The 285,139-nt window shown below is 41.9% G+C and overlaps 10 protein-coding genes across 24 annotated transcripts in view; 4 read left to right on the forward strand and 6 right to left on the reverse strand.

Annotated features, from left to right (window-relative positions):
- Positions 1 to 2,206: 2,206 nt before the first annotated feature.
- On the reverse strand, positions 2,207 to 8,304 carry COQ7 (coenzyme Q7, hydroxylase). The gene is made up of 6 exons (XM_056336530.1): positions 8,182 to 8,304; positions 7,821 to 8,020; positions 7,285 to 7,399; positions 7,045 to 7,184; positions 3,840 to 3,908; positions 2,207 to 3,164 (listed from the first exon to the last, which is right to left on the reverse strand). Exons 1-6 carry the CDS (start codon positions 8,240 to 8,242, stop codon positions 3,087 to 3,089), a joined length of 663 nt encoding a protein of 220 aa, XP_056192505.1. The 5' UTR covers positions 8,243 to 8,304; the 3' UTR covers positions 2,207 to 3,086.
- A 252-nt stretch (positions 8,305 to 8,556) lies between these two features.
- TMC7 (transmembrane channel like 7) lies at positions 8,557 to 24,726 on the reverse strand. The gene is made up of 16 exons (XM_056336527.1): positions 24,563 to 24,726; positions 24,111 to 24,357; positions 21,363 to 21,511; positions 20,851 to 21,018; positions 20,587 to 20,672; positions 19,912 to 20,057; positions 19,161 to 19,308; positions 17,540 to 17,710; positions 15,959 to 16,116; positions 14,937 to 15,054; positions 14,290 to 14,387; positions 13,792 to 13,975; positions 12,838 to 12,968; positions 12,411 to 12,566; positions 10,895 to 10,973; positions 8,557 to 9,703 (listed from the first exon to the last, which is right to left on the reverse strand). The coding sequence occupies exons 1-16, from the start codon at positions 24,612 to 24,614 to the stop codon at positions 9,644 to 9,646; spliced, it is 2,151 nt and encodes a 716-aa protein (XP_056192502.1). The 5' UTR covers positions 24,615 to 24,726; the 3' UTR covers positions 8,557 to 9,643.
- Positions 23,753 to 56,071, forward strand: TMC5 (transmembrane channel like 5). Of its 6 annotated transcripts, XM_056336521.1 has the most exons (24): positions 23,753 to 23,835; positions 27,034 to 27,154; positions 36,806 to 36,967; positions 37,528 to 37,727; positions 38,148 to 38,252; positions 39,911 to 40,000; positions 40,790 to 40,889; positions 41,491 to 41,581; positions 41,907 to 42,155; positions 43,408 to 43,559; positions 44,165 to 44,309; positions 44,886 to 45,041; positions 45,623 to 45,789; positions 46,441 to 46,519; positions 46,910 to 47,007; positions 48,721 to 48,816; positions 49,401 to 49,476; positions 50,313 to 50,446; positions 51,603 to 51,776; positions 53,149 to 53,227; positions 53,570 to 53,662; positions 54,793 to 54,891; positions 55,189 to 55,234; positions 55,807 to 56,071. In XM_056336521.1, the coding sequence occupies exons 3-24, from the start codon at positions 36,894 to 36,896 to the stop codon at positions 55,920 to 55,922; spliced, it is 2,619 nt and encodes an 872-aa protein (XP_056192496.1). In that variant the 5' UTR covers positions 23,753 to 23,835; positions 27,034 to 27,154; positions 36,806 to 36,893; the 3' UTR covers positions 55,923 to 56,071. The 6 variants fall into 6 exon arrangements, with proteins under 6 accessions (XP_056192496.1, XP_056192498.1, XP_056192501.1 ...); XM_056336523.1 differs by lacking the exon at positions 27,034 to 27,154 and having other exon boundaries at positions 23,780 to 23,835; XM_056336520.1 differs by lacking the exons at positions 23,753 to 23,835; positions 27,034 to 27,154 and adding an exon at positions 28,663 to 29,059.
- Positions 56,072 to 56,367: 296 nt separating this feature from the next.
- GDE1 (glycerophosphodiester phosphodiesterase 1) lies at positions 56,368 to 64,091 on the reverse strand. 2 transcript variants are annotated; one of them, XM_056336528.1, is made up of 6 exons: positions 63,708 to 64,091; positions 61,891 to 62,066; positions 60,484 to 60,589; positions 59,627 to 59,719; positions 58,786 to 58,997; positions 56,368 to 58,350 (listed from the first exon to the last, which is right to left on the reverse strand). In XM_056336528.1, the coding sequence occupies exons 1-6, from the start codon at positions 63,960 to 63,962 to the stop codon at positions 58,203 to 58,205; spliced, it is 990 nt and encodes a 329-aa protein (XP_056192503.1). In that variant the 5' UTR covers positions 63,963 to 64,091; the 3' UTR covers positions 56,368 to 58,202. The 2 variants fall into 2 exon arrangements, with proteins under 2 accessions (XP_056192503.1, XP_056192504.1); XM_056336529.1 differs by lacking the exon at positions 63,708 to 64,091 and adding an exon at positions 63,476 to 63,604.
- A 176-nt stretch (positions 64,092 to 64,267) lies between these two features.
- Positions 64,268 to 84,747, forward strand: CCP110 (centriolar coiled-coil protein 110). 5 transcript variants are annotated; one of them, XM_056336516.1, is made up of 15 exons: positions 64,268 to 64,384; positions 66,807 to 66,958; positions 68,312 to 68,440; positions 69,878 to 71,522; positions 72,445 to 72,569; positions 72,713 to 72,896; positions 73,589 to 73,728; positions 74,107 to 74,223; positions 74,500 to 74,601; positions 74,881 to 74,997; positions 75,494 to 75,573; positions 76,159 to 76,221; positions 77,151 to 77,210; positions 77,785 to 77,867; positions 82,429 to 84,747. In XM_056336516.1, the coding sequence occupies exons 2-15, from the start codon at positions 66,812 to 66,814 to the stop codon at positions 82,479 to 82,481; spliced, it is 3,045 nt and encodes a 1,014-aa protein (XP_056192491.1). In that variant the 5' UTR covers positions 64,268 to 64,384; positions 66,807 to 66,811; the 3' UTR covers positions 82,482 to 84,747. The 5 variants fall into 5 exon arrangements, with proteins under 5 accessions (XP_056192491.1, XP_056192492.1, XP_056192490.1 ...); XM_056336517.1 differs by lacking the exon at positions 64,268 to 64,384 and adding an exon at positions 65,307 to 65,563; XM_056336515.1 differs by lacking the exon at positions 64,268 to 64,384 and adding an exon at positions 65,806 to 65,947.
- Positions 84,748 to 84,797: 50 nt separating this feature from the next.
- Positions 84,798 to 141,466, forward strand: VPS35L (VPS35 endosomal protein sorting factor like). Of its 2 annotated transcripts, XM_056334484.1 has the most exons (31): positions 84,798 to 84,873; positions 88,362 to 88,461; positions 89,411 to 89,578; positions 89,911 to 90,033; positions 90,388 to 90,412; positions 91,462 to 91,538; positions 92,568 to 92,696; positions 96,578 to 96,662; positions 97,657 to 97,716; positions 99,650 to 99,746; positions 100,162 to 100,209; positions 101,254 to 101,347; positions 104,082 to 104,159; positions 104,534 to 104,656; positions 105,376 to 105,422; positions 107,592 to 107,703; positions 107,910 to 108,026; positions 108,358 to 108,411; positions 108,837 to 108,917; positions 109,784 to 109,846; positions 110,899 to 110,984; positions 112,024 to 112,104; positions 114,549 to 114,612; positions 116,667 to 116,765; positions 117,614 to 117,691; positions 118,834 to 118,948; positions 128,986 to 129,125; positions 131,030 to 131,195; positions 132,997 to 133,115; positions 140,079 to 140,225; positions 140,749 to 141,466. In XM_056334484.1, the coding sequence occupies exons 1-31, from the start codon at positions 84,857 to 84,859 to the stop codon at positions 140,845 to 140,847; spliced, it is 2,892 nt and encodes a 963-aa protein (XP_056190459.1). In that variant the 5' UTR covers positions 84,798 to 84,856; the 3' UTR covers positions 140,848 to 141,466. The 2 variants fall into 2 exon arrangements, with proteins under 2 accessions (XP_056190459.1, XP_056190460.1); XM_056334485.1 differs by lacking the exons at positions 84,798 to 84,873; positions 88,362 to 88,461; positions 89,411 to 89,578; ... (4 more) ...; positions 100,162 to 100,209; positions 101,254 to 101,347 and having other exon boundaries at positions 92,642 to 92,696.
- Positions 141,467 to 142,440: 974 nt separating this feature from the next.
- Positions 142,441 to 152,409, reverse strand: KNOP1 (lysine rich nucleolar protein 1). 3 transcript variants are annotated; one of them, XM_056334487.1, is made up of 5 exons: positions 152,122 to 152,407; positions 149,451 to 150,837; positions 145,833 to 145,910; positions 145,261 to 145,338; positions 142,441 to 143,026 (listed from the first exon to the last, which is right to left on the reverse strand). In XM_056334487.1, exons 2-5 carry the CDS (start codon positions 150,834 to 150,836, stop codon positions 142,715 to 142,717), a joined length of 1,854 nt encoding a protein of 617 aa, XP_056190462.1. In that variant the 5' UTR covers position 150,837; positions 152,122 to 152,407; the 3' UTR covers positions 142,441 to 142,714. The 3 variants fall into 3 exon arrangements, with proteins under 3 accessions (XP_056190462.1, XP_056190463.1, XP_056190464.1); XM_056334488.1 differs by lacking the exon at positions 152,122 to 152,407 and adding an exon at positions 151,255 to 151,522; XM_056334489.1 differs by lacking the exon at positions 145,261 to 145,338 and having other exon boundaries at positions 152,122 to 152,409.
- IQCK (IQ motif containing K) lies at positions 152,159 to 202,660 on the forward strand. The gene is made up of 9 exons (XM_056334492.1): positions 152,159 to 152,252; positions 153,453 to 153,508; positions 155,256 to 155,394; positions 157,442 to 157,539; positions 162,637 to 162,689; positions 162,807 to 162,884; positions 172,410 to 172,494; positions 175,390 to 175,501; positions 201,489 to 202,660. The coding sequence occupies exons 1-9, from the start codon at positions 152,207 to 152,209 to the stop codon at positions 201,512 to 201,514; spliced, it is 693 nt and encodes a 230-aa protein (XP_056190467.1). The 5' UTR covers positions 152,159 to 152,206; the 3' UTR covers positions 201,515 to 202,660.
- GPRC5B (G protein-coupled receptor class C group 5 member B) lies at positions 192,898 to 208,136 on the reverse strand. Of its 2 annotated transcripts, none has more exons than XM_056334490.1 (4): positions 207,578 to 208,136; positions 202,680 to 203,693; positions 197,929 to 198,041; positions 192,898 to 196,504 (listed from the first exon to the last, which is right to left on the reverse strand). In XM_056334490.1, the coding sequence occupies exons 1-4, from the start codon at positions 207,600 to 207,602 to the stop codon at positions 196,460 to 196,462; spliced, it is 1,197 nt and encodes a 398-aa protein (XP_056190465.1). In that variant the 5' UTR covers positions 207,603 to 208,136; the 3' UTR covers positions 192,898 to 196,459. The 2 variants fall into 2 exon arrangements, with proteins under 2 accessions (XP_056190465.1, XP_056190466.1); XM_056334491.1 differs by lacking the exon at positions 207,578 to 208,136 and adding an exon at positions 205,161 to 205,441.
- Positions 208,137 to 275,668: 67,532 nt separating this feature from the next.
- GPR139 (G protein-coupled receptor 139) overlaps positions 275,669 to 285,139 on the reverse strand; it is a 15,285-nt gene continuing 5,814 nt past the window's right edge. Inside the window, exon 2 of the mRNA XM_056338744.1 lies at positions 275,669 to 277,177. Within this exon, the coding sequence (XP_056194719.1) occupies positions 276,243 to 277,177 (935 nt within the window). The 3' untranslated portion in view covers positions 275,669 to 276,242. The remainder of the gene's footprint in view (positions 277,178 to 285,139) is intronic.

Below are 285,139 nucleotides of genomic sequence, written 5' to 3' on the forward strand. Positions count from 1 at the left end.
GTTACTGCAGATATGGCACTGACCTCACACAGTGACTTCCTGACATTTGATGTTCCCAGCCTTTGGCCAAACTAAATGCATTAAAAAATGAGGTTTGTCTCTTAAACATTGTTGCCCCAAGCGAGCAGCGCGTGATGGTCTTGGAGGCCACCCACATCTTGGACAAAGAATCACATGAACACTTCTCTATGTCAGCAGCAAATCCCACAACAAAATTGTTGAACACCACCACAGACATCTTCAGAGAATCCCCGTAAGCCCTGCTGTGGAGATCATCAGGCTTCAGCCGAGTGCCATCTATCTAGGGAAGCCCCACAGTTGCCTTGTTCAGTATGCAGTCCTGAGATGTAAGATGCTAAGAGACCAGGAAACTGTCTGGTTCGGTTTACAGTTTATATCCCAAGACCACTGTATGCATGGATGTGCAACTTCCAGCTTTGAGTCAAAACATGCTGTGCCCCTCCCTCCCCAGCTTTAACAATGGATGTATAAAAGACGCCGTCTCATGCTGCCCCTGTTATTAAAGGCTTTACAACGGACTATTCATCAAGCAATCTTTTTTCCCCTTTTTACTCAATTATGGAAGTCCACGACTTACATGACTGCACTGCATGTTCTTTCAACACCACTCATTACCCCTTTAGCCACTTCAATTAACTGTATTCCTTCTTGAACATAACTAGGAATTTTCCACAAACCAGCAGCATATCAAATGCTTTAGAGAAATTAAGGCAAGAAATCTGCTAGACGTAACTTTTGTTCAGAAAATTGGTCAAGTTAGGGAAGATACTGTGTTAGTCTGATATGATGTACCTTTAGTAAACTCAAGTTTACATGCACGCTTCTTACAACTGCCTGGGGCTGAAACAATTAAAACAAGAACCCCTTAGAGCTCTCTTCTTATTACCCAGTCCCTGAGAAATCTGTGATTTAGCTTTGAACTCCTCCAGTCCAGTTATTCCGCTGGGTGTGCAAACCAGTCATAGAGAACCAAAAGCTACTTTGTTTGGACAATGTAAATAACACTAGTGGTTTGAGCATAACCAGGCCACACCTGCAATGGTGTGATAGAAGTGATACTTAAAGAATGTCCAAAGTGTCAGTCATAATAAATTATACAGAACAGGAGTTTCTATATTGACATTTAACCTTCAGTCTAAGCTCCTTCACAAAAAAAGGGTAAATAATCCTCTTTAAGAAGTTCTTCATGTACAATTACACACCAATCAGTACCAACAAATACTAACAGAGCTACTCAAAGAGGTAGACTCAGATGTACCTGGATTAAATGCTGTCTGAAGCCTCACCAAGCTCCCTGATGCTTGAATTTGAGATGCTCTGAGATGCTGCTCCCACAGGTCTCTGATTCCTGATGGCATCCCTGTACTTCTTATCCTCCTCTGGTCTCAAAGCAGCTACAAAGTCAGTACATAGCATTTGGCCAGCACAACAGAACCAGCACACAGCAAAACTTCACCACATAACTAGCCTCAATATAACTGTAGTTTCACCATATAAGGTAAAAATCAAGATCAGCAATTTGGCCCCATTCCTCATGATAGTGAATGACTTGCTACTATTTTATTTCTTGATTTTCTAGGTTTATACCCATTACATCCCGCATCCATAGCTGACCTGTTCAATTAGTTATATCCTACTGCCTGGGCTAAGAAATACTGACTTCTAACAGATTATAGCTGTTAACCAGAAAACAAGAAGCAAGAAATTCTGCTCCCTGATCTGTCAAGCTTAGCTACTCTTATTAAGAAAAAAATGAACAAACCAAAACAAAACCCACAAAAACCTGTAGAAATGGGAAACCCTTTAAAACTGGGAAAAAAACATTAGCTTATAGTTGTTAAACAAGTTGCATCTCCTCAAAGTTTTAGAAGCATGGATATAAGGGGAAGAGCATGGATATGTGCCTTCTTTGACCCACAATTCTATTCACAGGGTTTCCCTCCCTTGCCACCTACAGTCAAAAGATCATGCTTCTCAGCTATAAAAATGGAAGTCTCTCACAGGGAATTTAAATGTTTGTATCACAATATCAGCATCTTCTATATTATCCATAGGCATTTGGAAAGACATAAAAAACAAAAGATGCATTCTTGCACAAAGTCCCTTTCATACCTACCAGTTTAAGGCATTCTAATTCCATTGCTGTACCTTCATCTTCTGCAATTAGTATTTAACAGAACAGGCGTGCACAACTTTGTCTTTTTTTATTTCTACTGCTCCATGCCAGGGTACCGGCAGAAAGTCTAGAGAAATTATTCAAACATGGAGAAAGTAAAAGCATCTCTGTTTGAGAGCCACTGAAGACTAGCAGCAAAGTAAGACAAACTTGAAAGCTGTAAGAGAATATTAAGGGCAATTTCACAGGTGCTCCAGGTTACTCTCTCCACCTGCTTTATCTCAGGGATTAACTCCTTACACTCAGGACAAAAAAAACCCAAACAAACCCCAACAAAAAAAAACCACAACTACAAAAAAAACCCCAAAGGAAGAAAAATTCTACCTAAAGAATTCAGAATTGAGCCTGAAAAAAACCCCTAGAAAACCCACAAACAAGTCTTCAAATGAAAGTTTTAATAATACCACTCTTCATTCAAGACAGACTACTTACTAGTACTTCATTTACTTATCCTGAAAATAGAACTCAAAAATATCCTTAGTTAGTATTAACTATTTTAAAGAGAGCTAATGAGCTCCAGCTTATTTCAAGTACATACAAATTTGAAGACAGAAAATGCATTTATTATTTTATGTGTGTATGTACACACACATATTATATATATAAATCATGTATATACATACATCTTTTGCTGCCACCTTGTGAACAGTCTCTGAATAAGAAGGTTTAGTTCACACAGACCCAGTTCTGCCACCTTTATTCATATCTGGCTCAACTGACTTCAGTACAGATACTTTTTGAATGGGTACTCCACGTGACAAAGGGTGGCCAAACCAGATGCTTAGCGAAGAAAGTTTTAAAAGGCCGAATAAAATAACTATTAGTCTTCTGCAATTTCCATACACTTTTGTGTCACAGTTTATTACCACAAACATCATGGAATATACCACTAAATTCTTTCTGATAAAAATATTGCAGCTTTGCATCCAAGTTGTATAGCTGTCTTCAAAATTGAGTAAGCTGGTGCCTGTAAAATAAAGAATAAGAGATTAAATACAACTAATGAGGTGTTGAGCTAGATTGTGGTAAGGAATAGTAAGCATTAGCTTAAAAAAAAACAACAAAACCAGAAGAAAGCAAAAACACTAACAAAAAAACCATTAAAAAATGCCTGTATTTGTAGTCTAATCTACCCTAGAGAAAATCAAATTAAAACCAGTCAGCTTTACAGAATCCTTCCATTTCCCCACAAATATAAGTCAAGAGAAAAAAAGGAAAGAAGTCACACATTCCTCATACGGTATACAAGGCAGCACAGAATTTACTTCAGTACTTCACACCTCCCAATATGGTTGTGTTTGATGATGCCTGAAGTTCCCAGTTGTACAGATAGCACTTATTAGCCTTATCTTCAAAAATATTTAATCTAAAGTTAAAATAAAAATCAAAAATTGTGCAGAGGACACCTCTTGGGAAAACACAATCACTTTAACACTTGACACGAGTTCTAACAGGTTCAATTCTGTTCTAGGAAAATTAAAGCTATGTTATTACAGTGCTTTTTCATATTTATCTTTGGGAAAGAATATCAAGCACCTTTTCTATTTCTCAAAGAACTACGTCACAGTCACTAGGTAAGGAAGATAAAAGCATCACAGCTACATCCTCACTAAAAGTGTAAATCAGTTAACATTGTACTTACTGCTTCTGCATCATACTCGAGACCAATGTCATGGTGCTCCCGTTCATCATCCCGAAACTGCTTGATTACCTTTAAAAACAGCAGTTAATTAGTAAGTCTACTTTGCAGAAAAATCAAGGCAGCTAGCATAAAAAACTATACGCTGTTGACCATTGTGTGCACCAGGGCAGGCATCTGAGGTGCGGGTCTCACAAAGACCTGAATCCACAATTCAGCAAGAAAGCAATTATTTACAGCATTATTCAAACCTAAAGTTCTTTTAATAGTCTCCAAAAAAGTCTTTAAAATCAAGCTGCTGTTTAATATATCGCTATCTTTTTCACTGTTTCAAGAAAATCTGTAGTCATACTAATTTGTAATGCTAATTAGTTTCACACATACAAATTATTTGGACAATTTAAATAACAAAATTAAGGTCCCTGCCTTGCCAGGTGATCAGCAAGGGTGTTTCCCTGTAAGCCAACAGGGCTTTTGTCCATTCCAGCATGTTCTCAAGACCACTATTTTTCTCTGCTAATTTTTCAACTGGGACAAAAAGGTTGAAAGAATTTTCTCTCAAGATGCCTGCAGATAACCAGGATTGCTTAATAAAGCGCTCCGTATTTACAGACACCCAAGCACTGTCCCCACCCAACAAATTGTTATCACTTTTGGTTTTGTCGCTAGTCCTCCCCATATTGACACTGTGAATAACCTTGCTGCTTAGCTTTTTCTCTTTATTTTGAGCCCCCTCAGTTTATAGATTTTATTTTCAGGGGTAGAATTTCCCTTATGCACGTCAGCACAACCTGGGTTACTTCAGATACTATTTCTGTAGCTCGAAGACATATTTGGAGTAACCAGATTTAGCTACATGTTAAACAATGCACAATAGAATTGGAAATGAAGAAGCAGACCCTAAAGCAAGATCCCACCCAACAGAGCACAAACAAGCTCGATGTGCTGCACGTGGAAACAGGCCAGTGTCCCACAAACTGGCTGCTCATGGCTGGGACGGGTGCACTCTATGCTGGGTTAAAAGCCGGCGGGATGGCCAAACCCAAAGAGCAGTAGTAAACGGAGTTACATCCAGCTGGCAGCCAGTCACAGGTGGTGTTCCCCAGGGCTCAGTGCTGCCGCTGGTTCAGTCTAATATATGTACAATCTGGATGAGGAGATCAAGTGCACCCTCAGGTCGCAGATGACACCAAGCTGGGTGGGAGCCTTGATCTGCTTGAGGGCAGGAAGGCTTTGCAGAGGGATCTGGGCAGGCTGGGCCGATGGGCCAAGGCCAGCTGTATGAGGTTCAACAAGAAGTGCCAGGTCCTGCACTCTGGTCACAGCCACCCCACACAATGCTACAGGTTTGGGGCAGAGTGGCTGGGAAGCCACCTGGCAGAAAAGGACCTGCGGCTGTTCGTTGACAGCTGGCTGAACGTGAGCCAGCAGCGTGCCCAGCTGGCCAAGGAGGCCAACAGCCTCCTGGCTTGTATCCGAAACAGTGTGGCCAGCAGGACCAGGGAAATGGCTGTCCCCCTGCACTGGGCACTGGTGAGGCTGCACCTCCAAATCCTGTGTTCATTGTTGGGCCCCTCACTGCAAGAGGGATGTAGAGGGGCTGGAGCATGTCCAGAGACAGGCAACAGAGCTGGGGAAGGGGCTGGGGCACAAGTCCTGTGAGGAGTGGCTGAGGGAATGGGGGATGTTCAGCCTGGAGAGGAGGCAGCTTGAGGGGACCTTATCGCTCTCTGCAGCTCCCTGGAAGGAGGCTGTAGGCAGGTGGGGGTCAGTCTCTTCTCCCAGATAACAAGTGACAGGACAAGAGGAAATGGCCTCAAGTTACACCACTGGAAGTTTAGACTGGATATTGGGAAGATTTTCTTCACTAGAAGGGTTGTTGAGCCCTGGAACAGGCTGCCCAGGCAAGTGGTAGAATCACCATCCCTGAAGTGTTTAAAGAACAGCAGATATGGTGCTTAGGGATCTGGTTCAGTGGTGGACTTGGCAGCCCTGGGTTCATGGTTGGACTTGATCTCGAAGGTCTTTTCCAATCTAAATGATTCTATGAAACACCCTGCAGGATTGTGTCCCAATTTGATGCCTAAAATACTGGGGGAATTTTTGATCCCCACAGAGCTAACAAACATTAGCTCCTTACACGCTCTGAACAGCGTTCAAAACCAGAACGTGAATGAGGTGCTGGCTGACAGCAGGCTTGGTACGAGTCAGCAGCGTGCCCAGCAGACAGAGAGCAAAATGCACGCTGGGATGCATCAAACACAGCATGACCAGCTGGTCAAAGAGACGATTATCCCGCTGTATTCTGCACTGGTGCAGCCTCACCTGGAGTGCTGTGTGCAGTGCTGGGCCCCACCATGTAAGAATGATGTGAAGGTGCTCGAATACACCCAGAGGAGGGTAACCAAGCTGGTGACAGGGTTGGAAGGCATGTTCTATGAGGAACAGCTAAGGACTTTGGGCTTGTCTAGTTTGGAAAAAAGGAGGCTGAGGGGCAACATCATTGCTTTCTACAGCTTCCTGAGGAGGGGATGTAGAGAGAGAGGTGCTGAGCTTTTCTTATTGGGATCCAGTGATAAGACATGTAGGAATGGTTCAAAGCTGCATCAGGGGAGGTTTAGACTAGACATTAGGCAGCATTTCTTTACTGAGAGGGTGGTCAAACACCAGAAGAGGCTTCCTAGAGAGGTGGTCAATGCCCCAAGCCTGGCAGTGTTTAGACATTCAGACAATGCCCTTAAATAACATGCTTTAACTTTTCACCCTGAATTGGTCAGGCAGTTGGACTAGATGATCACTGTGGATCCCTTCCAAATGAAATATTCTCTTCTAACTATATAATCATATCCAGTATAAGCAAAATGTTACTATGCAATCACATTTTCTCCTTTTGACTCCCCTCTAAACCCTTCCTTTCACTCAGAATGAGTCAAAATTAAAGCAGTTCTCCCAATCAAAAGGGCAATACTGAATTACTGAAAGCATGCTGTAGCTAATCCAACATACATTTTAATTTTGGTGCTTGATCAATTTAGTTGCCGCTGAAGGAAAAAATATCCTTTTAACCTAAAGTTTCTGTTGACTTCAGCATTCTAAGCGATAGAACAAAGAACTGTACATTATACGAGCCTATTATTTTAAAAGACTAAAGTAGTATTACGTAATTCAATGGATGTGTGAACTACTTTTTACATTTATAGTTTAATACCTGCAACAGTTCTTTGTACTTTTCTGGATCTTCTTCAATAAGAGTTCGGATCTGGCTATTGTAGTGATCCGATATGCTCTCTTCCACTGCCACTGTGCAAGCCATTGCACCTTTCTTTCCAAGCAAAGCACTTCCAGCCCCTGCGATTGTGGTACCAAACATATGAAAACAATTAACACAAATAATTGACACATCTGAAGACTTCACAAAACAATAATAATAGTAATAATACTAACTCACCTAAAACAAAACCTGCTACATTCCAAAAAGGCAAAAGAACAGTAGGTCGAACTCTGTATGCAACCATTAGTTCATTGAACTTTTTGAGGTGATCTTTTTCTTGATTCCACATTTGCTGCAAAAGAGCCAGATCACAGTGAAGTAAAAAAACCAGGAAAGTTATACTCTTCCAATAAAACTAATAAACCCAACGAAAAACAAGACAGCTCAGGCCACTAATGCTGCTTGCGGAGGTAACCCTATTCACATCCCAAAGAAGAAGTGGTGAAGATGGGTAGATGAGGATAGTTATTAAAAGGCAACATAGAAATATTTGCAAAGTAAGAGTCCTCATGGCAGCACTATCCTAACTGCAGTACTGGTAACCCCCTTACCACGTAATCCAGCCGCTCTTTGTAAACCCACATTTGAACGCATTCAGAAAAAGATGGCCAGCTATCTTACTAGGAAAGCTACAATTTTTCAACTTCATTCGACCACTATTAATCAAGTACAAATTAAGCAGAACAGCGATCGGTTTAGATCCACGTTCTTACCTGGATAACGGGCCCCACGCTGGACCTGCCCAAGACGGCCATCTGTCCCGCATAAATACGGTTTGCCCCGTACTCCCCGGCATGGTCCACGCGGATGATGCGGTCTATGACGGGCTTGTTGATGCCCTCCAGAGTCACCCGCGTGCTGCAGAGCCTGAGGGGAACCCCTCCGGCGGGCGAAGCCCACCGCCCCCGGAGACCTGCCGGAGAGACAAAGGTGACGCCAGCTCCACCGCCGCCCAGCCCCCGCCCGCGGCAGGCGGCCCCGGCCGGCGGTGCGAGGCCCCGGGCGGCGTGAGGCGGTGCCCCGCCAGGCTGAAGTGGGGGCAGGCGCGGGGGCCGAGCCGAGCCGAGCCCCTACCCGCCCGGCAGCGCCGCAGGGCACACCGCACAGCCGGAGCCGCGGCGGCCGCCACCTCCATCCCGCTGACCCCCACAGCTCCTCCCCGCGTCGCGCCGCCGCGCCGTCATCACCGCGGGCCGCCGCCGCGCGGCCCGCCCCCCCGCCATTCCCATTGGCTCCGCCAGCGGCGCTGCATTGGAAAGCGGAGCTGTCAGTCAGCGCCCGCGTCCCCTGGCTGCCGTGGGAACGGCGGCACGAGCCGGCCCGGGCGCGAGCGGCGGGGCGGAGCCAGCGCCGGCCACCTCCAACAGGCAGCCGGTAGAAAAACAATGAATCGGTGACCGCGCGTGGATTTCTTTACAACGAAGCCAGAAAACATTCCAAAACATTCCATAGAGAGAACAGTTTCTCACATATTAACTAACAGAGTACTGCTGCAAATTTCAAGTAACAAACACGACTCTGTACAGAAAACCCTCATGCACAATCTTTGAATGAAGAAAACAATTATCAGTCTACTCAACCAGCGCTCCGAGCCCCACGGCTCCAGCGGTTCACTCAGGCCAGAATAAACGTCAACTTGAATGATCCTGACACACACTTCTGAACGCTGTATTTCCTAACTGCAACTTAACTCTAAATATCCATACTTTAGAACAAAGAACAGTAGTCAAGATGTTTGTACAAGAATAAAACACAAGTAATAATGCCCTAACACATTTAAAAAAATAATTATTAAAAAAGAAAAAAAAAGGCTGCTTCAGAGCAGAGAGGCTGGCACCCAAGAGCAATGGCTTTCCCTGCGCCAGCCGTGTGCTGCTTGGTGACCTGATGGGTGGCCTCTTCCTATTCCCAGTGTTTATTCAGAGCTCTTTTATCAGCTTGTTTTCTCTGAACCATTTTGTGAAGTTATCCAGTGTTCAACTGCACTCGCTATTTCACAGCAAAATAAAGAAAGTCTCCTCTCTAAAAATATTTAGAAAACTGCTTTCAACCTCATGCCATCGTTTCTTCTATTTAAAAATACTGACCCACGCCTCTTTCTTGCTTTGGTTTTAAAAGATAAGTGAGTTGGGAACATGTGAAACCACACCTTTCCCCTCGCTCCTGAGTCTTAAAGCATCAAAGAGCAGTGCAGAATTCTTAAAAGTTTCAGTTCTGATCACATTTTACCCCAAACCCCTGAAAAAAAATAAGGACTTAAACCCCAACAACCCTGAAATTGTAGCAGCAATAATGTGTCCTACCATACAATTTCTGGGACAGGTCCAACACAGTATAAATGAACTAAATTTCCAGTCTTAGAAACTTTAAGGCTCACTAGCATAATCTAGACTAAGACCGTAAGTGTCCATCACACAGACCACAGTGCCAGGGTGCTGGTCAGCTGCTCAGTTTTTAGGTGCTGCAGATGCTTCTGCTCTTATTTAGTGGTTCTGGGAGTTTCAGGAAGTCAGGTTTTTCTTGGGTTTCATGGTTTTCAAAGATGCCTCTGAGCTTCCGTTATCTTTCTGATCAGGAACAGCTTGTCACGACTCTCCTGGAAAGACACAATAAAAATGTGTCTAGATGAACAGAAGTAGTACAAGTTCTCTATGAACAGCTCACTTCTTATTAGAAATAAATAGGTGCACTCACGACATTGTACCCCAATTAGTGGCTCCTGCACACTCTCAACTGCCTGAACAATTTTAAGTTTACAATAGTCTTGACTTCGATTATCTCATGTTAAATCACATACTAAGAGTTCTGCGTTGAGCCTAGTAAAACATCTCACACCCCTAAAAACTTAAAACCATGCTTCCACGTGTGGTTGAAACCTTCTGTGTGTTAGAAGCCTAACAACAGTGGAATAAAAAAAAGTGGAAACAAAAATAAAAAGCACACAAGGATTTTCAGAATTCCTAACTGATTTAGGGACCCTTGGAAAAGCCGTAAAGCTTTTGCTCCTAAATTCCTTACTCTTCAAAAATCTCTCTCCAGCACTGTCTTTTTCTGAGGACAGGTTGTTAAATGCCACATCTAAAAGAAGAACATACCAAGAAATGGACTATTTCCTAAGAAAGTAAGAAGTCTTACTAGTGAGCTAGGCTCTGACTAGAGCAGTCTGACAGGCCACAGGATATGAATGCTGTCAAACATGGCAGAGCTTCTGATGGCCACAAAGAAGCATGTCTGCACCGGCATTGTTCTCCAAAGGACCAGTGACTTGCCCCACTATGAGTACCTGCTGCAGGCAGTGCTGGGACCTGCACTGTGGAGCAAGACCAGACACGCTACAGCAGAAATACGGGCCTGGAGGGAAGAGTAGGGAGCTGGTGCGTGTTTGTGAGAGCAGAGAAGGGAACAGAGGTGGGGATTGTGTAAGATGGTGGAGGGGACAGGAAGCACGAGATTCAGGTTCTCGTTTGGTAGAAAAAAAACATGCAGATGGGTGGATTTAAGTAAGACAACAGATGAAGAATAGGGAAACCACTTCTCAGAGGTGCATCTCAGGCATGTGTGCTGCCTGATATAACCAGACCTTGCTGCAGCTGCAAGTGACAGCCAAGAAAACCAACCAGACCATACTGCTTTGGTTATCTTTCTTGTGTAATCTGTAAAACATCCTTCACTGCCTGGGCAACACCAAGTATCCAGAAGACTATGAAAACTGCTGTTCCTCTGTATGCCCGATTACTGACACAACAAATACAATTTTAGGGTCACAGAAAAGCAGGTTACATCTTACCATAACCAGCTGCTCCCTCAGCTGCTCAACCACTCGCTTGTGTGCTCCAGCCAAGGCAATAAAATAGAACATAACGAGGCTGCAAACAACAAACCAACATTACGTGTTAGTGTCGTGTAAACAGAATTAGTCAGGAAAAGGTTGTTACAGGCTAGAGGAATTGTCAGTTTGTGCATTTGCTTCAGATGAGAAGCTGCTGGAATAAAAAAAAAATAATTTAAAATTCAACATACAGTTGGGGTAGGCTGGGCACAGCTCCGCTCAAAAGCATCTGCTGAGGTTATCTGTGCTGGCAGGGAGAGTACTAGGAGAAACACAGGTATGGCCACTTTCAGACATTACAGGTTGTGTTCTCTCTCTCTCTGGTCAGTTCCTGCCCTGCAGGAAAAGTGTATGTATGGGGGGGTTGCTCCTCAGAAATTTACTTTAATGAGGTTTCACTGGAGTAACTCTTTGCTCCCACTGGGATTTCTCACTATGGTAAACAGCCACACATCAGTATTGCAGCCATTCCTTACAGTGCATATTCTAGATGTAATCTGTGACCCTGATTATCCACAACACATTAAATGATGAAGAGCAGTAGCAAGAACAAGAATGGCACAAATGCCTATACAAATAATGTGTTTTCTTGTCCAAATAATTAGTAGTAGGGTAGCAGTGCAAGTCATCCTCCACCTCTTACACAGGCTTTATGATAAAATAAAAAAAAGAAAAAAAAACCAACCAAAAAGAGGACTTGTCATTTCCCATGTATGCAATAACAGGCTCAGTTCAGAACACATAAACATGTGTTATGGAAGACAAGGCTGGGTGGACTCTGAAATAAACTGCATGGTTTCTCAAGTGTAGAAGTTGTAGAAAGGATCATGTAACAAAGCCCCAAGATCTGAAAACAGGCAGGTTAAACCCAAATGTAAAAAAATCCATTTAAACGTTAAAAAAAACCCCAAATTTTTACTGCAGGAGTGACCAAAGACTGGAACAGGCTGCCCAGAGAGGTTCTCTGAGAGGAGTCTCCATCTTCAGAGATATTTGAAACCTAACGGGACACAGCTCCTGAGCACCTGCTCAGGACCCTGTTTTCAACAGGAGGGTTAGATTAGATGACCTTTGCAGGTGACCGTCAATCTTAAAAAAAAATACCTGTGATCCTACATTGAATTTTATCATACAGAATTGACTGTTTTGAGGACTCTGATGCTGTTTCTGTTTTTTTAAAGGTTTGTGGATAGGATTTGTGATGACATGGCTTAAAATGCTAATTTGCAGAATGATTCACAGTTGACTTTTGAGAAGGACAAGTGTGGGATAGGGGACATGCAAGAGGAAACAGAATTAAAGCTAATGAGTGTGACAACATGAGCAAAGACATAAGAGCTAAGGATTCATATGGGCTTTGATGCTTTTGACTGCAGATGGAAGATCTGGTCTAATAGTTGTTTGGTATCAGCTCAGTAAGGAAGGAAATGAACTATGCAGCTGCATGACTGAATCAGGTCTCCACAGTACTCACCAAACGACCAGAAAAAAAGGCACTGCAAAGGCTTCTGATGCTATGCCATAAAGGATCTGCTGCAGACCTGTTGGAAACCCAAGCACTGTATCTGGAACAACTGCCCATGAAGTGTTAAAACTCCTGAACGGCCCACATGCTTTGGAGGAGGGGATACTGTCAAAGAAGCAGAACAGAAAGGAGATGCTACACCAAAATGTAAAGACAACATAATCCAGTCCAAGTTCAGCACCATTTTGCTGATGGGCTAAAAGTGTCCTTTGTCTTAAAAACTGTAATTCTTAGTTCTTATAAACAAGTTATAATTTTATTTATTATACACTGTATATTTTATTCCAATTTATCATTCCAAAATAGCGTGCCTGTTTTTAGGGAACTGACAACTTAGAACAGATGTCAACTTCATAGAAATTAAATTGTCACTTACTATGCTATGCTGATTCCCAAAGGAATAAAAGCCAAGAGGAGCCCAATCAACAGCACCACCAAGAAGAAAAAATTGGAACTTGATGCTCTGATAGGCTTAGCTGCAGGTTTACGTGTGTGTATCAAACTGATCTGAAGAGGGAAAACAAGCAAGACTGTTATGAGGACATCTGTATACATATGTCCAAGTACACTTTCTCCACCAACTCAATATTCCATTCTCAAATATGCTGACAGCTACCACCTAGCCAACATTCCTTTGACATACATGGACTCAAAAAAGAGCTAAGGCAAGAACACTTTACATTCTGGTATAAGTCAATGTCTCCTATTTTGAGTAAGAATTTGATCCAGAGGGCCTCATACACTTGCACAGAGTCAACTGGCACAATCATTTGGTATACAATCCATATCGCAAGCCTTCAGCTTTGTTCTGCCACATCTTCACTGGGTACACCCCCTCTTGTAAGAACTAAAACATCAGTAAGGATTTGATGCACAGAAGTAGCTGTGTGGTCACAGAGCAAAGCTTCATATATGCAGAAACTACATCCTGAACATCCAACCCAGCTTGTATTTTCCATTTTGCTTCCAAATTTTTAGCAGCTTGGCAAAATTTTGTCAAAGTTCTAAGCTGTGTTGCTAGTAAACAGATCATTGCAGAAAAGTGATATAAACTAGCTTTATTACATAAAAAGGTTTTATTAAAAAAAACCTTGACAAGTCATTGAAGAGGTAGTTATTAAAACGTTGGTTTGCTTGATTTCAAAGCAAAATTCCACCTTCTCCTAAAACCAAGAAACCTACAGAAAATGGAATGCCACTGCCTATATTTCCAGTACACTGCATTCTGGGGTGGTTTTAGGGGGTTTTGTTTGGTTTAAATCAACCGCATACCTATATTACAAAAGCCACAGAAACATGTTCGATTTTGTTTACCACACCTCCTCATTACCTTTTTAATGTAAAATATGATGAAGTATTTTATAGTTGCTATTGCAGGGAGAAGTGGTGAAAAGAAGGTTCCAATCCAGCAGATAGTCTGCCCATAAATGATTTCCAGGACATTGTCAGGAATTCCAAATTCCGGCAATCCACACCACTGAACTGGCTTGCAAGAGCAATGAGTAACTAACAACCTAAAACCAAAGAACACAATTAGTTCTAGATTAAAGTTATAGAGCTTAGCTGAATTCTAATGCATTTGGAACACACAGATATTTAGCATTTAATCATTAAGCAACGTAACAGAAAAATACCTGAAGAACAAAAGACTCAACTATCAAAAACTACACAGCCATCTGAATAGCAAAGTACTCAAACCACCAGAAATACATTTGCATTTTACTTTAAAACTGGTAATCTGGTTAGAAATGTAGGGAATTAATAACAAAAAAAAAATGCGTTTCATACACCATTTGCAAAACTATGCTTAAAAAGCAGAGATACTTACTTTCTAGGAAAGTCCACAAACAGGGTCATAGCAAGAATTATCATAAAATCAAATATCATCAGTTTATACATTTCTTGCCCAACTTCAGATTCCCAGCACTACGAAAACAAGCCAGGGAAAACAAAAATGGGAGTCTAAATAAGTGAAAAATAGATCTATCAACCACTAAAGCAACAAATGTCCCAGTCAGTGAACACCATAAAGTTCAAATTGTATTAACTCCCATTTCGAAATTATTTAAGTGTTTCAGAGCTTCTACACCAAGCTTTTTGTTTGTTTTGTTGGGGTTCGGTTGGTTGGTTGGTTGTGGGGTTTTTTTTGAGGAAAGGCTATTTATCTTACTGGAGCAAAAGGCAGTAACACAATTGTCTCCAAAACAGAGCTACCTCAAACAAGCGTCATGGTAGTCAGAAAGTCTATGCTAAAAAATAATCTGCCACTGGACCAATTCTAATTAGTTTTAGACAAACAAAAGATATACAGAAGAACTGCACTGGTTTGCACTGAGCAGAAAGAATCAGCACCAGGTATAACATGAACAGCAACCCCAGGTCTGATTCCGAATATCTCTAGACAAGCAAGTCTCATGGAAAACAGATCTCTATTCACATGTTCAGGTGATTAAAGACCAAGATAAATCTGCTTACAGGATAAAGTTCGTAATTGTATCCACAGGCCTTACACTCATCAGTGGCACAGTAGGAGATGTGACTCCACAGCGAGAACAAGAGAACACCGATATTGGCCAACCGCACAAAGACACACCTGGAAGAAAGGCAAAACCCAATCCCAAACCAGCCAAAAAAGAGCTGTTCTAACACCTGGCTCACCTTGCACAGGAGTCCCAGGAAGGCTTGAAACACAAAAGGGTTGTACAGAGCTTTAATGGAACAGCCAGCTAAATAATAAACACATTTCTTTCCATAGTAGTAAGTTAAATTGCTTTTCACCTTCCCTGCTTGTTTCTTTTCTCAGTATGGTTCCCAGATCAGTCATTTCAATTGCAGATCTTCATGCTGCAACCGGCTGCGATTCTCCCAAGTACAGTTCGAGAGGCCAGATGACAACACTGTGTGCAGCATCTCCCTCTCATGTGGCTTCAGGCCTCCAGAATCAGTAAGCCAAATTGAAAATACAAAGCAAAGGGGCTTGCAAAGTTCAGATGCTTCAACCCAGATCTTACTGCTTTAAGGTGCCAAGCACCCATTGTTCATGCTCTCACACTGAAGTATCTTTTAGCCCCAAAATTTTAACTTCTCCCTTGAGCTACGTCATGCTTCAGTCACTGCTGTACACACACATTTGCTCATTCAAGGAACTGCTGCATGCAAAGTGGTATGAACCCACAGCTCTGCAGCCACAACTTCTCTACTAACTATTCAGGTTGTTGAAGGTGTCCAGATCACACAGCTAAATGGGACCGAGAGAAACACCTGGACGCTGAAATGACTGCTCTGTACTGTCTTCAAAACAGGGAATTGCCTCCAGATTTAAAATTAAAATTTCCAACTAAACAAGTCAAACAACGCCTGCTTGGCTTCCAGTGCCCAAGATCCTCCAGTGCAGAGTCCAACCTCTCTGCTCCTTGATATTTCAATGTTTACAATACTTATAACCTGCCAAGAACAAGCTGTTGAAACATCCAAGGCCACAATAAAAATGTCTTTACCTCATGAGTGTCAGCCTGATTTCAAAGGCTGGTGAATAATCTTCAAATCTGATCAGAAATGAGAAGATCTGGGGAGCAATGAAGTTGGCCAATGTGATCACCATGGAAGGCAAATACTGCACTAAGAGATTAGCTTGGAAGTTCATGTTGTTGATGTCCTGTACAAGAAGAGATGAGAGAAAGACAATAAAAAAACCACACTTCCCTGCCATCATGCTCTCTCCAGCTACTCACTAGCTTCTCTTGCCCAGGATTCAGGTAGCATCTTTTACCCTGTCTTCATTCTCTGCCTATATTTGGAACTACAGGCCTGACTGCTGCTGCCTACCTCTGCAGTTTGCTGCTACACACCCTTGCTTTCTCCTGCTCCCTTCACCAGTAACTCCCTTCACTTGCAGGTATGAGTATTTCTGTGCTTCCCCAAAGCTTCCATTTGAAGAGGTTCATCTCACCAAGGCTTGTGTCTGACTATGTTGTCTAACCCAGCACTAAGGCTACCAGCTTCTACACCTACGTCAAAGTGCAGACTTTTCAAATTATTCTCACTGGTGCCAAGCAGCTCCCCTACTTTCCTACCATCTTAACAAGCTCTTCTACCTACTCATTTAGGCAAGGTCAGGATATCAAACTTTATACATAAAGCCCACAGTAAGTGAAGCTGTTTTTCAAGTTGTTCAGTGTTGTGCTATCTTCTTTCTCTGCCCTCAAACAATACCTCTGACATGCCTCTTGGTCCCCATTTCCTGCTTCTCTCTCCGCAATCCTGTCAGGTTACAGAACAGTTAGGTCCACCATGAGCACAGCTTTCCCCATGCACAGCCAGAGCCCATCACATTGAACGGTAAACAGAGGGGACAGAAAAAGTGTGGTCCCCATTCGTATCAGGCTAATTCAATCCTGGGGTCCTACAGAGAAGTCAATTACTGTTGCAAAACTGTTGAAACTATTATCTGCTCTTGTTATGCTTCTGAATCGCTCTTTCCATCTGCTTGTCCTGCCAGGAGTGAATAACCCCCCTCAACCTGAATCTTCCCACTGCTGATGCAAAAACCTTTTCTTCTGCAAAGCACTCCATGTTCACAGCCTTCCTGTTTCCCCACACCACTGCAACTCAAGCCACAATATAGAACCTAATCTTTACTCCCCTGCTGTTCATTTTTGCACTTGAGCAGTGAACCAGACCAAGAAACTGAACATGATGAAGTTTGTTTTAACCAGATCAGTTCCGTCCACCAGTTCACTACCCAGACACAAAAGTGCTTGTACTAGCAGATCACAGTGAGGCGAGAACAGTTACAGGGGAAGGACAGTGAGGGCTCCTTTTCTGGACAACTGCATTAGCTCCAAGGCACACGACACTGAAGCCTCCACACCAAAGGGAGACATCGCTGGGGAGTTTTTGCACATGGTTCTTGACCTTTCTCACTCCCTCCTAAAAAAATTCTATGCCTGTAGAAAGTGTTTGCAGATCCCTTGCATGAAAGGTGCTATATTAAGATACGTGACTCTTTCACAATATTTCCTCTTGCTGTAATCACCAGCCCCGCTTTAATCTGCCTTAATGTCAGATCTAATACTTACATTGGAGTTTTCTTGAGAGAAGACAGTTGCTCTATAAATAGAGTAAAAACATCCTGATAAAACTGCAATGACAATTATGTTTATAAATATTCTCAGAGAGTAGATGCGTAGCTTTTCTTTCATTGTCCTGTCAGCTATTTTTTGCTTCAGTCTTTCTTCCTCCAAGTCTGTCTACAAACAAAAGAAAAAGGATGCGTAGCTTTCTGGTACAGCCTAAAACATGGGGGAACATGTTTTCTACCTCTGGAATGTGTAAATCCATAGCCTGTTCTAGGAGGGTCACTCCACCACCTGCCCAAGCACACTGAACTGTGAGTGCCTCTTCATTGACACAAACAGGTCCAGGCAGCAGGGGCAGACCCTGTGTGCTCAGTCTCCTCAGGCTGAGCACCCTGCAGCCAGACAAGTGTCTCATAATCCTCTTACCTCCACTGTATCAGCAACCTATCTCCTTGAGGACAAAAAGACAACTGCTTTTTTATCGTGAGACTGATCTCAGATAGCTTGGTACTAAACTCTGAATCAGGTAAATGAGCCCACTCATCTCATTATTTCTGCAGGTGAATAACCCGTCCTCACCCCTCACCGCTATGGCTCAAACTTTGTTCTCCTACTCTTTGTGAAGAAAAACTGGGAGATGGCACAACAGCAAGAAGCAAAGTCTTGAGCAGCTTGTCATGTGAACGTGATGGATTTCACCTTAGCTGAAATACAATATTGCCTGTGAAGGCAATTTAACCTGGGCAAACCCACAGATTACCCAGATATTTTCTGAGGACTTATTTCCATCAAATAGTAATATTAAGGGGCGAGTTCTGCTAAGGTGTGAGTTCTAGAGGTAAAAGTGCGGTAAGTTAAGGAGGTTCTGCTTATATGATGAAACAAGATGACCATGAACTTGAGCAGCAAGCAGCTCACTGTAATTTATTAAATCTGAAATTACTGCTTTGTGGTTTGAAGTGGAAGTATCTTTTCAAAGGTAATCGTATCACTACACAAATCTCTGCTTCCAGTGTGCAGAGAGCAAAGAGAAGGTACGGGTTTCAACAGAAAAGCCTTTCAGGCTCTTTTCAGAGAGCTTTACAATGCGGGAAATCCATTAGCTGCATCAACATTTGTATGTGCGTATGTGTCAAAGACACCTAGCGAAAAACTTCCAGTATCTTCTTACTGCAACAGTGCTCTCAACTTGTATGAAGAGTACCATCCAAATTTTACCCCTCCCCCAAACTACTGCCTACCACACTGCAGACTTGTAACCCAGAATACTCAAACTGATTCCCGACAGTACAAGGGTTTTGCCCGCAGCTGAGATCGTTTCTACATAATCCAACAGGAAAAGCTAACACAGGAAGCGGGACTGGAGTGTAAGGAAGGGGCAGATAAGCAACAAGCTAACAGGCCCATGGGGGAAGGGCTGTCAACCTCAGTGCCAATCCTTCTCACGTTGCACCACAATTCTAACTAGCCACAAAGCATGCAAGAGGATGTGGGTTGCCCTGCTCCCAATATAAAATACTTCAATCCTTCTTATTCCATTATCTGCAAAATTATACACCTCTCTTTTTTAGCCATCTAAGCTATTTGGAACCGTAACCATAGCAAAATGAAAGTTACTCACTTGGAGCTCATATTGCAAGCTGCGATGTTTTAGCTGTGCTGCATTTGGATCCGTAATGCAGAAGTCCCAGCCTGCAAAAACTTTGTTACAGTAACTCTGAAATTGATCTTCATCATGCACCAAGTTCTGCTTAAAGCCTTCCACAGACCTAGAGAGAAAAATGCAACTTTACTTCATTCATCAAAACATGCATTTTATCCACAGAAAAAGAAACCACATCTCAAGTGACCTGGCTCATCAAAGACTAAACGACATCCCGCCCCCCATGACCAGACAGCCACATTCGCTTTACATTAGTGAGTCTCTGGGAAGCTTTCAGTGTGAAGTTCTGCAGCAACCAAAGTCAGCCAAAGCCATGACTGACACAGGTTACTTCCCTCCCCGCTTAGCTACAGTCATACCTTCTCACCTCACCCAGCGCTTCTCTGACACCACAAAAAGCCGGCTCAGAAACCTGAGATGATGAAAGAAAAACCCAAACCCAAAAGAAAATCCTCCAACAACAACATATAGTTGATGGTCTTTTATTTATATATATGCATACGTATGAAAAAATAACTTTAGATTTATTTATTTTTATTTTTTTTCCTGGGTTAGTTTCCCAAACACAGACAAAGGCTACTGTGGCGCTGCATCCTCAAGCAAAAGGTTTCCCATTTCCATATAAAAAAGTTCTAGAACGCAGCAGATTTCCTACAAGGAAGAATCCAATGTAAACTTTGCAGTAAATAAATCACACCAACATCTTTACCTTTTTATTATCCAGAGGAGACTTAATGCAAGGTAGGCAAACGTAGCCAGCAGATATGCTAGTGGCAAGTTGTACCTCAGGATACTGAGCCATGCAGCATCTATTGTGTAATAGCCATAAAATAAAGTTGTCGCTTCAAGGAATCCCTGAGAAAACACAAAGTTTAAATAGAATTTGTAACAGTACTAGCAACTGCCCAGTTAAATCCAACTGGGTATTAAGCAATCATTTTGTAAATTTAAAATTACTATCGGGCCTCCCAGCAAGCTACAACAGTCTGTAGCTTCTAAATACTGCTACTGCCTCTACCAAACTATAATGCAGACACTATGTGCTTAAAATCCCTCCCCTCTCGAATAAAAGAGCTCTGTGACAAGGCCACTGAGACTCTACACAGAGAGCACAAGCAGCAGTGTGCTCCAGAATATGTAACATTCAGCAGCTGGGGAGGAGAGGTGCAGGCTGCAGCATGTGGCCAACCAGGCCTTGGGGACACTTGGTAAGAAAACTCTTCTCATAGATAAAGGCTAATTCTACCCCATTGATGCATATGCCTTATCATTTTTCAAAATTATCAAAGCTGCATTCCCCAAGTAAAATGTTTTCACATTTTACACGTTATGCGAGACACAAACTTAATAACTAAAAAAAAAAAAAAATCATCTAATTACTTACAGTGCCACTGAGCAAATCTTTGAGGTAAGTATAGAAGTAAACAAGTCCCTTATTACCACTAGGTTTATAAACTGTGCAGTGAGGCTCTGTCAAAAGAAAGGCAGGAAAAGCCACTCAAATGCTAATGCCCATTAAAATGCAAGATCCAGTTAATTCAAACATGGTGAGTTCTTATTTAAAATGCATTTCTTTGTCCTGGGAGGTGGAGGAGAAGCTAATGGAAAGGGCGAAATCATACAAACAGCAGTACACAAAGATGTTTACCTATGTTCTTTGGAGGAATTTTAGCAAAGCTACTGTTGAATATTCCATATGTAGAAATGACGCTGGGAAGGGTAACAAAACTGAACATCAGGATAAAAATTATAAAATTCAGCAGGACCAGAAAACGCAGGAAGGAGAAGTAGGACTGGATGCCAGTACCAAATTTCCCTGGGAATAAAAGAAACATGTGCCAATAATTAAGACAATGAAATAATTAAAAATTCGTAATGAGCAGATTATCATTTCAGTTACATTGAGTTACCTGAAGAAACATTACTAAAGCTATTTTTAAGTACTGCAGGCTTTTAGCAATATAACTGAAAATATGATTTTTTATTAATTTCCTCAAATATATTTTGTTCTACTGCATCATGGATTTCGCATCAACAACAGTAAGAGAAGCAGGTAACTTAAACATATGCAGTTACATCTGAAACTGTGCTCACACATCTAAAACTATTAATAGCAGAAGCAACTTTAAAGAGGAGAAATCAACACCAGGCAATAAATACCTTCTATGCTGTGAATATCATGTCGCCAAAGCTCCAGGTAAGACGACAACTCCTTGACTTCACTGAGAACTTTTTTCAATGATTTACTGCTAGTTCTTTTCCACTTGTTCCATCCAGACTCGTATTTTATATCAGCCTGCTGGCAGTCCCTAAGAATCAAGAAATATGGTTACAAGAAAAGCACACAAAATAGTTTTTCACTACATGCAATAGGGCCTAGCACAATGGAGCCTGGCTGCAGCCTTCAAAGGGATAGCATAGAGCTAAAAATTGGAGTAACATACACTAGCTGTCCCCATCTGTTCCTTCTGTCAAATGTGACATCAAGTTAATTCAAATTTAGCAAGTCCTCTCACAGAAAACACCTACCTCTCTTGGAGAAAAAAACAACATCCAATTAACAATAGCACAACAGAGAAACATATTTCCAGTGAGACCTCGGGGGAGTCGTCACTAATGATTTCATACTTACAAATGGCTGGAAGACAAGATTCCTTCCTCAAAACTTCTGACCAGAGCACCTTTACCAAGAGGCTCTTAAAAGATGTCTCTAAAATATTTAGCTTTCCTCTTTCAATGTTATAAATTCAGCTGTTCAAAATAGAAAGTTACTCTTTTTTTTTTTTTGTAGAAAATTCACAGACCTCAAAATCAGAATGAAATGTCAAAATATGTTGTGGGAAAAAAGCAAGAAAAAAATATCACACTATAAAGAGGCATAAATATTTAATTTATATTTTTGTAACTTCAACTTTTATATCACATTCCAGTATGCAATAGAAGACTCATGTTATTCATTTCTAATTACTCAGGTTTTATATCATTTTGAAAAATTGGCTGGAAAGTGCCAACTCAATGAATTTGATAAAGTATCTTTCTGCCACCATGTGTGGGGGTGTACTGTTCTAATAACAAGCTGCCAACAGATACCAAGGATGTACCACAAACTGTCTACAATTTTTAATCACTTCTCACAGGTTTTCATACTACATGCATATATTTGCAATTTTAACAACTGCTGCATGGTCAGCAACAGCATCAAGGAGACTTCTGAGTTGCTCAGAGTTTGCATTTCATTTTTTAAGAAACCTTAAAAAAAAAAAGACAAAACTTCCCAAGATTGACTTGAATGCAGCAAATGCTGTTCCAGCCTCTGCTGCCACTGAGGAAGAGCAGCAGCTAAGCACCCATGAGGACACCATGCTAGAATAGAAGACAAAGGTTTAAATTTAAAGGGCTTTGTACACAATCCTACTCAAGTGCATAACCGACTCACCACTACACCATGCCATTACTGTGTGTGCTGTATGTTGACAAAATTTTTATATCCTTCTCAGCTGAAAGTAAAATAAGCATTTTGGCTACATGCAACAACCCTATTTGCAACAATCAAACACGCTGCAACGACCTCATCTGTAAGTGCAAATAGAGCTACTCTCAAAAGAGTTCATTCTGTTGAAAACTACAGGCTGCAGCATGTAGGTGTTTTAAACCAGACACTTTGGAGAACTATTTGGCCTGTGTTTGGTCTGCGTTTTAAGTAGAGGCGTGGGCTGCATATTCATCTGTGTTACAGAAGTTGAGTGTTCAGCTTCCAGGACATTTGTGTCAAGCATTTTGTGCTGGCAGCTGCTGCACAATACGCACAGATTACTGACGAGTAGAAATGCCAAGAAGCCCCACCAGAATCTCTCAGTGCTGAAACGTGTAAACAAGCTTGGGACATCCCAGCTCTGCTCCCGACAGGCACAATGGCCCCAGGACTGCAGTTCTTTTCTCTTGAAGGACTGAGCTTTAGATAACCAACTTCAAATAAAAATTCAACGTATCGAGCACTTTCCTTTATGATGACCTGGATCTTCTGCTGTTCCTTGCGTACAGGCTGTAGGGTTAAACTTAACAGCGAGGTCAGGCTGTGACCTGTTCCCCACCGCCCCTGCAAGCCTGTTCTCTGTGGAGCACCAGACATTAATCGTACTTTCACCTCTCTCCTGGTTCCTAACCAGAACTACGAAGTACCTGATTTAAAGGTGTGGCTGTTCTCTGCCAATGTAAAAGTACATGCTGTCCTCTCTCTCCTCAAAGGAGCTCTCAGCCTAGCAGTAAGGGATGCGAGAGCAAGTAGGGGAATGAAGGCAGGGCGAGCGAGGCACCCCCCTCCCTCCTGGGGGCTACCACCGGAGGGGCAGGAACCGGGTGCAGCTCACTGCAAAGAGCAAATTTAGAAGGGATATGGGAAAAATAAGAACTCATCCTGGAAAGCTTCCCTTCACCTGTACTGAGCCGCACCCGAGCGAGCACAGCATATTTTGTGAGACCTGCTGATAAGGCACAAGAGCAGCACTGGCACAGCAGAAAGGGGTCTGATGTGATAAGCCACAGTGACCCTGGAAAGCACGAAATGAGGCCAACAAACAAAAAAAAAAAAGAAGGAAGTTAGGAAGGCAGTGAGAAACGTGTTTGGCTGCTGCAGGTAATTCCGTTTTGACTCATTTCCTCCTGTTCAACCTACTGCCCCCCCGGGCGGCGCCCCCCCCCCAGGCCCGGCGGGAGCGGGCAGGCCCGCGCTGGGAGCCCGCCGCGTTCGGCACCGGCACCTGGGCAACTCCCGGCCAAAGCCACATGCCACAGGGTGAAGGAGACGAACCCCATCCCGCTTCAGCCTGTGCAGTGCATAGGGAAAGGGAACTGAAGAAAAAACAAAAAAAAAAGAAAGAAAGAAAGGAAAGAAAACGTGCAAAGATTAACCTTAATTTCCGCTTCTCCGCGATGCTCAGGGGGTACTCCCTCGCGGGGCGGGCGGGCAGCTCGTCTCCCTCCGGCTCCGGCCCCCGGGCTTCAGCGCTGCCGAGCCGCCCCGAGCCCCGCGGCGCCGCCCGCCGCTCCTGGGTGCCCGCGGCGGGGACGCGCCGCCTCAGCGCCGACTGGTAGCTGGGCAGCTGCTGCAGGAAGCCCGCAGGTGCGGCCCCGCGCGGCTCCTCAGGACGGGAGAGCTCTGCGAGGGGGGAAGCACAGCGGCTGCGGAGCGGGGCTCGCCACGACACCGCGCCCGCCCGGCCGCCCCCGGGACCCCGCGGCGCTGAGGGACGGAGGCGAAGGCGCGGGCAGCGCCGCTCCCCGCCCCGACCGGCCGTAGCCCGCCGGTGGGTGCCCCCTCCCCGCCTGCGCCCCGCTCGACACCTGCCCCCCCGCGCCCTTACCGCTGCCCGCCAGCCAGCCCGGCGCCTCCGCCGCGGCCCCGCGCTCGCTCATGTCTGCGCGGGAGCAGCCACGGCTCCCCGTCGGTGCCGCCGTTTCCGGGCGTTACGGAGCCGGCGGGGTTGCAGCTGCCGCGGGGCCGCGGTTGCTGGCGGAGCGGGGGCGGGGACGAGGTTCCCAGCTCGGGCCGCCTTCCCCGGGGCGCCTCGCCCGCAGGGGGCGCCCGCAGCCGCTCACCCCGCGGTCGGGGCCGCGCTCGCCCCTCAGGCGGGGGGCTACGGTGGGGGCAGGCGCGGTGAGGCTGCCCCCGGCCCGGTGAGGGCGTCGCGCCGCGGGGCCCGCAGTGAGGGGAGCGGCGGAGGCGGAGGGAGCGGGCGTGCTAGGCCTCTCCCTGCTGCACCAGCAGCCCTGGCGTTAGTCCTGGTACACCTCCTTCTGCAGCATTGCCTGGTACCGTTGAACTTGCACGTTTAAAGAGAAAAGGTTCCAATTTGGGGACATTGGAGTCTTTTTATTTCTCTTACCTAGGGCTTGCTTTAAAAATACCGTGGCGAAGCACTGCGGGGTGTAAACATTACAGCCGCAGCCCTCCCCTCAGGCTGAGGCAAGGCCCAAGCCCCCACACTCAGGGCTGTGGGGTGTTCACATTGCTGGGCGCCTCACAGATGTTTGACTTAAAAACAGGCTTTGTTTCAATGTCTTCTGCTAGTTAAATGTCTGTGGTGGTGTTGGGTGCTGTAAAAACTTCTTACATGCTCTGATACTTGGTCAACTCCTGTTAGTTTGTGACCCCAAACCCCCTAGCTGGTTGTGAGTGACTGGGCTCGGCGGCACAGGCCATGCTGGAAATGTCACCATTTTACCCTGAATGTGAAAACGGAGCATAAACTGCAGCAAACGAAGGAGGTGCTTGGGTCTCCTTCTCCATGCGGCAGTGAGGGTGGGGTTTTTGTGTTAAGTTGTAGTAAACTTCCCTGAGAGACTTATTTCTTGGCATAATTCTTGCCTTTAGTATGAAAATAACACCATGTGTGATGAAAAAGAAAACTTGAGTAGTTTCAACAGAATTATATGTGGAGGGGGATAGGCATTTCTAGCTATTTCTTACTGTGTTCTACTGGCAAATCAATAACTTTATTTTTCTGAACATTCCTCATCCATTTTCTGCAGTACTTTAAAAAATAAGTCATTAGTTTTCTGGGTCCTGAAGGCATCCTATCAGACATAAGCATGTTTCTTGACTTCTTTCACTTGAGTGGCATCAGCTCAGGCATATGGTTTTCTAACTGCTTTATTAGCAGTAAGAATCTGTGTGGATAATCAGGTTTCGTAATAAAACCATAAAATGTTATTGATAAAAATGTAAGTATGCAAAATAATTTAATGTACATGTTTATGATCAGTAACTTGATGTATGACTGGTAGAGAAGAAAGATACATCTTAAGGGCAATTGTGAAATGCAGAGATGTGGAATTAAAGCACAGGAACTTCCTTATTGCACTGAACTGCACTAAAAAAAGAAACAGACCACTTTTAAGTGTTCTTGCCTTTGCACTGGTAGATTGGTCTAGAATATAACTTTTTTAGCTATTTTCCCATAAGAATGAGCTATAATTTGCCCTCATCTTTTGATAAGTCACTCTGTAGGCTAGTACAAGAGGCAGGCATTCAAGCCTTTTGCTTTTTTCCCTTCTCCTTTTCAGAGATCTCCAGAATGATTTTTTTTTTTTTCAGGTCGGATTTTTTTGTATAGCAAAAGCTGATGTGTGGCTGGCTGCTGCCCTCCCAAAAGGCTGGGCTGTATTTCAGCTTGGAGAGCATGCAGGATTGGCTTGTTTGTAGGAGAGCTGGACACCCCAGTGAAGCCTGCTTACACCGGTGAATTTGGTTCTGGGTTGAGTGTCACATTTCCTGAGCATTGTTCGAACAACTTCCAGTTGATCATTCCTGAAAACTCAGGAGGTGGAAATTGAAACCCCTTGGCTGCATTATTCAAAAAACATTTAGTATTGTTCAGCATTTACGCTAAGTGTGCAATTCATATGCTGGATACGCATGCATATTGCACCACCAGAGCCCAAGTACCCACTTCCATTGGTTCCTTGAAGCCAAGGAAGCGTGGGTTGTCTTTGTGTTTGGCTGTGAACGTAGAGCAGGGCCAGCTGTGTCTTAAATAGGAATACTTATGGTTTAAGAATTCTCTAGGGGTGTCATCTGGGGTGTCAGTTTTGCTTTCTATTTATGTTCCTTTTCTTACTGCTAAGAATACAAAGAAGGTAGGTGAGTAATACACTTGTTTAGTAATTAAACTCTTTCCAAAACTCTGTGTGCTAGAAAAAGTATTGGGTTAATGACCCTGTGTAAATAAAGACTGGAGGAATTGAAACAAGATTGACTTCCCTAGGAATTTTGTGAGAACATTCTCTAGCCTCTCTTTTCTTTTTGTTGTTTTTTGTTGCTGTCGTCGTGCAGTTGAGAAAGCTGTTTAGACACTTGGAAATGTTTCAATGAATTTTATGGATCCCAGAAAGACAGACATGCTGAGGAGGGAGAGAATGGATGATTCTGCCAGAGCCTGACCAGTCACATGCAGGTAGGTTCATCTTGTGCAGTATTTGTCCAATGTACCTTATTCACAAAAGCGGTGTTTTTCAGTCTGTGCTGAGCATGGAAGCCAGTGCCATGTACTGTTTCCCATGATGCTGGAGATCTGTGTGTCACATTTAGTTACACCATCCGTTTCAGGACACTTTTTCTTCCTCTTGAAAATGCCACAGCTCAAAAACACTTCTGAACATTCAGGGAGATTCTGAGTGATTGTTTTAATTTTGGGGGAATGTCGTGTTTGACTACCCCCGTGCTTTGCCCTGTGGCCTCTGCAGCATGCAGGCAGCTTCTGGATCAGTGCAAGAGATCTGCAGACAAGTCCTCTGCAGTCATGCCAGGAATGTTGCTTTGGGCAAAATGTAGTCTTAAAGTAGTACTAGAAAACTTCACTTAAGTCTATGTTGAACGTGTCTGGTATAGGATAGATGTGTTTTACTGAGTTTAGGAGCTGGGAAAGCACTAGCCATTTGGTAAAAGCAATCCTCAGCCATTACAACAGCACAGCTTCTGAACATGGTGCCAACTGGTTTATTATCAATTGCCCACTGGCTAGCAAGTTAAATTCACTTCTAATTCAGAGGCTGACAGGGGTAATTTTCATTTGTGGTTTTGTTTGGTTTTTTTAATCTCACTGACCAGAGAAGTTACTTGGGAATAATTGCTGGAAGTTTTAAGATGTGTGTTTCTCTGGGGAGGTAAGATATGCCAAAATGGTGTAACAAGCTACGTTAACACAAAAGTGGTTGAGGTTTTGTAATTCTGTACAGTATTAGCGAAAAGGAAAAAAGTAATGGGCAGACCACAGATCTGGGACAGTAGAGCCAGTCTTGTCCTCACCCTGTTTCCCTTTCCACCTGTGCCTGTCCCGGTGGTGGCTGTTGGGCCCCACGTTCAGTTTGAGGATGCCTCTCTGTTCAGAGGACAGCATAGCCCTCAGGAAGGGCACTGGGCACCAGCCTGGCAGTGACTGTTGTGTGGTGGTGGGTGTGCTGTGGTAACCCCGAGTCCAGCTGGCAGCATCCAGCTGCAGCAGAGTGAGTTAAGGTAATGCAGGCATCCCTGCTGAGCTGTTTTGGGACAGAAATTCCTGCAAGAGGCACCACCCCAGCTCTTCATTGGCTTCTCTGTGTTGTACCCTGCCTGGTGCTCAGCTGTAGCTTTGTCCAGTCTACAGTTTTGCCCGTGTCTGTTTGAAAAGGGGAGACGTAGGGAGAGGAGGAAGACAAGAAAAAACAGTACCTTTGTGTCACACTAAAGAAGTTCCTTCTGGTCCCAACAGAGTACAGGAAGACAGGGCTGGTATTAAATTTCCTATCCAGGAGCCACTATTACTGCCTGTACTAGCCTGAACTAATTTTTTTTACCTCTAAATGAGCCTTCCTTTAATACAAATAAAAATATGTGAGGTCAAGATCGTTCTTTATCTCTGCTTTACAGATGACTAATACAGGGGTAAAGGTAACAACACATCACGTGTCAGGGAGAAACGTTTTTCAGTCCGTTTATTGTGGTGGTATTGCAGTCCGGGCCACAAGCAGAGCACGTTTGAATTCGCGGAGCGGAGGAGGCTGACTATCCTGGAGGTCCGGTAGAAATAAAGGAAAGTGTTCTACGGCCTGTAAGACGAAAGGAACTCGTGGCGGTGGTGTTTTCCTTTCTTTCTGAGCTGTACGAGCAGCTCTGCGCCCCCCCCCCCCCTCCCCCTTCCGGTGGGGTACACTCGCAGCCCGCTGGCGGGGAAGCGGAGCGCAGCGGGTGGCCCCGGCGGCCCCCGGGGCGGGACCAGGGCTCGGCGGGAGGAGCCGCTGCCGGTTCCCGGGGCTCCCGCCGCGGACGCCGAGGCACCTGGCGCGGGCGAGCCGGGGCCGGGCAGCCCTCTCCCGGCAGGCAGGTAAGGGGCCGGGCGTCTCCGGGGGTCGCGCAACCCTCGCCGCAGCGGCTCTGCGGTTTCAGTAGTGGCGGGGTCGCCGGGGGCTGGAGCTTGCAGGGGTCCGAGCAGGGTCTGCACCAGCTTTCCGGCGGCGGGACTGGCAGGTGGTTTCTGCATGCACCTGACCTGGGGGAGCCACCCGAACTGCCTGACAGGCGACTGCAGTTGACTAATGCTGGCTGATGGTTTAGAGTGATAGAACCGCTAGGGCTGCACTGCATTCGTGCTTAAGGATGTACTCGGCGACAAAGAGCGTTGCCTTGACCTTCACATCAGCTCTGCTGCGTGGCGCCTCGCAGGTTTATTGCCCTGTTAGTCACACGAGCTTCCACTACCTTCAGCTGGAAGGGTTGGTTCCCATGGGGGGGTTAACAGCCACATCCTTCCCTGATATATTTAGCCAGTGTGTCATGCTTCAGTCTGTGAGGTGTTGCACCAGCCTCGCTGGGATCACCAGCTTGTGGTGTGACATCTGCTTTTGCCTTGCTTTAGGTTGTGTGTTGGAGTCTGCAAGCAAGTGGATGAATGGGGCGTTGTATTTTCCAAGTAAAGTTGTGAGTTTTGTATGTTATGATAGGTAAAACAGGAAGCCAGAAGTACTTTTGTGTTAAATAGGTGAGAAAAATCTCAGATCTTTTTTGTGGTCAGTCATTCTGGCACTCCCTCAAAACACATGTGCTTACTATTTAAATACTACTGTCTTCTTGTTCAGTCTCAGCATTACTTTCCTTTATGCTCTGACTTACAAAGCTTGAAACATTTCTATGCAGAAGATCAAATGTAGATCTAAAAGCCAAGTCTTTACATCCAAGACTTTGTTGCTAAGTCTCTGTCACTTAGTAATGCTCTGTTGGCTAAGCAAACCTGCAAACAGTCCATGGTACTGCAGTCGGAGCTGTGCCAACTCCTGCTTCCACTGACCTAGTGTCACTGTGATCTCCTCTGCTGGTCCTGGGAGCGACAGCAGCCTGATCTTGCTCCGTACAGCAGAAGCAGCCAGTTGGTAGCTCTGGAGCCATGTTCAGGGTATGATTGTTCAAGCGTGGGCACCATGTCAGTCCCTGCCCATGACAGATAGCCCTGGCATGGGATGACGACGGCAGCAGGCTGGCTGTGCTAAGCAGTATAGTTGAAGTGACATCTGTTTCTGGCTCCTGTGTCAGTTCTCCACCCAAAGCAATTGATTTCAGTTTGGGTTTTGGGTTGGTTTTTGCTTCCCCCACCCCCGACTAAGCTTGTTGGGAGGACTTCTTGCCATGAAAGCGATAAAGTGGTGAGATGGTATGGTATGGCTGTATGGGCTGACATTACAGGAACCAGCAGTCTACAGTGGTGTCCTCATTCACATTTTTGTGAAAAAGCCTGCAATTGTGATTTGTATAGTTCATAGCTTCTGTATGTTCATTGTAGAATAGAACCTTAACGTACTAACATGTTACACTGCATTTTAATGTCGCTGCTTTTTGTCTGAAAACAAAAAGTATTTAGTTTATGTGAAATGATTTGTCCAACAGTTTGAAAACTGCAGGTAAGAATTTTGAAGAGTTAGGAGAAACCTGTGACAAAACTGCTTCTTTGCAGCCATTTTCCAGCAGCTTAGTTTATTTGCCAGTATATTGTGAATAGCTTTTGTTTTCCCTCAGGGTCATCTTAAATGCTGCTTGTGCAAATAGTAATGAGATGACAATATCCTAACAGGAAGTTAAGCTAGAAATTGCAAACAGAACAATGCCCTTTTTTTAGTTCAACAACATCGTGTATCTTTAAAACCTGCCCATTAATATGACCCTATGTGCAGTTTTCATAAGCTTTTTGAATTGAACTTGTGAATGAGAGTTCTGTAACTGATATTGCTCATTAAATTATAATTTGAAGGTTGCATTTAAACTGGATAGGTATCCATTGCAAGTACAGAATAAACAAAGCTTTCTTTTAAGATAAAATGTTAAAACTGTTCTAGTAAACAGTATCTCATGCCTCTAATAGAGATGCGGTAGGTTGCCTTTCCACTGAAAGCGGAAATCTAATTCCAAACAGGTACTCAAAAACAGCTTCCTTTTTTCTTGTAACCAGTCATTTCCTTCAAATACAAGTAGCTGGTAATGTTGGTTAATAGACAGACCTAAAAAACTTGCAAAGCAAGATTTAGTCCTGCTATGTGCAAGGAACGTGATAGTCTGCAGTTTGGAAATTTAGTCATAAGACTGACTTGTACAGATATGAAGTGATTCTTGCCTTGGCCTTTTTTTCTCCTTAATGGTCAGACTATGAGCTAGGTAATGTCTGTCAAGTGTTGAAGAAATAATGCAGAGTTCTGTTCATGGTTTCTTACTCTTGTTAAATCTTTCCTCTCTCTGCCAGGTATACTGTTCTTACTCTTCAGTTCCCTATTTCTAATTTTAGTAGTTATAAATCCATGATTGTTCCTCTTTACCCATTGCTCATAATTTCCCCAATGGATTAAGTTTGCAATTTGTGGACAGAGTTAAGAAAATAAAAGCAACAAAGCAGAAAACAAAAAGAGACTTGCTCTGGAAGGGGTCTCTGGGGAAAAGATTAGGTAATCACTGTGATATGTACTTCAGTCCATAAAAATTGTGATCCTGTGGGGCCTTTTGGGTGGAGAAGCAGGGATTTGTGTGGTAGATAAGGGAGAATAATATGAATTTCACAGAATTAATGAAGTATCTGAACTTTCATCTGCTGCCATCAAGCAAAAACTCTGAAGCGTGTGCCACGTCTTTATGACACTTTACTGGACACCAGAATTTAACTATGTGTTGTAACAATTTTTGTAATGTTTCAGGAACACGTTTATAACAAAGGTGTCTAAGCTCCGGTGAAAAAGTAGAATCCTGTTTGAGACACTGCAAGCACAAAGTAGTTGGTAGTCCTCTTCCAAAAGCCTTACCTAAGCAGCTGCAGGTGATAGAAGGGATATAACTTGCAAACAAAGTGAACAGGATGAAAATACTGTGGTCTTACTTTACTGGGGGGGAGAGGGAGGAAGGAAATTACAAGAGGAATGATAAATTGAAAGGACAAGGCAAACAAGTACAAAAAATAGGTAAAGAGCGAATAAAGAGCAGAGCTTGTTAGGCTGAGGCAGTAGCTGGAGGCAATGGGAGCAGCCAGCTGAGGGCAGAGATGGTCCGACAGTAGGCTGTTCCCCCATGTCAGACAGACACTCACTATTCTGCTGGCTTCTGCCAGCTTGCCTGGCTACTCTCTGCACCCTGCTCTCACCAGGAAGGGTGGGGGGACAGGGAGGATGGGATCTGAATTCTGGTAGTTAGCGTTGCACTATAGGACTAGGAAGTACCTTCCTTTGTGAGCTCAAGATCCAGCAAGCTGTTGAGGGACACGGCAGCATTGCAACTGTAGTAGGGATGCTGTGATTCTCTCCTCTCACTTCCCAGTTTGGTTGTTTGCCCTTTGCCTATGCAGTAGTAGATGAGTCTTTAGTGCTACCACATACCATCTTTCACTGGGAAGATCATTTGTAGCAGAGGCACAATTCACATTGCTGAAATTGACTGAAGGTATAAGATAGCAAAGTTGACAGTGGCTCCTCTAATTGACCCTTCTGACATCAATAAAAACACAATGGAAGGATGGTAGAAGCTGGTGTTTGTCAGTGCAGACTGGGTACATTTGCAATATGCATAAAAAGTAGGTGATTTCTGTGATTCACACTCGTTTCATTGCCAATATGTCAATTAAAGGTCAGGTTTTCTTGAGTGTAGCATTTGATTAGTGTCAGTTCACAGGATCTTTAGATTTTCTGAGAGGCTTTCCTGGTGTGTTGCAGTGTTGAAACTGTTGGGATTGAGATAGTGGAAGAGCAGTGGTCAGTACTGGAACCTAGTTGCTGATGCAGCATGTAATCTACTTTAATCTGGTCTGTCTGTCAAACTCACTTTTGACTTCTGGAAATCTGACTTTTCCAGTGTGAAGCTGTGTGGAACGTTGAACAGGACAGGAATTCATAAATAAAAACAATCTAGGTAATAGTGAAGCCCTGTCCAGTTGTACCCTACAAAACTAAAAGATCTTTATGGAAATAGAGCACATTCAGCCTTCTGAATCAGTTCTTCCATGAGTTTTGTTCCCTTAATTCAAAACTATTAAGTCAACTATGATGTAGTTCTGGAACTTACTGTTTCCATTCCTCTTCACGCTTTGTGTAAGTAGCATTTACTTTATGTCATCCTTTTTACTGAGGGATTATGCATAAAGGACTTGAAGGTCTACGTGGCTTTCCTGAAACACGATACCAGGACAAAATGCTATCTTAGCGAGACATTCATGTTTGATTTGTATTCTAAATGAGGATTAGTGTCTATATCAGAGAATTACCTGTACAGGAATCGATGAAACTAACCTGGAATATTTTTTCAAGGGTGTTGGTCTGTGACATGAATGCAGTTATTTTTCTGGAAAGTAATCCAGAAGCATGAGTCTGTACTGGTTGGAGTTTCCTATTCTGTATCATTACAATGTGTATTGAATGATTTAAGCAGAAAACAGCTGCTACCTACCTATCCTGTAACTTATTTACATATTGATGACTATTAAACTCACTGATCTTGAACCCTCCTATTCTCCAGAGGAGGAACACAAGATTTGTCTAGTTGTTTGCTGAGATCCAAAATGTCATCCAGCAAACGGACACCACTCTGCAAAGGGAAGATGAGTCAAGCTCCTCCTTTTTTTGCTCACAAATGACCTGTTCTACAGCTTTTTTCTTTTTTTCCCTTTCCTTCTGGAAAATAACTTTTAAAAGGGAAAGCTAAGTCTAAATGTCATAGTGTTTCCTGGAGCTATGGTTTACTGCATCCCATCATAGGTCAAAAAGGAGAAAGAGGTGGTTTAATTTGAGCGTTACCTGCTTTGTGTTCTTTCCACTGAACTATGACTGGTCAGAAATTTATAAACTACCAGTCCACCAAACCAAACCTCTAACGTAGGCCTCTGATTTGATAAGAACAGTTTCTCGTGATCATTGGGCTTGGGATGGAGGAAGTGGGTAGATTGGTGTGCTACCTGCACACCCTTGGCATGCTATCTGTACACCCTGAGCTTGCATGCTTACACATGCACCTCCATCCCACCCTACAACATTTATGTACCAGATAGCATCTTGGAGTGACCGCAGCCTCAGTCTAGAAACATATGGGTTGTCTATGGTCACGTGCCTCAAGGTTTGGGATCTAATGCTGTCAGGTACCAAGAGGAAAATACCTAAATTTTTTTTCAGGAACAAAATGCAAAGATTTAAATTTGCCTCAGTGTACATGGGGAATTTATTTTAAATCCTTAAAACTCTGGGAGTGGAGGAAAAACAGAGTAGCTTCAGATGGCTGGGTTTAGTGTTAGTCTGTAAATGTCCCTGTGGATTTTCGTGGTAATCCTGGCATGAAGCACATCTTAAGTCTGAAAGGAAATAAGGTAGATAATGATGGAACCAATAGACCGTCTGTCTTGGGCTTAATTGAGTGTCTTAGCAAGCCTTTATGGATATTCCTAGAGGTCTTTAAAAAGAGTAAAAGAAAGAAGTGATGGATGTATTTTTTAGTCAAGCTGATCTGTTTCTTCTGGTTGGTTGCGTGTTAGCAAATTGGTTGGTAGAGCTGGTTGATGCTTCTGGGTAATGCTGATTTTACACAATCCATATGTTTCCATCAAAATATCTGTTCTCTCTACAGTTTGAATGAAGACCAGGAAAGTAGATGAGCTGTTTAGATTAGCGCTCAGCTTTCCTGCTGCCTTGCTGGCAGGCCTCCCAACTTTCTGGGTTGCTAAGCCCAAGTGAATTTGGTTCCTGGAAAACCAGTTAAAAACCAGAAAAATGTAATTTTGCACACTCTTCAAAGGGAGTTGTCTGAGAATTTTCTTCCCCTAAGGAAGTAGTCTTTTCCTCTTGAGCTTTTCATTTACAGTTTCAAATGTAAAATACTGTTATGGGGGGAAATTCAGTTTTCCAAGCAACCCTTTGCAGAAGACCATGATTATCTTTTTTCAAGAATTGTTTTCCATGCTTTTTAACGGAGTATAAGGACAGAATGTACTACGTCCTCAAGAGTTTGTATAAAACTTCTGATATATTCTAAGCTAGTTCTTGAATGATCAAGAGCTAAGTGGTTTCTGTCACAGAAAACGTACCTCTCAGGAGATTTAAACTTTGCATGACTTGTGTAAGAGCCTTAGATTCCAGGGGTGTTTATTGATCTTCTTTGGAGGTAAGGGGGGGAGGCTGTGCTAGTTAACTTTTGTGAATACATGAGAATCTCACTGTGTCTCTGCAAATGTGAAACTGTTGCCTGAAGAAATGCAAGTTTCACCTAGGGAAGGCTGTGTTTAGTTTCTTGTTGGCAGTAATCACATTCCACTGTTTACAGAAGAGGTGGGCGATGCACCATGTATTCAAATTGCCTGGTATGCTTTTCTACCCAGTGTTTCCTGAAAACGTAGCCCTCATAGCATGCTTCATTGTGCTATAATGAATGTGTAGACAATGGTCTGATTAAAATGTAGGACTTTGAATTCAACCAACCACCTGTGTTTATATGCAGATCTCTTTGCAAGTCAGCATGCAAAACCTGGGCAGGGTTTTACAACTGTATGTCACACTGTAAGATTTTAGACTGTCTTCCAAGATCTTTTGGTGTGTAAATGACACAATAGTGATTTAAGAGCTTCTTCTGGCAAAATGAGGAGAAACTAGATACTGTACAGTTATCCATTTTGAAGATACTTTTCTTCATGTGGTTCTTCCTTTAATCACAAATAAAAACCACTGCAGAGAGAAAAGTTGGTTAAGGCTGTACTATTAAATGAGATTCAGCTCTGCTTTTGTAGGAGTGGAGCAGGGTCTGATGGATTTTGCCAGGTGTGTCTTTATTGTTTCTTTTTTTCTTTCCCTGTTGTTGAATAGAGTGGCAGCTGATCAAACTTGGCATGGTGCCTTTAAGAACAAACGCTGAAAATGGCTTGCTTTTAAATTTTGACTGTGACTTTTGATTAAGTGCAAGAACTGCCTGTTTAATTTGGAATCAGTTTTTCTAATACAAGGTTCTCTTTTCACTGACTTACCTGGACTTCCATTTGTTAAACTCCAACCAAGTCTGGTTTGCTTAAGACTGAAATGGAGCACTCTGTGAGAAATAAAGCTAAACCCAAACCTATTTACAGGTTCAAGATATTAAGTCATTAGAAGAGCCCTCATTATTAATATCAGCTGTATGCAACAGTGGTCCAGTGGGTCCCTTGTAAGCCAACTAAGGCTTAAAGATGCCCCTGCTAGTAAGGAAGTGGGCAGAGTTTAGCTCCTCTTCAATTCTGGAAATGTAGTACTTGGGAGAAAATTTGTATATTTGGCTTTTCCTGTATGAGGAGGAAAGAGAACTTTCTTCTTCTCAGTGTTTCAACATGCTTCTGAAGCCTGGCTTCACTGTTAGTGTTGGGGAAAACTTCATGTGGCACCTCAATTCCTTAGTTTTGTAGAGAGCTTACTATACAGAAATGTTAGTTCCTGTTTTGCCTGCAACTTCTGGTGGACCCAATTTTGTGGTAGTAATTAGCACTAAGTTTCTGATTTATATTGTTTCATGTTATTTGTTAGCAGGGTGGCAAAATCTTCTAAGATGCTAAAATGAGGTTCCTTTCTTTTCATTTTGTATGTACATGCATCTGTTTTGTAATTAGGCCTGTAATCATTCTTCCTATGAACATATTAATGAAGCAGCAGAGACAAAAATAAGGAAGGTTTCATCCTTCAAACCAAGGACTTGTCATGTCTTACCATTACAATGAAGCCTTTGAAAATCCAGACTACCACTTCTCAGAGACACTGGAAATTGATAGAAGGTGGGTTTATTTGATTTTGCTGTTGTTACTGTGCCGTAAGAAATTAAATTCTCTATTTATATGCAGGATAAACTTTTTGTCCAGAGTTTTAATTTGTAGAATTCTTTTAATCCTTCCTTTATGCTTGCATTCTCAGGCATACATTTTTAAAGTTGTTACAGGAAGACAACATTTAAGACAAATGGCATGTTTGCTTTTTATGTTTTAGATGAATTTGTCAGTTAAATGTGTTTTAGGATTTATGGCATAATGTCATGGATATTTTTAGTTGTAGTAATTTTCACAGTGTGCCGCTGTAACCTTGGATGTCCTCATTTTCCAAGCAGTTATTCTTGTTTAGGTAGGGTCCAAGCTAACTTCAGGTGGCAAAAAGTTTTAGTCTAATTCAGTTGATGACCAAATCAGAATTATGATATTGGAGTTATAAATACAAATTCCTCTCAGTATCGGTTTGTTTTTATAATGTACTCAAATTTTATGATAATAGGTAACAATTTATTAAGGATACCTATTGAGAGTGTTTGAGGTACTTGGAGTTTTCCTTTTTGTTGCTCACACAGGAGGAGTTCTCAAAAGAATCTGTCCTCTCACCAAACCTCTTATGATTCCTCACTACACGGTTCGTATGGAGAACACAGCGGAAGAGGACAGAATTACCCTGTGGCCATACCAATGACCTCCATGAGACATGGCTCTGAATACAGCAGAGATTTACCAAGAGTTAATGTCTTAAGCAGAAGTCAGTATGAAAATTCCACGGGTATGTAATTTCTTGTATGAACAGCTTACAGAAGCACTGGAATAAATAGTGGCTTACTCTGCCCCAAGGGAGTGCTGCAGCTCTGGAAGGCTCAACTCTGTATATATTTGTACATTGTGGCAGCGGTGGAGTTGTGTGGGGTTTTTTTTGGTTTTTGGAATTTTTTTCCTGGAAGTATTTCTGATGTTATATTAACAGATCCATGGATTGTCTGTTGTATTAACAGATCAGTAAATACTGACTTGTATGGACTGTGTAAGTCCTTGGGTACTAGGGTGTACACTGGAGTGAGATGTAGGAGTTTTGTTGGTGGGATGTATTGCTGTGTTTGCAGTAGAGCTGTACTTGGTCAATAGGACTGATATTCCGTGTGTGTAAGTAAGCAGTATACAACTTTATAATTCTGATTCACTTCAACAGATAATTTTTCCTTTGAGCCTGAGCCGGAACTGGCATACAGCCTACCTTCTACCTTCCATCTGCTGGACCGCCCCTATCCCCACGGGTTTTCCAATGTGTCAGAAGGTAAGACATAAGGATTGTGGTGCATGAGAATATTGCTTGTCAGTCTCACACTCCATAAAATAATAAATATTTTAAAACCTTCTGGTTCAGGTATTAAGATCTTCCCCTAATAAAAGGAAACATGAATTCTCTTTTACTGTCCTGTATCACTGTAGCTGAGTTTTTCAGTATCTTTCCGAAGGTGATGATCTTTGTTTCTTGAGCAATGAAAGATATAATGCATACCCATTTTAATCCAAACTCCCTATAAGTGCGACAACATAAAACAAACTTACACAGTTAGCTGAGAAGACTCATTGCAGGAGGAAATAAGGGGAGGATAGGACGCATTTTTGATACTGTCTAGTGAATTTTTCACTATGTTGTGTCAGTGTAAATTCTAGACTACAATAATAATTAGAGATTTATATTCACTAAAATACAGGAGGTCTGAAATAGTATAATCAGGGTTCTGTTTTAGGCTAGCATAGTAGCTTATTTTTTATGTTCTGGGTAGGAACTGTTCTTCCTATATCGTGTAATTTTTCTGTTACAATCAGTCCAGTTCCAGTCTGCTGCTTCTGGAATGTAATTAAAGAGTTCTTTTCTGGAATTGTTACATAGACGCATTGAAAGAACGATCTCTCTGTGCCCCTAAAGTGAGGGATTCTTGGGGTTTTTCCCTCTCTTTTCAATCTTTAAGAATATGGTCTTTAAGTTAAGATCTGATTTGGCAAAATCCTGTATTCGTATCAAAAAGCAATGATTTTATTGGTACCTGGAAATGCTGCACCCCATAGTGCCCGTAAAAGTAGGACCTTTCCAAACATTAGCTATCATGCATGGTTTTTAATGCCTGATAGGAAGGAGAGGGTGCATTTCTAACACAGTCAACTAGAGAATAAATGTCTGGGTGCCGAAAGTTCAAGAAGCGCCTCCACAAGGAGGCACAGATGTTTTTCCGATTCTTTTTAGTTGCTACAAAGGAGGCTGGTTCAAAGTGGAAATGACACTAGCATATCAGGGAACCATTGGATCTGAATAGTAAATATGGTGAAGGAGCCTGCAGGCTCATCAGTCAGCTGCGGCCTTCCACACCAGAGGGTTGAGCTCAAAAGGGGGATGTAATGTTGCACAGACTGGCCATCAGCTTACTGAGAACGTGGGACAAGGAAAGCTGTGGCTAAACTCATCTGCTTCATAGCTGCAAGGCAGATGCATTTGAGGAACATAGTCACTTGTGTTTGAATAATTGGATGAAAGAAGGTTGAGAGAACAGTTGCAATTTGTCCCCAGAGAAATGGGAGTCTGGTACATATAACTTAGCATGGTTGAGTGTGATTCTGAAATCAGTGGAAGGATTTTTAAAGAAAGGACCTGTCTTCCAGGAAGAAGGTCTTGAATGATCAAGATATGTATTCATGAATGGGTTAGATGACACAGTTTTCCATGACGGCTGAAGACTGGGCTCAGTACCTCTTTTCCAGCATGGTTCTGAAAAATGGCATGCCATTATCCAGCATGACCAGGACAGAAATGAGTGGGGGACTATATGCTTGCATGCAGGTAGTGAGATTGAGTGGTATACTTTTAATTAGTTTCTGTGAAAGAGAATTTTGAATGTCTTAAGTCAGTTTGTCAGGAGTATCTGGGCTTACTAAACAGTGCACGTTATTTAGGCTTTATTCAGAGACACAACAGAAGACCATCTGATGAGATCTCCGTGACTTCTTCCAGCCCGTTTGAAATGGATCCAGTTTGCAGAGAAGGTAGGACTTTAGATAAGTGGTTTAATATTAGATAGCATCTTGCACAAGGATGGTGTGGGTGATACTGTTCTTGGTTTATCAACAGAATTGCATGTACAGTCTTTCTGTGGTTATGGGAACAACTTGGTTTTGTGTTAATGCTAGTGATTAATCTTTTATATTCAGCTAGCACACTAAAATCCCATGACAAATGAAGCACAGAGCAGTGTGAATATGTGTTAAATTATAGAAAGAAAAGCTAAACTCTCTATTAGAATTTGTTTGACCAGCTAATGGATTGTTTTCAGCCACTGTCTGGAATTAGCATCAAATTCCAACTATGCGGAAGCAGCCTGATTATCAAGTAACACAATTCTGTTGGTTTCATAGGTAGTGCTAAGTTTGGGCACTAACATGAACAAAAATTGCAGAATAAATAAGGGTTTAGCTTTCAAGTCAATGTGTAGCATGATAGAAATGTAACTATCAAACAGATCAAGCAATAGACCAGAATCTTGGAGTTTGCCAGTATTTTGTTTTCCTTTATATTGCAGCTTTTGTATGAACATTAAACAACCATCAGACAAGTGATAGTTCATTTTTTAACTTTCAGTATTGTACTACTTACTTACATCCGTATTGGAGTACTGATGGAGCTGAGGATATTCTGGGGAGTATTACTAAGTCTTGGAACTTGCCACACATTGGTAGCAGTGAAAATGCAGAATGTTGTTATATCCATTTCAAATGTTGTATAAGAATTACTGTATTATTATGCCAACATTTAGATTTTTCATGTGTTTTATGCAGAGAAAGATTTAGTTGGAAATCTTGCAAGTATGTCCACCAGTGAAAGGATTAAAGCAATTCAGAAGATGCCAGAAACCATGAAAAAAAAGAGAGAGATCAGGTAAAAATAAGATTTTATCTGTTTAGTGTTACAAACAGTATACTTTCAACATCTAGCTATCAAGTATGGGTGTTTGCCATCTGCTTGGCTTTGGTTTGTCACTTTGAAAGAACTGAAAGTACTTTTAAATATACTTTTTAAAAGTTAACATCTTGCAAGGGAAAATAATTTAAAGATGGTTCATTGTCCTTTCTCTGGATGAGAGGAATCTTCCATGGTAATATAAAACAGAATGTCAAGGCCTTGAGATTTGATTATGAATGATGACTTGCAATTTCTTTTCAAAGGAAACTTGGATGTTGGCCATTGAAAATGGAGAAGAGACCACATGGTCTCAACCACCCTTTTGTCTCCTCGCAGAATATGTTTAAATTTTGTTCCCAGAGTGAGTGAGTGGAGAGGTTAGAACATGCTGTCATAGCATGGAAAACAGCCATGGTATCAGCTGATAGAAAAAGAACCAGCAGAACATCTCCATGTTTTATTAACTCTGTTCATGTGCACATGTGTGAAACTGTATTTGCAGCATCTTCTTTGGCTTCTGGTTTTAATGACAACCCATACTATAATGCTTGTCACCCCTTGCCCTGCTTTTCCGCAGAAATAAAGTTCTTAAAGAAATAACAAAAAAGACAAGGCACCACAGTACTCGGCTTTCCCGCTGTACACAGTGTCTGCAGGGAACAGCAGTGGTAAGTGTCAGAAGCTTCTGTCAGTCACAGTACAGTAAACCACTTTAGCTGTAATGTTATTGGTGTCTCCACAGGTATCTGGTATGTTGCTTTATGTTACCTACCAAAGAACTAATTAATTGCTGCAGTGTTCCTTAATAATGACTTGCATTATGGTAGCACTTAGGAATACCAGTTAAGCATCTTATGGTGCATGTAGTGGGGGAAGTCTGTTCTTACTACCAACATGGAAATGTAAAAAAATGTGAGGCTTTACTGTGTGAATTTGAGTCGTGTTTAAGACTGCTCGCTGAGATTCATGTCTCTCTCCTTTTTTGTACTTCAGTTGTTTCGGCGATTTGGAAATAGCTTGTCAGAATATTCTCACTTACTGCAGTTATGGCACAAGACTCTGAAGATCATTGGTGCCAAGTTTGGAACAAGTGTTCTTTCTTATTTTATTTTCTTGAAGTGGCTGCTAACTTTCAACATGTTCTCATTCCTCATAAACTTCAGTTTCATCACAATTCCTCAGTTTTTTGCAGCAGAACCAAATAACCTTTCCTTCACGGGTCTGGAGCTCTTCACTGGAGCTGTAAGTATGTAACAAGACATTTGTGTTAGTACTGTATGCAGCAGATCTGCTTTAGAAACTCACGATAGAGTAAAAAGTATTTATTATTAAGAGGTGGAACTAGATTTTTATGTCACTTGAAACAATATTTAGTATGTATTTGAAAAAGAAGCTGCAACAAACGTTGGCTCAGAGTGAGATGAATGGAACTCATTCCGATGCGTTTGTCTCGCTCAGTGATTGCTGTGTTCAGCAGTATTTCAAGGCTTTCATCACTTTCAGAACACAGTAGAAGAAACACAAAGGAAGCCAGGTATTCCAGAGATAGCCACAGTAGTCTTCAGCAGAACATTTTTCCCATGTTAATTTTCCTCTGAAAATACAGTGCAGATTTCCATATGTGATCCTGTGAATTTTGCTCCTTTCCAAAGCTTTATTCTTCCAAGGAGCACACAGATCTTTCTGCGGCAACCCACTGAACTCAGTGTGGCCTGGAAACAGGAGGATCTTTTTGTTGTGTGGAGATCTTTATATTCAGGGAATAAAGTCCCAGGCTGTTTTTAAACAGGAAGATTTTAACTCTACTAGTATTCAGCAACGAAGTGATCTGAGAAGATGACTTACTCATTTTTTCACTTTTGTTTTCCGGCTTTGCTGTAAAAAAGTCTGTCAATTTTATTGTTGTTAAAGGATTTCTCTAGTTAATAAACAAAATTCTGCTCTTACTAATGCTTAGTTGAGATCTTTTTAAAGTGGAAAGGTGTCAGCCTTTTCTTTCTAAAATTGCTTTTAAAGTGCTGTGTTTTGTAGTGCTGTTTAACTTTGCAAAGTGCAGTCACCATTGCAGGGGTTCAGCTGTAATGTAGTAGCTAATGTTGAATGCCATATGCTTCCTTCCCGTTTCCTTCATAGTTGATACAATTTGTCAGTACAGAACTTTGTTCCTAAGAAAGAAGCAGTTAAGCGTTTCGTTCTTCAGGAATTTTCAGACAAGATCAAATTCTGCAAAGGTGTTGAATGCTCGTGACCATCCCACATGAATCTTACCAAGAATGAAAGTAATTTATATATCTCTAGAAGCTCTCAAAACTGAAAGATTTGAGCTGATAGAAGGAAAACAAAGAGCCTGATATTTAGAAATTTAATCACACCTGTGATTTCACAGTAGGGAATGGGACAGCTCTCACTTCTATTAATTTGACTTCAGATGATGATACTTTCCACCATATACAGGTGATATGCACGTCATTCAGAATATTTGCTATCTTTTCAGGGTTATTTTCAACAAACAGTACTGTACTACGGCTTTTATACCAATGCTACAATAAGTAAAATAGAGAACGGTCCACCTTACAACATGCAGCTGGCCTATATTTTCACTGTTGGAATATATTTTGTCATCTGTTTTCTTATCTTATTGTTCAGGTAAAATAACAATATATTCTTACTTCACTTATATTGAGGGGGGGAGGGGGAACAGAACAACAACATCAAAGACCCCCACCCTGTCAATAATTGGCAGTAATAATTACCCGAGTATGTTTCTGTAAGTCCTTATTACCCGGTTTAGAGTTTAAATAGAAGTTTCTGCTCAAAATACAGTCTTTAGAAATCAAACCTCTATTAGAAAAATGAAGAATAGCTGCAAAATAGTAGGGGACATGCAGAGAATCCCAGTTCAAACTGATGAATAACATGATCCCACTTATCTTCTGGTATTGATGTGACCTTCCAGATGTAAAGATTGGCAGCGACAAGTAGCAGAAGGAAATGTGAGAGTTGTTTCTTACAATTAAGTTTATTTTCCATGTTGTCTTATGTGATATGCTCTGACATATGGACTTGGCGGTCCTGGGTTAAAGGTTGGACTTGATGATCTCAAAGGTCTTTTCCAACCTAAATGGTTTTATGACATAGGTCCAGTAGCCTTGGGACATGATAGAAAAACTGACAAATCTCCCTTCTTGCCCTGCTGTATAACTTGATCTATTTCCCCATTATGCATCTCACAAATTTAATTTTCATTGCAGCATGGCAAAATCCTTCTGCAGGAACTTCATTAACCCTCAGACATACTCTGGAAATGCTAGCAAACTTCTCTGCACTTGGGACTTCAATATAACTAATGAAAAAGCCGTGAAGCTGAAACAAAAGAATCTCAGCACACAAATAAAGGTACAAAACACACCGGAGGTATGAAAAGGTATAAAGGTACAAAACTAGCATGTCTGAGTCACTCTGTCAGAGACTTATTTGTGTATGTACATACAGGTCTCTGGCAGAGTGACTCAAGGAGTTAGTTAGCTAGTCCTGTTCCTAGTAAACTCAAGGCTAACTGTCTGTTAAGTTTGATTTGGTTTGAACTCCTGGAGTTGGCTTAGCTACTTGTTTTTCTTTTCTCTTTAAGCTATACGTAAATATTTGTGTGCTTCTGTTCTACTGAATGAGTGAATCTCTGTGACTATTAAATCTTTGCCAAACAGAGCATTTATGCTGTGTTTCCTTCCTACTATTTAACCATTTTATAAACCAAAGGCAGGCTTGTAATATTATCTGTGAAATAAAGTGTTACTGTCAAGAGAAAAGACTTTGAGGATAGAACGCAAAGTTGTCCATTAAATGTTCCCAGGGTATTACTCTGCCCATCTTCTAGAGAATTAATCTTCCATTCAGTCTGTCAAGTAGTTACTTGAAACAAGTTTTGCTTTATGCTGACCAAGGAATTTATCATTAAGAATTGTTTCCTTGCAGGAAGGCCTCACTGAAGTAAACCAAGAAGTTCTATATTTTTCTGTAACAGAGAGAGTTGAGCGTATTGTTATTCATCTTGTTTCTTGGGTTGCTTCCCTGGGAACAGCAGTAGCTGCTTGTGCTGGTGTTTACTTCCTTTCCATTAATAACTTAAAGGTAAGGACAGATTTTGCAGTCTCTTTTTTTGAGATCTGTTTTTCCACATGGATATCTTACAATGAGTGCAAGCAGTGATCTGTTCACTACTAGGACTGTAGGAAAGCATACCTGTTGTTTCTGCTAACGCAAACACAAATTCTGCTGTACCTAAAAAGCTGGTTTGCAAAGGCTTGCACCACGGGGGGCTGTGGCAAGAGCATAGGACCTGAGGAGTCTGAGGAAGTCTCTCCCTCTCACCCCAGCAGCTGCTTGCCTGGGCTCAAGGGTACTGCAGGGATAGTGCAGCTGGTGACCTTGAAAGAAACAGCGAGAAGAAGCCTCAGCCAGGCCTGCCCCTCCTTTGCCTGGGAGCTGCATTTAAGCTGGGGCTCCCACCCCTGATCCTGTGTAATGTGGGGGAAGGGGAAGGGGGTCACTGTGCTGCTGGACATGGGCCCATAAAACATGATGGGAACATACAGGGGAGGTGTGCCAGGTGTCTTCCTTGTGGACGCAACCTGAGGCAGCATTTTGATTAAGGTTCTGAGTTAGGGTTGTTCGGTTGATTTTTTATTTTTTCTTCCCTGCCCCACCCCAAGCTGTTTGTGAAAGGGCATAAAAATGACCTAGAGGGCCAAGCTGCCATGTTGGTGCTACCTGTTGTTGCATCTCTCCTCAACGCATTCATCCCGTTCTTCTACTCGTGGCTTGGACACCTGGAGAGATTTCAGACTCCTGGATACCAGATATACATCGCTATTACCAGGTATTTATTGCTACCCCCTCTGTGCTTTTTGCCTGGAGTTGTCTGACTCTTTGACAATAACCTGTGTCTAGATGGTGTATCGGGCAGTAGGGAGTTATGGAGGAGAATTCACCTTCTCCAAAGGTTTCTGTACACTCTTCCCTCCATGTTTAATTTGTCTTCTGTGAGTCTTCTGGAGTGTTACATCTCTGCATGAGAATGGGGTATGGTTTCCCTCTCAATTAGGCACACTGTGCCTCTGGGATTGGTTTTGTTTGTAGCTTCCCTGCATGGCCCCAGGGGCCATTGGCCTCCCAGGGAAAGGAAGGGGAGAGAGGAGTGAGGGAGGTCTTACTTTGATACAGATGCCTGGCATTAACACCATGTAACCCCTGGTGCCCCTCAGACCTTCCTCCCCTGTAGAGCCTACCCACCCAACCCGCAGCCTGTGTAGCTGAGGCTTGTGCCAAGGTTGTCATGTCCAGCTCCCCTTCTGCCAGGACAATAGAATAATGCTGCACCCCAGCTCTGAGGAGAGTTCCTGTTAGTCTTGGCACTCTGCAGTGCTATTGTTGTTCTAAGAAGAGGTAATGAAGTGTAACCAACAGTCACCCTGCCATCATTCCCTTCAGTGAGTTTATCAGTGCAGTTACTGTTACTTTTTCTTTTTAGAAATATCATCCTGAAAATATCGATTGTTGGAATACTGTGCTACTACTGGCTTAACATTGTGGCTACATCGGAGTCACAGGTAAAGTCTCAAAAGTACAGATCTTTCACTGACAATGCCAGGTTAGGAACCACTTTGATAAGAACCTTGCTCCAGCAAAGTCAAGTCCATATAGTGTCTTGGAAAGCTGAATTTGCCACCCCAAAGTTGTGGTTTCTTTTTTTTTTTAAGTATTGCCATCTTTAAAGAAGTGAACTGTAGGAGAAAATTAATCACCCAACTTGGGTTTCAGCTGGTTTGCAGCATTGCTCAATGAGAGGTCAACTATAATTAGTCAGGCTGTTAGCAAATCCTTGATCTGTAGCCCACGTTTCTGATGCTCAGGCATTTGGGAGCAATGTTAGAATCACATGATTTTTGGTTTCTAGATACATATTCTTTTTTTTTTTTTTTTCCTTCTACTTCTTAAAGTGCTGGGAAACCTTGGTTGGCCAAGATATCTATCGTCTTGTTCTAGTTGACTTTGCATTTTGTTTGCTTGGCTCTTTCTTTGGAGAGTTTTTACGAAGGTGAGTGCTACTTTTTAAATCTTGTTTTTATTCACTAAGCAAAGACACCAAAGACATGGTCTTTTTTTCCAGTGTGGGAAAAGCAGTCCAACAGAAGCATGGCTGTGGCACCACTGAAGCTTCCTTGGTTTTCTTTACCAGGCTTGGTCTAGTCTCTGGGTACATGGCTTGTGTATATTGCAGCTCCTCCTTAGGAGGTCAGAGTGTCTACCACCCTGCTCTCCCAATGTGTCCTTTTTTCCTTTGGAGATGGAAGCACAGGCAGGGGGGGAGCCACATTGTACTCCTGTGGATCTCCTGAATAGGGTAACAAAAACCCAAGTGTCTCAAGCAGAACCTTTTCTGCACCTGCAGAGGCACGCTGCTGATTTTCCTTGGTATGTCCCCCTGTAACTTTTTTCCTCTTAGTTATGTCACTCTACAGAGTGCACACAAGCTTAAAATGTTATTTTAATCAGTATTATTAAGGATGTAGCGTAGACTCTGCAGCATGGTGAGAAAGTATTTTTAACTGAATATGAATACAGCTACACATGTAAGCCAAAAGTCCTTACTTTTGACATCCGCTGTGTGTACCTTCCTATTGCCAAATGTTATTTATGACTTACGGCAGTCGAGTATTTCAGTGCTTGCCAGCTCTACAGAGCATTTAGGGTTCCTGGCTATACTTGTGCAGGAGATCCATTGTTTGCTTTTTGCCCATGATGTGAATGAGATTGGCTTACAAGGCAGGACTTCATATTCAATTAACACAAAACAACATTGAGAAGCCCTTGGAGACTTTCCCTCCACAGCTCTTTCCAGTGCACTTTAACCCTCTTTCTGTTCTGGTTCTGTTCAGATAGGAAACCGCCTCCCAGCAGTCACTACTGAAACTGCAGTGTCAGCTGTGATGAATGTCCTCTGCTAAGTTGTGCAAAAGCACCAGACTTACAGCTGTGAAAGATTAGAAATACAGTTGCTCACATTTATTTGTATATATTCAGAGAACCCCCCTGAAATGCTGTTGATGATGCAGCTGAAAAGGTGGTACCAAGACCTGTATTCAAGGCGAGATGGGATATTTTATATATTCAAGACCAAAATCTTTATTGTTCTTACTACAAGAAGCAGAAACTGTATCTCCCCAGCTCAGGAAAAATGAGGTGATAAAAAGGAATTGTTTGGTCTCCTTAGCAATCCTCTGAGTACTTGGTTACCTGTGTATGTCTCAACTACTTGCAACCTCGGTTAGTTTGAAGTGGGATATACTCTAGGATATATTAAGAGTATCAATCTACAATATTCAGTATTTTGGTTGAGGCTGAAAATTCTCAGGACCCAGAAACTGAAAAGCTGTTACAGTTTTGTGCTGAGGGAGCTTGCCATTTCTACTGTTGAAGAATAAACACACTTTTTTGATATAGTTAAACATATTTATTTTTTTTTAGTTGCATTAAAAATATCTTGGGTCTTATTTCAATGCTGCTTTGTGTGCTATGGGAATCTGCTTGTGCCAAATTCTCAAATTCTGTTTCAGTTCTGATGTGCTGTCTATTCAACAAGCTGTGGCTGCTTTGCATGACGTGTGGTTAATGCAGGCCCTAAATAATTTGTCATTGATGCTTGTACTCAGGAGGTCATTTGTAAAGATTTATACAAAGGCTTTTATCACTTAAGAAATTCTAATGTGCTGTGGTTTGGTTTTGGTTGGGATTTTTTCCCCCTCCCCAGAATTATTGGAACGACGGTCTGTGTGAGCCTGGGGCTGCCAGAATTTGATATTGGACGAAATGTTTTAGATTTGATCTATGCACAGACTTTGACCTGGTAAGTGTTAAATTTACAGCCAAAACTTCGTTTGCAATTTGAAGAACCATGGGACATTCTTATTCTGACACTTCTGAGTGTTTCCTATCATGGGAAAAAGAACAGGATAAACGCCTGGGAGAGATGACACATTAAGTACTTTTGTAAGGATTGTGACTTGCCAGTTCTCTTTGTAATTATGCAGTTAATAACAATAACTTTAGTCAATAGTTTACCCTGTGGCTACCTGGTCTGGGAGAAACCTGTAAAAGGAACATCCCAGGGTTTTGTTTACTTCCCCACGGGAATGGTGTTCCTGTTGAAATAGTCTCAATATTAAACCCTGGAAAAGATACCTTATTTCTAAGAATGAGTTACTGCAATTCTAAGAGAGTTTTGCAGATGTGTACATGTATGTTTGAAGTTGCACGTTTTTAAAGGCTGACTTACTATTACAGGGTCAGTGTTAATATAATTACATTTCCAAATAACCAAATACTAACTGTATACGAAGTTAGTGTGATATTTTTGGCTTTCAGTGCACTGAGAGCTGTGAGTGAATAGTGAAGCTGTAACTTACAACTCTTACAAATCCTTTCTTGTAGGATCGGTATCCTCTTCTCACCTCTGCTGCCTGGTATTCAGATGATATCATTTTCTATAGTATTTTATGTGAAAAAGGTAACAAACTTTATATGTAATCACCATAAACTAACACCGTTTGAAATCTGGGCAGAATTTTTTGTGTTAAAGTGCAGTTTTGTCTGGAGGCTTGTGGAGTTTTGCATTTAGGGGAGCAGTTTTGTTGATTGCGTTCTGGGCTGTGGAGTTTGCTTTAAAGGAACACAATTTAGATGCACACCCTTGAATTGCAAACCTGTGAAACTTGAGGGCTGGGTGTGTGTGTAGGAGTTATAGAGGGATTAAGAGGACAGATAGAGAGGGGAGAGAATAAACGAGTAAAATTAAAGGCTGGGGAATTAAAGGTGTACAAGTGCATATGTCAGCATAGTCACTCAGCTTGTGGCTGTGACTTCGGCTTCCCACGCATCCCCCAGCAACACCCCTGCCCAAGTTATCTGAGTGTAAGCAGGGTGATTCAGCTGAAGATCATGGTGGAAATTTCTTTTCAAAATTCTTTGTCTCAGTAGTATGACTGGTTGGTGGGTCATAGAACAGTTTGTAGTGTATAATGTAGAAGAACAAAGCTATAGCTAGGAAAATTGATTCAGACTTCCCTGAACTCTGGGTTTGGGTGTGCTACAAAAGGAAACTACAATAAAGTCCTGAAGAACCTTTCAGAACCTCATTTTGCCTCTTACTATTTAAAGATTCTTGGAGTTTTCCAAAACTACAGTGTATCTATCAAATTAATATAAAAGAATTTCTTGGAAACTTTTGATAGATGCTATTCCAGCACTTGCCACCAGCAATTTCAGTGAGATTGACTTAAACCAAGTTGAAGTGGCACCGGTAACACCATTCCAAGAGTCCGTTTACCTTTCATCTCTGTAAAGGTCAGTCTGATGATGAATTGCCAACCCCCTCGCAAAGTCTGGAGAACTGCTCAAATGACAACATCCTTCATGTTCCTACTGTTTTTCCCTTCCTTCCTTGGAGTCCTGTCTGTCATTGGAGTCACTGTCTGGAGGTATGGAGGATCACTGGCATTCAAGCTTACTATGTTATGCTGTGTGACCTGGTACCAGGCAGAGGAATCTGCATTTTTCTGTAGAAAAAGCTGTATTAATTTCTAATGGAAGGTTTCAGATGTTAATGAGATGTGCTGTGTTCTGAAAGCAAGATATGCTCAGGGAGGTTGCAAGAATGTGGTTAATGCAGTAACTTGTCCTAAGTGGGAAGAGAAACAGAGTTGCTTTCAAATTTTAGGTTCCTATTTAAATCTCACAGCAAATTTTACTTTTCCTTCTTAAAAGTCTGTGACCTAGTCCTAGTTCCTGGACTTATTTGTTATAGGGCACGCTGGATCTGCAGTGGAGAAACACCTGGAAAAACTCAGTTGAGGTCACTTCTGGATTATTTACGAATTTCAAAGGCTCTTTTTGCAGGGAGTGCTAACCTCTGCAATAATGCGTCTCTGTTGTTACCAGTATTTTAAAGCTGCTTTGTTTATGTGTGTCTTAAGTCTGGTCCCAGTAAGGAGGGCAGCATAGATACCCCTTTTCTTTTTCTTGGCAATTCTCAGCCACATGATTTCAGTATTTAATGAGGCAGGTGGCTACATGTGAAACCAGGTGGATGAAAATGTCAGAGCAAACATTTCCAGGTGGCAAGTGGGAATTTCAGACTGGGGTGGTTCAGATTCAAAGCGAACACCACTTCCCTATTTCAGTCTACCTGAAAAAGTTGATTCTTGCCTTACTTCAGCACATTGTGTTGTTACTGAAATCTGTAGTCACTCGCATCCTTAAAGGCAAGGTGAAATGATGGTTCCATTAAGCACCTGTGGTGAAACTTTGAAAATTCAGATTTTTCAATTTGCTGTAGCTTGCACTACAGTGATTGACTTGTTACGTTTAGGTCAAGATGGTGTTCACAGGGCTTGGTACAGCTCCGTTGCAGCGGGGCCTCTTGCCTCTCACTGTGCAGTCTGGGGTGGGCATTTTAATGGCCGGAGAGTGACCCAAGTTAAAAATCAAACGTAGATCATGGATGTTTCCTAAGAGTCCAAAGAGAGCAGAGGGCGATAGCAAACTAACAAGCATCTTGATGTACAAAATCACAATGTCAAGTAAATGACTGGCTAATATATGAAGCTTTAAGTAGCTATTTTCTCACTATTTCAGATTAAAACCTTCAGAAGGATGTGGTCCTTTCCGAGGTTTGTCTTCTATGTATGCTGCAGTCTCTGAGTGGATAAAAATACTGGAAAATTACACTGCCTCCAAATGGGTAGTGTGGATCTACCATAACTTAATTACAAGTGAACTTTTCTTCTTCATCCTCTCTGTTATTATTCTGTAAGTACCTGCTAATGAAAAGCTCTGGAAAAGGACCTGAAGTGAAAAAAACTGGCTGTGGCACAGCAGTTTAAAAAAAAATAATAATTGCAAAGTGCATTTTAAAGCATCAGAAATGGTTAATATATTAGAAATCTGTGTATTTGAAGTACATAAAGAATTTATAAAACCTATTCCTTTTATGTTAGGATGCTAAAGCTCTTTACAACCAGCTTCATGCTAACCCTAAGATACACTGCTTTTAATTGAATATTTCTAGTTTACTGCTGCCCAAGCTCCAGATCTTATTACCACTGGCACTCTTAGCTTTGGGAACGTCAGCACAAGGGAACATGATGTGTACAGTTGGCAGGATAGATTGCCTTTTTTTTTTTTTTTCTTTGGGCGGTTTTTTTTTTCCTCTCCTTTGTCGGTGGGTTTTTTTTTCCCTTTTGTGTTTTTCTTTCCCAGAGGAGAACAAATCAATAGAGAAAGAGCAAGCTTTCACAAGCACAGGCAATACAGGCCAGATGTATACTAGGGACCCTGAGTGATATAAAAAGCAGATGTTTGGGAGGTGGTTGCTTTCTCTTTTCTGACCATTTCTCATCAGTGGAGTCATTAGTGGAGATGATACCATGTAAAGAATAGCTGAACTACCGCAGGGGCACTGCGGTGGAAGAGCATGGTAGTGTACGAGCAGCATGTTAAATTGAGCAGATCATATGGGGAGCTGCTAATACGTAGGTTGCAGCCTGCTTCCAGCTAATCTCAGATAAATTTGCATACCGCCCCACTGGCTGAAGTAAATTATTTTGGCAAAACCAGCCTGCGCATGTTAGGCAACAAGCCCACTGGTAGGGTTTGATGTTGTAGCTGTGTGCTTGATGTTTCTGGCATGCGTCGTGCACACCTAAGAGTCCAAACCTGTTCTCATAAAACAGGATCCCATCCATTCTAGTGGGAGCAGGGTTGGCCTGGAAGCAGTAACTGTTCTGCGTTGTGATTTAAGGTCCAGGCGTGTGTCTAAGCAAATGACGCAAAGTTGGGTAAGAGCATGAGGTTCCTGTTTGTTATCAGGAACGCACCTTGTATTGTTGACTGACTTGACTTGGACCTCTCGCCTTGAATACAAGTCCATAAATCTTTGGGTCTTTTCCAAGAGAATGTTTTGAGTAATTTCATGGGTTTGCCATTCCATGTGTAATTGTATGTATACTTTTTTTTAATATGTGTGTGTATATATGTATATGCATGTATAGATATGTGTACATATAGATTTAATGGATGAAATAAACAAGATAACTTTCTGTTTACACAGTGACTAGGAAGAATACTCATGGGTACGAGTGCTCTTATGTTGGACTTTGTGTTGTGTTTTTTTTTTTTTTAGAATTATTACTTATCTTTACTGGCAAATAATAGAAGGAAGAAAGACCATGACCAAACTCTTACGTAAACAAATTATTAATGTAAGTTTGACTTTCAGCTTTATTTTATTTTTTTAATTTGGCTTCCTTGTTGATTGTCTCATCCTGCTATTGTAGAGCTGTAATCTGCTTTTTCTGTGACAATACAAGAGAGGGTGGGAGCCTTCCCCCATGGGAATTGCAGGGAAACTTAACTCACAAATCGAGTTGTTGCCAAATAATTTTATCTTCAAGCTGTGCTGCTGCAGCTCCTTCTCTAGACAGATTATTTCAGAATAAAAGGAATTTTAATGATTATTCTGGTTAATGGTTACTTATAGGCCTTGAGCTTCTCAAGAATGTTTAGTCTATTCCAGCTAATGATCAAATATGTCTTGACCTTAGGAAGGGAAAGACAAAATATTTTTACTTGAAGTACTACGGGTGCTGCAAAGGCCAAATCAAATCACATCTGTGGCAAGAGGACAAGGCCAGCAGGTCAGTTTGGTAGTTCCAGATGTTGCTGTTTCAATTATGTGCTTGGTACCATTTCGTGGGGTTCTTCCAGCCTTGCAAATAGGCTGCCATTTTGGGATATGTCTGCATTTAAAGCTTCACATAAATTGATTGACTGCTAGTTAACTCCAGATAGAAAAAGGATACCATGGAAGTTCCCTATTTGTTCCAAACTGGAATTGAGCCTGGGAAAGATACAGAGAAGTCTGTACCCTCACTAGACATCATTTATGATTATGAAACTGCAAAAAAAATTCCTAATCTAGATGTGCAGTGATGGTTGCTAAAGGGTTTGGCCACACTTGAACCTTGCCTGGACTAAGGAGGAGACTGCCTTCCTCCCCTGACTCTGGATTTCCTTTGGGGTTTATGGTTTGTGCCCCCCCCCCCCCCCCCCCCCCATCTTTTCAGCTGAGCTAAAACGGGGTGCTTCGACCCAACCCCATTTTAAATCCCATACCGCTTCAATACAGACAGCTAACGTCTTAGACTTGAATTTGTTTTGTCAGTTAGTCCTGCCTGCTGAGACACCAAATTAGTGTTCAAATGTGTGCATATAGGCACTGTACTGTGTTTTTGTTTAGGTTGAGTGAAAACTCTTTGACCAACATACTGGTGAAGAAAAAGGTTTGTTAGGCTCTCCTCCCTTCTCCCCCAAAAAAGCAAACCCCCCTGTATGAATGGCCATCATTAATGTGGTAATACAAATTTAAAAAAGCAAATATTGGTATGGATATATTGAATTTATACTCATATTGATAAATACAAATACATATGTGATAATATAAGTAAATATTGACTGTGAAAAGGGGAGCTTAAAGTGACTGGGCATTTTCTGTGTGCTGCGGGGTTTTAAACACTAGAGAACTGGCCATCTTCAGGGTCACAGGTGGGACTCCTGAGGGAAAGGTTTGATAGCCCACAAAATGTGGCTACACTCGTAGTTGTTAAGTCTACATTTCAAAAGAGATGCCGGAATCATCTCATTGTGGAGCTAGTAGAGAAGTTGCCTCCCTCAGGGAGGGGCGATAGCCTTGGGTGTGAGTAGCAATGATCATGTCATGACTGGAAGCCAGGACTCAGAACTGCTAACGGCACAAACTGTCTTTCAGAGCAGCTCTTCGTTCCAGCTGCACAGGCAGCCTGGCCAGCTGGTGCCAGGCTACCCCACGAGGGCACCTGAACGACATGAAAATGCACCCTATGGCGAGGTGAGGTGGTCGAAAGAAGGAACTCTTTGCTAGGTTTCTCCATATAGAACCTGGGGCATGATACAGACAGTGTGCATATGTTGAACAAAGAGGTCATCCCAAGTGTATAGAAATAATCTTAAAGATTAATTTGAGCAGGTACAAAGATGTAATCAGAGTAGCTGTTGGAGTACTCATGCTCACAAACCTGCCTAAGGGCTGGAGGTTTTGTTACGGGTAACTGCCATCTCTTTAAATACAAGGTAACAGGCACCAGGGAAACACCGGTCTAAATCTGCTTGTGAATTTTGTTTTCAGTATCCCCGTGCTGCTGGGATCTTGAGGGGGACTGGCTTCCCGCTAGGTAAGCAACAGATGCTGAACACAGAAAGCAGCTCTGAGAAGCTCAGCTCAGCAAAAATGTTTGGCGTAGGACAGAGACAGTATGTAAGAGCTTGGTGTAAGAGGCACAGAATTTTAGCATCGTGTATAAAGACGAAACAAAAAGGCTGGGTTTCTGGGATAAACATTTTCTGTAGGATGTGCATATTGGTAGCTTGTGCTGTTGGTGGCGGTTCTGAAGGCTGATCGCAAGCTCCTGTGTACCAGTGAGTTGAGTTTCTTTGGGCAATGAGCACTTTGTCTTACGGGAGCAGCAGGCACAGGCAAGAATATTACATCACATTAGAGGGATTTTTAACATCTTAGCGTAGAGCTAAGAGGTTATTGATGATGTAGAGTGGCTAGGACATGGTGTGTCTGGAGTAAGAAAAGCTATGGAAACGGTGTGGTAGCTTGAACTATTCCTGGTTTACACAAACATGTAACTTTTCCAAATAGTTGACAAGTGGGACACTTAAGTAGCACAGGGCTTCTTACTGGGGGCAGCTGTACCAACATCAGCACCGTTAACGCCACTTCCTTTGTGGAAAACAGATGCAGAGCCATCCCAGCCCAGCAGCAGGTCAGGCATGTCTGAGGCCGTGGCACTCGCTCTGCGTGCTAGAGAAGCAGCTCAGCGGGAAGACGAAGATGGTGACAAAGATTTCTGACCGTGAGTGGGCAGAACCAATAATAAAGGTTAAGTCACGGACTGACGTTCTGCAGAAAGCAGTACTCGCTTGCACTGATAACTGCTAGAGCCATTCAAACACCTTTTGTACCCCTAAATGGAAGGAAAAATAGAACAGATGGCACAGTGCATCTCGACTGTAGTTTATTACTGTGGTAGGGAATATCCTGCGTGTTTGGTTAGGTTCTGAAGTGGTGATATTCTGGCATTAGTCAGCCTTCCTGCAGGACTGGCCCTTGCCTCCGTGCAGTCAAGGTCCCTCCACAGCTGGTCACTTGGCCTCTGCTAAATGTAAGGAAACTTGTGCCTAATTGTAAATAAAAGCTTTGGTCTAAAAATATTTTCATACCAGTTATATTGTTCAAGCTGCTTTTATCTGATCTAAACCAAAAGCAAAGTATTAGTCAAATAAAAATGGAAGGAAATCAAATGTAGTTGTTTTTAATGAGAGATGTTGTAATAGCTGCAAAGTAACTTGTGTGAAATACAGGAAGCTTCTATTCCATTTTCACTTTTCTAAGCCATTTTTAGTTTATTACAGTCACTCAAAAGCAGCTTTGGTGTTAGAAGTTATCAAACTTTTTTTGAGTGATTAGTTAACAATACTCATCTGTGTAAAACTACTGCTTGTAACAAAAAGTTTACACATTTTTTCTAATGAAGGATAGACTGGAAGCAATACCATTGAGATTTTTATCATACATGACTTTAAGACATTTGATGCAGTTTCTTTTTATTCAGAGCCATAACTTTGCCACAATAACTTACTTACTTTTTTTTAGCCCATTTTCTACTAACACCTGGTTTATTCCTCCCTTGTTGCTTTAGACATAAAAATGCCTCAGGAAAGAAACAGATCTTTTCCTCGTGCTCGTAATTTCAGTTAAAGACAACCCAAAATCAGCCACCAAAGGGACAGAAAAAAGGACAAACTTTACACACGATGCGAGACCACAGATTCAATTTTATTATGTTTTTCTGGGTGTATCCCTGTAGAGTCTGGCTGTGAATATTGACTGTGGGCTCAGCAACAAACACGGACTCCTGAGAGCACAGGTCATTGCCTCCTCCAGCGCTGCTCAGGGAGCAGCTGCAGAGCACAGCAGGAAAGGTGACATACATGTGCTGTGCAGTGGGCACCAGGAGGCTGAGGTTTGTCGGTTCTGCAGCAGAGGGCAGATGAGTGACATGAACGGGAGAGCCTCTTGTCATTCATCCTGACAGGAAAATCTCCCTCCTTACTCTTGTTTCTTTGTGCTTACATTTAGCTTGGGGCACACGCAAAAAACCCAGAACCCCTTGGAGAAAGTTTTATACCAACCTGCTGCTGCACAGCTGGTCAAGAACACCCTACTGTGAGCTATCATCTGATTCTTGAATGCAACTGCAGGCCCTCTTGATTTCAAGTTCAATCTGGATTAGTTTTCCACGTATCCTTGTGAGTGCCCTTCAGTTATGCAAACAATAAACAAAGTAAAAAGCCATTTCACCTCTATTTGTTCTACCACTGCCAGCACTCAATATACAACTTGCTTTTAAAAATAAATACATTCATGTGCTGTGTCATTAGAAGAAATAATCTTCTATCCTCCCTCGGTTCTTTTAATAAGTCTGGAAGATAAGAAGATACTCAAGTTTTATTCATTAATTCCCATAGCCTTCACGCTGAACATGGAAAGCTGGCTCTTCTCCTTGTCAAGGTGCAGCAGAGCCGTCTTTCCATGCACTAGGAGGGAAATTTACTCACCCTGTATTTTGGCACCATTATTTTCAGGTTCCATTTTAAGAACGTAATGTAGAAGTTTTTAAGGTGCCATAAGTCAACCTTAAATTATTACACAGTTGTAGAACAGACTGCTTAAACTACTAAAATTAAGGTACGATTTTAAGTTTTGCCACCAAAAATTGTTGATACGACTTCATAATCAAGATTCAAACAAAGCAAAGGAATAGTCTGAGAATTACAAAGCAGCCATGGGGTATTGCCCCATGAGCTTGTCACATCTGCTCCTTTTATGTTACGGTGCCATTTACTCACCCTGCGAATGGCTGCACCTCAGCTTTGTCCAGTGTTGCAGCTGAGGGGTTTTCAGCATTTGAAATCCGACCATACAGAAGTAAACTACTGCTCTTCCTTTTCCCAGAACTATTGTCAGCAGCCCTGTCCACACTACTGGATACCCTCTCGATGGTGAATTCAGCCCTGCCCAAGTGAGATCGCTTGTTTAGCGAGTTGGGGGGTGTCTACAAAGCTCAAGGTTTAGTAATGGGGATCGCAGTCTTCCACCAAGCTGTCGGTGATATAGCTGGATTCAAGGATGCTTTCATAGTAGCTTTTTTCTGCAAATGTGTTCACTGTCCAGGCAACCACTTGAATTCCTTTGGAAGACCAGTGCCTCACGTAGTCCCTGCAGGGAACCAAGACACTGTGAGAGGAAGCCTGACCCTGCCCTATTTAAGGCAGACAGTGCTGAAGCTACAACTGAGTTTTAGTCTTACATTGCTATCACATAGAGAATGACAGTGCATAATCTTTTGCAACGTCATCTTTTTGTGTTTTCTTACTGTAAACTGGCAAAAGCAAGTTTTCTTTCACTTTGCAATTAAACTTAGGATTTAACATAAGATAAAAATACAGATAAAAAGAGGCTTAAAACAATAAATAGCATAGGGTGAAAAGCCTATCTAAACAGCCTACACAAGATTAAATGGAACATACTAATGCATACCAAGCTAATTCCACCGTTATATACTAATAGAATGGTGTGTGTATATATATATAAGGCATATATATATAATAGAATATAATACGTCCTGATGTATTAGCAAGCTTTGACACTTACTGAGAAACAAAATTCTTCTGTATGAGGAAAGCTGAAACCCCACACAGTCGCCACAAGAAACTGTGTAGGCTCCAATCCAGAACGACATCCATCATCATATACAAGTAATGTTTCCAGGAGGAATTGAAACGGGGTGTCCCATCTCCAAAATGGCTCATCTGCCAAGGCCTGTGTGTTAGTGCTGTTACAACATTTCTGTCAGCTTGTCTCATCTGGAAGATCAGCAAGGAATAAAAAATTAAAAATTACTACATCATACAAAGGCCAAGCTGCATTAAGTATGAACTGGAAGAGGTTAGATGCAAAGTGCTAGCTTGCATTTGCAGCTCTGCCAGAATCCTTCTCCCCTTCCCCTCCAGATCCTTTTGTAACTCAAGCAGTAACTGTAAAGTTTTATGCTATTTTACAGGTTTTTCCTTAAAACATAAAAAAGCAGCTCCTCTGCTCAAAAAAATCGCATAAGAGGCAATGGAATAAAATACACAGTAAATGGACTTGGCAATGAGAATTAGGAAACAAATTTAACAAAAGCCTGTATTTACATCAAAATAGGAGGTTTATTTAACAGGTACCTTGCACACATGCCTGGCTGTATGCCAACTGTAAGAGCAACACACTTTTTCTAGGTAGCTTTCACAACAGAGGGAATTCCTGAGGATTCCCATGTGCATCTAATGAGCACCAGTGCTGTAATAAGATTATGCATTGTGCTACATTTGTTTTTAAAAGTCTTGGCAATTGTAACAACCCAAAAGTACTTTGGAACTGGGAGTTTTCTCTCCTACTGGAATTCCCAGACAGAAATAAAAAAAATCCTGAAGAAACTTTTAGGAAATCCCACCTTATAAACAACATCTGGCATGAAAGAGCAGACTATGCTGCTGTTATACAAACGTGGAAATTCCAGGTAGAGTTGTTTCAGGGCGTCAACGGCCTGCCAAGTAGAGATAGACACAAATGTTACATTTATACATACATTCTTATTTACTTTACACATTTTAGAATAATCCCCTTTAAAAATACTTCCCTGTTTTGGGTAGCAAGGTTGAAATGGAAAAGGAGGAGAAGAAAAACAGCATCTTGTTTACACCATTAACACAGAAATGACATTTTGTTTTTTGCAGCAGAGGTCCTTTTCATGATTCTGTTTACAGCAACAAGTGGCATTCTCAATGTTTGAAATACCCTTAAATACACTGTGGATAAAATTCTGAAGTACTACCTAGGGTTTAGTTCAAGGGGAAAAAATAAATTTCCATATTTTGCTACACTAAAGAAAAAAATATTCTAATTTGCATAAAATGTTAATGATTACTCATCTCTATCTGCTTTCAGTAATGCCAATTATAGACCAGTGGGATCCCTAGTTGGAAGCTGAAGATAAGATACTAGCTCCCCTCAGCACAGGCAGGGAATTCATTTTTGTTGTTTCCTGGTTCTTCCACACACAAGCCACAAGCTTCCTGCTTCTTCACACAAGCCTCATGCTAATTCTAAATTGCAGCTTCCCAGGACAATGAAATGGTATGAGAGTCTTTGCTTTGGCAGCCCAGCTTTGGCTGACACAAACAGCAGACCCAGTCCCACCTATAGAAGAGAAGGGACTGTACCACACATACCAGTTTGAGACCAACAGAAAAACAGGTTAGAAACCCAAAGAAAGGGGGAAGGAAGGTGCCTTAGTACAGCAATTGGTACCTGATTTGCATGGCCTTTGACATCAAAGTAGATAATGAGATTGTGATGCATAGACTCCACAACAGCTTCTCTCAGAGTTGGCACCTTTTCACCTTGGAATTTGCTCCTGTAGAAACAGAGAACTCCTCACTGGAAAGCAATCAAAACACAAATGTGCATACACACGGGCACACATATCCCCAGCTACACAGAGCTGTTCCATAGGGATTTGTAAACATAGTTCACTGATACACTAGTATTAGAGGTGGGATCAAGCACCACTAGCAATGGCAGCAGTGGCTCTCTCACCCAGTAAAAGGCTGCACAGGTAGAGGGGTATGCACGCTTCTCTCTTTCCCCCAGAATCCCACTAGACAATTATATCCTTCCAAATCCAAGGTCCAATCTGACGCTCACTGACTCCGTGTCCCACACTGAAACACTAACCTCAGTTCATCTCCTTCCTCAACTACCACAAACAAGCATTCGGTCCCACCTGCTGCCCACCTGCCCACCCACTTCATCCTGTCTGACTGTGCTCCCTAGCCCTGAGCCAGAAATGCAGATCCTGGCAGAAGAAAAAAGATAAGCTGAGGATGCAGGAGAAGCAGCTTCACACTTCAATAAATTCTTCCTGATAAAGTGACAGCAAACAACAGCTGATCAGGAGTAACTGCCTACGTGGAAGTTCTCGCTGTGTGGTTCAGACGATCACCTTTCCAGTAACAGATGGGGAAGACGCTACTTGTACTACAGACTCACGGGTTGTACATTTACAAGTCTGGAAAACCCTAACGCAGTGTCTCAGGAGCACATGCTACAAGTTCTTCCTCTAAAATGGATTCACTTATGATAGATACTGTAGAAGTTTCATTGTTATCAAAATTTTAGTAATGTATAAAAATATTTTCTCCTGTATACCACTGGAAAGGACCTAATCTGCCACTGGGGTCATCACTCCTACCTAAGACTACCCAGGAAATCAGTCTAGCTCCTTTTCAAAGGTATAATCCTGATGTTTAGAACCCCCAAGACCAAATCAGTCAAGAAATACATGTGAATAAAATCAATTTTTGAAGTAATTACTCAAGCCAATTTTGACATACTATCAAAGTCCCAATATTTTTTGTGTCCTGCAGTCAGTTTAGGCAAAGCTTATATAGAGATGAACCTGTTTCACATTAGATGCCCGGGAATTTTGTCCTTGAAAGCCAATTATCTTGACTCTGCTTCAGTGTTCCCATTGCAACGATGGGTAAGAAGATACAGCCTCAGACACTTCTAAATTAAAATGAGAAGTAACATATGGGACTAAGTTTTAAATTTACAAAAATTTCCTTCAGTGATAGAGCAAATTAATAATTTTCTTCAAGAATGTTTTTTTCCACTGTTGAAACAGTAGTTTCAGAATAGCAATAGTTAATTTACCGTAGCCTATGTTTTGCAGATGGATTAAGCTTCCTAATTTCATCAAAAGTCATGTCACACAATCTTCCAGACCCATCAGTTGTCCTTTCTACTGTTTCATCATGCATTAGAATGGGAACACCATCTGCAGTAAATTCAAGATCCAGCTCAACACCCGTTGCTCCATTCTCAGCTGCCTTAAAAAAAAAAAAAAAAAAAAAAGTCACATACACAACAGAAGAGACAGCTTTATAATTTTAATATAGGTACAGCTTAATTAGTTTGTATTCTGGTAAAAAATAGTAAGATATTAATGTTGTTTCCAGTAAGCTTGATCTGCATAACAGAATAGGTTTTATCCAAGTTGTGAGAAGCATTCGTAGATCAATTGAAAGCATATAATCTATTTCCACAGGTGGGGACTGTTTCAGGATGAAAATGCAGAAGAGGATCCCACTCTCTCTCCTTCTGCTCTAGTAACTCCAGAGTCCTTAAGTTATTTTACTTTCTAAGAGAAGGGAAGCAAATGCCTACAGTTTAGATAATTTATAGATTAACACTTAGAAGCCAGAATCAGACGAGAACATCAGAGCATAAAGTCTTTGCTTGCACAAGGAAAAGCCATCATCCCATTTTTTATGGCACACAGGTGCAGTATTTCCTTTAAGAGTAGTGTGCAGCACAGCTGATCCACCATAAGCAGTAGGTGCAACACTTCCCAGAAGCACCACTTACCATGCTTGTGCTAAATACTATATGTAGGCAAATCCCTGCTCCTATCTGAGGAATCCCCATATCAGAGAGCAATAAGAAGCTGGGTTGCCTTAGAACGTTTCATACATCCTGCTCCTGCCCTAGCTCTTTCCCAGTAACTCCTCAGAAAAGCAACTGAGTGAACCGCAAGCAAATGAATTGTTCTGAAGGCCAAGTGCCCTTCTGTGAAAAGGGCTAACGCACCTGAAAGACAAATGCCAGGTATGCACTAGAGGTTACTCTTGAGGTATCAGCCAAGTAAAGGTCTCTATTGCGTAGCTTCAGAATTTATCAGAACAAACCTCGACCAAAGATAAGAAACCAACAAAGCAGCAAGATCCTACCATCACAAATACACTACATTTTAAATGCTGCTAATCACCATTTCAAATGATTCTCAGAAACAGATTCTGAACCCTGGCTGCACCAGATGCTCCATAGATGAGGCAGCAGTTTCATGGCAGGGCTGCACCCAGTGAAGATCTCCCTATTCCAGATTTTCCCCGTAACTGTGGATTTGCATTACAGATCTTCAAGGCTTAAAAGGCAAACCCCCCCTATTACTAGGTTGCTGACCACTCTATATTGTGTTGCAACATACATCAGCAAAATACAGTGCTTCGTTATTGCTACAGTGCTAAAATATCCATCGGCAGGGAGGGTAAAACACAGCTTCCACAAGGCTCAGATCTGATCAAACTGTCCCGAATCTGCTTGGGGATGAAGGGCTGAAGCCACACAGCCTCCTGCGGCCAGTCGGGAGCCGCTGAAGAGACTCAGGGTGACGGAGGCCTGGTACCTGCTGAAAAGGCAGATTATCAAACACAACCCACAGGCTTGTTTTACCGCCCACCGATTTCAGTCTCTCAGCCGCCAGAGGTCCGGGGGGGGCAGGCTCCCGGGGCTCGCCCGCTCCCCGCGGAGCGCCTGCCAGCTTTACTTCACAGCGCCAACCTCGCCCCTGGCCCGGCACGTCCCTCCGCGGCCGGGCGCGGCCGACGCGCTCCCAGCGCCCCCCAGAGGGCCGGGCCGGCCCGGGCCGGGGGAGGAGGGCCTCGCTCGGGGAGGGGCCCCGCCGTGCTGACCTGTCGGATGGCCGCCAGCGTGTTCTCGGGCGCGTCGTGCGCGCCGCCGCGGTGGGCGATGCGCGCGGCGGTGCCGCGGGGCCGCAGGACGCGCTGGGCGCTCTGAGGCGCGGCGGGCTCCAGGCTGAAGAGGTGAAGCACCAGGTAGAGGCCGGCCGTCAGCAGGCAGGCCAGCGCCGGGCTGCGGCTCAGCGCCAGCGCCGCTCCCAGCAGCGCCGTGAGGGAGCTCAGCAGGCCCTCCCCGTGGCACAACATGGCGGCGATGGCGGCGGCGCCCACCGGGCCGCACTGAACGGGACCGGACCCGCGGCCGCCACCTCTCCTCAGGGCAAGGACGACGGCACCGCCGCCTCGCCCAGCACCAACCAATCGGCGCTCGGCCGCCACCCGCCGGCAACCAATCGGCGCCCGCCGCTCGCCCGCCTTCGGCTAACCGGCGCGTGGCAGCTGCCCCGCCCGCCGGCCGGCGCTGAGGGGTGGGTGGAGGCGGCGGAGCGCGGCCGGGGCCCAAACCGCCTGGGGTGCGCTCGGGGCGGGTGCCGCAGGAAAACGGGGGTTATTGACCATAAAACATGGCGCGGGAAGAATAAGGGGTGTTAACCGAAGGAAAGGTACCGCTGCCCAGACAGTCGCGGGAGATCTGTGTGTCTGCAGAGCGCAAAGGTTTTTTTTCCCAGGTATGCCAGCAAACTAACTAGAAGTGTAATATTAGCAGTAATTTTTTCCCACGTAATTATCGCATTTCTATATACAGTGTTATATAGTGTATGCGTTATATAGCTTACTATGTGTATTATGCAGCTAATTTAGCCATTCGTGCCTGCTTACAAGCTAAACCTGAGACGAAATGCTGAGGCAGCGGGGAGGGCCGAGATGCCAAAGGCTGTGGCGGGGACCCCCGTGTCCCCTGCTTGGAGAGCGGGCACCGTGCAGGGGGTACCTTCCGTGTGTCACTGTGTGTGACAGAAGTGTGAACAACTGGGAAGAATCCAGAGGAAAGAGCAACAAGACTGGGATTTTGGTGAAGGCTGAAGAATCTGCGGTTGTTCAGTCTAGAAACAGAATAGTGAAGCAGAGGAAATAGCAGTTTGTGCTAATATAAATGAGGATTTTGAGTAATTTTTTTTGTATGTGTATAATTCTTGCCAACCAAAAGTGGAACAGGCACCAAGCAATCTTTTAAGCTTTATTTATTTATTTATTGAAATAGGTGGGGTAAATATTTGTCCCATATTGTCCCAGCTGACTGTGAGCATCTCAGATACTCTTTTCTCTCTGTAGTTTTGTGCTTCTGCCAGGTGTTTTTGAAGAAAATTCAGACATATGTGTGCAGAAACATAATAAATAATGGAATGTCTAAGGTATTTAAAAATCTTTTGATAAACGACAGCATTTGTTGAGATTAAAGATGGTTTAAAAAACCCCTCAATAATATTTAATACACTGAAGAGAAAACAGATGAAGGACTTGGGTTCTTTTGAAAGAAGAACACCAGCTTTAACGTCTCTAAATGCTCACTGGAAACTAGATGGTTCCATAAATTTAAATTTGTTTCGTCTGGGCCAAGTGCTGGTAGGCAAGCATGTGTTTTCCACCTGGCCAGCCTGGTGGGTGAGGGTGACCTAGTCCTGTGGGACCAGCAGCTGGCTGCCGCCCCAGCCAGAGGGATAGGGTGACCATGGTGACACCGTGGTGCTTTCATCAAAGAGCATATTAACAAGTTCTCATGTTTATCTTTCTCATCACAGCGTGTCCAGTGAGAGCGATACCTGCTGGCGGCACACCTGTGGCCCTGCCTACACAGGGCTGCACAGCCATATGGTATTTAATGTGATAAGGCAGAACCAGGACTTTAGGTAGACTCCACCTGTGCTAACGCCCTGGAGGCCTGGGTGGGCGTCACTGGGGAGCGAAGCACCGTGGTGGCCTTCAGCCCCACCTCGTGCCTCTGAAAACCGGCGCTACCTTTGCCCGGGAGCTCGCCCGAAAATGCCGGATTTGTCCCGCGGGGCTGAGCGCTGGGCAGCCCGACCCCTGGCCCACCCCAGCCCCACGGCCAGGGCCTTTCCTGAGCGCCCGGCCCGGGAGGGGCAGCGCCCGCCCCGCGGAGGAGGAGCGCTGGGCCCGCGGTGCGCGCTGGGCCTCGTAGTGCTGCGGCCCGGCGGGCGGGAGGCGGCGGGCGGCGCCCGGGGTGCGCGGCGGCGGGCAGCGGCCGGGCCGGGGCTCCGAGCCCCGCGCAGGTACCGGGTGGCTCGGGGGGCCGTGCCCCGGCGGGGGGGACGCGGGGGCGCCGGGCAGGGAGGGCCGCGGGGCCCAGGCCCCGGCCCCGCCGGGGCCGCCTGCTTGCCGGAGGCGGGGGTGGGCCGGGCGGCCGAGGGGAGAGGCGACCCGGCCTGAGGAGCGCTCGGTGCCCCGGCAGCCGGCGGGAGGAGGGCAGTGATCGGCCGAAGCGGTGTGCGAGGGGAACAAAAGCTCTTTAGCAGGCCTTTGCCGGTGGCGCTTGGCTGTCGGTTTTACGCCGGTAGGGATGGGCAGTGTGAGATATGTAGGCTCTTTAAGGAAACAAGGTTGTAATGTATGTTTTGGTGGAGGTGTCCGCGTCTGCTCGTACAGGGACATGTCGAGGAGGAGGCTCACGGGAGTGCGACACAAATTCCTTCCAGCGCCCTAAATATAAAGGCTGGTATTGCTTTAATACTAGCTTAATTCTTTTATTTTTCCAATTTGCCGCAGTTTTATTTATTGGGTTTTTTACAGTTGATAGGATCTATCGTGGGAGACCTTAAAGGTTTAGTCTTTGATGGAAATCGTTAAGGTTATCTGTAGCATGCGTAGTTTTGCAAGTCCTGATCATCCTAATACTTGCTTTCTTCTGTACCTGTGGTCATCTTTTTTGCTCATGTATGCAGATTTTATTTTTATATGGGGGGAAAAAATAAAACAGTTTTGCAGCTTTTGCTAATGATAGGAAGAAGGGGAACTTGATTAAGTTTTCTAATGTATAATTTGCTTCTCAGAATATAGTCTTACAGAACCAGTTGTCATGCTATTTTTCGTTCATGGTATTGAAACTACATCTTACTATTCTTTGCTGCTTAGTTAACATGAAGATGGAGGACTATGAAGTATTCTGTAAGAAGCATCTTTCCAGAATCCAAGAAGAGGCAATAAAAAGAGAAATATCTTTCACTGTTCCACACAAAAATATCTCCCTCATTCAATTCCATGGAGTACCTGTGCTTGCCCCTCTGGTAAGGTTGGGGTTTTTGAGGGGTGATGGTGTTTGGTTTTTTTTTTTCTTCTCTGCTAACTATGCTGTTGGTACTAGCTTTGATGTCCATCCACATGTAATGATTCTACTGAAGGTACAGCTCAGTGTGAGGTATCGTCTGGCCTGCTGCTTAGTGTATTCTAAGCATTCCTAGCCTTAATTTTACAAAGTAAAGTGGGAAAATGTACTTTTTTTCCACATTGACTACATTGGCTTTAATTTCTTGAAATTTATTATCTTCACAAGGAGAGTTAAAACTTCCCTTGTGTTTGTGGTATTAAACAGATGAATGTTACTGCTGGGCTTAATTTCATGTAGAATCATATTGACATTCCAAATACTGAACACATGAGTTTGTTTAACAGTGTCAAAAAAAAAAAGTGCAAATAGGAAATGCTGAGATAGTTAAAAAGCTTTCAAGTAAATGTCTCTCTTGTATGTGTGTGCAGCTTTTTCTCTAATGTATTTTGCAGGTTCATCAATTATGGTAAGTCATTCTGTGCTTAATGCAAACAGAGCCACACAGAAGTCTGTTGGTAGTTTGTGCAATAATGCAGCTGACTTGCTTCAGTGGTGGGAAGTATGAATGGAGAGACTCTCTTAACATGAATACTCAATATTATCATGATATAAATATACATTGGAGACTAAATGATATATTGTAATTTTCTTCATTTACAAATGGGTGGATATTTTAAGGTTTCATAGGAGGAATACATAATTCAACTTGAGACTATTTCATTTTGTAGAACTCTGTGAAACCAATTTTTGTAGATGTAATTTTGACTTTTATCCAAACTACATATTTTAATGTTTTAAAGTAGTAACTTGGAAGACTCTCAGATTCTGGTTCTTAACAGGATCCAGAGGACTGCTTGCATATATTTCTGTCTTGTGAAATTCACCTCTGGTTCAAGAGGGCAAGTGCGAGCTAGTCCTCCTTAAGAGCTTGATAGTTTGGGTGGGAGTAGGAGGATTGGTGACAGGGGGCTCTAAACCTCCCATTTCCATAGAGGACTGAGAAAGACGTCCTACAGAGTCTTTGTCATTTGAAGTTGGTACTGTAGCCTGTAATGTTAATGCAAATTTTTTTATAAATGACCTTTTAAATAAATGTTCATTTACACGTGTGCCAAGAAGGCATTTTGTGCATCTTCCATTTAAAAAAAAAATTGCTTAAAAAGAAGCTGGCATTTAAAATGTGCATAAAGTCTTGACTTCGGTGATTGTTCTGTTTTGTTCTATTGTTTTTCTTTCTAATTTATTTATGTAATTCTGTACTGAAATTTGCATTTAGTGAAATAAACCATGTTTCTTACACTATGGGTTGCAGCTTAGCCTTGAAAAGAAAAAGGAAATACAGCAATATAAACAGAAAGCACTGGACCTAGAGACCTGGAGACAGAACTGCCGGAAAAGAGCTTTATTGGATCGTGTTCAGGAGATTCTAGAAAATGTGCAGGTAGTGTTAGTCCAAAACTGAACTGCCCTGCAGCTTTACAGAAAACCTCTACTTACACATATTTTGGGAAGGTGCTGGGGTTTATGTAAACATGGAATTAATAGCGGTTAACTCTCCAGAAGCAGTATTTTCTAGTATTTCATGTTATATGACCAGATAGTTGATGATTTGGTGGTTATATCTATATTCAGTGTAACACATGGGACCTGCTTTTCACTGCTTGTTTTGGTGTATGCAAAAGCCAGACCACACCAGATGACTGACTTGCTTTTGTAACTATGTTCAAACTATGTTTGAAACAACTAGATTGTAAAAATAAATGAACAAAACCCGCGATATTAGAGCTTGCTTTATTTGCAAGCTTATGTTTTAATCAGAAAATAACCTATATTCAACCTTATGATTACAGAATTAAAATAATCTTTGCAACAGCTTGTAGTTCTGTTGTGTGCTCTATAATTTTACTGCAACTGTTTTTTCTTTGCTGCCTCAATGATGAATTTAATAGAGGTTTAAATTGAAAGAGTATTAAATATGTCTAATCAAGTGGTATTATTTGTCGCTGAAACAATTGTAATACAGTCTTTAAATTAACCTGTTGCTTAAACAAGTGCAGTTAACACTGAATTTGTTGTGTTACTAAGGTGGCAGACCTTACTAGTTTGCATTGTTTACTGGGTGTGCATGGCAACAGTCATCTGGCTTGGGATTCGAAGAGCAGACCAGGAACATGTTCAATACAAAAAATATGTTGGCTTTTTTTTTCTTTCTAAAGGTGTCCCCTTGATAATTGATTTGCACAACACACAGGATAACCTATGGGATAGTTGTAGTGTAAAAATCCTTTTAAACAAATGCTGGCTAGAAGTAACATGTAATTCTCACTTAAATAAAGTTTGTCTTCCAAGTAGTTGACAAACAAAACTTCATATTTAATTGTCTCTGGATTAGTATAGAAGTGAACAAATTATTTTCACTATCTTTATTAGAAATTATGCTGATTTGTTCTTAGCTGTCTATAGGTTAGACAATGAAATTTTATTTACAAAATTCTATGCTGAAATTTTTCAGTTTTATATAAACAGGTTTTCATATTTTAAGGGATCTTGCAAGATAATTCGAAGCCATAAAATTAATCAACTATATTCAGACTATCTTATGAAGAAAAGAGCATCTTTGCATTCAGATACTTGGTGTCAGTAAAATTTCTGAATGGGCCATTAGTCAAATCTATATTTTAATTCCAGTAATCTCTTTCTCATTGCAGAGAGCAAGGTATTGTAAGTAATTTGTAGGAAACTGGTAACAGTTGAACTGAAAATTTTTATTGATTTTAAGGTGATAGCATTCTTTTTTTTTTTTTTTAATTCAAGTGAGGCTTGCAAGAATCTGAGATGTCATCAAAAATATCTGATTATTTTCAATTTTTATTTGCAGATCAGGAAAGGACCTGGTGTGGGTGATGTGAAGGCACAGGAGGCTGAGAATACTTGCCCTGATTCAGATTCAAAAGCTTCAATTGACTTTGCGCCTCTATCAGATGTCAATTTTTCCTGTTCTCCTGAAAGGCACGGTTCCACAGAGCTTGAAAAGACACCAGAACTTACGCCATCAGATACTACTGGGCAGGTGACATCAAATGTGACAGAAGTAGTTAAAGCAGCAGAAGAAAATGTTTTTTCAAAGCAAAGTGACAGTTGCTTCTCAAAAGATATACCTTGTCCAAGGGCTGCATCTCCTGACCATGTGAATAATAAGCTTGCGTCACATGCTTTGCAAAAGCAACAGGGACTAGGAGGGTCGCCATCAGACGAGGAAGTCCAAGATCCATATGTAATGAGTCTTCAGAACCTGATGAAGAAATCTAGAGAGTACATAGAGAAAGAGCAAACCAAGCGTAGCTCAAAAAGTAATTCAAAGAGGAGTATGAATGAAAGTCATTCAGATAAAGAAAATGATGGTGTTAAAACATCTGACTCTGTGAAAGAAAGAACAAAGCCTACAGGCAGAGGTTGCACTGCTCTGACACTTGATAAACCCAGTCTTAATAAATCGAATGCCCTTCTCCAGGGTGCCTCTACTCATACAAATAACACAAGTATGTCCACTTTTTCCAGTTTTTCTAAAGTGGACATACCTACAAGAGTTGGAACACCCCCACTGGTGGATTCGGATTCAGATGAAGAGTTTAAAAAGACTTCTATGTTTGATCGTGACAGTAGCATTGTCAGGAGCCTCACAGGCTCTTATGCCAAATTGCCGAGCCCAGAGCCAAGCATGAGCCCTAAAATGCACCGAAGGCGCCCAAGACCTTTATCAATGGGACATATCATTATAAATAACCCTGTGAATGCCTACGAGTTAAGTCCTAAAGGCAAGGGTAGAGCGATGGATTTAATCATGCAAGATATTGCAGATAAAAATAATGTGTCTGAATCGGTGCCAAAGTTCATGGTGGACTTCACTATGATTTGCCCTAGCAGAGTTCCTGGTGTCAACAGGAATTCTTCAGGCCCTTGTGATGGGTTGGGCGTTGGCAAACCGAATCGCCATTCCTTTGGGCACTTGGAAAGCAAAGGAACGTTGTCAGCTACAGTGGAGGGACAGGTAGTGATGGACAGCAGAGGTCCATATAAAGTGGAGACTAGTACTAATATTGTAGCTCCAAAGTTGAATGAGCCATTTGCCAGCAGTCAGTCCACAGTAACACAGAAGCTTCTAGCTGTGAATGAAACCAAACCGTCCACTCTGCTAGAAAATGCTAAATGTAACTCCCCAGTGGAACTCAATAAATCTTATGATGTAGAAAACCCATCCCCGCTACTGATGCAGAGCAAGACTATGCGACAGCAGATGGACACTCCAAGTGTTTCCCCAGCAAACGAGCAGTTTCTAGAAAATAATTTTGAAAAGGTAAAACGTAGACTTGATTTAGACACCGACAACTGCCAAAAAGAAAACGGTCCCTGCATTCTAACAGTTGGAATGGAAGAACAAGAGAAGCAGTGGTTGCAAGAACAGAAATACCCTGGGGGATCAGTTTACATTACCAAGAATGCAGCCTCTGATGCTATGGGAAAAGGTAAAAGATTTCCTGTAGTTGAGGGGTTTTCTTAAACTTATTTCTCAGTTAATAAATATTTTAGAAAAAACCTCAACGGTCATTGATGTTTGTAAGTATGTATATATATAAAAAGGCTAAAATTTTATTGATTGTAAATTACCTTTTTTCAGTAACTTAATTATTTATCTAATTTCCAATGACAAATTCAGAAATTCAGCTTGCTACTTGAGCCATCTTTAACTGCTACAGAATGGAGTAATTGCTATCTTAGGAGTAGCTTGGAGTCAAAACTCATTATAACGGTTTCTCGTAACTTGGTTAAACAATTTCTGAGGAAACATCAGCTAGAACATTGTGTATCAGTTTTGTGAATTCTGTACTTATTCTCAAGGGTATTGTTTGACAGTACAAATATTAATTTCCCATTTGTAGAAATTGGAATTTAGTTTTACTAAGAAAATTATGTCTTATTCTATGAGGTCTAAATAAGACTACTAAAAGAAAAGATAGCCTATGTAAGTTAAAAGAAAATACCTTTTAATGGGTTGCAAATCACTATATGGATAATTTCTCTGAATTGCGAAACTGTTAGATCTGTATGTGTCTCTATCAAATCAAGCTGAAGTGGCATAAATAATTTTAATTCACTCAAGCAAGTATACGTATCCTATTCTTACAGCTAGATTTTTTGTGTCCTTATTTTAATAAAGGCTTACATGGTGTTAATGCTGTTCCATTCCCATGCTTATCTCACAAATATGAGCATGCAGATATTTTGAAGGACTGTAGTAACTGATGAGGTAGTGGAAACCTGATATCACACAATAGGTTGTACTTTTTCACTGACGATGCAAGTTATTCCTGTTAAAAGCATGTATGTCTGTGACAAAGATCATGTAAATTTATTTAATACTTGATTCTTTGTAATGTATCTTCTCAGATGATATTTTAAAAACTAAAATGTTGGCCTTTGAAGAAATGAGGAAGAGACTTGAAGAACAGCATGCACAACAACTGTCGATTCTGATAGCTGAACAAGAGAAAGAACAGGAGAAATTGCAGAAGGTAAGGTAGAAAGAGGAAAATTCTACGCAAAGGGCATGTGTGTTGTAATGCAGTTTGTTCGGAAGCAGTTGATTTTAAAATGTATATTCTGTTGCTTCACAGAGTTAGAAAAACAGTCCCATAGTTCATTCTTTCTTTTGTAGGAACTGGAAGAGCAGGAGAGAAAGCTGACAGGAAAGAAGGTTGCTACAACAGAAATAGAAATTTCCAAAGTGAATATTAACAGTAGAATGGAGTTGGAGTGGAGGAAAAAAAGTGAAAGTGGCTTGCTGGAAAGTGTGCAGTCCCAGCTGAAGACAGTCCATAATGCAAACTCAACCAGCATTGGTAAAACTGAGAGGATTGAACATAGATTAAATGTTGTGATATGTTTTGCTTTAGTGCTTAACTGTACCGGCTGCCCCACTGTATTGATAAATATTCCTGTTCTAGGGCACTTGCTGGTCAGGATATGTGGTGTGGGCAGCTGCTGCTTTCAGCTGTTGACAGCATACGTAAAACCAATTTGCATTGAGTCTTTGTCTAGCTGGCAATTAGTGTGGTTTCAGCTATCCTTTTACTGTTCCATGTATTGCATTTGTTTTATAATTATTATAGGGCATATTTGAGGAAAACAAGCTAAGAGTAAACTTATCAGAGATCAGAGGCGAGGATGTCTGCATCATGTCACAAAAGGTTCACCCTTACGCCACGAAGCTGCGCAGCAGTGGGCCAGGCATTCTCATTTGTGTAGAAGCATTAGAGGGGCTCTGCCAAGGGGTCTTGACTGCAAGGAGGTACAGCTATAGCTGATGGGACACCTCTCACCTGTTCCAGAACGCTATGAAATTTTTTGATTTGTCTTCTGTTTAGCAAAATTTGCTAGGAAATGAATCAGAAATATTCAGGTTGCTTCTTGCATATAATTGACCTTGTGAACAAAGCTGCTTGCTACCTCTGAGCTGAGTGTATGTGCACCCATAGTCATTAATTCATGGACAGAAGTCTGTGTTGAACTGTATATTCTGCTTTCCATGCAGGTTTTGCTCATGCTACAACGCCTAACGCCTTTGCTTCCACAAGTGAAACTTCCTTCTTTCTCTGGGGTCCATCAGGTAGTGGAGTTATAAAAACTTCAGTGTCTAGGCCAAGTAACAGGATCAAAACTAGGTGGACTCAGGTAAGGAGGAAAAAAAAAAGAGATTTATTTATGGTTTAAAAAGCTGTCTAGTTCTTGTAAGAAACTAGTTGCTTTCTAATAGCTGTGCAGTAATAAATCTCACAGAAAAGTTTAGTATCCCCAATGTAGTATTCCTATATTGACTTTGATTACACAGGAGAACTGTATAGGATATTTTTCTTGCAAAATAATCATATAACAATATATTGCTTCTGCTAATTTAATACCATGGTGGGTACTTCTGGCCTAGCCAAAACTTTATCAACAGCTTGTTTCTTACTTGGAAACTTATGTCACATGATTGATGTTATTTGAGAAATAATTTGTAATTCTTGCTTTTTCAATCAAATGTTTAGAAAACTCTTCTCTTCTTTTAAGGTCTTCAGTCCAGAGATACAAATGAAGTTTGATAAGATCACTGCTGTGGCAAAAGGGTTTCTCACTCGTAGACTTTTGCAGACAGAAAAACTGAAACATCTTAAGCAAACTGTAAAAGTAAGATCAGCATTTTATATTATTCAGTTTCTACTACTGGTTGTTGTTGTTGTTCCTGTCTTCAATTGACAGATGAAATCGTGCATTTTCTGCTTTCAGAAGCATTTGGAAATGTCCTGTCATGTGAGCATGTTTGAGTGCTGCGTTGCTCTAATGTCATAAGGTCCAAGTCAAACAGAATATTATATCCTACATGTACATTTTGTAAGAATTGCTTTGTTGTGAAGGATTATGCTCCATGCTTGGTGCTTAATCTTATTTTACTGTCTTTCCCAGGATACTATGGAGTTCATTAAAAATTTTCAGTCTGAAGCTCCGTTAAAAAGAGGAAGTGTTTCAGCACAAGATGCATCCCTTCATGAAAGAGTAATGGCTCAGGTGACTCAATTTAATCTTTTTTTTCCCTCCGCCCCTTAACCATTCTGCTTTTGTAGTATAAATATCTAAAACCTTCACAGTGGCTTTTTTTAAAGTAAAAAATTTAAACTGTGGCTGTGAAGAGAAGATTCCATTTTTGTGCTGACACATTAAGAGAGATTTCAAAATTATTTTTCAGGTGTTTTGTTTAGACTGAAAGTAAGAAGAGCTTGATGATCAGAACCATGGGAATGTTAACTTGACTGGATATTTTATTAATATTTTAATTATTATTTCCAGCTGCGAGCTGCTCTGTATGACATTTATGACATCTTCTTTACGATGGAGGCATCAGAAAGAATGAATATTCTGCGTCATGATCGTGAAGTTCGTAAAGAGAAGATGCTCAGGCAAATGGTGTGTTATATTCAAGAGAATGTAAACTGTTTTAAGACTTTACTGTATCATTTTGCTTTTAAGGATTCTTCCTCACCCAGGAAAAAGTTTTTTAAATCTAAATTGTTGTTTAATTATGCTTCTGTAGGTAACTTCCTTGAAATATAAAAAAAGCGGTTGGTGCAGTAGGAGATTATTATGTTGAAACTTTGAATATGTGGATGTATAAAAATCAGAATGGAAAACATGATGAAAGAAATAATAAGTGCATAACAAGAATTTGTTATGGCACACAAACCTTTTTAGTCTGGTAATATAAGGAAGATCCTTTAGTTTTAAAAAAGAAAAAAACCCTTGAGTTTAGCCTGAATGTGAACTTAGTACTGAAAACACACTGTTGGTTTTGTTGTTTGGGGTTTTTAAAAATTTTATTTCTCTTAAGTAGAGGTAGGCCAGGTAGGGTTAAGCTCAATAAGAGGAGTAACTAGTATTATTGTTGGTTCTTTTGCTTTTTTAGGATAAAGTAAAGAGCCCAAGAGAGAGAGCAACACTTTCAACAGCTACACAGAAGTCTCTGGACAGGAAAAAGTACATGAAGTATGTTAAGTTCTCCCTTTGTGGTGATCAGGGGCAGGGTGCAAAGGATGAGTAGGGAGCATTGGAAATAGTGAAATGTGTTTGGAGTAACAGCTTTTTGCAAACTAACACCACTCCTAGGAAGAATCAATAAAAAAATTGTCTTCAGGTGTATGGTGTCTTACCAATAGCAGTTCGCTCTTTACTTAAGAGATACTGTTTGTATGGGAGAAAAACGTTTGTTCTACGTTGTGCATTTGTGCTCTATTCCAGGGGTGAGCACTTAGTTTATTGTTGATTTTATATATTGTAAAAAGTGCTCCAAGTTATTTATCAGTCTTTCTAAAGAGTGTAGCAATAGGGATACATTATTGGTAGAAAAGTTTTTTTGGGGCATGGTAGCCAGCATTATCCTGCAACACAAGTGGACTGAACGGTTGTGTCACACTTGCTTGTTGAGTACAAAGTGATAATCTGTAGTGCTGCTCTGGCAGTATTACATGTAGATGTCGATCCTGTTGTAGGTTTTCTCTTACTGTTTCTGTTTAAGACCTAGAATGATGATTTTAGAATTTAAATACGTTTCAATTCTTTTTATTTCTTTAGGGCTTCAGAAATGGGAATGCCCAGTAAAAAAATAATCATAAAACAAAAATCTCCTGAAAGCCGGTGAGTGAAGATTACTTGCATTAGGATGCCTTTGAAGAACTGCCTTATAGTAATAGATTCTTTGATCTGCACTGCTGACTTGCCATCAGTCAGCTCAATTCCTGCCCCTAATATGACAGACAGTAATTAAATTTGTTTTAGCATGATCTGAGAGATGGTTTTATTAGCTCATTAGAAATTACAAAAGATTCAGTTCTGAAATTTTATTTTCAAAAATTATTTACTGATGGCTTGAAATCTCTGTGTTCAGGTTCAAGGTTTTTCTCCGAGATACACTATTAGAATCTCTTAAGCTTCTGTTTGGCATATTACTTCTCTTAACACCCTTTACTTTGCCATGTAATAATTGATATGCTTATCTTTAGAAAGCTGTCAGACAAGAAGTGACTTTCTGTTGTGAAGTAAAGTTCTTGCTCTTAGGTTGTGTGATTGTTTGCTTAGATCACAGAAGTCAGGGTTCAGTACTTGCTGTTCAGGAAGACAGCAGCTGTTCTATGAGGCTTGTCTGCACCTTTTTCTAGTGTAAAGAGTCAGATACCTGGCAACTCTGAAAAACAGTTTTTGTGCCGTGCTTACCCGAAAGTTTTGAACAAGTGCTATCTATTAATACAGTTCAATCTTCAATGACTAAATTTAAGCAATTCAGTCCTTTTTTCCAGTATGTTCTTATCAATGACTAGAAACCCAAGGCACTGTTCAGGGAGTTTTCTCGATGTGCTTTTTTATATGTTTCAAATAGTGGAAATAGTAATCCTATTCTGGGATTTTAATTCCTGCCACTTTTGCCTACATGTCGTCTGCATTACAGAACCCATTAGCCTTTCTGAATTTTTTTAATGTGAAACAGCATGCATAATTCAGTATTCCTTATGAGATATTTGTTTCTTAAAGACAGGAAGAAGCACTAATAAAAAATTGTGTTTTAACAGTGTACTTCAACCAAATCAAGGACAGAATGCCCCAGTTCATAGACTGCTATGCCGACAAGGGTAAGAGCACAGCATGTTTATAGTCTTAAAGATGACAGTAAATGTGAAGTGCAAGAGCACAGTGATTCCTGAATAATATTTACACATACTGGTGCAACTGTTGTTCAAAGTAAAAATAATTGCTTCTCACAGTATGTTGAGAGAGTGATGAAGCTTTGTTTTACCCTATACTGCAAGAAAATATTTAGTGTTCTCATCCTCTTGTGTATTGTCTTCATGTACACTGTGTTCCAACATTTCTATTTGTAACATTCATTTCATGAAGCTTTGCTTCCACTTAATGAAATATCTGTATTTTTAAATGTAGACTGTAATGCCACAGTATCTGAACTGAATCAGTTTCTTGACTAGAATTTAAAAAATATGTTCATGGGGAGATGTCCTCCTATTTAATGTTATCTACGTAAACCATAATAACATCAGTAGGAATTGTACACGTACTCAGGAGGAGGTTCTGTGGAACACGATAAGAATGTTTCCATGCCAAACACAGTTTGATAGTGTCTTTATATTTTTAGATACAGCCTTTAAACTTTGTTGCAAGTGACTTATTAACTCTTTTATATTTAATTAGAACCCCTAAGACCTCAATGAAGGGGGTTGAGCAAAATAGAAAGAAGGCCTCAGAGAGCAGAGTGTCTAACAAAGCTGTTTCAGGTGTGTAGAAAATTGGTGTTTGGATCTTATAGTAAATAAGTTACTAGTATCTAGAAAAAGTAAACGGACAATATGTTGTTTTCCTTTTCTTGTGCACCTGCTTTGCTATGTCTTAAATCTAACCTATCTCTTTAATCAAACATGTGCTGGTAACTTAACCATCCACTTTCAAATTCTATAAACACAGGATATAGAATGTACTGCACAGCTCATTTGCTTTCACTCACCAGATGCCCAGTCATTAAACAAGCTTGCCAGATATATTCACTGTAACTGTTTGAGAAGCTAATAGTAGTCAAAATAGAATTGGATTAGAACCTTGATGTCATTTGCTTCTTAGTTCTGGACACATGTAACTTGTCTTCAACATGAAGCCTACAGAAAGGACAGGAAGGGTGGTTTCGGACTTACCAGTGGGCGCCCAGTCATCATACTAAAATTATATGTGTTACTGTAGCATCTTACAAAATGTTTGAGTCATAATGACCCAGTTTTCAAATTGGAGTATTCCTGTGCATACATACAGAGATTACTGATTGGTTACCTGTTACTAAAAAGGTTTGATAATTGTATGAAAGCGCTCAGTTTCCAGCCTGTTCAGGTATGAAGGGAATAAAACACTATGGAGCATCTTACACAAATTTAAGTGACAAACCTTTATTTATCAAAAGGTAAAATGATTTTTAGGTTTTAAAAGTGTTTAAGATCTTAATTACACTTTGTTCTCAAATAAGAGTTCCAGAAGTCAAGTACAAAAATTGGGAGTTTTGGGGCTCAATAAGGCAAATTTATAATGTGGTAGGATTTCAACTTTTTTTCCATAGTGACCTGAATTATATTTAGCTATCAAGCATAAAACCTGTCCTATAAGGTAAATTCTTATTTATTACTGCCCTGGAGCAATGCTGGCAGAGGGTGTCTGTAAGTTTTAGTGCAGGAGTGTTTGGGCTTTTTGTAGCACTTTGTGAAGTCAAGACAGGTGGCCATAGAAGGATGTATTGTAAATAACCATGCATACATATCTGTACCATTTAAGTTTGAAGAGAGGAAAATGAAAAAGCAAGCAATGAGATTAGAACCAAGGTTTGTTCATTTATTTTTCTGTTACCATTTCTCTCAGCAGTACTGTCACCACTGAAATGGAGCAAAGCAGTTCAGCTGCACCCAATGGCACTAAAGAAAAATGAGCAGAAGCAGTAATAATCTCTCTGAAATATAAAGAAGAAAATAAAGTAGAGCAATACCATTTTAGCAACCAGAGCTAGCCATTAAGACAAGTTTTTATTGGCAAGTTTGCAAAATTGCATCTGGTATTAACTAGTGAATGAAGGTGCTGAAGAGCAGGGACAACAAAACAGGCAAGACCTCTACCAGTGACAGTATTGCAGAGGTGGTGAAAGAGTAGGAACGTAATGGTGGTGTCAGTGTCAAGTTTAGCACTGATGTGAGATTTGGATGCCATCCCCAATCTCATATAATTCATGCTCAGCTCGTAATAATCTACAGTGTTTTTTACGTTTGCATCCAGCATCAGGCATCCAATTAAAGCATTCTTTCTCAACTCTTCTGTGTTGGCAGTCTGTGCTGCTCTTGTTAGGTAAGTCCCCGAGTTTCTCTCAGTCATAATTAAGTCATGACAGTTGATTCTTGACAAGGAAAAGAATCCTTTGAGATATCTCTAGATTTCTCTTTGCCTTTCCTTATTGCCATTTGTGGAATATTGGAAAGCTATTTAATGCCTCTGTGGTGGCTGCGTTGGAACTTAAAGCAGATGCATCTAACCAATTGTATGCTGCCTAGTTCTGGTTGCACAACATAACCTCATTTAGTGTTTGGACATTGTACGTGTTCCCATGGTGTAATACCAATAGATCCATATGCTCCTTTATAAATAAGTAGACTACTAAATGTTGTCTATTCATTTAGTTGCACTAAATGAATAGAAATGCATTCTGAAATTATTAGATGGGGAACACTTGGTGTGAAAGAAATCATCTCCATAGTTTTGTGATAATGAAAAAACCCTGAAGAATACATTTAAACAGAACATGGTTTTCTTTATATATGGATAAACTGCGAATAGTGAAAGGCTTGGCAGTATGTTGAATAGGGTTTTTTTGTTAGTTTTTTTTTAAATGTTTTTTGGAAGTGATAAAAGTGTCTTGTTCAAGAGAGATCCTTGAAAGTCATCTGCAGTGAGGCAAGAGGTTCTGTCTTGGAAAGACCATAGGCAGAGAAACTCTAATCTCAAGTCAATTTTAAAAGAAAATGTAAAAAGCCAAAGAAATGCCTATGCTTCTCTTCTTTAAGTAGAAGTTGAGTATGTCAGAAAACAAAGACTTGCAGCAGTGGCTTGGTCTAGGTAATGCAGAGATTTATTTATGTCTGCTGTACTCCTAACTCATATTATTTTGATTTGTTTGTCTTCATTCATCCCTGACTCCTAATTAAATTGTGCTTATTAGAGGGGCAAAAGGGAAAGAGGGTGAGTAGAATACTGCGATTATAAATACATTCAAATTAGACATGAGTCAGACCCTCAGAAGAAAACAATGATGTACTCATCTAGCTTCTCTTTTTTTCTTTCTGTTCCATTCTTCTGATTTGTTGTTTTAAATTCTGTCTGCAAAGTGCTTGGTAGCTTTAATACCACTCTGATTGTTGCCTTTTTCTGGCAAGAAGACATTTCATTTAGGAATCAGCTGACAATCCTTATTTTAGTTTTTGTTCTTTTGTACTCCTTCATTCCAGAGTTCTGTGCTAAAGAGAAAAGTATGAACTAATACATCCTTAAAGAGTCTTATATGTTGATTTTTTTTAAAAAAATATTTTTTATTTAAAGTATTTTAAATAGGACCAACATGTTTAGTCAGTAGCCTGTGAGCTGTGCCAGGCAGGGCATTTAATGGGGTCTGATTGTGTTAGAAGGTGGTTGAGATCAGGCTGCTGCTACAACTAGACCTATTCATCTCCTTGGTGTCCACCCAGTCTGAGTCAGCGGTGTGGAAAAGAATGATGAGGCATGAGCCGCACACGGTGTTTGGGTGGCAGCAGCACTTGGCCAAGCATGGTCTTTCCTGCGTGCCTGTCCAGGCTGGGCAGGGAGCAGATTGCCCGTGTGAGGTGGTTTGTGCTGTGAAGTGTGTTAGCGTTCAGGCCAGCGCTTAAGGAAGACGTCAGACTTGCTGTGTATGAATAGCAGGTCAATTGTATGTCGCAGGAGAGGCCTCATGTAATTGCTCCTCTGCCACTGGAAAAGGTTGGGTGATAATTGTATTCAGAAAGTCTGTTAAGTCTTTTTAATAAAATTTGGCTTCCAATTCCTTAGTCTAGATTGCTGGGTTTTTTTACACTTCCTTTTACTGTCCTATTATGTATGTGAGGTTTTTGTAGAACTTGGAGTGCACTTGAGGAGAGTGAAGAGGTAGTGTTAAGTCACTAATAAAGCATCGTGCCTGTCAGCCTGGTTGTTTGTCCCATGAGATCACAGGTGAGCTGAAGGGTACAGCACTGGTGAGAATGCCTTTTTGTTTAGTGGGAAACGAGTGTTCACATGGGAGGGACCCTGCTGTGGTAAGGTCTCTGTGGGCATTTCCAAAGCTGCTTTGCACTGTGCTGAATGTAGCCCTTGGGCACCTGTAAGTAACCACTGCAACTCTGACAAAGAGTAACTGAAGAGTCTAAAAAGGACTGGCACTTCCTTTGTCACGTTCATTTAATTGCCTGGTAATTATTTCTTTTCCATGGCTGTCTTCCATTTCCACTGCTCTGCACCATGTGGTATGATTGTCACTGCTTTGTGTAAGTGTTTGCTCACATTGCTGGACACTTCCAATAATTGCCTGAACCTAACAAATGCTGAGTTGTGCTAGTTTTTAGCAGCCTGCAATGCTAAACCCTTATTACTGGAAGATACTTGTGCTATGCATAGCACAATATGGCTTTCAAAAATATATATATGTATGTATGTATATATTTGTTCCATGTAGAAAGACTGATCTATTTATTGGGGTTTTTTAATACTTGAGCAGCTTTCCTTTTATAAGAGCTCTGCCTCATGACTTTATTCATACTGCGCTTTTAATTCTGGTTGTGTATATCAACTTATGGAAACTTACAAATGTCTCTTGGCAGCTGGGGAAAAGGAAAGATTTATTTAAAATATCTGACTTGTATATTTTTTTTAATTGCTACTTTGTTTAAAAGTAGTACATAGCATAATTAATTTCTTGGTGATGTGACAGTCTTATCTTTTAAAAACTTCGGAGTTGTAGATGTTTTAGAGTAGCAGAAAAGATGGAATTACTTGAGCAAGGAAATACTATAAAATGCTGTTACTTTCAAACCTGTAGGTAGTTCTTGTAAGGCATTTTGGATGTAAAATTATGAAAACAGTAATTTTAGAAATAGAAAGCAGTCATTTTAGAAATAGCCACTGAATATATTAAACTGCTTAAAAAATATTTGTCTTAAACTTTTCCAGCTATTTTTGTTGGATAATCCTGTTACAAAACCTGGTACTACCGATTGTGAAATGGTAATGTTTCTACTTCACTTCTAGGAGCATATGCAGGAAGAACCCAAAGAAAGAAGCCAAATGTTGTGACAATTTAAGACGACAGCACTCGCTGGGATAAAATGGCTGTTTTTTAATGATGGCATTCTCAGTACTGATTCAAATACTGCATCTTCTATACGCATATGTATATTTAGAAATTATAAACGTTGTCATTTCCAGACAATGACACAATAATACTGATAATACAATATAATACAATTATATTGAAGTAATAAAGGGCTTTGAAGCTCTAAGACTTGTGGAAAAATTGCATGTTAAAACTTACTATATATTCATACTACTGTGTATACATAAGATTCATAATCTTGTTTATTTAAAGACCACCACAGGGCACTATTAAGTTGACTTTTTCACTTGCTCTTATCCTTGTGTCTGACATATGCTTTTTGCGTTACTTAGAATTGCAACTTCTGTGTATGATTGCCACCGTAAGTTGTGTGTATATATTTTTGGTTTCATACCATAAAGTTAAAGCAGTTAAATAAGGGGGGGGGGGGGGGGGGGACACGACCCACCTTAATTCAAACAAAACCAAGCTCCTACATCAGTGAAATTTGTCAGCAGCCTTTTTGAATGTACTTTCTGTATGAATGAGATTTACCTCAGTTAAAGGACTAATGGCCAAAATGTTTTGCGTTTCTGACTTGGACAGAGGTGGATCCAGATCAGCTGCTGGGCAGACAGACGAACCGAAACTGCATGTCTGTGCTGTGGTAGATCAAACCACTGTGCTGAAAGAGTCCTAGGATATTTTTTTTCCTTGCTGTTTACTACACTTTCCTAGGGAAATAACTTTTGGCCAATATGAGGAGAAGTGTACGTACTACAAAAAATTCTGAAGGCAAGATTTTAATTGTTTTACCATTTTAGACTTACAAATGATTGTCCATAATAATAATTCAGATCTTACGTTTCATTGATGGCAGTTGCAGTTTTTCTGAGCAGTTTCTTTTCTACTGTGATCCAACAGGCTCTTATACTGAAACCATGATTTTGGGGGGAATCCCTACCAAATCCCAACAAACACACTCTCGTATTTATGAAACTCATAACATTAGAAGGTCATGCTCTTATTTTACCTTAGTCTTCCTAGTGATGGATATTATCCTTCAAGTTGAGGGGAGCAGAATTCTGTAACTTACTGTAATGAACTTGGGACATGATGTTAACATTCAGAGTCCAAGAGAGAAAAGCTTGGCTGTAAGTCTTCACAGTGCTTACTCTTTTGTTCTGTAACAGTAGTAGTAGAGAACTGACAATGGGAATGTGAAATGGGTTATGTTTTATTACTTCCCCAGTATGGGTACAATGCAGCACCCTAACTTTGGAGGCTTTGTAACATGTTGACATGGTTATAAGAGAAGACTGACTGAAAATTTGGTTGTGTTAAACAGTCGGCATGGAAGAGAGACATGAATGGTGGGATGAGGAGAGTCTTCATGGGCAGTGATGCATGAGTTGGTTTGCTTGTGGCATTAGTTGGGGCTTTTATGTCCCCCCAAGTCTGTCCTCTGCAGCTAGTGACATCAGTAAGTTACCCAAATTGCATACTTGGGGAAATGGCAGAATTGCTGCCAGAACACTTTGAAGAATGACACTGCTCGGTGGCTCTTTACCATGGTGTTTCTTTGAAAGTTTAGGTGGCGGGTGTGTGTGTGTTCCTCTAACGGTGTACATTTAGGAGTTTACACCAGGTGGAGGGCCTGCCTCTCAAACAAACACTGTGGTTCTCTGAAATTTCAGACATAATACAGAAAATGCCCAAGGCAAGCTTCCTACTCACCCAGTATGGCTTCCCGGCTTTCCTTAGGAGTAGAAAACACCTCAAGAGGAGGAAAAAATTTGGAGTAACCTGTGTCACAGGTGACAAAACGTGCTGTTGATATACCCGTGCTAAAGATCGATGTTTTCCAAGGATGTTTTATGTGCTGTATTTATTATTAGCATAGGCAAGGTGTCGATGTCGGGATAGGTTTAGCTGAAGCGCTAGTGCAGTGGCTGCCCACCTGCGGCTGTCACGTCAACCCCTTTTGCTTTAAGCATGCCTCCACTACCTGTAATAAAACATCGTAGCACAGTTTTTTTTAACTTTCATGAGGCCTTTCTCTTGACAAGTGCCAGATTTTGGGTTTGTACTTGATGTTTTGTATTTATACCTATTTAATTTAATCTTTTTATTTCGCGTGGAGTTGTGATATCGTTATAAAAGTGTATTTATTTTTGTACTTTTATTTCATTTTCACCAGTCTTGCTTTTTACTCAAAACATACTGCATAATAAACGTTAAATCTTTAAAAAAGAGCGGCATTTCTTCTTCTTTTTCTCCGTTGGTAAATCGCGGTGTGCGATGGGGCGGGGCCGCGGGGCGGGGCCGCGGGGCGGAAGCGGTGCCGTGTGACGGGGCGGCAAGATGGCCGCCTTCCCCTGGTGAGGCGGCGGGCAGGGCCCGGGGAGGGGGCGGGGGACGCCCCTCGCTGCCGGTGGGGTGCCAGCGGGGGCCGGTCTTGCCGGGCCGGGACTGGGAGGGCCTCGCCTTCGGTGGTCGGCAGCGCTCGCCACCCGCGGGGGCGCTTCCTGCGCGGCGGCTGGGGCGGGGGCCGGGCGCTGGGGCAGCCTGGAGGCAGAGATGGGTGTAACGCGCTGTGTTTACATCGAGCTACGCGGGGTGCCGGGGCGGTGGTGCAGCGCCGCACCGAGGCTACGCGGGCGGTGCGGGGCAGCGGGCCGTGCGGGCTGAAGGCGGTGCGGGGCAGGGCGGACCCGCTCCCCTCAGCCCGGCGGGGCGAGCCCGCTCCCCGCAGCCCGCTCCCGTCAGCCCAGCGGGGCGAGCCCGCTCCCCGCAGCCCGCTCCCCTCAGCCCGGCGGGATGAGCCCGCTCTCCGCAGCCCAGCGGGGCGGTGTGTGCGGTCCGGCCGCGGGGGGGCGCTGGCGCGGCGGGCGGCTGCCGGGGCCGCCTTTCCGCGGCAGGGCTGGGTGTGCGGAGGGGCTGCGCTGGCGCGGAGCAGCGCGGAGCGTTGCGCAGGGCGGTGTGACGGGACGGGAGGGACAGGTTCATGGTGGCGGGGGGCCTGTCGCCTGCCCGCGGGGGCTGCCCCGCCGTCGCGGTTCCTGGAGTGGACCCGGCGGGCAGCGGTGGCTGCGGGGCTGGGCGCGCTGGAAACCAAACCGGCTGCAGAACCAGAAGCAACACGCAGCAGGTGCAGCCCCTTAAAGTATGAGGATGCTAAAAAGATGTTCCGGGCCTGCACGCTGTCAGGCTGGAGACCATCCCTCTTACTCATGTGGCTAATGTGCAAGCAAACTTTGGTGTTTAATAAAGTGGGAATAATTAGTGCATTTAAAAGTCATTGCTAGTGGAACCAATCGAGGCTTTATGAAAACAACAGAACTAGGCTTTTTGAAATAAATTCACTGGGGAATGAAGTACAGCAGTCCCAGGAAAAGATTGTTTATCTGGAGGAGAGAAGGAGATTGGCAGTCAGGTGGGTGGCGAAGGCTTGGAGCGGTGGCAATACGGTGGTGCTCATGTGTGTGAGAAGGTTTAAAAAAAGGTTTAAAAAGCCCCTGTTAAAACAGCACCTGCAAGCGGGGGTGTACCCTGCAGTATGCGCTGGGGCTGGAACCCTGCCTTGGCCAGAGTCTTATTTTTATTTACCCTGGGAAGCTGGCTGCACTGCAGTGGCTGAGCAAGGGAAGCGTACTCTGCTTTCCCTGTGAGTAAGTGGGACGTAATGTCAGAGCAAGCTTGAACTTGTCCCCCATGTTACATATGTTACAAGCTGTCTTACCACTTGAATAGCCACATCGTAAATGTACTTTTTAAAGGCTTACTTGAAGGGTGAACAGCTCTTCTTTGTTCCCTTGTGTGTTAGACTTCCCCAGGGCTGCCTTACATTAATTATCGTTGGAGTACGATTGATTTTGGCCTGGGAGTGGTGTGCCAAGCTTGAGCTGTCAGTGACATCTTTCTTTACTGCTAGTTTGGAAATATCTGTAAAGGAGAGCTATGGAAATACTGACAGAACTGTAACGGAGCAATAGAGATGTTACAGTTGGGCAGCCAGAAAGAGCTTGAAAGCTTTTTCACCCAGATGCTAATTAACCTGTGAAGCAAGTGAGCAAGGAGAACCATTGAATCCTGGGGCAATAACAAATTAAAGAGACTATTCATATATAAAGGAAAGGAGCTTGAGATCAAGAAAACAAAAGGAATAAGCACATGAATTTCACTGGACTCTTTTCTCTTGCTCGGCTATATCTCATTAGGTGTCAGAGCTTCTTCCTGAAGTAACACAACTGAGAATTAAACTCTTTCTTAGTGGATTTTTAAATGAATCCAATTTTTTGTGGGTACGTAGTATCTATAGAAGAGCTGGCTGCTTTGCAATGCTGAAATTCTTCAGCATTCAGTTCTTCAGTTAGGTCTCTGGGTAGGAATGGAATCCTTTGAAAGTCTGGATTAGTTTTTGTGGCAAAGATGTGTATGATATGGGGGGAATACTGTTTGTTCTCGTTAGGAGTCTGATTAAAGAAACCTTTGTGTATCCACTGGTTTTTACCCATTCAGCTAAGGCCTTATAAATACAGCACATACAGCCTTAGGAACATTCTCAGGATCCTGGATGAAACAGGAAAGAACAGTTAGCTGCCCTGTGTCTTTCAAAGACTAAAAAAGAAATCAAGAACTTGTGGAGGGCAGAATGTAGAGAAAACCTTTTCAAATATATTTTTCTAGATTTTACTTGGATCTCTTTTTGCATTAGTACTTAACTATTGCTACTGTTAAAGGGAGGTACCATGTGATACCTATGATGGCAATTGTTTTAGGAAGCAGCTGTCCTCTGTATTTTTGTGAGTTTGAATTTTTATTTCCCAGTTTAACCATTACTACTACTCATACAATTAAAAGGAATTGCTTTCATATATTGATGTGTTGTCAGAGATACTAGGAAGCATTTGTAACTCAAGTCACTTTTGAAATTGTTATCTGATGCTAGTCAGAAAGTTTTAATCCCTCTTTTTTGCCTTCCTACATTGTCAAGTGTGCTTTAAAAGCCTTTTAAAAATAGAAATTTATATTTATATTTGAGCAATTAACACCAGGATGAATAATCTATTTTATAAAAAAGCAGCGTCCTTAAACTGTGATTGATAACTTAGTGTGTGTTACTGTTAATTCCTAGTGGCAATGTTGTTTTACTCAAATGCTTCTATTTGTGTTCTTTTCTGTAATCAAGTCTTTTTTAATTAGAGACAGAGGCCATAGTTCTCACAGTTCTCTCTTAATAGCAGATTAAAAACAAAACCTGAAATGTGTATGTTTTTTGTGATTTATTTCACTTAAAGACATACTTAATTTTTATACATTTATATAAGGACTTACCCACAGTGGAAACATATGAGTACTGATAAGGTATAATTTGACTTTTACAACTTGTACTATGAGATGAACAGATAGAAATAGATTTCTCAGGGAAGAGCTTTGCAGCTACATAAGTTAATCTGTGCAGTTCCTCATTATATTTGTGCTTGATCACTCGATTTCTTCCCTTGTGTTGTCATACTTGCATTTTCCTTTCACTCTGACTATCCAGTTGGAAAGTTGTGTTTAATAATCGCCATCACCCGGTCACACATACAAATGCTTGGTGAAACTGCCCTTTTAATGTTTAATGGAATGGAAGAGAATCCAGCTGTAGGGAAAGAATACAATTGGATGACTGAAAGTAAAGTTTCTTCAGTTTTATTTTATTTATCTCAGTAGAGAAAGACATTTTGGTCCTTCAATGACTTATTTGTCAACATGTGTTTCTTTTTGTAAACATGCCTCCATCTATGTGGACGTAGGATGTATTTCTCTGTTCATAAGTATGTGATTATTTATATGTACTTACGCTTTGCTCTTGCTTTTCAAGGCATGCGAGATCAAGAAACTATGTTTCAGAATCTGAAGTGTGCAAACTGGAGTCTGTACCCTTGGATTTTGGTGATTACCATCCACTAAAACCCATTACAGTGAGTTTCTTTTTGTGCTTTTGGAAAATGAATATGAATTAAAACTGCTTGGGTTCCTTTTATTCTCTTTCTTGAAAAGGCTTTGAAGTTGGTGGTGGTGCTAGTGAAGTTGCTTTCTATGTTAGTGGCCTGTTATTTTAGAGGCATCAAGGTTTCTTCTGTTTGTCCTTTACAGAAATTTACTAGTGCTGTTATGTGTCAAAAACAGTCTCCTCCCGACAAATATAGCATTCCAGCTTGTGGGTTTTCTTGGTTGCATTGAATGCTGAATAATGGATAAGTTTAAAATCAGATTGTTGCATTACAAATAACCTGCGTAATTGCTTGATGTAAGATTTGGGTTTGGGTTAACTTCCAGTCAGCTGTATGCTTTGAAACATTTATTGTTTCTTTAATGTATGAGAGGCTTTTAAAAACGTGGATGTACAAAAAAAAAATCCTGCTTCAAAGAGATGATAGTCGTATGCTAATGAATGATAAATGGACAGCAGCTTTTACTGAGGAAGGTCAGGAGGGAGGTGAGACGGAGGCCTTAAGAATAGATTTAATGTTCCAGCTTGAGTATCATCGTACCAGAAAAGTAAAGGTGAGACTGGCAGGGGGAATCAAAGAGCAAGAAAGAGGTAGGAGGAGAGGGACAAACCCAATAAAATAAAGGAGTGGTGCTGGAAAGAAATTTAGAGTGCTTGTTCTTACGGTTCTGTAGACCCAGAATTGGAAGGGTGCGGGGGGAAAGGTAATGAAAATGCTATTGAAGAGTGCCTCCAGATTCAGGGAAAAAGCAGGTGCTTCCATTTAAATGCTGATGCTTCTTGTAAAGAGTTTGTTTGTTGGTCCTTGCTGTCATTGTAACAGCGCGATTTCTATAGCATGTATTTTGATAATTTATTGAAGAAAATAGGGGGAAGAGAAAGCCTTTTTGCTGAGTAGTTTTGAACTTTTCTTTTAGGTTACTGAATCCAAGACGAAGAAGATGAACCGGAAAGGAAGTACTTCTTCTACCTCCTCTTCTTCTTCTAGCTCTGTGATGGACCCACTGAGCAGTGTATTGGACGGTACCGACCCCTTGTCATTATTCGCAGCAGCCGCAGATCCTGTGACTACTACTGCTACCATGGTAAAACTGGGGGCAGTTAACTCCACTAAATAAAAAAAAAACAAAACCAGAAAGCAAACCCTGCATAAAATATATTTGTCTCACCAATTAGGAGGTTAATGCAAATAGGAAATACCCTGTATTAATAGAATAACGTATTCTTATTTACCGATATTTGTCTGGTTTATGTTGACATATTTTTTAAAATGTGGATTATTTCTTTTAATATTGTAACTTTGGGAAGGATCAGTTAGCACTTGAAACATTAAGTTAACCTTTAGCAGCCTTCTCTCTTTTTTTTTTTTTTTTTTCCAGATTTGTATTTAACATTTGCACTTCTACTCCCCTCATAGGATAGTACACGAAAGAAACGGGATAAAGATGACAGCTCAGCAGTAGGAGGTGACTTTGAACCATGGTCAAGCAAACGCGGTGAAATCCTTGCTAGATACACAACAACAGAGAAGCTCTCTATTGTAAGTGGCAGCTTCTCCAGTTTTATTTGTTTGTACTAGACCTTTAATTGATTTTGGATGTTGCTGTTTTGCAATGATTTCATGAGTAAATACTAGTCCTCTATATTTCAGTTTCACTCTTGTAGAAAGCTGTACCACAAGCTGTCACTTACAAAGGTTGTTGTGGAGCCAAGTCCAAAAGTCTGTTGATAATTAGAAGCCATCACTTTGTCTTTATGTAACAATACAAATGACTTCTGGTCTTGTGTCTAAAGGATTAGAGGCTTAATTAGCAGTGTAATTATCCTCTGCATTCTTGGAATGCTAGTGAGTGCGTGTTTTCTAAAAGTCTGCTTTTTTTCTGTTTCTTCACAGAATCTGTACATGGGATCTGAAAAAGGTAAGCAGCTTCTTTAACAGTAACAAATGTTGCTTGAGGTAGGGTGCAGTGACAGGTTTGTGGTCAGGAATAGTTGAAATGTGGTTTCCTGTCCTCCCCCATTCTGACACATGGTTGGATCTGTGTTTTTTTGTGAATAAGAATTCTGTTGGATTTTTACTTAAAACAAATATTGAAAACAAACCACCCAGCCACCTTGTCTTGTATTCCTGTAGGCTAATAAATTTTGATTATATGTTGTGGAAGGGAATGGAATTCACTCCTTCCACTGTAGCTTAAAACTTTCTTCCATTTAAAGTGAGCAGTGATGTTTTGAGGATCATGTTTATCAGCCCTTCTGCTTGCTGGAAGGGAAAGCAAACAAGTCTCTTGGGAACTTGCTCAGTTACTCTCTTTACATGAAAGTGGAATGATTTCAACTGTATGCTGAGTGTTCAAAAAAGAACCAAATGTTAAATATTTTATTATGTTTTCCAGTGAAGCAGCTCTGGGCTGAGTAGTCATAGCTGATTGCATAGTAAATCAGAGTTCTTACATATGAGCAAACATGCAGCATTTCAGCTTCTGCAAAAATATGAAATACTTTTTTGGAATGAGGACGGTTAAATACTGAAACAGGATGTCCAGGGAGAGTTGTCACAAGTATCACATCTCCACCCTTAGACATTGTTAAATTGACTGGGTGTAACCCCGTGCAACCTGTTACAACTTCACAATTGGACCTGCTTTGAGGAGGAAAGTTGGACACAGACCTCCGTAGGGCTTTCTTTTAACCTAAATTATCCTACAATTCGATCCAGTGGTTCTTTCCTTACCACAGCGCAACTTGCATGAAAATCCATTTATATTCAGTTTTGCTTACTTGTCATTCCCTGTTCAAAGTGAATGAACTGTAGGTATGTTTAAATGTGACTTCAGGAATAGTCACAAAATGAATCAAATCACTTGTCTTCTGTGTCTGATTGTGTCAAGCTTCTTCAGGTTTGTTTCCTTTTAGAAGTCCCAAGTGTTTAAATGTTAAAGAAACTCAAGCATATAATTCTTTACAGGAAAAGCTACAACTACTGGCTCAGCAGTTTCTGAAAAAGTGAGGACAAGGTTAGAAGAACTGGATGATCTGGAAGAGGTGAGAAAGTTTTCTCATCCAATTACATAACCATTTTAAAAGTGAAATACATTTGTGAAATAGAAATCTTTTATGAAACCTCTCAAAAAGGTCTTGATTCTGCGTGCTTATATATTTATATATTTAGGTAAATAATATTTTCCATGGGACTTCTCTAGTAATGTCAGTCTTACTGCTATAGATTTCAGGCAGAATCATATTTTTTTATCACTAGAAATTGTAATTTGAAAATTCACCTGATTTACCGATGTTGATTTACCTTGGTACTGTGTACAGTCTGCAGCTGCTATTAAAATTTGTGGAGCCTAGTAGTCTTAATTCTTATTCTGCAATGCAGCTTAATAAACTCATCAAAACTAGTCCTGAAGTTAGTTTTTAATGTTAATTATACTTCTACTGAAGACTGTTGCAGAAATACCTTCTGATTTTTCTAAACACGTTTTTAGTCCCTTTGTTGCTGTGTTAGTTTGGTTCTAAAGCTTAAACAATTATTTCTGTTTCCAGTGTTTCACTAGTTTATTTTTGATGATCTTTTTATAAGATCTGTAAGATTTTCTGCAAAACAAGCCACAAGAGTACTCTGGTACTGAGCATGAAATGAAGATAGTTTTATTTTCTTACTGAGGGCGAACACAGCCAGGCCTTTCTTGATGTCCGTGGATTTCTTAGGACGTTGCTGGCAAAATGTTTCTTTCCTCTCTGTGTAGGTGCTAGTATGCTTATGTATAGTGTTAATGCACTAATTATACCACAAGTAGAATACCACTGAAATAGTCCAGCATTTCTGACCTCTCAGACAACTTTAAATACCAGCATGTATGCCTCTTGAAAAGCAAAGCAGTTGTGATGCACTCCGGTGCCAAACACCTGCAATACTGATGCTGCAAAGGTAAAAAGGGAAAATTGGGGATTTTGTAATAAGTTTTGTGGTCCCGCCCATGCCCCCCCTCCAGTGATTTGACTATAATACCGGCACTCTCCTTCGTTCCCTCCCTCTCTTTATTAATTAGGCTTGTGTTTTCTTGCCAGGGGTCACAGAAGGAGCTGTTGAATTTGACTCAGCAGGATTACATGAACCGAATTGAAGAACTAAACCAGTCTTTAAAGGATGCTTGGTCCTCTGATCAGAAAGTAAAAGCTCTGAAAATAGTCATCCAGGTCAGTTTTACATTTTTGTTCTGTACAGAACCAGTGAGTTTGGTGGTGTGGCTTGTCCGATTTCTTTCTTGGGGAAAGAAGAGGTTTTATTATTTTTCTGTTATTTTCTTCTGTTCTTCACTGAAACCCATCTCTTTCAGAGTCTTATGACTTCTGACAACAGCTGGATTTTCAACTTTGTTGTTATGTACTGATTTTGACTAGGGTATGTGGGGTGGAATTCTTATTAAAGAAAGTGGCTAAATGACAGATGTGGAAATTTTACCCGGTTAGGGATAATTAGAATAAATAACATGTAGTGATATTAACTCTTTCTAGGACATGTCATTTCCTCTCCTCTTCCCCTTCTAGCCCCTTGCTCCCCACCCTAAGTAATGCCAGAATGACTTCTTGAATGTCAGTGTTGTCCTTATCCAGACTTAGTAAGGCCATTGAGTAGTCTGATATAGGACTCTAGCAAGCTACAGAAAACAGCTCTAGGTTTTTAAAGTATGTGTATGTTTTTGGGTTTTTTTTATTATTATTTTTAAAACTTGTCCACAGTCTTCCCCTGGCTCATTTGGAGTGATGGGCTTTGAGGGGGACAGGGGGAAATAGGGCAGTTAAATGTGCTTTTTTTTGTTTGTTTGGCCTTTAAAAAAAGCCAGAGGCAGAGTGCATCAGAGGACAGAGGAGATAATGACATCCTTAAAAGCTGTAAAACTGATGCAATGCTAACAGTCATCAAGTGGGGTTATATAAAGTAATGATTTTTTTTTTTTGTCATGCTGGATACTCTTGTGAAAACTGTTTGCAGTAGTTTCAGCTTAAATTGTGGTAAAGACAATAAAGGAAATGAAACAGAAATGAAGTGAGATCAAAAAATTATATGTGACCTAGGGTGACTAATGCTCTATTGTAATGCTATGAAATCAGCACTATTATTCTTCAAAAGAAAAAGCACCATATATAGCATTATGAAGTGGGAATATTTTAGTGAAAGAAGATACAGTACTAAAAGTCTTGGGATGAGAAGAAAGCAGACATAGATGTAATAATGCATTTACAGTCCATTAACGTGCATTTGTGTGTATATATATGTATACACACAATGTCTGACATGCAGTGATAATCTATGCATTACTACTTTCACATGTTCTTTTACAAATGCTTTCACAAGAGATTTTGAAATAATGCAGTTTCTAGGATGGGATTCAGTGCTTCCGTTTAGGAAAGTGGTGCCAAAATTGCATGTTTCTCTCTCTTAAAGTGCTGTCTGTGTTGTTCACTTTGCACTTCAACTTCATGCTGCAGATGCTCATCATTAATTGAAAGACTGGGCCAGAATGAATTAGGTATTTGGGTAATTAACATGAATTAAAAAAAATTCATCAAGGATAATAATTATATTCTTATAATGCAGAATAGGGTAGAAACCTGGCTGAACTTTCCTTCTGGTGGTTCTTTCTAGTAAATAACACAATTTAAAGAATTTTGTATCCCCTAAAGGAAGCAAGCAGTTTTCTTGACACCAGGCTGTGATTATATGTATAGTCTATCATTATTATAATCACATACTGATTAGTATGCAGTAGGAGGAGGAAGTTTGGCCTTTTGTTCTTGTTGTTTTTCAGAAATATATACGGGGATGGAAAAAGAAGTTTTAATTTGAATGCTAGAATTATCTTGATTTAAGAACTAATGATGAAATTACACAAAATCTTTCATTTAGACTTTGGGGATGAAGCTGTTATTCTCTGTGCAAGAGTTCTACAGAGCTTCACATGCTGGAAGGGTTCTGGTTATTAAGGCAGGGCCTGAATTTATAACGTGTGAATGGTTGTGAAGGCGAGCAGCCCCAGTGCCAGCAGGATCGGCAGCCGAGCGCTCCAGCACTGTGCACGGGGGTCCCTCATCTAAACAGATCAGCAACAAAAGGCAGGCTAAGGAGAATCTCCATCCTTTATTGGATGCAGGGGGAGACATAGTGACAAAAGGTGAGGAAAAGACTGAGGTACTTAATACCTTTTTTGCCTCAGTCTTTAATGGTAAGACCAGTTGTTCTCTGGGTACCCAGCTCCCTCAGCTGGAAGACAGGGAGCAGAATGAAGCCCCTGTAATCCAGGGGGAAGTGGTCAGTGACCTCCTGCACCACTTAGACATGCACAAGTCTATGGGGCTGGATGGGATCCACCCGAGGGTGCTGAGCTCACTGAGCCACTTCAACAATTTATCACTGGTCCTGGCTCACCGGCGTGGTCCCAGTTGACTGGAGGTCAGATGATGTGATGCCCATCTACAAGAGGGGCAGGAAGGAGGATCCAGGGAACTACAGCCCTGCCAGCCTGACCTCGGTGCTGGGGAAGGTGACAGAGCAGGTCACCCTGAGTGCCATCACACGGCACGTGCAGGACAGCTGGGGATCAGGCCCAGCCAGCGTGGGGCTATGAAAGGCAGGTCCTGCTGGGCCAACCCCATCTCCTTCTATGACAAGGTGACCTGCTGACTGGATGAGGGCAAGGCTGTGGATGTCTACCCAGATGTTAGTAAAGCCTTTGACACCACCTCCCATGGCATCTCCTGGAGAAACTGGCTGCTCGTGGCTTGGATGGGCGTACTCTATGCTGGGTAAATAGCTGGCTGGACGGCCAAGGCCAAAGTGTGGTGGTGGTGGATGGAGTCACATCCCGCTGGTGGCTGGGCTGGTCACAGGTGGTGTTCCCCAGGGCTCAGTGTTCCTCCCTGATGAATAAAGCAAAAAGACTAAGCATGCCCCTCATTTAAGCATGTTCAAATGTTATTATTTCCTTGTTTAAACAAAGCAGTCTTGTCAGGTATTGGATTGCTTCCTGGATTTTTGGAATGTAGTGAAGACTTGGACTTCATTTATTCCATTGAGATTGAAGAACTCTCTTCTGATAGAGAAGGAACAGAGATCACAGGGAATACTGGACTTGTCAGTCTTAAATAGAGGCCAGAGGTCAAAGGCTGCATTTGGCTTAGGTAGGAAGGAGGTGAATTTCTCTCCCCAGGCAGTCGTTTGACTGTTTTCTTGAGGTGGAAGTTGATTTTTTTGTGAATAAACTTCTGCCAAAGTTTTTTACTCCAATTTAGTCTGCAGGTTTTGCACCATCTTGGAAAACAAACTATAGCTTAATTATTAATATCTTAAGAAATCTTCATTCCTCAGTGTGTATTTTGAATTCACATCACAAATGGACATGTTCCTACCTGGGCTGAACATTCAACAGTACTAGAACCAAACTGGTTAATATGCTTTCAGATGTGACTTTGTACCAGCCATCATGATCGTCCAACTGCTGCGATCGTGTTGGGTGCTTGTGGGTGGTGACTGGTTACACATTCCTCCCTGGGGCTGGCTGTGGATCAGCTGGCCTGTTTCCAGAATGTTTGAACTAGTTATGTGAGCCACAAAGATGTGTTGTAAAGCTCATTAGCTAAACTTCTAAAATTGTTTCTTAATTTAGTATACATCAAATCTTGTGTTTGATACAGATGCTTAGAGAGATGGTGAGAAACTGAAAAATGCTCTTTAAAAAGGTTGTTTTAGAAAAAAGTGCCTTTTTATGCTTTTTCTGGGACAGAATTTGTTTTGTCTGAACAAATGCACAGGTCTGCAGAGTCAGCTGATATTCTGCATTGTAGATCACCTTGTATAAAGGAAAAACAGGTCTGTGACTAGCTCTGCTGGAGATGAAGAATAACCTGAAAAATACAAAGAGTGCCATGATGTGTTATGTTAGAGGTTCTTGTGCTTTTTGCTGGATAGTTCATGTTGGTTCTTTCCATCTGTAGGTATTCATCTGTTCCAGCCTGCCTGGAGTAAGCACATAAACTTGCATTGGCCCCTAAGAATGTTTCTTTTTTCTTTTCTCTTCTAGTGTTCTAAGCTTCTTTCAGACACAACAGTAATCCAGTTTTATCCAAGTAAATTTGTTTTAATTACAGATATCCTTGATACTTTTGGTAAGTAATGTGTCAGACTTACTACAAAATTTTTCATGAGATGAAATTAATTTTTTTATAATATAAGAAAACATCAAAGTTATCTAAAAAGTGTTGAAAGAACTTTCAGTTTTAACATGGAATATTTCCACCACAAACATTTGGACATCAGTGGTATGTAATTGTTCAAAAACTCTTATGAGTGAAGTATTTAAAATAAAAATATTTCATTTTGTAGTCCTATGCTTTTTATACTAGTGAATATCTAGAACAAAACCTTGTGAAAAGTCATGAGCTCTACATTTTGAAATTTAAAACACACTGTCATTGTTATGACAATATTTTGGTTTTGGCAGCCTCTTGACTCCGTATTTCATTCTATTTATTTTTGAAGAATAGAAGTCAGAAAGTTTTCTTTAGCCAAATAGGGACTGTAAAGTGATCAGAATGTAGTTAATTTTTTAAATTTATTTTGATAATTTTTAAATGATCCTTTAAGTGTAATTGTCATCCACTTCATGTGATTCTCTTGTTTTTCTGCCAACTTACGGAAAAGATTTAGGACGACATTCGAAGTTGAAGGGTATTGTGATGGTTAGCAGGATGTGCTATGACGTAGATTCAGTTGTGTTTTCAGGTGTTGCTTCCTCTTTGTGCTCTTTCCTACTTACTGAAAGTTGCTGAAGATAACATAATGGCCAAACTCAGCAAAGGCAGGACACCAGCTGTCCTCCCCTGGCCTGGGAGGAATCTGATCTGCATGCTACCTCTGCACTTAAGGGAACCAGATAACATTTTTCATGGTGTGATGGTGTGCGGTGTTAAATTCAGACTTAACATTTCAGGCTCACTAGAGGGCACCATCATGTTAGTGTTCTGGGAAGATTTTTCCAGCTAATTTCAACATATGTTGGAGAGGGAACCTTTGTATCAACATATTGTGTTCTACAGTTCTTTAGTTTGTTATAAATGATCTTTCTCTTTTTTTTTTTGTTGTTGTTGTTGTTAAAAACAGGGAAACTAGTGTATGAAAGAATTCTGTCAATGTGCATGGACAATCGTGTCTCTTTGCCAGGTAACTTCATATTTGTTCTACCGTGCTCCTTAAAAAAATAATGTCTGAACAAACTTAAAGGTTAAACAGGACCCATGCTAGTGTATCTCCTATGGAAAAAGTTCTGATCTGAATCTAGTAATTTTTAGGTTTTAGTAGAGTAAAAGTAATTGCTTATAGCTTCCAACCATTCACGGTGTTTATGCAAGTTTACATTTTAATTGTGAAGAATATACCTAAGGTATAATAAAGTGCGCTTGTGGCTTTGATGTTACTAAACACAAACTGTTTCTTCCTGGGACTTGAAATCAAAAGAATGATAGATAAGCAGAGGAAGAATTAAACATGAATGGCCAAATTAGATGAAGACTTTTTTCCTTCTTTTCTTAGTGTATGGTCTTTTCTGAAAATATTATATTTTAGTAGGTTAAAGTAGCTTAAAGTTTAAACACAATAAGTCTAATTTGACATTTACAGTACAAATGCATATGGAAGAACCTTTTTAGGAAGGCATTGAAACATTCCATGGAAATAAAGACGTTTCCTTGCAATTTGGACTGTATTAAGTGCATGTCCTTGAAATATGAAACTTTCTTACTCTGTAGTTGGCAGTGCAACAGTACCATTAGGTTGTAGTTAAATCCATAGGATCTGAGCCAGAAGCTTGGAACCAACAAATATTTGAATCTAAAATAAACTTACAGAAAACACTTAAGGTAAATTTGGTTGTTGCAGATCTGGCAAACTGTTCTTATAAACATTAATGAAGGCAGACAGTTCCCATCGCATGTCACGATTACTGGGCACAGTTACCTCTGTTCCGGAGAGCTGAGCTCATGCTGCAGCAGTACTGCTGCCGGAGGCATTGCTGGTGGGAACTTCCCAAGCAGCTATAAAAGTGGGAGGGAGAAGGAAAATCTGTGCTGTGCTTGCCATGCAGGGCAGTATGAACCCTGGAGGTTTCAGGCCCAACCTCCATCTCCATGCTTGTCCCTTGGGAGCCAAGCAAAACAAAGTTGGATGAGAACTCCTGTGGTGCTAGATGAGAAAGAACATCTTTCTGTACTCAGCCAGCATCTAGTGTGTGGCTTCTCTAGTCTTAGAAGTTGGAAACTTAGGGAGCAGGAGCTTCTCACCTTCTAGGGGCAGGGATGGGAGAGCACTGGTATTTTACAGCTTTCGCGAGGAGTTATAAGCAGACATTCACAGCAGGAGCTGCTTGTCGAGCTTTATCATTGAGAGAAGAGAGATCCAGCCTTACCAACCATCTTGCCTCAGACCTGAGCTGATCCCAAGGAGCCTGTGTTTACCTTCTGTTCCAGGCAATCTAGACAAAGAAGAAGCAGTTCGCCATGCAACTGTGCACCCCCTAACCCATCTGTTCTGCTGGGGTGTCATCTTTTTCCTGCTGGCAGCTGACACAAATAGTCCCAGGGCTCACAAGGAGAGAACTGTGCAGTGGTGTTAGATGTTTCGCGTACTAAAACAAGTGTTTGTCAGTGTTTAGTATTTCCTACTTTTTGCAATACAGTTTTAAATAATATTCTTTTAAAATTGTATTAGCCTTTTAAAGCAGAGAATTTGAGTACTTAAATTTATTTTATATGTATGCATTTGTTAGGGATTTATATACATGTATTTGTTGTATATTCCTTTTTTTTTCTTTTTTTCAGTTTCTTCTTTTGGGGGGAGGCAGAAGTTAGATTTCTGAGTAGCAGATCTGAGATTAGCTTTGGCTTAGCTTCTGATTAGCTTCTGAAGCGGTACTTAGTACGAGATGGAAGCTCAGCTCTTACTGCTGCACAGCAGAGCTGAGAAGCAAACATACTGCTTGAGTTTATTATGGTGTGCCTAATTTCTTGTTGAAAGGAAAGAATACAGTTTTAAACCTAGAATGAAAAGTAACTTGTTTCTAGGAGTGTAACTATTTCTGGGTTGTTGTTTTTTCTCCCAGATAATTTTTCTCCAGAGATTGTTAACGATACAGCTAAAGAAACTTGCTTGAACTGGTTTTTCAAGATTGCTTCAATCAGAGAACTCATTCCGAGATTGTATCCTTGTCAAGTGAGACTCTCGGAGTGTGTCTGCAGGTTTTTCATAGACATTTCCAAAAATGAACTGTTTGTTTCAATAAACCCCACAGGATCTCATGTTTATACTAACTTTGCTTTGTTTGTTTCAGGCTGTATGTTTTTAATTTAACTTTGAGTCATGTTTCATAGTAAACTGAATGCTGAATTGTTGGCTATGACCAGCAGGGCAGCGATAAAGTAGAGTTGATGTGTGAAAACTTTTGAAACAATAAAAGTCTTGTAGGTAGATGGTAAAATTCAACAAAGTGTAGTGAGATTTAATACAGAAGGCCTTGAAATAGTTTGTTCAATATGTGTTCGGTATGTAAGTTTATTTTCATGTTTTTAAATGGCATGTATCTTAGTTTTGGTCCTTAACTTGGCTTCATTTTAGTTACGTGGAAGCAGCAATACTGAAGTGCAATAAGTTCCTATCCAAAACGTAAGAGTAAATGTTAAGTATGGGAAGGAAGTGAATGACCAGACTTAAAAACTAATTTACAGAGTTAATGTGCAAGTTCTGTGGTTAATGGTGGATATGATCTCAATATATCTGAGAAGAAGCAGTACTGAGAGGTTTTGGAGTTTTTAGTGAGATGCCATGGAAAAAGTCAAGGCAGACTGTCATACAATTTGAAATGCAGTAATGCTTGCAGTTTTGGAATATATGTATAATTGTGACATCGGAAGTTTGCAAATTAAAAACCAGTGGTTTCAGATGGTGGAGGTGAAAGGAAGACTGTTGAGATGAGGAGTGAGGCAAAAATACAGGATAGAAAACTGAAAGGAAAATGTTGATGTGTCTGTCAATTGCTAGAGACTGAGTTGGAGAAACAATTTATGAGCAATGAGCCATTATCTATTGAAAATCTTGGTATAAGCTTCATATGTTGCCAAACAGTGTCAGTTACTGAGCTGAAAATGTTCTTTCACGTGTACTCCTCCTTTTTCAGTTATATTTTGAAACGAGTGTTGTAAGCCAAACTGCTACTATAGTGACAACTTCATTATCCCTAAAAAGCAGTTCTTTTACTGGAATTGATGGGCCTCATCTCCAGGCACTAGTACAGCTCTGTCAAAAAGGACCTGTGGGAAAATGAGACATACAAGGAGCTCTGCCAGTTCCGCTTCAGGCGGCTGCTTTTCTCACATTGAATTACAGCCCTAAAAAGCTCCCCTGTTCCTGCAAAATAGAGGGCAGCTTTTTAGTTGTGCTCGTCTTTTACAAGTCAAGCATCCAACCTGGCTGTCTGCACTACTCCTAATGACAAATACTGCAATTTGAATATAGGGTATGTGTTGCTGTACATACAAAATTTTACTTCTGAAATAGAATTTTGTGCTAATACGCTGCTGCTTTGGTAGGAGTTTCTATAACTCGCGCTCAATTGCCAATCTACAAGGCAGCTGCTGAAGTTATCTGTAGGTGATAAAATGCTGTTTTCAATTGTTAAATCTCATTTTCGTTTCTGAAAAACCTTAACAGGGGGATTTCGGAATGTCTCCCACGTTTAACGTCTATGATTAGAGGAATTGGAGATCCGCTGGTTGCAGTCTATGCAAGAGCATACCTTTGCAGGGTAGGCCATCATTTAACACTAGAGATCTATATCAAAGATTTACTGCAGCTCGCTCTGCCACTAAAGGAAATTTTATTTTAAATACTGTTTTTATCTGAAGTAGAGAGCAGCCTGTCTCTTCTTTCCAACAATAAAAAAAATAATTTCTCTTTTGTTTTAGTAATGGGGGAATCTTTCTTTAAGTGTTTATAATAAGTGAAATTAATTTTATGTGCTGCTTATGCCAGTTTTTCATCTTCAGGTAGGATAAAATGTTAGAGACCTAAGTGGAAGGAGAGTTTGGACTTTGAGACTACATGCTATTGTCTGATTGATAGGTGCTGCTTTTTGTAGTTAATGTATGCACTTTCGCTATGTTTATCTTCCTCCTTCTAGAGTATAAGCGGCAGGCAGAGGGCTGGCAAGCTCCTTGCCAGAGGAGCCACTTGGTAAAGTGTTCAGACAGTGGATTTTTGTCTGACTGCACAGCATGGCTATGTTCTTATCCTCAACTACTCCTGCAGTTACTGTGACAGCTCAGCCAAGATAAACTTACCCAAGAAGAGACCCTAACGTGATTCAAAAAGTCATCAATACTGGAAAAATACTTGTGAAATACATTTTTTTAAGTAGCGGCAAAGGTCTCAGCTATAATTGGAAAATGGTGGGGCTGCTAACGAGCAATACTTGCATGGAATCAGCTGCCATTAGGAAATGTGATGAGTTTGTTCAGTGTTGATATATCTGTTACATTTGAATGAAATGTCCAGATGCTTTTGGTATACTATTCAGGGGTGTCCATATGAATTCCTGCATCTGAAAGTAATTGCTAACCTCTGGTTTACTCGGGTAGATGAGCTGCCTAGTTTATTTGACTCTTGAAATACATTAATGCCTGCATTTTTGTCGTAGGCTAAGCATTCCTGCTACATAGTGCAAGGTTTCTGAAGGTTTTTTAGGAAATTATTTGGATGCTGCATAGTCCACCTTTTACTGCTCCTGATACAGCTGAAGGAGATGCATAACGGTAGAGAGGTTAAGGCTATTACTCTAGTAATAGTAATGGCAGTTAATGTAGTAAGGAAATACTTAGTGTGCTCCTTTTTGTCTGCAAAGGTGATCACATAAAATAGTGAAAAATTTTTGGTATAAAATACTAGCTGTTAAAATCCTGACTTCTGTTTAAAATAAGAAAACTTACTGGAATGGAAGGCATTTAATCTGCTGTATTCCAGCTACTGACATTATTATATTAATACTTTCACAATGAAGATAATGAAAATAGATTTTTAAAAATTACAAATTCTGGAATCAGAAACCTGTGGTATTGATATAAATGTGTAAAGAAACATGGTAATAAAATGTGGGAATAAAGACTTTTGTGAAAGCAAAGGACCAGATCTTTACACAGTAAGGTGATGCATTTCTCTGTAGTCACATGTGATAGATGACTGGCTTGGGTTGGTGCATGTTGGAAGAAGGGTTCGCTGGAGTCACGAAGACGCTCAATATGAGTTATGCATCTTGCTCAACTTTATTAGTTTCTAACACTACTTATATAAAACCGATACACATGCATATTCATAAAGCAGAAATATAATTGGTTAGTAGTCTCTAAACGCGCGTGGTTCTCACACCCCTAATTATCATGACTAAAATAAGCATTCTATCCATGTAGCTAATTGTGTTGCTGTGCTTCAGCCTTGTAGTTTGTTACTCCTGATTTTCCCATACTGGTCCCCATCTTTCTTGGCCCTGCACCTGCTTTCCCAGCAGCTGTAGCTTGTTACAGCCACGGCCTGTTGGCACAACATAATTACTTGGTCTCAGGATTCAAGAATAGCTCAAGCCTACCTTTCTTGTTAACTTCAGCGCAGCAACTTCAGTACAATTCTGATTACAGGCCTATTCTAATACCAGGCCTGCATTGTGCAGATCTTCAGAGATTCTAAGGCCACGCTTCTGCAGCCATTCTTCTACAGGTGCAAGGTACCTCTGCCTTGTGATGAAGTCAGCTAGAATTGCATAAGCTTGAAGGCTCAGACCCTTGGGTTTGTTTGAAGAGGGGAACTTTAAGCTGTTGAGATGAGTGAGTTTGTGTGTGTGTTTTGAAGCCTGATCTGTTGCTAACTTCTCATTTACTTCTGCATCTTTCTCTTTTCTTCAGTAATATGCCACTTTTTTTTTTTTGATACTTTTATCTGTTATTGAAAACAGCCCTGTATGGATTCATTTGCTTTGCAGTTCCAGCTTCACTGCATAGGCCTTTCATTTGCGCATCACCTGGTATTATTCATCAATATTTTATCTATATCTGCCTGTATATTTATATTTTCCTTTGGGATGCTTGCTTCTTTCTGGCCACAGAATAAATACACATGATTTAAGGCAATTTTCTGAACTTTGACTTTTAAATGTTCTTCACTGTAGGCTCCCTGCATACAATGAGTATAGGCTGTTGCAGTGCAGGCACTGGGGTGGACACTGATTTCCCTGCTGCTTACAAGATACTTGGAGGTGATGTTAGGAGAAGCATGTTTAAACACAGCTGTAACTACCTCAGGGTAGTTGTTAGTGGACGTGACTATAATAGTAAGCAAGGAAATAATAAGTCAAAAGAATGTGATTCAGTGCTGTTTGTTGAGTTGATGTGTGTGGCTAGGTGTAGTCCTATGGAAAAAATGCATTTTTGTCTTACAGTTGAAGGAGAATTGTAGGTGATAGATGCAGATTAAGTCTTTTTCTTTTGATACAGGTTGGGATGGAAGTGGCACCACAGCTCAAAGAAAGCCTTAACAAAAATTTCTTTGACTTTCTTCTGACATTTAAACAAGTAAGCAAGTAGGGGTTTTATTTGCAAAATCACACAAATACATTCCTTAAACTACCGCATACTTTTTTAAAATCTTTGAAGTTCTTAAATATAGATTTAGGGATGTTCCTGTACCCCGATATAGTTTGGGACATTTTACATACATTCTGGTAAGCTGAAACTGTTCTATTCAGCATATTTCCATACTTCTAATGATAAATATTTTGAGCTTGACATTTTTTCCCCAGTATGCAAGGAATGTTTCAGAGTATCTGTGTGTCTTTGTGATCTTTTCTGTTGTCGTTTCCATTCATACACAAACTTTGTCCAGTTTGTCATATTTCCTACTAAATAACTTTCTCACAGCAACATGTTTTTGTCCTTTACGTCAACAGATTCATGGGGATACGGTTCAGAATCAGCTGGTAGTACAATGTGTGGAGATTCCTTTGTATTTGACTCTGTATTCTCCTGCTATAGACTGGATTTTACAGTGTATTGCCTACCATGCTCCTGAAGTAAGTAAATGTCGTAATGCCTGACACTGAAGGAAGTGTTAGGGTGAAAAGTTAATTTTGCCTATTAAAAAACCCCTTCAGTCAGTACTTACGTGAGTGTGAGTGCAAGTGTAAAGAGCTTAGATACGGCTGCCTGTTTCTCTCTTCTATACAGGAAGAATGTTCATTTCCACAAAGCTCAGGTTAGACCAGTTTAATTTCATAGGCAGTATTCCTGTTTGTTTCTTGCTGTCCTTTAGCTAGTTTAATCTTCATTTCCTGAATTCAGTAGTTTCTTCTGTCATACAGATATAAAAATGATTTGAGTAAACTTTAGCTTTGTAATTGCTTGACATAGTCAACAAGATCTTTTAATCTCAGTCAGTCTGTTTTGCATTCTGTGTCAGAGAGTTGGTAATCTTCACTTCTCCTGCCAGAGATAATTGATCTGGCTGGCAAAAAGTAATTACTTGGAGAAATGGCATGGCTGAAGGATTGCAAATTTGACTTCCATAAAATGGTGTGTTTGATTAAAATGCCACTGTACCTATTCCAGTGGGTGCGTTTTATGTTGTACTACACCATTGTTTTCTTGTGTTGTAAATACAGAGTAAGACAGGATTATTGGAATATGTTAGGTAGGTAATTAAACCAGCTTTTAGTAGACTTCTTTACAGTAATTAAAGCTGAATTTATTTGCAGAGTCTCTACTTACTAATTTTAATAAGTAATTCTTCCAGGTTCTGCTTACTGAGATGATGGAGAGATGCAAAAAATTGGGGAACAAGTAAGTATTGCACAATGTGGAAGACATGAGTCTGTAATAGCTGTGAGTCCCTGTAATAAAATTCTCTCTCCCTTTTGAAAACACTGTTCAGATGCATAGTATAGCTGTTGTTCTCCTAGTAGTTTACTAAATCATGGTTATGAGCATTAATTTCCAGAGGTGAAATCTAAAATATGGTAGATTACTTGGTAGAGCAAAAGTTAAATTAATTAACTTGGTTGCTGCATTTTGGCTCCTTAGCCAAGGTTTAGGATGGGTAATGTGTTCTCCATCAGCCGTGTCTGTGATTCCTGGTTGTGCTTCATTTTAATCTGTTTTCCTCGCCTGCTTTCTCCCTGGTCTCCACTGGCTACATTCAGCCCATACATACATTTTGCAAGGGAAATGGTAAACAGCTGACACCTTTGGAAGATGGTAATATTTAAGCAACTGCCTTTTTCAGCATTGAAATTAGTATCCCAAATGTCTCCTAGAAGGCTGTGCAGACTGACCACCTTTAGCAAGTACTTCAGGAAGATGGTCTGAAAGTTTTGTATGTACTTTCTGAGCTGTGTGAGTGCAATCTGGCCTGCTTGTGAGCTAATCTGAATTAATTTTATTGGGTAGGTAGGCTGAGCTCTGTAAAAGGTTTTGGCTACCTATTTTTTTTGCTGATGTGCTTTGCACAGTCCAATTCTGCAGTGGCTGAGGAGCTAAAATATGTTAATCACTTAGATGAGAAGTGCCAGTATTAGCATTCTGTGACAACTAAGGAGTGCAGGGAAAACGTGATTTTAAAAATGTGGTGTGAAGATGTTACTGTATCAGAGTGTATAATATGGGTAAAAGTAATCCCTGTGCTCTGCTATATTGATTGGTTTGTATAGGTATTAATTTGTTTTGTGGAACTTATTTTTAAATCACCTTTTAGCATTTCTTGTTTTAAAGGTGGAGTAGGTGCTTAGGACAAAACGTTGAGTATAATAAGGTGGGGTTTTTTTTGAAGAAATGTTTTTGGGACATGCCTTTTTTTATTGGGAAGTTGAATAATCTGTCTTAGATGCTGTATAAAGCATTGTAGTTTCCCTTTAAAGTGGAGTTCTGTGGTTTTATGTCTTCTCATGACTGTCAAAATACTACAAAGCAAGAGGCATCAGTATATAAATCTTTAAATAACCTCAGCATGTTCCATGAACTACGTTGTAGCCATCTAAGTGAGAAGTGACAGCCTGCTTCTCTGTATTGCAAAGCATATACCTAGTGAACTGGAAGTACTTGTCTAATGATAAAATGCAAATTCCAGTCAAATTGCGATGGGACCACTAATGCTCAGTCAGGAACACAGAGGATGCTGGGCTATTTTAAGCACTCCATAGAATTTCCCTCAAGGTAAAGTGCCCTATATTCAACTGTCTGTTTCAGCCTAGTGAAGGACACAGTGTTTTATGAGGCAGCTTCTGTGCTAACTCATGGCCGAGTTTGCCCAGAGGAATTGCCTTATGGATGATCCTAGATTTTGTTTCTTATGTTTGCATAATGGTATCAGTAAACTGGGTTATACACAGTAATGCAGTGAGTTCACTCTTCCATCAGTAACTTTGGTTTGATAGTAATACAGATACGGGTCTGAATGATTACTCCTAAATGTCTAAATATGTCATAGTGACTGTTTGGATTTATTTTAATCCTAACAATGCAGCTGCTAGAAATTGGACTTTTATAATGCATATATAGAATTATTTAGGTTGGAAAAGACCTTTGAGATCAATGTATTTCAATTCAGTGAGAAAAACTTCAATGAGATTTGCCCTCCCAAAGTATACTTCTGAACTGTAGTTAAAAAGAGACTAAGCTTCTAAATGTGTCAGCTGCTCCTGGTTTACTTGATCTTTCTAGTAAATACCTGATAAAATGCTGGCTTCAAAAAACCCTGTGTGGAACAAGGATTCTACAGGCTGAGTTACCTTTTCTGTATCTGATGGCTTAATATTTTCTTGGTTTGCTTATGCACTATTAATCTTCATCAATGCAAGCTCGATTTGTGAGGTTTTTTCTTCCTTATCCCCTTTTTTAAATTTAGAATAGATACTGGACAGTTGTTAGTCTGAGAAGTTCAGATTGATGTAAATGAAGGGACAACCAAATTTTTGTTATGTTGAGCTGTATTGATTTGTGTTATGTTCATTGTAGTGCTTTGCTGTTGAATTCAGTAATGTCAGCATTCAGAGCAGAGTTTATTGCTGCAAGATCTATGGACTTCATTGCCATGATTAAAGAGTGTGATGAATCTGGATTCCCAAAGGTAACTTTCTGTATGTAATTTGTAACAATTCCTGTTTGTGGTCTGACAGAGTTCTTTATACTCTTAGTTGCCTACATAACTTGCACATCATTTAAGTAAAAGGTGGTTTGAGCCAAGAGATCTTTCTGCACAGTGTACCTGCTAGAGCAGTGTTGGACAGACATGCATCTTCTCTTTTTGATTTAAAATTTCTCATTAACTTTCAGCATCTCCTCTTTCGCTCCTTGGGATTAAACTTGGCATTGGCTGATCCTCCTGAAAATGATCGCCTTCAAATATTAAATGAAGCCTGGAAGGTGATAACAAAGCTGAAGAACCCACAGGTGAGTTATTGTCCACTCTGTTTCACTACTGTTTCTGCATTTAAGGCAAAATTGTGGGCAGCTGTTCAGTTAGCATATACTTAGCATGACATGGTTTACCTTTTGTAGATGCACACAGTTGCCAAAAAATATGGTGCCTTTTTATGATCCCTGTTTTTCTACTTAAGCATAACTTAATTCTGCGTAACATAATTCTACAGAAGAACTTTTGAGATTTGTTCATACCTTATGAGCTAATTGTTTTAAGTGTAATTTTGTTTCTTATGTTTGCATAAGTCTATTGCTCGTAACCTGCTGCAAACACTGGTAATCATAAGACACGTATTCCTAGGATTATATCAACTGTGCTGAAGTGTGGGTGGAGTATACATGCAGGCATTTTACGGTAGGTGAAAATTATTTTATTTCCTTTTGAAGGTTTTCTGATACAGACTAGTGAGTGTATTAGCAGTTTGGTATTAAAAATGGAAAAACTAGGCCTATTCAATATAAGTGTGTAGGACTTCAGTAATGAATGAAAAAAATGTACTTCCTTTCATGAAAGATGAGCAGGGACAAAAGATGTAGCTTTGAAGGAGTCTTCACCACTCCCCAGCACCGCATATTTCTTACCCTTTTTTTTTAATGGAAGGCGGACCAGTTTAAGTAAGGATTTACTGGAGCTATGGCTAAAGTTCCTGACTTAACTAGAGCACAGTAGAAACCTGATGTTTTGGTAAATGGAAGTAAATTATCCAACTGGTTTGCAGTGACTTGATTTCTGTGCTGATTTCATTACTGTCTATTGCAACCTCATTTTTTGCTACACAGAAGCGAGAGGTCAATACAGTTTTGGCTGATGTTATCAAACACATGACTCCTGATCGAGCATTTGAAGATGCTTACTCACAGGTAAGAATTTATTTTGCCAAATCTGTAAAAATCTGATGTGTGTTTTCTTAGATTAAATTAATTCTTAAACATTGCTGATGTCTCTTACCACAAAATAATTATTTTTAAACACTGGCTGTAATTGGGGAAGCCTTTTGGAACAGTGTAGTGCTGTGATTTGTTCCTCCTTTTTCCCCTGTGCATTGATCTTTCGGTTCAGAGAAATGCTAAACCAGAATGATTTACATGTTTAGAAGCAGCAATAGTTAACTCCTACATTGACAGTGGTGTTCTGCTGAAGATTAGTAATCATGGCAGACTGTTTAAACAGAAGTAAACCACAAAGTAATCAATCTCTACTTGGCATTGTTGAGGCTTCAGTAAATTATCATGTCTGGTTCTTGAGACTGCATGCCAGGTGAGATATGGATCAACTAAGAGGTTCTAGAAGGTTTTTGTGGTTATTTGGAGGGTAGATAAAGTGCCTACAAAAGAAGATTTAACAAACTGGTTTGGGATTATTTTTGTTTGTTTATTTGTGGGTTGGGTTGGCATTTTTTTAGTTTAGAGAGCTGAAGGGCGTGCAGACTATAGATCAGAAAAATCTGCCTGACTATATAAAGAACAAATAACGCCTGGGCAGGCTGGTCAGCCTCTGTTCGTATGAGTTCTGAAGAGCATGTTGGAAATAAATCTGTTAAGAACAGCATATCTGTAGTCAATCATGGTTTGGGGAAAGAAATTACATCAATGAATGCTTAAAGTGTCTTCCAACCTAGTTTTCTATGAATAACTAGGGAAGAATAATTTCTGGTGTGAATAGTCTTAATTTAACTTGTGTTACAATCATTCATTTCCCCCCGCCCTGCCTTTTTTTTCCTCTTCAGCTGCAGTCAATTATTCAGAAAGTTATTACCTATATCTATGACTTCTCTCTGCTTTTTTCAGTGGTAAGTGATGCTCTGTTTAATAAATTTTTAAGAACTATTTTTCACTGTTTCTCCAAGAGAATTTACCTGACTTGAGTATTTAGATTGTTTGCAGGGTCACATAGTGAGAGGGTGTTTTGTCAAGTAGATAAGTGCAGAAATGTTTTAGAAACTCTTTGCTGCTACTACTTAAATATTCTTTATTCTAATTCCAATTTTCTATACTTTTTTTTTTTCCTTAGGCTGTTTCTAAGTTGCTTTGTTACTGTGGCATAATTGACAATGGAAGTTAAAATACCATTTATTTATGTGGGTGTTCATGTAATTACTCATAGCCATTTGTATGTTATGATATATACTTAGCATGCTCTATCATAGGGTTTGAGTTTGGTATTGAAACAAAGTGAAACTAAGAGAGGTCAGAGACTGTATATGAGGCAGAGGAAGAGGAACAAAGACAGTGGGTGTCAACGTTCTGAAACCAGTTGAAGAGTAAAATTGAAGGCTGACTCTGTGGGTTTGGAGTCAAGGCTTTTTCACAAATTGCTCAGATAATTCTGAAAAACTTACCCTCGCTATATTCTTGAGGTGATACAGAGACTAAGTATTTCAATATCTTAACAACCTAAACCCACATCTTTGAAAAAAATTTGTGTGTCTTGCACCTTCATAAGTTGCCCAGGCTACACACAAGATAGTTGCTGGTGTGTGGCCTGTTTTCATTGGTTTTAATATCCCACCTTTTCTTCCCATAGATGTCTGAATTTGTCAGGATCTTAAGCTGTTTCAAGTATATGACTGCTTTTAAAAAAATCTGCAACATTTGATCCAAACAGTTCTGTGTTTTATTCTGGATCTCTGCAATCAATAAATTGACATGCCTTTCAGCCTTTGGTGCTTTTCCATTTGTTCCACTCTTTCATCCTTCAAAATTAATTACTATCTTCAAAGATTAATTTTAACTAAACCAGCTATAATTATAAAACTTATCCAAAATACTTATTGTTTTAGTGTGTTGTTTGTAAAATACCTAATTTTACTTGTTTATGTATTTAATGTATTTATACTTTCAGGAGAAATTCCTGCCATTTCTGGATATGTTCCAGAAGGAAAGTGTGAGAGTGGAGGTTTGCAAGTGCATTATGGAATCTTTTATTAAGTAAGTGGAGAATATTGAGATTAAATGCACTCTGGAGGGTCTGGGGAATGTATTGAAAGATTGCTAGGGAAGATGAGTCAGTGTGTAGGCCATTTAGCTTGTGAAGGTGTTCCAGGTTATGGGGGGAAAAAATAATGCCTCAGTTTTGTTAATCTATTGATTGACTGTTTAACTGTTCACAAAGAAAGCTGAAACTGAAGTAAATGTATTGATGCTGGCTTGCTGTGGATTAACAGAATAGTTGTTCTCTGAGGTTTTTAAAAGTTATGTTCCCTTACTTGGTTTATGAAATTATTTCGTATTCCAGCTGGTGTGACAGCACAGAACTGTTACCTTGGTATAATGGAGGAAGAAAGAGCAGTCTCTTGTTATAAGCTCCATTATGCAGAAAAATGGGTATTTCCACAGTTGAAAATTAACTTAAAAGATGAGGGTTCATCTTCAAATATTGTTAAAGTCAGACAGTCCCTTTCTTTTCAAATAATTCACAGGTTCCTTGAAACATTTTTTAATTTTTCACCTTCCCTTCAGGTACTAAGCCCCCACCGCAGCCTTCTCTAGATTAAACAGTCCCAGCTCTCTTGGCCTTTGCTCATTTGAGAGGTGCTGCAGCCCCTTAGCGGTGCTCCACTGCACATGTGCCTCTGTACCTAAATGTGGCGTTTATCCTTTCTGCCTGTCCATCAGTAGCAGAGAAACGGTATTTCTTCTTGGTAGATCTAGAATTGCGTTGTTTTGATGTTCATAGATTGCCTCAATGTATCACTTGTTTAGCTTGTTCTGTCCCTTCAGGAGCCAGATTCTGTGGCTTGGCAGTAAAGCTCCATGTATTAAGATGTTTATTGACTAGCATTTGTTGCAATTATATGTCTGCTAACCATGTGATCTTTGGAGTTCTGTTGGCTAAAAAATTAATATAAAATTTCTGTAGTGTCATACAATGCTGATGATTGGAGTTTTGCATTAGAATAGTATTACTCATTGGTTTTCATTTTGAAAGAGCAGGATTTTTCATCACTTTTTCTAAAATATTTTATAGGCATCAACAGGAATCTACAAAGGATCCTGTTATACTCAATGCTCTTCTGCATATCTGCAAGACGATGCATGATTCTGTGAAGTAAGATTAATTTTACTCATAATATAGTAAATTAATAAAATAAAAATAAAAAATAGATTAATTTTACTCATAACTATAGTTTTTGCAAAGTTTGCTGCTAGGTGTACAGTTTCACATGCCTGAGGCTGTTTGTTTCATGGTGGATTAAGACATGGATCCAGTTAGTGCTGAGGGAAGAGCTACACAGTGAAGTGGCAGCATGTACCATTTACTCTTTAATTACTGCTTTATTTTGAATAGTGAAGCAGAATTTTAAAAGGAAAGTAGCAACAGTTTTGTAGAGTTTTCTAGTGAAGCAGAGACTAAACAATCTTTTTAAAATATTTTTGAGAGTGAAACCAATGTAATCTTTGAGTTATAGTGAATAATAAACTATTTTTGAGATTTAAGTGAAAATGTAGCTATTATAGCACAGATTGCCATACTCAATTGCATCTGGTTTTTTGGGCCTACTTTTTCAGCCATTACAAAGAGGTGTGAAGTCTTTAAAGGACACTTGGAAGGTCTCTAGGAACTTGAGTAGAGGAAGCTAGAACAGAGGAGAAGCTCTTGAACCATCTGTGTCTTTCCCCTAAATCCTTCTCGTCTCTTTTCCCCTTGACTTTGAGTGCTGAGGTTGTTGGGGATCCTGGGTGCGTTGTTGGATCCTCAGTGTTTGAACAGCAGTTGTGCAATGTGGAAAACAGTTGTGGTTGTAGGTATCTTGCAGAAATCACACAGAAATCTCTGTCTGATTGAAAATACAGCCAGAATCACAGTGCTCCAAATTTTAGATCGTAAGAGCAAAAATCTGCTTTTTTCTTCTAGTTTGGGTTGAGTAGAACTGTAGGGGCACAGTTTCTTTTGGCACTCTGAGCCTAACACCTCTTTGTATGGCAGACGCTGTAAAGGAACTTGTAACTGTTTCGGCCTTGATATGCCATGAATGCAAGATTTATTGCCAATAAAGAAATCAGATTTGGCATGTAATTGCAATTTATACTGGCTAGAGTGCTTTATTTTGGGTTAGAGCACCTTATTTGGCTGTATGTTGCACTAAAAGCCACTTCAACCTTTAAACAGAAGAATATATTGAAGCTAAAATAGCTTATTTAAAAAAATTAAGCAGTTTATGGCAATCCACATTTGGTGCTTCCTCTGACATGTCGCCAAAACAATTTGATACTTCACTGGGATCCTTAAAATCCCTTCAGTCAGCAGTTCTTTTAGCTGAGATAAGGTGGTGTACATTGTTAGCTTGGTTGTGTTGTGTCATCTCTGATTGGCAAATCATCGTAAATTCTACGTATCTTAAAGTAACTCCTGCATCTGTTTTTACACCCTGGTTCAGGAAACTCCCAAACCATTGTGTAGAGCTCGCTGACCCCCGTAACAGCTGTTGCAGGATAACAGCCTTTAGGCTGGTAGGGGTCTGATTCAGAATTGAACTGTAAACCTATAACTGACCCGGAGATCTCATTACAAGTCTTCTGAGCCTTTCAGAGCCCATCAGTTGGCTCTTTTGATTGGCAATGCACTAATGAGCTAATCATGCTGAGATTTTCTTTCCTCCTTTACTGAATTTGTATAATAAAACTATTGTTCTCTTCCCATCTGGTGTCTGAGCTCAGAAATGGGTAACTAATATACTGAAGGTCAAAGCTAGAGCCAAGTCTATAATAGTAAAAGGATTAAACTGTTAATTTAATGTTAGTTAATTGTAATTTAACTTTTTGCTTATCCATTTTCAGTGAAACAGGTTTGACTTATTGGATTTTAATGTGATGTAAATTTGTTTCAAATCAGATTTGGACCCTTGCTGTAGAATTGGTATTAGTGATAATCTTGAAACTTTTTACATATCAATTTAGTTCTGTTTGTACTAAAACATCAAAAAGGCAGCCCTGTGACAAGGTGATGCTAATTATTTTTTAAATTATGTGGCAGGGTTAGTTAAAAAAAACCCAAACCAAACAATAAGCTAATGATGTTTCTAAAATAAATACATTAACTATTACGTATTCTATTGAAAGTGTATTGTAAAAACTTTTCCCCTTAAATAGGAAAACTTTCTTCTAAGAATAGATTTACTAACTTCTTTAGGTTTTTATAATCAGTTCCTACTCAAGTTCTCATGTTGTAACACGAGACTGAAACCATTTGCGTGCTTCAGTAAAAAACATGAGCTTAGCTTCCTTCTCATGACAAAATTCTGTAAAATATAAAGACACTACTGGCAATTTATTTTTTTTTAAATTTCAAATTCAGTTTGGTGCCTGGTTTACTTGATATTCGTATTAAAATTAGGTATTGCTTTATAATTAATAGTTTAGTGGTCTTAGTGTACAATAAACATTTTATATGGACATAACATTATATAAGTTAGCATGTGTCATTTGAACCTTTACAAATAAATAAGATAAAGCAATATTCTAAAATTTACCATATACATTTTTTTCTTCTAGTGCACTAACACTTGAAGATGAGAAAAGAATGTTAGCAGCTTTGATAAATGGATTCATTAAAATGGTGAGTGACAATTGTGTGCAACTGTTGGGGTGTACCTTATAGCTCGGATTTTCCTGAGATCCCCATGAGAAACAGGTGCCTATGTAGCTGAACAGAGACTCTGTCTGACTTGCTTAAGACTGTTGAAAACCCCAACCAGTGTATTTTAGTGAAATAAGTATGTCTGTGTTGAAATAAATATCATACAGTATTGAGGATGACATGATGCAATATGAGATTTTAAAGTGCATGTGTTGTTTATTTAATCATATTTCCTGCTAGTTTTGTAAATCTCATGTAAAACTTGTGAAGTATTTTAAAGCAAAACACTAATGTAGCAAAAAAGCAAAATACCAATAAAACAGCAGTTAAAGTCTTGCCATTATAGCGTCAGAGAAAGCTCACTGATTTATGTGAATGCAGTTCCTGCTACCCAGCTCTAAATGGAACCAATACCAGCTTTAAAAAGCATAAAATAAATATAACTTTTATGTTATTCATATCTTAATTTACAAATAGGATAAATTGTATCATCAAATTAGTAGTCCCACAAAAACTCCAGTTATTTTGTCTTGAAATTAATTTTTAACCTCTTATCCCAATAAAAATCTTTTGTTCTTGTCTGTTGTGTTTGAGATGTCAGGTTGTTTTAGGGAGATGTTCTCAAGGGTTTGGTTTTTTTTGCTTTAATCAGGTACTCTCAATGCTTGGCTTTTCTTTCACATAGTCAGAGCTGACAGGCTTTGTCTCTACTTGTCCTCTTTGTTCTGTGTTGCAATTCTATGAATTCATCTCTAGATGGTTGCTTTCTCTTCAGCTGTAACAATTTGGTATTTAATATGTTTTTAATATAATTTTGTTTTATTAAGCTTTATATGCAATATAATACTGTATAATTTCCTTTAGGAGCATTTTCCACATTGAGTAATATTTGATGTGGCTTTGTAGTCTTGGTTTAGGATGAAAAAAAAATCCCATAGCAGCAAAATGACTGGTTATAAGTTTTAAACCAGCACACATGAAGATGTGGAAGGAAAAGCAGCTGTGATAGTCATTCTTGAAGTCAGGCTTTTTTGTGGAAAATTATATATTTTCAGAGAAGTTTTCTTGAGACTAGGACTCAAGAATCAGCGGTGGCACAAATAGAGGAAAGGCAAAGGCAGTTGTCTGTAATATAAGAAGCAATCCGTTGTTTTCTGGTGCAGTTCCTTTGCTCTTTTGCTGTATGGTTTAAATTTGATTTTTATTTTATTTCTGTAAAAACTTTTTCTGTGTGTGGCTTGAGAAATAATAAATAATGCAGTTTATTTCTACTAGAAAAAAATCTTATTTGAATACATAAATGTAGACTGCCTGGAGACTTTTTCTTGCTAGGCTTTTAATTGACAGCTGAGACACTCCAGCTGACAGCACTTGTTTTTTTAAAATCTAGAGGGTTAGAAGTAGGATGTTCTCACACAAGGGTTGTTTCTTGACTTCTCTTCTTTCCTGCCAGCATGCAAGGTTGCAGGCTTTTGCCATACTATATAATCATATATTTATTAACCAAGCTAGAGGAAAACCTGCTTTTCTTACTGGTATGTCTTGTTAGGAAAATTTCTCCTGGAGGCCCTTTATCAACTAGAAATTACAAGAATCTGAATACAGATTCACTGATCTGTTTCTGTTTTTCTGGGGATTTTTTGTTTTGCTTTTTAAGTATGAACTATGTCTTTGTCCCTGTGCCATAAAGAATCAAGTTATGCTAGTTTTGAAAACACTTCACAAATCTAGGAATTAAATTTTGTTTTCTTGACAAATACTTGATCTGTAAAGTAGAAGATGATGTGGAGTATGGAAAAAAAAAACCAGCAAAACTTTCAAGTTGCCCTGAAGGTTAAGTATGGGAAAGCAGACAGTTAAAAGGACAGAGATTCTCCAGGTACTATGTTGTTGTTAATGGTGGGGGTTTTTTCTTATCAATATATGGGGATGTTGACTTTTGAGTATCTGTGGTTTATCTGCATATGTGTTTATATTTCTTAAAGTTAATGGCCTACAATGGTAAAATCCAGGGTTTTTCTTGACTTTCATAGGTTTCATTTGGCCGTGACTTTGAACAACAGCTGAGTTTCTATGTTGAAGCCAGGTCAATGTTTTGCAATCTGGAGCCTGTTCTAGTCCAGTTGATTCATGTAAGTTACAGTTGATCTACATTATCTTAATGAGTGGGGATATATTTGCCGTTCTCCCATTCCCTGCCCAGATTATTGGTCTGCATCGGAGTAAGTCTGAGGTCTTTTTATCAGGTGTTTTTAAAGTAGGCTTTGATCTTATCTCTCATTTCATCACTTTAAGCTCTCTGAAGTTCTTGCTTGACAGGCATCCGTGGTGTCATTGCAACAAAGAAAACTGGCTATCTTGCAAGAGATTTCATCTCTAATAAAATAAATGGCATTGTTGTGCATTTAGAATTTGGGTTCTCTCTTCTGTAATCCTCCATCCAGAAGAGATTAGACAGTGTCTGGCTGCAGGTATAGGCAGAGCCCTGCTGTGGTTGGGAACGTTAATCTCTTTTCTGTATTGAGTTAGGTGTCAGGTGAGAATTAGCTGCATCCAATTCCTTTGCAACATTGTATCTTCTCTTAAATCCTTTTATTATTCCTTTTATTATTTGGGGATTTTTATGGTTGGTTTTTTTTTTTTTAAATAAGGGTGTTAGCTAGAGATCGTGGGTTTTATGCCAGGAAGGAGGTGATGACAGCACTATAGCTGGGAAGCAAGGGATGATCAGAAGCCTTGAATAAACCAACAAGTCTACCTTCACAAACCTTCAGAATTGTATTTGCTTTAAGGAATGGTCACTAAAATTCTCCAAGTAAAGACTAAACAGTCTGAGAGCACTGTGTTTATTTATCGTGGTCCCTTTTGACAGTTTCTGTTCTGTAAATGCATGCAATAGAACATGCAGTTTGTTACTTGCCACTGACCTAATAAATCTGTGCATTTTTCTTAATGATTTGTTTTTGGGTTTTATGTGTAGTCTGTGAACCAACTAGCAATGGAAACAAGAAAGGTGATGAAAGGAAATCATTCCAGAAAGACTGCTGCATTTGTCAGGGTAGGTCTGACTAAATAAACTTTGAGCCTGCCTTCTCTTAGCAGATAATACTACCTGCTGCCACCGAAGTCTGTAATTTTTTCAAAATGATACGTTAGTATTTTTTGACACTTGATAGTCTCCTTTTCTCTTGTTACCATTGATCTTTACTCTCTAAAGCCAATGGTGTCGTTTAAGAAAGCAAGGACCGAAAGCATTTAATAGCAGCTCTGTGTTAAAAAAGAGCAGCAAGATTGACTCCCTACGCAAAGGAAGGTTCATTGGGAAAGTGCTTGTGTGAATTCTAGAAAGCTCAGCTTTTCAAATTATATTTGAAATAAAATACTTATTTTCTATATAACTCAATCACGGAGAGAATGGGAGATAGGGGGAAAAGAATAAATTTTAATTTCTGTCTCATATCAGTGTTGATGTGCTGAAATCAGTATTTGAATTTCAAAAAAAGTGCTTCTTTCTGCTTTTAGTGCCTCTGAGTCTATATAGATATGGTCAAAAGAGCTTTGAACTCTGCAGAGGCTATGCAGGTTGTTAGTGTTGCCCTCTTCTTACCTGAAACCACAGTCTTCATCTTTATGTGCTGGGGAGGTGTTTGCATATGCTACCGTTAATGAATGGCTTTTTGTTCGTGGCACCTGTGCATGGTGGCCCAGAGAAAGCATAGCTAGTGTGACACTGAGCAGCTTCTGTATGACTGGGTGCTGCTGGCTCCACCTGGGTGTTTGGGCTGTTCCAGTAGGTCTAAAGCTGGAGCACGCTGCACTGGATCTTCTTCCTCCCAAATACACATAACACACCAGCTTTGACCAGTTTGACAGATGGAATGTTCCCAAGGACCAGTAGTCCGCTTTCTAGTTAGATTTTGGTCTTGAGCTGAAAGCTAGTTACCTGAGCAGAGAGGAACTCTGAGCTGGAGTCATAGAGTAAGTTTTGAGCTAATCTACTCATAATAGCAGTAATCAATAATAGTAAATATTGTTATAATTATGGAATTTGACGTTGCTGATTTTGGACTTTGCTTTTTATTGAAAGTCTTTCCCAAAAGTGTTTTACATATTTTGTTTCCTAATTGTGTATAAAATCAGTAATGATTCCTATAACTCTGTTAGGAATTTTCTTCAGTTTCATTTTTTTATTTGCTTTAGGCTTGTGTTGCCTTCTGCTTCATCACCATTCCATCTCTGAGTGGTATCTTCACACGTCTTAATCTGTATCTACACTCTGGACAGGTTGCTCTTGCAAATCAGTGCCTTTCACAAGGTAAGGTATGAATTTGTCTGCTTAAAGGTTCTCTTATTTCAGAAATATTTCTAGCTGTGAATAATAACTTGGTTGAAATCAGAAGTCATAGAAGTATATTTACGATGTAATTAAAATACAGCCCTGTTTCAAGAACTGTTGCAGTGAAAACTTGTCATATTGAAGCAGCTCTTCAATTCTAACACTAATCCTGTGATCTAAATAACCAAGACAGCTAGCTGACTCTAGTTGACATAAGCATGGCTATGAGGTAGGTTGTCCTAAATTACTTAGAAAGTATGGAAGATGTGGAGTGTTTTTCTCCTGCATAATTATGCAAGCACCCTGATCATAAATGATGTGCTTTATTGTAAATGTGGAAAAAGAAACTAGTTCATCTGTGTAGTAGTTCACAGGCTGACAGAATCCTGCAACGAGTGGAAAAGAATTAAAACTTACGTCTGACACCAGAAAGTTGCTATCAAAGCACACACATGATAAATGCTTAGCTAAGAAAATATGCCACTATATCAGAATGATACAATGGCATAATACTAGATAATATGAAGAATGAAAAATACATTTTCTTTTTTGATCTGAATTATTGATTGAACCATGGCCTGAATATGTTTTTTAGCCATCCTGTTAGCTCAGTTTTAAGTAATTGGAAATTCTGACAAAAAGTGATTTGGGGGGAGAAAAAAGTGATTGTGTTCCTGTTCATATCACGAAAGGAAGACAGTTACCTATTCTGGAAGTTTTCTCATGCTTTTAGCTGTTTGCAGTACCTTTCTTTTCCTTTTCAAAGTGATGTCATTCTGCTTTGTTTCACAATTTTAATACTGACTTTAAATGTCTGCTTTCCAATGCTACATGCTTTTCCTTTACACCTTTTCAGTGGAGCTGTGAGAGTAATAAATTGGATTACTTTGTATCATCTTTGTTGTGGCTATTAATTCTTTGTTTTAGCTCTGGTTTCTTCACCAGAGCTTGTTTTCCAAGCTCTGCATTTACCAGTAAGTTCCAGCTGCGGAAACAAGCTGACTTAGGATGCTGATTAAGACTTTTCAGTACAGAGTGACTGTTCTATTTCTTTGTTTTGAATCTGATGCTGCCCATATAGCAAAGCAGAGGGATTTAGCATAAAGCTGGCTGTTGTGTCCAGGTATGTTGTGCAAATAAAAGATCTGCAAAGTCTGTTGTTGTGCAGTTAGTGTTATGCAGTTTCTTTTTAGATAACAGAGTTTACCAAAAATAGACTTGCTTTTTTCTTCCTATGGTGTTTTGTTTAATTGACTAGCTTACTTAATTCTTTATATCAATTTTTGTTATTGCTGCTGTGTGGCAGTGCATCTCTTGTTGGAAGCAAATCCAAAGCAGTTTTTCTGTAGTATTTGGTCTTTGAGGGCTATGCCGTGTCCATGTTGGGGGCAGCTTCTGTGATTTAATAATCTTTCAATCTATAAACTACTTTTTCAGTATTTTTGTGACCCAAGTCTTATCTGAGTGAGATTCCTGGACCCCAACAATTGTCCAGATTTTTCAGTGTGAGAGTTTATAGACATGCACAGCTGTTGTTTGACATGTGAACACTGTGCACTTGCTAAACAAGGATCCCCATTCTGAAATCTTAAGGTAGCAGGTATATGCAAAGTATTATGAATTCAGCCTCTAAAAGGCATATTTATTAACTACTCTCTCCTGAATTTTAGACCCACAAGCTAGAGAGAGCAGCATTTGGTCCATCTCAGCTTTTGTTGAAGTGAAGCATGTGCAGAACTGGTGTTTGGTAACTCACTTTGTTTACTAAGATTTTATTGTTATATGCTCTTTTGCTTCCTTGGGAAAGCTATTTTGGGCATAATTTGTAATTCAGAGACATGTCACTTTCATGAGTGTAATCTAGCATGTGTTAACTAGTTAGGCAACAGTGACACCAGTCTTTTTTTGGGGAACCAGGCATTTTTTGTGAACTGTCTTGTTTATATTCTGATGTATTGTAGTCAGATAACATGTTCTTGGCAGTTACTTTTAACACAGTTTAATCTGTATCTCAGCTGAATGTATTTCACATGTGTAAGAAGTACTGATTAATTCATAACAGCATATTTAAATCCAGTCAGGTAACTGAGTTAACTGATGCCAACTAGACGCTGATCTAATAAAACCAATGCAGCAAGAAGTGAAGTTTTAAGAGTGAGCAATTCAATGGTAGCATTTAGGCTAGGAAGTGAAATTGTGCCTTTTGTGTAACCTTTATTTCATGCTGATTGGAATTAGCTTAATTGGTTTAAAATTGGGAAGAGAAATAAAACTGAAAAGTAATGTACCTGATCTGATAGCTCAGTTAGTAGTGGGGCATGCATGTGTGCATGTGCAGGCAGTTTCTGTTTAAAGAGACCAGCTGTTGTTCTTAGCAAGTTAAATTCTTGGATTTTTTTAAATTTTAAGTTCCTATTGGGAGCCTAGCTATTTCAGTGAGTTCAGTTTTCACTTTAACATACAACAAAACAGAATTTCACAGGATAGACTTCTGTTGGCAACAGGAAGATTTCTCTAAATTGCCAATGTATCTAACTCAAAAAAGAAGTAAAATTACCTGTTAGGGTAGATAAGGAGAATTTAAAATTTTTTTTATTATTATTTTATAAAGAGAATGGTGCAGGTCATTACAGTAAGTAAAGTTTGCTAGTCTGAGGATTGCACTGACAAACTACCAACAACTGGAGAGCCACAGCTAATCTGCTTATAGCTGGAGGAGTTTGGGTTTTGCTTCATTCCCAATCTCAAGAGGCAGCAGCAGTAGGCTGTCAGTCCTAGTGTTTCACTGTTCCAATTTCCTCTATCAAATCAGAGCCTTCCCTCCTGGGATTTGCCACACTGTTAATCAAAGCAACTATATGATGCTTGTTTGAACTCACCCCAAATACTTCAGTATTAGAAAAATGTAATTTTTCTTGGAATAGATTTTCTTTAATACAATGAAATTGGGTCAGAAACATGAATTTATAGCCTTATGGAAAGTCCAGTATTAATACACTGATGGATGTCTGTCCAGGTATGCTATTCAGCATGTATTAAACATGAGTAGTCTCTTTTGTCTCCAGCTCCAAAGAGGTGCTTTAAATAACATGAATCTGTAATTATCTTCAGAATGTTTTAAGTGTTTGTCTGGGCTGCATAGTTTGTACCTCTGGAGAGCCTATGAAGAGCCCACCTTAGAAAGGAAAATGCTAGATTTTACAGAGATGTGCTTTTTTTTTTGCTGCTTTTTTTTCCCCCCAACTGAGCCACAGAACGCTGCATGCTGCCAACATAGAATAATAAATTCTCATCAGTCATGCTTTCTGTCGTAGGGAGTGCTTGGACTAAATTGAGATTAAATGCATGCTCCATTGTGTCACCTCTGGATCTTTGAGATATAGGTATTATTTTAATTGCACATATTTCCTCCCTGTGGAAATGCCTGACAAAGAACAGACAGCATAATTTTTTAATTGTTGGTCACAGCATTCAGCAGGTGGGTGGAGATGACGTAATTTTCTGGTAATGTGTGTTGTGCAGCATTTTTATTTTAAAGGCTGTGAAATCCTTGCCTCGCTTCAGAAGTAACATGCTGAGTGAATAAAGTAATTCAACTGATTCTGTGTGACTAATTTCACTGGAATATTGTCAAATGTAAAACTTCATAAAAATGGAGAGTCTTTGTCCCCCAAAGAACTAATGCAGATTTTTATTTTGTTTAGCAAATGTAGATTTTAATTGTGAAGCATACATGAAACACAGTTTCACTTGTAGATTGTAAAAAGAATATCTTTTTCTACTTCAGAAAATGTTACTTTTCTGTGACTGTTCTCTAACTATGACAGGCTTCAGCCACACTTTGGAGAAAGTATGGTATGGAATATCTAAAAAGCAATTTTTAATCATAGTGTAATAGTTGTTTTAGTGTATTTTCTCAGTAGCATTAGATAGCAATTTTTAGTATTCTTTCCCAATCTCCTAAAATCTTTATAGATCTGAAGAATATAAATAGAGAGAATTTGACGTAAAGAATTTAGAGAGATAAGAGTTTGAAGAGATATTTTCAGTTACAGATTTTGGGACTTCTTGGCTCACGCTTCTCTGGTGACACTTCTCAGTATATGCTGTCTCTGTTATCTTTTTAAATACTGTCTTCCTTGAAAGCAGTAAAGTTGCTTTGGGAGAAACTGATGAGATAGTTTTCCTTACTAGGAATATTAAATGATGCTTTATTTAAACAAATTAGGACTTGTTCGTTTACCTGGGATTTCCACAGTTGGAAACTTCTCCCATTCACTGGGCTTTTTCTTGTTCCTCTCTTTATCCTGGCCAATAGTTTTTCCATATGATTTGAAAGAGATGGCATCTTTTTCTCTGTAAGCTTTTCAGGCTGGTATTTCATATCAGTTTGTCAGTTCTTCAAGTCTGTCTAGCCCATGACCTGTTTTTTAAAGTGTCTAGCAGCATCTCCTAAGGGAACATGCAGGAAACAATAATGTAGGATGATGCTTTCAGCTGCAGGTGGTCTAAATACATCCTTCAACAAAGGCTGCATTTGGACCATAGTATTTAATAAAATAAATGGACCAATCCTTAGGAATTCAGTTTTTTAATCAGTTTTTATTTTTTGGCCTTTGTAACTTCATGTGCCAGTGAGTTCCACAGTTACATGCTACTTTGAAATCTACTACTTAGGGACTTATTTCTGTAGGGTTTTTAAATGTTGGCCGAGTGTTTCAGTGCATGCAGCTGATCTACTAGTGATAATGTAAAATAGTCCGTCATTCTTGGTTCATTTTCTTCATGCTGCCTCTGAGATGGAATTGATACGTTCTTGAAAATTTTGTGACAGTATAGTCTTTTCTAATAAGGAACCAGTCCATGCCTTAGCACCTTTTTAATCTTCCTTTTATCCTTTTGGAAATGGAAAGATCAGGACTGTATTCCAGATGTAAATGCACAACAGCTATGTAAATGATACAATTGACACCTCAGTTTTCCATTACTTTCCTAATGATTCTTATAATTGCATTGCCATTTTGACAGTTGTTTAAGATGTAGTTTTTCAGGAAACCATCTGTAATGACTCCAGAAATCCTTTATGAGTGTAAATAGCCTATATAGAGCTTATCTTTCTACGGTTATAGCAAGGGCTGTTTCTTTCCCCGCATGCCTTACTAATATTAGGTTTCATCTGCTGCTTTATTGCTCAGAATCATGAGATCCATGTGCGATGCTTTGCAGTCACATTCCAGACCAGTCTGCAAACATTGTCACCTCCCAGCTCATCGTAAGGACATGTCTCTGCAAAACCTTAAGGAATGCAGTAGTCATTTCATTCTACTGTGAAAACTTTTTCTTCCCACTCTTTCCCCCTCCATCCTTTATTAAATTACGAATCCTCAGGAGGACTTTCCTCCTTCTCTTTTGTCAGCTTAGTTCTTTTAAGAGCCTTTTGTGTGAGGGACATTGTTGAATGTTTTTTAAAAACCTTAGTATTTGCATTGGCTAGGTCACTTTTAAACACAGACTTGCTGGTTCTTTGGAAAACTTTAGAGACTTCTGAGGAATGCTTTCTCTCTGCAGAAACCATATTGACTCTTCAGTGCTGTATCATGTTTTTCCATGTGTCTGCTTGTTTGATTTTGGTTGTGGGTTTTTTTTTTTCACCTTATAATGGCCAGGAGAAACCACAGTATTTAACTATAGTATTTATTATTTCAGAGTTTCCAGTATTAGTAATGGAGCTCTCTTTAAAGACTGCTGATACTTTACCTCACAGTCTTTAGGGATTACACAGAATTTAGAGAGGCAGGCTGAAATTTGTGGTTGTTTGGGGTTTTTTATTTAGTGGTTTTTTGGGGGTTTTTTTTGGGGGGGGCAGCAGCATGTGTTGCATTTCCTGATTACAGCGTCAGAATAAAGTACCTTGTATGCAGTGTTCTTGCTCGTACTGTGTGATCTCCCTGTACAAATCTTCCACTTATGTCTCTGTATGAAGTATTAAGGCCTTGCTAACGATCTATAATCAAGCTATTTCTCAAACTAGCACTGGCAAGCTTCATCCACATAATTACCTTTTTATCTGCAGCTATTGCATACTATGAATTAGTATGAAATAATATGAATTAACATAATACATTCCAGTTCACCAAGCAGCAGCACATTCATTTTCTTATTTCACCTTTGTTACTTCAAATAATTCTTTGTCATTTCTGGACTGGAAGTGATGTGTAGAGGATTTTAAGATAGAATGTTCATAGCTCAAGGGAAAAAAATGCATTTCAACAATATGGCAAAACTCTCACGGTGACCTCACCAACATGGGGAGGAGTTCCAAACATTTGCAATGCTCGGTTGTCAAAACAGCAATGCATTAATTTATTTAAGGGGGGGGGGGGGGGGTGGTGGTGTGTTGGGGAAGGCAACAAACCCCCCCCATGCTTGCTTCCCATTAATTTTTTTCACTGGTGTACAAGGCTTCATTAAATTTCCAACATGTCAGATGTGGAAGCAAAATCTTCGGAGTATTAAAATAGACTAAACAGTGTTGTAGGACACGAAGGTGATGTGGAATGCAGAAGACTGCGTACGGTCCCTGGTTTTGTCCTTCGGGTGGACTTAGCCTTGTGTAATTGTATCCGTGACTAAAAATAGTTTGTGTAGGTATGTCAGGCTCTCTTTTGCTCTTTGAAGGTGGACTTAAGGAGCTTAATTGTTTTCCCATCTCTAATGTCTTTGTTCCTCCTTGGCTTTTTGCCTGCCCAAAATCTTAAATTGCTACAGCAAATACAATGTAAGCTTAATTTTTCTGTGTAGAGAGATAGATGTATAGAATTATATGGAGGCACATATATTTGTGTGTATAATGTGTATGTATAATGAAATGTGTGCGTGTACATCCAGTCATGAATTTGGACAATAGCAAAACATTCCACCCTAATTTCACTTGCTTTTCCTGTAGGAGAGCATTACTGAAATGCTGACATGAATTTCCAAGTTTTTGTAGCTTGAAGGTCAGCTTGTATGCTCAGGGGAAAGATTTATAGGATTACGGTTGACCAAAATGAAGGAGCTGCTGTGAAAGGATAAATTCAGCGAAGTGTGAAGTATGTCATGTTCAGAGCACTGCACAAGATATTAACAGCAGTCTGGGAAGACTTTATCATGATGATTTGTTGTAACGTGCAGCCTGCTTTGCCCTTATCCAACTTAAGAGTGGCTCACTTTAGAAGCAGTATCGTACTTTAGGCAGTTAAGAAAACCCACCCTTCACCGGAAGAAGCCTTTTTTATCTATCTTTTTTCTCTGCTCCCTCCCCCTTTTTTTTTCTTTTTTTTTTTTTTAAATCAAGAACATAACATCACTGTGGTTTTCAGTGCTTTGTAAGTGGTTCCTTATACCTTTCAGAAGCCAGGAAAAGCAGGTGTATGGTTTTCTCTTGAAACATCTCTATGCGATAGCTTTATGAATTGTCTCTTAAAAGACACAGAGAAAGCACTATTGCATAACCTCATAATTCATGTAATTCAGAATTAAATACCGATGCTCATTTCATACTTATTAAGAAAACAGCACATCTGTGACAACCTATTTAATGAACTTTTCGTCCACATCAGAGCATGTAATGCATACTCTGACACCTCTCTGCAAGTCAATAGGGTGGTAGTGTTTGGAGGGCAGTTAGTTTTCTGCAAAGTCTCCAATAAAACCTTTGCATTAGTGTGAATTTATTTTTGCTTCTTACAAAGCACGTTTACCTTGGATGAATGTGCTTTTAGTGTTCCAGCATAAGAACCTTTTGTGGTTAGCATGGATTGGCTGAACTTGTAGCAAAATGAACGCGTTCTCCTTTGCTGGTACTTCTGGATGTACCAATGTGAAATACTTATCTCTCTCATAGAAAATACAACGGACTGCTTTTGTGCTCTTATTAATTTTTTTGGCTTGCCTTTCTGCGTTGGGCAGGGGGAATGAGGACAGGGAGAAGAATTTTAAATAAAGCTGTCTGCCTGTACCTCCTGTGGCTAGGGAAGAGAAAGATGAAAGCACAGAGGAGCTTGTGGCAGTGAGGGCAGGGCCCGGTGAGCAGTCCTGTCGGTGGTGTGGATGGGTCTCATGTCCTCACTGCCTGCAGAGGAAGTGGGCGTGCTGCTCTTACTAGCAGGTGTAATGAGGGAGCTCACACCTCTGAAGGTGTTCAGCCAGGTGAGAAGGCAGCTCTCATTCACAGCAACAGTGGGAGGTCAAGCAGAGTAAATCAAATCAAATTGCAGTTGTTCATAGCAAAGAGGGTTTGGGTTTATGGCAAAAGTTTAGGGGAGAGTGTCTAGGACTGTGATTGCAGGGAGGGTGGCAGTAAATAGAGGTGACATACTTTACAGCTCTTTTATTGTGGAGACACGGGATCATTTTTGTCCCATTATGAAATAATGTCGCAAGGCAGGAGTATTCTCTGCACAGACATGGGTACTTTGGAATGCAGACTGTTTTCTGAGACACATTTTTTTCATTTGCCTGGTCACATGTTTTTATTATATAGTGATGTGGGGCATGCAGGTTTGTTGTTTTTTTTTCTGAGACAGCTGTGGAAGTGACAGCGATTCATTTATTTGTGCTAGGATGAACATCTGCTGCTGCTTTCCTTCCTCTCATAAAGCTCAGAGGAAGATTACTTACCTTCCTTTGGATTGGCCGTGTAAACTTACATGTTGTTGTTGAAAATCAATAAAAAACATTATTTCACTTCAAAATAAATGTGCAGAATAAAAGGAAATATGTTTGACTGAAGGGGTCTGCATTCTAAGCACTGAAAGGTTCAGAAGGGCTTGAGTGCTCGTGTGCTGAAAAGAAATAAGAGTCAGAAGAATTACAGTTTTTCCAAAGCACATGTTTCCCTGGTATTCCTCATAAGCTTAAATTAGATACCAGTTGGTACTATATTTAGCAAATTTGCTTGGAGTCTCATGTGCTCAAATTTTTCCAGAGCAAGCTACGCTCCTGGAAATGCCCATGCATGCCTGTCCGTGGTATCTCCATCCCAGCCATCTAACACCTCGTGGCTTTCACCAATAATGCTTTTTCTCTTTGCTAAAATTTGATTTCACGGCTTCAGTCTCTGTTTCTGTAAAATAAAGATACAGTATTAATTCTGAGGGATGCTTTGAAGTATATAGTTAAACAAATTGAATGGGATTTGGATACTTGGATATTTTGAAAGGTAGCCAAGAAAGTGCAAAAGAATCTTGCTGTCAGAATTTTTTTGTGTGTGTGTGTGAACTCTTAGCATATATAAGAAGCCTTCTAGAGCAAAAGGGAAAATACTGTTTTTAATTTGTGAATATTAACTTAGTAAACTGAGGAACAGATGTTCTAGTGCGGTGGGTTTTGTGCGTGTGTTTTGTAGGATTAGAGACCTAATAAAAAGAGTTGTGAAAAACCTCTTAATAACTATTTTGCGAGGCCATAATGGTGGATGGTTTCTGTAATTCCTGTATTGCGATTCTTGGAAAGAATAACTTTATCTAGGTAACCAGCAATACGTCAGCTTTTGGTACTGTATTAGTATTTTAATGACTGTAAATCCTTAGAGAAATTAAATTGTCTGTACTTCCTCATAACTTGACCAGCCTTCTGTGAATGAATTTGTGAACAAGATAGCATGATCTTTTTCCCCCCATTGGATTCCTCACTCTCACAGCATAAGCATTTCTTTAGATAAGTAAATTTTGGATCATGTGCTAATCTTTTTTTTGTTATATATGCAATATATTTGAAACAATAGTGTCCCCTTGTTAAGCAAAGGAGAAGAATTACAATTTCAGAAATCTCAAGTGATGTAGGAACTTCTTTGGAAAAAACAGCATCACTTGAATTACCAGGTTTTCACTGTTGAGTCTCGAGTTTCTTTGCAGTTAAGCAGATGTTCATTTTCTGTGGTCTACTTGAAAGAGACTCAAAGCTCTTTGGATCACAGGCATGACTGCCATCACAGTTGGAGTGATAATAGAACAACTTATTTTTTTATTTTGTAGCTGATGCTTTTTTCAAAGCTGCAGTGAGCCTTGTTCCTGAAGTGCCAAAAATGATCAGTGTAGATGGAAAGATGCGACCTTCTGATGCCTTCCTCCTGGAATTCCTTTGTAATTTTTTTTCCACATTATTAGTTGTTCCGGTAAGTTGTGTGTGTATGAATAGCACGTAGGCCTATTTTGACTTTCCTGTTAAAAAATTCAGACTGGGCTTCTTGGAGTGGGAGATAAGCAGTTAGTTTTCCATGAGCGTGCTGAACTGATTTGCTCGTTGGCCGCAAAATCACTCACCCCAATGCAAAATGAGGTGGCAGGACAGTTGTTTGGAGGTGGAGGTACAGTATTGCTGCTCTCAATAGCACCTTGCACTTAACTGGATTTGCAATAGAGTGAGATCTCACTATCATTTAATTGTGTAAACATAATTTACTGTTTTAATAGATCTTTGCAGAGAAGTGGTACTTCAGCTGAGCACTCATAAAATGTAATACCTGAGGAGGGGAAAATTACAGAGCTCTGGTTTCTATTGGTTTTGGTTACTTTGTTATAGGTTGCCTAATCTTTTGAATGAAAACAATAATTAGAAGATTCCTCTTCGTGATGAATATTTCACAAAATACTACCTTACTACACCCTTCCAATTTTTAGCCAATTGTCAATTTTAGGGAGATATATATAATATTCCTTCCTATACTTTCAGCTATAGCTAAAAGATGAGGAAAAATTACAAATTAATCTGTAAGACCCAAGATAAAACTTATATAGCCCAGGTACTTCATTGAGTGTAGAGAAGACAGGCCTTTGCCTCTCAACGTTTCACTGCAGTGGAAACCTAAGGCTTGAAGATTTTCTCTCCCTCTGTTAACGGCTCTGGCCCTCTCTGGGAAGAGTCTTCTTTCCCAGCAAGGGTTGGCTCAGTATCATGGCATATTAAAAAAAAAGGTTTGAGGTTTATTCATTTGTCCTTGGAGAAGGTAGGTTGTTCCTCCTCACTGAAACATTCCTTATGGTTTCCTCCTCCCTTTTTTCTTTGACTACATGTTTGGTGAAGCCACACACAGTATAGTGCTGTCCAAATCCTCATCATCAGAGCAGTGAATTGTCTGTTTTCAATGGAAGGGGTTTCCCAAGCCGTGCATGTTCAGCAGTGTGGAGGTGCTGGGTTGTTGGAAGGGACAGGCTGGTTGCTACTGTGGGGTGTCATTGCTGTCCACTGGCTGCAGAAGTCAGACTTTAAAGGAAGGCTGTGTCAAAACTGGATGCTGCTCAGAGAAATTATTCAGATCCTTAATAGATGACTGAAGCCAGAAGATCCAGCCTGTCATATTCAGTAATGAAGAACTTCTAATGAGTACTAGGATTCAGAAATTAGCTTCCATAATTTTCTCTCCTATTTACTTTATGGGATAGATGATCAGAAGGAAATGTTCCCAGTGGGCTGTGAGTTGTCCTGCATATGTTGGTATCCTTGCATCAAGTGCCAGCTTGAAATACCCTGGGTGCAATATTAAAACTACTTGCAAAACCTCATAGCTTATGTAAAGCAGATGTCTTTATATTCCTTTCATATTAAAACACTGTTAATTGTCTGTAACTTTGACTTTCCAGTGTAGGTGTTCTTCTGAAACTCATAATTATATAAGTAATATACTTGTTTCTCTAGCTTACTGACATTATTTTAATTTAAGAAACCTACCCATTGTGTTTAATTTTAAAGGCTTAGCTGTTAGGAAGCTGACAGTTAGTTTTGTACTACTCCCCAGTGACAAAAACAAAGCATTTCAAATTTGTCTGTGGAGGCTGCCTAGATCAAATTTATGATTATGGGTTAAATGGGCTTTTTAGAAGGAAACTGGAACAACTTTTTAAAAGGATTTGCAGGAAGCACACTTAAGAAAAGTAGTTGTCAGCTTTAATTATATTATAGTCTTTGCTTTTATAGAGCTAATACTGTGACTCTAAACCCCTGAATGACCTCAAATAATCCCATTTTTGTTTTGGGGTAATTGTGGTGTTGTTTTTGACTTATCTTTTTTCTTTTCTGTAGGACCATCCAGAACAAGGAGTGTTGTTTCTTGTGCGAGGATTACTAAATGTGATCCAGGATTACACTTGGGAGGATAACAACGATGACAAAGTCAGGATTTATACTAATGTTTTGCATCTGCTGTCTGCAATGACTCAAGAAACATATATCTACCATGTAGATAAAGGTAATACATAAGGGCGGCTCTGGATCCTTGTGTTCCACCATGCAGTTTGTAGTATTGTGTTATCACTGTAACAGGTTAATGAAGATCAGTGGTAGTCAGCTGTACAGGATGGATTATTTTTTATGCAGGTCCAGATACTGTAACTTGAAATAATCACAGGAGGTGGCTCCCAAACAGATGTACGGGCTGGTCTGTTCTTTAAAGTGAATCTGTGCAGAGGGGTTTACTTGGCTTGTTCTTGGTGGTATTGGTGCAAATACTTACAATTGTGAACTTTCAAGTAAATATTAGAACTTTATGGAGGGTTTTCTTTTAGTCTGAAGTATCAACTTGGTTTATACCTCTGTGTGTTTCATTCACATTTATGCACAACTCCAGTTTTCAGAATGTAATGCGTAGTTTTCATTATTTAAGTTACGTATTTGCTGCTTTGAAGGCAGGATTTCAGTTTTGGAAATTGTGTTTGCAACATGCAAAAATCTTCAGAATGGCTAGAAAAAATTTCTAAAGGTTTTGCATTTTATAAAATGGCTGTAGTCCTTTTGTAATATTTGGATATGCTCTAAAAATTGACTGTTTGCGTTCTGATCATAGGGAGGTTACTAAATTAAGGTAGAATATTAATTGAGTCTTTTAAAGCATACTGGCAAGATTAATTAGTCTGATAGGCCAAGCTAGTTTAGCTTTTTCTTTTAGTTGTACCGGGCTTTCAGAAAGATGCAGGCTAGAATATATTCTGCAGTTCTTCTGGTGAATAATCTGTCACAGCAGCACAACCATGACAGCAGCACAGAAAATAGTTGTCAGTTGAACAGCTACTCTATAGTAGATCTGCTGTTCAAATTCTGTAAGGAAACATGGTTTAGGTGCTTTTTCTTTCACTCTCTTTTTCTATATGACCAAAATAGCTGCATAATTCCAAGATGAGAAATCTAACTAAATTAAATTTCACTTGAGAGAAGCATGGAAATAAAAGTTAGTAAATTTTCCCCTGGTTGGGTGATGGTTTTTCTTCTAGGTAGACCACGTACCTTAGCTTCTTAAATGAAGTTTACCTGGGAACAGGGGATCACTTTTAATCTTACATGCTCTCTGATTTACCCAGAACACACTTAAACTTACGAGTTTCTTGTAACCTACTTCTTAGTTAAGCCTCATAAATAAATGAGGCCAAACCCACATGTTTAAAATCACAGTTATATAAGCTCTAAAACATTCAAGAGCTCTCTCCCTCTAAAAAAATGCTTCAGAATCCTTAAACATGTTTGAAATTGAAAATACACATTCAGAATTTCTCTTCATGACTTTGAGGTAATCAAGGTTTTATTTTAGGGGAAAAAATAGAAAAAGAAAATAAAAGCAGTTTCCTTTGAAAATCTTGCTGTTTTCACTAAGTAAAACATAAACTTTTTGGCCCAGTCCTGCTGCCATTGAAGATGATGGCCATACTTTCCTAAACTAATGGGAGCAGGGAGTCTGTGTCTGTGAAAAAAGTGAATATTGACACTATATACTGCTTTGCATTTAAGTCTAGCTGATAATTTTGAACCTGGCTGCATGCAGGAATACAGGACTGACTTTAAACTGGAAGGTTCTTTTCAGTGTTGTTTTTCCTAAAATCAAGAGATCATAGTATGCAACCAAGAGGTAAGCACTGAAACAAGATTGTTCTGTTTGTGTTTCATGGACAAGGGTCATTTTATAACTTCCAAATCTGGTCTTCTATAAATGGCTGGTGTTTTCAGTAGCAAATAAATGCATGGCTCTTTAGCCAGACCTAAGCTTGAATTCATTTCTGCAGTTGATTCCAATGATACCCTGTATGGTGGAGACTCGAAGTTCCTGGCTGAAATTAATAAACTGTGTGAAACAGTGATAGCACAGATCCTGGATCATCTGAAAACCCTTGGAAAAGAAGAGGTATGTTCTTACTCAGCTTCTTTTAATACAAAACCAAAATTACTTTGGAGTTGAATAAATGGACCACCTTCTTGACCAGGAATTGGTCTTTTAGAAAGCTCCAGGAGCCTTACAACAAGAGGAAATTAGGTAACTTTACTTGTTTAGAAAGTGAGTCAGTCACGTAGGCAGGCTTGTGGTGGAGAGACCTAATGATGTGAAAGAGATCATGTAGCCATTATAATACATTTTTAAGATGCAGGCTAAAGTTACCTGCTTAGCTGTGTGCTTAGTCTGATGGAACAGGCAAGCAGTAGAAGGTACTCTGGTATATTCTGGGATCAGTTGTGGTGGTGCACCAAAGGATGTGATCCTGCTGCAGTGCACAATGATGATTGCAGAGCAGCACATCTGGAGTTAGCTTTAAATTAACCAGCTTGAGTCCTGGTGTAGTAGTCTGGTTATGGAAACCTGATGCTCTGTGAGGTTACGGTTAGCTTTAACTGGCTTGCATCCTGGTGTAGATTGGTTATGGAAATATGATGCTCAGTGTGGGGTAACTTTTTTTCCCAATGAGAGTCTCTCTGACTATAATGAGCTCCATGATGCTGGTATTGCAATTATTGGCTTAAGACAGAGAATTGGAGACAGTGCCACAGTCACTCCTTGGATTGCAGTATAGTTAATGCTTAAAATCTGCTCCATGTCTGTCCTTCCTGTCGTTTCCTCCTGGCTGTTAACTTTCTCTCTATATAAATAAACAGTGTTTTCTTGCCAGCTGTTTACAGTAGCCTGAAAGGTCCAATTCTCTAATGGGCAAAGTAAGAAGTCTCAGTTAGCCTGTTACTGGGTAGAATACAGTGGAAACCACCTTTCATTGGTAATAGTTTTGAATCCCAGACACTAGGATGAAGTCAGGAGAGACATGCCAGGGGGAGGGAAAAGGTGTTTTGGCTTTATCTGTTTTTAGTACAGGGTTATATTTGTTCAAAGTCAAATAAAGAAAACTCTAGGCAGCTTACTGGATCTCTTGACTGGAGTTCAGAGGCTCTGAGGAACCAAATATAGCTTCATGGATTCTATGTGAAAACCAGGTGAGTAATGTTTTCAGTATTACTAATATAATGCGAACTTACAGGTTCATTAGCACAACAGTTTCTGAGGTTGAACACTTCCACAACTTCCTAATCACCCATTACTGAATTGCTATATATTGACAGAAAACTTGTGGCTTGGAGACTGGAATGGGAGGGGAGGTGATGATAAATTTGATGTAATTTTTTTATATAGCTTGTTTGCACAGTAGGCTGTAGTGTTTGCCAATACAGAATCTGTTGGGTGATACATATTTGGAGGGCGCTATGCTGTTTAGCCTTTTTTCTGCTTTTACTATCCTGTTTATCCTTCCTTGAGCAATTATAGAGATGTAAGATGAATAAATCCTTTGCTCAAATGCCTCTGCATCATTGTACACCACTGTGAACAGCAGTTCTTTTTCAGAACAGTAACAGCAGCAAACAACCGTTTTTGGACACCTAAGAATGTCCAAGTGAGTATTGGAACAAGATTTTTAACAGTTATCAGGACTGTGGGTTGTATGCAAAGGATTTTTTTGCATCTGACTCCTGTATGGAGTATGTAGGTGGGAATGTTTTTATGGCTTGAAATCTGTGGTTTCTGAGGGGCTTTTTTTTTTTTTTTCTGCTTTCAAGCTTAATACTTTGAGTAATGAGATCCTGTGTTACTTCACTGAAGCAGTTGTTGCATAGAAAACTGGATTTAAAGCTAAGCAGCATGGATATAGGTCCTTGCCCTGCTTTTGTCTCTGTGGCCTTGGATTTACTTCTCTGTCCATCCTTATTTACAAAGGGGGAACATTTATTTTGCTTTGTTGAGTAAAAGTCCTTGGGAGATTTCAATAATAATTGTTTTGTAAGAATGAATATTTTTTTGAGGAAGCCGCTGTCGCTGAGGAAATAGAGGTGACGAGAGTATTGTCAGAGACCTCCATTTGTGCTAAAGTAGAACCCATCATAAGATCACTGTGGTATTTGGATTGCTTCAGTGTTGGTGACCTTGAATTATTCATCCTCTTGGCTGCTTATTTAAATGAACAAGCCTGTGATGATTCTGCATTTTTATTGGTTCTTTTCCTTTAAAAGCTTTAAAGGCAAATAAATTTTTCTCACAGTAAAATGCTTTCACTGAAATGGCAAGTTGGAGGAGAACAATGCATCTTACGTTAATACGATGTGGTCTTTTTGCAGTATTAGAGAATGCTTCGTTTATGTGACAGTGTTGGAATGGAAATGTTCAGTTGGGGACGGTTCTGTAAAGTACAAGCTGTTTCTGGTCATGAGAGCATGTATCAGTGAATCCTCTCGGTCTTTTTGTGGGTGGAAAACTAACCTTACGCTCCAGGTTTCTTAGGAGTGTAAGTATCTTGCCTGTTGCTACTCAAGTGATAAATGTCCAGATGGAGTATGTTTTAGTCAAGCACGATTTTTGATCCAATATGTCGTGTCCTTGGCAGTACCATGTTAGGATGGCAATCTTCCCATGTACCATATGATCAATGTTGGACTCTTTATAGTATCAAAGATGGAGCAGTAGAAGGCAATTCCTGGGTATGCTCTTGAGGTTTTATCAACACCCCTGATTTTGAATTTTATATAAACTTCAGTTGATTTCACGTGTTTGAATACTGAACTAGAGGCAGAGTTGGACATAGTTCTCTGTTGTGTGTGGGTATACTTCAAACTGAGAAGATGTTCTTCATCCTGAAGAATTTTATGCCCTTGGCCAAGGTTTTCTAAAGATGGTTAAACATGATGTTCCTCTTTGGAAGGAGGGAGAAAAGAGAATTGACCTGCTGCAGTTTCAGAAGGCGTTGGAGGTGGCAGAGGTGCCTGGTTTGGCACGCTTGCTGCTTGCCTGCTGGTGGCTCAGCGAGGCGGTGGGTGCTCAGTGCTGGGTGGTGGGGAACTGTGGCTGCTGCGGGCACGTAACTCCACTTCTTTGTCTCAAGAGTTGGAGAGTCCAAACTCCCAGATTAATCCTTTTATTACATCATTGTCTCTGGCATGCTGGTGGGGTTTAAAGTCTAGAAGCAGTTTAATTTGAAACACTGGGTTTGCATGTTTGTAAGATACTTGGTAAATGGTGGAAACCAAAATAAATAAATCGGGATTCTGCTAATGGCCTACAGCAGGATTACTGAGCGTGGCTTTGGAAAGTATGGTCTGGTCCTCATGAACCACAAGTTCCACATGGAGCACATCTTTGTTGGATTAATTTTAGAAGGAAATTAAACTGATGTGAGCAACGCTATGAATATTGAAAGCTTTAAAAATACATTAAGGACTTTGAAATAGAGATGAACCTACCGTGGTGCCAGTGTAGAGAGCTTGGGAGTAAAACGTTTCAGCCTGCCTTAACTAGCGTTACTGTACCCTGCACCAGCAGACGCTGTCACTGAGACTCTGAGTATTCTGGAGAGAGGTTCTGGACTGCTCTTTCAAGGACTGTATCGAAAAAAAGCTCTCTTCTGACTGTCTCGGTGTGCTAAAGGAGTGGTGAAATAGGGGATATGCATCCTCTTGTGTGGTATGTGAGCTCTCAGCTGCAGCTTGGTTCTTGGTGTTTTCTCTTCTTAAATCTTTATTTCCTTTTATTATAAATGAACTTGTATCAGCTACTGTTGGTGCTAGGTGCTTCATTTATCCCGTGTCAGGACAGTCGTGTAATGAGAGAGTTGAGCACCTGGTGTGCCCCATGCAGCCTGTGATGTTTTCCAGCAAACTAACAGATGTTACAAGGTTCCTGAAGGGCTTCACGTAAGAGCTTCTGAGGAAGAGCAAGGCTGCTTGATTTGGATCACAAGAATATAACCACCTGTATCACAGTAGTGCTGGAATTAATTTTGAGCTAGATAGCTCAGGTGATACTAACGATGCTGTATCAGCCTAGATTGATATATTTAGTCCCTTAAAGGAGCCTTACAGGCCATGCTGAGCTCTAAGGTGCCACAGATGGACTGTTAACAAGTCACAGAGCCAGTTATTTCAAAGCTGTACATGGGAGCAGCAGCGGGTCAGATGCACCTTCAGAGAAGCAACATATCTAAATCTAAAGACAGATGTCTTTCTAACAGAAGGCTCAGGGTATTCTTATGACATAGATGTCTGGCAAAAGTCACTGAAAGGCAGGAATGAATATTTGAATTGCGAGCCAGAATTTTATGAAATACGATGTTGCATGGTCCATTGTATGAAAGATTCCATTATTTTTTTTCTGTTACACTGTGAAATTTGGACATTGCTCTGCACTTTGGTGGAGGGGCTAAGACACAGGGGTCACGTTCTGGGATGATGTAGTTTGTTCTTTGTTTCATTGTCATCAGCAGTATTTCAAAGACTATGGAAAATGCACTGCCTAGAAGGCTGGCAATTCTTTTTGGTGTGGGAATTGCTAGTCCCATGATGTATGTGGTTGCCAAATAGCTGAGCTGTTGCTTTCTCCTTGCTGCCTGTGAATACATCCTGTGAGTTGGAGTGCTACCCACAGTTCAATCTCAGTTATGTCAGCAGGCTTGGCAGCGTGCTGGCATAGATATCTCCCTCGGGTTGGAGGTTGGTGCCATGTTACACAAACATTCCTGTTCATCATCATGTGAAGCCTTGTCTGACTCTTCTTGTTAGTTTCCAGACGTGGTGGGATTTACTGCATACCTGAGCCTGCCTCTCTTTGCTTTGCATTCTCCAACTGATGACTAGATGCCAAAATCCTGTCTGTTATGCCTACCCCAATACAATGAGGGTTAAAGTGCATCTCATTCTTCCAGCTTTTTAATGTGTTTCTAGATCCTTTTTGAAGTACATATGTTTCAAATTAGTCAAAATACTATCCTTATTTTAAAGAAGGGATTTTGTATTTGCATTGATACTGCCTGGAAGCCCTCGCTAGCTGCTATTCAGACCAGAGTACTGCTGCTTTTGCATTCAGCCCAATAGTTTAACTGTCTCACTTCTTGTGAGGAAACCTCCAAGCAATTCCCAGGAACTTCTTTGAAGTTTGTATTCAGCAGAAGGCTCACGGGCATTAGATGGTCAATGGGAAAAAAAAAAATTTAGGTCATATAGATTATTTTGTTAATCCAGGATGCATGGTGATATGGCAGGATGCCTTGGGAATAATATGGCAAAACACGGGCTAGCTGGCTGTACCCTGTATCTGTATTTCCCTGTGGGATGTTAGTCTTACAAGAGGAATACTACAGTAATGGTTAAGCATTTAAGCATAACTGCTTTCCCTTTTATTGTCTTTTTGAGTTGTATTTCTGCTGTCGGTTACTACTACCAGACTAGACTGATCAGTTGTATTTCTGTATCTGGTAGGGAGTACAGTTCAACACTCCCAAATGATGGTTGTAGTTTTAAGCTATGAACAGGTTTTGGAGCTATTGGGATGGAAATGCTACTGTAGATAACTGTTAGAGGAAAAGCTGTCATCTTGGTAGTTTCATGTAACTAATGTAGTGCTTAGGGACCTTCTCCTGTGGCCTTGAGCAGCTCTGGGCCTTGCATATGCATGCGTGCGTGGGTGAGCACACTGTTTCTGATGTGTCACGTTTTTTCTGCACATACAGATGTACTCTGTGTCACACAGGAGCAGCCTGATGCTCCTAGTTTGGGGCATGCTATGTTCTCTTTCCTAGTTAGCCAAGCCTTTAATGGCATGGCTTTCTTTGCCATATTAATCTGGAGGACTGATAGCTCAGTGTGTGCCGTATCTTTGATTAATAGCATCTGACCTCCCTTCTACTGGCAGTGAGAAATCAATTTGCTTTCGGCCCCTTAGGGAAAGGGCAGAGCTGCACTGTATCAATATCATGTTAGGAGCACACAAGTCGGAGATCACTGCACTCCTCTTACCCCAGTCTCTGCCTCGTTCTTCCTGTAACTTCGTATCTGAACACAGAATATTAGCTACCCCAGCGTGCATTGAACTGAGAGGGCTGAAGTGTTCAGTTTGTTAATCGAGGTGCTCAGCTGACGGTTTTGTTTTACCTGGGACTGTGCTGCTGTGGTTCCTGTGTAAGATGGAGCTATGCTTTTATCAGCGGTCTGTCTTGAACAAAAACCAAAGGGCAGCTGCTGCGAAGCAATATAAAGAAATACTGCATCTCAGATGCATCCAGTAATAATTCATCCTTTTAGCTTTTTCAAACTTCCTCTGTCGGAATAGGCAGAATCTGCAATAGCATTTTAATTACTTCTGTTCTCCAGTCAACCCAGATCAGGGTGGTAGCACCCTGTAAGCCTAGTGCAGCATTGCCTGTGCCCCAGAACTCCTCCACAGAGGCTGAAGGGCATGGTGCTCCCCCATGGCAGGGAACCGTGAAGCGGGGGTCCTCCTTAAGGTCTCTCCTCAGCAATTCTAGGGAAAGTAGCTGCAAATGTGGTGCAAGTATGTTGGTATCACCAAGGTTTCAGTGAAAGAATAGCAGGGAAAAACATCTTCAGTTAAATAAGCAGTAGAATAGACTGCTGGAAAAAGCCTGAAGCTGCGTTAATCTAGATTGATGATAGTGGTCTCTAAAAAAATACATGGCTATAGTGTTGTAAGTGCAAGTTTGCTTGGTGGGAGGGTGATTGCTGTGCAATTATAGGGAGTCTGGAGTTAAAAATACGTCAAGAGCTTCACACTGTGCTGTGCCAAGGTGGTGTGAGATGTAGGAGTCTTGTGTAATTACTTTATTTACGGCAGCGTAGGTTGATTCATGACTGCCACTACTTGTTGCATTTTGAATGGAGCTTGAAAACTGCGTCTGTATTCTTGTGTCTGTAATTATTGCTGTGTATTAAATTATTGCAGTGTACCTGCCCCTTGCATTTTAAGAGTTCAGAGAACACAGTGATGTTATGCTGGATATTTTGGGAAGACTATATGGTAACATAGGATGTATTTTTTTTTCTGTTATAGACCCTAAAGCGACAGAGCCAGTTGGCACTCTATTTCTTTAACACTATTCTAGCTCATGGAGATCTACGAAACAACAAACTAAACCAGCTTTCAGTCAATCTCTGGAATCTTGCTCAGAAACACGGCTTTGCTGACACCAAGACTATGGTAAGGAAAACAGATAATGCAGGGAAATTTTAGTTCTTAGGATCTTTTTCAGCTCCTCATTCGGGAAAAGGTAACATTTTCTTGATATGAATAAACCTGATCTCTTTACAAGTTGCTCTCTTAAAAAATAAAATTAGATTAGCTTAATACCCCCCCCTTTATTTTTTAAATGTTTCTTAATGAATAAGCAACTTGTCTTATTTGAAGTGGTTTGTATCTTTCTAGCATTTTAAAATATTTCACACATGAAGGAACCTGGAAATGTTGGGTGCTATAATTTTTTTTCAGTCCAGATAATTATCTTTAAGATAAATGCAGCACTTCTATTTAGTGGAAGAACTGCACGGCATAGAGCCTTTTAAGATGCACATGATAATGAGCTCTGGAGGAAGAAATGCAAGTGCTCATGTAGCCAGTGAAATTTAGGGAAAATCATGAGTGTCTATTAAAACACCTTCACATATATTAAATGATGGGCTATGAAATGAGAAAAGACACTAAAAATCTTTCTCTTCTTACCCAGGTGAAAACGCTAGAATACATCAAGAGGCAAAGCAAACAACCTGGAATGAGTCACTTGACAGACTTGGCCCTTCGGCTTCCCCTGCAGTCCAGGACCTGATGAATGCCTTTTTTCCAAGGAGTCATCTGTACAAGAGAGCTTGTAGCCAAGGCAAAAAATCACTAATCTAGATTTTGACTGGAGGAGCTGAATGTATTTTTATTTCACTTAGTGTGACAAGATTTACTTGGGCACAGGTAAAGGTAAAACTGTTCTGAGTGCAATAATTTAACCTGAATTTCTGTTTCCGGTTTTACCGCTATATTCCTATTTTAAATGCTGATTTTTGATTCAGTAAACGGTATTTTGAACCTCTATAGTTGCAAAAGCCTTTCAAAATCTAATCTGTTGTCATTTTAGCAACAAAGGAAAAGGTAATTTGCATGATCAATTCACAGCCTCCAAACTTCACCGCACTTGCAGAATAGTCTTTCTGCTTTGGGATGCTGCCAACATTGGTTTGGTCAGTTCCAGTAGAAGAGAAAAATGGCTGAGGTGTTACTGCTCTAATTTCTACAGTACATCTTCATGGACATGTTTATGCTTTCATTTTAGTTCAGTGGTGCTTTGTGAAATGGAAGGAATCTTTAAGTGCTGTCTGCAAAGGAAAATGGAAATGTATGCAAAGTATTCTATATTTGCAAAGTACATTATCACTGAATAAAACAATTTGCAGTTAGTCTGTTTGTTCTGAGGTGGTTTCTTCATGTATACAAATTTATCACCTTACCCTTGTGGAATTTAGATGTACTGCTGTTACACCGAATAAAATGTCACTCTCGCCACTTCCGTCCCACGGTAAGGAACCATATTGCTGCTTTTGCTCAGTGGCAGTATTTTAATGACCTAAATCTTTATATGGATATTAAGATAAATTTTTGCACAAAAATGTTTTATTCTCTTAAGACTAAACAAGTAACGAGTTTTGCTAGGACCATATATTTAAGGAGTTAGCAAGCTGATAATAAATACCACCCAAATTATTTCCTTCTTGTTGCAGGTTTTTCATCTCCTCAGTGGTTACTGAAGCAGGGGTACACCCAAAATACATGTTTTTTTGTTAAGGTTGTAAAGAACTAAACTTAGGACCCTTTGGTTCTGGTACAGACTATATATTTAAGCCATATATATGCAGGATTACAAGATACTTATGAAGTCGTATCAACTTGATACAGAACCTTTCCAGCCTTTGGTACATAGCTATTTTAAGTACACTGACTTTCCTTACATAATTCTGTATAAAGCACGCATAGGTAACGAAATGATAGTACTGCATGTTATCATGTCCCACTTGAAATTAGCTTTCCCTACTGCAGCTGGACAAAACAACTCTCAACAGCACGTAGATGATTCTTCCTGTTGGACTTGAAAACCATGATCTGGGTAAGTGGGATTAAACTCTGAACCCTCTAGACTGCCGAGTGGCTTACACTAAGCAGCTGTGGCATGGCAGAAATTGCCCTCTGGGGGCAAATGTACTGCTCTAGACCCAGTGTGGAGTTGTTCCAGATTCTGTAAAATGGAAACTCTTACAGCAGACTTACAAATGTCCCAACCATTCCCCTTCCTCGTGCAGGCACTGATTTTTCCCTGTTGTCTTTTGAGCACAGTATAACTTTGGTTTCTTTATTGATGCAAGACCACCATGAGAGATGTTTTCAAATGTTTTACTACTGGTTTTATTAGTGCAAAAATAGCTCAAAGACAGGCAAAAAGCTCTGGTTAGTTATCAGGAGCAAACATACTGTTTAGCTGAAGTGAGGACCCAGCTCCACATAATCTGGGATATGCAGTTAAAAACTTGTACTAAAAATGCCTCATAAATCAGATTTCTTAAACATCTTGTGATTGATTTCAAGTAAAAAGATGTGGAAAGTAAAAAGAAATTTGTGTGTTGAATTTTCATTCCTTTTATTACTTCAGAGTTTTAATCTTCAAATTTTATAGATCTAGATGTGTATTTGTCTATGTATACTTTTTTGTTAGCAGCAGGTTGAAATCCAAGACCAATTCTTCTGTGTTGTTTCAAGTCCATTGCTTTATCAAATTCCATCTTCAGAGCCTGCTGTAACTTCTCCTCCCCTTCCCTGTTCAGAGCCATGTTCGGTTTGTTTGTAGCTGCTGAGAGTTTCTGGACGGGCACTGAACCCTTTTTAAAGCCACCCATCAGCCTGAAAAACTTCTTTTCTTCCTCAGAACTTCGAAAAGCAGCTGTACTCCACTGGCCAAACTTTGTATCCTGTGAAGCAAAACGAAGATTAACACTAAAATTAAGTAATACCAAGAAAGACAATTTCTAGGTGTGTACCATGAGAGCAGAACCTGACAGGGCTGACAGAACTGGGTAGCAGTTTTTCCACAGGTAGTACCTCTCGAAGGAGGTGATAAAAGAACAACATAACCCTGCATGGGTGCATCCTCATTACCATTTCAGTTCATTTAACCTGGAGACAGGGTTTAATGCACTTTCAGAATCTCCTTTCCCTCTGTCTCTAGGAATCTTGGCTTTTCTGCTCTCTCGATAACGTTTACCTAGCTCAAAGAGCCAGGCATTGCACAATCATTTCTCTTATTCTAGGATAATTGTCAAACTTGATCCTTGTTCTCTCTCACTCCATCACTTTGTACAGTTACCTTTTCATTTTCCTATTGCCTAGTCAGGTAGCTGCTGTTTTCAGCAGTGTTTTGTTGTTAGTTTTGGAGACACTGTTCAATCTGGCTTACATGCTCGAAGTAATATTTGCATTCTCATCCCACTAATTACTACTAATACTGCAAGGGTGCAAAACCTGAGGGCATACCCTTATCCAACAGGACTACGTACAGTACTCTTAAAGCCTCCCCTGCCTCTCAGTCTGGTGTACTCTCCTTTCGCTGCATTCTTTAACTAGTGCACTCCTTCAGGATTTTTCTTTTTGCAGATACCGTCTCCTTTCTAAGAATACAGGCACTGTCCAAGTAAAATCAGAATTTGGCCATTTGTGGATAACCCAAGATACATCATATGATTTACAAAGTTTATGAACTTTCAGCTTACCTATGAGCAGCCTTCACTATCTAAGGATCTGTTAGCTCCTAGCTCTAGCTCAGGAGTCAATGCAGTCATTTATAACTATTTTTGCCAGGACTGCTACTCCTGAGGTTTTTCTTTAAAATTGGGGGTGATATTAAATGCAAGAATGTTTCATCATTAATTAGACTGAGCTGGCTACATCAAAAGAAAAAAAAATGTGAATTTAGCGGTGTGTTTATGTAAGCCTGAAATCCTTCCAACTGAACATTTGTGGCTTGCATGGAACAGTCATTCTCCACTAGACAGCCAACATGACACACAGCATACTGCACAGTATTGCAAGCAAGCTGTAGCAGGTTTCTTAAGTTAAAAAACCACAAGGCTGGGGTATCATTCACTATCACAGGCCAGAATACCTGCTACTGAAAGAAAGCTATCCATAATACTTCAGTCTTTTTACCTTGTTCAAAGACAAGGTGCCATATATGCCCAGGTCTGTGACACAGACACATGCACATACACACATAAATACGTGTCCTCCCTTTGGAATGGCAGACATCTGCACAGATGCAAAAATAATCATGGCTTGTCAAACCCTGTAATTTTTTTTAAGTGAATTGCTGGCAGGCACTACATACAGTTTTTGCTGCAGCAGTTCCAGCTCACTCTTTGTGAAGCTGATTAATTAGTTTTCATAGCTTCTATTCTTCTGCATACTACTACACAGAGAGAGATGAGCATCAAAGAACTGAGATCCCCTGCCAAGGATGTAATTTTTCTCAATGACTTCAGAGACTATTAGATAGCTGAGTTCCAGAGCTACTGCAGTCTGCCTCACACTATGTAAAAACCTACAGGAGTTGTTTCTGGCATTTGTTTAAGGTTTATGTCAACTTTCTAGGCATACTGGCAGTCTTGTGAAACAACAAAGACTCCTGAGTTCCTAGCAAAGCTTTCTCTTCTCCTGAATCTTACTACCCCTGCTAAACACTACTGCAACAGCTTCCACTAGCTTACTGTAAACCTGTCAGGAGGCAGGCTGAGTAGGATGCAAAAGCAAAGAATAAAGAATCATTTTTCAAAGAGGTGGAGGAAAGATGTGGAAATTAGGAGAGGAATGACTGTCACACACACACGCTATCATCCCTTTTACCTTTCCACGTGCACCCCTGCTTCTGAATGTTTGCAAAGTCCTCCTGATAACAATTCAGATAGATACAATTCAGTGACTGCTATATCCGTAGCCTAGAATTATTTACATTTCAAAGTAAGCAGAAAATGCTTCTCTAGCGATGTCATGGCTCATTCTCCAGAGGAACCAGAGAAAATGTTGCTTTTGAGGACTGATGATGGGTATTACAGCACTGTACAATGCTATCTGCTGTTGTAGTTCACTGGTTGGCTCCCAGACTCTCCTGGCATGGTACTTCCATCAGATCGAGGTCTAAGTTCATACATACCCATTCCATTTTGGGACTGAAAACCTTAGTTTTGCCAGATTCTCTACCAATTTCTTCTTGCAGAGCCTGCCGTTTCACCTAGCATGCAGAAAAAACCAGCACAAGATGCTATCTTCTGTGTGTTAAATGACAGTTAATTTAATTCACCATGAAAAGATAAGGGAAGAATAAAATAGTTATCTTCAGAAATTTGCAAGGATAATTAAAAAGTTGGATGTGATCCTTTCACACTCTACACAAGAATGTGATTTTTCTAGTGGTATTTTAAATGAACATGTGGCTGTATCAGGTATGTTTAATCTTCTAACTGCAGGTAACAGCTAACTGAAACAGCAACACTGATGAGAGGCGAAGAAACCTGTGTTTAACCTAATAAGGTACTGGAAAGATTTTGACATTGACTAGAGCTGTACATTTTGGACTTAACCCATGGAAGGTAAAGCACATTTTAAGCTCTATTTAGGGACATCTTGGCATAGACGAGCAACAAAGCAGGTTTTTTTGTTACAAATTCTGTGCAAACATTAAATGCTGACTTGCTTTAGATCTTGCACAATTAAGACAAAGCATACCTTGTCTATGCTAACTTCATCACAGTTTCCTTTTTTTTCCTGCACAATAGTTACATCATCCACATCATCCACCTGTACCTGTAAAACAGGAAAAAGCTTGTATGAGTATTTTTATCTATTCTCATTAATTTCAAGGTACACAGCTCTGACTATGAAAGTAGTATAAAACCACTAAGCAATACAGTAGTACTATTCTGGGGCAAGAAGAAATAGTTGGATCTAAGCGGGAAATGCCAGTTAAACCTGTGTATTTCTCTGAAGAGACTTTCTCCCCAAGGAAGAGATCCTTGATTTAACAAAGAGAATAAGGGATTTTTTTTAATTCACACATTAAAATGAACCTGCCAACATCAACATTTGGAGACATGGTAATTTCAAATCAAACCATTTCATGAAAGCTTACATTTATACTTGAAATAAGGGGCAGAAAAAGTTTTTGAAAAAAAAATCTAAAATTGGTAAGATACTGGCCCCTCTGATGGCACAGGACAAGCCTGAGGCATGTTGATCCCACTAGCCACTTAAAAAACCCAAACACAAAAAAACCCAATGAAGAGGCAGCTGCATTGTGCTCCGTCTTCTACAACTACAAAGTAGATGATTGTCCCCAAGGAGTCTCCAGACTAGAAAGAGCACAGGGAAAGGTGTGACACATACACAAAGTGCCTCCAACAATGGCAGCCAACGGGACATTAGTTCCACATTTGAGAGCGAGGACCAGGGAGCTGATGTGAAGCGACAGAGCAGCCAGGGCAGGAATGGCTGGGCCGGATGGCAGGAGGTAAATCAGTGGCAGAATCCCCAAGCGCCCAGATACTAATAACACTTCACAAAGTGCAGCCCTTCAGCAGCTTTTGCTCCCATTGACTGGAGTTCCCAGATCATTGCTCTCAGCCTTTCTTTTCCAAATTTGTAATAAGGGTAAGATTTTTGGGCATCCAGTGTAACAGGATAAGTAATAAGTCAAGGATAGTGGTAAATTAGAGCCATAAGCTTCAGACCAGCCTGGAAAAGATGGCCAAAAGGAAGATCTATTGATATAGCTACCATAATAATCCAAGCATGAAATAGCCAGGGAACACTAAGACACGGAAAAGATTTGTTAACGTACTTCTGTCAGCAGAAGCTGCTGTTACTTTTTTGAGGGTTTACAGTTTCATTTAAAATGATTTACCTCATTTTCCAAAGCTACGCGAGAACACTGTCTGCAATAAGAAGAGCTCATTCCCTTGGATGAAAAGAAAAACAAAACCAAAAAAACCCCACTCCGTTTTACTTTTAGATGGCCTGGAACTGTCTTTTCAGATCTATTAAAACACAAGCAGGAAACCTGTTGTGACAGATTCTGCAAACAGCTGCAACATTGGTTGGGGTTTTTTTGCTGGAAGGTCAAGTGGCAGACACGGAAGGAGGAGGGGTGCACCCCCATGCCTACTAATTCGTAGCTGTTGCTGACCTCCTGAAGGCGATTACCCCCTCTGGAGGTGTGCCAGTCTTCCCCCAACTACATGGAAGGGGAGCACAATCACACGTGGTAGGATTATGCTATCTGTCAGCAAACAACTTCAGAGAAGCACACAACTTGAGTATACTCCTCACTCTGCTCCAGCTGACTGAAATGGCATCCAATGGGAATAGTATCAATCATTGGTATTAAGTGGGTATCACTCCACACCGTCTTAAAAACTTACTCTTCTGCTTGTTGCACAAGCCCAACAGAGGGTTTTTCCAAGGCATGCAGCAGCATGTGACACTGTAGACTAGAAAATGGTTCAGGACTATGGCACAGGTAAATGGAAGACCAACATTATCAGCTATTTATTACAGCAGTGTCTTTTGGCCTGGCAGGAACTAGATTTCTCTAGAGCTGATTTACCCAGACTTCTCAATCTCCAGTATCTGAAGTGCTTTCTATTATTAAAGAACAGAGCTGAATATGGGAAACAAAAGAGACATCACTCTACACCCTCCTCAATTGTTTACAAGGTATTTGCTGTGTTTTCCATTGTAATTGGCCATGCAAGTTTACATGTCATTGTTAAGACTTATCTTGCCTCCGCAGAATGTGAGCAGCTGCAAGAATCCAAATAATGTCTAACAATCTCAAAAGGGCAATGTCAATTTAATCAGAAAATATACTCCAGCAATAAAACCACCTTGTCCTTTGAAAGGTCAAAAGGAGAAACCGAAGTAAAAAGCCCCAAACATCTGCTCACCTAATGACTGATAAGCATACACACTCTCAACACAAACCTTTGTGGAAAAAGCCTGTATCTGGGTCTCCATGAAGGCTGAAGAATCTGCTTATATAAATCTATATTTCATTATTAGCACTAGACACCAGAAAGCTGCCAGGTTTCCACAGAACGTGAAGAAACTGTGTATATGAGTGCATAAAAAAGCAAAGCACACCATGAAGTGTGCTTGAGAGGCAGCTAGCACCATAGCTCACTCCATCCCTGTTCACAAAAATCCTCAATGATGCTTAATAGCTAGTACTCGACTTTTAAACAAGCCAAGCATTCAAAGTTCTTGATAAAAAAAACCCACAACTGGAATGCAGTTTCCCATTACCTATGAAAAAAAAACCCAAGCTCCTAATGACTTGCAATGAGCTGTTTTCAAAGTTGTTTAAGCAGCATCTCACAGCTTAGTGGCTGGGCACGTAGGTACTAACTTTAGGCACTGACATAGCTTTAGAACATAACCCTAATTAAATAAAAAAAGAAGAAAGTTTTTTTAAAAAAAAGTTAAAGCAATAAACCCAGATCTTCATAGTCTTGATTTCTGGGGGAAAAAATCAAAGAAGAAACCTCTTCTTTCATCAGCTCCTTTCCATGTTGGTTTTCACCTCAGAAAAGGCAGTACTGCAAGACTCTGGGATAGGATTTCCTTTAACAGTCAGCCTGGACACAATTCCAGTTACCTTCAGTTATAATTTACATAGTTCATGTCTATCTATTTTGTTGCACAGATGTATTTTTTTAATTAAGAATTTGTTTTTAGGTTGTTCTCTAGTATTTTTCTATCAGAATTTATACATCAGTGCTTTAGGCCTAGCCTACACTTAGGATTCTTAGGATTTTCTCTAAAGTTTTGTCCAAATTAGACAACCAGCTTTGGCTAATCTCCCTCTTGCTTCTAATACTATGCAATTCCAGCACTAATGACAGCAACAGCTTGAGGAAGACTCTAACACACACAGATGCACTCATGCTGCCAGCGTTACCAATCTGCTCAAGTTAAATGACATGGTATTAAAATCCTGTTTTATAGGAGTGTTGCCGCTTTGCTAAGAGCAACTGAAGGAGGGATAGAACATTTATGACTCGGGCTAGTTTTGTGCCAGTACTTGCTGTTAGTTTTAGTATTTACATTCTCAGTTGAAACACTAGATGACTACAGCCAGGAGGCATTAAAAAACCTCCAGTGTTTCGCAGCTATTACCTGCTGAAATCAATAGAGCAGCTGATCCAGCTCCTCAAAACCCTGAGGTGGCCCCTACTGACCTAAATGTAACCTAAGGGTCTGAAGAGGCACAACAGCCTGCAAAATAGGAAACTCTACCTAAAAAGCTTCCAATTCCTTAGCAAAGATACCCTTTTCATTATAACTTACCAATGTCTTATCTCCCATGTCTTCCCTTCGGATCTTTTTTGTATTTGCTTTTGAAACTGGGTCTTCAGTGAAGTCCTGTGGTGGTTCTTTTGTTCTTTTTTTCCTTTTTCTGTCACAGGTCATGTGATTACTATCACATAATACCTTATCTATAACATCCCCTGTAACACATTCAGCTTGCTCTTTGTTCTTTTTGCGCTCCTTCTTCTTTTTATTGTTTTCTAGTAGTGTTATTATTTGGCTTTTAGATGCGCTGTCATTGTTTAAAGAACCTTCTGGGTATGTTGTGTCCTCCTCCTTTTTCTGATTCTTCTTTTTCTTCTTGATGACTTCATTATTACCCTTGATATTCTTCCTGCTTTTTTTTCCAGAAAGCTCTTTTTCCTCAGACTCAGCCTCTTGCTGTGCTTGGAGAGGCTCATCAGGAACTCTGTGACTGTAGTCTTGATAATCTTCACATGTTAAGAAAGACACACATTTACTTCTGTTCTTCGTCCTCTTGGTCTCTTTAATACTTCCAGAATTCTCGGCAGTGTCCTCTTCCTCACTATTTGTCAATGTAATTTCCTGGGAATTCTTTCTTTGCCTTTTTCTGAAGTCACTTAATGCAATGAGGCTCTCGGGAACTCCACAAATGTCCTGATTATCTGCTAGTGGTAAAAAGGAGTTGGACTTACCTTTCTTCCTCTTCTGTCTTCTCACATAAATCTTCCCATCATTCTGGATAACATCTGTTTCATGGGGTTTGCCCATAAAAGCTGTTTGTTGTGAAATGTATTTGCGTTGTTTTTTACAAACTTTTTCAGACTGCTTATGTTCACTGTCCTGGATGTCCTCTAATGACAAAGAAAAAATGCCTTCCTTCTTTTTTTTCTTAGTTACTTTACCATCCAATTCCAAATACAAAGCAGTAATCTTTCTGCTTTTTTTAAAAGTAAATTCATTTTCCTCAGTACCATCTGCATGATGACGTGAAGGCTTCACATCACTACTCTGATTATTCTCCAGTGATAAGCGGGAATGACATTGGACTTTTTTTTTCTTCTTTTTGAGAGTTTTAATTTGTTCCTCTGATTCTTCTTGAGGTTCTGAATCCAGATGGCATTCCATATTCACAAAGCTTTCTGAATGTGCTAATTCAGAGCTAACCTTCTTTTTCATGCCTTTCTTCTTATTGTTCTTCAGTTCTAATTGGTCTAAACATTCATCTTTTAAATTTTCCTTTTTCTTTACCTTTGTTTTTGTCTCAAGCTGGTCATCCTCAGTTTTAATGACAAATTGACTATCTTTCTCAATTTGAATGATCTGGCTCCTGCTACTTTTCAATTTTTTCTTTTTCTGTACAGGTTCCTCATGAACTTCTTTCCTCTTTTTCTGTATAACCATCCTAAAAACCAAAACGAAGATGTTATGAGCACTGCTTCAACAAGATGACCCAAGTCCTAGTCTATTTGGTTTTCCTTTATTCAGAAACCATTCTGTATCTCTTATTGTCCCCAGTGCTTTTTTCCAACTTGACAGTCTGCTTTCTGTGATGGAGGGAACCAAAACCGCATGCAGCACTGCAAGTAACCGTCCACTGGAGTGGTCCAGGGGTTATTCTTTGTCTCGTTCTTTAGTGCTGTCCTAGTTAGTTGGCAACTTTGTATTTGTCTTTTTGACAGCTGCTGAGTGTGACATTTTCACAGAAATATCTACCCTCTAAAAACCTTTCCTAAATGACAAAGCATGTATTTACTGACCTATATGAATAGTTAAGGTGGTCTTCCACATATGCATGACTTTTCATTTATTTAACACTGACCTTCATAGCACTTTATTGCCCAGTTAGCATTACAAGATCCTTTCAAGGCACCTTAGTCATCACCTTGACTTTGCTTCAGTTTCTGATTTTTTGTCCTTGCTGTTTCCTTTCTTGGGACATTTACGCCTATGGACAGGTTACAGCAGAGAAGCCTTTGGTACCCATCTGGTGGCACTCCCTGCCTTTGCTGAGAAACTTTATTACTACTTGGTTTCTCATTTATTAAATCAGTAACTTAGTAGTTAAGGTGGAGGCTGAGGGAGCTGGGCCTGTTCAGCCCGGAGCAGAGAAGGCTGAGGGGAGCTTCTCAAGGTCTGCAAATGCCTTAAGGGCGAGTGCCCGGGGCCGGGCTCTTTTCAGTGGTGCCCAGCGGCAGGACAAGGGCAACGGGCACAAGGTGCGGCACTGGAAGCTCCACCTGAACACGAGGCAGAACTCCTTTCCCTGGAGGGTGCCGGAGCACGGGCACAGGCTGCCCGCAGAGGCTGCGCTGTCTCCTCCTCTGGAGACGTTCAGAACCCGCCTGGATGTGGCTCTGTGTGACCTGCCCCAGGCGACCCTGCTGTGGCGGGGGCTGGGCTGGATGATCCCCAGAGGTCCCTTCCACCCCCGACCTCCCGTGAGCCTGTGGACCAACCCACGGGGCGTCCCTGGGCGCCTCTCGCCCCGCACCCTGCCGAAACCCTGCCCGAAGCCCGCACGCGCTCGCGCAGGTCCCCGCCCGCGGCGCCCGCTCCGCGCTGAGGGGCCCGGGGCAGCCCCGCGCCCGCCGCACCCCCAGCGCCCCGCGGCGCCAGGCCCGGCGGGGCCCGCCCCGCTTGCAGCCCCCGGACAGCGCGGCTCCCCGCCGGGCCCGCCGCCGCTTACCTGCCGCGGCCACGTGCAGCGCCCGCCGCCCCGGAACAGGAACCGCGGGGACCGGCGGGCGGTTGCCGCGGTAACGCGGCGCGACATGGCGGCGGGCGGTGCCCCCGGCCTCTGGGAGCGGGTGTGCGCAGGTGAGAGCGCCTCGCCGCCGCGGGCAGGGGGCGGCCCGGCCCCGCTCGGCACCCCAGGGGGGCGGGGGGCGCCGTGCCTCGCCGCCTCGGGCAGGCGGGTGTGCGGGCCCCGCCTCGCTGCTGCCTGAGCCTGGGTTCCCGCCAGTTCCCCTCAGCGCTGCGGGGCCGGGCGGGGAGCGCGGCGGCTGCTTCCGCCTCGCCGTTGCGGGCCAGCCCCGAGGCATTCCCGCTCCCCAGCGCTGCGTGACACTGTTGTCCCCCCTCCTCTGGGAGAAGCGCCCCTCTGCGCGGGGCCTTGCCCCTCAACCCCCGCAGCGGTGATGCCAGCGCCGTGGGTGCGGGGCTCGCGTTGTCAGAGCCCATTGCTGACAGGAAAAGTCTTGGGCTTCTCCCAGATCCTGAGGAGAGCGGGCTGGTGGGAAGCTGGGAGAGCGGCACCGTGCTTCTGAGGGGCCAAACGGGGCTCTCTTCGTTTAGGACTTGATAATGCCTTAAAGGAGGTATTTTGTGTTAAAACAGCCATTGTAAATGCAGGAATAAAGTTGCTTATTCGAATAGAACTCAGCTGAGGCATCTGTCGCACACGTGGAATCAGCAGTGCTGGTGAATCTCCTAATTGCAATGGTAGAACAGTAAACTTGCTGGGTTTGGCTGTGAGAGTTCTCTGTATTGTGTAATCTTATCTGTAAAGTTTTTTCATTGTCCCGCTCCATTATTTTTCTTACTCTGATTCACTCAGTAATCTGTGTGGATCATGTACTGCTTTTGCTCTTTTTTTAGTTATTTTGAAAGGGGAGCCAGTAATACTTGGCAATGGCCTGAGGATTTAAATGCTTATAGAGGAATCCAAGTTGAAAGGCACCATTATATACTAGTAAAAAGAACGGTTAGTTCCATGCAAGCGCCTGTGCTTTACTTACATTAAAATGTTTTAAATTATTATTTTGGTTAAAAATCTTTTTCCCAATAAAGGGTTCTTTCGTCACTGAGAGCCTCGGTCTAAATTCAAGCCAAGCCAAGCGGCTTTAAAGTTCTTACTTGTTTTAAAACGTTAGGTTTCATGTTAAATATTTGTTGTATACAAATTTTTATTGTTTCAAGCCAGAATAAATATCTTTAGAAATTAATGTTTGTTTAGGAAGAAAATAAATATGTTTTTTAAGTCTTCTGGATAAATGTTATATTTCCTTTTACTTTTAGAGTATGAAGCAGAACAGCCTCAATTTCCAGATGTTCCTGAATCAAAAAAAGGATCTGTGAGTATAGCTCGAGTGAAAAATCTGCCTAGGGCTGGTTTTAAAAGATTTTAAATAACTAAATGGGCAAATTAGGTACCCACAGAGTAGGCTCATTCTCAAAATGAAAACAAAACTGTATTTTGCAAACAACTGTGAACCAACAAAAGTAATATTCCAAGTCATTGCTTTTATTTAAAGCAACTTCAATAGCACTATCCTAAAATTAGATTACCAGCTGTGTTTCCCTTGTACATCTTTCTGTCTTTTTGCTGTGACTATCTGCTTCACAGCAGGACTCAGAAGTATGCAAGGATCTCTTTTGAGTGGTGGCAGAGGCAGACTGAGTACTGAAATATGCAGGAGAGGGGAGCAAGTGCAGTGAAGGAGTTATGCCCCAGTTTCACATATGTGATAGGCCACTTAGATGTGGACATTGAAATTAGTGGAATTAAACCTGATCAGAGTTGTTTGAAGTCTAATTCTGACCAAATAAATTCAGTCTAGGAAGACTTGTTTCGCAGACATAAAAACTTAAGAAAGACAAACCACTTTAAACCTTTGTCCCCAGCAGTTCTAGGAGCAGCAAAGTTAATTCTTTTGAGCATCACATACAGATTTAACTTTCATTTAAATTACGCTTTTTTGTAGATGTTTTAGTATTATTTTATTATTATATTTAGGTTACTTTGATATTTTAAAACTATTTTAAGATGTTGTAGTTTAAATTGTCTGACAGTTGACCTGTCTGTTTCCCCAAACTAATCTGGCTTCGTTACAGGCTATTGGTGAATTTCAATAGTGAACTCTGCTTGTGGCATTAGTCTGGGCATGATATATTGATATATTTGAGCATTGAAATGAAATAATATACATTTTTATGTTGATGCACATTAAAAAAGTTTCCAAAAGGATCATTTTTTGAATTTTGCAGATTATTAAAAAGGAGTCTCTGCTGTCGTGCTGACATGCAGTGTATTGTAGGTGTAGCGGCCTGATCCCACCACCTGCTTTTCAGTAGCTCATAAATCCAATTGAACTTTAAAGTGAAACTGTTTAGGTGACATAGTTTTCATAACATGTTCTCATAGCAAACTGTAATGTGGTGCATTCTAGGGGATAAAAGGATGTAGCTGCCTTTCTATAACAGGTGTAGCTCATTGTCTGTTAAGAGTATTCTGCTGGCTCATTGTAACTGTCTCTGCACTCCTAAAAACCATATGTAAAATTGTGGCCCCTTTTTTTTCATGGTATCCATAATTGTTTCTGTACTATTGGATTTGCATCTGCTCTGAATTTGTCTGTTTGTGCTTTGTTTAGAAGGAAAATTTCTTTTTCTTAGAAGGTGAGTATCAGAACTTCTGAACACTACAGAAACATATATTTAAGCTTCTGAGTGGAAAATACTTATTCAGAAAACCTTGTCAATTTTTATTTTCAAAGAATTACTATTTCTTGCAATAGATTTAAGTATTTTAAAGTACTTAAAATATTTTTTTTAAATTGTGATATCTCACCAGATGGTCTTTAAGAGCAGTCATGTACCTGCTGTTAGGTTTGTGTATTTTTATTGTGCTGGAAACAGCAGAATTTTTTAAAATGTAAATTTTTTCTTGTGAAGTACTTGGAAAATACTGAAATAATTTACTATTTCCATTATAATTCCATAATTTTTCAACTGACCTTATAATTTTCCCTGTTGAATTGGCTTCTATATTTTTTTACAGTCTGATGGGGTATTTATATAGGTTACATTTATCTTGAACAGGTGTCTTTGGAAGCAGGAATATTGGAGCCATTACATATGGAACAATTTTATTCAGCCCCTGCAGCTGATAATGTTGTCCAACAGTTGCTTCCCGTACCCGAGGCAGCCCCCTTTGCAGAACCACCTCATCCAAAAACGTGTAAGTAGGAGTATATTATCTTGAACCCTGCTGTGATTATTTTTATTGCATTGGACAGGGTTTGTAATTGGTTGAATTTAAAGTGTTAACAGCTGCAACACCTTTTCTTAAGTGGAATTTGCAGGAATTCCCCTGGTCTGTAAATGGAGCTAGCATGGCCACTTGGTCAATGGCAGAAAACTCAAATGGTACATTACAAATCGCTGGCATTGTCTAGCTCAGGGGTCCTCAAACTACGGCCTGTGGGCTGGATATGGCCCCCCCAGGGTCCTCAATCAATCCGGCCCCCGATATTTACAGAACCTCCTCTGCCAGGGGTTGGAGGGGGAAACCAAGCAGCCGCAGATGATTTCCTGCCACTTAATCCGCGTGCCGGCCCGGGTTTAAAAAGTTTGAGGACCCCTGGTCTGGCTGTTAAGGTAGTTCTGTTTTCTTCTGAATAAGTGACTTTTTATTTAGCCACTTAAATCAGAGAAAGGCAGGCATTTCTTCCTCTAATTTAATAATGCAAAACTAGGATCAAGAGTCTAAATAGACAATTGAGTTTGAAAACTGCTTTCAAAATATTATTTTTGCCTGTCTGGTTACAAATTAGAATGGAAAAAGCTCTAAAGTTTTGTTCTTCCATTCTTATCTATTTCTATACTTTATAAAAATTACCAAGTAGCAATGTATTTTTATTATGCATTTTAGCCCTCCTTTTTTTCTTATATTCTCTTCCACTCATTCCTGCTCATTAGGAATTCCTGTTGCTAGTCAGAAGTAGTGTTACCCTTGGCTTTTATATGTATAGTGTCCTTCCAGTTATGAACATTTTCTGGCAGTATGTGAACCATTAAAGGTATAAAGCAGAGAATAAATTCAGTGTTTCAGCTGTGTTGCCAGAAGAGAACACTTCTGTGACTTAATCTTTACTGACCACACCAAAACATGAATATGTAATGAATGGCAGGCAGTCTGGCTTTAAATCAAGCACAGCACTTCAGCTGATAAGGCACACCTGCTTATCTGGGATCCTAACAGGTTTGATTTTGTTTTGTTCACCTTGCTGAGGGAAATGCTCTTAGGGCTTTGTACAGGGTCATGCTCCCTGTTTCCTCTGGCCCAGTGAATGTGAGTTCCTCCATGTGCTGTGTCTTCATCAGGAGGTGTAGAAGGCTCCTCCGCTTCACCCGGTTTATAAGCTGATGGTGAAAGGTCCCATTAGGGAAGATGGAGATGTGGAGAAAAGCTGAGAAGGAAAGAGCTTGAGTCTCTCAGTTCAGCAAGCATGTAGCCATTAGGCTATATGTAGAGCATGGGCAATAGCACTGCTGGTTTTTGGTGATGCTGACTGCAGCTGCTTTCTTCTACATGAAACTCGGTGATGCCTATGTATGTGAGCACATGTATGAGTATGGTAGGTGCACCTCATGTAAGGGCAGTGCAGTCAAATGTAAGAGAGAGATGCCAACCCAGACAGCCCTCTCAAGGTGGAAAAATTGGGTATATGGAGCCACATTCAAATTTCTGAACCACCTGGCAAGTAGGAAGTAATTATGAGAAAGAAATCACAGCACCACTGAAATAAAACCTTTGGGTTTTCCTCTGCCTAGAAATTTATGACCAGCTGTGTTACTGCAGATTGTAAAGGGCATGAGGATAGCTACCAAAAGTGGTCTAGCTGTAATAGCACTGAGTTCAGCGCTGGCTAATTTACTTTTCTTTCTGTCAGGGTAAATTAGTCCACATTGCTTCTCATTTCCATGGTTAAACTGCTTCTGGTGTCTGAGTTTACTCATTTAAAACTAAGTCTGACATTTGTGAGGTGTACTGTAGTTTGCAGTGTTGATGTACATTTAGTTTGAAATTTACTCAAGTTTATGTTGTCTTGACTGAAGAGAAGCAAAGGCAGGTCTGTGGCTGTATCTGAACCGAGTGAATCTGTTTAGTTCAAGCTGTGACGGTATCGGTAAAATGACTGATACTTAGTTTGCAATATCTAATATTTGTATTTTTGTGAAACTAAGTGCTTACCTGTAAGTGAAGGCTGTACTGTTTTACTCAGGTTCTCCTCAAGAATACTTAGAGTATTACATATTTCCAGTACTCTTACCCGGAATTGCTGAACTTCTGCATCGAGCAAAGAAGGAAAAGTGTTTTGAGGTTAGTTTTTAGTTTTCAGTTCAAATCATTGGCAGGAAATTAGAGCCTTTTATTTCACAGGCAGTATTTCTTTATTTGGTCTTTTGCATGAAAACCAGCCACAGTATCATGAAATAATGTATCATGAGTTGTTTTGGATCTGGTCTTTAATGTTGTTTTCTCCAGTAATTCGGAACAGATTGTATACTACACACACTTGACCATTATGACAATCTCTAACTCACAACAAACCCTCCTTAAGTATCTAGCCTAAATAGTGTTTTATTTTAGAGAAACAGACTTTCAAATCCAAATCTGTACATTCAATAACAGTAAGTTATTACAAGTTTTGCTCGGTCTTAACAAGATTTGTGTGTGTCTATAAACTGATTGATTTGTAGATGTATTTATAGTCTGTCATTAATACAGGTGAAATAGGAAAGTGGTTTGTTTACATGTCATTATAGCTTGACATCTCTGTACATCATTCTTGCCATCACATTTACATTACCTAGCCAAGAACAGATTGAACATATATATTATTCATCATGCTTTTAATGAAATCTATATTGATTATTTTTTTTTAAAGGAAGTGCGTATCCTTTAACAGGAAAAAGACATGTCTTACAGCTGGCTTAAAATACTGTCCTTGATAGATGTGACATATTTCTAAAAGCAATAAACCAGCACTTAATACAAAAATATGAAAATTCTTAGAAATATTTCAGTTTCAAACTCAGGACAAACCTAAGGTTACTTTGTCTATTTTAATCTTGGAAATTTTGCAGAGCTAAAGTGGTATATAGATTAGGAAGTATCTGTTCTGGAAATGGGCTTTGTATGGGTCTGTGTGTTGCTTTTTAGTAAAGTGATAAAAATCCATTCCTAATATGCATATAAACTTAATAAAAATGAGCACATCTTATCAAAAAGACAGTGAGTGATTCTCATTGTTATATGAAGAGATGTTCTGCTATTGGGAAACCAAGTTTAGGAAAGCAAGCTTATGTCAGGTGTTCATTTTCCAGTGACATCATGTCTTCCTCCTTTTGAACAATAACCAGTAAAACAATGCGTGCTGTAAAACTGAATATTTGCGTTCTTTTCCCTTACTGTCCAGGTGCTTGTACTTGGACATTGTTTCCTTATCTGACTTAAATACGTAACTCCTGATTATACTTTTGTTTCATAAGAAATGTGTTGATCCATATGGATTTGGAGAAAAAAACCCATGCTATAATTTGTATTAAAATGGTTAGTGCAATAGCTAGAACTGATTTTTAGGGTCAAATTAGAGCCTTTAGAAACCCAGAGAAAGTTAGGGACAGGGAGAAAAAATCTTGTGATAAACACACCAGAAGATAGTTTCAAAACATAGGAGAACAAAGAGTAGAAGTATTCATGGAATTCATGACAAAACAGGAAAGGAACATGATTAATTGTGATTAAGCTAACTAAAGTAATGAAGGATGAGAACAGAATACTGGGGTTGAATTTTGGATAGACGTGAGTCATTAAAGGCTGTAAAGGGCAGCTGTATAGAATAAACCAGTGGAAGATAAATGGAAGAAGTACTGGAAGGAAGGGAGAAATAACTGAACTGACTGCAGTTGACATTGAATGAGCCTGGTAGAAGAGGGAGGGAATTGTAAGGGAGAATGAAGAGTGGGTTTTTGATGAGAGGGACTAAAGGTTTTCATGTTTTGAAGGAGAATGAAGATGAATGGGAAGAGAATAAAAAATTTAAGTAGGAGAGTTGTTTAGCAATTTAAATTGTGGTAAGGGAGATCAGATCATGGGACCAACAGAGGAATTGAAGGAAGAGATCAGAAAAGATGCATCCATGTCTGGAAAGGAAGAATTGTAGAATCAGATGGGAAAGTCAGGAAAAGGAGATGTTCATGCTGAAAGTAGTCATTTGTGTAGGAAGGAATTCTGCAAGATCTTACTCAGAAGGTGGTATAGAAACATAACAACTTAAACATTTCCTTTAAAGTAGGTTCTCTTGCATTACGTAGAACATATGAAAAATTGGAAAAGCAGAAACCTAGAAAAAACACCAGCTGCTAGATACATTTGCAGACTTCAAACTGACATAAATATGAGAATGGTCTGCAGAACCTTCATTTTTAAATCAGAGATGAAAGAAACCTATTAGATTGCCCAGTGTATTCCCTTGCTGATTTTTTTTCCCCTTCTTCCTTAAGTTCTCCTGTGCTTTATTCTGTCTGCTACTGAATGTCTCCAGGGGGAAGATGATTTGCTTAAATCTTTTCTCTCATGAGAACTGACTAATGCATTCATTTTTCAGCATCAAAATTGAACAATGTTTAGGTGTTTGTTATTAGCATAACTCTGATTTTTCTTTCTGGTTCGCAATCACAGAAAGAGGATGTTGTATCAGATTCAGTAATGGATTATATTATATTTAAAAGTATGATAGTTCAAGGAAAGTGAATGGAAGAACGTTTCCTAATGACTTTGCTATCTCCTGATCACCAGTATTTTTGCATGATTATTGCCAAGCACATCTTACTTAAACTGAAAAATTGAAAATGAATTCTGAATATAAATAGTTTATAAACACATCTGCAGGTTAACAATGCACATTGTGCAGGTATTTCCTGTGTTTATCCTGATTCATGTAACATAGGATGAACGTGTCAAAGGCAGGTCAACTTATGTCATTTTTTCCCTTCTGTAAATGTTGACTGCTGTGCAACTAATGTTTTAATTCACTAGCAAAGTGGACTGTTTCCTGGCAAAAAAACCCCAAAAAACCAAAACCCTCAGCTTGACCAAATTCCTCCCTGGTAAGTTCACTGGATCTAGCAAGGATAAACCAAGAAGAATTTTATTTCTTTGGTGATGACTGTTTTGACAACACTGTTCTGATTGTTTTTTCCTGTTGCAAAGGAAAAGCAGTTTACTTAAAACAGATTAAATTACTACTTCTTGATTAAATTGAATTTTTCTGTCAAAGTATAGAAATTATTCTCTGAAACAATTCACTAAGTAATGGGACCCAGTTTCATACTGTGATTGAGAATAGCTGTACAACAATGATCAGACTCTGCTATCTGTTTTCAGTTTCTGTTCAAGTCAAAATTTGTCCACTTAACATCTAAAATGACCTGTAGGTAGCTCTCCAATGAAGGTGTTGGTCTCTTAAAGCTTAGATGTTTGGCTTCTTGGAGCAGTATCTGGCATTAGCATGACAATGTGAAAATTCCTTAAGGAGATGTATTTCTTTGCAGCGAAGCACTCTAATGGAGTGCTACGTGAACCCCAAAGCTTCTGTCGTCATGAAACAGATCATAAAGGCACATGGGGTTCAGGACTGATAATTGTTTTGTGATGTTTTCTTTTTTCCTGTTCTTCTGCTTTTCTGTTTTTTAAAAGAAGCTCTCTTTCTGTGGGAAAAGACTGTATGTCTGCCAAGGTTAAGAGTCACTTAGAAAGGTAAAAGGTTTCACTGGTATCGTCTAGGCATCCCAAGCAGTCTAGCTCTAAACTTCACATTTGACATCCCCTAGCTACATGACTACCCTGTACTCTTCACTGTGCAGTCAGCACCTCACACAGTGTTCCTCTTCCACTTCACCTGTGGCTGAAGTAGTACACTGACTGCCAAATTATGCCATGTAGAGCATTTTTTTCTGCCTGTCTGTTCATGTACCCCAGTTCTTTTTGCATCATATTCTTGTAACACAGGGAGAAATGCAGATGGTGAGGATAATGCATAGAATAAAACCATTCATCGTGCGTTGAATTTCCAGTTACATGTGTATTGTATTTTTCTTAGCAAGTGGTAGTAGTACCTTCATTTCTTACATTTCATTCAAGATTCTAGCCTCTTTCATGACGTTTAGCTGTTTTACAAATGTGTTTGACCCATGTGAATTGTCTTCCTTAAAAAGTAGTAATTGCAGTTGAATCTCCTGTTTCAGGGTAAATATTACCTTCTGGCTGGGAACTAGGCTGTTAGCTAGATGGCTGCTAATCGGTGTTTCTGTTCTGCAGAGGCTTAATGTCTTTTAGCGTTCTGGCTGTCTACATCTATAACATATCATGTAAGAGGGGTTCAGAAGGTGCTAGTCAAGCTCTTCTGTTATTCTGACCAGAAGTCTATGTTATATTCTCCATATCATGGTTACTCTGGTTTATGATAAGCAGAGTAAGCACCTGAACTCATGTATACATTCAGTCTGTAAAGATGGAATGTGGAGAGGAAATCTCTAAGAAAAGGAAGGCCCTGATCAATTCTGTATTGACCAAAATTCAGGCTTTGAATTTTGAACTCAAGACTTATTTTACAGCATACAGTGCCATTCAGCTAAACAGGTACTGACTGCATGAGTCACCAAGGGTAACCCACTGCAAAGCATTTTGCAGAATTTTCTTTGGTGGCAGTAAAGTCTTACATTTTTATTTTTTTTTCAGAGCAAAGCACAAATGTTTTGCTCTGAAGCTCCCCATTTTTAATTTTCTACTGGATTCTCTCTAACATCCATGGTATCCATGGTTGTGGATATACATATGCCTTGTTTCTGCCTTCCTTTCCAGAGTACCCAACAGACGGTTTTGTCTGAGCAGCCATACAATACTCTGCTCTGTGTGTGTCTCGGGTATTCACAATGCCTTCAAGCTGGTTCCGTACGCAGGAGGAAACAATATTCCATCCATGTTCCTTCTGTGCCTTGGAAGCAGTGAGGTATTTTAAGTATGGTAGTATGGTAATAGTACTTTGAACAAAATGGCAAGTAATTTTCAACATATTTTCATATATGAGTCCTGTTAATTTCTTTGCAATGAGATTGCCACTTAAAACACCCTTCAGAGGTATTTGTTATAGCTATACTGCAGCAAATACCAAGATAGTATATGTAGCATTTTCTCACTCAGTTTTTGACTTGACTTGAAAGCATTCCACAAAATTTCTAAAATTTTGGCTGAGCTACTGACTGTTGGCAGTAGCAATATTAAAGTAGACAGAGTAATGTACTCTATATTTTATTTAATAAAAGCAGTCAATTTAGCTTCTGTTCCCCTCCAGTAGTAAAAACATGTGTCCAATCCAAAGATAATAAATAATCTGAAACTATCTTCTATCTTTAGAGAAAAAGGACCAAATTTATTGCCTGTGATTTCCTAACTGAGTGGTTATACAAGTAAGTTAATCGTGGCTTTTTTACTTTTAATTACACTTAATGGTTCAAAGGCATTAATTTGCAAATAGCTGAAATTTAAATTAATATGAGTTGTTTTCTTTCTCTTTTTGTTATCAGCAAGAACCCAAAGAGGAAAGATGAGTCATTCACAGATTTCTTCTCCATTCCTTTTGTTAACGACTGGCTAAAGGATCAGTAAGTTATTGCAGTAACCTTTTCTCCTTTTATTCTTTTTCCCTTGCTATTCCAAAAAAGTAATGGAGCTTTGAAGCGTTGCAACTGTGCCCTCTAAATGCCCTTTACTGTGTGCAGCAAAGAACTGTATGATGCTTTCTAACTTGATACTGTATTGGTTACAAGGTATTTTGTACAAGGACTGTTCACAGAGCTACTAGTTTAGAATTCCTAAACATTTTAACTGTAGAATGCAAGGGCATTCAAATAGTCTGGTGATATTATGAATATCTTTGTACTACGGAGCAAAGCAGTGTTTTCAGTACTGCTTCCTACTATGGAAATCTTTGAGGATATATAGTCTAGAAATTCTTCCTCTAACTGTAAGCAGCTGTTTTAAAAATACCTGTAATAATCCTTGGTGTTAGGATGCATTTCTGCAGACATTTATGACTTTGCATTTGAGAAATGAACATTTGTTTTGGCAGCTTCAATCATGTATTCCTCGTTATTCCTGTAGAACCAAGCTACACAGTAGTTTTGAAAGAAATGTTACTGTCCTCGAGAATGCATTTTGTTTTAAAACGTAGCTGATGTATGAGAAAAGAAGAGTAAAATCATAGTCCACAGTGAGAGAATAAGAAAATTACAGAGGTCAGATTTTAAAGAAAAAATTCCATTTGCAAACTTAAATAGAGGCTAGATTGGTAGTTGGTGAAAACTTAGAGATATTAGTATCTTTGGAGATGTATTTACTTCATTACGCTATATAAATGGAAATTGAGCTTTCTTGAAGTCTTGTCCTGTGAAACTTGGAACGTTGAGTCACTGATCCAGCAAGGGGAAAGCTCCTTGACATTCACAGGTCTTTGGAGACAAGCTGATAATTGTGGAATGAGCAGTTAACTTCGACTGTCTTAGAGGTACTCATGTGATCATAGTTGTGTAGGAAGTTTCTGCGGTAAGAGATGGACATTCTGGAGAGTAACCCATTGCATCCCAACTCCGATACCTTCTGGTACCTGCTACTGCATCATACTGTCCAGCCACTGTTCAAACCTACCACTGGTAGGACATTTATAATGGTTTCCCTCTGTAGCTTTCTAGGTCTTGTCAACAAGATTCCCATTAAAGGCGGTGAATTTTGTAGTTTGGAAACTTCATGAACTGTGGTGAGGTTGTCATACTCATTTCTTAAGCATGCTGAAGAGCTCTTGGGTAGTAAGGCAGTTTTGATACCACTGAATTGTGAGGATGGATATTTGTACCTAATGTAAATATCTACGATCACAGTTTAACAAACATTTCTTTTGGAAGTAAAGCTGACCTAAATGGTTCCCTGCTCTCTCCTGTTCTTCACCGCAACCTGCCTGGAGGCAACCTATCACCCTGTCTGGTAGGATGCTTGGTTATCCTGATCAGGGACCTACTCAGAGCTAGAAATCTCTCTGCCAAAATCTGTGCGGGTGGTTTGTATGGCTATTTAAAGTATAGATAATTTCTCCGATCTGGTTCACCTGGAAGCCTGACAAACTTTTGTATTGGCAGAAAAGAAGGATTAAAATGAAGGGTTCAGGGCAAGGTGAATAGAACAAATGAGCTGCTAAGATACAGAGGTGGTGGCAGGAACTGCTTGAGTCAGCTGTGCCAGCAAGAGAAATACATGGTGGAATCACAGCCTGAATGACTCATAGCTTCTGTTAGTACTTGTGCTCCTAAATAACGTAGTGACAGCTCCACAAGGACACTGAAGTGTCAAAGTCCTACGGAAACCGGTACACATTTACTCTTAAATCTGCTAAACAAGTAGACCTCTAAAATAGTAATTAAACCCCAGCTTTTTGTGAACTTATCTTAAAATTACAGATTTCTTAATGACTATTGCTTATGAAATTTAATGAACTTCATGAACTTTCTTAATGAAAATTGCTTATTAGAGCAAAATGACAGATTACAATATTAAATAAGAATAAAAATGAGATAATTTATTTTTATGTCCTGGATATGTCATGAATAGTTTATTATCTATCCTTCCAGATATCACATTTAAAATGTAATTGATTCTATGCTTTTTATTGCCATTTCCATTTTTATTTATAAAGGAGTTTTCATTTTTTAACAGGATTTATGAATATCTAAGTGACAATATGCTAAAAAGTGCTGGTCAGATTTTGAGGGGAAGCATCCTTATCCCAACTGTTTAGATGGTATAGTAAAGAAAAAGAAGTTAAAAGTGTTGCTGCAAATTTAAGGGGTAAACTCTTGTGTTGCTTTTTCAGTTACTTGTCTAAATTTGAAAAGCATTCTGAAAAGTCTGTTAAACAGGAATACATTTCTATATTGTGTTACGATAGTGTTTATCAGTGCAAAGTGGTCTTCATGCTTATAAAAAAAATAAACCCAGAGGGATAAATTTTTGTTCTGTCAGAGATCCAGCTTTTTTTAATGTATTCCATGCTTCTGTATGACTACTTTGGCTCTCCTCCAGTGCCTCCAGTTTTTACTTTGAAGCTCTTTTTTTTTTTTTTTTTTTTTTTTTTTAAGAATAGTCAAAGCCACAGTCTTATGAGCCTCACTCTGTATGATGTATTTCTAAATGAGATCTTGCAGCCTACTTTTCCTTTACAAGGAGACCCAAATGGTGCATCACTTTCCAGAATTTTAAATGCATGCATTGTACCTTTAAAAGCTGATTACTGTAGGTGAAGGAGCTTGTAAAATTTAAATTTGTTTTCAGCCTTAGTATTTACAGTAATTGCCATGACATCAGTAAATAAAAGCCTCGGTTAGCTACCTTGTCTTCTGCTGGGTTCTGTATGTTACCAGTAGCACTGACAAAATATTATATCTCTTGGTAATCCTTGATTCCTGAAACAGATTTCAAAAGCAGTAGAAGGAGCAGCCTCAACACTGACTGGTAATCTACATTTCATGTCCAGGGGAACGTTTTCCTAAAGGACAGCTGTACCTTTCAAAGGACAAGAAACTGGAGTTTTAAAAAGAAACTAACAAAAGTTTTTGGAGACTTCCTAAAATACATACCAATGTCCCTATCTTTACATTCAGGACTGCTGATATATCCAAGTAAAGTAGATAGAATTAGAACCTTGAATGTTTTGTACTCCTATAAATATGCTAATGAGCAGCACAGTTGCCTTTTGTCAGCATTTTCCAGTGGTGTTTCTGGTTGAATAGCAGTGAAGCTCATTCGCAAGTAACCAAGCTCTATGTACTGAATCAGGGACAGGGAAAGAGTGTGATCTGTGTATATGCCCTGATTCCCCTGAAATTTTAGTTTTCTGGCATAGATAGGCTGAGTTTTTATTCTGAGTATCATGGAAGTATCATACCCAACCTTCTTTAGCATATTAATGAAAGAAATATTAAGAAAACCATAAAAAATAGTTCCACTGCTTTGAAAAATACTGATATCATAAAAGTCTACTGTCACGTGAATTTAATAATATGACAGTATTGTTCAGGTTCACCTTCAACCCTTACATTCAGTGAAGGAGAATGGTATATGGATCTTGGTTAGGAATAAGCATAAGTATTTCCCTGGCTGTTCAAGATCAGTCTTTGTATGTGTATATTGCAGGGGTTACAGGAACTGGAGGTGCATTTTATAAATAAGCATTAATTCACAAGAATTTATTTATCTGCATTTTCTAATTTTCTATATGGAATTATTTACTTCATACTCAGTTCAGAAGGACACATTTCCTGGTTTAATCTATCTATGTGTACCAAAACAAATGTGCAGATACAGAAAAAATAAATTTATCGTGGCTTTAATGAAGTGGACAGCTAAGATAAATATATATATAAGTCTATAAATGATTACTAAAACTGAAGCAGTTGCTTTTTGCTGAATACCTATATATGCATATATACACATGGATTAAAAAAAAAATTTCCTCCCTGCCCCCCAATATTTTAATTAGTTGAAGTCTGCTGGTCTCAGCTGCCTTTACAGTTGACTTCATTGTCAGTTCTCAGATGGCCAATAGGGGTAATTTTGCACGGGTGACTAATTTCTTTTTTTCCATAATGTGCCCAGTTTCTACAGGCTTTGCTTTCTGCACACTGCTGTATTTCACTGGTTTGTCTCTAAACCAGCCATGTTTAGAGTATATTTGATTTGCATTGTGATTTTTCTTTCATTTTCTGTAATAATTTGAGCTTTAAGTCTTGCTTTGGGGATATGATGAGCAGCACGTTTAATTGTAATAACAGAAAATTCCAACAAATATGTCTGTATGAATGTAATTCTGGGTGGATCCAAGTAAAGACTTGCCAGTCCAGTAATATGGCAGAATTCAAGGTAACAAAGGAGAATTTTTTGACTTAAAAAAACTACAACTGTGTGTTGGAAAATTGCCCGAAGTTTCTGTATAAAATACATTGTGTAATGGTGTTTTATGAGGTTGAGGTTTTATGGCTACAGATCCTGATGCAGTGTTGAAACTTGCCTGAATTTATGTAAAATTGTCAAAATGGCAATGAGAAAATTGAAATTTGAAAAAAAAAAAAAATTGAAAATGTATTAGTGGTTTGTGACACCTTACTAATGTTGCTGTTAGAGCACTAAGGGGAGATTATTTTTGCTGTTGTTAGGTCTTTGTGCTTACAGGATATGAAGTCTGAGCTAAAGTTACACATAGATGGAAATTTCCCGACTGGCATGAGTGGACTTTGGAATAGGTCCACGTTTGGTTTCCTTCAGTCCAGGACCACAAACATTCTTACAGAATACATAAATATTGGTTATACAAAAGAGAAAACTGAGGCAACACATTATGATTTGCAAAATATGTAGCAAGTATGCAAGCACAGGAGGAGGACTGAGTTTAATCATTAAAATGGATAAGTCCTTCACAAGTAGAGAGCATACTAAGAGGCAGGAAAGCCACTATAATGGTCAGACAGAATATTCTTGCTCTGCTATTGTTTTGGCATGTTCTCACCACTGAGACTTCTTGCTGTGCTTCCTTTCATTCCTCTGACATTCTTGTTACCATTCACCTGTTCTGCCTCATTCTCCTGTCCATTATATGACTCTGCCTCCCCACTTAACAACTTTCTCATGTTAGTTCCACACCGTCGTTTCTTTTTACCATGTCTTTTCTTCATTATAAATAGTAAATAAGTATATAAATAATTTGTATATGTTAACTGTTGTATGCATATTATCACTATGACCACTTTGATAATACTTCTAAGTGTATATTGATAGGTTTTTTATACTGTAATATTTTGCATCTTTTTTATGTGTGTGGTCTCTTGTTTTAGAATTGTGGCTGAGACAGAAATGAACCAATAAATTTAAAAGTTAAATGTTTTGTTTGTTCACAACTTAGAGCCTTTATATTTGACGATATTTGAAATACAAAAGTGTATTCAAAAGACCAGGAAAGCAGTGGAAGATGCACAGAACGAAGGGGGGCAAAGGGGTCAAAATAAATACTTTTTTTTTTTCCCTTCATTTAGCTATTGGCAGTATCAAGGAGCTTTTATTTGTTGGTGGTTTTTTTCCTCCAAATACTTTTCTCTTCTTCCAGAGCACTTAGATTACTGTAAAAACCAGTAGTTAGTAATGTCTTTCTGACTTTTGAATAGTTGTATTAATACTTAAAATGTTACAAAGAAAGGTCTCAGTTCATACTCGATTTGACTTGTGAAAATGTTCCAGGGTATTTTTGTCAAGTGTCTGTGGGAATATTTCCCTGTAAACCTGCGAGACTCATACAGTGATAATGTAATACATGATTAATATATCTAATTGGTTATAAATACCAGGTCAGATAAATCAGTACTTCAGTGTCCGATTGCTTATGAATAATTGTCTTCCTGCTTTTGGGGTAAATGATCTTAATAGTATCTATAGCAGAGATTTTTTGAGACATTTATTTTGCATCAAAACTATGCTTTTTCATTGTTGCACACTTGCAGCTCTGGATAGGCATGTAAGGAGAAGAACTTAATGAAGGCAGGTGCTGCTCTAGTATTTCTAGATTCTATGAGTAGGAATAAGAAATAATGGAAATGTAAAACTACTTTGGAAAATTTCCAGAACAATTTTTTGGTTGTTCAAACCAGCATTTGAATTTCTGGAGTACTTTCCAAACCGAAGACTTTCTCAGAATCCTTTTTTTAAGAGTTAAGCAGATCACCATGGTCATTTACTTGTGTGATGTATATTTATCCCTATTCTTTGGTCTGTTCTTGTGTCTTTTAGATTATGAATTTTGCAGCGATTCTGTCGTTGCCTATGTTCATATATGATATAAATATTCAAGAACAATAACCATCAAAGTCAAATTAAAGGTGAAGTGGTTGTGGCTGTTTAATATGGCAGCGGCTGTCGCATTGAAGCTTACAGGCCTCCAGAAGGCCTGATTCCTGTTATTAGGGTCGCTTCAATATTTCCAGAGATGAGCTTTCTAAAACCAGAGGGAAGCCCTGATCATTCGTTGGTGTACCTGGATATTCCCCTGTCACCTGAACCCATCTGCTTCAGGCACTGATGCTCTCTGTGGCTAGCGCAGGGGTCCTGCAGGCAGCTAGTTGTAAGGCTGGTGGTTAAATGTGGTGGTTGTCTGTTACGGTTAGGGAACAGATTTAAATAGGAAGAGTAATTACAAAATCCTGAATTACACATAGTGAAAATTTTGCTTGATTAAATGTTTCCTTGTATTTCCTTTTCAAGGAAAGAGTCAGACATATTTGTAGGACAGAGTAGGAACTTAGTGACAGCTGGGGTTTCTGGACATTACTGTGCACAAATACTGACTGTATAGAGTGTCCCTCAGCATGACTGTGAACTCCATAGGTTAGCTTGTCTGTTTTGCGGACAAGCTAATGGAAGGCTTTCTCCCCTCTGCACCTTCTTCAGAGTTCATTGAGAAACCCAGCTTCTGTCCATGAAGAATCAGATACATGTCTTCAATAAGAACCTTTTTCATATACCTCATACGTTTATTTAATGCAAGTCTGTTTTGTATCTTCTGGGTGCCAAATTCCACCTTATAATGTAATATAATTAGTAAGCATCTCACATAATCAGGATCTGTACAAGTTTGCTCATAAAGCAAGAAATGTGTTTCTGGAATTTACCTTTCCTCTGGTCAGTGTCTGCTTTACTCAGATTTGGTAAAATATAATACTTAAAAATAATTGTACTGATGCTCTTTTACAGGTGTATCTTATGTTAAACAATATATCCTATATATATATATATATATCTCTCAATAGGTTTAATGTGTGGGCTTTTAAGATTGTGCATAATCAAAGACTAAATAAGCAGAATGTAGTCAGTGTGCATTTTACTGTCAGTTTTAATCTTCTTGGAGGCATACAGCTGTCTTCTGCCACAAATGACATATTCCCTCTTTTCCTAGTTCACTGCTGAGGGGCGATTGCCTCTGCTCAGATTCTATTTTTATTTGACCCGAAGCCAATTGCCTGTACTCTTTCAGACAGAACCGGACCTGGCATGACTTCTCTTCTTTAAAGCTGCCCTGTTGAAATGATTGATATTTGCCAGTGACTGTTGTACTGAAAAGGAAGTCCTGTCTTGCTTGATTTTTATATTGGTTTCTCAAATTTAGTGTTGGATTATAAACTAGACATTTTTGAAAATGAAAGCAAATGAATGCTAGAGTTGGCCTTGCAGGCGAGGAGAAATCTCAGTTTGTTCTTTGGAGATGTACTCATTCTTAGAGCAAGTTCAATGTCTTTGATATAACTGGTGAAAATATGTAGGTCTTTCTGTGATTTTCCCACTGTAAGTTTTGGTGTTCAAAGAGATCAAAAATAGAACAGAGGATGAAAGCCTATCAGGCAAACCAGCACAGTCCAACTTCATATTTTTAAGACTAATTATAAGAAGCTGTTAGCTCGGGAAGCCTTGCTTGTCCAGCACTTGTGATTTCCCTTGAGCTGTAAAAATGCTAATCAATGTTCACAGAGCTAAAACTGTTTAGCTTAGTGAGAGACTCCTTTTATTTTTGTCTTATTTCTACTTTTCCAAACAGACCGAGGTTTTCTTTCGTGTTGAAATAAATGTAGGCCAAAACTCAGCTGACATGATGGTGAGACCAATTTAGCTGAGTACACAGACTAAAACGGTGTAGTCAGTGTAGGATTAGATAACAGTTAAGATTGTGCTCTAAGTTGAAATGCTCCTTTGGTGAAGACAAGCCCTAGGAGAAAGACGTCAGAGAGCTGGGAAGCTTACTAGGGCAGAGACTAATATGAATGAAATTAAGTGAAAGGAAAATGTAAGCTGTCAAGCCTCCTAGCTTGATCTGTAATATACTGTAAAATAAATTTCCAAAAGAAATGGCAGAAGTAATGTTTTAGCCAAAAAATGTAAGACTGCATAAAAAGCTTGTTAATTGATGGTCTTTACAGTATGTGTGTCTTTATAGTATAAATACCACAAATAATGTTCCTGTGTGGATTGCATGTGTTTGTAGATGATTGCTGCATCCAAATTCATAATGTTGTGGTTTTCCAAGTCAAAGCTGCGTTCAATCTGTTTCCCATGCACAGAGTGTGGCTCTTAGCAGCCATTCTAATGCTGTGCCAAGTCTGCTGTTTGTAATTGGTATTTTCATGAGTTGCAACGGTGCCCTATAGTTCATTACCTTTAAATTACATTTATTGTAAAAGAAACTATATAAATTAATTTTGTCTTGTCCTTTCTAATGGATGCCATCCGATCATTGTGTGAGACATGTAAATCGACATTCATAGAAAATGGCTTTTGGGATGGATGATTGGATATAGTGATTTTAGGTTTTGTTAGTGATGGCTGAATTGTAATTATAGTTTGGAATGTTTCCCATTAAAATTGGTAGCAACAGAATCACCAAACATGCTTTCAAATTACTTTATATTTTGGCTGAAAAGTGTTGACTTCACGTATGTATTACTTTCTTTTATCACCAAATAATGTCTATATTCTATCAGAAGTAAAATTTCAGCTTTTTAAGAACTTCTTTAGAAATTTCTAAACATGGATCCATGCTTATGCAGATATGATAATCATTACTTTGTTCAGTACATTTTAATTTTAAGTGAAATCGTGATGTAAGTTAATGAACTAAAATATATTTGTGTTTTGTGTATTTAATAATTGCTATAAACATTTACATCATAAGTCTGTTCATTGCTGCATGCACACTAAAACCTCTGCTTTATAAATGGCATGCCGACTTCTCCTGCCCCCCTCCCACTGCCGCCTCAAACCTTACCATAACAATAGGAGTTTGAAATTCATGTAGAAGAATAAGAAAGATTACTGCTCTTGGTGTGCCATTTTTATATTACTGTTCTAAAGAAGAAATTATTGTGGCGTAGATAATGCAGAATGTATTTTTAAAGGAGATTTTCTTTGCACATTTTACCTTTGGAGCAATACAAAATTGGATCTTTCAAGCTCCTGAACAACCTTTGTCTTTTTTATAAAATATACTGTTAGGGAAGAAAGCATTTTACATTTATAGGCTGTCTGTTTACAAAACAATTATTTTTTTAAAGTCCTAGGCCACCAATTCCTCTATCTCTCCTTCTATCAGAAGAAGAAGCAAGCATAGTAATTCAGTCCTTCTGGAGAGGTTATCGGGTAAGAATAATCTATAATTATTTCGCTTGATGTTGAAAACTGTAGGACTGTGAAGGCCCCAGGGAGAATCCTTACATAAATTTTAAGTAGGGGATACTATAAATAGCTGCTGAGACCCCCATGGTTCATTGGCTTTGAATGTTGCTCTGCCTTATGCCTAGTGACTACAGTCTTTTCACAGGCACTTACGCTGATGTAATCTCACTGTTTTCCTCAACAACAGAGAATCCTCAGAAATTAGATTTTCAGAAGTACAATTAACACTGAACAATTTATTTTTTGTATTTTAGTTGATCTTTGGCTAGTTGCTAAAGGATGAAGTGTTATTTTGTTTCATGCAGGGATGCGTGAAGTGAGTGTGGAGATGCACAAGGAGGATTGATGAGGTCTGTTAAGAAATAAAAACATACAGAAACAAAGGACAAAAAACTGAGACCAAGAATGAGACAGGAGATGTAGGAGAGGCATGAAAGCTGTTATTCAGAGAAAGGGAAAACAAAATGGCAAGCAGATGTTGCAAACCATACTAGTAATACCACACTAATGCAATCCCCAATTTGAGGGAAAAGCAAGGCGCATAAAATAAATACAAAGAAAATTGACTAAGACTGTTATTTTGGAGGGTGACAGCCATGCTAACCCTAGGGTATGAAATAAATTATTTTGAAAATCCATTCTGTCAAATATTTCTTCAAAAGGCTCTAACACCTTCATGCCTTAGAAAGAAATGACTTTAAATTCAGGTGACTTTGGTGGCAAAGAAATGTCTTTGACTGCCTTTATAAAAATTTAAGCTTGTACGTAGCCTCCAGATACAGCAGTAATTTTGTTGTGATGGACAGTGAGATGTCTCTGTCTGTACATCAGTTGTTCTTTAAATAACAATCAGTATAAAACGCTCCCTGTGAAGTTCTTTACTACTTTTAATAAGCATGAATATATGAGTGGCTACTGTGATGTGCCATGCAGCCAAAGATGATGAAATACCTTGAAATGATCTTCTCGATGGATAGATTTTTGTGACACTTTCTGCTTGTTCCTTTTCTTTTCTTTTTCATTTTTTTACATGGAGATGGCATTGACACTAACATTAATTAGCACTGACAGTATCTCTGTAGGCATCCTTGCAGTGGAGTATTGCAAAGGCAACCATTATCCAGTAACTCTTATGTTTACTGAACAGTGCAAGGTTGCTCAGGTACCTTGTGGTTCTTCTACCAAAGCTTCTGAAGGGCAATATCCTTCCTTGCTATATATATTAACTTCAGATTTTTCACAGTAGTATTTATGAGTAACAGTAACTTTTAAAAAAAATTTTCATATCAACCTTGTAAGAACTTCTTATAACTTTTACAAAAGGTAATATAAAACTATGTTAGTATAATGAGGCCTAAGAGGTATCTGACGTCAAGTCACTGAGTAGAAGTCATGCCTGTCTATATTGATCATGTAACCTTGTAATGTATTTCTGCTCTGCCAGTGCACTATCTGAAATATGGCAAGTTATCTTTTGCTAAGTGGATTGAAAAGTGCTGTGGGAGTTCAGCTACCATCTATTGTGTTCTTAGCTGCACCACAAAGGATAAATTCTGCCTGGAAAGAATACTTTTGATAAATAATTTATATTGTTTTCTTTAAGTCGTGTTTTTTTTTTTAAACTAGTGGAAAACTAAATGCTGCTCTTTTGCTCTGTAAATATCCCAGGAAAGTGGGAGAAACCCAGAATGTAATGCCATAGAGTAGTAGAGTTCAAATCACAGAGCAAACTTATTACCATATCATGTAAATATAAGAAATTTTCTAAAAAGCAGTCAGCTTCCTGAAAGCAAGATATGTCCAGGAGAAGCCAAGCTTATTGCTGCTTGTTTCTGTCATGCTATTCAACTTCAGCCTGAATTACTAGGATATTAAGTCCTAAAAATAATGACATTCTATATACATAACATTTAGGAAAAAAAAGAAACTGCATTTTTAATAATTTTATTATAATTTGAATATGCCTTTGAGAGAGTAATCACTCACCAATGTCTAAGCTAATGCTAGTTGTCAGAGGACAATATCTGTTCTGGATTTTTGCTTTAGCACTGGAGGTAGTAATTGTGTGAATGCTGAGGTAGACAACAGGCAACACGCTGCTAATTAATCAATTCCTGCTTAGAACAAGTTTAAGTATCAGAGTAGTAAAAGCTGTTGATGCAAATTATTAGTAGTAGCAAGATCTACACCTGTACAAAAGCAGTAATAGAATTCAACTTAAATCTTAAATGGAGTCAAGGCCTGTGACTATTGTAATTTTATGTGGAAGCAGAATTACATGCTTCATAGGGGTGATTGACTGACAAAGAAGAGATATCATGTAATGCATTCCAGTTACTTTAAATAACAGATTAATGGCTCTCCTGTTCGTGAAAATTGTATGGCTGGAACTGTCAGTAAGCCTATTTGTAGCTGATAGCAGGTGTGGATCAGTTAGCTGGAATAAATTTCCTGCTGTATGACCCTTCATGCTACTCTTCTGCTCTATTATGTTGGTCAGTGGGTTGGTTTTGTAGTGTTGTGGTTTTCTATAGTCACTAACACCCTTCAACATAATGCTTTAAATTTTAATTAACTCAAAAAATAAGCATCTCACTGCAATCACATTTTCAGGAGTCCTTGGTAATCAAAATGATCCCCTAATTGGCATATTCACTGGGGTTTGTCAATTATGTGGCTTTTATTTCTGTGTAAGTTGAAAACTAAACCTGTGGGATTGTGCTTTTATATCAGGCCCAACCAAAGGAAAGAATGTCATGTGTTCACCCAGCCATAGCCTCATGAAAAAAATTTAATCATCATCTTGGGTAACATGAATGTATATAATTTTAGTGGCAGTTTCTGTTTTCCCTTTCCCAGGTCCGCTGTGATAGTGAAATACAAGAGCTGCGTCAGTGGCAAAAGCAGTTGAGAGAGCACAAAAACATTGCTGAGAGAGTGAAAGAATTCTGGGCTAAGCAGGAAGCCAAAGGTAAGTGATTTAAATAGTGTGGTGTAATATCTTAACTTTTTTTTAACAATGTCTTAAATTTTTATACTTTAATACTTTGTATTAAAAAAATAGGACACACAGTAGGACACTAATCCTGAGTGAGAAGGGATGGTAATGTCTGGTGGAAATGCCTGGCTGTTTCTTTACAGGCACTGCTTATGCTAAGTTTGTTGCCTATATAGCTGAAAGTGACAATGAAAAATACAGAGCCAAACGCCCATGATTTCAGAGGACAATGACAGTGTGCTGACACAGTATTTCTTAGGGCAGGATCAGACCTCTACCAGCTACACAACATGTAAATACTGATTTTTACCAGACGGGTTGTAGTACAGTTTTTCTGAAATGTGGGATTTCTATCTGGTAAATGTTCTGTGGTTATTTATAGCAGAAGTTGGCCTGTACAGTTCTAAAAAAAGAAAACAAACCCAAACAACCCAATATAATTGCCAAGGGAAATGAGGCCAGATTGCTTTAAGAACTGAGACTGTAATATGTTTCTTTTTTGCCTTGATTGTCGACAAGGGTTTACTGACAAGGCTAAAGTTATCATTCAGTTAGTCGGGCACAGTGTGTAATTATGACTGTTTGCCAAGCCTCTTTGTTTACTAATGCAGAAGGATTCGCTAACTCCTCAACCAGTCCAATTTTATCTGGCTCTGCAGGCTGGGACTCGGATGTGATATATGTAGGGATGTGAACTACACGCCAATAGGTGCAGAAGAGGTGGTTCAGCTATGTTGTTCATGTGTTGAAGACAGGGAAAATTATGGTGTACCAGTCAGCACTGTGTTCTTCAGTCTGATGGCAGTCTCGCAGGGGTTTTCTTAGGTGGCTGATCTTTGCCCTGAACTACGTGAAGCATTCAGGGTGCTGTTTCATGCAGTCGGTTGGATCAGACTGGGAGCTGCCAAAAGAGTAGATCTCACTCTGTAGCTCTTGCATCAATTTTAGTGATTGTGTAGCTGTACCATGAGTTGGGATCAGTGAGGGCATTTGGTGTGGGGCAGGTCAGTTTTCCTAAACAATGTTGCCACATGATTGCTGTATCTAACACAAAGGAGAAAGTGAACTGGGAAGAGAGAGTGTAATTAATTTCAGCATCCCACCACTTGGTAAAATTGAGCAGAATATGAGATAATATTCTCATACCTTGTTACTGTTGATGGCTGAGGAAGTGCCAATCTCCAGGTGATTGTCAGGAGGTAAAAGCCAGGGGCAAGTCATGGCTTAGACCTCTTCAGCTCAGTACACAAAAGCACATCTGTCAGTGCCCGCCTTCTGAGCCTGGTTTTGTGGGACTGGGAAAGGAAAAACTTACATATGAATCCCTGCAGGGTAAGAGAGTTTAGAATCAGGTTTCTGTGAAAAGTTTTAAAATTTAGAGTCCCTGTCAGTTAGATACCTACTATCCAGAAAAATCTACAGCTCTGGATTTCAAGTGACAGAAAACTGCTGATGTGCAATCTGGAATTAGGCAGCTTAATGGGGGGCATCTGTCCTCTGTGTTGCCTAATGACCTACGCAGCTTTTCACTCCACACTGAATATTTGTGGGTCACCATGTGGAAGCTCTTTCTTTGCTGCCTCTATAGACCATGCCATTGTTTCATTGTTTCGCTTTCAGGTGCCCAATTTCTACACCTTTAAAGCCTAAGCTGAGGCACTGAGTATGTCCTGCTGGGTCTTCACTCAGACTTTTTTTTTCGTTCCTTATTCTCTATGCAACTTAGCTCTTCTGTTTAATTAAATGGAGTTATTGTACTCATGCACAGATATGAAACGGTATTCTGGAATTAAGTGTCTGACATCCTCACAGTATGCTTTATTTTAGAAACCACAGTAAGAATGTCCATACATAAAAAGTACTTATTAACATCAGTGCTATAGCAATAGGAGCTTGTTGTGACTAGAGCCTTGCAATTCCGCAATAGCTCTAGTCATCAAATCTTTTGTGGCTATTGTTGATTTAAAAACCATCCTGCTTTTTAATAAGTGATACAACTAAAACTTCCCTATGAAACATTTTAATTACAAAACAGTCCATGCTCTGTAAATGTCAAAGGAATTAACTGGAGTCAGGTCATTAACCCGATGCACTGCAATTATTCTTTTACTTTCTATTATGTATCATTTCTATCTATCACTAGTTACAAGCAGATCAGGCTAAAAGGATGGCATGAAAGCTCCACACATTTCCCTTTCTGCTTGCAATCTTCTTTTGAAAGTGTTGCCTAAAGATGAAAGGATTTTCTACATTCACATAGGTGAAAGGAGAAATCTGTTAATAGTAACAATCATTATAACAACTGAGTTTACAAAATAGACCCCTTGTTTTCAGTTTTCCTTATCTTGATATTTTATTCTTACATAAAATAAATGTAATAGGTACTTGGGGCTAATAATTAAATTCTAAACAATGTGTGAAACCTCAGCACTTCCAGATGGGCTATTTTTTATAACATAAAGTTATCCATGTTTTCAAGCTCCCCCAGTGGCAAATCTTTGATCCCCTAAACTTCTTTTCTATTATTTCCTATTTATACTTGTATGTCTGTTGGATAGCATTAGTTTTTAGGCTATCTAGTCAGGGTAATGTTGCAGTTATGCTGTGTTAAGCTTGCTGTCAAGCCTTCTGATGTGTATGCTGAACACTAACTAATTCTGCAATCAGATTTGGATACATAAGGTATTTTCACTGGGCATTGTCTAATGAACACAGTGCTCAGTTATAGTATAAATGTTTCCAATAAGTATCTTGCTACATGGTGCTATTGTAGCACAATTTCTCCTCTATTGGGTGAAGCAGAAGAGTATTTAAACCCACTCTCACACAAGAGCTGTGCAGCAAACTCCAGGCAGCACTGAAGGCAAACACTTTTAAATTGTTGCTCTGGATTTCTGAAGTAATCCACATTTCGTCAGGTAAGATGAAGCGAATCAGTGGCAACTCTCATCCTTGAGGACAGTGTTGACTGTTTAAAAAGTTGCCTCTGTGTGCTGCCTCCTTTAATCCTCTGCAGCACTCACCTGCCAGTCGCATGCATAAGCTGGTACCACAGGGTGATTTCATGTTCACAACTGAGAGAATCACGTTCAAGTACTGAATCCACCGTGTTCCCCAGGGCCTAGAGAACCTCAGCAACTCTTGGCTTGCTTATGCTAGGCAAAGCTCTTGCACAAAGGGAAGTCTCTCTCCAGTTTTGCTGCTTGCCCTATGATGAGGTATGGTGACTGCAGCAGCAGCTACTGGATAGTTCTGCAGTTTGCATGTTTGCAAGTGCAGTGCAAGGAAAAGTATTTTCCTGTTGGAGGTACTTTTCCTGCCCAAACAGCCATTCTTCATGATCTCCAGGGAAAATGCGTGAGCTGGGTTGAAGCTCTTGCCCTCTAGCTTCAGCTGCATTGTGCTATTTAATAGAATTTGTCCAGTAAAATCTGCTTCCATTGTAATATTGCAAGATTTATGCTATATGTATTACACTCTGAGTTCGTTAGAAAATATGCAGTGGAGAAATCTACTTTTCCAGTTCCAATTGCAAGATTAGTTGGTGTTCTGCATACGCTTCAAAATGCTTGACATTCTTCCAGTGTTCCTTCCCAGTGTTAGGAGTTCTGTCATAAGAAAGTTTGCATTGATACTGGTACTGATACCAATACAAATAGCAGTAGATTTCTTTGAGTGGATATTTAGATACGTTGAGGGGCAGGCTTATAATTAACAAAGACAGTAATGAATGACAACCTCAGATGGGTTCTGCACGTCTACACCAACAGCAGGGCTGCAATGAAAGCTGTTCCTGCGGGTGTATTTCAGCTGTGAAGGCTTAAGTGTGAGTTCAGTCTGCAGAATTCTCAGGGTAGAATTTTTTAAATCATAAATGCAGTTAGATATCAGCTGATATCAAAGCTGTCATAAAAGAGTAATTTTTCAAAAGACATTGTGTTCAGAATCTTCCTTTGTGTATCATGGCCTCCTCAGTTGCCTTGCTATTGCAGTTATATATTGCAAGGTGTTATGAGCTGACACACTTTTCTGTGTCTGCACTGTGCTATGTGCAGGACCTTTTGATCTCTGCTTCACCTGATTATGAAATGTTCAGAACAAGAATTTTCTTCAGGGCAGTATACATTATAGTACGAATACCAAAACTGGAAGACTGTTTTTTTGGTTGGGGTTGTTTTTTGTGGTGTTTGGGGTTTTTTTTTTGTGATAGCCATTTGTTACAAGGCCTAGATTTTCCCAAACATTTATTCATATTTATTTTGCAGTTTTAATCCACAAAAGCTCAGGTTTGATTTACCAACCCATGCAGTTGGTTGCCTAAGGGATAGTCTGTAGCTGAAAAGAATTCATTCTGACGAGCAAAATCACACAGCACAACAGGGGAAAACTGCGTTTCTGTATGGGGTGTTTGTATGCAGTCAGTGAATTAGAATTCTTGGCTTTAGTAGCTTACAGCTAGAAGATTAAACAACATAGTAACTAGTAACTGTGTACAAATATGTCTCATGGATTTTATTTTTTATTATAAGTTGTCTTCCAGCAGACTTGACTAATAAAGAAAACCTTGGCATCCAAGGTTTTCTTCAAGTCTGTGTGGGAATTCATAGCCTATTTACAATGGTTTATTAGGAGTTTACTTTGAAAAAAAGTAGTAGGTTCTTTTTGGGTTTGGGGCTTTTTTTTTAAAAAAAAAAGAAAAGATATAAATAGATTTTGTTTTGAAGATCTAAAAACAGTGGATTCAAATTTACTATGATAAAATTAAACTTCTAAATTTAAAAAATGAAAGACAAATTCTTTTCTTTGTAATACATGTTTAATTCTGTCAGTGTTAATTGTTGAAAAATTGCATTCCTGAAGGTGACTATAGAAGTTGATCTAGCAGGTTTGCTAATTCATTTTAAATGATTGCAGTTTAATGTTTGTGTTTTGGCCTCTTGCTTTTGATTTGTTAGCATTTACAGCATCTCATCAAGGCATGTTTTTTCACACATTCCGTTGTCTGTGATACCAGTAAGAGTTACAAATGCATACATTTCCCACTTATTTCTAAGAAATAAACCTATATATTTAGAACATATCATTGTGAAAAAGGTTGTATATGATACTAGATCATATTTAGATATGCAATCATATTTTACATATTTTACGGTAGTCTTCATGCACATAAAATCTTAAAGTGAAAATTACAAATGCATTTTCAGAGGACAAGATGAAACTGTATTCAAAATGTTGCAGCTAAGAAAAGCAGAGGCCTAAGGGTGGAGTGGGCTGTGTCATTTGGCAGTTGAATAGATTATAAAAACTCCTGTCTCTGAAGAAATTGAATCTTTCCATAAACTATTATTTATGTTGTTTTGGAGACTAATGTAGTGATAACATTTCCTTTGCTGCCTTTGCCGATTGTTTCAAAAGGAAAACCAAATTTCCTTTTAATCACTGTTATAGAGGTTTCCCATCATAAAATCAATTTTAGGACTCTAGGGGACACAGCTGTTTCACCACTTCAAAGAAAGTTGTGAAATTGCCCCCTTTCATTTTTTTTACTTAAACCAGTGCAAGTTTATATTGCTTATGTCACATTAGCTTTCAATGTTATCACATTGTTTCTGTAATTCCTTAACTGAGCTCTGCTAAGTTAAGAGTATCCATACATAAAATAGCTGTGGGGCCCAGACAGATGGCTATTTGGAAACAGCTGTACTAGTTTGAGACGTTACTGTCCAGAGGTTTCATTATCAGTCTCAGCTGTGATGCCATAATTAATTTTTGTTAGTGCTCCAGCTGCTCTTATTTCATCTATTATTATTCTGCTGTTTATTAATGCCATTAAATTCTATTTCATTGTAAAGCCAGCAAGGTTAGTTAAAAGCGCTTTTACCAGTGATTCAATCTAACCCAGCTGACTTTGCTCTGAAGTGGATTGTGAGCACTCATATAAAAATGAGTTGCATAACACAACTACTTCTTATAACCTTGTCTTTCTACACATTCGGTTTAACTGCATTAATTAATTCTGTTAATTCAATTAATCCCCTTTAATTAAACCACCAAGCTCTTCACATGAAGCAGACAAAGCATTTATTGTTACTAAAAACTCAGATGTTACAAATAAAGCATTAAGATTCAGGATCAAAAGAAAAAGAAAAACATTTTTAAATAGATACGGCAATTTATTATGAAGTTAATTACATTAAGAATAACAATGAAGTATCTCTTAAATTTGTATGACTCTAACCTTGTTTATTAGATGCTGTAAACAGTGTTGAATCTAACTGTAGGGGATGAATGGTGAGCTGCCAAATAGCTTTTAGAAAATGCTGACTCGAGCAGTAATGTGATTCTATTGACACTACTAGAAAGATCAGCATACCTTCCGTGGAAATGCCAGCCAAAGACTCGGTTAGTGTGAGCTAACTGTCAGATTCTGCTTTGTTGTGGCTTTCAGCACAATGCTATGTGTACCTTATTTCACGGGTGTGTTTTAGGCAAAGACATACCATTTTATGAAAGCGTGTTCGTATAATCTTCACCAGTGTGATTCTTAAAATGGATATTAAGAGGAAGTTAGAAATGTAAACTGATGGTAATTAACAAATCCAAAGGCATTCTTAATTTATTTTTCTGTGTGTTAAAACACATTGATTATTATTGAAACTAATGAAGTTTTTGTTTTCATTAAAACATAACCAGAACAAAAGACTTCTCGAGTTTTTCTTAAGTAGGGACCAAAAGTCTGATTTTTAAGGAGCAGCTGAGGTGTTCCAGCAACTTCCTCATTAACAAGGCAGTCCTGTGCTTCCTTGGCCACGGCTCTTGCCATCCTTTCCTTTCCTTGGCACTAGCAATTATGGCTTCATGGTTGGTCCAGCTGGCTGATCTGACAAAGAACCGCTCTTCAGTTCTGTTCGGCTGCCCCTTGGGTTAGTTTTCTGCTGGATCAGCCTGATAAACTGACTTGCCTGGTAATGACACAGTCCTTACATTTAACATAAGGGAAATGGTCCATCAGTAATAGAGGGAAGGAAAACGGCCCATTTGTGATGGCTGCTCACTTTCAGATCAGCTCATCTGTCCTGTGCCTGCTGTGTCATGTGAAATCATACCCTACGTGACATGACTGCTTGGTTTGGTAGGCCAAGGTATAATGCAGCCTCATATAAACCACTGATTATCCACCTGTTTCACTGCATGTTTAAAGTATATCTTTTTTTTTCTTCTTTGTTTGTAATTCTTTATTGTTCTTTCACTGTATCTTTTATACTATTTATTACTAGTTTTGAAAAGTGTTCTACTTTTCAAAGAAAAGTTTTCTACATGAAAACTTTGCATGAAAATTGCTTTATAAATTAATAGCATCTTGCAGGACTGCTGGCCTCTTTTAATGCATGTGCCTGCTAAGTTTCTTTTTGCGCGCAAAGAAAAAGGTGTATTTCTCTCAGCCTTTACTGAAAATGATAAAGCAATGGCATTCTTACCTGACATTTAATTTGCTATACTGCTCCACTGCTGTAACGTTACATTCCACAAAATGGGCTGTATTTGGGGTGTGATAGTCCTTACTCTTAGCAGTTTCTACCTTCAGACCGAAAATGTAGCATAGCACTCATGGCTCAGTTTAGTGGCTCACAGCTTTAGCCTTGTAGAAGAGAATTATCCCCAATACAGCAGAGCTGGTGGGATAAATTTGTTGCAGAATATTTTACAGAATTTTGTAAAAATATTACCTTCTACAGAAACCACAGCTAATAAGAAAGCAACCTCCAGAGGATATGAGTGAATAGCAGATGGAAGATGATGTCCCTTCTAGTTTTATTATTCCAATTTGCTGAAATTAATGTAAATGTGTTCAAATAAGTGGTTTAATAACCTGGGTGTTATTTGAGATCATGTTTGGCAGGATGTGACACAGTGGCATGCACGTAGCAAGACCTGCCTTTGGTTTCATGAGACTGATGTACTACCATGAGTGTCTGTTTAGGAGAACTTCTTTTCCCAGCGTGCATTTATCTAGGCCTGTCCCTATCGATTTTGTCAATATCTGTAGCCTAAATCATCCGTTTGAAATGGGACATAATTTGCTGCATCGTTTTGGTTTCTATCTGGTATCCCATATAGCTCCAGTCGTATTTTTGCTTTAATGTTTCCAAGAAGAAATAGGCCTTGGCTTTTTGGTTAACAGCCTGGTTAATTTGATTTGTGCCTCCATGCAGTGGAGAAGTCCTATCTAGTCATGATTCTGAGCAGTGTGTTATGCAGATGCAGTACTGATGAGACATCACTGGAAATGAAAAAGAACCTGTCCTACAATGAAAGGAATTTGAAAATACTTGATTTTTTTAATGAATATACCTAGATCTTCATTCATTACTTACGTAAATAATACTGACACTGTTACAATGGTTATTTCTCTGCTGGTGTGCTTTTGGAAAGACCATTGGTTCTGTATACACTTGTCTAGTACTTTCAGCTATTTTATTTCCTAAGGGCTTTCTTTTTTTCTTTTTACCTGCATAAAATCTATAAAATTTTATTTTAAAAAAGCATTGTTCTTAAGGAAAGTAGTAAAAGAAATAAATATTCCTGGTTTAATGGCAAAAAACAATTGCGGCCCTATTAGCTAGCAGTTCTTACAGATCAACTGTAGCCTTGGCTTTGCAAGGTACTTCTGTAACAGTGAATATACACCGTGTGTGAATAATCTAGTTAAACCAAACTGAGACAGAAAGTAATCTTCACAGCAGGTAGAGGGGTTGATTTCCAGATACAGGAGGGAATATTTCTATGCATTCCATTCCATTTCAAGCTGTTTTTCTCCTTTGGCAATAGAAGTTATTACTCATCTATACTGAGAGCTTTTAAAAAATACTTCTTTCACAGAAAGAATTTTTTCCCTTGGGAAGATGCAACCAGCAATGTGCTGAAGAACTCAGAATGTAGGTGTTCTGTCACTGGAAAAATCCTTGAATATATGAATGAGATTGCAGATGAAGAGTAGAACAGGCTGCATATTTTAGCATTGCTGGAGTAGGAACAGATGCAAATTGTCAAGAAGCAAGGAAATGCAGTCACTCACTCCTTATAAAGCTGTGATGTGTCTCTACCTGAATTATGAGGAAAGATTCAAAAGCGAAATATGCTTACTAAGTTGAACTGGGGAAGTCTAATCTGCGTACTTTTGAAGGATGGCTGTATGTAATTGTATGAAAGTAAATAATCATATCACATCAAAGCAGAATGAATTGAAGAAGGGAAAAAATGTTAAATTCAGTACCCAGGAAAAAATAGCTATACTATGAAACTTCTTGGAATTTATTCCATAAACAAATAAACATGAGTATAGTCATGTGCTGTAATGGATCCTTATTAATAGTTCCATAAATGAAGTTACAATTGCATACGTGTCTGCAGGACTGAGTACCAAGGAAAATATTGAGAAGGGGATATATAGATATAGATATAGATAGATAGATATATGGAATGACTTACACTAGGCTTTAAAAAATATTTAAAATGTACTGTAGGTAATAATGCTGGATTAGGAAAAGATATAGTCTGAATAGTTAATGGATTTCTTTAAGACTGCACCCCTGTGGTTTATTTAGAAAAAATCGGCTTGGTAAATTGTAAGGAATTCATCAGTTTTATGTGAGAAGTTTCTTGCCTTTCCCCCCCTCCAACTTTCACCAAGGGTGACTGAAATGTAGTCATGTTTTAAGAAGATTTTAAACAAAATTATTTGGTTTTAATTCCATCTGCTGTCTTTTACTGTAGCTATAATTCTTTAATTAATCTCATTATGAAGCTCTTGTAAGTGATGACCTCCCCATATTCCATGGTTTTACACTTTGAATATATGTTATATAATACATATATTAACACATATATGTTAAGATCTCAAATGTTTAATGTATTTTCTCAAATTATGTTGCTTCAAACTGAGCTATATAAAGAAGTTAAAAGTGGAAGGCTACTTGCTGTTGGTAGGACGCTGCGATTAAAAGAATTTGATTCTGTTGGTTGTTTTTTTTTCTTTAAACGTTACAGTATTTACAGGTATTTTGTTGTTTCTTTCTGAAAAGTGCTACAGTCCAAATAGTTTAAAATGAGTTCGTATATGTGATTGCTTTTGATTTAAAAGGACATATATAAGGTTTCGGTTACACAAAAGACCTTAAAACATCGTCTTTTTTCCTTTTTTTAAACTAAAATCCAAGAACAAAGCGGTGCCGATAGCTGAGTATGTGGTGGTTTTCATCAAGCCTAATTCAAGATGCTTGAGATGTTTCTGAAAGTTTAATCTTGGCACTAACAGCTGAGAATGTAGTGATAAAAGTCATAAGACTCATGATGCAGATTCCACTTTATTGGTCCACACCCCAGAGTCAGATGTCTTTGAAAAGTTATAAAGATTACAGTAACATTTAATTTCTGAAACCGCGTTGGGAATGTTTGGGAAAAAAAAGAAAGATGATAATTTAGATAAGCTACAAAATACGTGATCTTCTGAACTGTGCTTAGACAGGCACAGCAGTGTATCTGCTAGTGCAAGTCTGGACTAATCCTCCAGTACCAAAGCTGTATTTTTACCCATCACTCTGCAGTTTTTAATAATGATTTGTAATGGAAAAAAGACAACTGCAATCTGTTGATTTTTCTGTGATTATATAATTTGTTTGTTTGTTTTAAAGGAGATGAGAAATTCTTCATGGGTTTTCCAATCTTTTTTTTATTTTTCTTCTTTTAACCTTCTATAAGATAATAGTGAAAAAAATGGAGCATTTTTATTGAAAATTCTTGATGGTGTTTTTTGTTAGTTGGTGGTTTTTAGTTAGCAAACCCAAAATTTCTATAACTGAGAAGCATTAAAAGCCTGGAGAAAAGGCTGCCACCAGTTAAAAAGTAAAACCTCCAAATAGTCCTGCAGAAAACCTAGACTGAAGACATTCCTAGTTAAAAAAAAAAAAGGGGGGGGGGGGTGAAGGCAGGGATAGAAAGACCATGAATTGTTAGTCTTAAAATATGATTCAGAGATTAGCAAAGTGGGTGACAGATTGCAGAACATTGCTACTTGCCCCAGAGTTCCCTTTAAACCCTTTAAACTGGTATTGGTCATTTGGATATCTTTTTTTAATGTAACTGTCTATTCTATCTCTTTTTTTCTTTTTTCTTCTTTTAACCTGATCATTTGTTTTAGTATGTGTAAGAGTTTAAATTTGGTGATTTGACAGAACGTATCATATTTTGCAAGTAGGAAACATTTCAGAAGTAAGAGGGGCTAATGGGTGTAAATAACAGTTTTCATGAAGCTGCCCAGTTTGTATCTTCCAGTATTTTTTTTCTTTTTATACCTTGAATTGTAAAAATGCCATCCAGATATATCCAAATGAATTCTTAAAATTTCTATCAAAATATTAGGAAAGCATGGTGGATTGCACAGACACATTCTGCTAGAGACCTTTCAGCCCTTTTTTTCTATCTCCATTACTAGATGTTGGTGTTTGGGAGTCTCCTGTACATCAGCTCTTGCTTCTCTAATCTGATCCTAAGTGAAGTTAAAAAAGCCCTGAAATCGTTTGTTCTCTGAAGTCACGGAGGCAAGACTAAGCATTTAACAAACTTTGTTCTGATTTGGAGGATTAGGTTTGTCCTGTTACTTTTATATATCCATTTTGCAGAAGCTTCTTCTGATGAGTGATCCTCTGACAGTTTCAGATTCACAAGTAGCAGGAATGTCTGGGCATAATTTCCATTTATTTGTTTAATGTACCTTTTTTCAATACATCATTCTCCTGTCACTAGTGACTGCAGATTTCCTGAAGTGAAAGGTTTCAGTAATAATTGTGTACATGCTGACTTTCAATAGTAAGAAGCTAAAATTATACACACTTTATAAAGAACTGTCTCTTTGAGTCAGGTCTTATTTCAGCAAGATTGCTGGTGGCTCCAGTTTCATGTTCAGGCTTCTTTGGCATTTCACTGGGAGGCTAGGGTGAAACTCCTTTCTCTCTATATATATTTTACTCTAAGCTCCTGCTAATAAGTTATTCCAATAGATTTTCTTTAATGGATTTTCATCTTCTTACAGTCTGAGTCTATGGTATTTTTGATTACTATTTTCAACTGTTTAAATTACTAAATGTAATTCTCATAGTTCTTATGTTTTAAACAAAATAAAGAGTGTAGGTATATAAACCTTTCATAAGCTACTGTCACAAACCAATTTTATTATACAGTAGTGTATAAAGTAGGTCATAGGTTGTTCGCTGTTATGCCGAAACAACCAAGTCTCAAACCAGAATGTCAGTCCTGTGCATTAAGATGAGGGAAAATTGTGTCTGTTACACAAAATAGATGGTAAATACGTTTGAACACTAATGCACCCATAAATAGGACAAAGGCTGGTCCTCAGATGTCTAATAGGAGTTTTGTAGATTTTTTGAGTATTCTACCCCCAGGGGCTAACTGAAACAGTAAATCCAAATACATCCAAAGCCAGTGCTGCCTTTCACCACCACCCTGCCTCAACAGTGCAACACGTGCATGATAACTGTGTCAAACGAGCTGCGTTTCCAAGGAACGTGGCAGGCAAACTAGTAGAGAACTTTATTGTAGTAGGAGTAGCAAGTCAAAAATAAGTTAACAGTTGTGCTAATCTCTTCAGAGCAACCCCCACCTCACATCCAAGTAAATCAATCACAGTCTCCACTAGTGCTTATTATTGTAGTGATGGTTGTAGCGTCCTATGATTTAGAATATGCACGCAACTAAAGCATACTTTAATCGGGTTCACTCTGTATTAAAAAATAAGAGTAATGAGACTGAAACATAGTGCTAACAAACTCAACTGTCCTGACAGTAGAAACCATGTGAGCTATATAAACTGTAATACTGGATATAAGTGAGATGTGAGATATTTTTTTTTAACTTACACTGTCATAGCACTTAAGGGCCTCAGTTGCTCTGTGTCTTAGGACTTAAAACAGGAGCAGGTGTTTTAAAACTACATGAAATACTGTGACTGTGCTGCCAGTGATGATGGTTGTGTTACTTCTGTTTAAATCTTATGTTGCACCTCCTTAGATTAGTGATTATGCATTCTCTGTAGTTAATTTTCACACATTCTGTTACAAAAACATCTTGGGAGTTAACATGTTTGTAATTTTTGTGGGAGCTGAATCCAGCCTCCTGTGAGAATGATTTTCTTGGCACTGCCCTGAGACTGGCAGCAGTGCACAGTTGCAATCACCACTGCATAACTGGCATCCTCAGGCAGTTCATTCTGCCCAGTTATGTCCATACACCTTTCCCCAGAGTGCAGGAAATCTCTGTAGAGAAAAAGAGATGATCTCCATTGCAGCAGAATCCCAGTTCTCCAGTGGTACCAATCTGCCAGTGTAACAGCACACAGTGACTAGGGACACAGAGGGATAAAATGGGAACTGTGCTGTTAAGGTTCAACTTCAGGTTTTTTTTCAATGCAACTGAAAATAGAAATGGGTCTTTCTCTTGCTCTGTTGAATGAATGATAGGATTCCTAAGGCTGAAGTGGTTAAAATTCAGCGTATGAAGGGCATGGTTGTAAGTTGGTTGTTCATATTGACATTTACACTATTCATTGCTTTTAGATATGTGTTGTCTGAAAGAAAGGTGCTGGCTTATCAGTTCAAAACTTCATGGGAGGTATGCTAATATACAAACTAAACATCTTCCTTAGGTGTTTCAAAATATTTCCAGCAAGTTTAGTTTGAGGTGTCACAGCCTGGAAAATACATTTTTCCAATGGAAATTTCTAGTGAAAAGACTCAGCCAGGCAGCTCCTTTCTCCATCTTTTCAGCTTATCTGAATCCTGAGGACATCTTACTTTTCTATCTGCATAGGAAGCAAGTATATGTCGAAAACTATTTAAATAACTGCCTGAAATGCAGAATCATGCTGACAACCTGTGCTTCTTGGTTAGTGTGATTTGATTTGGAATTGTTATGCTTAAGTAACACAGGTTATGATAAGACACGGACGCTACTGACTAAAAGCACTGCCAGCAGCTACCTAAAACCCCTGCTCATTTTAATGTGAAACTGTGTGAGAGACCTGGGGTTTTTGGCCTTATTGAAATTTTTATGAAATATTTGCAAAGGCCAGCCTCATCACATCAAGGAATATTAAATAAAATTCGACACAATAGTTAGTGTTTTGTATATGGGACATTCATAATCACGAGATATTTAATCCACTTTGATTTTTTTCTCCTTACCAGCTGTACAAACAAAAGCCTTAAAATCCAGAAGTGTCTTGTGCCAGCAAGGCACTGGGCACATATTGCCTTGATGGTTGTAGAACACAGGGCATATCCTGCCACTGTGGTCATATTTTGAGTTCCTAAGGTATTTTCTGTGTTCCTCATCATCATATGTCACTTTTCCTGTGTGTTTTCTATGAGCTGAGATCTTCCAGGTTGGTAATGCATTGAGCACTTGAAATTAGCACATGGGCCTATTGCAGCCCAGTGTTCTGGGTACTTACGACGAGGATTTTGTTTGGTGGTTTTCAGTTACATGCTTTGTAAGTGTAACTAAGCTCTCCTCAAACTGTATGTACAAAAGGGGATTTTTTGGGCTTATTTGGCCTTCTTTGCCTCTAGCATAACTTTTATATATAAATGTCCCAACAAACTTGCTTGGTATGGACAGTGTACAGTACAGATGCATCTTCTGAAGTGCAGGGAGTAGAAAAACATATTTTTATCTTTATAAGTTAAAAGACAGTTTGTAAAATATTCAAATATTAAGAACAGCGTATGGCAGCTGAAATCACAGAATTAGACTGAGGAACCTGACTGTTGTATCAGCAGAAGAAAAACATCAGGTTAATCTGTATTATAGCACTCTGAAAGAATACGGAGCTTTGAAAACAGCTTTCACAAGGGGGTGGGACATTTCACTTTTATGTAGAGCTTTTGTTCATTTAGAATTGTTTACTCCAGCAAGCAACCCTGTGCTCTTTGTTTGACTGATTTTTCCCATTTGGCAGACCCTTTGCAATCACATGGATAACATTCTTCTTTCCACTGAGACATAGAAAAACTATTCTTTATTGACCTTGCTTGTTGTCCTAAATGACAAAAATATATTTATATACTAGGTGAACTGTATGACTTCATCACTGGCTTTCAATTGAAAATTCTTCAAAGCAAAAACCTCAAAGAGCTGCTTTCATTATTATTTTTTTTGAGCAATCCAGTAACTTCTTACTAGCAAACAATTCTGCCCTCAGCTATCCATGAACAACTCCCACAGATGGCACCGAGAACTGTGTACAAGTATCTGAGTACTGAAGCTGTGTCAGAACAAAAAAATACCATAGAAGAAACAGGTCTTTTGGGTTGGGTGAGGGATTTTTATTTATTTATTGAACAACAGCGTATTTGCTGTGGAAATAAGGATGTTTACTTTTTTGTTTCTGTGGATGTTTTGGGAAGTATTTAATGTTTTCTTTTATATGGTTGCAGTGGGAAGCAAATCAGAAGGCTCAGAAGTACACACACAAAATCATTCAACATCTCCATTTTAGTTTTCTCACCAGTATCACAAAACACAGAGCTCATGGGCTAAATTTTGTGGCACTGATATAGAAACACTCTTAGCATTAGTTTTACATGTGAGGTGGCGTAAATCAAAGGGAGATTATGTAAGGACCCAGCATGCTAAGACAAAAATCAGTCCTAGTGTAAGTAAGCACAATTCTGTTAAAACAGATGGAATTGTGCACATTTAGTCAAAAATAGTGAGTCTGTGTTTATCTTGTGTTCCTGAGTTGCAAGCTTTTCTGACAGGGACAAAGCTCTGGATGAAATAAATGGGGTTACACCCACATGTAGGCAAAGATAAAAACTAAGGCAAAAATCTTCATTTAGTATAAACTGGAGTAGCTTCACTGACTTCTGCAGAGCTGTGACAATTTATACTGAAACAGAACAAGGTCTTAAAAAGATGACTCAGGACGAGTTTGGTACAGTGCTCTGGGTGATGCTCTGTTTGCATTTAGAAAGGAATGTACTCTGAATAATTAGAAAAGATAAGGTGGACACCCAAAGGAGATAAGGAGGCCATCAAGTCAGGAAATCGTTGAACAAAGAAGATCGAAAGGTCTAGTCCACCTAGATCCCACCTATTGTGAATGGAATGATTAGGTGTTAAAATCAAATGAGTATGTGTGTCAAGATGGTGTCTAATCTCTCACAAAAACGGTATAGAATACCTAACTTTTCACAGAAAACTTCAGAGCTAATTTGTCCGGTGTGAATCGGCTAGCTCCCCAACGCTGCACAAAATAAATACCTTTGCTGCTTAAAGACAAAATTTGTCTCTGAGCAGTTACTCTGTGCCGTTTTGGCATCAATACAAGTCCAGGCTCTGTTCATAACAGCCAGAAATGCTGTGCCTCTGCAATTCCAACCGAAGGCAGTAAGAGTTAGGGTTGCGCTGCATTTCTGCAGAGGAGAAAAAAAAAGTCAAAGGCCCTTTTGTTATCACTTAGCACATGTGCTGAGAAAGTGTAAAATTAAGATCACACAGGATTGCTCAAAGTGCTATCACTGTATGTGTACATACTTACTTAAATTGCAAGCAGAATAAAAATCAGATTGGCCCCCCTGCTAAGGAGCCCTCATCTTTTTAACTCTGGCTCAAGCATAGTCCTATTTAGGCCTTTATAATTTCATAATTAGAGAAGATATTTGCAGTTCTACTACCAATTCCATGCAAGTCAAACAAAGGCCTAGTTGTTTCGAATGAAAGCCTGATAAAACACAGATACCTTCTAGCTCTTGCTGTGGTTCAACATGGATTTCTTCCATCACTTCCATAGCGCCTTTGTCTTCACTGTTACACCACTACCCACCCCTTGTGGTTTTCAGTCCTGGCTGATGATGCTGGTTGTTGCACCCAGTCAGGAAAATCAAACCAGCTGAAGAAAAATCTCTCAACCTGCATCCTTCAGCCCCAGCTGTATGATCCTATCCCCTGCCCCCCTTGTCATAAGCACTAGCAATTGAGCCAGTACAGGAAACTGCTGAACCAACTGGGGGGAAAAAAAAAATACGTGTAGTGTTAGGAGTTTGGCGGCTAAGCTCCTTGACTGGTTCATGGTGGCTTTGATAGGTGTCAGAGCTAAGGGTGAATTTGGGAATGTGGCCAAAGGTGAAAGAGTGTGCCCCATGACTCTAGGAGCTGGTTTCCTTTAGTTTAACTTAGCTTATATTGCAAAATTGCCACGATGTCACCACAGGACAATGGTGTCTGTAGCATGCCATTAGTTTACTGTAAAGGAAAAATTTTAAGTGGATTTTAACAGCAAGTTAACACAAACATTGTAAGTAAATAGTAAAGCCTTTATTCTCGTTAAGAACAGCATTTTGAAAATAAAACATTTGCCCATGCTTTACAACCTTTGTAGTTTTGTATACTTATGTACAGTCATCATGGTACACATTGATTGTCTTGAAAATCCTTTAAAGATGTACTTAATAAGATACCAGTATGCAACAATCAGCGGAAAAAAGGGTACGTTATAAAACACACATTAATACATTTAATAAATATATATTATCTATCAAAAATGAGCTTTAGCTCTCATCAATTAATAAAAAGCACCTGCTTTGTAATCCTGTAAGTTGGCAGAATAGTCTAATTGTTTTATTATAAAAGCTACAATGTTCCCTTTTGCATGGCCTTTGGTTAGACCCAAGGCATCAAGCTCAAACAAAGCCAACCAAGATGCCTGTGTTTAGACTAAAACCAGAAACATCTAGTTCTATAGTATTTCATGTACCTTGTTTATAGAAACAACTGTATGTATTGAGAGTGTTCTTCTGAAGATGCTACATATTTTCTGGCAAGTGTCAAATGCCCTCAACTCATCTGAAAGCAGGACAGGATCTGTAAAGTATGGCTTTGAACTTTTTTCCAGCCATCGATTAAGAGACAGTTATTATAAATCTTATTTCGGTAATTATTTTTTCAGGTGCTTTACAATTTCATTTTTATGCATGGAAACACCATGAGCACATAACCATCAAGGGACAACATAGTAGCTTTTATAGTATAAAAGCTAATTGTAATTAACTGAACTGCGAAAGGCTTGTGCTTGCTTACTTACGTTGTTCACAGATGCTCTACATTCTAGATAACTTTCATAAAAGGCAAAAGTAAATACTGTAACAAAAATATAAGTTAACATAAAGGTGCCTTTCTTCAATTATAGTTTTATTTGGGGCATGTAACATCACAGACTAGTGACTTTAAAAGAAAAAGTTGCTTATTACTAATTGTATAAAGTTGTAAAATAAAGACCCTCCTAATCTATTGCCACACCTTCACCACCACAAATTAAACCCAATCCTGCTAATCTTTAATTTTATAAATAGTCCACATGACTAACCCAGTGAGACTAGTCATGTGAGTAGCAGTTTGTAGGATCTGGCCATATCTTTGTATAAGGCCTCAAATTCCAAAAAACTTCATCAGAAGCAGGATTGGGAACTCTATCAATTCAGTCACATCTAGAAAAAGAAAAAAACCGTTTCTTAGGATAACTATATCTTATACAGATTTTGTCCAAGGTCTGTAGAATGTGTATTATAATTCATAAATCTTGGTTGTAGCATGATAAACTTTTTAAAAGAAAGCTGTCCTACCATTTATGCCATGGTCATCTTATATGTTTTTACAATAGAGTTTCATTAGTTTTTTTAAAAATTTGTTTTTTAAAAGCAAAATTCTGCAGGCAAGTGATGGTAATAGGTTTTTTATTGTTCCAAATGATGCATCTTCTGGGTAACTATCATCTTAAATACTATCTTAATTGATCAAAGCTTTGCTTAAAACAAGCAAACTGTATTTCTAAGTTGCTGGATAGCATGCAATATCCACCCCTACCCTACTTGGTTACTAAGGCCATCTAGTTAGTTACAAAATAAAATAAGCAATCTCTAAAACAAGCACATGCTTCCTTTGCCTCGAGGAGGGAAGGGCAGGGGGGACTTAACATACTCCTTTTCTCATGCAGGACAAAAACATTGCTTCTGGAAGAGAAGGGCTTTGAAATAAAACCCCATAAGATGATCATGGCAAGAATGGCAATATATATTTTTCCCATATATATATACACATATATATCTCTGTGCAACACTTAGGGACTGGTCTTGCAGCCTCTGTACCTGTATGTAGACCTACTGCTGTCGATGGGACTACTCGTGGGAGTGCAAGTCTGCAGGACTAGGTTCCTAATTCAGTAAAAATGGAGGTACATGAAGAATCAGGAAGACTCTTGAAAAATAAAAAGCTTGTCTTTCTTTTGCAGTATATAGCAAGTAACTTCTTTCTGTGAAGCTACCAAGCTATTCATTTATTAGTACATTATATTTTTTTAGTCTGAAAATATATATTTTTATTACAGCATATGCAAAGTTTAATTGTTATATGTTTCCTATGCCCTCAAGTAAAAACAATTAGCTTTTAGTATTGAGGAAAGCTTAAGGTTAACATTGGCCAAACAGTGAGGATACAATGATGTTTTCAATGGCCGATATGTATTAAATGTTAAATAAAGGAATGATTGCTTAAACATAATGAAAAACCATGGCACAAACAATGGGCAATGGGAACCTTTTAAATAACTGGGAGAAAACAAAGATAAAAAGCTTTGAGAAAGTCTGTCTTCTATCAACTCAAAAAAGGGGAGGGGAGCGGAGGAGTAGGGAAGAAACCACCTTAAACAAACAGAAACAACAACAAACCACCTCCAGCACGGAGATTCTACTCGCTAGGCACTAAAATGCACAACCACATCAAAATGCACAAACAACTGCAGTCAAGGGGACGACTCCTACGGACAGGGATTGGAAAGGGAGGTCTTGACCCTACTGCTGCTGAGTTTCTCCTGCGAGGGGGTCAGCACTTCTCGGTCGCCACCGCTCTCCTGCTTGGCAAGAGCAGCCCAACGGAGCAGGCTGGCTGGGGCAGCGCTGTGGGTTGCCTTTAATCCACCATCACAACCAATGCCTTCTGGCAAACCAGTCACCTTTTCTCCCCTGCTACATCTTTGCAAAAGTATATCCCTCCAGAGTATCACTTCATGGCTTTGGCTGTAGGAGACGTGAGAGCGCATGGCTTTTGCTTGCACCCGGGGTCAAGGCTGGAATAACGGGAATTGATCTCGCGTGGCCCAGGAGAGCTGCCTCTCCGTAGACCTACACTTTTTCTCTCTGCCTCAAGAAGCTCCATAACTTGCATGAAACCTGCACGGACCTTTCATCCCTCCAGAACTGCATTTCCTACACCAGCTTTTTAAAGAGAAGAGTATCAGCCTACAGTGTAATGGTAATTTAGTTGCCACGGAGTGACAATGCTTGACTACACATGATGCTACGTGACTGTACAGTACAGTTAGATAATGAAGCAAACAACGTACTGCTCATGACAGTTGAAATGAAGGGAAAAGGAGCAAAATGGAAAGAAATTCTGCATGTTTTCACACTGTAGTGGCAATCTCTTGTGGCAACGTGAATTAGGTTTAAGTGAGAGGAGGGTATTTTGCAAGCAACTGGCAACCAACAAAAACAGGCTTGCCTCGCACACTAGTTACAGACAAGAGGATATCTTACATTTCAGAGTACAATATCCCCCTCTTCCAATTTAAGGTATGCCTACTTCTATTTTTAAGTCAGATTCAGCTTCAGGTTTACAACTTTGTTTTTGCAATTATCAGTTCGATGGTGTTCACATTTAGCCAAAATCCTCTGTAGGATTTCGAAAGCTCCTGGATGTTTTGTTGCTTTGTTCTGGTACTGTTATGGATTCCTCCCTCAAAGACACACTGCCAGGGAACAACATCTGCAACAAGGATTCTTATTCTCTACAGCCTACAGCCTTTCACCAGAGGTGTCGTCCAGTGTAACTTGGCGGAGCAGTTGGTATCTGGAAATAAGGATAATAAACCCGTAACTGAGAGATCTAGTCTGTTCAAAAATCAGAGTTATCATGCTACATGTACATGACAGCTTTCCAGACAGTAGTTCCAGAGCAAAGTGATACAAAGACACTCATCTTCCACACATACAGTACATTTACCTCTCTGTAAAAACCATGACTGTATATACACATTAATCTGATTTTACTATCTGATGTTCTCCATTCAGCTTTCTATCTACCTCAAAACAAAGCAAAACAAACAAACAAAAAAAAACCCCAAAGCAAATTCTCTAGCTTCTTCATCCTTAAACTGCCTTTTCCCTGAGCTGCATATTCTGGTATCAGAAAACATGGGCATAGATGAATCCAAGCATCAGGCACAGATGAACCTAAACATCAGAAGGATGCTATTCATTACTGACAGCAAAGCACCAGCCTTTTCATTTTATTCAAGTTGGTTATGTTTCCCTCTGTCTTACCCACACAGGAGAATCCTTGTTATCTAGTCCCTCTTGTTCACTAAAATCAACCAAAACTTTACTTATTCAAAAACAAAAGACCTGCAATCAATTCACATTATTTGGTTTTAAATGTAGAGGTTGAGTTATGGAATCAGCTCATGATTCAAAATAAAGAAAACCCAACTCACATGAGTATAAACTGGCTAATGGGTAGATTTTTAAGAAGCATGTAGGTATGCATGAAAAACATGGGTATGAAAATTACTCTTTTTCAACAGTATGCCTGCTATATGAAATGTCTTCAAATGTAAATTACACATCACGTGAAAAACATTTAGAAAGTCTGTTTGGCATCAGATCACTAAGCCATTCTTACAACAACCAGGCTGCAGAAAAACAGGTCTATCAAAGAATGACATGCCAAACTATTGTCTAAGAAAGAAAAATCAGCGCTATTAACATTAAAATATTCTGTATTCCTCTTTTATGAATCTCTTTCCCAGAGACACACACATCTGTAACTTACAAAGAATCACATACATTTCACAGGAAAACGGAAGGTGTGTGAGAGACTACAACTGTCTGCAACAATGATTCTTAATTATAGTAACGCACTGGCCTGTAAACGTTTGTGTGACTCACATCATCTTGAAAAAAGATCAGGTTAGAAATTGTGCCACTTCATAGTTAATTTGAAAAGGCCGCTGACTACATAGTTTCACCAAAGAAGTTGGTTCACTCCAGCTACACTGCAAAATGTGAATGGCCAAGTAAAGAAACACAAAATACTTCATAATTACGTATTTTCTAGAGGACAGTGAAGTATTACATGCATACTTGCTGCTCAAATTTTCATTTATAGCTTCCCCCCTGCTGTGAATAAGCTAAAAGCAGGTTTTTCACTTAGTAGTGGTTGTATGTATCAGTGTATATGGAAGATTTCTTAAATTGTCACATTTTGATACTTACAGTCCCACCATTTAGCACAACTGCCATCTCAGTTGGCTGATAAACATTGCTTCTAAAAGGAGCACTAGGTCGGCTTCCCAAACTGCCGTTTCGAAATCCTGCTGTTCTTAGCGCTGTGATTAGAAAAGAGAGAGAGTTTTTAGGAACACAATTAATGCTGTGCATCTCCTCTGAAAGCATAAAAGTATCTTGTTTCCAGTTTAGTTATTGTGAGCTTTGCCACTGATTTTAACTTCCATGCTGCCGTACCAGTTTTCACGTTGCTTTTGTACAGCAGTTTTTCTTACATAGTTGGGGATGGATGTCAAAAAAATCAGTTTTACATAAAATTAACAGTGCTGTGGAATGGGAAAAAAAAATACTGGAATCAAATTTTTGAAGTTTGCTTAGTCTCATTTCAATACGAGCAAAATGTGTTCAGTCACCAAACCTTTGATGTATCTTGCACAAAGTATTTTGCAAAGTGCTTACTGTATTGTTCTGGATACTGTGGGGTTAAGTAAAATGATATTACATTTTGCTTTCTATCAAATTCAGAGGACAGGGATCCAAAACATTGCTCGAGCCAGTAAGCATGCTCACACCCCCCCTGAGCATTACTTCAGCGTGACTAGCATATAAGGATTTTCCAGATGTTTCAGATTATATTTACTCTGAGAAACTAGAAATATGAAGTAAATACTGCTTTTGAATAGCTTAAACATGGCAAAGGACTGAAGCAAGAGAGAAGATACTGATTGTCCTTCTGAACGCTTATACCAGAAATACATCAGCCTCTCCATTAATTTTAGCACAGGTTTGGATTCAAGATGTATATTCTGACTGAGAGATATGCACAGTTAGGGATATGCTTCTTTCTCTCTAAACCAGTCTGGACACATACAAACTCCCTTTTTACTTTGGGGGTAAATAATGGCTTCACTGAATTCAGATGCAGCCAGGGAACAGAGCTCATTTATCCATGTGACGTGCGTAGTTACAATGGGCAATACTCATCTGTGAGCTGGTAAATAGAAACATGCCCAGTTCAGGCACCTGGGGCAAGAATTTCTCTTCGATTTAATTCAAATTGCAGTTCTACACTCTCTGGCTGAAATCGTGAATGAGCTGAAGTTTACAAGAATTTCAGCACAGACTTTAATGAAGCCAGGATTTAATATAGCTGCACCGTGTGGAACAAGATTTAAATGGATCCTACTGCCATATGCTGTCCTCTATCCACTGATACTTCTCTCTTTGGGAGTTGTGCAGAGAGATGAAGACAGTATTGATTTAGCACAGAAATTCAGAAACCCAGTCCTGCAAATGCCCAGTTGTTGACTTCAGATACACAAAGACCCTCACTTGCTCTGTATTTTAAAATCAGCAATTTTTGCAGAACACTGGGAGAACAAAAGATTAAAATGCCTAAATTTGAACTATGTATTTTTTATTTTATATTTAACTATCTCAGGGTCAGTAGTCTTTTTTCTTTGTAGTTTGGCTCCTTATTGCATATTAAACACAAATGATTGCACTGGTATTTGCTAGTACACGTAAAGAAAAAAATCTCTTTATAATGCATACTATAATTAAAATAGTTACACAAAATTTCATGGTCATTTCAAAGTTATCTTAAAGAGCTAGTAGATTTAATTTCATATTGCTGATTTTTCCTGCCCTATTATTGTTGCAATAAATCTAAAATTCTTTTAACATGTGTTGTGGACAGAATACTCATTTGGGATTTTTTTTTCTCATACCAGTTTTACCATTTTTCCGTGTACTTTTTCTTACTTAGTATTAAATACATCTACTTGTGTAGAGTATGTATAGGTAAAAAAAAAAAAAAGCACCAAGAAGATTTGAGCAAATGTGTCAAATTCTACTTTAATACATATTTTAAATGTTGTTAACTTTGTTTTTAGGCATTGGCTCTGAGGGTGACTTGTAGTACTAAGTTATTAAATCAATTTCAGCAAGTACCAGAGCTGCTTAGGCTTGGGTTTCTGGACAGCTGTAGCATTCTACATTTCACATCCAGATTTTTCATGTATGAGGCAAATTCTCTCTGCCTTACAGAAGTTGCCCTACTAACGTGCACTTCACTTCTGGAGAGCACCAAGAACTCATTCAAGTTGCCTTTTTCCAAGGTTTCTAAATATTTTACTAACATGTTTACAAGACACAGGTATGAGAATAACTTTTCAGTAGATATTTCAACTTATCTATCATATGTATATTAAAATCTCTGGTTAGTATGTTGTTTAAATAACTACTTTAAAATAGTTTTCCTTTATTAATGCTTAATGATATTGCTGGAATAGAACAGTTCTCTATATGTGTAACTTGGAGCTACATTTTGCTAAGACTGAGATTAGGAGAACATACGCTTGTTTGAACCTGTAGTTTAAAGGTTGTTCAGATCCTTAAAATGCTGATTAAAAGAAGAGCAAAATTACTAAATTACTTTATACAAGTATTAATGGAAATAACAAGAATTTATGGAAAATATGTTTATCCAAGCATGTTTTCTATTTCAAGCTAACTACTTACTAAAATACTGCAGTTAGGGAACTAAGAGGTGTTTCCTGGTTATGAAGTCTTCCAAAATTTTACAGCTAGTGGATCTTATATTCTTAACTATCATATCAGTATGCGTACATATATATCCAAATAAGTATAACTGAAGAAAGTACCCTTCCTTTAATTTCTAAACTCTTAATGATGAATTCTTGAATTGAGTTTAATTAAATGAATAGAAGAACATTCTCTACATACCTGCTAATAGATTCCAGGTGCTTAGCCACTGACAACCATCAGTACAGTGATCTGACTTCAATTAACACTTCAGCAGCCATAATATGTGACTTGAGTATTATTACCTGTATTTACTTTAAGTCTTTACCATACTAGTGAGTTTTGTCTCCAAACCCTGTTGGCCTAAGCCTGTACTTAAAAGAACTGCTGCAAAGGAATAAGGAATTTGTTTTGATTTATTAAAAATGTATGTATCCTTCTCCCACATGCCACAGGAATAGAATGACATACATTTATTATGATAAATATTAATAAGAGCATCAGATAAGGAAATCTATTTTGTATTGTACTGTGTAAGATTCAGAGAGATTAAAAAAGAACATAAATTGCACTATAATAGACACTATAATGATTGTACAGCTATCGCAGATCTATCCATTTCACTAAAAAAATTAATCACTGAACAATTACATCAAAAGGGAGCTTCCAGTTCTTTTTTAAAATGTATGCATGAATGGGAATAATACAAAGTGAATAGATCCAATTTTGTTCTTAAATCTGCCTTAGTCAGAAATAGCTCCACCAAAGCCACTGAAGCTACCTTAGTATGAAATTAATTTAATGGGGGATGGAGGACAGTTAAAAAACAGCAACAACAACAACAAAAATTGCTTTACAGTCCACGGTAAAGCTGCCTCTCTCTGCTTGGTGCTCTGGAACATTAGTAATAAACAACCATTCTTTTATCCATGTGATTTTTTATTTGTTTTACTACTGCCCTTGGTATATACTCATGGAACTTCATTCCTTTCTGTTCAAAGCTTCCATACTAGAAGGAGACCTTTGAAGCTCCTGCTAAAACACTCAAGAGGAAAAATGCCTTCCTGACCTGACCCTGTGCCGAACAAGAGTGCTGTTTCCCTCCATGTCTCATCTATATCCAGAGGAAATATCAACCCCAGAGGAAATCAAAGATACGTAAAGATTAATAGGAAGGTGGAGTGCCTGGACAGTGTGCCCCAAGACTTCTTTTGGGGCAGCCAAAGCAATGTGGCAACTACTGGCTGGGATACCAAAGTCCACTTCTCAAATTAGAGTGAATGAAAAGCAGCGTGACTAGGAACAAAATCCTTTACTGAACTGTGGGACACCACCAGACTGCACCTGTGCTACATAACACCATCGGGCTCGTGCTTCCCATCGCTGGTCACGTAAGCATCCCTGTGTATTTTCTGAGATGGGTTAAACGTTCAGCAATGGTTTGGATCTCTTAAGCAACCAGTTGTTCCTGGCCCTTTCAGTAATCACTGAAAAATGTTTTCATTGCAAATTTTAATGATGTGTCATCACACACTGTTCTGTGTCACTAAACAGCTATGACAAGGAAGGCAACCATTAACTTCAAACCTCTGTCTGTGCATACTCTGTTCAGACGTTAAAGCCTTCAGAACAAAGACTGCCTTTGAACTTGTCTACATGCCACTTTGCACTCTTCCCCCCCAGTGTCACAAAGTGGCACTAAATCTTATTTTAATGGGACTATACTTAATAGTAATAATTTTGCTGATCAAGAGGCTGAGCATTTTCTAACATAGAGCACTTCCTTGATTTTTTTCTTGGGTTTTCAGAAAATATTTCATATTAAATGTTGTTAACTGATAACGACAAAAAATGTCATTTAAACTATTTTAAAATAGAGGCTGCTTTTTCCACAGTGAATCTTTTTGGCTTTCAGTGTTGGCTTTGCATTTGAAATTGTTAAGTTTTTCCATGAACAAACTACATGCAGAAGAATCACTTTAACCAAACACATGTATTTTCTGTACTGCATTTTTTTCACTCCGCCCTCCACTAGATGATATCTTAATGAAAACTGTAAAAGGGAACAATATGTAAGTTTGCAAAACATGGCATTTGTCATGACCCTTGTTTTGAACACCTGAAAAACAATGCATACAGATGGTTTTCTTGGCTACTACAGAAAAATACAGTTTTCTTTAGTAAATTCTTACCTGCATTATGTTCATCCATTGAAAAGGCTTTATTTTCCATGTAGCTCCGAGGAAGCTGTATATCTTCCTCAAAAGCAGTTTCACGCATCCTTGGCTGTGAAGTATCAAAATAATTGGGAGTGTTTTCCTGCTGTGATGGAAGGATGGTACAGTGGACCTCTGGGATGGCGTGAAAAATAACAAACACCCAACCACTGGACACCAGTGCAATAGCAAGAGTGGGATCACTCCATTTGTCTCTTCTCTTTAGCTCAGCATTACCAAAGAGGTACATAGTCATCCAGGCTACCCAAATCAGAATGGAAAAAAAAAGTGTTATAATGAGGCATACTCCATTTTTCTTCCATTTCTTAAACTTTCCACAGAGAGTGAAAAGAGAAAATCCCATGGTAAATACCATGAGGAACATAACGTAAATCAAAGCCATAGCAAAATCCATTGGTTCGTAGCTGCAGGCCAACTTGTTATCTCTGACAATTGTCAGTATTAACCACTCGGTTGCGATAATGACCTGAACGAGCATCAGGCAGATTGCCACACCAGCTAGATGCCAGCCAGATGGACTCTTCCCATGTCGAACTAGTCTATGAAGTCTCCAGGTTTGAGCTAGCAAGCACGAGAAGCACAAAGCAAAGATAACTCCCCACAGAAATCTTCGGGTGGAGCACACCATTTCATCTTCTTGTATGATGAAAGCAAATGTCAGCCCAAACAGTCCGAGAGTCCCAAACAGAAAGAGGAAATGTATTCCCAGGGGGCTCTTCTTCTCTTTGTCCTTGATGAAGGGCAGCCTCACCAGCAAAATCAGCATCAGCAGCAATGTGGTCAGCACACCTGCCCCCGCAACTGCCTCCACAACTATGCCCCAAATGGCATCCAAGTCACACAGGTAAACATACTGAGGGAGAAGATCCAGTCCACACCCTCTAGACGTACTGGAGTTTTCAGAAGAGCCATAGCTGATCACGAAGAGGAGGAAGAAACCAATGGCTGGATAGGTTTTCATTTTTCTGTCTGAGACAACAAAATATTCGTTTGTTTAGCGACAGTTCACTTTGGAGGACTTCACAGCAACTGCAAGCACAGCTCATTTCAATAGCCCATGTTTACTGTTTTTTTGCACTAGCTTTGCAGCTGGCATTAGCCCACCCCTAGTCCCCTTTGCTGCCCTCCCTGAAAGCTGCTTTTGCCTGCTGAACTGGGAATGAAAACTGACTCATTTCTGTGTTTGCACAGACTGAAAATATTTCCAAACACTGCGCCTGCAAATATGCTAAAACACAACCAGAAGAAATTATGTATGCTGTTGCAAAATAATACATTATCTACAGTACTTTATTGCTCAAATTCAGGTGCTTAATGTATGTGTAAATTGCACTGGGCCTGATGCAAGTGTAAGTTGTATCAAAATTAGACTGTTTCACAGCCTTGCTCCTATTACTGGGACAAAGGCAGAGTCAAAACCACTTTTTTTTTTTTTAAGGATACAGCAGTCCCAAGAAAATAAACATTATGCTTTTTTTTTTAAACAGAAGAACTTCTTTTCATGCTCAGTCAATAGGCAGTTATAATATTCACTCCTTTTATCCTCTTCCAAAGCCCAGGTATTCGATTGCATTTGCAAATGGGAACGGCTGGCTAGAGAAATCCCATATTCTGTGACAATAGTGCATACATGCAGTGTCATCAATCAGCTAATGAAAAATGAATGACTCATTGTGCTTCTTAGCAAATATAAAGCTATTGAAAGGAAACAAACAACAAAAAACAAGAGCATCACTTTCCCTGTTCCAGAGAGCGAACAATGGTAAACACTCTAGGAATACAACATGTCCCACCCAACCATGAGGACCAAAAGCCTGGACAAACCCCACTTAGTTTTAGGAAGAACATGGGTTAGGTGCTTTAAAAAGATATATGTTGTGGCATTTGCTTTTATTAAGCAAAGCTGGGCAAAGGAGATTGTTCATTTAAAGGTTACATCTTTAACAATCTGCCCCAGCGATAGCCGCCCTGGAAAGGCAGCCTGAAGCGAACACTACATGTACCAGATATGAAACCTGACGCTATTAACCTTCACTTGCATAGTTAGTGCTGCCGGTTCCAGCAGGATTATGTTCATTGATGTGAGCAAAGTGCCTAGGTGAAAATGTGGAGTAAAACATCCATTTGTATGGTATGTCCAGATGGAAGAAAAGCACCATATAAACAGGCAATAATGTTCCTCATGTAGCTCACATGCCACGTTGAAGACAGAAAGCGAGAAGCAGAGAAATGCTTGGGAGCTCTTTCGTAAGGTAGACAAACAGCCCTATCTGAAGATACTTCACAAATCAGAAATGCTTTTAATGAAAACATAAAAAACTTTAGTGAGAGTTGAAAATGCTATAAAGTGACAGTACAATGTTGTATCAACAGGATCAGCGTTAACCAATACAAAAACTATTTACATAGACTGTCCGAAATGGTAGAGTCTCTTACAGCTGAGAACGATGGGGTTTCTTCCTGTGCATTACAGTCCTGTAATGACCAAAGTTAAATCCTGAGGATCTCAATCTTCAAACTCATGTTCATTCCCCTTTCACTGCATAATGACCAATGCCCATTTTCAGCCTCTGCCGGGAGACAGATGATGGAAATTATACTGCTTCCTATTAGAGGCATCAAGACAGTAAATGTGCTAATATAAATGCATAATGACTTTATGGTCTTCATTCGTGCAACAGACAAGAAAGCTTATTACAAAACTTCATCTCAGAAGTGGAAGCTGTGACAAATAATGTGATCTGAGACTGGACAAACAGGAAAAAGGTAATCTATGATCTTTCCCTACCCATAGAAATTACAGTATCCTTGCACCGTTGAAAGGGCTACAATGTTCTAATGATGCAATGAGCTGCAGCTAATGACTAATGATTTTTTTTCCCCTACCTAGCTTTAATTTACTTTATGGTGAATTGAGGGAGTATTTACTTGTTTATGTCTGATTGGTATAACAAGTTTCTCAATGACTGTCACAACACTCATGTTAAAAACACTGACTTTACAGACATAAAACTAATCATCAGTGAAATATATTCATTTTTGTATTGAATATGGTTTCACTCAATAAGTCTCCTTGCTCTGTGAGTACATAATTAACTAGAAGGAAACATTCTGAAAGTGATTTTGCAATTCCTTCTATGCATAGGCAGTTCCTACTTCAACTAGTGCATTTACTCTACAGAATATCCAGAATATCCTAAGAAGTGTGAAATGGTCAGTGCCTGCTGACACAAAGGGAGGCAATCCACTGGGATCTACTAAGGCAATGCGGCAAACCACTGGTTCCAATTTCAAGAAGCAGGACATCATATGGAAAATTACTCAAAATTCATTCTAAATGCCACCCAAACTAGAAACAAACAGCCCTTAAGTGAGGATCATGTTAATTTTGCACTATCCTATCACTTACAAATTATAATGTGCATGTACTAAATCAGTTTCAATACTAACTTTATTTGCTATTCTCCAAAGACCTAGGGGGTAATAAATTAAGTGCAAGTATCCCCAGTTCTAAGATATTTTCCAGTTTTCTGGTTACTTTATTCATGTCATGTAACCCTCATGTGATTGAGCTATTCTAGGACAGTCTGTTTCCATGGAGATTGTGCTGCATGGGTAAGCAGTCATATTGTCAGCCCATCATTTGTTTCCTCTTCCTATTTGGAGGTGTTTGTGACGGGGGGGGGGGGGGGGGGGGAAGTAAGGGAGGGTTAATAAATTTGACTTTTTCACCCTCCATGAAGAAGTAGTGTCTTTTGAAAAGGAGGAATTAAGCTGTGACAAAATATATTGAGAATTTAGACAAAATATGTATTCAGAAATGCAGAAATGTTCAAGTCAAAAGGAGTTTTCCCAAGTTACTTCCATTTGTGAAATTACTTTTGGGAGAGCTGATGGAGATCAACAGGGGCTCTCTCAGAAAGCTCCCAGGCAGCTATAGTACTGACCAAGAAGTCCCCAGGACTGCTGACAGGTATTCTTGGTGTGACATTGTATTCCTACCAAATGTCAGTAAGTCTCACTGAACACTAGATCTGTCCACACCAAAGCTTGCAAGCAGGGCTCAAAATCCCCAAATGGGGAATCTTTTCCTCACCACTGCTATCAATACATGGCTGTACGTTTGCAACTGCTATCAATACATGGCTGTACGTTTGCAACCTGTTTAGTATGTATTTCTGCCTTACTGGGTAAAAACTGGCAACGTTAACACAAGTCACTGTGACGATACCTGCCAAAATCCTCTTTCCAACACTGGAACTCAGCACAGAACTCGAGACAGTTGCATAGACAAGGGAAAACATGGCATGTACCAGTTCGGCAAGGGAATACCGCAACTTCAGCTGAAACTATAGATTCAATAAATATAAGGGAAAACTGGAAAGCTGTTTTGGAAAAGAGAAGTATATCAATATGTTTTTTTTATTAAGATAGTGTTTCCTCAAGCCTGTGCTGTGGGCAGAATGGCAGAGTCTTGTCTCTCTCAAGACTTTGTAGTAAAATCTTCTGTATGCACATTATCACTCATAGTTAATCAGCAACTACAGAGGAATAGTATTTTTACCTCTCTATGTCTAGACTAGCTCTTAGCAAAGTTATGCAATCTCGCAGCGTAACAATAGCACTGTTTGACTGGCACTTCTCTTCTGTTACCGGAGAGCTACAGCAATTGTAATACAGAAGTGTCACAGAAACATTCCACCACAGGTACAGCAAGTGGCACCAGTACATCCCCCGCCTAGCCGAAATGGAACTGTTCATACCGAAAGAAATCAGCTTGAGGTGGTTTGTTTCTTTTTTCCCCAGATCCCCCTCCAAAATTATATTTCATTAAAACTGTTAAGCCAACATACCTGAACTCAGAGCAATCCCGAGCATGTAAAATGAATCAATAAGCCTTACACATTTCAGGCAAAAGCAGCAAACAACTAGCAGGACAGCTTCCAAATCCAGTCCTCACTTTCTGGTCCAAAATCTGCTCTCAATGACAACAGTAGTAACTCGACTGTTTTCAACAGAGTGACGTACCCAAAATTATCTGGTGTAGAATCTCTACAGAAATTGCAGACACACAGCTGCCCCAGCGGGTATGAAGTACAATTACAAGCAACTAAGCAGAAACAGAAAATCTCACAGTTGTCATCAAAAAGTTGTCACAGTTAAAAATCAATGAGGCTTTTCATAGCTAAAGTCTTCTGACCAGGGATTGCAAATATCTCTTAGCTGGTCAAATAGATACTGGTCCATGCTGCTAAGGAACGTCTAGACAGAATAAATCTGTAACCATGCGAAGATTTAAGGTTAGGCTATTCCTGGTTAGATGTATTATCTGTCCCCCTTTTTAGAGTCCTAATGTTAATCAATGGATACAGGAAGATGCATCCAATCACAGAGAAGAAAAACAATCTAGTAAATAAAAGCAAGAGTAGCCCAAATAGTAACCTGCTCTGCCACACACAGGCGGAAGACTGGTTCACTGTACCATTTCCCAAAGAAAACCGCCCCCACCACGAAGTGTTGTGGAGAGACGCTAGTGAGTGAGGAATTAATCACAACACGGGATCTCTGCCAGCTCCTTTTGATCAGATCTGAAGAATGAGCTTCAGGACTGGTAACAGAGCTGCCACAGCCAAGCCGAGACCAGATGACTCAAGAGATGTATTTTCAGAATAATAATTAATAGTGCAATTGTGCTTTGTATGCAAAAACACAGCAATGATTTAGACAACCCCTTCATTAGAATAACACGCATCCTGCTAGGTACAGCCTCACGGTTACAGAAGGCAAAACCCCACTCCAAAGAGGTCATGTAGAAAAAGTGCTGCTTTCATTTAGAAATATGTTGCAATGCTGAACGGAATATGAAATGATCTTTCTAATGTTGTAGGTGCTCAGGTCCCTTGGGTCAGATTCTGTGTATCACCTGTGCCTAGCTACTTCTGATTGTAACGGCTGACGTTCATGACGCTACTGACAGCAATCAATTATAGCAATCAATGTTTTTCTTTTCTTTGCTAATTCTCAGACTGTTTCTATTCATGTCACAGCCTCCTGACCAAGGAGTTCTCTCCACCGGATTGCTTCTCATGCAGCGAGAGAACACCTCAACACCGGCACTGGGGGCTGCTGGTAAGTGGCAAGCATAGCACCGACAGGCACTGGGTGTACGGGGATGGCAGCCAGCCGGGGTGCACAAGGAATCAATCCTGTTAGCCTCGGGATAAGCGTTAGCTCAGGTGTAAACAAAGGGCTCACATAAGTGCTAAATCCTACCGCCGTTCGGCTCGGGGAAGAGGTGACACAGACACGGGGCTTTTCATTAACTATAGTGAAAACCGCCGGGGCGGCGCAGCCCGGCCGCGGGGCTGCACTGCGCACCCACCGCCCCCGCTCTGCCCCGCGGGGCTGCACTGCGCACCCACCGCCCCGGCCCCGCGGCGCCCCCCGGCAGCGCGGGTGCAGAGCCCGGCAGGCCAGTGCGAGCTGCCTCCGCTCCGGGCTCTCCGTAATCCGCCTGCAGCCGCCTCCTCCTCCTTCTCCTCCCGGTGCCCATCCCGCTCCAGCCTTCTCTCTTTTGTCCCTTCCCTCATTTCCCTCCTCGCTTTCCTCCTCCAGGCTCTGTTTCCCCATCCTGGCTCCGAACTCCGCCGCCCGCCCCGCCAGGCTCCTTCCCCGCTGCCCGCCGCGCTGCACAGCCCCCTGCTCCCGCCCCCCGGGCCTGCCCTATATCCTCTCTAATCCGCCCCCCCCCCAGCCAGCCTGTTGTCTGCTGGCGGCCACCGGGCCGATTCCGCGGGCAGCGCAGGGAGCGGAGCCGGGCGAGCGGCTCCACTGTGCCCCCCCGCCCGCAGCGCTGCCCCCCAGGGTCTGTCCCGGGGGCCGGTCCCCCCGCCCGCTCGCTCGGTCACTCACCCGCTGGCTGCTGCGGCCGAGGGCGGCGGGGCAGCTCTGTCCGCCAGCCCGCCGCAAGTCACATCCCGGCACCGGCGGCGCGGCGGCTCCGCGGCGGGAAGGGAGCGCAGCGCCGAGCGCCCCCGCGGCGGCGGCGGCTCATGGAGTGCCTGGCGTCGGTGCGGTGCGGTGCGGTGCGGTGCCCTGCCCGCCGCGTTCTGCGCCCGCCGCCCCGCTGCGCTACGGCCCCGCGGCCAGCCCCCTCCCACCGCCCCGCCCCGGCTCGGCGCGGCACGGCACGGCAGGGCTCGGCACGGCGCGGCAGCGTACCCCGGGGGCCAGCGCGCCCCCGGCAGCGGCGCCCCCTGCGCCCCCGGAGAGGGGCAGCCGTGCGGCACGGTGTGCGCGCACACACACGGGCACACGGACACACCGAGCGGCGTGTGCGGCGCGGCACGTATGTGCCGCTATGAGCGCAGGCTGCACAGGCGGACATACGTACCCCTATAAGCGCAGGCAGGCACAGTCGGACACAGAATGGTGGCAGCTGTACGTGCTCCTACAAGGTGACACGGTGTCCGGGCACAGGTGGCACGCACGGGCACTGCTGCGGGCTCCCGTGCGGGAGAGGTGCGGGCGAGGGGCGCCCTCCAGGCACCCTAGCTGCCCGTGCGCACCTATGGCCCGCTCGGGGGGTTTCGGAGGTGAGGGGCTTTGCAGCCCTGTGACAGCTGGGGACTTTGCGATGGGCTGGATATGTTCACTGAATCTGCTTCGAAGACGTGCTTCAGCCTGCTGCTACCTCAGACAGCCACTAAACATTTGGAAGAGAAAAATGTGAAGTGCCTCTGTGTCCTGCAAGTCCATTTTTCAGCCTGCTGCTGCAGGGAAAAGCGGGAGCAGGCCCTGGGGGTGCGGGAGGCCCTGCAGAGGCCGTGCTGGGAACCATTGGATGCCTGCTTCCCACCTCCCCACCTGCAGCTAGTCTCCTGCTTCCCAGCTCCTCCACAGTTCAGCTCTGAGGCAGCCGTAACCCTTATGGACAGGACAGGGCTTACTACAAACTCCAGGAGAAGTTACTAGTAGAAGGGAGAGACAAATCCAGGGCATGATGTCCGTGAGCAGCAGAAACTTGTTCACCTTTTCAACTGGTTAGAGGATGTTTGCATGAACGTCCATGAGTGGTAGCCGCGTTGTGTCACGCATCTGGGGGCTTATGTCTGCGCTTAAACCACTGAGGAGAAACTGGGCAGCTACAGTCGCTGTGGTTATCAGTGGGGAGCGCCTGGCGCCTGTCCTTCCCGGCCAGGTTTCTGTATCCAGAGCCTTCCAAAGGGAAATGAAATGTGCATTCATCAGCACAGAAGAACCCTAACCTTTAAACAGACCCATCCTCACATGCATGGGCTTATTTAGATGTCACTTCTTGTGCCCTGGGGGGTTACCTGAACTTCTCAGCATGGCTGATGCAGAGTAAATTGGGTGGTGTGGCTGGGCTGTAATTGCCCATGTTTAGGCAGGGCAGCGGGGGGAGGGAGGGGGAGCAGCTGAGGCAGAGGAACAATTTCACATTTCTGCTCTTTTCTCTCTCAGTTTCTCTGCCTTGCTGATTCTGGGGTTTGGGCATTGGTGTTGAGTCACACGTAAGCAATAATACCCTGCCCTTGCATCAGTCAATACCTATGTGCTATTTGAAGTAAAACAGGATAATTTTACAGAAACTGAGGTGGTGAGAGGTGAGGCAGCTGCGAGCTGCCCAAGGTCACTCAGCAGTCTGGCAGGAGAGGAGAAAATCCTGATTCACCAGATCAGCATGGACACCCCCCTCCCCTTGCCTGCCTGAGCCAAGCACCCCAATACTACAGGAACGAGCAAAGACCTTTTTGTGTATAAGTAAACACACAGAGTTCTCTGTCCCATGCTGGATACAGAGAGGTAGACCAGAGGGAGGGATGAATCACAAGAATTCATGTGCTGAAGGTCTTGGCCCGCTCACAAGGGAGCAATGTACTGAGCCCTTCAGCAAATGCAAATCTCGGTCATTGTTCCCTTCTTCCTGTGTGTCTGTGACACAACCCGTGGTACACCACGAGGGGAGGAACCGCCTCCCCTTTGCCTCTTGGTGGTACAACAGGGCAGAGAATGCCCCTCTCAGCCCCTACCAGTGCGTCCTTGCTAAGGCTGGAGCAGTTTTTATTGTCAGCTGGCATGAAAACGTGTAGGACAGAACACAGAATCACCAAGGAAATGATACAAGGACTTCACAGAGTAGCTGCACTAAATTACAGCATTACTTTTCTTAGTAATTGAAAATATGTTCTGAAAATATGCTTTGATTAAGGGGAAAAGTATTTCCATTGGTCACCTGCTAGCTCACCAGCAACTTCAGCATTTCCTCACCTTGAAAGCTGGTAGAAGGATGGAGTAGGTGCTATGACCCAGGTGAACTGCATGAATTCCCTGATTTTACGAGGTGCTCCCAGCTCCTACACTGCTTCCTGGGACCCTGCAGCAGCTGCAGCCAGCGACTGTCTGCATGGGAGGACTGCTCAGAGGAGACTAGGAAGGGGCAAGGCATGCAAGGCCAAAGTCAAGGTGAAATTTAGAGAACTCTGCTTGTGCCATGCAATACTTCCCAGAGATGATGACTTCAAAAGATGTAAGGTCCATGCTTTTGTTCATCTCTGAAATAGCAAAGAATACATACATTATCTATGTCTTTATTTTAGACTGGGCATACAGTATGCTCAATTTTAAAAACACACCACTTTTCAGCAATTTTACTATTCCTGTTTCCTACAACACACATTCGGTCATTGAACAGACTCTTAGCTTTTTTTTTTCCAATATTTGGTTTCCTGCTTATGACAACAGGCAAGCAAACAGTCTGTGTGAGTCTGCATGTCCCCATTTTTTTTTCTTCTGCAGCAGGGCTCCTAGCAGGATTTGACAGCAGAGAGCAAGCGTGTTACAGCAGCACTGAGTGGATAGCACTCACCCATCAAAAAATGCCAAATCCTTATTACCACAGACTGTCATCCTCATTTCAGGATTTTGTTTGTGTCCCAACCTGAGATAAAGGCAATTTCCATCCTCTATTCTCTTTCTTTCCCTCCGGGAAGCCTGGAAGGTGTCACACTTACTGCAAGAGCAGGCAGGAAAACTGTCAGTGTTTCACCCCCAGCTCTCCTATTGTACAGCAGGTCCTGCAGAACCTTTTCACTCGGTGGAACTGTGCTTGTGCCAGTGCAATTTAAATAGAATATTTCATTAAGAGATCAGCAGTAGGCACATGGAAATGACAGCAGTCGTTCAGCCTGCATTACTCCTGTTTGCACTGGGGAGCGTGTAGAGGCCCCGGGCAGAGGCCAGCCCTCCTGCAAGCAGCGCAGCCTGTAACGTGGTTTGCTTTCCAGCAGTCACTGAAAGAATACCCTGAGACAAACCGTGTGCCTTAATCCTTGGGATATCAGGCTGTGGTGTCACTGCCTGGTTGTTCAGGCACCCCACTAATGGACATGACAGAAGAGAATGAGGAGATGTCAGATGAATTTCCCCCAAGCAATGGTGTGCAGTTGATTTACACGTTTCTGACCCCCAAGCAGAGGTACTTGTCATGACACAAATCCCTGCAGCGTGATTAGTTTGCCTAATACTTGCCCTGCTTTTCCTCAGGGCAGGATACAAATCCTGATGCTCCCATTGGTTGGCAGCATCGAGGAGACGAGGAGACGGCGAGATTTGTGTGACCACTGCAAGATGGGTTCTCGGTGGCTGCAGCGGGTTTCACACGTTGCTCTCCACAGTGCTGCGAAATGGCTCTGAGTGGCCGAAGGTGGTTAGCGAGGAGAGGGGGAGAAGAAGTGAGAGAAGGAGAGACTCTTAAAGTCCATATGAAGCAGAAGATGGATGGCAGGAAGGAGATGGACACACGGAGGAGAGAGAAATAAAGAATTATTGAAACATTAAGGAGAAATGTCATCCAGAAGAACTTGGATCCATGGCACAAAAGAAAGGTGCTCTCATGATGGATACTGTGGGTAAATGGCTGTAATGTTGGATGTCATGTCTGTGTTCAGATCCAAATTGTACCTTTTTTCCAGCTTGGGTTAGACAAACCAAGGTAAGAACACACCTTTTACAGCACTGCACCTCCTAATAACTCTTTGACTGTTTGGTAATAAATACAACCCGTCCTGTGGACAGCCCCGTCACTTGTCGTGACATATGCCTTATGGAGAGGCAGTGAGTCGTCTCCACTGGTGAGTCACAGCTCTCAACACCAGGACAAGAGTAGCAGCGTGGGCAAGATTTACAATGCAGTAAACATGATATATGCTTGTTTTCTCAACACATTTCTTTATCACACTAGTAATGCATAAATGCTTACTTCAAACTGCAGAGAAACACAGACAAGTTTTAAAATCTAATGTAGCTGGTAGAATTTGATTAAAACACAATTTGTATCAGGATGGTCTGTGACACAAGGCACACGCGATTAACATTCTTATGACTGGGAACTTGCACATCTTCAAATCATCATTTCACAAGGAAAAACAGAGATAGATGTTTAAATCAACATACCTCTGGTTTATTGAGCTATTGTTATGCACCCTCTGAGGCTCTAGCTAGCTGGATGCCTCTCAAACTAGCCGAACCATTTCAATTTAAAAAGTTTATACTTGACCTTTACTCAGGCAGAGTCCCAATTGGGTTAAAATAAATTCGATCAGGCAGACGATTTGTGGCTTTCAGTTCCTGGCATGAGAACATTTCCTTAAAACTGCATGTGTCAGGGAGCCAGTGACCCGGGCCAAGGCGGGCAGCTTCTGCTGGAGAACCTGGAGCTTCTTTCTAGTGACCAGCTCTGGATGGCAGTGGGTGCAGTGAGGTTTCTTAGAGTGACAGCTCTACAGCACAGAATGACATAAAATGGTTGTGGAGTAGAAAACTGCCCTCTGCCCACTGTGAGTTCTCGTTTTTCCCTTAAATCACACATCCTGGCTCTGACTGACCCCCTCAAGCAGTTCTTGTATTCGTTTAGATTTAAAACAAGCTGCAGCCATTTCAGTAAGTAGTGTGTCTGTGTCTAGATGAACAAAGGAAATGTTTTCTTAGCTTTTGCTGCAAAGGTTGTCTTGGTCATCACAAGCAGTTGTGCTGCAACCACATGCTTGCGTTCACAGGCAGCGGCTGTGCTCCAGGCTGTGCACGCTTCCCTGTCTAGGGCTGCTGCAAGGAAAATGTTGCAATCACCTAAAACACACATAGAGATTTTCTACATCCTCTTCCCTCCTCAAAATGTTAAAGGTATCGGCCGGTGTAACTGTGCCATGCTTGAACATACTTATGTTTCAGATGGGCTTGATTTATAAGGGTTTTTATTTATATCTGCTAGTTTCACACCTCCACAAGATGTAAAGGTTTTTGTCTGAATGCTGCTAGGCATCATGCTGCTACCTCTTGAGCACAGTGTCATTAATGCCCTCATCTGTCACATCTCCTCAGGGAGGTAGGAAACTACACTCAGACTCTTTGCTGGCCTTCCTTTTTATTGGTGTGTTTGGTGAAAAATATTGCCCCGTGTTGTGGACTGTCTCTGTGTCTAAGAAGAAATAAATAACATTTATAGCCTGGCAGAATATTGAACAAACCCCCCTCTTTGTGAGCTGCCAAGGTTTTTATGTTGCTGAGACTGTCACCTACTGGCCACAGAGCCGCTCAGGGTCTGGTGAATGAAATATGCAGCTTTGCCTTTAGCATTTACACTGAGATGTTCCTGTTTGATCTAACTGTAAACAGTAATTCTGTAAGTGGAGGGAGATCAGGAATACAGGAAGCTTCCTCATTTGTAAAATGTCCAGATGTCATGGAGTTTTAATGGAAAGGAAACCAGGATCGCATCACAGCGGGCATGTGAATTGCTAGTTCCAGTAAACTTAACGAGAGCAAAATAAGCCATAACCAACACTCAAGGGAAAGGAATAACAATAACAATAATAATAATAATAACAATAATAACAGCAACAAAAACAATAACAACAACAACAACAATAATAATAATAGTGATAATAATAGGACCAGCTATTTTGTCTCTAGAGGATATTTGTCACATTAGACCATGGGCACAAGATGACCTTAAGAAAGGGCCACATCTTTGTGTTGGCCAGTAGAGCTCAGCAGGAATCAAAGGACCCTTACTGAAGATCTATGCTACAGCTTTTACCAGAAAAGAGAATAATTGCTCCAAAAAGCTATTTTAGCCCTGCCCTTGTCCTGTCCTCATATCTGTTGTCACTGCTAGCTCATTTTCTGCCAGTCTTCGGGTCAGAACCTCAACTGGTGTAAACAAGAGCAAGTCTGAATTCATAGCTGGAATATGGCCAGTAGGGTAGATTTTTCTCCCTGTTTTAAGGAATGTTGCCCCTGTTCCTCCCTGGACCTGAGCACAGGTTAATGTGCTGCCTGAAATGCACTGTTCAGCCAGGATTTTTTCTGTTTAAGGCACAGAAATGGGTTGCTGAGCTGGACAACAGGTGCCAAACAGCAAAACTGCATCTTTGCTGGTTATTCCAGTGAAGCATCACTCTCTATAGCTCTTCCTAAAATCTGGGGTTTTTTTTCTTATATGTAATTGACCTGTATTACTGGCATTCTGCAGGATTGCTGATAGGAAAAGAAAGCTAGTGCCATAGAGGCTGGCTCATGACAAGTATCCTCAGCTTATTTGGTGTTGCACAAGGGTGTTGCTGCTTGAAAGCACATCTAAAGTAACCCTCAAGCTCACTGCTGTGTGTTGTACTGAAACTCTAAAGAGGATATTTTTTTTTATGGATGTTTTTCATATGCCTTTTAGTTCACATCTGTAAAAAGTAAATTTAATGTACTTCAGAAACACTCTTTGACCATGTCTGGAGTCAATCCCTAGCACTGACTTTATGCAAAGTGGCCGTATTTTTATTTCTTATTAGGGTTTTTTTGTGAAATGAGTGCATTATTTTCTTTATTTCCTTTCATTCCTGTGCTTGGACACTTAGAAGCTTTATTGTTGTCAGAGAACACTGGGTGCCTGGATGTCTCTCTTATGAAAGCAAGCGGCTGCTTAAAAAGAAAGCCAAAGAGATTAGAGTCTGCGTGAAATTCCACTAAATTCAGTGAAAAGGGTCATTTCAAAGAGTTTAGAATCAGATTTCAAATGTGTTTCATGAGAGGCTTTGGACTGGTGGTTTAATATAGGATGCTGACTCTCAGTCCCCCCACTGTACAGGAAGGATAATATATTTACCTCCCCTGCAGGTTACCTCACTACTCACTTCTTGTGCACTGTTGTAAAAGGGCAAAACACTTTGAGGCCATTCAGTGTCAAGAGGATTTGGAAACCTCTGGCTCACAGCCCAGTAGACCTTGGGGCCAGGTCTCAGAAACATCAGCAGGGAAAAATCCACAGCCTTTCCAACTTCATTGAGAGAACAGGTTTTTGCCTGAAATGCTCTCTTTTCAGATTTGTGAATGCAAAACTGGAAAGAATCCCCCTGGCTTCTTCCTCTGCTATCCGCCCACATTTATCAGTAAGTCATTTCCTTGGAGCTGGTGGGATCTTTATTTAGGCAGAAGATGGTTGGGGAGTGTTGTCTCTAAGCGCCATGGAGGTTCGGGAGCGTGGGCTGTCCTGGCCATCACAGCCTTTTCAGTCCCGGCTATCACTTCATTTATCACGTGGAGATAGTTTCCCATCACTGGAGAAAGATTCCCTTTAAACCTACTCTTTTTCTGGTAGGTTTACTTTGCATCGAGACATACCATGAGTTAATATTGTTTTTGAGGGGAAATAAAGGCTGATGAAGATTTGAGCTTAAAAAATGTACCCTATGAATTTTATCCCTGCACTGCGCATTCATTTTAATGGTCCTTGCTGTGTGTTTTATTGAAGGCTGAGTCATAAGGAGATCTTACTGCTTTGGAAGGAAGGAAATGGAGTTTGGGCAAAAACATTATGTGTCTCAAATGGATCCAGCAAAGAGAGACTGCTCAAGCTGTGAAAACGCAATGATGTATCTTAGCAAAAGGGGGAACTGAAGGTTAAAAATAAATTCCTCGTGCTGCATTAGATTTTTTGTCACCTAAAGCTTGTCTGGACTCAGTGATATTTCTGATGACAGGGCCATCACAGTGAGAAAAGTAGATCCGGCTCTTGTCCCTCCCCTCAAGAAACAGCCCTGGAGTTACCACAACTCCCTCCTGGGTCTCATATTTTGGTGTTACCGTGATGAACATCTACTCACCGCTTGGGGCTGGCACAGTTGTTGCGGTTGGGGCTTGGTCAAGGCGAAGCATTTTTGACTGAGGTTCTCGAGGAAGGAGAGATAAGCTCTTGTGCTATTGCAGCAGCTCTCTGGGATGCAGGATGGTCGCTTTGCAGATGCCCTTAGGGGTGTTGCCTTTGGCTGGGACGGAGAGGGGGGAACCCTGCAAGCTGAGCTGTGCAGCCTGGAAGAAAGTGCTGCCTGCTGGGCAAAATCAGCCATGGCTGGGAATGTGCACAGAGCACCCACCCTGTCACTGGAAGTCACCTCCATCTCATGCCATGAGCGGGACTGGCCTGGAGTGTAGTGCAGGAGATGTCATGAGATTCAAAGGGGGATCTTTCATGCCCTTTGTCACAAACAGTGTCTTTTTTCCCTGTTTTTTTACCACAGTTACATTTGTGTTCCTTGAGGCAGGGCTGGCGCTGGTGTTATGCCCAGAAGGTGCGCTGCCCTTTCTCTGGGGTGCTATGGAGCACGTTCAGAGAGAAGATGTGAGACCTGGGCAGGGAGCACAGGAACAGTGTGGGCACAGAGCTCCACAAACTGCAGAGGAGGGGGCAGAAGGCAGCCAGGCTTGGGGCTCCCCAGGGATCCACTTGGACAGGCACAGCTGGCTGCAGCTCAAAAAGTCACTGACTTGCAGCCAAGCCTTGAAATAGGCAGAGAGCTGCATGTTCAGTCACTGATAGTTTGACTTTGAATTCTTTTAGAAAGTTAAGTTTCTTTTCTTTTGTTTTTTTGGTTTTTTGTTGGGTTTTTTTTGCATGGAGCCTGACTGTTCGAGGTCAGAAGATTTTTGATCTTCTTCAGGTAGTGCACCAGGAGGGAGAGGTTTAGGCATACCTAATTCAAAGCTCCGGACCTTCCAGCCCCATTTTTTTGATGGAGGATGCCATGCTGTCACACTCTCGGAGGCAGTGAAAGGGCAGAGACATTCATTTGGCAGGATGTCTTCATCGGAGCCACTGCCCCGCTGACCAGGGCAGCCCAGGAGCACTCCCTCCTGCCTCCTGGGCAGGACTTCATGGTCCTTCCTCTGCCTCCCTGGAGTTAACGGTCAGGCAGGTTGTCCTCTGCTGCAGCCACCTGGTAGAGTGAAGAGTCTAAGGCCTGCAAGGACATAGCAGCTTCTGAAGGGTCTCTTAGCACCACCAGACACAGCCAGACTGGTGAGGCTATTTATTAAATTATTATCAGCAAAGCTACCTACCAAATACAGCTTTGAAAACATGGCTTTTTTCTTTTCCTCCCCCTCCCTTCGGCCAGCTGGTCTTCCTCCTACATGGTACAGAGGAATTTTGTTTTAAGGTTCAGGCTAAGGCAGCAAATCTGGCTGATATTCAAAGGGGCTTTGGAGAAACTCTGATGTTGCTGAGAGTCCTGGCCATTGAGGGCCACGTTCCTCCAGGCTCCTCCTGGTTTCTAGTCTCCCTGGGGCTTTATATTGCAGTAGGGAGGAATAAAAGGCCCTTTCTGTCTTTAGGATCTAAAGGAACGGAACAGGAAGAAAATTATAAACTTAGTTTTAGAAAAGTTTGTGATCAAGTTTCATGAACTCCTTGGCCTTCAAGAATGATATCCAAATAGGTGTTGCACTTGCGGAAAGGCTCTGGTTTAAATCGAGTGAGGTGTGTGCAGGCAGGCTGTGCCTGCAGCATCCCTGGGGGGGGAGGTGGTTGGGTACACCCGCCTCAGCCGGCGGCACCGGGAGCTCTGCAGCAGGGCAGGAGCTGGGCTGCCACAGCCCGGTGGAGCTGAATTTTTAAGCGCATTGAAGATACCTCGGTTTTGCAAATATTTGTACAAGTAGTGTTGTGTTCAGGCAGCAAGCCCCTTAGGTGTCGTGGCATTTCAAGTATTTTCAAGCTCTGGCTTTACACCCTGGTGAACTGAAGAGCCTCTCTGCTGACCTGAGCAGGAAGCCTCCAGCTGGACCCGTGCTGCAAATACAGCTCCAGGTGCTGCACGCAGCTATGTACAGCCATAATATTTATACTTTTCTCATCTGGCAGGTGGATTTGTATACCCATATGGAAATAAAAGGACATCTGGGTTTCACCATTGTTTTGTTTAGGTTTGGGAAAGTGTTTTCATTTGCCTGTTGTTTGTCATTGCAACCTCAGAAGATAAAGGTCTTCAGCCAGCGGGATGAAGCGTTGCTTTGTTTTACTATTTACAGTGTTACATTTGGCCGGAGAGCATGATGCTGTAAGGGTGGAAAAGCATGCAAATAACTTGTTTATCCTCGGAGATGGATGCTTTGTAACAAGCTGTGCTGTTGACTCGACCCCGCTTTACTTTCCCAGGCCTGGGGAGGCTGGCAAGGCTTGCTGGGGAAGGCTTCTAAACCAGCCGGCTCCTCATTTCACAATGGCTCCACCGAGCACCACAGTGCTTTGAACTAATGGTGGCGATTCCACAAGAAAGGAAAGGAAGGTGGGAAATAAAGATGTTAAAATAATATGCCCAAGTGCAGATTTAAAGATCCCACGGCAGAATTGAGTAGGATGGAGTAAGCAGGTGGGATGTGTAGGGTAAACGGGGAGGCTGGTGGCTGACCACAGAAGATGGTTAGTTTGTTAAAATGTTATTTTCTGTTCAACTTGAAGATACTGTTCAGACTGAAACGCACACAAAAATTGATGTGAATGAAGCATTTGGACTAAAACAAAAGCTGAGTTTCTTTTTAGACTTTTTAAATGCCTTAGAAATTAAATTTTCCTCAATTCAAAAGCAGGACATTGAAATTTGAGGGAGAAATTTTCTTTCTGGACCCACAAAAGCAAAATAGTAATATTTTTTTTTTTTTTTTACTTCACTATTTCTTGAATTTTGGCCAAATCTGATACTTGGGGCCTTCCCCAAACCGTGCAGTTTGCTTACTAATTTGTTTGTTTATTTAGAGATCACCTGGTAATAGCTCCAGGTAATGGGAGCGTGAGGAGCACGTGCTGCGTTACCTGTGCTGAACTCGGCAGACTGTCTCCCACCCAGCCCATCCTCCAGCGCTGTTCCAGCTGGTGTCTGTAACCAACTACCCCACGTCACCCCAGCATTAGGAGCGTATTTGTATTAATGTCTCATGTACTTCCCTTTCTGCATGGTTGCACGGGGAGGTACTGCAGAGCATAACAGACTCTGTATCAGACCACCACTGGTTTCTGAGTTTGACATCTAGGAACGTGGACAGGTGGCTCAGAGGTAAGCTCATGTTTGGTGGGCAGCGTCGTCATGCCTCAGGAAGAAGTGGGAGATTAACTCACTTATATACTATATGAAACCCACTTATATGCTTATATGAAACTATGTGAGCCCAGGTTTCCCTCATCTGAGCAATTCTATGTGGGTTTTTTCTGTAACTATGACAGGGCATTTGCTCTGCTTGCACGGTCCTACCTGCAGCTGGGTTTCAGCTCGTGCACTCTTCACGCACTCATTCCTATGGCAGTCCTGGGCATTTGGGAGCAGAGATGGGGAGGATGGGGAGCCAGGAGACTTTCAGGAGAGAAGCGGGGTTTAGTTTGTGTTGAGTTGTGCTTTGCGTGCACTGTGTTGTGCTTTCCTACCCCTGCCCCACGTTTAGAATCATAGAATCATGGAATTATTTCAGTTGGAAAAGAGCTTTGAGACCATAAAGTCCAACTGTTAACCCAGGGCTGCCAAGTCCACCACTAAACCATGTCCCAAAGCATTTGCTTTGCTTTAACTGAGACCTAGTGTGAGCAAATTGTATCTTTGGAAAAACGTAAAAGAAATTCATATGGAGTGTCTTCTCTCAATGTTAACAGTAGAAGAAAATGCTTAGATTAGTGCTCAGCCTGCTGGTCCTTCAGAATGTCTCCTACTCTGGAGAGTTTAACTTTTAAAGTAAAATAACTTTGTCAGCATTATATTATCAGACAAGCTTACTGGTGGGCCTGAGCAGTGAGCTGCTAAAGCTCCCAGAAAATCTCTCATCTCAGACCACCGACGTGTTGCAGACACGTCTGGATGGAATACGTGCTGGGAATCTTGGCTCGTTTAAAAAAAACCTGTCCACTTTTCTCAACAGGAGGGAGGTACTGGGCATAGGTGAACTCTACTGGCTGCGCCACCTGTCTCCAGGTCTCCCAGCACATAGGGCTGGGTGCAGACCCACGTTTTCCTGACGTTCCCGCTGGCGGGACTGCCTTGGCTTGGGCGAGATGTTTTGGGTGGCTGCAGCAGGACCAGAGGGTCCCTGGCCGCCGCGGCCACCTCCTGCCCGCAGCATCTCTGCAGCTGGGCGTGCAGCCGCCGTGCTTCTCTCCAGATGGCTGACTGCGCTCCAGCCGGGAGTGAAGTGATCCAGAAATCTCTTACTTACCTCACAGCAAGCAACTGAAGTGTGTGAGAAGCTTAATTAATTAATGCTTGTAAGACAGCGAGCTCTCCTGAGAAAAAAAGCCAGGAGGGGGTGGGGAGATGACAGCCAAGTGCAGCTCGTGGGGATTTCTGATTTTTCATTAGAGCTGGTTGAAAACTTTCTGTCAAAATACTTGATGGTGTGGTTTCTGTCAGAGGCAGGGCTGGGGTTAGGTGTCCCTCCCCTCAGCCATTTATTACCCCAAAGAAGCGGGTTATTGCTGTGTCTACACAGACAGGAGCCAGGGATCAGCCACAGGTGCCAAGCAGGGCATCCGTGGGTCTGAGGTGGGGCTGTTGAACACATGTTTGGCTGAATTTTTCCACCAGGATGACAACAGCTTTGCCCAAATGTGGTGACTTTTCTACTGTGGGCAATGTAAATTATGACTTATTTATACTCAAATCACATCCACGTACCTTAAAAAGTAAAAATAGCAAAATAAAACATGCCTATGCAGGTCAGTGCATCTCCTGTCTCCAACTTGCCCCTCTCCTGGCCTTTCTGGTGGTTGAAGTGCTGGGTATCTGCACTGGTGCCCCGCGGTGTGAGCTGCTGGCTGAAAGGGAGCCGTGCCTGGGGGCAGACACCGAGCTGATGTCCAGGCCTGGCCAAAGCCCAGCTCTACCCACGTCCAGGCAGAAGAAAGCCACTGTCACTTCTGGGCCAGCTGAGTTGCTGGGCTGGAAAAGTAATTCATGTAAGTAAACGAGTAGTAAACTATTGACCTTTACCTGGTGACTCTGGTCACCGTCAAGAACCCTAACACAATCTGTGATCATAGCCCAAGAGGAAAGTAAAACAATTTCCTTCCCAAAAGACCATCATTAGCTGGACTGATGTCAGCACAGCCTCACAGCTCCAAGGCTCTGACTTCATGTCATAAATTAGAAGATTTTCAGGCCAGACAACACTTTAGTAGTCTACATGGGCATTGAAGGGCTGTTGTAATTAGCCTCATAAAATAAAATGCTGACTATAAAAAGGAGGAAACAACTGCTTGCCTTTCAGCATACAGGAACATGTGTGAGGCCAGAATCAGCTTAACAGATGTGATCAGATCCCGTCTCCTTTCAACATGTACCTGCAGTTAGTGGCTTTGCAGGTACTGATGGCAGGGGTGAGGAGGCACACCTGCCTAGGACACATGGGAAGCAGTAGCAGAGTAAGGAGAAAGAGAAAAAGAAGCTACAAAGTCGTGCTGTCAGAGTGAAGTAAGGTTGCAATGACTAATCAGGTGGAATAAATCTCTCTTCACTCTGCAAACAAATCATGACCTTAGTTATCTAGGCCCTGATCTTGCTTTTCCTAAAGTCAGTGCCAAAGCGCTCCTTGACTTCACTATACACAACAGGCTCCAGCCTGTTTTGTCCATGAGGGATACTCTGCCCCTTGCAAACCATCCGTGCGGGCAGGCAGTATGGTTCCCTGTGCCAATGGTAAAGCTGATCTCACAGGCAGTTACTGTGCCAATGCTTTTAGCCAGTAAACTTTTGGGCAGCAGTCATGCAAATGTTCAGATTCGTTTAGATGTGCAAGTAGCTCAGGAAAATCAATGGAATCACTTAGATGATTAAAATTACCTTGTCCCAAGTGTTTCTAGCCTCTGTACAGGTCCTTGGTCTGTATGAATGGCTTGCACACAGATCTGTGCACTTGCAAGGATTAAAAAAATGCTTTTTCATTAAGAGAACTTGCTCTGCTTGAACACGGGGAAGGTGACTATGAGCAAAGCAAGTTATTATTTTCCCACTGGCATATGTTGTTTCTAGGTCTCTTTATGTTGTAGTGTACAGATACTGTCTGTGAGAGACATGAAAAACTGTTACGCCAAGCTCAGTGAGTCCCTGATGCTTGCAAGTGTGTTTTCTTTATTTTTAGTATTTCCTGGAGAAGGATTGAATCCATCCATGTGCAAAAGATTGCAATTGACAGAGAGGGGAGGCATGCACATGTGTTTCAAGACATGTGCCTGGGGTGGCTGTGGTTATATAAGGGCTCTTTTGACATGGCCAATTACATAAAATGATAATACTGGAAAGGCAGGCAGTAAATGAATGCAGAGAAGGAGTCTGTTTATAGCCGTGGAACCTGTGTCACCGCAGGTGACGGGAACGAAGTGGAAGAAGGGTCACCAGGTTCACCGTTGTTAGGCCTGTCCAGTAATCCCCAGGTGCTGCTGGCTTTGAGCAAGAAGCAGGAATCCTCCCACTGCAGCACTGGCATCGGATGGCCATCGGCAACCAGATGGTAATGCCTCTGTAAGCACTGGGGAGGAATGAGGCCAGGGAGCACCCCAGTTAATAAGATGTGATCTTTGGAAAGCTGTTTCTTTTGGTACATTTTTAACAGAAATGTCTTCAGTGAGCTGCAGGACACATGGCACGGCCAGTTCTGCAGCGGTAGGAGCGGGGAGAAGTGCTAGTGTTGGTGTGGTGCTGCAGCGTGCGCACAGCCCAGGGAGGACGGTGGCAGGAATGCCCAGTGCAGCATATGCTCTGGCTGCGGGAGCTCAGTCCCCAGGGAAGGAGCCACAGCTCTGAAATCCCTGAAGCTGGCACATGGGGTGCAGAAAGGTTTCTCTCATTGAAAATTAACTTCAAAATTGTCTGGGCAGGCAGCGGGTAATCAGCCCAAATCCAAACACGAGCTCTTCTTAGCATACAAGGAGGGCTTCACCACTGGAGCACGCTCACTTCTCTCTATAGGTAATGCTCCTGCTCTGGCATCACCGCTGCCTCACTGGTGTGTTGGCACTGTGCCTGCTGGTGGGAAGGGGGAGAGGATAGAGGTTTGTGCCACCTGGCCTGTCCTGCTGTATTGCAGGCAAGAAATCAGAGATCTCCCATGAGAAAGCCATAAGGCATATATACTTCACGTGTTTTAACATATGTCAACATTTCCAGGTGTAAAGCCCTTGACTGTGACCAACCAAAGGCTAAATTTTGTCCCTAGAACAAATGTATCAGTCTGCTGTGCAGTTCCCAGAGAGCCACGCTGCCTGTGCAGCTCGCACCGCAGGCTTGGGGTGCAGCGACCTCTCTGTGACGCAGCTCTTCTTCGGGGGACTCCCGAGTTTCACAGTTCACTGCTGAGGACCAGGTTTATGTCTTCACATTGCTGCAGTCACCAGGTTCAGTAGTGGGAAGGAGCACCCAGGTGTGGGGTAGACTTCAGGTTTGGAGGGGCTTCAGGAGGTTGCCTTCCCTGGGAAAACACACCTTTACCAGCTTCGGGTTAGTAACCACGAGGGTGAACTGGGGCAGTGGCGTTTCTGTCCCCAAACTGGCAGCTCATGCAGGTGAGCACGACATGGTCTGCGTCTGTCTCTGCATCAGCCGGGAAGCGCAGGCTGGCCAGTTTGAATGCATTTCCAACAGATGGTGCTGCGATGCCACCAAAAGCGAAATGCAGGCGTACAGGAGAGGTTTTAGGGTTGGCTCCCTACTCCTCATGCTTTCCCAGTTGAATTCCAGCAGTTTTTGTTTTCCCCACAATTTGCACGGACTTTCCCTGGCTTCAGTGTTTATCCCTAGCAGCCCAACAGGACACCGCCTAGCTAGAGCCAGCCTGCAGATCTTCCCTCTTTCTGGTCACCCTGTTTAACCCACCTGCTTTTGCAGGTGAGCTGTGACCCACCACAGACATATGGTGAGCTTGGTGTGGGCATAACCGTCCCCACCCAGTGACGTGGAAGCAGTGATGCCACATGCCACCAGCACAGGAGCCCCTTGCCACATTGTACAGCTGTGTTTTAGCATTGCCATCCCTCCTGTCTACATGTTCTTTGTGTTGTTGAGTCTCTTCTTTCTTGAGATAGTGGCAGGGCTTTGGATATCCCTGGAGCTTTGAAGACTCATGGGTTTTAGGGATGGCAGCTGCGGAGTCTTCACATCAAGCTGTGATGAGCACTTATGTTGGCAAGGGAGCCATCCTTGCCTGGATGGTTTGGCACATGGAAGGACATTTCTTGTGTCCTAGCTTTTCTTTCCCAAGTTATTTAAATCTTCTGCTTATACTGGAGGAGTAGTAAGATCCTGTTGCATGGACCTTCCTCAAGAGATATTTCTTTGGCTCTACAGCCACTGGGGAGTAAGGAAGGCCTCGTACCACCTGCAGCTGAAGGAAAGGCTGCCTCTTCTGCCAGCTGCTTGTTAGGGCCTGAATGCACTAATAGGTCTTAATTGGCCCCAATTGGCCTCACCTGGGGCCTCCCCTTCCCCCAGCTGTGGGCCAGGAGCCCTATTTTGAGTTCATCCCAGGGAGTTTAGCCCTTTCCTCAACTATGTTGTAAGGGTGGTAGTCTCCAGTTCAGCCACAGCCATGCCTGGCCAAGGAGCTGCTTCCTCGTGAATTTGCCTGGTGACCTCAGTGCTTGCTGGACCCTGGCAGCGGTCTCTGTGCCTGCCCTGCTCGCCGTGCTCAGGTACCAACCACAGGGTGGTCCCCCTGCCCTGCCTGCCCCTATCGCGCTTGGCCCTGGGGGTGCAGCTGGCCCTGCTGTGCCCTGCCACTGCCTGTGCTCTATTTCTGAGCCCAAGGGATGCTGCAAATGCTTCAGGCAAGAGAAGAAGCCATTTATGTGCGGAGGAGGTGGTTTGATTTAATTAGGGCTTGGGGAAGGGGAGAAAAGCACATCCATGGGTGTGCTGTTGGTGCTCACCTGCCTGATCCCCACTGCCCTTACTCGTGGGAGCTGTGCCTGAGCAGCTGAGTGTCCCCTTGCTCTTGGCCTCGTTGGAGGTGCAGGGTGCCCATCTGTTGCCCCTCTCTGAACCTACGCCTCTTTTTGCGTGACTTTAGAAACTCAGTTTCCCTCTGATGTGATCTGAAAAATTTGTGCCAGAGAGCAAAAGTCATAAAGGATTTGTGGGTGGTGGAGAGCTTCCCCCTTGGTGGGGGAGGAACTGGGCTGGGCTGGGCACCCAGTGCCGCACCAGGTGGTTGCAGGAGCCCCACGTGGAAGCTTTTGGTGCAACATCAGCTGTCTGTGGTTTCAGAATATTGTTGTGGTCAACCTAAGTTTGCTTCTTATCTTCTCCGCTTAACATTGATATCCTTCTTCCATTCCCCTTCCTCTGAAAGGTGTGATACTTTCAAAGCACTTCACAAACAGATCAAGTAATCTTTAGGGGTTGCCAAAGGCTGAACCGGGGAAACCAAACTGAAACTGAGCTTTTTTTGATAAGGGCTGAACTCTGTGCTTGTCTGAGCGAATGCACAGGTGAAGCCAGCAGTTCGTTAACCCTGCTATTTAATGTTTCTCCAGCTTTGGCTAGCAGGAATGTTGTAGCTGTGCTGAGTTGCTGCTGGCTTTAGCAGAAGCAAGTCGTTACCTGTTAATGCCCCCAGTCCTGCACAGAGCTGGTGCTCTCGTGCCTGTGCAGAGACACGCAGCCGTGTGAAGGCTACAAGTGCTCTGTGTCTCACCAGCCCCGACCTCGTGGCAGCAGGCAGAAGGGCTAGCAACATGCTTTGGGGGCTTGCCTCCTAGAGAGGGGGGGCTGGTTAGATAATATTGGTAAACGTGAAGCAGCAAGGGGGGGTTTGCTGTGTGGGGTGCAGGGCAAGGGTTGCCAGCTGTCACAGGGCCTTGGCAGTGGAGGGGACCGTGTGTCTTTGAGAGTGCTGCAGCCTGGGGGGGTGTAATGTTGTGTTTAATGCTTAAGCACCGAGACTGCAGCATATGGCCGAGGAAGCTGGCTGTGGTCTAGGCAGGGGTGTGTGGGCCTCGCTCCCTTCATCCTGCCCTGGCAGCCAGATGCTCCCTCGCCCTGGCTTGGAAAGAAGGGGATGCCTTTCTCCCTCCCACTGAAATGGAGCCTGCTGTTGGTTCAGCCTTGCTCTGGAGTACATGCAGCCTGACAATGCCACAGGGGGTGGAGAGGAAGGGGTCTGCCCTGGGGAGCCCACTGTAGGTGTGCTGCGTGGGACTGGGGCAATGCCTGTGTCTAGCAGGGCGAGGAGCTGCTGACCGGGGCTGTCCCATGGCATGCTGTGCTGTGACAGCCACATGTCCCTAGAAGTACTCCTGGCTCTTCTGTGGGTGGGATTGACAGGTCTGTGCCCCTCTCCCTAGCCCCAGACATGTCGGGAGCATCCTGATGTCTACTCTTGCTGTGGAGTGACGCTGAATTAGTGTGACATTAATCCTGGTGAGGTGGTACTGCAGAGACAGCAGATGTGGTGGTGCTGGGAGCAGCAGCAGAGGGATGTTTTCTGCCTTGCTCAGGTTGCTGTTTGCCCGAGTGCAGACCTGCACAAACACTAACCTGCTTGCTCACGTGGCTTCCTCCTGCTCCCTGCGTGCTGCTTTATCTGGGCACAATGTCCATGCAGTCTGCCTGCACTGCACAATTTGCTGTTGCTGAATAGTAATAGTGTTTAAAGAATCCAATAGGAAAAATACGAAAATACATTTAAATAAATAATTGAATATTCAGATTTATACAGTAGTTCATTATGTCGCTATCCAAGCCCTTGCAAAGCCTGTGTGGCTCCTGTCGCCAGGAAGCATTGCTGAGATGAGGCGTACTGGAGCCATGGACAGCCTCTCAAAGCATTGATGAGATCCTCTTATTAAGAGATCCAAAAAGCAGCTGGGACATTGATCTGTGAGCTGACAACAGTGTGCTGGCTGGCCAGGACTTTGATCTAAATGAGCACCCCATCTTTCAGATCCAACTTCATTTGCTTGGCAAAAACTGAGATTGCTCTTTTGTATCTCAAGGCTATGAAATGAAGTGATTCCTTTTCAGGTCTTGTGCACCCCTGAAAAGCAGAGACTAGGTTGATTTTTCCAGAAAACCGGGGAAACCCTTGAATAAATGTACAATCAAAGTGACCAGTTCCCTTAATTAATGCTGACAGTAAAATTTCATCCCCACCTCCATGTAGAGGGAATGATGCTGAGATCAATTCACCCTAATTTAGCTGAAATTACTTGGGCGATGCTGTTGGCACTTTGAAATAGTAAGAACGCTTTGACTGTATTCTCATGCAAATATTTTCCCAGTGGATGCAGTCTTATAGGATTCAGAAAAAAGTACTTGAATACTGTATCCCTTTAAACAAATGTCTGTTAAAATTATCCTTAATTTCTTGGGCTGAAGTACCATCCTGGTGGGAGAGCCCTGGTAGCAGTGATGGTTTTATTGTACTTTTGTGTGGCAGGTGAAAAGCTCAGCAAGGCAGCCAGTCTCCTTTCTTCTGTTTTCCTGCTTTTGGCCTTTGAGCTCCAGCTCATAGCACAATGAAACCAGAGGAAAATATCTGCTCAGTGGGGTATGGAGCAGTAACTTATGCCTCAGCCAGCCTTTGTCACATACTACAGCTTTCAGGAGAAGCAGGCTGCCGCCTCTTAACCTGTTTCTTGCATAGTGCCCTTACAGCAGCATTGGTGGGCCGTGGCTTTGGTCTCAGTGGAGCTGAGGTTTCAATCTGTCTCCTGGTTTCCAGGACTTGGCCCCTGCTTGCACAGGGAAGCACTGAAATCTGGCAGTTCCCTGCGCAAGGTCTTGCTCATGCAAAGCACCAAAGCTCTGGGGCTTGCTCGCACACCTGGTGCTCTGGGCAGGCTTCAGTGGACAGGATCTTGGCTAATGCATCCAGGATTGATGATGTTTGCAATCCTGGAGGAACTGCATCATTATTCATGTGTCTGCTGCTGCAGTCATCTGGGTGGATGACTATTTGTCACATTTGGACATCCCAGATGGGCCTCTTAGAGAGTCTCTGCTGGTGTAACTGTGAACTCGCCTCCTTTTGGCCCAGCATGTCTGTGCTGGCCTTAAAATTCCAGCCCTGCAGCCCCTGTTAGAGGTGTTAAAACTGTGACACGGGGGGGTGTCTGACAGATAAATGGTGTTCTGCAGGTTTTCAGGCCCGTAAGGTAGGATTTTAGCCAGGTGCTTGTATCCGATCTGATTTTTTGGATCCTCCTGGAGGGCTGCGAGTGGTGGGGGTCTGCAGGGAGGAAGCCTGGCCAAGCTGCGTGATGGGCAGAGATCCCTCTCTCGGAGCAGGGGGAAGGCAGATGACGGTCCCCCTGACCGTGAGCAGGAGCACCTCCTCAGCTGCCCTCCCCAGAGCTGTCCCCGACACCCCGGACCCCAGAGCTCCGGAGGGATTTTGCCCCTGGTGGCTCCTCCACTCGAGCATCCCCCTCGCCAGGGGACAGCGGGTAACAGCCCCAGCCCACCGCAGGCTGCCTGCGGGAGAGCCCCGCCGCGGCTGGCCCGGGCTGTGCCCCGCGGCGGTGCAGCCGGTGCTGCCGGCGGGGGCCGGTGCCCCGGGAGCGGGGCTGTCCCGCGGCGGGGCTGGCGGCACTAGGTGGCACCGTTGAACCGGGAGCGGCGAGACGGGGCCGGTGGGACCCGGCAGCCAGCGACGGCGCGCCGGGGGAGCTGCTGGGGGGTAAGTCCCACCGCGGCTCTAGCCTGTGTGTGTCCCCGCGCTAGTGCGGAGGGTCCGTGTCCCCCCCCCCCCCTCCCCGGCTCACAGTCACGGGCCACCAGCGCCCCCTGCGCCCCCCGCCCGCAGCTGGTGGCAGGGGAGGGACGGGGGGGGTGTCTGTTAGCTGTTTCTTTATCATCTTTCCATTTCTGGCCTTTGACCCTGTTCTGGTCCGGCATTTTCGCTATAAAGCAGCACCTTGCTCAAGCCGGCGGGTACCCGGCACTTGCTGTGCGCACCCTGGCAGGGACACGGCGATGGCTGAGGGGAGAGCGGCTCCAAAAAGGTGGTTTACTTACAAGATTTTTATTGAAATGTAATGTTAATCAAAGCATTCATGAGAGCATCTAGTTTTTGTAACTGGAAACCAGCACTTTCTGGGGATATTTTAGTTGTAAATATTTAACGTCACGCTTTTGCTGTAGAACTCAAGTGTAGAGTAAGTGCCAGGAGTGGGGCGGAATAATGGACTATGCGCGGAAAATCTGAGACCAATTATCAAAACTAATTAAGAGGTTGCTATAACTGAATAGCGATTGATTAAAATTTGGTATTACGTTATGAGAACAAACATATGTAAACCATTCTTTTGTTGTGGCAAAATTATTGTTGCACAGTTGTTTCCCCTTGTTAACACTGTGATGACCAGGAGCAATCCCAGTGGAATGGGGCTGTGCTAGCCTGCTGCCAGAGGGGAACGGGGCTTATATTTCTGTGGGATGCTCAGGCAGCGGATAGGATTAGTTGTGGCTCCTTGCAAAGTGCAGCAGCCTGCAGCAAGTCCTGTGGTAGCAGCAGTGGTGGGCTGCCCTTGCAGCTCTGTGCATCGATGAGCATCCTTAGCTGGGAATCGGCTGCAGCCTGTGTTGCTGGATGCATCTTGAAAATGCTGCTCTTCAGTGCTGGTTCATTAAAGACTGTGCTGACGAGGCTCCTGTTGGGTGGCAGGGCTCAATGTCCTCAGATCCGTACTGGTGGAAACTAAGAACAACTTTCTAGGCCTGGCTATAATCCCAGCCTAGGAAGAGTGGGAGAGCCGGCAGCTTGTGGGAGGACCAACAGCCTGTGAGTCTGTCCCACTCCTGTGCTCAGGCTTGGGAGTACTTGCGGGCTGGCTCAAAGGTAAGTGGTGGCCGCTACACTAGTGAGTACATAAGTGCCCTGAAGTGTAGAGGGGCTCTACATTGACAACCCAGGTGGAAACGAGCTGCAAAATCCAGGGCTGAGCTTTTCCCAGTGTCTGGATTTGTCCAAGCTGGTGTTCTGGTTTGGATGAGAACCAAATCTTCATGCATACAGTTGTGTTTCAACAAGTATTGCTGCTGATCTGTGCAGTGTGCTCCTACTAACAGAGCGTGGTGTCTGATACGTGGTGCTGGTGTCCAGTGCCACAGGACTTGCTAGACCGCCTCAGCTGGAAATAGTTTCCTTAGGGTGGATATTCAGGGTTTCTAAACGCTGGGGAGTCTGGCAGCTGCTCCCCGTGTCCTCGTTGCAGGAGGGGCTCTGGCAAAGGGGACCCGCAGAGGCCGTGTGGCAGACAGGAGTGCTGTGATAGCGGGATTAGGTGTTTCCCTGAAGGAGCTAGAAGTCTGTGTGTTTGCCTAGCTGCCCCCATAGATAGTCCCTGCAGCAGTGCTGAGCAGTCATCATGCTGGGAAACCCAAGGTGATCTGAAGGGAGACTCCATACCTCTTCCCCTTCAGTGCTGCTGGCTGCAGCCTGAGCTGGACCGGCCCCAGAGCTGCCCAGGGAGGATCTTGGGCTGACTCGGAGAATGCGGTGTGAAAACCCTATAGTTACTGCTAAAGTATTACTCAAAGCTTAGGTGGTGGTTATATTTATTATATAAATATATTATGCTATTAGCCATTATAATTCTGTAAGTATATACTAATAATATGTCATTGTATGCTTAGGTAAGTTTTTCTACCTCTGGTTCAAGCTTGTCCCTCTGTGGAAAATCACTCTGAGCTCTTCCCTCCTGGTCTGCCTGCCGTGTGCTCCTGCCTGCTCAGCACCGACCCAGCCTTGCCTGGCTCCCATCCTGGTTCCTCTCCTTGGGAAGGGCAGCAGCTGAAATACTGCAAACCCCCTAATTTTCCCCTAAAATATAAAACATGTCAGTGATTTGGAGCAGTTGCTGCTGTTGATGTCAGCACATGATTATTTAGGTTAAAATGTGTTCAGCTTTTTGACTTCCCATTCATAAAATGTGTGGCAGGGAGTAACAATGGATGAGCAGCACAAGTTTTGGCAGTTGGAATTAAAGAAGTTGCCTGAGATTTGGCATCGGGAGCTTTTTTAAAAACTCATGTTATCTCTTTAATGCCATAAAGTCTCAGTTAATACCCTATATGACAGTCTATTCAATGTATCAGGACCGTGATTAGGCAGTTTCTTGGACTTTGCCTGTCAGCAGAAAGATATGCTCTTGGCATCTCTTCTGAAATAGTTCACTGAGACTTTGTTTTGGGGAGAGAGATAAAGTTTTCACAGATTAGACGAGGAGGACTTGAGAAACCAAATGGCAGGAGTGATAAAAAAGTGATGCATGATGGTGGGTAAAAAAGCTAGAAGCTGCAAGAGATAGAGTTAGAGACTTGGATGGGGATGGAGAGAATCTGAAATGAGCAGAAAAAATAATCGGCACTGTTTGTTCATCCTTTCTTTCATTTAGATTTTTGCTTAACCCCTATTTGATTAAACAGACTGACCCATCCTTATACCGAAAGGTTATTTCATCTAAGAAGTGCAGCAGAGGCACTGAAGTCAGAACTCTGTCTGTTTGTGCATGCCAGAGGCAGTATTTAGCGCTGCCTGGTGTCAGTGACACTGGCTGGCGAGTCTGTAGCTGCTGCTTTCCAAGGGAATTTCGGTTTGCTGAGTGTTGCCTCCCTGTCCAAGCTTGCCTGAGCTCTCCTGTCTGCTCTGCAGTTCCTTTCTTTACAAACGCATTGCTGGGTATTAACCTTAGCTAATGAGACGCCAGGGGATAAAATTGGGAATGCTTCCTTGTTGCCAAGTTTTCTGGGAAGTGGGATGAGCTTACCAGGGGATGGTCCTGTAACCTGTCCTCTGTGCAGGCACCTGTGCTGTGTCCATGCATCTCTTTAGTTTCTGAGCCTTCCAGGCATTAACATGGCCAACATCAGTCACGGGCCAGTTTCCCTTGGCCAGGAGAAGCATGGGCAGTGAGTGTCTAGCAATGGTAAGTTGCTGGTGGTTCTTAATATGTGGTCCTTTATTAGCAGAGGTGAAGCCCAGGGAGGTCCTGGCTCCTTGGAGCCACTTGAATGAAAAGCTTTCTGCCATTTCTATAGACCAAGGAAACTTGTTTCCCCATCTCAGCCTTCATCAGGGAGTGAAAGGTGATCTTTTAGCATCTAAGGCACAGAGCACATGGAAGATACTCTTCTTGAAGGTCACTCTGAAGAAGCCAGTGTACAGTGGTGGACACCGGTGTGTTGTTGGAGAGGTGCACTGCAGTGCTCTGTACAAAAGAGGCTTGAGTTAAATGAGCTTGTCCTGAGGTCCCTGGGGCCTTGCTCGAGGGTGGCAGGTTTGACAGCAGGTGGTACTTTACCAAAACCATGCAAAGCACCAGGGGTTTGTCCCAGTCTGGCAATGGAGGCTCCAAGGAGAGCACAAATAGGTCAGCTGTCCCATGGAGTGCTGGTGTCGTTGTCTGGCAGCTGCATTAGTCTCAGCAGGATGTTGCACAGTGTGTGTGGCCTGGTGTTTCAGTGTAAAGGAAAAAGAAATAATGGTCTTGTCAAGGCCACTGTCTCAAAAATGTCCAGTCTTGCTCCACTTAGGCTCTGATGCACTGAAATCGATAGTTCAGCGGCCACCTTGATCTACCCAGAAACAGCCTGTGCTGCCGAAAGCCTCTCCAATCTCTGGTTATGCAGATGTTCCCCGTTCTCTGCATTAAGATGCTGTCCCATTTTCACTTCTCTTCATTTTGAAAAGTGTCTGTTTTCAGATCAGAAACGTGGGAAATGGGTGAAAAGACCTTGGGAAGTGTAAATGCTGCACTGAGGGCCTGTCTGGTCTGAGCTAGGATGAATGCTCTGTGCTTGACATATGAGATGGGCTTCCCGTTTTTGGGAGGATGGTACTTCACTGAAAGGCTGCACCTAACTGCTGTTTTATGATTAACACCACCCGCTCCCTCTTCTAATCTAACTTGGTTAGACTTTCTGTTGTTACAGCGTGCACCAATTTGCTAAGTATTGTTCTGTGTTGTACAGTCCGTCATTAGTATTAACTGCAGTATTGTCTTCTGATTTTATTTTTTTATCCATTGAGCCAGCCTTTATAGGATGCTACAGTGGAAGTGATTTGATTGTGTTTTTAAAATTCAGCCCTGACCCTTAGAAGTCAGTGGAAGTTTTGTTGCTCCAAGCCAACGTATATATGCAAGAGTTATACTGAGAGCAGTTTTTGATCCTGCTGGGTTTGGTCCCAGTACAGAGAGTGCCAGCCTGAGGTGTCTGTGCTCTTCTGCTGTGATGCTGGGTCAATAACTACAAGTGCAGCCCGCTCAGCCTCCCCATTAGCTGCGTTAGCCTGCTCTGTTTCTGCAAATCTGGGCTGCCATGAAATGCCTGCAGAGAGTGAATGGTGGCTTTGCACCCTGCCGGCCCTTCCCTTACAGTAGGTAGTAAAGGTGTGTTCTTCAAGCTTTGTTCGGGTGGGTATTTTATTCAGACCTAGAAACAAATTATAAACTTACCTAAAGATGACAATGAGGAGATGTTTAGAGGGAGGGTGGCAAAGGATCCCAATGAACAGACTGTGTGCTGGAGGGCAGCTGCTGGCAGGAGTCATTAAAGGCTGGTTTTGGTGGCATTGAATCCTACGTTAATGAAGTGGCACAATGTTATGCTAATGAAGTTTTGTGATAGAACAAGAAACTGGTGACTTTTGGAAAGGGGGGAGGGGACTACTTCTGCCTGTGCTGCCCTGAACTGCCCTCCTGCAGGCAGACATGTCAGAGGCAGTAGGTGACGTAGCTCTAGGAACAGGGTCTGGGTCCCTCACTGAGCCCCCCAGGCCAGGTCTGGCATAGCTATGCAGCCATGTAACCCCGCTGTTTTGCTGTTTGCTCCTCTGCTTGGCCACAAACTGACGAGCCAGAAGAGTCGGCCCTGAGCAGGCGGGCAGGCCGTGTCAGTGCAGCTGCTGGTCCCCAGGCAGGGCACTCTCTCCAGGTCTGTGGATGCTGCGCCACTGAGCGGGATGTGGGAGCTGGGGTGGGCCTGCCCAGGAGGAAGGCAGGAAGGGAGGGAAGGTGGCTTGGAGAGCCCACCTCTGCTCTGCTGGAGGTGTTGAGCAGCTCTTGCCATCATCATGTCACTCCCACCTCCCTCTGCAGCCCGTAAGCTGTCCTTCAGTGTGTCACCCATCCTGCTCTCGGTACCCTGGATCAGCGCGCTCGCAACGTGTTCCCAGGCTGCTGGATGGCTGTGGCAGTGCTGCTCCTCGCCATGCCCTCCGAGGGCAGCGGGGCTGCCCCCACCAGCTCTGCCTCTATTCACTTTGTGCCCTCAAATCGCACAGGCATGAGAGAAGCAGAGTCCTCGGTGCAAATGTCCCCCAAAGCCAAGCTACCGCCCGTGTTTAAGTGTGGTGTAGAGGGGGACTGACCTTTAGGCAGCAGGTTTGAGCTTTATTAAAACAGCTGGAGCTATTCTGACAGTCAGCTCCCTGGGCACTGCAGACGGATGAAACTGATACGTGCCACTAATTGCAGATGTGCATCTTGCACTGAGAGCCTGTATCTTTTAAGGGATCCAGCTACCCCACTGCCTTCAATGTGAGCAGGGCATGGCAGGTCACCACAGTGTGGGGATGCAATTAAGCAGAAGGTTTCTGCATTCCTGTTCTCCTTGCTTGGCAAAAAGCGCTGGAGGAGCTTTGGCTGTTGCTAGTTGTCATGTGGCTTATTTTATTTTTATTATAGGAAGAGTTCAGTGCAAATGTAGAGAGAGGACTTGGATGCTTCTGGTGCTGTGGCTGGGAAGTAGGCCGCTCAGAGCTACCAGGCAGAAGTTCAGCTCTGTGTCCTGCTGGTCCTTCTGACACCCTGGGGAGGTGTAGAGCTTGCGGCTGATGGTGCCACATCAGAGAGCTCTGGGTTACCTTGCAGAGGAACGGGAGAAAATGGGGAGTGCAAAAACTGCTGGAACATAAACGAACTCTGGTATTTCCTTCGTATTTTCTGGATGTGCTTTGCTATGTTGAGCCCAAGGGTAAATAGAAATAAGATATAAATACTTATTACTAATACTGTGTTTTCCCTACCCCTGCTAAAAGTCACCCTGCTGTAGTGTGAATGCCATCATGTGGTTAATTAGGAATGGACTAGGGTGCCTCTGTTAGTTCAAATGCAAGAAGTAGGAAGAATTTTAATAACTACAGTGTCTTTGGGTTCGTGCCAGCTTCAGTTTTAAACCTTTGAAAAAAATCTCTAATCTGCATAGCGCAGACCAACCAATTATTGTTTTTTCTTTATAAACAGTTAATATCCATTGAACAGAGATCTCTTTGTTGCTGATGAGGGTGCCTCTTAAAATGAAAGCTATTTTTTCCTCCATATCTTTCTAGGGTGAAAAAATACTTAGAAGATGCACTTCCATCAGCCTTGTACTTGAGTGAGTGGGAGAAAAGGTGGCAGAAGAGCAGCTGTTTGACAGGTCTTTAGGCTGAATGCATCCAAGCTGGAGACTTATAGTGCGTTCAAATTAGAATAGCTTATCTGGAGAGGTCAGATGCTGGGCATTGTTTTCCCGTTAATGTGTATTGGAAATGGAGTAGAGCAGGGCTGTGACTTTTTCAGGACTTTCTGTCTTTGTCAGAGCCTGATCCTGGGCTCAGGGGTCAGATGTTGCGTGCCACCACATCTGTTGAAAAGCAGAACTCTACGGGGCTACCAAATGCTGTCTGTTTCTTGGGTAGGGCTGGTGTTCATTGTAATTTTATAAGAGCTGAGCCATTTCAGGTGAAAATTTCCATGTCACCTTGCGTTTTGGGAAAGGTATTAATTTTCTGCATGGAAAAGAAAGAACTGAGATTAAGGTAAAACTGTGCCTGTCCTGGATGAACACAACCACTTGACAACATCTTGCATCACCTTAAACATTCTTTAAACCATAGCAGGTACTACAACTTTGGTTCCAAACGTAGTCTTTCAGAGCATTATTTTCTTAGCTGAAAAGTCAAGTTTTATTCTCTTGCATTTTCTTATGTAAGCAGGTCTGTCCTCATTCCTGAAGACTTCCTATTTTATTCTTGTGGGTTGTGTGCCATAGCAGAGTATTAGTTGGGGAGCAGATTCATACAGATAAAACCCAGGAAAGTTCAGATGTAACCTAGGGGAAGGAGTAATGCTGACTGGTGGAAAGGTATTTTTAAGCTGTTCATGTCTGTTCTTGCTTTGTAATACGTATGACTGAGAAGGAATGACCTAGCAAAACTCCTGAGGCTGGAGTCAGAAAAGCTGTGGTGTCACTTCCCGCGACTGGTGCTGGGGCCCTTTATCAAGGTGTATTAATCCCATCTTTCTACCCAGCTGTGCTTGGCTTTGTGCTTCCCTCTCCAGATGTAACATCAAGAAACAGCAGTCAGGGACTGTCTGACCCACTTAGGGTAAAGCTGAACTCGCGAAAGTGCATTGTCATCTGCTAAATGAGAACTGTAAAGGGGAAGGGAAAGGAGGAATAATGTCCCTGCTCTTCTCTACCTGCCTTGAAACCAATGGCACTATAGGCTTTCCTTCAGTTCTGCCACAGGATGGTAGCTCTGCACTTTTACAAGGATGTCAATCAAAGTGCTTTGCTGCAATAAACAATAAGTCTAATTATCTTGACAGCTGGCATAAAGAGTTAGGAGGCCCAAAACTTTCCCAGAGGAGTAGGTATGAGAGCAAGCAAACAGATCTAATAGTCTCCTGCCCAGCTGCCTTGATGAATGGAGAGCTGACACAATGAATCAGGATGGTGGGTTTGAGGGCAAATAGGGAACAGTGCCATGGTGGGACCTGCTGAGCTGTCATCAGAGGGGTGTGTGGCCTCGGCTGTCCCCCCGGTGGGCTCTGTCAGGCCAACTGAGTTATTGCTGGCAGCATGGCTGCAGCAGCAGCGAGCCAGTGTAAGGTAACCTGGCAAATATGGATGCTGCCCCCCAGGAAGATGGTAGGGAGATGCCGTGTTTGCAGCATCACCTTGAGCATGGGGTGTTTATTTAGTTTTCCTTAATACAGGGGCTCACTGAGTCCTGAGCTCCAAAATGCAACCTTGCTGATATTAACACCGTGTGTAATAAAGCACGAGGACTCAGTCTGGAGACATTTGTTCTGCTAATCTTTTTTGCTGTGTGAATATCCACATATTCAAACCCCTCCCTGAAGTGAAGTCACCCTTGGCAGTGGTCATCTGAGGAAGCCAAGGAGACACAATTCGCAAGGTGACTTTAGTAGACTTAAAAATAGGTCTGTGAAAATGCTTTTAAGGACCTGGAAAGACTTATGTCATCTTGCTGGGGCACTGGGGGCTGTGTAGGGGAGAGAGCTCTATGGAGAGGTAAAACAGGAAAGTAAAATGGAGGATGGTTCTTATTTAGCCATTACTGATTGTTTTAAGTGTTTTAGGGTCAGCAGAGATCCGGGCTTTTCATTTGATTATAGCACTGAGCAGGTAGTTAATCACACAAATGAGAACCTTGTGATGCTTTTAAATAAACACTACATACAATTTGATGTTTGTGGCTTGTAAGCACTACAGGCTTTGTTACTGTCTTTAGAGCATGGCTGCGTGGTTTATAGATCGGTGGTCTGTGGTGCTCTTAAGTGAATGGGAGTTGTGCTAAGGAAATCTGGATGCTCCTATGGCATCAGGGCTGTTCCCCCCCAAGAACAAATTGTTCTGATTTTCTGGCTCTTCAGATGCCCTCTGTGTAATACCCTGGAGAAGTCCAGGTTAAGATTTAAAGGTGTGTGTGGGAATTTAGCTACTCTGAAAATGAGAAACTGTAATTAGGTTGTTTCTGAGCATGTGCTTTTGAGGAAAAGACCCTGTTTCTGTAGCCTTGACATGCAAGAGATCACAGTTGCTGTCTCTGGTACAGGGCAATTTTCATACAGTTTAAGGTATGTGATGTGCATGTAAAATAGAGACATGTGATTTTATTTGTGATGTGTTGTATGTGCGCTGTGTGCAGCCTAAGAGCATGCCTCTTGTGAGTACTAGTGCAGCATCACACGGAAAACATTGCAGGTACTTGATCCAGTGTGTTGGCATGTGTCAGCTTGGTGAAGTGGCCATTTTCATCTTGGAGAGGGACAGGTCATCGGGGGGAGAAGCGGAGGGTGGGTGTTGGTGGGTGGATCTGCAGGGATCTGCAGTGTTTCCTGTCCTGTGGGTTAGCTGCCCTTGAAGCTGGAGGCATCAACAAGGCTTCTGGCCTCATGATCTGTGGCCTTCCCCTCATCCCATCCCCTCCTCTCTCCAATATGTGTGGTTTTCAGGGCATCAGCAGGAACTGGCTCATGCAGAGATAAGCTGAGACCTCCTTTGCCAAAGACCTGCTTTCTCATCTGATTCTTCCACACTCAACCATTGTTCTCCATGGTGTTTTACTTTCCCTTCCCTCCTGGCTTTCCTTTCAATTCCCTAAGCTACTTTGTGAAGAGGTGGGCTTTTGTTGCTCTGACAACTGTAGCCAAAGTACTTCAAGAACTGATTTGTGGGTTTCTTTGTCCCAGGCTTGCCACAGCTCTCGTGTGGGACTGTCTGTATCCATTTCAGTGGCTCTGCAGGTGCCACTAACTGGTGGTGGGGTCTGTGCGTGGAGAGCAAGCTGCAGGGGGCTTGTGTGTTTTGCATGGCCAGCACAAAATGAGGCGTTTATGGAGCTGAAGATGGTGTCACACAAAAATTGGGTCCAGTTGCGTGTTTTGCTGGATCCTTGCTGTGCTGAGAGCAGCAGGGACACCTAGTCTGACCTCTGTGCTGCTCTTGCCGAGCCTCAGCTGGCGCTGCAGTGTCTGCTTTAGGCTACAGTAACCGTTGAGCTGGTCTGGATGGGGAAGGATTTCTTCTGAAGCCAGGCACTGGTTCATGGTGCTCCACTGGTGGCCGGTGACACTCTGCCTTGAGCTCACTGAAGTGACCGGCCTTCCCTGCAGGCCAGCTGTGGGGGTGTGTGTGGGGGTGCCCCCAGCCCTGATGGTTCCTGAGCTCCAGGAGAGCGCTGCCAGCAGGAGCAATGTCACTGAGGAGCTGGCTGGAGAGCAGGGTGTGTTGACAGTAATTTCCCAAGCCAACAATAGTTAGGCAGCTGTAGCAAGGTCTAACAAATTAGACAAGTCTCTCCTCCTCTTTCCTTCCCCCCTCAGGCCCTTTTACAGTAGTTTGCAGTTTATGGCGAAGACCAGATCCTTTCACCTTGTGCCTCCTGAGGGTGTCTTGGCCCAAGATGTATGGTACCCCCTGTGCTTTGTTGTCTGGCAGTTCTTACTGTATGAAACAGACCATAAAAGTAGGGAAATATTCCAGCACAATGTTGTTTTCCCAGAGAAATGTGAACTAGCAAATAAGATGATAAAACATGTTTTGTACCAGCATAAAGAGCAACATGGAGAAGGAAAAAAAAAGGGGTAGTAGAGACTCATAGGAAGGGAAATGAAAAGGTAATTGAAACCCAGCCCTTCCCTAATGATTTAAATGAACACAGTGTTTATTTAAAGCAGTTAATGGTCTGATGTTGGAGCCCTCACACGCCTGGGGACAGGCGGTGGTGGTGAGGGCTGGCTAGGAAGGTACAGAGCAGGTCCCAGTGTCCCTAACAGCAGCAGTGTTAGGGGCAGGTGTGTAAGGAACTGAACTGGGACCAGACGTGCCCCCTGCCCTCTGTTCCCCCAGTGCTGCATGGAGTAAACCTGTGGCCATGCCCTGGTGAGGCAACAGCTTGTGTCCTGTTCCCAGTCCCACGGTCACCCAAGCCCCAGTTCTTCACTTTTGCCTTTCTCTGGGGGTTAAACACAGCAACAGGACACAAATTTACAGCCCGTGGTCCTGGTGCCAAGGTCCTTCCCCCACCTTTTGTGTTTTATCCATTCCCATTTGTTATCCTTGCTTTAGCCACTTGCTACTGCCAGTAAAATGTGTGCTGGCAGTGCCTAACTGTGCCAGGTGTAGCATTTTATTACCAAAATGATTGTGAACCCCAGTTTGTTTTATACTTCATTAAAGAAAATTTTCCTTGGTAAGGAGAACATAATAAATTCTGATTTGGGGATAGGGAGGCCTTACAAAGGAAGGCAGAAGCTTTGAGTTTCCTGGTGAGCAACATCAAACGGGAGGTAGCCCAGTGCTCCCTGTGCTCCTGCTGTGCCACCACGGCACTAGCTGCCCATCTTGCCGCCTTCTCTTGCCTAGACATCAGACCAACGTGGCTTCTCCTGGGTTAGGTTTCACTGACCCAGGCTATGTCCCCCATGCTAAACGTTGGGTTTAATGAGATGACCTGGGGGACTCCCAGCCCATGCTGGTTTCAGGAGAGCTGTACCCTCCCTGCTGCGCTCCCCCCTCTCTGCCAGGTCCTTTGAGTGGGTTAACAGGTGGGATGGACAATGTTGCCCTCAACCTGCTGTTCTGAAGCTTCCCTGGGCTCAAAGGTGGGCTCCAGAAGTCTAAGTGTGTGAGTCACCCTGACAGATAGCTAAAGGTGTCGTGCACTGCTGGGAAACATCACCACGGAGGTGGAAACCTGAGCGCTTCATCCCAGGAACACCAGGACAAAAAACTCTGGATTTTTTTTTCTTCCAAGCAAGAACACTATTGAGAAACAAGCAGAACATGTGAGCAAATCTGAAGCAACCACTGCAGTGCTAAGCTATTTTTTAGGATTCTCCCCCTGCTTTATCAGTCAAATCTTCCATTAAAGCAGTGCTGTCTTATTCAATTAAACAATTTGACCTTGACCATGCATTTCAACTCCCTAGGACAGAGCTGCAAACTGGGAGCATATGGCTGAATCCACCTCCTGAGTAGACTCACAGGATAACTTTCCATCACAAAGGGTGGCTTTGGTTGCTCTTTTTTATTCATTTATTTCCACAAGGCAAGCCCAAGTGCTGGTGTAAGTGAGGCTGACTTGCAGATGAAAACTAATGAGTGAAATTACTGCGTTAATGAAGAAAATGCTACTGGCAAGTTGTGAAAAGTACTTTAATAGTGATTAATAGGACAAAATTAAAACTGAACTTTAACTCTTCTCTAGTGTTTTAATTAATAATTAATTTTAATATTGGTTATGGCACATCTTCGCATGCTCTGAAGTACTTGTGGCAGGGCAGTCAGGAGAACATAGAAGTTCTAGAAACTTCTGTGATGACACAGCCATAAACTTCAGGCTGGGACCTTTATGATCTGCTTGTCCATCCTATGGTTTATAACCACATTTATGCGGTTATGAATAACCGGTCCTATAAGATCAGTGGGCTGAGATGTAAGTGGCACGGAGCACTCTGGTGCAGCGTGTTGTTACAGGAGGTGTAGCCAACAGTCTGATGGGGCAGATGCTTCACAAGCTATTTCTTCTGCCCTTCAGCCAATCTGTTTCATATTGGAAGTTCAGGCTCTTTCTCCAAAGTTTCATTTATCATCCCTTCAGGGTACTGGAGACCTGCAAAATACAGGCCAGAGAATGCTCTCTGGTGATTTTTCTTTTTTACCCACCTTGAGCTATAGGTTAGTTTCCAGAAATATTTGATTCCAAGGCCATGCCGCTGCCTGTGGGGGCTGGGTGGCAGTAGGTGTGGGTCCCCATGGTTTGCAGGGGCTATGCTTTTTCTCAGTACGCAGCTCCCTGATCCCAGGCACAGCACTTATTTCTTCCAGCTTTCTGCTCCACGTGGATAAGTTGAAAGTACTTCTCCTGGAGGTGCCTGTCTTGCGTTAACGCTTCCTTCAGAATGTCCTGGGAAACAAGAGGAGTATGTGAAGATGTAGGTAAGGCAAGCACTGGGTGTTGTAATAATCAGGTTCTGCAAGACAGTCTGAGGATGGATGGAAAGCCCCTGGGCAAAGCTGATGGTCTGGCAAGGAAAAGCACTTAGAAGATGGCAACTTTTATTTCTAAGTCATCTGCTCCAAAGCTTTGCAGATGCGTAGTTGGGCTGACTGGTACTAGTGGCAATGAAGTGTGTTTGGGGACTGCTGATGGCTGCTGATACCAGCACCTGCTTCTGTTCACTGTGTTTGGAGCCTGTGGGACTGTGTGGTGGTGGGTGAGGACACTTGCCCTGGGGTCACCCTCAGCTCCCAGCTCATCCTGCCCTGCGGGATCAGCCCTGTGCTGACTGCTCCTTGGCACGGAGCATGCTATTGCAAAAACATGGGCTAGGGAGTCAGCCAGCGAGCAAGGAATGGTTTTGAAATCGTAATGGTCTTTGCTCTCCTGGCCATGCTGACTTGAAACTCTTCAACTCTTCCATGGGAGCCTGACTGAGAGGAAGCAAATGTCTTTTTTTTTTTTTTTTTTTTTTCCCTTTAAAAAAAAAAAAGATAAATCACGCAGAAAAAGATCTATCTTAGGATGCCTAGAAACTCAGGTGAGGGCTGTAGTTCTGGTTGCACAGGGCTGGATGGGAAACTGGGAGGCTTTGTGCGCTGCACTGGAAGTGGCTTACAGGGGAAGGGGCCTGTGTTGTCTCCTTAGACCCTCAGCATGATACCCAGCCCCCCGAAGTGCAGGCTGGGGTCTAAGCAGCTGGGAGGATTGCAGAAATACTCCCACTTTATTTCAGCATGCTGCCTCCCATAACGGAACATGCCTGGCTTATATGTTGTGCTGGCAAGTGTGTCCACATTCAGAATTAAACTGGTTCATGTCATGGAGGTTAAAAGAAGGGAGGTGTGAGGAAGCTGAAGCCCTTCACCAGTGAGCAGTACACGTGTGACTTCTTATGGGATTAGTGTGCTTTTTGCAACGAGGCCATTCTTAGCTATGCAGGAAGGTGGCTGCGAGATGAACAGTTGTTTCCAGAAGGTCTGCAGGTGCTTGGGAAGTCTCACATTATGTTGATGTAGTGGTTAACATTGTTTGGAAGCATTGCTAGGAATAGCTGACTCTTTCTGGCTTTACAGGAGTAGCTTCAAAAATGGCAGTCATCTCAGGCAATTCCTTACCTCTCACAACTTTCCCTCCAGCCTGCAAGCTTCCTTAATGTTTGCGTGGTTTCTAAGCTCTTTGAATGGTCTGTGAAGATGCAGCAAACTGTAAGGAACCATTACAAGTTGGTAGAAAGTGAATTTTGAGTCTACAAATGCAAATACTCATCCTGGGATGGTGATTGTGGTGTTATCTAGTCAGGGAGCAAACCACTATTGAGTTACATATCAAATCTAAACTGCGCACCAAAGATTTGAATTTCAAATTTCAAACACTTGCAGCACAGTGCTCACAAACAAGTTACGGATCAGGAATTAGTCACCAAACCCATTGTGACTAATTTTAAATAACAAGTTGGGGGTGGGGTGGGGGAGAAAAATCTGCTCAGAGATCATTTGCAGGCTGAGGAAAATAGTCTAAAATTATTCATCAAGCTTATCAAGCTTTATTCTTGAGTAACATTGTGTCATCACTAGCAGGTGGTAGGAGAAATGGCACGGCATACCATAATTAGTAAAAACTAGTATCAAAAATAATCAGCTAATCTGTGTGATTTACATCCAGATGGTTTTGAAATTGGAATCAAGATAAAATACAACTTCCTGGATCATAATTTGCATTCTAGTTATTGAGTTAATTCAAAGCTCATTATTGTTTCAAAAGAATTATTCTAGACCACTAGGGAAGAGTATTGAGTGTTGGGAACATTCCAGATTTATCATTGGATCTCTTTTTGATCAATATTGCACGTGAGCACCCCTGCAGGTATGTGTCACAACGCCATCTACTGCGTACCTGCATACAGAGATGTTTCTGCTTGGTGCGGATGTTCCTCATGTAGCCTTGCCAAATTTTAACTGCTGACCCTCAAGAGTTACCAATGACTTAATGGAGAAGACATTTGGCATGACCTGTGACAGGGAGTGCTGTCAGCCTTGGTTCAAAGGATGCTTAAATAGGTGTTTTCCCTGAAGGATTGTTGGGTTAGCAGAGTATTATTGGACTGGGAACAGCAGGGACTTCCTCAGATGGGCCCAACCATCGCTTCAAGAAGTAATACTTGTTCATGAAGTGTGCCTGCTGGGTTCTCATTTACATGTCTGTAGCTTTCACCAATATGTTTTTGCTTTCAAGTAGCCTTTTTGTTCCAGCAAACATCTATCCAAGTTATGTCTAAATCTCTTGACCTGGCATACTTGAACAACTTCTGTAGCAGAAGTGTTCTATCTTCTAGGAAATTTCCACATAATTTCTTCTTTCCTTTTTCAACCCCGTGGGAAAGACCACAATCTTGCTTGCATACATCAGCAGTGCTATTTGTGGACAACTGCAATGTGAATGTGCAGAATTTGCAGAATTTAGTCACTCTTCTAGCTGAAGAACAGTGGCTTTCGTATCACCCTAAGTTTAGACATCGCTAATTTTAATGTAGTTGTCTACCCTCCTTCTATAGCCAACAGAGACAGCTCCAGATCCATCGTATCCCAAAGGAAGTGACTGAATTGCAGCTGCTGCCTTAAACTGCGATAACTGTTTGCCACTTGAAGTTAGGTGAGGCTGATTATACCCTGCGCTTCCAGGTGACCACAGTTGGTGACTAGTTGGCATCTGAACAGAGATATGATCAAAACAGAGCCAGGTTATTGAATATACTACAGTTTCTATCACAGCCTAATGATGCTTTTCCTTGGGGGTTGGTGGTGGTGATGTGTGAAAGGGGCGAGAACAGAAACCCTGCGTTATCTGGTGTTCTCTACTCTGTGCCAGCCAACAGAGGTGAGGAAACCTGCGAGTAGATTTGGGTGTTTGTCATGAAGTGCTTGTTACTGGGAGACAAATCCTCCCTTGGTGCAGCTGAGGAATATCATGTCTCTTTTAATGCTGGCAGTAAGGAAACACCAAGAAGCACTCTAGATGGACGGGACTCTGCAGAGGTTGTCCTTGAAAGCAGGCTGATTGTTAGCCTGCCTTGACAATTGGAGCTTTATTTTCAGCATGCTTATTTCGGTGATTGTCAGCTCATCAGGAAATCCCTAAGACTGCAGTAGGCTCCCAGAATGAGAAATGTTTCCAAATTTGCTGTCGGAAGCTTTTTTTCAGATAGAACAGGTATTTCGGAAGGATGCTCATATCTGCTTCCTGATATGAATGTTTGACCCAAACATCCTTCCATGCATCAAGTAAGTGGGGCGCAGCACCTCTCACCGAGGAGTGTGCTGTGGGTTGGGTTGGTTCCCAGTGCTGCCCTCCTTTTCTGTGCTGAGACCTACTTTATGGTCAGCACCCAGCTGTACTACCCAAGGTAGCTGGTTCTTTACAGTAAAATCAGAATAGCAGCATAATATATACATAAAAATCATATCTAGGGAGTTATAATGCAGATATATGTGCAGGTTGATACTGTGGACATGTTCTTTTGGAGAATGTTCATTACAAAAAGAAAATCTGTTACCAAAAGTGCAGTTAGATTTGGGTAAGACTGCTTAAAAACAGTTTAGTGACACAAAAATACGCTTTGTATCTGGCTTAAGCTGTAAAAGGAATCCGGGTAAAAATGTGTTACAGTAAGTGGTCAGATTCGTGTGGGTTGTGGAAGCTGGCATCTTTACTCTGTGAAGGAAGAGCAGTTTATGATTTAATTTCATGTACCTTTGTGTACAGGGCCACCCTGATGCCACCGCTCAGTTCAGAGCAGGAGAAGAGGGACCTGTGCTGAAAGCTGTGGTTTAGCAGCCCCGGGCAGCCTTCCTTCTGCCCTGGGCTCCCAGATAAGAGCTCAGGTAACAAATGTGTGCCCTTTCCCAAGTGAACTCAGTAAAGCTGGTTCAAGGAATTCAAACATCTGGTGAATAACTCGTTCCTGGGCAGGAAAAGACCAAAGCAAAACTGACCTGTGGAAGGCATCCCCCTGGGATGCAGGCAAGGGCGAAAGCCATCTCCCTCAGGAAGCAACTGCTGCTGTAGCAGGGGACTGTGCTGCCTGGCATTGAACAGGGCCAGCAAGTGCCAGCTCACAAATTACGTTAGTAGGCAGGGTGAAAAATGCCTTGATCAGCTTGAACGGTGGCTGTGTAGATTTATTAAATCCAGCTAATGTTTCTATTTCTGGAGATTTTGATGCAAGAAATGTAGCTTCTAGCAGAAGCATGAGTGGGTGTGTTAAAGTTAAACTCGGGTGGGAGAGGCTAGAGGCGGGGAGCCAGGGAGAAGTAAGTGACAAGAACTTTTCTCGGAAAGCAGAGGGATAGGGAAACCCCCACATCTCTGGGCCTGGGTTTTGAAAGCCACAACCCTCAGCTCCTCCTAAAGCTTTTTCAGTACCTGTTACTTTCAGCCGAGCTGTCTGTCCAAGGTGGGTCTTTGGAAACAGGTTAATATGAGTTAAAATATGGCACAAGTCTCTGTAAAACATCTGCCTTATCTTTACATAATGAATTAACAAAGATGAGCTGGAAAGAAATAAATTATTCAAAAACCTCCTATGCTTTTGAAATGCTAACAAGTGAAATCCTTTGGGACTGCTTGATTGGATTATGGTGTATCATACGGTAAATCGAATTGGTTATACTCACTCTGGAATTATCAGATTTACTAGTTTGGCCAAAATAATTTAAGCAGGGCCTATAACATGAATGCTGTGTATAGCTGAAATAATGCCAAATTATTTTAATCAAAGTAAATTCATTTTTAAAAAATAAGGAATACCCAAATTCTCTACCGTTTGGGAGCTGGGAAGCGTTTGTTGTTTTAGCAGAGCTCTGCTCATCTGCAGTGCTTGTGGCTTCCTTCTATGTGTTTTGGGGTGTCCAGCTGGAGACTGTAAGTGCCCCAATTTATGGAGTAGGTGCCTGGGACTTGGAGAACCAGGCTTCTTTTAAGGCAAATATATAACCACAAGAAAGACTAGAGATTCAAATGGAGTTTGGATTTCATTTGATTGCTTCTGACCTAAATATTAGCATGATATATACACTGAAGTAGCTGGCTGCAGGATAAGACACATAGTGTGTGGGAGGAATAAGCTTGCTGTAGAGCCCACACCTTGGCACCTTTACATATATCGGTCAGGACAGATCCTTGAACACAATTCATTCACATTTAGGTCTGTAAATCACAGTCTTCATAATGACCTGAACTGGAAAGGTATTTTGGTGCCTATCTTGTACTTTAACAATAGGGATGACTTTACTGAATGAAAGCCAATAAAAGCAGCAGCAGAAGTCCTTCTCTGCCATACACTGGCTCTGTCCTTTCTCTTCAGCAACAGTTTTGCGGTGCAGCATCTAACCAAAGCCCCCCACAAAGGAGAGGGCAACGTCTCATGCTGACTGGGGAAATACACGCATGCCTTGAAAACCCATGGCCACTGTTACATGGGGCTTATAAAAGTGTCTTGTTTTCCCTAGAATATTTTCCTTGCTGAGAAGAACACATAAAATGTGGTGAATGTTTCCAGAGCTGTTCAGTTGCCCAGCAGACTTCCCTCAAAGGCTTTAGCTCCGTGTGTGTGCCTAGCTAGCGTAGCATGGCGAAGGGATCCCGGGCACTGCTCAGCACTTGGTTCTTTCTTACCTAATGTTCTCTTGTTTCCCATCTCTTCCAAACCTTTGGGCAGGCTGACATGGATGAGAGCACCCAGGTCTCAGATGGGACACGTGTGCTGGGTGCGTGACCCTGCGCTGGTTCCCTGTCGCTGGTGGGAGCTGAGCAGCAGGCTCGGGGGTGGGGTGAGCTCCTGCTCAGGGCGAGGGGAAGGGGTGCTCAGCAGATCCATAGTCCCTGACAGGATATTTATTACAGCTCACCTTCTGAGCATCTCTGGGAAAAAGCTTTAATTATCACTTTCTCTTCTGAAGTAACTAGCACAGAATACTGCTTAAGAGCCTCTTGATGGGATCCTTTGACTATCTCTGTGTGAAGAAATAATAAGGCTTGAACAGTAAAAGCATTCCCCTTTGGAAATATGTTTTCCAGTGCTTGACCTGTGCTGATTGAGAATACATTTGCCAAGTGAACAAATTCTTCTTTACCAGCCTTAGCAGTCCCATTGCCAGCTGCATTTGTTATTCGGGAGCAATTGCTGCTGACCAGTGCTTTTCACTCGTCGCTTGGTGAAGGGGAAGAACAAATGAATCAGCCCCACTTAAGGACAGTAAATGTTCATGCTCAGAGCACAAAAACTTGGAAGAAGTTGCTGTCCTTTCCTCAGGCTGGCCACCCTGCTGGGAGACAGAAGTCAGGGCTTTTTGGTGTCTTGGGAGCAGAGGGAAGGGAAAATAGGAATGACAGCTACAGACAGACATTCTGCTTTCCTCCTTCACCGCCCTTTGTCCAGACCCTCTGGGTGAGTGGTGATGTGCTGGTGTGCTCGGGCAGCAGGTTGCATTGCTTTTGTCAACTGCAGAATGTAAGAGATTAGGATTAAACCCTGAAGTACAGGGGAGCCCTTGGGTGTTCAAAAGGCTTTGTGCTTAAATGAGTATTTGGTGCTAAATTCTCAACTCCTTGGAAAGCTCGGATATGAGGAGTATGGTGTTGGGAGGGAACAGGGTTTCACTGCAGAGCCAGCTCTCCTCTGGCGATGACCATTTCTGGGGGAAAGTGTGGCAGTCATCTAAATAGCAAACTTACCTAGCTGTGAATCTTGTGCCACCCTTGACCAAGTCAGGAGCTGTCCCCTTGCCTCCAGCAGTCAGCCCTCATCTGCTGATCCAGTAGGTTCCTTTCAGGATCATCCTTCAGGACCCTGTTTCCGAGCTCCTGCTGTGGTGGTTTTGCCTGAAGTTAAACCCTTGGGTCTGGTGCAAACCAAGAGTGGAAATGCTGCTGTGCTGGTGTACAAGAGCATCTTGGCTTGAATAAGCCCTTCCTTGGCAGATGATGGGGCAGTGCACCATGCTGAATGCAAAAAGAAGTGATGTAAAGCAAAAGCAGTTTGTGTGGTGTGCCTTGATCCCCAGGGAAGAGGCTCTGCAAAGACAGCGCTGAGCAGCATGAAGAGCTAACAGCTTGTGTGTAAACAGAATAATGTGTAACGAGATAGCTAGAGAGACGGAGGAGCAGCCAGCATGGCTTGAGGCAGGCTAGGGCACTAAAGGCAAACACTGAGCACTAAGGCAGTGCGGGAGGTGCTCTGGTACAGTCCGGGCTCAGGAGCAAACAGACCTGCGGAGGGGTCTGCGGTGCCTCCTGCTATTCTGGAAACAGTGCGGACAAGTGGCTTGAACAAATAGAGGAGGGCAAACTACTGGTTTGCTACCGTGAGGTGGGTATGTTCTGAATATTTATGATGTTCAAAAGCGTGGTGTAGTCCTTGGAGGTCTCAACTGTAACTTAAATACAGCGCTGCTGCCCAGTGCTGTGTGGATTTGGCTGGGACACTGGGTAGGTGTGAAGGGGGTGCAGCCTGAACCCCTAATTTGCCCTGCTGATGCTCGTGTCGGGGTGGAAGGCTTGTCCTGGGTGCAGCAGTGTGTTGCGTTTCTGGCTGAACCACGGCCAGACCTACCACTCGGACCTCCTGCTGCTTCCTCCACAGCTGTGAACAAGCTGAGACGGGGTCCTGGCTCTGACCTGCAATACACCTTCAGCATGTGGATGGGTTTGCTGGCCTAAGATAAGCTGGTGTTTTCAGTGGGGAGAGCTTTGGTATTTGGGCACAGCCAGTTGGTTGGAAACAGAAATACTGAGGTACTAACAGACTGACTCCTGTTCTTCCCTCTGCCGTCAAGAGTTGTTCCAAAGAATGTTTATCAATATGGTGATAGGCACTTTATACATATAAATATATATATAATGTTGCTACAGATCTGAGGGTGTGAGCTGGGACCACATACCCATGGTCATCCCCAGCAAAGCCAGGCAGGGCTGGTGCTGCAGCTGGGCACTGCAGTCATCTTCCAGTGAATTTGTCCATTTTGCAATTAACTCTTTAAATGAATGCGCATAAGGATATCTAACGATGCATAGTAGGAGAGAAAACAAGCTCGGGTGTGTTTCAGTAATGTCTTTTAAGTGTCAGCTGAAGAGACAAAGCTGGTCCTCTGCCTTCAGAGTGAGTCACGGTTAAAAGCTGGCCATCTGCAGGGAATTGCAGGCAAGTGGGTGAGCACTTGGCAGATGTTTAATCATTTTGTGGATTCTGCCCTTTCCACTTAATTAAGAATTTGCCTGGTTGCACACCTCCGCTGGAGAATACAGCTCCTTCTGCACTCTGTTGGGGAGAGGTTTGGGTTTTTTGCTATGATGAATGCTCAGACTAGAATAAAGCTTCAGCCAGACAGAGGTGTGATGAACTACGGAAGTTTTGACTTGGAGTGACTGTATGTTACTTCTGTACATTAAACTGGCCTAGCAGGGCTGGCTGTCCCCACTCCTTTGGGTACAGGTGTTGGCCAGCAGGGACTGCCTGTAGATTTGCTATTGCTTTGGCTATGAAAAAGCCTGTGAAATGTTTGTATCTTGAGGCAAAAGAACCCTTTTGCAGAGGGTTGGAGTGGCTGCAAAAAGCTCGAGGCGATGCAGAAGGGTGTAATGGCTGTTTAATGGTGAAAGATCTCTGGTGGTTTACCTCTTCTGTGGGGTGCCTTAGGCTGTCTTTAAACCTCTGCGTGGGCAATGGGATAATGGTCTCCTTGCAAGGTAGACCTGGTGGAGCTGCTGGAGATCAGTAGCAAGGTGACACTGTGGGCAGGGAATGTGTCCTGTGGTCTGACCACATGGTGTGGGCTCAGACTGGGGGGGCACAGGAGGGGTGACACCAGTGACTGCAGCCTGGGATTTGTGCAGGCTGACCCCCTTGGCCACCTCTTGTTAGCTCTGACAGGGGTGCTTGGCTTTCCATAGCTGTTTCCTTTTGGAATAGGAAGTGAAAACTGTGCCCATTTCCCAAAACGCTCACTCAAGTCCGTTTGGCAGCCTGGAAAAAGGAATTAAATGCATCAAAGCTGCCAACAGAAGCTCACAAATCCTTAGGCTTTCTCAACCAGTTTCCACAGAGCTATAAAATCCATGGAGAACTGCAGCGGAGAAGTGATATACATATTCCCAGCTTAAAGCTCAAAGTGCCAAGGTCCAATTTGCTGGAAATCATCTGCCCATGACAGAGGTCTTGGTCTGCTGTCTGCCAGGGTAACCACTGGAAGACAAGACTTGCCAGAGCAAGAGAAAAATAACGTCCTTCTGCCTTTTCTATTTTTCTGCCAAAATTATCTTTAGGTCATTATTTAACCTTTTTGTTCAACCCCACAAATGTCTGTTTTGAGTAGATAAGAGATTCTCTCCTACACATGTTTTTAACAAGGGTGGTAAAGGCAGAGTTATGTTGTTCTGCTCCACGTGATGGCACAGGGATGCAGGATGCCCAGAGCTGCTCGGTACCTCCTGCCCATCCCAGGCAGCGGTGTGAGGGGAAATAACTGTACAGCCACAGGCTCTGCCCTGCACGTGGATGTGGGAAATACTCTCCTGCCCTGTCTGGGTGACTACCACCAGCACCGCAGCCCCTTGCAAAGAGGCATCTACTTCTGCTCCAAAGGAGAACCTGCAATGGGAGGCGAGGAAGGATTTGGAGGCAGTATAGATCTGACCTCTGTGGACAGGGCTGAAGTGCCAGCTGCAGCATTTCTGAATGCAACTCTCTTAATCAAGAGGCGGTTTTGTTTTACAGCCCTGTGTGGTGAGAACCAGACATTAGTGGTGATTTGCTGCTGTGTGGGCTGTTAACTGCTCTAGATGAACCGCTGCAGATCTGCTCTCTGCAGATGTCCCCAGATCTTACTTTTACAGGTGATGTGAAAAAGATATAAAAGCTTCTTTAGGCTCCTACTGGGGAAAGGTGCTGGTCCAGATTGTCAGCTAGTGCAAATCTGTGCAGCTCAGCTGAAGTCTGCAGGGACAGACTGCCTGAGGTGGAGGATCTGCGCTGCTGGCCTTCACCAAAGTCCTGCTGAAGTTACTGGGTGCTTCACATGGGCTTTTGCTCTGGAGAAGGACAGCCAAGTGGTTTGAAGACAGTGAAATATTGATTTAGAGACACACCAAGGAGCAGCTTGTCCTACTAATTCCAGAACAACATTAGCATGAGTCAGGATACATGCTGCAGACTGTGCTGGCCAAGAGGCTGCCGAGGTGTGGTGTAGATCTGTGGAGCGAGGAAGGAGCCCTGAGGGGGAGAGAAGAGGGACTGAGGCTTTCAGGCTCAGTATTTGAAGAGGGGGCATTGAGAGGCATAGGAAGGTTTTTGTCTTAAATTAAATCCACATCACCAAAGGTGATGCAGTAAACTTGCAAGTTTGTCCCTGCATCTCTCTCCCCGCTTGCTGAGGGCTGTGCTGACGGCAGAGCTCTGACTGGTTCAGAAACCTGAATCTGGGCAATGGCTTCCTCCCTTGCCTAGCACTGCCCTGTACCACCGCTCCCGCAGCCAGATGTGCTGCCTAGCTCTTGGCCTCCGCGTTATTTCTGAGATGACGGGGTGGATGCTGGTAACCCTCACCATCAACCCTGGTCCTGCTGCAGGGGAGCCCTGGGGCAGCAGCGTGCCTGGCATCCCCCACCTCTGGGCAGTGCATGGAGTGGCTTCAAGGTTGAAGGGTGTGGATGTGAGCCCAGACGGCGCTGAGGAACAGTGGTGCATGTGAGAGGAGAGGTCTTGTTAAGGTTTCTTTGTGCTGTCCTGGCGGAGAAGCCCTCTTCCAGGGCAGGCAGAGGCTGCTGCTGCTGTCCCAGGCAGTGCCCGGCTTTGGAGCAGCTTGCTGGGAGCGCAGGGGGCTGCTGGTGGCACTGCCCGAGAGGTGCCACATCTTGGGTGTCTTGGGTGCACTGTACCTTCGCTGGGGCACAGCCTCAATTTAAGATAACTTGTACTAGTTTCATGCCTGGTATCTAAGGCTTCAGCCTTTTTTTTTTCTGTTTTCAGGGACTTGAATTAGTCCTTATTTGTCCAAATAATTCTATTGAGATCATATCAGAACTGGTAGACATGTAAGAGGTTGTGCTACATTGCATTTCTATGTGGGCCACTGCTCCAAAGTAATTTTTCTTTCATCATTCTAAAGCAGCTAAAGCTCTTAATTCCACCAGTCTTTCTCCACCTCTGCAAGCTGTCTCTAGACACAAGTTTTGGTTCAAATCTTTATCTGCCTTTTCATCAGCTGCCTTAGGTTCTTCCATAGAGCTGCTGTGATTTGTGCCAGCAAATGTTCGAGTGTCTGATGTCACAGACCCATCTTTATGGCTAGTTGGCTGTACACAGGCTAACTTACTGGTTGGTAGTTTTATTTGAGGCACCCATTAGTTCCAAATTTTACTACAGTGTTTTTAGCAGCAGCTTTTATGCTCTAATAAATCCTCTTATATAAAAATGTGCTGAAATTTTTGAACTTTATGTAAATGAAATTAGGAGCTCTGCAAATGGCTGTGGCCAAAGCAACACAGTCTCGCTGATGTTGGCACGGTTTCAGGGAGTGTATTTGAAGAGGGATGCTCATCTCTGCACTGACACTACGGATGATAAATAGGCATTGCCAGAATGCTTGCTAAACATGTGCCTTGTGTGTGGAAATCACCTTTGGTGTGGGGAAAGCATCCATTAATCCTGTTGCCTCCGTGAACACGTACAAGGAAATACAAGGAGGGCACCATATGCAGTGCAGGCTGTGCTCCAATGTAAGCAAAAGTGCAAAGGCTTGAATTTGGCACACGAGTGATCTGGGAATTGTCTGAATAAGAAGAGATGGGCCTTGAAGCTGCAATCATTAGAAATCTGGCTATAGAAAGATAGCAAGATTAGTCTGGTGACTTAGAAACGATGGAGTCCTTGGCAATCTAAACTTCATAGAGGAACTGCCTTTAGCAGCTGACTAATCTGCAAACAGAAAAACTCTGGGTTTAGTCACTGGCAAAACGTTGGTTTGCCAGGGTCCCTTCCAAACCATATTGCAGTCTCTGATGAGATACCCCATCACTTCAGTGAGTTTAACTCAACCACACAGAGAGCAAATGAAAACTTTTGCTTGTTGCTGTGACTGGAAGGGCAGGTCTCTCTGAGATGATACCTATAGAAAAATTGCTGAACCCATTGCGATAAGCTACGAAATGCGTAATTTGTTTGTGGTCTAAACTGAACAGTGTTCAAAATGGATTTTCATTGCCCTCTTCTCTGGCAGGCGACATCATCGTTAGGTGATTTGAAAGGCAAACTATTGAAATTTGATCCTGTAGACTTGAATACGTAATAGTGGATACCACTTTTAGGCACTTTAAATCATAGCTGGGTAATTAAGGGGGTATCTTTAACGTATGTATATCCCTTGAAATCTGTCTGGCCTAGTCACAGAGTTGCAATTTTTATTCATACCCTGTTTTTGTAGGGGTTACTGTATTGAACCATACCAAAAGCCCATCTTCTGGCAACCTGTTTCTGTCACTGGCTAGTAGATGGTTAAGGGTCACTGGCTGCTGCTTTTGTTACCTGTTATCTGTATATTTTTGCAGGAAATGTATTATCAAATCCTGTATTTAGCATTTAAAGTAGACTCAGCACATGGAGGTAGTGTTTCTCTTCAAAGCCCCAGTTGTTGCTCAGTCTGTGCTCTTTGGAAAGGTGCCTCTGTAGGAATGAACCTTTCCATCTTTTATCATGGTTTTTACTGGTTTCCCTTTGTATCTAAGGGCCATGGAGCCATGGAAGGAGCTGTGTAAATATTGAGTGGGAGTTACTCTTCTGCAGTAAATATAAACCAGTAAATATGTATTTTCCCTAACGTCTGCTCGTTTCACACACACACACAGAGTGCTATTCCATGTTCTATTTAATTTCCCCCTCAGATCTTGGCAGTAATTTGGGACTTTCTTAATTTGTTTCCTTCAGACACAGTAATTTTCCCTTGTCCCACAATCTATATTATTGATCTCGTGTGGTCCGCTTCACTCTGGCAAATGTTTCTGTTCCAATTCCAATTGGATTGACTTTGGTTTGCTGGCCAGTTTGAGAGCTGGCAAGCTCCTAAATGAGTCCTGGTGTCTGTGTAATACAGTGAAAAGTGAGATTCAGCTGTAACGATTCCAAAGGGGGCTATTTATTAAGGCCACTTGGCGTTCAGAGGATCTTGTACTACTCTCTGACTTTCTAGCCCTCCGGCAAATTAAATTGTTGGCTATTGTTAGTCTCCCATAGTTTCTTTTGGCTGGGCTGGGTCCTGGGGACTACTTAAGTTACACAACCTGCCTAGTGTCCTTAGAGCAGGAGCTTAGCTAGAAAATCAGGAAAAACTTCCTGATGGTAACTACCTAAAACTCTTATGAAATTCTTATGTAAGGCCCATTTGTGCCAATAAAAGATTCCCTACACAAAATATCTATCCTTTTCTACTAAAAAAAAAGTGCCACTGCACTCAGTGGCGGTGGTGGTGGTGTGGTTGATCCCTTGCCAGGTCAGCCAGCACCTCGGAGCGGGAGGAAGCGGTTCTTGGCACACCAGTGAGAACAGCCCTGAGGTTTGGATGACACTGAATGGCTGTTGCTTTAACTTCTGCTCCTAAGCTGCCTTTTCGGGGCTTGCACCCTGAACTTCCACTCCCTTTTAGTTGAACCGGTAGTATGTTCCCCTTACAGACTGGAAAAACTGACTTTGTGTCCCCATCCTGAAGACATGCAGCTCTGTTAGGGATGCTGTTTGATGGGATGCATTTCTCCTTAAGAAGTTGCAACAAGGATCCATTGAACTTGTCTGTGTGCTTTTTTTTGAGGAGAAGCATCGAGATCAAAGCCTGAGAAAACCATTTGATCTTCCAGCTGTAAATAACTACTAAAAGAGAACATATGCTATATTTAATTACCGTCCATTGAGGTGTTTGTATCCAAACTCCGACAAGCTGGTTGAGTTTCTTTTCCCCTTGTTTGAAGCAGTGGGTAGTTAAAGGAGATGAGCATTGCAAGAAGAGATGAAGGTAGAAGAGTTGAACAAGTTTCAGTCTGCTAGCCCTTTTTTATTTCCTGCTGGAGCTACTAGAATGCCACTGGGATGATGGCTTTGCTTTGGGAGCATATCCATGGGTGCTGGCTCTCCCATTCTTGTACCCACTGGCTGTTCACAGAAACATCATCCAGAAAACTCTTATCAGTGAGTCCTTACTCTCAGAAGTTGTCTTTCATGTGTACCCTCCCAACAATAAAACTGATAGGTGGTTAAAGCTGAACGCTAGTCCCCAATTTTATAGCTTGTTACCAAAAAGACCATGCTTTGCGTCCCTCCCTTACCTCATGCTCATCAAACACTTGAACAAGATGAAGTGGTGACCTGACCACACCAAAACTGCGGGTGTTTTGTAGTGAAGATGGAGTCAGGCTGGTCTAGTAGCGCATTTGTGTGTTGAACTATTAGCACATCCCTGACCCTAACGGAATGACATACATGCTGAAGTTCATGTCTGCTTTTACATTTTAAAGCAGCACCCAGATGTCAAAATTCAGTAGAAAGCAGTGGATTTCCTAGTCATTTGTGTGAATTATTGAGTCATTACTGTAATGAGCAGTAATTATCTACATTGCCTTGGAAGGTTGATTCACTGGATAACTGATCAATCTGGAATATTTCCAACAGCTAGGAGCACTAAAAAAAATAGGCAAGCAGATAAAGATCCAACACAACAAATATGCTTGTCTTTCTCGTGAGGAGACCTCTGCTGGATTATTCACTGGGTTTATATTGACCTAATTTACAAGATGCAAGGTTTGACAAATTCTGCCTCAGTGTCTGATGCTCTTGAAAAGTGATATTGGGTAGCTGGGCTAAATTACATCTTGGAAAACCCATTTTTCTTCATCCCCCCTCTTCCAAGCTTCTTGGATATGATTTTGTTCCAAAACAGTGATGCATAGCCATGAAATGGCTGTGCCCTTTATCACTCCAGCATAAGAGAAGATAAACCAAACAGACCTGTTTATTCATTTTGGAGGAAAAACAAAATTAAAAGGCTTCTGTGTATTGTGGTAATGTAATTCCTAATCAATGACAGTGGGTTTAACAGAGATTTATGGGTTTTTAACTTGTAAGATTAATGGCTACATACATTGATGCTGTCAAAATGACAGTATCGTGGTCACGTACTTTGTGGAACAGATAGCGACCTCCTGCCAGACACGTCCTTAAGGAAATGCAATTATTGCTGCCCATTTTACAGTGCTTAACTTTTTTTCTCTTGGTAAGTGACAACGGAATGGGTTTTGAGCATAAATTAATCTTTCTAGATGAACTGTTAACCCTTTGTGCCTAGCAGCTAGTTGTATTAACTCAATGCCTGCATACTGTTTTCTGAGGTGGCCCTGGCAAATACAATAAAGCACTGCCAGAAGTGCCATCTGGAAGGTCTCTGGAGCACTCTGCTCCAGCACCCACGTGGAGGATCAGATCTGCAATATGATGTCTCATATTGGGCTTCTTTACTGTAGCAGTCACTGACAGCGTACTTGGCAGCACAACTTTCCCAAACGTGTATGTACACACACATATACACGCACGTATAGGTAAAGCATGGTGGTAAGCTTCTGCATGTGCAACATACTGCAAGCAAGTAGCTAGCGAATGCAGATGTGGGGGTATATCTGCTCCAGCTGTGGCTATTCCCATGACAGCAGAGTTCGTGATAACATCTGGTTATGTGTGATTACAAGATTATCTGACTGCCTGTGTCCCAGGAGCTGGGTGAGGTGCCAGGTCTGGGACACAGTCCAGGCTGAGAGCTGCCATCAGTGTCACTGCGCTGCTGCTGGGTGGCTGAGATGTCCCACGCTTGCTTGTGGATCTCCCACCTTGTGCTGGGCTGCAAGACACACCCATACAGTCTCTTCTTGGGACTGACAATTGATATTTCAGAAAACCTATGCAAAATGTGGTGAAGGGACATGCAGAGTCTTAGTGGAGGCTTAGAAATCCCAGCTGACACCTTAAAGATCAGCAGGACAAGAGGCATCCAGTGCTAATCCCTGAGTGCTTGGTCCCAGATGCTGGTGGGAACCACTGTGCTGTCCTGTTTCTGACTGGTCTGACCTTCCCAGGTTTCTGCTTCTCCTATTGCTGTAACTCCTGAGTACTTAAACTGCAAGCTCATCACTTTGTTTTTAAGCCATTTCTTTTTTGGGAATGACCAGGTTCGTTTCAGCAGGCTTTACAGTAGTTCCAAGTGATAACTTGGTAGTGGTTTCAGATGGGCAACAGAAATGTAATGAAAAATAAGACTGCATTTGTTCAGAAGAAGAATCCCTAGCATGTTTGTTAAAACACCTATAGAAGCAATTTTTCAATATCTTTGTGCATCTAATCAGCAGTCAGTGAGTTCCTATGTTGGGAAGCAGAGTCTCATCCACAGGTAGGTCATCAAAACATGATAACTTATGGGGAAGTTTCACAGCATACTGTTGTGAATTGTAGTGATATTTGAGATGGTTTTGAGATCCACCATGACCACAGTCTGACCCAGCAACAGTTCTACTTCCAACACATCCAAGTTTCACTCTTGCTGTAGAAAATTCATCTGCAGCAGAGGAAAGCAGCTTTTGACTACCCTAATCTTGAAACTTTAGGTGACTTTTTGGGTATTTTGGGCTGAGATGACTGAGCACCTCAGTCAGATGCTGAGAAAACATAGCCAGGGATGTCAGCGATGAGCAACAAGCTGGAGTGCCTTAAAGGTCCTGAGAAACCAGGAAGCAAAGTCATTGATGATTGAAAGACTTAATTGAGCATGATTTCCCACCTCTCTCTCATGTCTGGGGTACTTACATCTCAGAAGTGAAATACTTGAGCGTGTGTAGAAAACTAGTGTCCTAAAAGGCTTCTGTGGAGGTAAAGAGCTCAGAGGACAGGTTCAAGGTTACCTGAGAAGTCAGTGGCAGAGTTGGAACCGTGACTGGAGATCGAAATCCTCACTGACACCTTTAAGCTGGTATCCCTTCATCATTTCACATGTAGCAATGCCACAGGGAATCTGCTCCAGGTACTGACACCTGCCCAACTCCCTGCAGAGAGTGCCTTTTCTCTGTGTGAGTTGTTCACACGGTGTAATTACACTAAGGTGAGGCACTGGTTCTTGGAACTGAACAAATTTCTGTTGTGCTCAGAAACAGAGGGTTTTTTTCTAAAAGTAAAGGGGGAGCTGAATAGTCAGTCACCTGTTTTTTGATGATAGATGGTCTCCTGAAGGACAACCCATCTTCCTTGCTCACCTGCTATGTTTACCATAGTTGTCTCTGGTGGGGTGCAACAGCAGAGAGGGCTACAGCTCTTATTTGATATGAAATAAAGCTCAACCCCTCCTTTTTTATGTGTGAGAATTTAGAATTGCCCTATGAACATTTAAAACTGTGGTTGGTTTCCCTGGCTTTTTCTTATAAGCTTAATGATGCTTTAAGATGGGAAGCAACTGCAGACCTTATTTTTGTCCTTGAATGTTATGTTTTTTCATGATTTGCAAGATTGTTCTCCCTCACAGTCTCCCCAGGGATTTCAAGATGGTAGAAACCACTAGAATGTGTTAATAGCCATCTTGGAAAAGTACACTGTGTCCTGGTCTCCTGGATTTTACAGCCCTGTCTTTCTTTTCACAGTTGGTAGCATTCTGCCCATTTGTAACTTCTAGTGTTTCATATCTACTTCCACATGCGTTCCGTGCAAAAAGCGTAGCGTGAAGTTCTTGGGCTCTCCCTGTTAATGACCTGGTTTGATGCATATTAAAGCACTGTCCTCTGGAGCTGGCTGCTTGTTTCAGAGCAGAAGACAGCACTGTAACAAGGCTGGTGTGACCTGAACTGCCGACCTGGATGTTGGTACCCGATCCCTGGAAATGTGTAAGTTTCTTGTTCCTGAATCCTTAAATCATAAAGAAAACCCAAAACCAACTCACAGCCAAAAAAGCCCCCCCAACAAGTCCAGCTTTTCCTCTGCAGTTAAGCTGTGAGATCAGGTGTGTTTGCCACAGAAACTTGTCCCAGGTGAGCAGACACAGTGTAAGAACATTTAGTATCGATGGAGCCACCTGCAACTTGGTTCAACTTGGTACAGCTTAGGTGACGATGCCGTTAGCCCAGCGGTCCCTGCGTGCAGGGCATACAGCACGGATTTCTGATGGCGGGCAGGGGTCTGCTGGAAATCAAGTGTTGGCTTTAAAGTGGCTGTTTAATGTCGGGTCATCTATTTGCCGTAATCCGTATAGCAGATTTCTGTATCAGTGCAGTACTCAAAGCAAAATATTTATTAAAAAAAAGATAAAAAATTAAAGCAGCGCCACTGGGGAGTATCCCCACAGCCCTGGAAAGCGGCTGCCTGTCCTAACCCCGGGTCCTGAGGCACATCCCCGTACCCGCGGCGAGGCCAGCCTGCTTCCTTGTACACCGCACTCAAAAGCGTTGGTGTGCCCGTGGGCACCGGCGCGTCCTTTCACTCTGTACAAACTCAGCCTTCAGCTCCTGCTGCTTTACTTACGTGGAGGAGAGGCTGGTTTTAGGAATTGTAAAACTGAGGTGTCTCAGCGAGGACGGTGTGATTTAAAAGGCAGATTCAGAGGAGCTGCTCGTGATGTATTTTGATGGATAGTTATTTTGATCACCCGCTGCTTAGCTGGGAGCTCCCTGGCCGTTAGCAGCTCACGTTGTGAGCACTGTGTGTGAGCTGGCACGAGCTTCATCGCAGAGCGTGGCGTGGCTGGTGGGCAGGTGCTGGCTGAGGGGATGGGGTTCTGCAGGTGCAGGATGTGGCGCTGCCGGGAGGCGAGGTTGGGGCGATGGTGTTTATTGCTGGTGGGAGGCTGGTTTGAGAGCCCACAGCAGTGTTCGTTCCTCCACCTGCCTTCCCCGTACTGCGGGAGCCGTGTGGGAGCCTGCCAAACCCTCGCAGCCCAGGAGGTTCGTGTTGAGTCAGTTGGACTGTTTACTATGAACAGGCTGGTGTGGCTCTGAGTAAGGGTGGTAGCTGCCCAGAGGGATGCTGGATGTACAAATCTGCTCATAAGGACGAGGCTGGACTATCTTCTGTAAGAACGCCAAAGCTGGGTTTTCCCAATCTAATATCTACTGCTGCAAAAGCTGCTGATTGACAAGAAAGGGGTCTGTGTTCCTTTTGGTGAACCACTGATGCGTTAAAGGCATGGATGGGGAGGGGGTGCTGCGGTCCCAGGCTGGCCAGGGGTGGGTGTGTAGCTCGTGAACTGAGAAGGTTGTCTGATGGCCTGGGGAGGAGGAATGGTGGCCATAGATTCAGGAGGAACATATGGTGAAGGCTAGCTGCACACTGAGCTTTGCTGTTAGAAAAATAGACAAAGGGAAAATTAGCAGAGTCTTTTAACTCAGCGTATCAGCTTGTTTTCCAGGAAATTACTAGAAAATGTGCACAATGTAGATTTTAATTGCCTAGTCTCTTGTAAGCATGTGAAGATCAGTTTTGTTGAATCCATTTAGTAGTTAATGCTTCCATCTCCTGGAACATTTAAAACTTTAAAACCTGGTATCAGACATTGTAAATGCTAGAACAGAAGCAGCAAAACTGCTGCTCTTTTTTTTCCTTTTTTTTTTTTTTTTTTTTTTAAGTGCAACTTGCAAGTTCAGCTTTGGAAAGAAGTTATTCACCTGAGTTCGTTCAGTGTAGAGAGGGAGGAAGATGTTAGTAACAATTCAGTACAGCCCTGGCTCCCCTGCAAGCATGGGAACTGAGATGTTAGCAGACATAAAAATAATAATCAATGTAAACACTGTGCCCTTTCACATGGACCGCGTAGGGTAAAGGATAGTTTGTCTAAATTATTTTCTCCAAGGTCTTGTATCACTGTCTGTCGTTCGGTGGCTGGGTCCTGTGCTGCTGAAGGGGATGCAATGGGGGTGCTGATGGGCAGCATCTTCCACCATCTGGGGTTAGCTCTCCCTGATATAAATCAAATACCTCTCTAAATGGGCAAGGCTGGGGATGACTCACTGCTGAGAAAAATAACATGTCCTCATACATCTCCCCAAGACTTTGACAGGGAAATATGATGACAAACTCAGTTGTAAAAAATAAAAGGGGGGTGGGGAGGAGTCATCTACTTTGCTGCTTATGGCGTTGAAGAGGATAATTAGTGCAGAGGAGCCTGAGTGGAGAATGATCTGGGTTTTTTAATGTTCATTAGCAGCACTGATTAGCTGTCCCCTCTGCCACTGCCATTACCTGCTAGATAGTTGCCAAATCCGTGCCTGGGGCGTGCCTTGCAGCACGCCAGCTGGATATGGTGCCATAACTGCTGTGCCTTTTGGCAGACATGGGTGGTTACCAAAGAAGCTTTAGTTTCTCTCTTTATTAAGTGATGCAGTTAATGGCTGTGATTATACACTGAGCCTTAAAATTAATCTCAATGTGCTTTTCTCTCAGAAGGCGATGTGCTGCACGGCAGCTCCCTCTGCCCTGGGAGGGGAGCAGGGGAGGCTGGCTGCAGCCGCGGGAGGCTGGTGGCTCCTTGGTGGGTGCAGAGAGGAGATGGGCTCGTAGCTCCTCTGGCCACCCCAGGTGTGGGCAGTGCTGCTGCTGCGCAGGCTTGGGCTGCCCTTGCTCAGGGCCAGTCCTGTGGGCACGGAGTCCCTTCGCGGCAGTGGGCAGAGACAAGGAGCCAGGGCACGCTCGCACAAGCCTTTTGGATGTGCTAGTCTCCAAAACTGCTGTCCCTCCCTGAGGTTTCTTCTGGCCTGGAGAAGAGCAAAGCCTTTCCTGGCACTTCTGCTGGCTGTTGCTCCAGAGGGACTTATGGGTGTTTGGTCCCAACGTTTTCCTTTTGGCACATGTTTCAGTTCACATTCCCTTTTCTATGGTTTTTAAAACATAATAGCAAAACACTGAGAATGCAAGGGAAGAAAGGGCTCCTTTGAGCTGTTGGCTGCAGGTTGCTTTGCTGGACAAAAACAGAAGATTGACATCTCAGCAGCTTCCCTGAGCTCTCGCTGCCTGTGCTGGCTGAGCAGCTGCAACACCTGGCACTGCTGTGGAGGTGCCGGGCCAGCAGAGCTGAGGAGACCTTTTTTTTTTCTTTCTTTAATTGATTTTTTTTTTTAATTTTAGATTGATTTAATTGATTTCCCTCTCTTGGGCTGGGTGCTGGGGCTGCTTGCTCAGTGTTTATTCCAGCAGGGACAGCACCCAAACACATACCTGATGGATGGCCTTGTCCGGTGCCTGTTTAACAGCCTTTCCCGGGCAGGATGGGTGGTGTGGCATTTACTAGAAGCTGTTGTACACTACTGCTGGTTTCAGGGCTGTTGCCAAGGAAAAGCTGCCAAAAACTCCGTCCAGACAAGACTCCTATGTAGAGGATGCTGAGAAAGGGCTGATCAGGCACTGAAGGATGGTGGGTTGTGAGTGCTGACTATTGCTTGCTTTCCAGAGGTCTAGATGAGGTGTTTTAACATCCCTGCTCTTCTCCAGGATTTCTGGTTTCTGACACATTTGCGTTGGGGCTTTGGGTCTTGAGCACGTGGTGTGCTTGACCCCCTGCCAGCCTGGGGTGGACTAGAGGACTCTGGCCCAGGTGGGATGCAGGGAGGTGAGCAAACGTTGGTGCCCCTTCACCAGGGCAGGGCTGGTAGATGTGAACTGGCAAAGTGGAAGGAGCACAGCGGTAAACATAGAGCAGGAATCCTACGGGAGCCCTGGGAGGCTTGTAAAATGAGAGCTTGAAATCTTGCATCATGCGAAGGTATTTATTTGCTAACCAACAATGTGACTGTTTCCAGTGTTGTCCAACCCAGAGGCTGGCTGTGCCCATGCATACCCAAAGTCTGGGAGGTGTGGGCTGGTTCAGACACAAGGGGAGGAAACAATGCTGCAGTCAGAGTAAAGATGGAGTAAATAAATAAATGAACAGCACACCTGGTTTGGCAAGCAGCGAAAGGAACAGCACCAGCAAATACCAAACTCCAACCTTAGGACTGTCTGGTTAACTCCTGCAGTTTTATTATTTATAATTACACCTATTGATTCTTCAACACACTCATTGCTATAGCTACCAACCCGCAGTAGCCCAGTTAACTGCTGTGGTGCAGAGGCAGGGACCTGCTGGGTGCTGTAGCATCCTGGGGGCTTGCAGGGTGCAGCTTGCAGAGGGAGGGAAGCTGCTGAGATGCCTCCAGGTGCCACGTGGATGCACATGTGTGGTGAGCTGACCCTGGCTGGATGGCAGGTGCCCACCAAAGCCGCTCTATTGCTCCCTTCCTCAGCTGGATGGGGAGAGAAAATATAACAAAAAGGCTTGAGGGACTGGGAGATCACTCAGCAATTACCATCATGAGCAAAACAGGCTTGGCTTGGGGAAATTAATTTATTGCCAATCAAATCAGAGTAAGATAACGAGGAATAAAAAGTAAATCATAAAACATGTTCCCCCTACCCCTCCCTTCTTCTCAGGCTTAACTTTACTCCCGCTTTTCTCCAGCCTTCCCCTCAGTGGCACGGGGGGGATGGGGAATGGCAGCTGTGCTCCATTCATCACACACTGTCTCCGCTGCTCCTTCCTCCTCAAGGGGAGAGCTCCTCACACTCTGCCCCTGCTCCAGTGTGGGGTCCATCCCCCAGGAGACAGTTCTGCATGAACTTCTCCAAGGCGAGTCCTTCCCATGGGCTGCAGTTCCTCATGACCTGCTCCAGCGTGGGTCCCTCCCATGGGTGCTGCCCTTCAGGAACGGGCTGCTCCAGCCTGGGTCCCCCACGGGGTCACAGCCCGGCCAGCAAACCTGCTCCAGCCTGGGCCCCTCTCTCCATGGCGGGGGCACACGTCCTGCCAGGAGCTGCTCCAGCGCGGGCTGCCCACAGGTCACGGCCTCCTTCGGGCATCCCCCTGTCCGGCGTGGGGTCCTCCACGGGCTGCGGGTGGACATCTGCTCCACCATGGACCTCCACGGGCTGCAGGGCACAGCCTGCCTCGCGTGGGCTTCAGCACAGGCTGCAGGGGAACCTCTGCTCCGGCGCATGGAGCCCCTCCTGCCTCCTCCTGCGCTGACCTGGGGGGCTGCAGGGTTGTCGCTCTCACATGTTCACACTCTCCATCTGCAGTCCTCTCGCACAGCAACCTTTTCCCCTTCTTAAATACGTCATCCCAGAGGCGCTACCACCATCGCTGATGGGCCTTGGCCAGTGGCGGGTCTGCCCTGGAGCCAGCTGGCACTGGCTCTGTTGGACGTAAAGGAAGCTTCTAGCAGCGTCTCACAGGAGACTGTCTCTACAGAGACAGCCCCTCACCCCCCCCAAAGCCTGGCCAAGCAAACCCAATACACCATGGAAACATCACTTTCCTCCATGGTGCTTTTCTCTTACTGGCTCTGGTTAAGAAGAGACTGTCTGAGCCCCTCCGGCTGGGGCAGGTTGTGGGGCAGCCCCTGAAGGAGACCTCCTGCATGGTCTGCATCACCCTGGCTCTCTGCAGGGATCTGGTAGGACCCCCTGGAGCTAGTGATCTGGAGGAACACTGGCCTTTCTGCTGCTTTGGACTACAGGTGGATTTGATGATATTAAGGGTCTTTTTCAACCTTAATGACTGTATGGTGGCCTAATTCTTGCCTTTGTGCCTTCTGGATTTCTCACTCCAGAGACCCCCGATGCTTTTGAGATTTAGATTCATACTAATGTGCTCCTGTATTAGGTGACAGCTTAGCAAAATGCTGTCTGCCCACAGATTCCCCTGTGCTGTTTCTCAGTTTTTCCCATTTTGATAATTCCTAGTAGTTTAATTAAACTGCAGATTTCATCCCTTCCCTATTCATTCTCCTCTCTGAATCACTGGTGCAGTTGCTCGCAGAGAGCATGGTAGTTGTGCATGTTAAGCAGGTCTCCTCAGCTAGGCTGCAGATGTGTATCCTTATCTTCACCCCGCGAGCATCACTACCCTCGCTGCTCGCAGACGCAAACACGAAGTGCTGTTCTCCTCTTCGGTGTACGCAGGGTCTGGCTGGGAGGGGTGAGTTGTCAGGCATGAGCCTTCCCGCACGCAGCTGTTGAGCTTTAGTGCTGTTGATTGCTGGAGTTTACACATACGCACTCCTGGAAAAGGTCACACCAGTGCAATACTGGCTTAAATGAAAATTGGTGTATTATGCATGTGGCTCTTCCTGCAGGCAGCTGATTAAGCAGCCAGCTGTGGCCAGATGTCTTCCAGGGATCCTCTGGGATGCGTGCAGCTTTGAAAGATGGTTTGGATGACTTGTAGTTGAGCCTGTTTGTTGGCTCAGTCAGACTCGTGGTACTTTTTATCGGTCGGGCACAGCGCTTCCTGACAGTGCATGCGGGGCTCTAGCTGCTCACACTGCCAGCGTGTGGGGCATCACAACGGGAGGAACCACCTCGGGTTCACCTGGGGTGCGTGGGCTGTGCTGGGTGCTGAGGGGGACTCATTTCAAACACTTATTGGGACATGTCAGGAGCATGACCTATGAGAAGTGCCTTGGTTTTCTTTACTTAAGCCATACTTTTCTAATCTGAGTCAGCTGTAACCTATAAAGCAGCTTTCAAATGAATTTTCCCACGTAACCTCTACTAACGCTTCTGCTAAATAACAACAGGTGCTGTTTTAAAGATGCTACTTGATCAGAGTAGAGAGATGTAGACAATGTGATTAATTTGATACCTGCGCTTTAAAATAAAAATAGTTGCATCTCTTGGCCTTGGTTCCTGCACCCTAGGGCTCTGTGTAGTGCTTTGCCCTCCCCTGTTCAGCAGCAGGGACTTGCTTGTCGCAGCACCCCCCAAACTGCCCCATTGACCCTGACGTGAAACCACATCGTGTAGCAAACGTGTGTGGTGACAGGCTGGGGGGACACGGCATGTGTGAGCCCAGCAGCTCTGCACCAGCAAGGCAGCCCTGCCTGGCCCCTGGGGGACAGGGTGAGAAAGGAAAGGGGGTTTGAGTGGGGGGTGCTGGGGCTGTGCAGGTGAGAAGGGATGGGGATGGGCGAGCAGGCGGCTGTGAGTGACCCCCAGGGCCAGCCTGGGGCAGGAGCAGGGCTGGTAGCTTAGAGCAGGAGCTGCTGAGGAGCTGGGCATTTTGCGTGTTGTAGTTCAACATCACCTATGTGGACTTCTGGTCTTAAACCTGAGCAAAGCGTTTATCTAATGTCATTTGACCCACGTTCAGCAGAGCTTGTTTAGGATTCGTAACATGACACAGGGGGTTGGGTAGTTTCTGTTTAAACTGGGCCCCCCAGTGATACAGCTGGCAGATGAGGTAACACTAATGAGCCCTCTGCCACTGCTGTTATTGCTACTGGCCAATAACATGGGTTATTGGGCATAATTATCCCTTCCTTGAGACTGCCCGCAGTTCAATTAGGTAGCATTTCGTTGAACTCCGAAGTAGATAAAAGACAGACAAAGGAGGCCACAGTGCACACTCTTCTTTGGTAAAGGATTTCGGGATGGGGACGGGGGGCCTTAAAAACATATAGAATATCAGGGAAAGGGATCTCTGCCAAAACTCATTTTAAGCAACGTTTCCTGAAATGCACAACTTGGTTTGGCTGCATCCCTGTGTGGTTTTAGCATCATGTGTGGTCCCAGGTACCCCAATACCTGAGATCTGTGCTAGTCAGAGGCTCTGATGGATTTCCTCACAAACATATCATCTCAGGTTTAGACTTTTATTTTGCTTTTTATCCCAGAAACATAGTAATGCTGAAGGTCTGTACCTGTAGGACAAACTCGTGAGAGCTCAGTCCAGCAGAATCAGTTACATTTACAAAGATGACTGTGACAGATGACTGGGAAGGTACTGCTGGAAACCACTGCCCATCACCAGCTTTATAGCGATATTTAATTCACAAGGTTGAATGTCTCTAATCCTGGTGTTAGGAAACCTGGCTGTCCTGAGGCTGGGTTGCAAATTCCGTTACAAAATCCAGCAGGGAAAAATCTTGACTCATTGAAATTCTGTAGCCTTTTTCTAAGCCCTTTTCCAAGCGGGAAACATGGCTGGTGGAGGCAGGGCTCGTCTGCCCTCACTCATACGATGAAGGCAGGAACTTAGGGCCATGGCACACAGCAGTCCTCTGCTGTGCTTTGGGCACTTCTAGCAGCCGAGATTAGTTTTGTTCTTCTGGTTGGCTGAGTGGCTGATGAAGGGTTCTCTACACAACACGTATCTCCACCTTGCGAGGTGAACCCCCCCTGCAAGGCAGGTCTGTGGGGATGGCGAGGGGACCAGGCGCTTCTGCCAAGGCTGGGCTCCCTGGCTGTGCTGTGAGGGTGGCAGCTCCTGGTGTTTTAAACCACCAGAAGCTGATCCATCTGTGATTCTAAATCTTTGCTGCTTTTTGTTCGGGGATGTGAAGGCCATCGTTCATCTGTGGTGCTGCGCCCACAGCTGGGGGTCAGGCTCCGGCAGTGGGACCTGTCCTGGGGTCTGTCTCCTTGCCATGGCGAGGACAGCATTGCAGGGTGCCTCTCTCGGTTCCATGTTATTTTATTGCCATTCCCATGACCAGTTTCCAAGGCTAACCTGCACCTGATGGTCCTCCTGGAGCACTAAGCTGCCAGCCTGGGTGCTGTAGGTCCCTGAAAAGCCCTCGGGCCAGGGGCTGTTTCATTATGCTGCTGTACAGCACCAGTCAACGTGAGGTACCACACTTGGCTGAAGGTCTTCGGTTTGCTGTGTTACAGCAAATTAATCTTCTGACTGTATTCAATATCATACTTTTGCCTGCGGTTCATCTCGTCCATTTAGTTTGCTAAAAGAAGGGGCTGAGTGAGAAATAGGTGGAGCAGGGTTTCTAGCCTGTTGGTAAGGCAGGAAAACATGAGCCTTTAATTATTATTTTTTTGACACAATTTTGTAATTGTAATAAATATTTATGTGTCTTCGGTCCACTGTAGCAAGCTAATAGTAAATTCATTTGTGATGCCTATTTATTACAAAATGCTGGAGCCTTTCAACCCCCTTGTTGTGTCTGGCAACTCCTGGGAATTAATTGCATGCTGTCAGAAAGGTAGATCTTGCAAATCCAGCCCCAGCCTGCTAATAGTGGGATTATTATTTAACAGCCCAAGTCTGTGTGAGCCTGCTTTTCATTCTGCTCTGCTTGGTGGCTTTAAAGAGGCTTTTAAAGAACTGAACAGCTGAGGCAGAAGTCAGCATGGGTTCAGTGGGGAATGCATTAGCAGTGCTCCTCTGTCTGTAGCATCCCCAGCCAGTGCTGCTTGGGGGAATTGTGGCCACACGCAGGAATTGCTCTGAGCAGCTGGTGGCTCTCACGGCATCGTGCTGGCCATCTCCCTTGAAGCAGCCCCAGTGGGGTGCACAGACTCAGGGGCACCTCTGCTGCCCTTCCAGCTGAGTTTGGGACCTGCCGAGCTGCCCTGGAGGTGCAGGGGGTTGGTGCAGGTTAGTGGTGTGGGAACACCAGCTCCGAGGATGCACAGTCCCGATCTAACCTGCTGCCTCGTCTCGTAATCCTGTCTGTGAACCCACCAAGCTCCACTTAAAACTAGCGGGGAGATCTGGGCTGCTGGAAAGGCTTTTGCTGAGCCTCCCTGCTTTGGTAGTTAGATATTGTCTTCTAACTTCCAGGGCAAATTTACCCCAGGAAAGTTCACAGCCTCGTATTCTTGTTCCAGCACTGTGTCTTTATCAAGTTCTTCTCTACTGCTGTTTATCCCCTTTTATATGTATATCTCTATGCGTATGGCACATGAAGTCTTGTAAAATGCAATGAATGCTGTGCTGTATCTTTAGAAATGTCTGTGATTTCAGTTCTGGGATTTTTCTCAGCTGCTTTCTGTCGGTGACTCATCATCATTCAAGCCCAGCTGGCACAACTGGGCTCTGGGTTGTTTCTGACTACTGAGGTTTTATAGCAAATGTATTGTTATAGGCAGACAAGCGGAGAGCCTTGTGTTTATTACTATTGAATTCATCCCATTTTTATCACCTCAATCTTCAAGGTCACCTGGCTTTTACATTAAATACATTTCCTTCAGTCCTCTGCTGGCAGTACAATGCCTTTTTTAATAATCTGTACACTTCATCAGTACTTCTCACACCGTGTCTGTTAATGAAAGTACTGAGACAGGCAGATCCCAGGCTCTTTCTGTAAGGAACAACTCTGATAAGCTCCATCAGATCTGACACTGCCCCTTCCAGCAGCGCCCCTTTCCCCCTGGCTTGTCTCTCTGTGATGCTGTCCTTCAAAATCTGTTACAGCAGGGAGATCTGGCAAGTGGGTCGGGCATCACCTGGATCTCCCTCTCCTCCCACGTGTTTAACCCTACATTTCTTGACCTCCAGGACACTGATCAGTTCCTTCTCTGCTCAGTTTTAATATCTCAAATATGAATCCAACTGCCGCTTTTCCCATTTTCCCCAACTCCTGTGACTGACACAGCCTGTCTGCAGGAAAGCCTATGCCATCAGCTGTCGTCGGTCGGTGGTGGGAACTGGGGTTACGTGTTTTGCTCTTGTGGGCCAGCCTGCCCAGGTATCTCACCACCTGCAGTGATGGGGGCAGCAGCCCTGTGTCCTGGTGTCACACCTGCTTTGGATGGGTCAACAGTTTCAGGTCCAACATTCCTGTTGGTATTAGGGATAGGGATCCATGGACTTTCACAGCTAAACTCACAGCAGCTGGGACTGTGGTTCAAAATGAAGAATTGGGCCAGTAATAATTTATACTTCTTACATTTCAGAATTTCTTCCAACAAATGAACACCCATAATCCAAGGCCACGCTTTACTGACGAATAGCTGCCAAGGACTGGTCTTATTTGTAGTAATCTTAAGTACCTATAAATCAAAATTATATCAGAAGAATCTATAGATCAAACAGTAGCTCCAAACACAGTAGTAAGTTATGCACCATCTCATAATTTATTATAATACAAACATGTTTGTCAAACACAATATATTGTCTACTTATGAAAATATCAATATTCACAATTTAAATAGGTGATAGGTCCCATAATCTTATATACCAGCAACTCATCTAAAAAGTATTTTGTTCCTAGCTGTGGTCTTCAAGGACATATACCTATAAGTAATTGTAAAACTGTCCATTCACAGCTTATTTTTCTTCTAATTGTAGATATTTGAAATATAAATTAAATAGAGTACAAAAGACCATCTCGACAACAAAGATGGTTTTGTCTCCAGGATACTTTTTCCCTAAATAATGATGCTATATGTGCTTGGTTAAGTTTTGACTATTGGAAAATTAGGAGGTACGAATAATACAGCAAGACATTGGCTAATTAGCAACAGTCATTGCAAGATGCTTCGCACAACCAAAAATAAGGCAAGTATTATCAACAGCAGCTCCCGTATGGCAGACTAAAAAGTCAAGGATTTATTATCCAAACTGGACTCTAAGGCGGCTTCAAATGTCTGTTAACAAGATACACCTTGATCCAAAGCCCTCCTAAATTGACGAGGATTGGAAAAAAACAACGACAAAACCCGCAAGCAACCTTCCCTTTGACTTAGAGGGGGTTTGGAAGTAAGCTCTTAAAGCCCTAAATTATCAGAAATAAAATGACCAATCCACTGTACATGAAAATTGCACCTTGTCATTTCTAAAATTATATGGAAAAGGATTGCAAGTTTTTTCAAATGAAGTTACAGGAACTGGATGGGTTATTTTTAGTGGGAAATAAAATATTCACACAGAAAGACTCTGTTTAAATATGGTAATTTACAAAAATACATTGTCAGGACAGGAAAAATCAGATGACACTGCTAGTTTGCAGGATAAACATTATGTTACAAAAACTAATAAATCACACCATGTGAATGGCAGCATATGCCATGCACTTAATTGAATGTTTTTAATAAATAAAAGCCCTAAACATTCACTATTTTCTGTAAGGTTACTATTATATTAAGTAGAATAGTGAATTTCTTGTATAAATAGTTTTTTCAATAGATACATTCTCAAAAATGAACCACTTATCTACATAGATATTGCACTTCGGACTCATTCACATGTAACTCAGACAAGCATTCCTCATAACAAAATCAGAATAAAAATAAGTTATAAATACAGTGTTTTCCCAAAATGAAACAAACAGTACCTTTCTCATAAGGTAACTTTGGTTACTATTGACTGACGTAGATCAGAGAGAGGTTTCTGAGAGGAGGGTTGAAGGCATGGCCACAAAGTGGAATTCTGTAAAACACGGGGGAAGGGAATTTTAACCTTGCCATGACAGATACAGCAAGGCTGAGCATCCCTCTTGAGCTTCATTATTGCAAGTAAGTGTGGAGCTTTATTGAGATCACAGGGACAAGCAGCTTACAGGATGAGGGGGTTCTCATTTCCCTTTGAATCTGGGGAGGTTTAGGGGGGTAGCATCCCCTCGGTGGACGAGAGTGGGAAGGGGCAGCTTTTGCTGGAAGCTCCCCCTTTCCGCAGACCTGCGCCTCTCCTTGCTCTAACCAGTGTGGTCCCTGGGGTGCTCCAGCACCTCGCAGGAGTGCTGAGCAGCTCTCCCAAATGCTGTGCTGGTGGGAGAGGACTGGGTGGTGTGTGCCTCCTGAGGTGCTGGGCACCCCGTCCCAGTGCTCCTGACCAGCCGAGCAGCCTGGCTCTCTCCCGAGAAATCCCCTCCATGCCTGAGCTGGCTTTGCCGGGGGTCCTGCTCCTCACAGCTTGTGCCTCCTGCTGCTGCTCCCCCCCTGGGGAAGGCATGCTCGGGCTTGCCGTGTGCTTTGCTGTTGTGGGACACCGGTACGAGTTGGTGTGTAAATGCAACCTGTGTGGCAGAAGGGAACCAGGCTGTTGTCCTCAGTGGGGCTTTGGCAGATTTGGCATTTCTTAGGGGAAACGCACCAAAGCTGAGCCATCCATGGGTTTCTGAGAGATGCCTTCAGCATCCTGATCCCACCAAAGGGGGACTGCCTGGATCCCTTCTCAGGGAACCTCTGATGTGTTAGTTCCCGATCCACCACGGGCTCCCTGCAGGGCACAGGCACAAAGGCAGTGCTAGTGCTCTGCCGTTACTGGGAGGCTGAATTTGCTGGCCACGTTGTGCTTGTGTCCACCGTGCGAGGCAGTCTGCGCTCGCTTCGGTAAGGCTGCAGTAAGTGCCCGATGTAGATGTAAGAAGGTTGTGGTGCATGGCTCTGAGAGACCGCGTGCCAAGACATGAAAAGGAGAGAAATTAAAAGAAATACGGTTTCAGCCTTCCTGTAAATCTCTCCTCACTTTCTACACTCAGCATTGCTGGGATGCTGGTTTTTGAGTGTGAAGGAAGAGAAGTTAAGCTACTTTAAATAAGGTAAATATTTAAAAGCCTTAGTCCAAGCTGATCTATGTTTTTACTGCTTTGGGTATTTAATGGATTTCTTTCACAAGTATGGGGTTTTTTTAGCAATTAAATGGCAAATCTGCAATAGGATGGTATAATCTGCCAGGAGAAACTCTTAGGTTGAGGTTTTTATATGTTAATCCCCAAGGGCCAGAATATGGGGGATAACTGAGAATCTTTGTTGCTTAAGATGGAACCTGAAGGCTGTGATCACTCCAAACCTCACAGGAGCAGCTACCATAGGAGCTCTGCATCAGGCAGGACTTGGCCTCACACTTGAAAGTCTTTAGATGCCATAACTGAAATAGCTGGGAAAAGATGCTGCTTTTGTTCTTGGCTCTAGAAACCTCCCTCCCTCCCTCGAGCTCCCCTGTCTCGGTCATGTTCTTAAATAACAACTTAAAACGTATGAATATTGGCAGCTTGCAGGACTGCTTTCCACGCCAAGGCTGCAACAGGTACTAGATCGGTCCCCCGGCCTTGTTCAGATGAGCCAAAAAGGGCTTGTCACCATTTGTCTCACAGGCTGCCTCCTGCAAGGATGTCTTGACAGCGAGACCACATGTGGTGGTATCTCATGTCAGAAACAACACGTCATTTTTGGCAAGTGCACGCACCAGAAACGGCACCTTCCGCAGTACATGAAAGCATCTGTTCGCTCTGTTGATGGCGAGCTGCATGGTCAAGTAAGGTTTTGTTGTTGTGTTTTAAAAGGTTGTAATTAAACGCTGTTGTGGCTTCCCCCGTCCGATGACGCTGGACTGCACTGGTGCTGGGATGCAAAACGCTTGAGCGTGACTGAACGCTAAGACTTGAACTCTGAAGCATATTCAAAATGCCGTGTAAAATCAAGTGCTCCTGTTCCCTCCCAACAGTCTGATCTGCCTGTGGTCTCCCAGGGAAATGAAATCAAATGACCACTCTTCAAAACAGCTACCTCAGCAAATTACATCCTGGAGATGTAACCACTTGAAAAGAACTTGCACCCAGAAACTCCACCTATTGCCCTTTTCATGGTGATATTTTTATAGGCTTTCCGTTCTTATCATATTGGTAAACAAGCATTTTGATGCAGTGAGAGTTGGCTGGGGAAATCCAAGGGCTGCTTGTTATGGAAAAGTTATGATTTGTATAGAATTGCACAGGTTGCTTCTGACACTTAAAGAAGGCTTTCAGTGTGGCAGCTGCCATTGTGCGAAATCTTTTGCTAATAAAACAGTAGAGGAAGAAATTAATTGCAGTGTTCAGCAGTGCTAGCATATTGGCGATGTCCGACACAATATGTACCACCCAGCTGTTGTTTATAGGCGATACATAGAGGTGATACAATATCATGATTATTCTTGGTGCCCAAAGTATGGCAAAAATAGAAGTTATAGTAAACAAAATGGCTGTTGTTTTCCCTGTGGAGTACCCTCGCAGTCGGAAATTGCTCTTTCGCCGCAGCTTGTAGACGATGATGGAATTCAGGATGAAGAAGATGGAGCATGGCACCAAGTAAACAGTAAAGCAGTGGATCCAGATGAGCACATGATGCATTGATGTGCTTATGTAGTCTTCGATCCAGATGTTGGGCCACCAGTAGTACGGGATGCTGGTCAAGAAGCAGGTGATATAAACACTTACGATGACTTTTCGAGTACGAGCAGGGTAGGAGACTGTGTGATACTTTAGCGGATGGCACACAGCTATATATCTATCGATCGTTAGTGGAACCGTAATCCAAATTGAGGTGTGGATGGAAGAAAATTCCAAGACCTCAATGACTTTGTCCAGTACCTGAGGCATCTGTTTGTTCAAGATGAAGTCTTCCATGAGGAAATCAACAAAGACGATGAAGAAGAGAACCAGGATGTCAGCAGCAGCTAGAGCTAGAAGGTAGTTATAGGAGGACTTCTGCCTGCGAGCCACGAGCTGGGAAAGGATGATGACTGTCAAGATATTTGCTGTGGAGACAGAAACGCAGAGTTAGGCTATTAAGATGGAACACTAACTTTTTTGAGCACTTGCAGTAGCTCTGTTTGAGCATCTGGCAGTGTGACCACCTTTATTGAAGTTCGGGAAAGCAAAAGGAAGACGCTATGGCCAGGTCTCTCAGCAAAGCCACTGCAATGACAGGAGCATGTAGCCCTGCTCCCACCTGTGTGAACGCTGGCACTCAGTGTCCTGGCAGACCAGGACGAGGGACAGAGGGAAAGTCAGGACCTTTACTCCAGAGCCAGGGTTAGGTGGTGTCCAGCAGCCCTTTGCCATCCTCCCAGAGCTGATGTAGTGGTGAGTTCATGGCACTGGCTCTGTTGCTGCTCTCTGGCGCACAGCATCATCACCCTGAGCCAGGGGTGCTGGGACCCTTGCCCATGCACAAGGAGGCAGGGGTAGAAGGAGGCAGCAGGAGGAGAAAAAATTAGTGTGTACCACACACACATGCATGCTGTCTCTTACTACCCCCTTTGCTTTTCTCACTTGTTTTAAAAAAGTGACAAATGAGAAGGGTAGGGTGGGCTCTCCAGAGACATTTTATTCCTCATCTCAACTCATGGTGCCTGCCTGTTTTAGTTTTGAACTCCATCTAAAAAGAGCTGAAGTCAAAGCCATCTGGGTTAGGTAATGCTCTCTTGCCTGAGTGGGATCCCAATCGAGAGATCTTCCAGGGAAACACACAACCTCAGCTCCTCCCGAGAGCTGGAGGTGCTTTGTGGCACTCAAAGTTTTCAGCTCTGCCCAGGATGAGTCTCCTGTAACTCAAATCCTATAAATTCACTTGTCTGACCCACTGTCCTACAGGTGGAGTCTGGGGAAGCATCTCCCTTCCCACCACTGAACCCGTTTGCTCCACAAAGACCTGCTTGCTTATCCAGAGCTACTTTTTTTAGAAATCCTTCAACTGGAAGGCATTTTCCTCTGAAGTGATACTTCTAAGCCTCTAAGGAAATCCTGCTGGTCACATCAGACATGATGGATGTTCTGATTCAGCCCAAGTGTAAACATCCCTGAGTTTCTTGAAGAAGCATCTGCTTCTAACGCTCCGGCCACAATACAGACCCACCACCTAAACCACACCTAGATGCATAGTATGACACTTAAATAATATTGTGGCAAAGTGCTGAAGTGTCCTGTCTCTGCTGTTTCGCTGCCTGGTTTGCTTCGGTCTTGTAGAGCTGTGATTCAACTTAAACATATGTTTTAGCGGCTGTCTGAACCGGTGCTATAAGGGGTGCTATAGGAAGGGCTCAGTCCCACAGCCCCTGGCCAGGCAGAACTCCCCACTGTGGACACAAACAGCCCTTGCAGTCCTTGAGAGCTTTCCTGGAGCACTAAAGTGTAGCCAAACTTTAACTACTTGCTCAAGTTTACTATTACTTACTGTGTAGTCTTGAATTGGAGAGGCAAAAAAAAATATAAATCCTATTATTCCTACTAGCGGTGTGGCTGGAACGAGACAGGCGAGATTGTTCCCATCAGAAGTTTATATTACTTGGCTAGAATACCTGAAGTAGTACTTAAAAATCAGAGATCTGGTTTACTGTGCAAGAGACTGCCAAATGTTTGTATTTGACATTTTCATAAGTGTTCTATAAATCACCTCTTCTGTGCATTCAGTGCTTCAAACATTTCTGCCAGCTTTGATGGATTTCCCAAAACAAATCAACAATAATTGTAAGGATTCCTTTAAATCAGAGAGAAAGGAAGTTGCTGACATTGAGGTAATGATGACCTAGGATATATGTCCTACGACTGGAGATGCTTGTTTTTTGTTTTTTTTAACTGTTTTACTTGGCACTGGAGAAAACTTCCTCCTTGATAAATGCCTTCAAAGCCTGCTGTCTGGGAGCAGATTTCTGCCACCAGGGAAATGAACTGCAGCAGAGTGAATGATCTTGAGTAATAGTCCTCATAAGTGTCACCTATTTTGGTATTAACTTACTATATTTAATTCTGTATCTTGGAACAAACTACACCAAATATGACAGCCAACTGACTCCTTCCCTAAACAAATAATAATAAAAAAGGCTTGATCTTTCCAATTCCAACAGTATTGTCTCAAATCACCTTCAGGGGAATTTTCACAATTCTATCCTCTGTTAACATGGATGCAACTGCATTGATTTCTGCTCAGAACAGATGTGGGAGACACAAGGTGATACAGTCAGGACTGCTGTGTCATTTTTCACTTACTTGCTTAGGAAATGCCTCTGTGCCTGCTGATGAGCCCTGGAGGTACAGTGAGTGATGCACTGTCAAAGAAATCCTCAAGCTGGAGTGTTTATCATGACTTGCAGCCACTATTGGTTTTGGCCAGCCGGGCTGAGTGGCTTGGCTTCACAGGTATTGGATGTGACCCATGGGGTTCACCTCCTCTTTAAATCTTCTAGATTTGACTCACTCCTCTGGCAGTAGCTGGAGCTAGCGTGCAGCGTGGGGGATGCTTGAGGACGCTGGTCCCTGCTGGTGACTCTGGCCTGGCTGTCAGAGGAGCTCCTGTGAGGATGCTGAAGCCATGCCATATCCAGGCACAGGGGTCCTGCTGCTCGGTTCTAACCCCATTTTCCTACAGGAGCAGATTTATGAGTCAGTCCTTTCCTCTGTACCTTCTCCTGATGCCTTTCTTAGGGTTCCCGGCAACGGTAGTAACAGCATGTACTGAAATGCAAGTTATTTGTCTAATGCCAGCGAGCTTTGCTTGGTGAGCCAGATTAGAAAATTGATCTGACAAAGTACATGCAAGCTCTATCCAATTTTTCTGCAAGGGTTACAGTATCTTGTATTGGAAATGCTTTCCCTGGGATCCCATTAGGGCTTTTTCTGGCTGGATGATACGAAATATAGTAGTATCATTTACTTTGTGAAAACAGAGATATACTGGGGTGCAGCAGAAAGTTGCCAGTTATGCCAGTATCTCAGCACAGGGTTTGGGAGTATTTCTCCTGCTGCATGTTGTAGAGGGAAAATGAAGATGAGCTATGGATAAGTCTCAGCCCTTCACCCATTTCCTAGCCAGTATTAAGGTGGTCCTTGGTGTGTCCTCAAACATTCTCTACAGCTTAGTAAAATGGGAAATGTGTGGGAACACTGCCCCCATACAGCGTGTGAACAGTTGTGTTCTTGTGCCAGTGTCCTGGTGACTCCTGGGTGCCTACTCAGTGCCCTACAAGCTCTCCAGGGGGGAAATATTACCTATTGCAAGTAAAAGGTGATGGAAGAGCATTTGCAACCACATTTGAACGTTGTTTACCCTAATTCTTGCCCTAACACTGTATTCAGTGGTGAGGACTATGGCAGAGATGATGCTGGAGATATAAAAATACCTGTCTGTACTGTAACGTGCATGGAGCTACAGCTGCTGGATAGGTCATTGACCCTAAATTGTCTTGGATGTTATGCTGCCCGTTTCTCGCAGTGTTTCTTTTTTTTCTAGAAGCTAAGTAATTAAGATCATCTGAATTTGAAATAGATCGATCACTTTGCTGGGAGTTGATTAGGGGATGACAGATGGGAATTTATGCCAGCGTCACTTGCTGCAGTGCAGTATTCTGAATTTATAAATATCTGGTTGAGAACCAGGGCTTGATTAGGGACTAGCTGGCTGAAGCCTTGAGATGCCACTAGCAGATGAGGAAAAGCAATTGTAAGAAATGGTAGTTTCCCTTCTTTCCTTTTAGTTACGAGGATGCCTTTAAGACACAGCATCTGAAGGTCTCTGACACCCAAACACCATCAGTCCATGCTGCTCAAAATACGGCAATCTTCTAACTCAGCTGGGCTTTGTCACGGGACACTGACATTTCTCATTTGACACCTCCTCTGACTTTATCAGCTTCCGAGTACAAATTGTAGCACTGAACTTCATGCCGTTGGAGGTCCTATGTATCCCAGAGGGATCAGCCTTTAGGAGTAACCTTGGTTCTCAAGTGGCTTAGGGTTTGCTCCCTGTACCAAAGCCGTGCTGCCTTGCCTGCAGAGCCCAGGCAGTGTTCAGTGCCTCCTCAAAGCAGTGCCTGTGACCTGAAGGCACATTTTTCCCCCCTAGCTTCTTGTTTCATGGATTGCAGTCTCAGCTCAAACCGCGCCTGTCTAACCACAGCCTTCGTGGGGCATTCGCAGACCTCATTCCACTGGCTATTATCACTGCATGTGAGCTTAAGCAGGAGCAATTGTATCTGTCTGAAGAAGAAATAGGCATGTTTCTGGGCTTTGGTGGTTTTTCTTATTGAGAGCATTTTGCATGTCTGCAGCAGCCTGTGCAGCCAAACAGTCTTTACAACACACGCGGTAGTGCTGCTGTGTTGGGAATAGGGCCTGCTGTGTGCTTCAGTAGTTCGGCACCATAAACTACCTGAACGAAGTAGCCACCAGTGTTGCTTACTGAGCGTGATAAACACTAGGTCACCGAGTATAATGGACACCTTTTACCAAATACAGTTGTTGCTAGGATCCCCACAAATTATCACGCAATGTACGAAACTACTCTGCAGGCCTTGCATTAGTCACCTGACTGGCACAGAGAGAGGCGGTTTATGAACGGGTAATGTTAAATTGCTTTAGAAAATATGTTAGTAACACCTCTTCTTTAGATTTAGAAACTCTGAGACTACAAGTACAATATGCCAAAAAGATATGGTGAAAAAAGGCGATGTTTTGCCTTGACAGGAATAGGTGATTTCCTCTAAGCTAGGAGGAAATATTAAAACATAGACAGGGGCCGTGTCCAGCAGCCAGATCCCAGCACTGTGACTAACGCAGTCATTCACCTACAGAGACGAGGATGGCATTCAGCCCTCGCTTCGTGTGGCGGCCCTCTGGAGAAGATGATGACAATGGGTGATTCCTGATGGAGGGTACGTAACAGGGATTATTTAAAAAAAATACGCTGTGGCAAAGTAAATGCATGTTTATTACCGATTTTGGCTACAGCTGGTGATGTGGTCTTTTAAAGATGACCCTTGGATGCTGTTTTGCCCTTAAAAGAAGACAGGGTAGCTGCATGTTTCCCTCTTACTGCCGGTATGGGTTGAACTCAACCCTACAGCACATGGGGACAACTTCTGCGAACGGCACCTGCTCACAACTAAATTTGTTCCTATTTCTTATTATTGTGTTCTGTGATCCTTCCTTAACTCGTTGTGAAGTGTAAAGAGATACTTTATGGAAGATAATTAGTGCAGTACAGGTTATTCCTTCCCTGAGAGTTCCTGTGAGGACTGATTTTTAAAATAAATTTATTTTTTTGTTCAGTTGTCTGAGCACTGGCAAATGGCACCCACCCACCCTCAGGGCGGGAGGAAGAGCTGTCCTTCTGAAAGGAAGAGAAAGCCCCTTCTGCTGGTGCCCACGTTATCTCCCAGGGGATGGAGAGGGATCTAAGTCAAAAAATGAGCATCACAAAAGCTATGGTAGGCACAGATGCGGGACTGCCACTGGAAGAGATCTCATCCCTCATAGGAAGGTTCTTGTGTGGCTTGTGCTTAGAAATCCCATGTGCAGGGACAGGCTCTGCAGAGCAGACCCAGCTCTGAGGGGGAAAGTGAACCTGGAGGCAGAGGATGATGAAGCTCCTGCCCAGGACAACTCAGACTTCCCCCCCCGCCCCCATATGCAGGAGACTGGGTTAGTGATTGCCAGAGAAAACGTGGCAAGGCCTTGCACTTAGAAGTGACAAGTGAATTAAAGAGTTAGTGTCAGAGGCCAGATTCTGCTGATGAAATCTGGCCTCTGGGGCTGCTTTTCCCACTGACAGTATTTATTAGCTGAGGAAGGACACGGTGAATGGGGTACTCTGCTCTGTGGCTGGCACCAGCCGTGAGTGGGTCATGGAGGCCAGAGGAGGGTTTTAATCAGGCCAAAAGCACTTCCTCACTGTTGGAGGGCACAGATGTGGTCATGGCGTGGAGATGCCATCGGCCAGTATTCACTTCAAGCCTTGCCAACCGCTCAGGCTTAAGTGCAGTAACTTCTCTGGCAGACAGGTGCAATTACATTGTGTTACTTTTGGCTTTCCTAGACGGTTGAGTAGGCTTTTTTCCCTGGTCTTTATAAAACAGGGCTATTTATTTCTGCAACATGAGAATGGGCTAGAAGGAATGCCAGGCTAAGGTGTGGAGAGGTCCAGTAGGTGCTCACCGGTGACACGTGTGTAAATGCAACAGGGATCTGGTTCTCCTTTTGGCATCTTCATCCTCCTTGTCCACCTCTCCTGAGCTGGACCTACAGTGCAGAAAGCCTCTAATGACTCTTGGACATTCTCCCCCTGAAGCCTGTCTTAGAGGCACCTACACAAGGATAAAAATGTCTAAAACTCACACCTCAAAATCGTTAACCTCACATCTTGCTACCAGAGCAGTAAAGCTTTCTAATGGAAGTAGGTGCTGGGAGGAGAAAAAGCAATCTGCAAAATAATGCAGGAATCATGAAAGGAATTTGGTTATTCGGGCAATGTATCGGGACGGAGATTTTCAAGGCAACTCGGGTGTCTCGTTTGGCAGGTGTCTGTGGCTTCTAAATGTGGACTGTCAGCAAAGCTTAAGAGGTCTCAAGCTGAGTAAGTTGAGCTTGAGGATGACAAAAACATTCTACCCTTTTGATACTGAACGCCAAAGCACTGAGGCAGGTGCCAAAGGTATTTGATGGGATGACTAGGATGGAGGGAGACATGATTTCATAAGGGTGCTGGCACAAATTCTTTACTGAACATGAATAATTAAGAGGATTTTACCTTTGATTGTGGTTTTGCTAAAAAAACAAAGTCTTTATGTCTTCCTAAAGCATTAGCTAATGCACTAGGAGCTCATGCTTGCAAACCCCATGGCCAAGGTTTCTCAGAGACTATGCCAATTTTACACAATATGCAGGAAATTACAGACTATGTAAAACCATTGCAGTTTGGCTTTATTTCCCCCACGGAGAATATACCACATCCACACTAGATACATCACTCCTTGGTGTGCTAGTCTGGACGTTGAAGAAAATGCACCTGGAATGAACAAATGTTTGTGAAATATCCGTCTGATGTAACTGACTGACAGGCAATTTGTCTTGAAACCAGAAGCAACCTCTAGTGCACCTATCTGCACAGTCAATGCACCATATGATTGAAAAGACAGGGAAGTTAAATGACTGTACGTTCCAGGGGCTCTCTGTTTCGGGTGGTAGAAGAGAACAATTTCAGTGAAAAGGATGTGTTCAGTGTTTCAGTAGGCAGGCTTCTCTTCTCTCCCATAGATAAAGGGATATGACTCTTTTTGGCCATCTTCTGTACCGATAATTCTGGTCCTACTTGGTTGCCTCTATTTCATTCCCTCTGCACAACCATACTGGTGTCCTGGAGGGCAACCCGACACTACCTCCCATCAGGTTACCCCCAGAACAGCACCAATAGCACTCCAGACACTGGGGTTCAGGATCCTTACATATGTATCTTTATTCTGCAGAACGAAAACAGAATTGTGTGCAAGGGTCTCCTGTGCTCAAGGGGTTAATTTTGGCTTTGTTTCCTTTTCTGGTGTCTCAAAGTTAATGGGAAAAGAGATTAAAGGCTCAAAGAGACCATCTGAAACAGAAGGTGAAAGCTTTTGTGGCCAGGGATTGCTCTGCATTTAGCATGTGAAAGCAGAGTGTGCACCAGCACCACTTCAGGACATCTCCTCACATTGTTTGCCTACAGCAAATTGTTTTGACGTATGCTGTTGAAGGCCTTCTCCTGCTGGCTTGTTTCTGCTGATTCACCCCCATTTTACAGAGGGGAGCAGAAAGAGGAGGAGGAGGAGAGAACTAAGTAAGGGGGTGGATGAAGAACAGCAGGATATTAGACTGCCTAGTGCTTCTGAATGGCTTGACTTAACAACTGGGGGCTCTGCATTACCCACCTACCGTGAAAACTGACTGTGCTCTTTCTTTTGTGTCATCATTTCAAG

Source organism: Falco biarmicus, chromosome 4 (genome assembly GCF_023638135.1).
Source record: "Falco biarmicus isolate bFalBia1 chromosome 4, bFalBia1.pri, whole genome shotgun sequence".
Lineage (NCBI taxonomy): Eukaryota > Metazoa > Chordata > Aves > Falconiformes > Falconidae > Falco > Falco biarmicus.

Bases quoted from the DNA above. Each gene is read 5' to 3' on its own strand.
- TMC7 (XM_056336527.1), bottom strand. From the start codon at position 24,614: ATGAGCGAGCGCGGGGCCGCGGCGGAGGCGCCGGGCTGGCTGGCGGGC. The intron at 21,019-21,362 runs GTATTTATTGCC...TTTTATTCCCAG, and splicing joins TGATATTCACAGCATAGAAG to GGAAATTTGGTACTGGCATC. The intron at 12,969-13,791 runs GTAATGAGGAGG...TTCCCTCTTCAG, and splicing joins TCATATTTTACATTAAAAAG to ATCAGTTTGATACACACACG.
- VPS35L (XM_056334484.1), top strand. The intron at 97,717-99,649 runs GTAACTTCATAT...TTTTTCTCCCAG, and splicing joins CAATCGTGTCTCTTTGCCAG to ATAATTTTTCTCCAGAGATT. The intron at 114,613-116,666 runs GTGAGTGACAAT...TGACTTTCATAG, and splicing joins TAAATGGATTCATTAAAATG to GTTTCATTTGGCCGTGACTT.
- GDE1 (XM_056336528.1), bottom strand. From the start codon at position 63,962: ATGTTGTGCCACGGGGAGGGCCTGCTGAGCTCCCTCACGGCGCTGCTG. The intron at 62,067-63,707 runs GTCAGCACGGCG...TTTTTTTTTAAG, and splicing joins CGCTGGCGGCCATCCGACAG to GCAGCTGAGAATGGAGCAAC. The intron at 60,590-61,890 runs GTAAATTAACTA...CTGTTTCTACAG, and splicing joins TCTGCAAAACATAGGCTACG to GAGCAAATTCCAAGGTGAAA.
- COQ7 (XM_056336530.1), bottom strand. From the start codon at position 8,242: ATGGAGGTGGCGGCCGCCGCGGCTCCGGCTGTGCGGTGTGCCCTGCGG. The intron at 7,400-7,820 runs GTAAGAACGTGG...GCTCTTTTGCAG, and splicing joins GCGTGGGGCCCGTTATCCAG to CAAATGTGGAATCAAGAAAA. The intron at 3,909-7,044 runs GTATTAAACTAT...CTGTTTTTAAAG, and splicing joins AGTACAAAGAACTGTTGCAG to GTAATCAAGCAGTTTCGGGA.
- CCP110 (XM_056336516.1), top strand. From the start codon at position 66,812: ATGAAGATGGAGGACTATGAAGTATTCTGTAAGAAGCATCTTTCCAGA. The intron at 71,523-72,444 runs GTAAAAGATTTC...GTATCTTCTCAG, and splicing joins CTCTGATGCTATGGGAAAAG to ATGATATTTTAAAAACTAAA. The intron at 76,222-77,150 runs GTGAGTGAAGAT...GTGTTTTAACAG, and splicing joins CAAAAATCTCCTGAAAGCCG to TGTACTTCAACCAAATCAAG.
- IQCK (XM_056334492.1), top strand. From the start codon at position 152,207: ATGGCGGCGGGCGGTGCCCCCGGCCTCTGGGAGCGGGTGTGCGCAG. The intron at 153,509-155,255 runs GTGAGTATAGCT...TATCTTGAACAG, and splicing joins CTGAATCAAAAAAAGGATCT to GTGTCTTTGGAAGCAGGAAT. The intron at 157,540-162,636 runs GTTAGTTTTTAG...TTCTATCTTTAG, and splicing joins AGAAGGAAAAGTGTTTTGAG to AGAAAAAGGACCAAATTTAT.
- TMC5 (XM_056336521.1), top strand. From the start codon at position 36,894: ATGTCTTACCATTACAATGAAGCCTTTGAAAATCCAGACTACCACTTC. The intron at 42,156-43,407 runs GTAAGTATGTAA...CTATCTTTTCAG, and splicing joins TGGAGCTCTTCACTGGAGCT to GGTTATTTTCAACAAACAGT. The intron at 53,228-53,569 runs GTAAGTTTGACT...TCTTGACCTTAG, and splicing joins TACGTAAACAAATTATTAAT to GAAGGGAAAGACAAAATATT.
- KNOP1 (XM_056334487.1), bottom strand. From the start codon at position 150,836: ATGGTTATACAGAAAAAGAGGAAAGAAGTTCATGAGGAACCTGTACAG. The intron at 145,911-149,450 runs GTAAGTTATAAT...CCTGTTTTACAG, and splicing joins ACATGGGAGATAAGACATTG to GTACAGGTGGATGATGTGGA. The intron at 145,339-145,832 runs GTATGCTTTGTC...TCTGCATGCTAG, and splicing joins ATGAAGTTAGCATAGACAAG to GTGAAACGGCAGGCTCTGCA.
- GPRC5B (XM_056334490.1), bottom strand. From the start codon at position 207,602: ATGCTCGGGATTGCTCTGAGTTCAG. The intron at 203,694-207,577 runs GTATGTTGGCTT...TTGTTGTCTCAG, and splicing joins CGGGATTGCTCTGAGTTCAG to ACAGAAAAATGAAAACCTAT. The intron at 198,042-202,679 runs GTAAGAATTTAC...TTCTAATCACAG, and splicing joins AATGGATGAACATAATGCAG to CGCTAAGAACAGCAGGATTT.